The following is a 263,844-nucleotide window of genomic DNA, read 5'->3' as shown; positions in this document are numbered from 1 at the left end:
TTCCAGGCCTCTCCCCTGTCTGGTGGTTTGCTGGCAATCTTTGGTATCTTTGTCCTGTAGAAGCGCCACCTTGATCTCTGCCTTCATTTTCGCCTGACATCCTTCCTCTGTGCTTGTCTAATTCCCCACCCCCCCTTTTTAAAAAGATTTTATTTATTTATTTGACAGAGAAAGAGATCACAAGTAGGCAGAGAGGCAGGCAGAGAGAAAGAGGGGGAAACAGGCTCACCGATCAGCAGAGAGCCCGATGTGGGGCTCGATTCCAGGAACCTGAGATCATTACCCAAGTCAAAGGCAGAGGCTTAACCCACTGAGCCACCCAGGCACCCCTAATTTCCCCCTTTTTATAAGGATACCAGATGTATTGGCTTACAAGAACACTCTACTCCAGCAGGACCTCATCTTAACTACATCTGCCTTGGCCCTATCTCCTTTTTTAAATTTTAATTTTTTTATTTTTCATTTTAAAAGATTTTATTTATTTACTTGACAGAGAGAGAGAGAGCACAGCAGGGAGAGCAGCAGGCAGAGGGAGAGGGAAAAGCAGGCTTCCCGTGGAGCAGGGAGCCCGATGCAGGGCTTGATCCCAGGATCATGGGGTCATGACCTGAGCCGAAGGCAGATGCTTAACGACTGAGTCACTGAGGAGTCCACTGCCCCCATTTTTTTTAAAGATTTTATCCTATCTCTCTCTCTTTTTTTAAAGAATTTATTTATTTATTTGACAGACAGAGATCACAAGTAGGCAGAGAGGCAAGCAGAGAGAGAGAGGGGGGAAGCAGGTTCCCCGCTGAATAGAGAGCCCGATACGGGGCTTGATCCCAGGACCCCAGGATCATGACCCAAGCCAAAGGCAGAGGCTTTAACCCACTGAGCCACCCAGGTGTCCCTCTTTTTTTTTTTTTTTTTTTTTAAGAAATAAACTTTCCCTTTTTAAAAAAAGATTTATTTATTTATTTATTTGAGAGAGAGATCATGAGCAGGGGAAGGGGCAGAGAGAATCTCAAGCAGAGTCCCTGCTGTGCATGGAGCCCAATGCGGGGCTCAGTGTGGGACTTGATCCCAGGACCCTGAGATCATGACTTGAGTGGAAATCAAGAGTCAGACGCTTAACAGACTAAGCTACCCAGGAGCCCCAGCAACAGTTCTATTTCCTACTAAGGTACTTCTAAGATACTGAGGGTTAGGGTTTCAACAAAGGAATTTTGGAGAGGTGCAATTCAACTCATAAAATGCTAGCACTTCTCAATGAAGCTCATGACCTCAAACTTTTGAAACTTTCAGAATTTGCTGGTGTTTCTTCCTGTGGCTATTTTGAAGTTGTAAGTCCATGGACCCCTCCTTCCACCCTTCTCATCTACCTACTTTTCAATACTTCTACCTTAGAATTAGAATCCTCTTTAAAAAAATCACCATTTTAGGGGTACCTGGGTGGATCAGTCATTAAGCATCTGCCTTCGGTTCAGGTCCTGATCCCAGGGTCCTGGGATCAAGCCCCATATTAGGCTCCCTGCTTGGCGGGAAGCCTGCTTCTCCCTCTCCCACTCCCCCTGCTTGTGTTCCCTCTCTCACTGTCTCTCTCTGTCAAATAAATAAAATCTTCTTTAAAAAATCACCATTTTAGGGGCGCCTGGGTGGCTCAGTGGGTTAAAGCCTCTGCCTTCGGCTCAGGTCATGATCCCAGGGTCCTGGGATCGAGCCCCGGATCAGGCTCTCTGCTCAGCGGGGAGCCTGCTTCCTCCTCTCTCTCTGCCTGCCTCTCTGCCTACTTGTGATCTCTCTCTCTGTGTCAAATAAATAAATAATCTTTAAAAAAAAATCACCATTTTACTTTCTAAAGCTTTCAAACTCCTTTTCAGTCCTTTGATGACAGTACTGAGGTCTCAACATTTATTCAGAAAATTACTTTACTGAATAGGCACTAAGCTCTGAGAAAACATAACAACCAAGATCCAGTCCCTACCTTCACAAAACTACTAAGTTGAGTGGATACCAGAGCACTTACTTTTTTATATATATAATTATGTTTATTTTTTTAAATTTTATTAAGTTTAAGTAATCTCTACACCCAGGGTGGGGCTCGAGCTCACAACCTCAAAATCAAGACTTACATGCTCCTCTGATTGAGCCAGCCAGGCATCCAGAGAGCCTTTACTTTAATTCTAATTTAATTTTAGAGCATGTAAGTCCTTGAACCCCACCCAAGCTTAGTTCCTCAACATCCTTTCAGAAACTATAAGATCGTATAATGCAATTCTTTGGGAACTTCCAGGCACTGTTGCAAATCAAACAATTTGGGACTCAGTACAATGACAAAATGGGGAAAAAGATTTCTTGACTAGTTTCCTGTTGACACTCTGATTAGTAACTGGTCTGACCGATTTGTGCTTACTACTTTTCTGTCATAAGGGTGTGTTTTATACAAGCTCATTCCTAAGAAGACCACTTGAGTTTTTAAAGAAGCATTTTTACCTCATAAAGGAACAACATTGCCCTCATCCTAGCATGGTCTCTGTAGCTCCAAGGAAAAGAGATGTTCGCATGTTAGCCAGGAAAAGGTGGGCATTAATGGTTGGGTACAGACTGCATAGACTCCAAAGATAGGAAATTAGCAAAGGTAAGCTTCATGAAACTGAAAAATCACCAGGACCAGAGCCATTTCTCTTTTTCACATGGAATAAAGCTGAGTGGTCTCTTCTTTGTATTTCTCTTCACACCTCTCCTTATCAGTTTTCTCAGCTTATTCATGAACTATACACACTTCAAAATGGTGGTACTTGCTCTGGAATCTACATGACTCCCCACAATTGACTTTTTCAGCCCCCAGGAGAGGAGTTGATTTGTCCTTAGGTTAAGAGTTCACTTTTGGTCCAATCAACAGTGGCCAAGGGGAGAGAGTACAAACATGGATGCCCAGGTCTAGCTTTTTGGCAGGGACTATGAGTGGGAACAATTCCTGAAGTGGACCATGGGCAACAAATCAAAACATTTGATTTGTAGAGAGTTCTGAAGACTATAATGACCTAGTTGACCAGACTATTTTATTCCAAAATACTAGCTGGTAGATAATTTTTTTTAAAGATTTTATTTATTTGAGAGAGAGAGACAGACAGTGATAGTGAGAGAGAGCATAAGTGGGGAGGAGAGGGAGAATTAGACTGTCTGATGAGCAGGAAGCCCGATGTGGGGCTCAATCCCAGGACTCTAGGATCACGACCTGAGCCAAAGGTGGGAGCTTATCCAACTGAGCAACCCAGGTGACCCTGACCCTTCGTGGATAAATCTGTGAACAATTTAATCATGGCTATCATTTCTTAAGCTCTCACCCTTGCATCTAATTTAATCTTCACAGCAAACCACCCCAGGTAGGTATTATCATTCCTGTTTTAACAGATGGGGAGGAGAAGCTCAGAAAGTTTAAGTGAGAAGTAGTCAAGTCACAATGGACTAAGATTGAAACCTGGATTTATTTGACTCCAGATCCTGTGCTCTTCACTTCTAGAGGTACAGGCTGATGTTATTGTGGTAAGAAGTGATTTTTTAATTTTTATTTTTTTAATAGAGAGAGGAGGGCAGAGTGGGGAAGGGCAGAGGGAGAGGGAGAGAATCCCAAGCAGGCTCCATGCCCAGCCCAGAGCCTGACGCAGGGCTCCACCTCATAATCATGACCTGAGCTGAAACCAAGACTCGGTCACTTTCCTAACTGAGCCACCCAAGTGCCCCGTAAAAAAGCAAGTTTCAGCTGCTGAATAACTTAAAACTGTCACCTCAAATAAATTTATAAGTTCTACAAGCTTCCTCAAAAGGCATTTACATCAGTGACTCCAAATGAGTCCCCAGCTACTTGTGCAATAGTAAGGGCAGTCTCCAGTGAAGTTCCTTGATCAAGGGTACAAGTGGGACTTCACAGCCCCAGGCTCCAGGCTGTGGTTGCTGAAGACCTGATCTGCTAGCTGCTGTTCTTCTGTCATCAGGGGCAGTTTCTGGTCTCCTGGTTCTCCCATGTCACTGGGATTGTGTAGGTTAAGAAGTTCCTCTTCACAACTACCAACACACCTTAAATACCCTTCCCTGACAAACTTTGGCCTCTGTACCCCTTTTGCAGGTAATAGGAGATGACCCACCCCATCCCCAAGTTCAGAAAGAGAAGCACAACAAGGATTTCTGGTTCGGGGACTAAACTACCTCCTTTATACTTGGCTTCTTTTCCATTAAGATTGAAAGTTGCAAATCAATCAGGAGAAAATTGCCCTCGGGACCGCTGAGCAGACATCTTCGCTCAAATCAGGACCTGAATGTGTACGTCAAAAGCATCTCACAGTCTCATTCATTGCCAACCAAGTCTCTGGGGCGGTCCAATTGATTTAGGAGCATTCACTCAGAACTAACAATCATGGCACACATCTTCTGCTGCTGGGCCAGCCCTCTGATTTCTGCTTCTCACTCATTGGTCCAACAGGCAAGGTGAATCTACAGTGTAAGAAGGACAATGCTAACGAATGAACAACAGAGCTGCTGTCCTCCGCCCTCCAGGATCACCAAGACGAACAAACTGTAGGTACTAAAAATTCTGTCAGGTTTTAAAGGAGTTAGGGAGGATATCGTCATGGAACATCTACCACATGCCATTAGTTCATTGAATGTTCACAACTCTAGTTAATATCTTAGATATTAACTAAGATGCCGTTAATATCTTCATTTCTAGGCATAAACAATATTTTAGCTATGGAGAGTAGAATTTCTTAAATATAAAAATAAATAACAAATAGGTTTTATGAGTGTACCATTAGCTTTAAAACTGATTTCTCTCACAGAAGAGACCTGGAAAGAGCTCTCTGGCTGGGGTGATTAAATGGTTATCACTCTCTTACTGTTTTACCTACTCTCATCTTCCATAAAATGCTTTAAGCACACCGTCATGGTCAGAGAGATCAGGATTCAAATCACAGCTCTTATGGTCATTAGGAAAATGAATTCCCTATAAGTATTTCAGACAGAGGGAACTTAATACAAAGAATTTAACACTGTGGCCACTCAGGTGACAGAAGAACTTTAAAGCCGAAACGGGGAAAGTGAGGTAACCCAGAGATTAGCAAGAGCAGGGAACCACTACCATGCTGGTCTGGAGGCCAAAGGAAGGCGCCCAGAAGCTGTCAAGGCAGGAGTACTGGCTCCTTCTATCCTCAGCCCTCCAATCTTGTACAGTGGCTACCATTGGCCAAACCCAGCCAAAATCCAGCTGACAAGGGAGCCTGGGAAATGCAGCCTGATGGGAGGTGGGATGGGGGTGGGGGGAGGTCCACCTGTGACACAGAATGTCAGAAAGGGAACAATGGATCTGAGGGTAAACAGGCAAATGATGGGCCCAGCTCTCGCTTGTTTCAAATTCCTCCTTCATAATAAATGATTTTTTAAAAGATTTTCTTTATTTGTCAGAGAGAGAGAAAGAGGACACATGCAGGGGGAACAGCAGGCAGAGGGAGAAGCCCGCTCCTTGCTGAGGAAGGAGCCGGATGTGGGACTTGATCACAAGACCCTGAAATCATGACCTGAGCCCAAGGCAGATGCTTAACGGACTGAGCCACCCAGGCCCACTATAATAAATGATTTCAATCCCACGGGGTTGTTCTAAGAATTAAAGGAGCAAATCCAAATAAATGTTAGCACAGTTCCTGGCACCTAGGATGGAGTCTACTGTAATGAATTTTGCCCTAGATGGAAAAACTAGGATTCAGACAGATTAGGTAGTTTATTCAAGGAAAGAGCGTGGGAGCTGGGAGATGGCTGTGATGTTGGGGAGGTCACTTCATTTCCTCCAGTCTTCATTTCCTCCTCCTACCAATTAACTCACTGCTGCTGAGGGGATTCCTTCTTTCTGCAAATATGTCCTGAGCGCCTGCCTCGTTCCAGGCTCTGTGGGTGCAGGCCCACACTGCCTCCCCTCCCAGAGTTTGCAAGCTGGTCAGGAGAAACACACTGACCAGAAAAGTCGCACAGATCCCACACATATCATGAGACTGTGATAAAGGCGAAGAAGAAGTAAGTGCTGGGAAGGGTGGGTTACAGGATGGCCTGGCCTAGTCTGGGGAGGTGGGGCGTTTTCCCTGTGACTAAGGTCCACTGGGCCTGATGGATGAGTGGCAGTGGGCCCGGTGAGGAGGTGAGGAGCAGGGGCAGAGTGAGTTGGGAAACTGCAGGAGGAGCTCCCCCACAATGCTTGAACGGTGACCCAGCATCGTGGTGCTCGCTGCCTTCCTAGGGTCAGGCCACGACTCTTCCCTGAGATGACCTCCGGCCTCCCACGCCTCGCACCCAGCGTCTCGCGGAGACTCCCGGCCGCGCAGGCGGTGGTGCTCTCACCGCCACAAGCCCTTCCCAGCAGAGCACCGCGTCCGGCCCTAGCCGCGGGACCCAGGCGCAGCTCCCGCGCTCGGCGGCTCCGCGACCCGGGTGGCCGCTGATCCTCAGCTAATGCGTATCGAATTTTTGTTGAATTCGGCCCGGGGCCCGCGCAGAGAGCGCGGCGGCGGCGCTGCCAGAGCCTCTTAATTCCCTTTGCATCGATCCCGCCGTTAATGACATAACCTTCTCCCCTAATTAACTGACAACTGCATTAGGCGGCTCGCCTCCCCGCACGCTGCCTGCGGCTTTGCCCATCGCGGCTCCGCCCGCGCCAGGGGTGGGAGTGGGGAGCTGCCGGTACCGCCCTAACTAAACCCAGGGCCCTGCCAGGGGCATCCGAGGTGGGGGATAGTGTTTCAGGGTTTGAATGTCCCTGCCATCCTGATCGGTCAATAATCGTTTGCATTGTTTATGTTGTTGTTGTTTACTTTGTGCCAACACTGGGCAGAGCACTTAACATGCTTCAGCTTGCTGATTCATTATGACGACCCAAGAGGGGGATGGAGGAACTTGAGGCTCACAGAGTGGAGGAACATAGCAATAATCAAGGACGTTCAGCAAGCTACTGAGGGAGGTGGGACTCCCACTCCTCCCTACCCAAGCTTGTGACCTCAGCCCCCAAACTTTCTATCCTCCGAGGTATAATTTAAACTGGATTTAAATGTGAAATTTAATTTTAAACTAAATTTAAACGTGAAATATACAAAATGTGAAATGCTTAGCGGACTAGCTGGCAGATAATGAGCACTCAATATTTATTTTAGTGTAACTTATTGAAACACTGACTGGGGCTTGTTCTCCTTTGCTTCCCCTCACTGAATGCCCTTCTCAACCAAACGGTAGATTTATAATCCTCTGGGCCACAGAAAGCAGAGGCAGCTGCTGTGGTCTCTTACCCAATACAGGGGTGTCAAAGTGTGTTCTTCAGTGTAATTTACAAAGGATTTTTTCTCCCTCCTCTTCACACACACACACAGGCACAAACAGAAATATTACCTTTAGTTCTGTTTAAGATACATCTTCTACTGCCTACCACATGCAACCAGTATAGTCTAGGGGGGTTATGATAATGGGATAAATCTGAGCAGGATTGGGGCACCTGGGTGGCTCAGTGGGTTAAGCCTCTGCCTAAATAAAATCTTTATTTATTTATTTTTAAGATTTTATTTATTTATTTGACAGACAGAGATCACAAGTAGGCAGAGAGGCAGGCAGAGAGAGAGGGAGAGGAGGAAGCAGGCTCCCTGCTGAGCAGAGAGCCCGATGCGGGGCTCGATCCCAGGACCCTGGGGTCATGACCTGAGCCGAAGGCAGAGGCTTAACCCACTGAGCCACCCAGGCGCCCCTATAAATAAAATCTTAAAAAAAAAAAAAATCTGAGCAGGATCTTTTCACATGTTTTACAGATGACTGAAATGATCCAGATGTCACTGTTTTACTCTGATTCTCTCTGCAACCTGGTTTCTGGTCCTCTATTTTCATTTTGTTGTTAATTTTTAAAAAAACATTTATTAATTTCTTTGCGAGGGGTGTTGTGGAGGGGCAGAGGGAGAGATTCTCCAGCAGACTTCCTGCCTTTGGGATCTCTATGGGGGGCTGGAGGCTCAATCCCATAACCCAGGAGATGGTGACCTAGCCCAAAGCAAGAGTCTTAACCGGAGTGCAAAGCAAGAGGCTTAACCGACTGAGCCACCCAGGTGCTCCTCTATTGTGTGTCTTTAAAAGTCACCTCAAATCTCTTCTGGGACAAGACAAAATATGAAAAAATATATTTAAATTTATTTAATATATTATTATATTATATACATAATATATAATATAATATATTATTAATTATTATTAATTATTAATATATTTAAATATATTTTTAAAATGTATTTAAAATGAAATGGGTAAAATAGCAGTTCAAGCATTTGGCCAATATTCGTTAAGTTGAATTGGCATTTCCAAGAGAGGAAGTTGAGGCTGGGAGAGGCTCATGGAATTGTTCCAGCAGGACAACAAGACTTCAGGGCTGGGACCCCTCTGTCCATGCTTCAACCATCACCTCCCCTCTTTTCTTGTACTTACTAAGGGTCACTTTCCTCCCACGTGCCTGACATCTCCTACTGTCCACTTCTTGCCAGAGAAACCTGGATTTGACAAGTCCCTGATACCCAACACCAAAGTAAATATTAGATCGTATATTCCTGGCCAGCTATTTCCTCTTCCTCTCTGACAAATCTATCAGGCACCACTTTTTAGCAATAGTTATTTTCTAGATCAAGAGACTGAAGCTTCACAGGATTAAGCAATTCTCTTGAACCCCCCCCCCCCCCACTGATAAATAGTTTTGCTGAGATTCAAGCCCAAATCAGGCTGGATCCACTTTCCATTGTACTCTTTTCACTACGACATGTTTTCTTGAACTAGAGAGCTGCGTTTCCTAACACAGGCTTGACATGTAATTCCTGAAGAATTAAGTGATCTGCTTTGGCCTAGGAGGGAATTCTCTTCCCCTATAAGGGGTGGGGGTGGGTGATAGGGAGCCAGCCTGAATCAGATGGTCTCTTTCAGAAACCACAAGGCAGCTTTGTGATAGAGGCTGTTAAAGGGCACAGGCAAAATTGGCCTGGGGCAAAAGTTGGGAAATGAGGCAAGCGTCCTAAATGCCAGGCCCACCACTGTTAAGAGGGAGGAGGCTTGAGAGGGAGAGGAACAAGATTGCCTCTGTCCAGACATCCCAGTGTGTGATGCGCTTATCTCGAGTGTCCCTCCCTTCCTAAAACACTTCTGTTGCCCATCTCTGTTGAGCTTCTCTTATCCTTTAAAGTTCTACTCAAATGCTGCCTCCTCCAAAAGAAGACCCTCATAAATGGACTGTCCCTTCCTAAGCAGTCTCCTAGACTCTGGCTCAAATGCACTTGCCAGTGATTAGCTGTGGGACCCTAGGCAAGAATTAACTTCTAGACATCTGTTTCCCCATCTGTAAAATGGGGATAAGAGTGCCTGCCTTCTGAGGGCTGTGAGGAAGTTTCAATTGGATTATACACGTGAGATAAAATATTAACTATTTATTCATGGAATAAACCTCTACCGAGGAGCATGCAGAGAGAGAAAAGATTGTGTAGAGATGGCTGTTTTGTATATACAATGCAGAGACAGACGGGGAAAGAGGATTTTAAGTTTTGCTGTGTATTTTTTCCAAGAGATTGTGCAATAATTATTTAAATTTGCTTCAGATATTGTGGATGCCAGATTGATACCATGTGGAGACGAGGCCCTGAGGCAGCTCAGCTTTAAAAAAGACGTACATGTAAAGCTCTTAGTGCGGTGTTTGACACATACCAAGTACTCAAATAATTGTGTCTTTTTAACTTGTCTGTCTCTACCACAAAACTTGTCTTCATCTCTGTGCCAACCTACAACCTGCCCTACATGGCTACCAGTGGGTGCTCAATAGGAGGAAGACTCCATGGGAACCCCAAAGCCAACCAAAGTCTGGGAAGACCATACTCCCCGAACAAACACCCCGATACTTAAGCTGACCACCTGAACGGAAGCAGGATCAGCACAGGAAGGGGCTCTTTGCTGTACCCTGCTGTGGGGGATGGGCTCTTCCTTTCTCCTTGTCACTGTTCCCAGCCCAGACACAGGCTCACTTCATCCTCTCACCCCCACAGACTGACCTCTGTGCCCTGGGATGTCACCGAGGGGTCAAGAGGCCATGGAGCTCCCAATGGTCAGGGATGCCAAGCATGCCAGGCCAGAACTCTTCATACCAGTTCTCCAGGATTCCTGCCTTTCACATCAGCAGCTCTGCAGTTGGATGTGTCTGCAGAGGAGACCCCTCTCCCAGGACAGCCCGGTGGGGAAATGAGTGATAGTAAGACCTGGGAGTACCTCCCCTCACAGAACTCCAGTCACAACACACTACTTGTCATTCCTTCAACATTTCCTGCACTTTCCAGTCTCTGTGTTTGCTCACTGTGGTTTTGGGGGTGCCCTTCCCCACTTTCTGCCGAATTAATTCTACTCATTCTCCAAGGTCCAGCCCAAATATCTTCTTTTCCAGGAAACCATATCTCCATCCTAATAGAGCTCCTCCCCCTTATCTCATACTCCTCATTGTAGCCTCTGTTGTAATTCAGGACATAAGATCTCACCCCAACACTGCACAAAAGTGATTTGGATCAAAGATCATGCCTGGGAATCAGGGAGATTGAGGTCTGATTCCTGCATCAGTCTCTTGTCAGCCCTATATTCTTGGACAAGTTGCTTGGCCTTCTCAAGCCCCCACGTAAAATGGGGGGAAAATGGGACAGTTCTGAAAAGCAAATGAGGTAATGCTCATTAAGCTATCAGCATCATGCTTTGCATACATGTGGCTCTTAATAAATGTGAGTTGTTAATACTTTTTTGGCTCTCTCCCACCTTTAGACCCACCCCCACAGTATGCCACTCAAGGCCTTGACCAGCTCCATATGTGAAAGAGGAATCTTACTGGACCAAGTCTCCCAAGTTCCAGATGTGAAGAGGCTTCCTCCTGAGAGAAGCAGAGATACTGAAGAGAGACTGGAATTTCTGACAACCGGGATTCCAGGAAAGGAAAGGGTGAGAGACCATGATTGTTGGTCAGATGGGATGTAGAGTTGAAGATGGAGAGTTATCAGCCAAAGAAACAGCAATGCTTTCATCAGGGGGAAAAATCTTTTCTTTTGCCCTCTACGTTCAGTATCTGGAAGCCTGTGAATTAAACTAACAAAAGGCAGATTAACAGGAGAAAAGACAAAACTTCTATTAATATCTACCTGCATGGGAGTTTACAGAAAAGAAGTGAAACTCAAATAAGACCCAGAGTTAGATTAGGGGTCTTATGTGCCCTTCTAACAAAGTAAAGAGGGTCTAGGGCCAAAGGGCAATAAATTGTAGAGAAGTGAGTAGGATATATACGGGGGAACTAATGGAAGAGAAGGGCTATTTTAGGAAGGTCTGCTTATACAAACTCATCTTGGTGTTGACTCCCCATCTTCAATTATGCCCTGTTTTCAGCCTGTTAAGGGGAGGGCACAAAACTCTTCCTGCATCTGTTGCTTCTCTACTGCCTTCAGCTCAAAATAATCTTCATGCCAAAGTGGCATATTTTGGAATGGCATACTCTGATCCCCTTCACTTTGTCTTCCTCTTCAACTGCCGGAAACAAAAATCTAGCAAAGCCTCTTTCTGCAGCCATAAAGAACTTCTACTCAGATCTAGCTCCAAGTGTACTTCTCAGACCCAAAGGACCACAGCAACTGGCCTGTGTTCCTACATTCCCATCCCTTCAGAGCATCCAAAAAGGAAGCTCAGAGAAGATACTCCAAGGCCAAGAAGGAAGCCACAAAAGAAGCAAAGCTGGGCTTTGGGTGATTAAGATCCACCCCAATTCCCTGACAAGAGTCTATGCCTTTGGGGGTTCTGCTGAACCACACTGTGTTCTCTGAGAAATGCCCTCCACTAATCGACCTGAGACCCTGTAATTACTTTAGTAGTATGTGGCTCTGTTTCCTTTACCAAGCTGTAGGCTTGGGATTGTACCTTGATCCAGAAAGGCCAATCGAGAACCTATGCACGGACAATCAGATTTTCTGTGAATTTGGAACTAAGATGAGAGATCATTTAAGGTGAATTCGCTAGACTTGTAAGGTCACACAAAAGAAGCTGGCCTTCAGAGAGAATGAAGGAGATGGTTCAAGATGTCTAGGCCTTCAACAGAGGGCCAATCAAGACTGGTTCCTGACTCACCATTCTCAGTACAAGGCCTGGCTGAATTTCCTGGGATTGGAGTACATGACTTATCCCTTTTACTAGGTAATTCCAATGATTCTGTTAGCCAAAAGATCCCTGACTAAGACATTGACTTTCTTTGGGGTGCCTGGGTGGCTCAGTTGGTTAGGTGGCTGCCTTTTAGCTTGGGTCATAATCCTGGAAACCTGGGATCGAGTCCTGCATCAGGCTCTGTGCTCAGCGGAGAGTCTGCTTCTCCCTCTGACCTCCGCCCCACACCCCCACCATGCTCTCTCTCTCACTCATTCTGTCTCTCAAATTAATAAATAAAAACTTTAAAAAAAATTGACTGGGGCACCTGGGTGGCTCAGTGGGTTAAGCCTCTGCCTTCGGCTCATGGTCTCAGGGTCCTGGGATCGAGCCCCACATGGGGCTCTCTGCTCGGCGGGGAGCCTGCTTCCTCCTCTCTCTCTGCCTGCCTCTCTGCCTACTTGTGATCTCTCTCTCTCTCTCTCTGTCAAATACATAAAAATAAAAAAAATTTTTAAAAAGCTTTATTAAAAAAAAATTGAATTTCTTTGACTCCATGTCTTCTTACCCAAGGTCCCTCAGACCAGAGATACAGACCCAGAGCTCTGGCTTCCCTTGGAGTTCAGAGTTTGAATAGTGAATGTCCCAGGGGCAGCCCCATCCAGAATTCAACCCACAATTGGAAGGAGACCCACCACCATCACTCCCCTGCTCCAGAACACCTGGTACCCAGAGATGCCCTCCCAGAGGCAGTAACAGTAATACCTACTCATTACTGAATACTTATCCTCTATCAGATGCTGTACCAAGTGTTATTTCCAGTCCTCAGAAGAACATGAATTGGTTTTTTAAATTGGTTTTAAGTATTTTTACTATTATCTAACTTAAATATACATAGAGAACAAAACGAGCATAAATTTCTCATGCTTAGAAGCTTTTCCAGAAATAGAAAGCCAAAAACTTGCCAACCAAAAACCATTAAAATTGATATAAACAATTGAGGTCCAGCTGTTAGAGTCCTGGGCTGCCCCTTCACCACAGTGATAGCCCATCAATGGTCAGGGAAAGGTCTTGAAAAATACTCATAACCTGGCACAGAGCAAGGGCTTGTTAAAGGTTTGTTGAATGAATGAATGACTGAATAGGTGAGTATGAAGATAGTCGTTTAAAAGACAGTCTGCTCTACCCCCAGAAGAGCCTGTAATTCAGCACTCACTATTTACCACTGCAGCCCTTGGCCCTTCCCTCCTTGTTACCCAGGAGCTAGTCTAATGGCATTCACCATTCCACTCAGCCAGCATACCATTAAAAGCTTTTGTCCAGCCACTGTGCCCCCACCCCAGGTCTTGGCTCTGGGCCCTGGGCTCGGGGAGTGGTCTGGTTGTTTACCAGAAATTTGGACCTTCTTCAGAGAAAAGCACAGATGACCTATTAGTCTAATTCAAGCACTTAGCAAGGAATGACTGTACCATTCACACCCCCAGCCCCAGGCTAATGGAGCCAAAGCAAATGGAGAGGCTTTGCCAGCTCAGAGATCTTCCTGGGAGGGGAAGAAGGGGAAGGTCTACCCAGGGCCTCACTGAAGTTTGCAGGGATGCACGCTGGCCAAGCATTTCCTGGGGGCAGGGTGGGCTACGCGGGGGATACAAGAACATTTAAGGAGAGGCTTCCCTATTTCACCCACAACAACTACACACATCCCACCCCCCAGTCACCTCCTCACCACCTTAAAACTTGGTTGGGAGAAAAATGGGAAGACAGTCAAATATCCATCTGGTTAAATAAACCACATATGAAGGTGTTCCGCAGCTGATAAAAAAGGGTGATGCAGTTGGAGCTCCACTTAGGCATGCTGAAAGGTATCTGTGCCTTACACAAGGATACCCCATTAACATAAAATTATACATACCCACTGATTCTCATGTGCACAGATATGCAGAGAGCATTCGGCAGTTTGTGGGTGGGATTTTAAAGATTTTACTTCCTTCTTTATAATTGTCTGTATCGTCCAAATCTACAAAAACCACTTACTATAATTGCTACCTTTTTTCATTTCTTACTATGTGTCAGTCCCAATGCTTTCACATGGATTATCTCATTCCTTATGAACTGGGTTCTATGCTTTTTTGCATTACAGATGTAGATAATGAGGTCTAGAAAGGTTGAGCCTGAGGTCATATAGCTAGTAACTGACAAAGCCAAATGTTGGAGGACCAAATGAATTAATGCATGTAGTAGGGGCTCGATAAATGAGGGTTATTATTATAATTACCATACAGCACTCATCATACTACCTCCTTCTTCTAGTCTTGTTTACACCCCTGCTCTGGTATGTAAAAGACTTGAAAACAGGATCTGAATTATTACTTCAGAATCTCCTACATCCAGCACAGTGCCTGAGAGCCAGCCCTCATGAGATGCTTATGGAAAGAATGAGTGAATGAATTAATAGACAAACATCCACAGCTCTATAAATATATTTTCCCAACTACTTTTGTTTCCTTATCCCAATAGGATTGCAAATGAGATCAAGGGCCAGTCTCTCCCTTCCTCTGGCCCTCATAATGGTCTGGAGCAAACAAAAAACGTGCTCCATAAATGCTTTGGTAGGCTAAGGACACTCCCCTCTCAGCTGCTGTGGCAAATCCCAGACAGTATTCTAGAAATGGCTGGATCTGGGACAGATACAAAGTCAACAGCTTCCCATAAGCTGTTTGTTCTTCCAACTCCACGTCAAGTACACAGAGAGGTTGAGAGACTTGCCGGAAGTCACACAGCATCTGGTGGCAGGGTTGCTGTCTCACTTGGCCTCTACTCTTGTGTCCGCAACACCCTTAATTCTGTATAAATTCACAAGGTGAGAAAGTAGGAAAAGAGCAAGGTCTTTAAGTCAAATATTTAATCATGATGCAAGTGGCTGGGAGTACTTTGGGACAGGAGCAGGAAGAAAGCCAGACCCAAATGCTCTGGCTCCTGATGCTCAAATGCTCTGCAGGATCCCCGGGAAGGGAAGGCAGCAGGTTCTCATCTCCTGCTGACAAAGGGGTAGGTGTCTTGCCCCAGTCTTCCTCACCATGGGGAATGTCTTTCTAGGTTCCCATCAGAACATCCAGCCCTGCCTACCTGGAGAATGCAATAGAGAATGACTGATCGGCTAGAGCCTAGGTGATTCTGGTGGGCAGAAGGAAGGGATTAGGAGAGAGCTTTGTAGAGGTGGTCTCCACCAGAAGATAGGGCTAAACCATGGTCACCAAGTCCTAAGGAAGGGCAGCCTGAGTCAGAAGCAGAGGGATTGAGAACTCAGTCAGTTTCTACTATGGCCCCATCTGGAGTCAGCTGGATATGAGTGTGCAATCAGGGTCGCCATGTTGTTTACTGCACCTCCTTCCTGATGCTGTTCTTTCCTTAGCCCTTGCAGGCTGCAGGTCAGGCTGGGTGTGGTAGAGGGCAGAGGGGCCCAGAGGAAGTCCAGTTATCAGAGGCTCAGGAACAGAATCAAGGGAAGTGTACAGAAGAAAAGAGAGGGCACCCAGGGCTGTGGTCTCAGAGCAGGGTTTTTGTTCTGTAGAAGAAATGGAATGGAGTCAGCTCTACCCTCTTCCTCACCTTGGCCTCAGTCAAGGCCTTGCCCCCCTCCCCTGAGGTATCCATTAGAGGTCTATAGTATTCACGACCACAGTGAGGTCATGCCCTCTATCCCCTTCTCTGGGTTTCCCCCAGGTAGTCCAGTAAAGGTAAGAGGTGTGTAATAGAGGAGGCCCTACCTGGCGTTCCATCATGGGAAAGGTGGAGTCTTCCCAGTCCTGAGAGAAGAGCTGGCTGTGAAAACGCATCCTAGCTGCAATGGCCTCCACTGAGGAGAGGAGAGAAGGTAAAATGCAAGCAGGCAAATGACAGAGATTTCTCAGGCTCCCATGGAAGGGACCCTGGCATATAGCAGGGCAGGGGGGAGTGGGCTATTGTCTCATTCTGCTTGCTTATTCCTTGAACTAGAGAGTGTCCCTGGGGCCAAGACAGATAGAACAGGAAGCTTGGGGGGTCACTCAGGGAATGGGAGAAGGAAGAAGGCCCAGATTGGAGGGGATGTAAACCTATGCTGAGGAGGGGGCAGAAGATGTCTGCAGGAGATAGATGGAACCAGGGTGGACCACAGAGTTGACCCTTTTCCTCTCCCTGGATCCAGCTGACAGACCCATGGGGGCTGGAAGCAGATGAACACACTCACTGAGGCAGGGATTGTGGGAGAAGGACTCTTCCAGCTGCTCGCACTCATCCTGCAGGTTGCCACTGCCTCGGCAAGTGCAACTTAAGGCAACACTGGTGTTGACATTGCTGACAAAGTTGGGAGTCATGGCAGTCCCTGTGGGGTGAAGAGAGGATTGTCAGGGCCTCGGCCAACCCAGACTCAACCCCCACTTCTGACACCTGTCTCAGGACTGCTCCATCTGGGTTCAATCTCCAGAGCATTCTCACCCCCACGGCTGCCCACCCTGTGGGCTCCCTTCACATGGCCCCCAGCCTCACCAATCAGCCCCATGTATGCTCGCAGACATCTGGAATGTTCTGTTGCACAGGTCCCTAAGATGTCCAGAGGATGGCAGTGGGTTTGAAAATCCACCAGGCGAGATCTGGAAGAAGGGAAATTTTAAGAGTCTTCATCGAAGGTCTGGCCTGCAGCCTTCCCCCTGGCAACCCCTTTAGCAGACATACCCATCTTCATGCCAAAGCCTCCTGTTTTCAGGGCCTGGCCCAGGGCTTCCCCCTCAATGAAGCCTATTCCTGTCACAATTAAATGCACTATCACACCATTCCTCACAGCATACCACTTTGAATATGGGCTCCATAATACCTAGCTATGAGATTTTAGGCAGCTTCTTTAAACTTAGTTTTCTCAACTGTGAATAGAAATGGAAACAGGACTGGGGCGCCTGGGTGGCTTAGTTTGTTGAGCATCTGACTCTTAATTTTGGCTCAGGTCATGATCTCAGGGTCATGGGATCTATCCCTGCATCAGGCAGTCTGCTCTTCCCTCTCCCTTTGCTCCTCCCCCATTCTCTCCCTCTCTCTGTCTCAAATAAAAAGTAAAATCCTTAAAAAAAAAAAAAAAGAAAACAGTACTTCCTCATGGGTTTTTGTGAGGATGAAATAAGAGATTGCATATATAGCATTTAGCATAGTGGTTGGTACATACCAAGTGTTCATTAAATGTCAGATATTGGGGCGCCTGGGTGGCTCAGAGGGTTAAAGCCTCTGCCTTCCACTCAGGTCATGATCCCAGGGTCCTGGGATCGAGCCCCGCATGGAGCCCCGCATGGAGCCCCGCATGGAGCCCCGCATGGAGCCCCGCATGGAGCCCCGCATGGAGCCCCGCATGGAGCCCCACATGGAGCCCCGCATGGAGCCCTGCATTCCATTGGGCTCTCTGCTCAGCAGGGAGCCTTCTTCCCTTCCTCTCTCTGCCTGCCTCTCTGCCTACTTGTGATCTCCGTCTGTCAAATAAATAATAAATAAAATCTTTAAAAAATGTCAGATATTGTTATTATTCACATAGATCCTATGATAGGTAAAGCTGGTTATCTTCAGGGGATAGAATTATAAGTGTGTTTTTTTCTGTACCTACTTCTGTGGTTTTCTTTACATTTTGCCTGGTTTATTTCTACGTCACTCCCACCCAAATGCAAATTCCTTGAAGGCAGGGATGGCTTCTTAGTCATCTAGCCCCACACTTGCTACATAGTTAGCACAAGAGGCGGTGTAGCCGAACATTAGGCCAGACTTCACTCCAAACCTCATTAAGTAACCTGACTTACCACCTGGATGAACCTCAACAAGCTGTGTAAACTTTCTCTGCTCCGGTTGCTTCTTTGTCAAGTGAAGATGATAGAAAAAAACAATACCATCTATCTTACAGGGTTCTTGACGTTTATATGAGTTAATACATAGTAAGCACCTCAAACAGCCCCTAGCCCCTAGAGTAAGTCTTCAGTAAGTGATGGTGTAATGATGATTGAGAGCTTTTGTGTAATATTTTAGAGAAGAAGGAAGTGGGGCTCAGAGACATTAGGCTCAAGGTTACAGAGAAATAAGGGTTAGAACCAGGCTGCAAAACAAGGTTGGGGTTACTCTCGTTGTCAGCAAATGCTACTTAAGTGGATGATAACTTCAGTATGATGAGTGCTTTATCCTGAAGAGGCAGAGGAAAGCCAGATCAGAATTTCTGGAGAATATGTATCAAACATCTTACAAATCGTCATGTACTTTGATTTGGTACTGGCATTTGTAGCAACACATCCTAAGTAATAATTAGATTTGTGCACAAAAATGAACAAGGGTGATATTTATTGTAGCATTATTTATAGCAATAAAGAAATCAGCCTAAATATCCAGCAATAGAGGAAGGATTAAACAAAGTATGGGGCATCCATAAAATGGAATACAATGCAGGCATTTAAAAATCAAGTTGTCCAAGGATAGTAAAAGACAAAATAAGCACCACCATTTATTGAGCACTTACCCTGCATAAATTATGCAATTTAACTCTCACCAGAATCCCGTGAGATCTGTATTATTATCCCACTTTTTACAGAGGACTAAGGAACGCTAGGTTAAGTGATGGAGTTTTAGGTTCAAGTATTGGGCTCAAAGTCACACAGCCCCAGGTTTTAAATTCAGATCTGACTCCGGAGCCTGTGGTCACCACTATTCCATACTGCTTCCACAGAAAAATGCCTATGAGACATACACATAAATTTTTAAAAAAACCAAACCAAGGTACAAATATATTTCTAGAATATCGTTTTGTTTATCTGTATACAAAAAAGGCTGGAAGGAAACCCTCCCCAAAGGATGTAGATCATCTTCAGGTGATGGATTTTGAGGGCGCTTTTATATTTTTTATATTTTCTGAACTTTTTACACAAAGGTTTTTTTGTTTTGGTTTGGTTTTTTTCATTTGTTTGTTTTTTATTTTATTTTATTTTTGCTTTTTTGTTTTTCGTTTTTTGTTTTTGAGAAAAGGGTTTCAGGAAATACTGAAGGGAACTATGGGGTGAAGTCTTCCCACGGTCTCTGGGCAGCAAACCCAACCCCGCACAGAAAGGCAGCCAGCGAGCCAGGAGTGGTGTGCACGGTGCCCTCGCCCACCCTGCCCGCCCACACCTGGCACCAGCACCTGCACAGCGAGTCAGAGATGCAGACGCGCCGCAGCTCCATGCAGTTGGGGGCCCCGGACGGCAGCGCGCAGCTGGGAGCGATGGTGTTGCGCCTGCGTTGCCCGCAGCCCTGGTCGGCCGGTGCGCACGGGCACAGCAGCAGGCCCTGAGCGTGGGGCTCCGACGCCTTCTCAAAGAAGGCGCGGAGCTGCCGGAGGCAGGTGGGGCGTTGGCAGCGGGACCCAGAGCACGCCTCCCCATAGGCCTTGCGCAGCCGGTCACACTTGTCATTAAGAGTGCACAGCATGGCGAATTTGAGGCAGAGGTCTGAGTCTGGGGGGAGAAGGGCACCAAGTCACCAGCTGTCCGTGCAAACGTGCAGCCCAGTTTTGCTAGGAACCCCTGCAACCCTCCGATTTAACAAGGACAGTGCTGGGGATAGGAGGAAAGCGAGGACTATCCGGAATACCACTACTAATCCATGGCTTTCTCCCTACCCATAAACTATATCTGGTATTTGTGAGCTCTCCCCATCTTACTCCTCAGCTTGCCTACGTATAATAGTAATAATAATAACAATAATAATAATAATAATAAAATAAAAGGAACAGAAGCTATCTATCTATCTATCTATCACACTTATTTACCTAGAATTGAAGCGGCCAGAAAGCTCACCTGAAACTCCTTCCTCAGTCCCATGCAGTGAGTGAAGACATCTCCTGGTGGAAACCATTATCTAGAGACCCCATAACATTCTAAAGCACTTTCTGAACCACAGAAACAGATGCAACCAAATTCTATTTAGAATTGTTTTGTTTTGCATCTATTTTGCCCAGTTTTAATAACACCTGTCTGTCTTTCATGATTGATACATGCATAAAAGCTCCCCATAATTCTGAGTCTTGGGAAATTATGGTGCTATTACTATAACAGCAATTCTAGCAGTCAGAACAATGGGGTGACTGGAACAGGTTATTCCCAGATTCCTTGTAACTAAGAGTTTATGTATAAATCTCTATGCTTTTCTCTGAAAATTCTATTTCTGATATATAGGACTGAATGTACAACAAAGCTCACATCCTTCTCAAAAAGCAAGTGCATGTGTGTGTGCTCCTCCTTTCCAATTAACACAACGGCCCCACTTTCCTGAAAAACATGCATTTTAGTCCTTGCCAGACAGATGGCTCCTACCCAGAGTCACCCCTGAGGAGTCACATTCTCTCTCACCATTTTCCCTGCCCAACACCTCACCCATCCCATTAGAATGGTTTGAAAACAAGCAATTTCCTAGTCTTCAGGGACAAAAAGCTACTTTCCTGGCTGCCTAGAATAAGGGTAAATACTTCACTTCAGCATATTTTTTCTGGGCCTGCTGCCACTCCATCAAACCCTTTGTAGAGACCCATCTTTTGGAACCCGGGAGCCCTAATGGCCTCCTTCAAATGCCTCCCTAATACCTATTGCTCTTTGTTGACTCATAAGATCACAGCATGCCCCCATCCTGACAAAATGCTTCTTTAGTTATCTGGCAGACTAGAACTCTCCCCCAACTCACCCTCTGGTTTGTGTTCCCCACCAGCAACCCTTCCTCTAGGGTCCAGGCCCACCCCTCATGCCGAAGCCCCAGCTTGCTGTCCACACCTGGTTTGAGCATGTTCAGTTTGCTGAGATTCATTTTCCAGGGTTTTCTGGTCACTGTGTCTTCATAGGGGGAGACATCCAGTTCAAAGTCACCTAGAGACAAGGTGACAAGAATCCTGAGGCCTGGGCTCGGGGGTGGGAACAAGAGGGACTGGGGCTGCTGGGTCAGCCCTCAAAGCCCCGTGGAATAAAGGAAAAGCACAGTCTCTACCTAACTAGTTGCAAGCTGTTTAGAGGTGAGAAAAAAAGCAAGGCCATAAAGGTAGAGGCTGGGCTCAGTGAATTCACTGGGTTTATGATAATAATAAAGCTACTATTTGTTGAGTACACTGTGCACTGGGCACCACGGCATCAGTGAAAAAGAAGAAAAAAATTCAATTTCAGTCCTCTTAGCTGCCTTTGGGTAGAAAAGAAGAGGCTGAGAGAGGTTAAGTCACTGGCTCAGGTTCACAGAGGCTAAAAACTAGAGCTGGGACTTGAAACCTGGACTGATACCAGAGTCTCCACTCCTAACCACTACACATATGGCCTGTGCGTACATAAGCAGGCAAGGGGATTCTGTCTTGTTTTCTCTTACTGTTGAGGACAGAGCTATAGTAGACTCTGTTCTAGGCCTGACCATGTACCTATGGAGATGCATCGCACACCGAGGAAGTGGAAGTGAGGCCGGATCCCAAATTGAACCTGAATGAGAAAAGAAGAGAACTCTGGAAGAGACAATGATCTCAAAGGAAACATACCTTTCCCAGTCACTCTCAGGGTGCTGTGGGCTCCTTAAGGGGACATAATAGGCCTTATAAAGTCACTGCATAACTCATACACATGGTAGGTACTCAATAAACGTTGGCTAATTAATCTTGTTGGAAGACAGAGGTGAGAGAGTGCAAGGGGTCACCCAAATTGCCTTTGAGAACACATCTTTAGGAGGGAAGAAATATGGATGATGTCAAGCAAACTGGAAAGGATGGTCTGGATATTTGGGAAGACCTGAGAGCTTCCAGGGGAAACTTCAGGAAGGCAAAAGGATCCAGGGAGAAGTTTCTGGGGAAGGTTTTGGGTTTTTTGTTTGTTTGTTTGTTTTTTAAGATTTTATTTATTTATTTGACAGAAATAGAGAGATGAAAGATCAAGTAGGCAGATAGAGAGAGGGGGGAAGCAGGCTCCCTGCTGAGCAGAGAGCTGATGTGGGGCTCCATCCTAAGATCCTGAGATCCTGACCTGAGCCAAAGGCAGAGACTTAACCCACTGAGCCACCCTCTAGGGAAGTTCTGAAAGAGAACAAATTAGCATGAGTGGAAGACAAGGAATAAGTATGGTAAATTGGGGGCGCCTGGGTGGCTCAGTGGGTTAAAGCCTCTGCCTTCGGCTCAGGTCATGATCTCAGGGTCCTGGGATCGAGTCCTGCATCAGGCTCTCTGCTTGGCAGGGAGCCTGCTTCCTCCTCTCTCTCTGCCTGCCTCTCTGCCTACTTGTGATCTCTGTCAAATAAATAAATAAAATCTTTTAAAAATATGGTAAATTTATTACTGTTTCCAGTTATATGCCGGCTATCCACCCAGTGAGAGGACTGTACACCATGGCCCTCCCTCCCTCCTTGCCATGTGACTTTCAGGCTGTCTATAAGAGTATACCTCCACACCCTACTGTAAGGGTTACCCATGTGACTTGCTTTAGCCTGTGGATTGTGAGCTGAAGTGACATAAATCACATCTGAGCTGGCGTTTTAAGAACCATCACATTGTCCTGCTGCTGTTCTTTTCCCTCTACCAGTCTGGGTCCTAGACAGAAGAAGACAGGTAGAGAAAAGACAAAGCTAACTCAAGGAACCCCACAGCAAATGTACAACGTGAGCAAAAATGGAAATTTTGTTGTGGAAGGCCATATATGTGGGGATTGATTGGTTTTTATTACACCATAAACTAACAAATTCTTATTAAAAATGTAACTGGTGGGGCACCTGGGTGACTCAGTGGGTTAAGCCTCTGCCTTTGGCTCAGGTCATGATCCCGGGGTCCTGGGATGGAGCCCCACATTGGGCTCTCTGCTCAGCAGGGAGCCCGCTCCCCCCCCCCCTGCCTGCCTCTCTGCCTACTTGTGATCTCTGTCAAATAAATAAATAAAATCTTTAAAAAAAATGTAACTGGTATCTAGAAGTGAGTATGACAGTAACAACAAAAAACCTAAAATGTGTGGTTTGGGTGTTGGGACCGGGCAGTGAGTGGATGGTGAATAAGCTGTTCCAGGGGTATGAAATATGCAGTGGCAACACATTTGGTAAAACTGTTGCCTGCAATAACCTGGAAGAAAGATGTACTGAATGAGATTGTGCTTTAAGGAAAAGAAGCTGAGAATCAGAAGTTTCTAGTATGTCTTGATTGCTATTGCCTGTATTTTGCAGGGTACTACAAGAAAGATAAAAGATCAGAGAAGTGGCCAGTTTGCAAATAGATAGCAAAAAGAAAAACAATCCAGAAATTTGAGGATCTGTAGGATTAAGAGATGCAACTGCTTTTGCATACTTTTTATTCAAATAGTAAAAGATAAAACTGAGAGATGCTTTGAGTAATAAGGTCGATTACAACTCAGCCTTAGGGCAAAGACTAATTCAATGATACCGCTATCACGCTCTTTGTGGAGATCTCTCAATGATTAAGATGGTATCAATAAATCCTGCCAGTTAGACAAATATGTTTGGAGAAAAAAGACTAGGGTAGTGGCTCTCCCACAGAAGCCTGGTAAGAACAAAATGCTTCTAATTAGGTCTAGAAAGAGACACATCTTGAAAAGAATTATTGGAAAGGCTACTAGCACATGAGGTGACAGAAACCAAAGATATAGAAAGCAATTAAGTTTTGAGAGAGCTGTATTGCTAAAAGCCACCAGCCTGGATTCAAATAGATTCTACTGGAGCCTTAAAAGTCCCAGCATTCCTCAGGTAGCAAGCAAGCAAGCAGAAAATGGTGTTCACTCCTCAAGGAGTTGGGAGTCTCCACAATCCTTCACAGACATGGCCAAAAAAAATAATGGGAAAGGAAGGACCTGCCAGGGGTAGGGGGGCTGGGCCAAGAGCCCTGGAGAACAATAGATAAAGCAACTCTTCTAAGGAACAAAAGCAGATCCTTATTAAAGAGTAGTGCCCACTACCAAGAGAAGATGGCCCTTACAATGGTTATGCGGTGGGACATCAGAACCACTATGAAGCAATGGCTGCTGTGTGTGTCCCATTTCTCCCCTTCCTGAGAGTGTTTGCTATGGTTCTCCCATCCCTGCTCCACTGTTGTATTCAGAGTACATACTGGAGGCAGATGACCTGTCCTCTTTGTCCATAGGAAGCTAGATCAAGAGGAGTCATATCCAGACCTGACAGAAATTTTCCCAAGATCCTAGACTGGGAGCCTGATATACTGGTTTGGCTAGAACCCTTAGGGTATCTTCCTTAGAAAGTGGGTTGATACGTATCTGACTGGCTTAGTTGGAAAAGCATGCAACTCTCTTGATCGGGGGTCATGAGTTCGAGCCCCATGTTTGGTGTAGAGATTACTTAAGAATAAATCTGAAAGAAAGAAAAGAAAAGAAGGAAGGAGGTTAATACATTTTGCTTGTGGAAGAGAGAGAAATGAGTATTTTAAACAAATAGTGAATTATGGTAGATTGTATAGTACTTTGTATATTACTTTGCCCTCCCTGTAAGATTATACATCCTCACTTATTGCCATTTGATTTTCAGGGTCTCTTGTGGGAGTATACTTCCCCCTCACCAGGGAGGTCAGGCTTGGCTATGGGATCTGCTTTGTTCATGGAATGTGAGCATAAGTATTTCATGTAACGTCTAAGTAGAAGCTTTTAAAGACATCACACAGAATATGAGCGAGAACTAAACCTTTGTTTTACAAGTCACTGTTCTGATATTGCGGTGTAGTCCAGTAAAAGTGGACTAATACAGAAAGCTGTTTCTGGAAAGAGTCAGAGGAAGGTCCTCTCTCTTTGGCTATTCCAGTGTCTTCTCTCTTACTGCCTTCTGTCTGGTTAATGAGTATCCTTTCTGTTAAAGGCAGGACCAGGACACTGCCCAGCCCCACCCTCTCAGAACTTATGGATTATGTTTTATTTGGAATCTGTGAATGGGTTAAGACCATTTTCCTCCATGTCCTGTCCACACCCTTCTGCTCCATGAATTGCCCAGGTTGGGCCTCAGCCTGGTTCAGAGTTCGGCCAAGAGGCAGCTACATGTGACCAGGTAAGAAAGAGGGAAGAAGGGAGAAGAGAGGGCAGTGTTGTAGGTACCCAGAAGGATATTGCCAAGTCCTCCCTCTACTTCTTACTGATGTTAAATGCAGAGCTTCATTATCATCCCAGTCAGAGTCTACCCATCCGGCCTATATTCTGCAGGATTAAATGACAACCCATGAGAGCCATCTTCCTTAACTTAGTTCATTCTATGATGGGGACCTCACCAAGGCTGCGGGCAAGGTGAACGGTCCAGTAGATGTCCAGGCAGGCAACTTGGTTCTTCATGCGGCGGTGGCATGTGCAGCTCATCAGAGAGCTATTCCTCAGGTGCTGTGCTGCCTCCCTGCACTCCTCAGGGACCAAAAGCTCCTGTGCGGGTGATGAGGTGCTTACACTAGAGGTGCAGGAATTCAGGTGGTGGTAGGCAGCACTGCAAATAGGATCAACCTGGCACTTCCTCCTGGCCTGGATACAGTTGTTCACCAGCCGGCCCTCAGTAGGAAGGGGGTCTGTTGTGAAGGAAGAGAGACCAGGTGAGGCGCACGTGAGGTCAGAGTAGCTGACCGGGATTAACAAGTTGTAAGGTAGGGTAGGGAGGAGTCAAGACAAAACCTTGGGCAGGGGACGCCTGGGTGGCTCTGTTGGTTGAACATCTGCCTTAGGCTCAGTTCATGATCCCAGGGTCCTCAGATCAAGTCCCACATTGGGCTCCCTGCTGGGCAGGGAGCCTGCTTCTCCCTCTGCCTGCCACTCTCCCTGCTTGTGCTTTCACTCTCTTTCTTTCTCTCTGACAAATAAATGAATAAAATCTTAAAACACACACACACACACTCTCTCTCTCTCTCTCTCTCTCTCGGGCAGGAAAGTATTAGGGTGGCACAAAAGCCTTTAGGAAGAAATGGGGAGAAAAGTCCAGCAGAAGTCAAGAATCTGTAGCTGTCACAATTTGGACAGAACAGATTAGATCCAAAAAGAGGTGGTATGAAGAAAGGCTGCTCAGCCTCCTGGGAGAAGGAGGGGGACTACTATTAGAAGCTGAGCCTGGTGACCCTGCCAGGCACAGGGAAGAGGGCCCTTGGCAGAGCAATGCATGGGCAGGGTTAGTATCATAACCAGAGTTGACAAATGTGCTTGGGAGTGACAGTTAACAACTCTGAAGCTTCCATTAAAAGTCACTTAAAAATATCTTCCAGAGGGAATGGGTTAGTGTTGGAGTTGGGGAGCTTTTATCGATTCTGTCACTCAAGAACACTAAGGCTGGTTATAGTTCAGTCCTCATGGAAGACCCTATAACCTAGGACTTAGCATCCCTATCAAAGAGTACCAGAACGCCATTATGTCATCAGTTTTGCAAGGTAAAACTTCTAGGAGTCATTTTTAATTCTTCTCTTTCCTGTTCAATCAAACAAGTCCTACCAACTCCACAATATATCAGGAAACTGTCCACTTCTCTCCACATATGTCACCACCTCCTTAGCTCAAACTACCATCAATTCCTGTCCGAATTACTTCCAAGACTCTTTATTGGTCTCCCTGTCCATCTTCCAAATTTATTCTCCCATACCATTCAGCCATCTTTTGTTTTGTTTTGTTTTGTTTTGCAGCTTTGTCGAGATGTGATTGACATTGTGTAAGCTTTAGGTGTGCAATGTGATGATTTGATTCATGTACATATTGTGAAGTGATCAACCCAATAAGATTAGTTAATACATCCTTCACCTCATGTAACTACCATTTTGTTGTTTGTAGCCACCTTTTTGAATGACAATTTTTTAGGTTGGAAACCACTTTCAGTGAAATTCATGCAACATAAAATTAACGAGCTTAGAGGGCATAACTAAGTGACATTCAGTACATTCACAATATTGTACAGCTATCACATCTATCCAACTCCAATATATTCTCGTTATCCCAAAAGGAAACCCATACCCATGAAACAGTCACTCAACATTTCCCTCCCCTCTAGTGTCTGGCAACCACCAATCCTAACTTCTGTCTCTACAGATTTACCCATTTCTAGACATTTCATACAAATGGAATCATAAAATAGGTCATCTTTTGTATCTGGCTTCTTTTACCTAATATAATGCTTTTTGTGGTTCATCCACATGGTAGCATATACCAGAACTTCATTTTTTACAGATGAAGTAATATTTCATTGTATGGATAGCCCATGTTTTGTTTAGCTATACACCAGTTGATGGACATTTGGGTTGTTTCCATGCTTTGGTTGTTGTGAACAGGGTTTCTCTGAACATTCATGTAAAAGTATTTGCTCAAGGGACGCCTGGGTGGCTCGGTTGGTTGAGCCGCTGCCTTCGGCTCAGGTCACGATCCCGGGGTCCTGGGATCGAATCCTGCATCGGGCTCCTTGCTCAGCAGGGAGCCTGCTTCTCTCGCTGCCTCTGCCTGCCTCTCTGCCTGCTTGTGTGTACTCTCTCTCTCTCTCTCTCTCTGGAAAATAAATAAAATCTTTTTAAAAAAAAGTATTTGCTCAAATTCCTGTATAAAATTCTTTTAAGTATATATTTACCAGTGGAATTGCTGGGTCATACGGTAATTCTGTCTAACTTTTTGAGGAACCACCCAGTTGTTTTCCACAGTGGTTGCACCATTTGTCATTTATTTTATTTTATTTTATTTTATTTTATTTTATTTTATTTGACACAGAGAGAGAAAGCACACAAGCAGGGGGAGCAGCAGGGAGAGGGAGAAGCAGGCTCCCCACTGAGCAAGGAGCCCGATGTGGGGCTCGATCCCAGGACCCCGGGATCATGACCTGAGCCGAAGGCAGATGCCCAACTGACTGAGCCACCCAGGCGCCCCCCATTTGTCATTTCTATTAGCATTGTACAAACGTTCCAATTTCTCCACAAACTTGCCAACTCCTGTTATTTCCTGTTTTGTGTTTTCTTTTAACCAGCCATCCTTACAGGTGTGGGGTGGCATATTACTGTGGTTTTCATTTGGATTTCCCTAAAGACTTATGATGTTGAGCATATTTTGTGCATTTTGTCATCTGTATATCATGTTTGGTAATAATTTTTCATTGAAGTACAGCATACAGAAACATGCACTAATCAAAATGTTCAGTACAATGAATTTCAAATTGAATATACTGTGGAACCAGACCTCAGATAAAGAACCAGAACATTACCAGTACCCGAGATGCCCTCTGCCAGTCACCAACCCCTCTGAAGGAAACCAATTGAATGTCTTGATTTCTAACATTAGAGATTAGTTTTGTCTGTTTTTCCACCATTCAATATGTGCTTTTGGTGTCTTGGTTTCTTTTGCTCGATATTATGCTTATTTCACCCACACTTTTTTTTAAAGATTTTATTTATTTATTTACTTGAGGGGGAGAGAGCGACAGTGCACACACACAAGCAGGGGGAGTGGCAGGCAAAGGGAGAAGCAGGCTCCCCACTGTGCAAGGAGCCCTGATGTGGGACTCAATCCTAGGACCCTGGGATCATGACCTGAAGGCAGATGCTTAAATGATTGAGCCACACAGGTGTCCTCACACACACTATTAAGTATGGTTGTAACTACCTTATTTTTATTTTTCTTACTGTATATCATTCCATTGTGTGACTATAACATAATTCTAATGGCAATTGGCATTATATGGGATCATCTCTTAAATACTATAAATGAGATCATCTCATTTCTCTGCTTAAATTCTTCCAACAGTTGCCATGCACTTACCTCCTAGCCCTCTCTTCCTCTCCCACTTCCTTCCACCCACACCAGACTTCTTTCTATTGCCACTGAACCAGAGAAGCCTATGTCAAACTTAGAGTTAGCCCATCTTTCTGCTTGGAATGCTCTTCCCCCAATCTTCACGTGGCTGGCCCTTTCTGGTAATTCACTTTTCAGCCTAAATGTCACCACAGAAAGACCATCTCTAACAAACCAATGTAAAATAACCCCCAAGCTACTCTACCACATCATTACTCCAAAACTCTGCATAGCTCTTTCATCACTTGATCTTTTTGAGTTTTTATTGATTATCTCTGTCTCGACTTCCACATGTATCTTATCACTACTCTGTTGCCAGTGCCTAGTACAGTGCTTGTTTTTTTAGGAGTTCCTACTATTTAAGAGATAACCAAATAACAGAGTAATTCTGAGCCACCTCTGTAACTTCTCTGAACCCCTTCCCTCTAGTTAGAATCAAAGTGCCAGGGCGCCTGGGTGACTCAGTTGGTTAAGCATTTGCCTTTGGCTTATGGGTCCTGGGATTGAGCCGTATCGGGCTCCCTGCTGGGTCGGAGGAGCCTGCTTCTCCCTCTCCTCTCCCTCTGACCCTCCCCATTGCTTGTGTCTCCACCCAAATGAATAAATAAAATACTAAAGAAAAAAAAACACAACAAAGTACTGAAATTAGGAGGAGCCTGAGTTTAGTTAGTTCAACCTTCTTTTACAATCAAATAATAATCAAGTAGATTACTTATTAAAATGCAGATTTCTGGGGCACCTGGGTGGCTCAGTGGGTTAAAGCCTCTGCCTTCGGCTCAGGTCATGATTCCAGGGTCCTGGGATGGAGCCCCGCATCGGGCTCTCTGCTCCGTGGACAGCCTGCTTTCTCCTCTCTCTCTGCCTGCCTCTCTGCCTGCTTGTGATCTCTGTCTGTCAAATAAATAAATAAAAAATCTTTTAAAAAAATGCAGATTTCTGGGGTGCCTGGTTGGCTCAGTTGGTTAAGCAACTGCCTTCAGCTCAGGTCATGATCCCAGAGCAGGATCAAGTTCTGCGTCAGACACCAGTCCTGCATCAGGCTCCCAGCTCCACAGGGAGTCTGCTTCTCCCCCTGACCTTCTCTCCTCTCATGCTCTCTCTCACTGTCTCTCTCTCTAAATAAGAAAATAAATAAAATCTTTTTTAAAAATGCAGATTTCTGACCTCATCCCAGAACTACTGAATCAGAGTCTCTGGTGATAATGCCTAGGAATCTGAGTTTTACCAAGTTCACTGGAAAATAGGACGCACCCTAAGAACTGGTCATACCCAATGCACAAACAAAAGCAGTATCAGTAGTATTGATCACACCTTTTGCTTCAGAATCTAATAAGCTTCAGCATGGCATTGTCACTCTTTATTTAAATTTTTGATATTTTGCTCACCATGGATTTTGGGGGGAGCGTTGATTTTGATTCTTAGTGTAAGTGTTGCTGAAGCAAGCACTGATTTTGATTTTTTAAAACTTTTTAAAAAGATTTTATTTATTTATTTGAGAGAGAGAGCAAGAATGAGAGAAAGAGCATGAGAGGGGAGAAGCAGGCTACCCGCCAAGCAGGGAGCCTGATCCAGGACTCGATCCTGGGACTCCAGGATCATGACCTGAGCTGAAGGCAGTTGTTTAAAATTTTTAAAATTTAGGGACGCGGGGCACCTGGGTGGCTCAGTGGGTTAAGGCCTCTGCCTTCGGCTCAGGTCATGATCCCAGGGTCCTGGGATCGAGCCCCGCATCGGCCTCTCTGCTTAGCAGGGAGCCTGCTTCCTCCTCTCTCTCTGCCTGTCTCTCTGCCTACTTGTGATCTCTGTCTGTCAAATAAATAAATTAAAAAAAAAAATTTAGGGACGCCTGGGTGGCTCAGTTGGTTAAGCAGCTGCCTTTGGCTCAGGTCATGATCCCAGCGTCCTGGGATGGAGTCCCACATCGGGCTCCTTGCTCGGCAGGGAGCCTGCTTCTCCCTCTGCCTCCATCTGCCAGTGCTCGTTCATGCGCTCTCTCTCTGACAAATAAATTTAAAAAAAAAAAATCTTTAAAATTTTTAAAATTTAAAAAATTTTGATTTTTTAAAAATACTACACTGAAGGGCACCTGGCTGGCTCAGTTGGTGGAGCCCCATGTTGGACCCAGAGATTACTTTAAAAAAAAAAAAACTGAAATATATTTAAAAAAATACTGCATTAGAGGTGCCTAGGTGGCTCAGTGGGTTAAAGCCTCTGCCTACGGCTCAGGTCATGATCTCAGGGTCCTGGAATCAAGCCCCGCGTAGGGCTTTCTGCTCTTTCTGCTCAGCAGGGAGCCTGATTCCCTTGCTCTCTCTCTGCTTGCCTCTCTGCCTACTTGTGATCTCTGTCTGTCAAATGAATAAAATCTTTAAAAATAAATAAATAAATAAATAAATAATACTGCATTAAAATATTTTTTATCTTGACTACTGTTTCTTGGCACCCCCCCTTCACTCATTCACCTTAGTTCCAGTTCTGCCTTCTCTTTCTTTCTTTCTTTCTTAAGATTTTGTTCATTTATTTGACAGAGATCACAAGTAGGCAGAGGCAGGCAGAGAGAGAGGGGGAACAGGCTCCTCACTCAGCAGAGAGCCTGATGTGGGGCTCGATCCCAGGACCCCAGGATCATGACCTGAGCCGAGGCAGAGGCTTTAACCCACTGAGCCACCCAGGCGCCCTGTGCCTTCACTTTCTGAACTTTAGTTGCCCAAATGTAAGGTAAGGAGTTTGGATTAAACCAGTGTTTCTCAAAGGAGGGAAGAGATGTGTTAGGCCCCTTTAAAGGGTATATCAGAATTTACAAAGGTAATGCGTGGTTCAAAAAAGCATATTTGATCATTATGTATGTGGAAGATGAAAAAAGCTTTTAAATTTCAAAAAAAATTTAGGGAAGGCATAAAATATTTATCTTTACCAAAAGGGAAACAGGGATTTAAGCAGTTTGAGAAATACTAAATGTTTAAGAGGTTACTTCTGGTAGGTACCCAGTAAGTGCCTAATGAAAGAGATATAACAAGTCTAAGTCTCATTGCTAAAACTGGACTAAATATTGAGTCACAACAATTGTCAGAAGTAAATCCTTCCTATTTCATAGCTGATGGTTCACTGAGTCTGAACAGAGGTGGATTTAGGAGCAATCGCAGCTCAACAAAAGAAAGTAGGGGCAATGTTAAATTTCATCATAACAAGGGGGAACTTGCTACATTTAACTGATTAATTAGAAAGGTGTTTAAAATTTACCCTGATCTTGATGTGCATCTATACCGTTACGGTTAGTGAAATTTTCTGGGAAGTCAAATCAGACTGGTGATACCTTGCTGCCCTGATTTACTGATGGAGTCAATCTGGACAAACCAGCGCTTTCCCTCTTTTCTTCCACACCTTTCTTGCAGTCAAGATTGTATTCCTCCAGTACTACTTTACTGACCTAGCTGATGGGCCCATGTGTGATCACTGCCTCAGGATTTCCCCCACTCGGGCTCTATGCAAGAGTCCCACAATAAGATTCCATGCATGCATCCCACTCCCAAAGGTCATGGGCATGTTCCCTGGGATCATGGATCCCAGGCTACCATTGTCCGGGGAATGGCAGAACCAGACCTTGAACTATATATTCCACAAAATACCTATTGTGTATCTATAATAGGGCAAGGCACTGTCCTGAGCCATCTTCCCCTGTAGCAAGTCTTCTGCTCCAAGTGAAACAATAAAAATATGTCCTGAAAGAGTGGGAGGTGGAAGTAGGTTGGTGACAAGAAATATTCCCAAATAATGTTAGCAAGTTCTAGCAGCAGTTTATAACCCTAATTTGTGAGAAGTCAGTTCAAACAAAAACTTCTCCTTCTTCATCTGTACCTAGAGTCCACTTCCCCAGTCCTTACAGGGAGTGGAAGACTTGAAGCCAGTGAGGAGCAAATGGCAGTCCTGCTTCTGATTCTTCCCGCCTTCTAGAGATGCTGTCCTGGAAGTGGCCTGGCTGCAACTGTTCTATGTCTGTGCAGATGCACCTCAAAAGAGGGACGAGGCGAGACTGGGTGGTGGGGGGATGGGGAAACGGGAGGTGCTTGGGTGTCCCGGCCATGGCTGGCATTCAATCTATAATAGTTCAAAAACTGTATTATGCATGCAAGGCACCCCCTTCCTAGCACCCTGGGCTTCCTTCCTCCGACAGATGGACACCTGTGACCGGCGCCCCGCCTATGCTCCCCTCTCCTCCCCCTAACGCCCCGGCCGGAACCGGCCGGTGGACGCACAGACGACACTCACCGGCTCGGAGCCGCAGAGATACCAGCAGCAGGAGCAGGAGCGCGGGCGGCAGTGTTCGCGGGTTTGGAGGACGCGCCATGGCTCGGTCCTCACGCCAGCCGTCCGCGTCCGAGACGCTGTGCCAACGCCGGGCGCCACGCTCTCCTCGCTCCTCACCCAGAGGTTCTGCGATCCGGGCTCCTCCAACGCCGCCTCCCGCCCTTTCTCCCGCGCAGCGCCGACACTCTCCCACCAGGGTCCTGGGCGCGGCCCTCCAACTCCGAAGCTCGGACGCACCACAACGCCGCTTCTACTCTAGGCAGAGGGCCGCGGGGGTGGGGGCGAGCGAGGTCAGGTGCCCCGGCGTCCGCGTGCAAGAGGGTGCTCTACCCGAACCTGCCCACCTGCGCGCCACTGCCCACTTCCCTTAGAGAATTCCGCCCAAGACAATTGTGGCAGCTGCCTCTGGAGAATCCCCATCTCGTGGGCCCAAGTATTTATCAAGAAAAGCACCATTTCTCACTTGCTGAACCCCCACCCCCTCCAGGAACAAGTGAAATCTTGTAGCAAAAGCTGAGCAAGTCAGCACAAGGGCAGTTTCACTTCTAGTATTTATTTTTCCTCTTAGAATTTGCACATCCATGCCTCCATTTCCCGTTGAAGAACTTCAAGGGTAAGCTTGGGCTGTTACCATTAACCCCATGATTCTGCAAATGGGTCCCAGACAGGAGAAATGGCTGTGCTGAGGACAGTCCTGTGGCCAGATCCCAGGACTTAACGCCAGACTAGCTTCCTCCAAAATTCAGTGTCATGAGGGAGGGTGGAAGGATTGAACTCTGTTCAGGTTAGAGAATTACCTGGAGGAACGACAGGATCGCTGAGGAAGGTGGCTAGAAAGATCACTTTAGGAGCCTCCTCATCTTCAGGTATGTTTCAGAAAGCAACCTACTCTACTAAGATTAAACAGTGAGGTAGAAACACAGCTTTGCCCAGAACCCAGGATTTCTACCCACAAGGGTAAGGGTATTTGTTGGGGGGTAGGGTTGATTCCCAAGAGCTCCCAGGGTAAAAACAGAGACACAATGACTTGGAAGAATAACTAAGTGCTTAGGAAGAGAGAGGATGATGAAAGGAAGTGGAGGGTTTCACCCCCAACCCCTGCAGCCCAAGCCCTCTCCTTACTTGTGCAGAGGGCTGGCAGAAGGCCAGGAGGAGGGTATTGAGAAGTGCAATATAAACCTCTGAGATTTATTGGCTGCTGCTTCTGAATATGGCCAGCCTGCTGTGTCCTCTGGGGGGCATTTGCCGATGTAATCAGCCCAGAAAGAGAGTCATTCCAGCCAGGGGTGTAAATCACCCTTCACAAAGCTGGGAGAGAGACATGTGGCCCTAGATAAGGAAGGAGACATGTGGCCTCTTGTGCCCTTTCCTCCCTTCTCCTGCCCAGGGGGTGCTAGTTCCTGAGCTGTAATGCACTTTAAATGGAGTTTGGTCTTCGTTTTAATCTCTATCTGCCCTTCCAGTCTTCCAGGAGAGCTGTGAAAGTGAACATCTGGCTCCTCAGCTTTTGTACAGGGCCTGATTTCCCCCAGCTCCATACTACCTCCTTATGTTAAGTCAGAAAGCTGTAGCTGGGCACTGATAGCCCCCACTGTCCACTCCACTCTGGCAATAGTTTCAAAATGGGATTTAAAAGCAAAGGGTAAGTTGGGGCACCAGGTGGCTCAGTCAGTCAAGAGTCTGCCTTCAAAAAAAAAAGAGTCTGCCTTCAGCTCAGGTCAATCCCAAAGTCCTGGGATCGAGCCCCAGCATGAAGTCCACATCTCCCTCTCCCTCTGCCATTCCCCCTGCTTCTGCTCTCTCTCTCAAATAAATGAATAAAATTAAAAAAAAAAAAAAAGAGGCAGGGGCACCTGGGTGGCTCAGTGGGTTAAGCCTCTGTCTTCAGCTCAGGTCATCATCTCAGGGTCCTGGGATCAAGCCCCACATTGGCCTCTCTGCTCAGCAGGTAGCCTGCTTCCCACCCCCACTTGCCTGCCTCTCTGCCTACTTGTGATCTGTCAAATAAGTAAATAAAATCTTAAAAAAAAAAAAAAAGCAAAGGGAAACAATTTCAAGATTTTATTTATTTATTTGAGAGAGAGAGAGAGAGAGAACATGCATAGCCAGGGGAGAGAAACTCAAGCAGACTCAGTGAGCACAGAGCCCGACTCGGGACTTGATCTCACAATACTGAGATCAGCCCTGAGCCAAAACCAAGAGTCAGGTGCCTAACCAATTGTGCCACCCAGGGGCCCCAAATGGTAACCATTTCAGATGGGATGCCAGGAAAGAGCTGAAAGACCTATGAATCAACAGAGGTTGGGATGGGAGGAGTTAAGAGGTGTCACCTCTGCTCTAACCCTCAGCTTCAGCAAACAAGCCCAATCAAGTTTGGTTGGCAGGATAGGGTGGGAAAAGGCATGTGCTCAGGATGCATACTCTGAGTGTCCATTCAGTGCCATCCCCATGGAATGGACCAGGAAGGCAGGAACAAACTCAAACTGCTAGGCTGACAGCAATGGCCAATTCCACCTGTAACAGGCCAGCCTTTTGTGAGAATGAGATGCTGGACCATCTTTCTGTCTGGGCACTGGAGTGGAGAGCCTGACATCGCTGGGCCTTGGATAATGATTGGAAACCAAAGGCAGGGGAGGGATGAGGAAGCCTCTGTAAATAATTATGACTCCAGGAGTTATATGGACAGCTCTTCCAGCACACCCTCTCCCCACTAACCACGTCCCCTGTGACTGCCAACACCTGCTAGATAAGCAGCATTGCCTTTGGGAACCTTATGGATAATGACAAATGAGCCTGTCCTTTCTATAAAGATGATGCTACTCAGCTTTCATTCAATTCAGTAATGTCTTTTGAGACTGATTATGTGTTCAACTTTGAACCAGGTGCAAAAATGATTAAGAGACAAACCCTGCCCTGGGAGGCTTTGCAATCCACTTCTTGGGCTCAACAGTCTAAAAACCTTGTATCTTACTCCATTTTCATTTGTAATCATGGTTTTCTGCCTTCTATCAAGCCCTCTCTCACTGGAAGCTTTAATTCCTGCTGCTACCCTCACCTAGGGTGTTAGCAGTGTGGTGAATAGTTAAGAACACAAGCTTTATAGACTGCCTGAATTCAACTGCCATTTTCAACAAAGTCTGGATGACCTTGGGCACAGCACTTAATTTTTCCTTGCTTCAGTTTTTGCATGAGTAAAATTAATAATAGTATCTACTTCATGTAACAGTTATCAGGATTACATAAGTATATAATAAAGAGTTTCCCATAGTGCCTGGCACAGAGCATGCAGTGAATAAATGCTATCATTCTAAGTAGCGTGCAGGAGTTAATTTTTCTGTGAACTTGATCTGCTCCCACCACCAGACTTGCTGCCTTGGAGATGGAGGCTACAGTACCTCTTTCCTTTGCTAGTGGGCCAGACTGCATATAGGGATGGGAAAAAAGGGAATCATTCTCTACCTTGCCAGACTTTTGAGGGCAGGAACAGTATAATTGAATACCTGTGGTAATTAGAATTGACAACCCCAGATATACATTTAAAGGAACTGGTGTTTCCTCAACATTTGCTTGAACTGAATGGGCAAAGGGGAAAAGTAATCTTCCATACCTCCTCCCACTTTATAATCCTGATGAGAAAAAGAAAATGCTCCTCCCTTCTCTATGCCAGAGGTCAGCCAGGTCCTGGACTAAGACTGAAAACCATGTTTTGTTTTTGTTTTTAAAAAAATGTATTGTATTTATTTGAGAAAGAAAGAGCGAGTGGGGGAGGAGCATACAGAGATGGACAAGCAAAAAGCAGACACCACGCTGAGCATGGAGCCCAACGTGAGGCTCAGTCTCATGACCCCAAGATCACGACCCAGGCAGAAATCAAGTGTCAGAGGCCTAAATGACTGAGCCAGTCAGTCAGTTTTTCAGGCACCCCCTGAAAACCTTGTTTTTGGAAAGAACGGTTTAGAAAGAATCTTCATTTCTTGACTTTATGTTGAACAAATACAATCAGTGTTAGTATAAAGCTAACCTAATATACAACACATGCCAAGGTCTCCCACCTGGGGTCTTAGCCCTTAGTCTCATCTGCCGAGCCCAAGCAACCCGTACAGCCCTGACTTCTTAAGAATCTATAATTGAGGCTCTTATATATTTAACATCTAATACAGTGGCTAGAAAGGCACACTATTCTTTGATGAGGATTTGGTAACAGCAAATCCATTCAGGGTATAGACACTGGAGCCATACTGCCTGGATTCAAACCCCAACTCCACTGTTCATTAGCTGTGTGATCTTAAACAAGTTACTTTTTTTTTTTTTTTAAGATTTTATTTATTTGTCAGAGAGAGAGCACAAGCAGTGGGGAGTGGCAGGCAGAGCAGGCAGAGGGAGAAGCAGGCTCCCCCCGAGCAAGGAGCCCGATAGGGGACTCGATCCCAGGACCCCGACCCAGATCATGACCTGAGCAGAAGGCGGCCACTTAACTGTCTGAGCCAACCAGGCATCCCTTCAACAAGTTACTTAATCCCTCTGTGTCTCAATTCCTTTACCTGTAAAATGTGCAAAATAATAAGTGCCTGCCTCACAGAATTGCTGTAAAAATTAAATGAGTTTATACATATAAAATGAGTTCATAAAAAGTCTTGCATATAATAAGCACCTGAAAAATATTAGTTACTATTATTATTCCTGAAAACAACATGAATCAAATCACATGGCACCTATTCAAAGGGAGGACATTATAAAAAATTATATAGGCAGCAAATGGAGCCTTTTAGGCAAATATAATTTTTTTTCCCACAAAGCAGATAAACTAATTAAGCTCTAGTTTTTGTTTTGCAACTCCGAACTTCCACTTAATTAAGATTACTGTAATGTGAACATGTGTACCTGTCTCTTCCTGCAGGGGAGGGGGGTTGGTTCCACTTTTCTGGGGAAAACTATCAGGAAATGACCTACTAGGGTAGGCAGTGAGTCAGGGGATCCTTTCCTCATACTTAGAAGTGGATGTGCTTCAAACATTTCCCTCCTCAGGCCACCAGGAGGACCTGTTTGGCAGGGGTAAGTATGTGGGGGTAGGACAGAGGAGCACAGTATTCCCCTCAGCCATCTGCAATGTGGAAACAGCTTTTCTCTCCTTTCCCCTTGGCCCTTCTGAGCTCTGAACTCAAGGGCTCAGGGAGAAGGCCAGGTAGCTTCCCTGTGGGCAGAGGCAGGATCCCGCGGTGGAGGCAGCAGGCTCTAGAAGTTGCATTAAAGAATACTGCAGTGCCCTCTGCTGGGAGGCACAGGTAAGGCACTCTAGAAGAGCCCTGGCCCCCCCCTTGCAAACATCAGTCCAGCCACAGCCCTTCTTGCCTCCTGCTCACTTAAAAAAGGTCTCCATGCTTCAGAACTCAGGAAGAGGTCACTTTGGTTGCTATTCTGTCTCAGCCAGGTTTCAGAGCTCTTTGTCCTTTTCTTTTCTTTTTTAAAGATTTTATTCATTTATTTGACACACAGAGAAATCACAAGTAGGCAGAGAGGCAGGCAGAGAGAGGAAGGGAAGCTGGCTCTCCGCTCAGCGGAGAGCCCGATGCGGGACTTGATGCCAGGACCCTGAGATCATGACCTGAGCCAAAGGCAGAGGCTTAACTCACTGAGGCACCCAGGCGCCCATCTTTGTCTTTTTCTAGTCCTGGGCTATCACTCCCACTAGGTTAATATGGGAGAGTGACAATTTTGAGTCAATTCCACTGCCACCCCAGGCCATAGGGGTGTATCTCACTACGAAGACAAAAGCCTACTTGCCTTAACAACTCTAAGAATGGAAAGCCTGGGATAGTGCTGAAGAATGCACTTTAAAAGGTTTTCTTTAAAAAAAAATAGTAAATAAAAGGTCTTCCTTAAGTCTAATGGCTCTTGTTTGCTACTTTTCTATCCTTTTATTCACATATCTACTTCCAACTATCCCAAGTCCTAAACTCATCTCGGTGAGATGGGAAATGAAGTCAAGGAAAGAGATGGGAAATGGGAAAAGTCAAAATTCCATTGAGGTTGTAGATAAGGAATCTTTTTTTTTTTTTTTAAGATTTTATCTATTCATTTGACAGAGAAATTACAAGTAGGCAGAGAGGCAGGGGGAAGCAGGCTCCATGCCGAGCCGAGAGCCCAATGTGGGGCTCAATCCCAGGACCCTGAAATCATGACCTGAGCTGAAGGTAGAGTCTTAACCCACTGAGCCACCCAGGCAACCCTAGATAAGGAATCTTTTTAAGCCCAACTCAGACCTATAACCTACTTTAGAGATGTTAATCACTATGGTTTTCTGAACCTAGTTATCACTGAGTGCTGAGTGTGGAGCACACTTTTAGGTAACTCATACTTGGAATGGTCTAGGAAAGGAAAGCTGGGATATTGCTAAAGAAGGCAATTTAAAAGGTTTTCCTTAAGAGGTGCCTGGGTGCCTCAGTTGGTTAAGTTGAGCCCTTCCTAGGGCTCTGTGCCGGGCAGTGAGATTCTCTCTCTCCCCCTCTCCCTGGGCCTCTTCCCCCTACCTCACCCCACCTCACCCCTGCTTAAAAAACAAAACAAAACAAAACAAAAGTTTTCTTTACTTCCAGAACAGTGGTTCTCAAGCCTCAGCATGCATCAGAATCACCTAAAAGGGAAAAATTTTTAAATCCATAATTCTGAGCCCTCAGAGGTCTTGCTTTAGTAGGTCTGCTGTGAGGCCTGAAAATTTACATTTCAAACAAATTCAGATAATGCCTATGGTCCAGGGCCCAAATCTGAGAACAAATGGTCTAGAGAAAAGCACCTTGGCCTCAGCTATATATGAAGATTGTTACACCTTTGTCTAAAGGAAATGAACTTGATGATCTCTTCCTTATAAAGATTTTCTAGGAGTAGACAGGGTTCACAATCAAATTTCTCATTCTGCAGTGTTTATTTTCCCATTTAAGAAAAAGGGAGAGAAGGAAATATAGAAGGCAAGTACAGAGAAAAAAGTTGGACAACTCTGTTGCAACAGGCAGAAGCCCAGGGAAAGTGCTGGCCGGCTTGTGAGAAGACGAGTCTAAATGGAAAGAGAATGCAAACACTTCCTGAAGCAACACAAATCTCCACGTAACTCGAGGCCACACCCTTCTAGAGCCAGCTCCAGGACTCAGTCACCACCCAGCAGCTCTGCTAAAACCAAACCCCAGGCCTGGAATTTCATTAGCTTGGCAGCTTGTCGGCTTGCAAATATCTTCTAACAATCCTGGGTTTAGCCATATACAACATGGCTTCTTTCTGCTCAGCGTTTCTACTGTGTCTTTTGGTGACTCCTAGACAGCCAATCACTGACCCACTATCATGGGCTCACATCCTTCACCAGTAAGGCGATCTGCTCCTGCAGCTGCCGCTCTCCTTCCCATGCTTTGCTCTGGCTTCGACACCTCAGCAGCTCAGCCTTATGGTCTTGATGATGCATAGGGCAGTAGCTCTGTGGTTCACACAGCTCCTGAAAGGTAGGGGACAAAGTAAGGGATACTCTAGTCTCCAGAACTTTACTAGGTTTAATAGAGATGCTGCTGGTGGTAGCTAAGAAGGAGCAGGAGTTTGTTCTTGGAGGGCTTTGCAGGCCCTGGAAGTTGCGTGCTCAAGCTGGCTCCCCCTAGCCTGAGCTCTCCTGTTGCCCCATGTGCCCCATCCTTTACCGTATATTCTGGAAAGAAGTCTCTGTAGCCCCCCTTGAGGATATATAGTTCTGGGTAGTACAATGCAGGATACTGATTCAGAGCCCTGTCCTCTTGTCTCAGAGAGCGGCACCTTTAGAGAAAACCCAGAGGTGGGTGGGATGGAAAGAAGCAAGGTCAGGATTCCATGTGTCATTCACTGGGGAGGGGAAGGAAGAATTGACTACGGGTAACCCAAAAGGACCTTCAGATCTCACTGTCTTTGCAAAACAAGATTCAAGCAAGTCACTCTTTCTCCTCTTCATTCCCAATCCTTTTCCTTTACTGCTCCAAACTTTCAAATTTTAAAAACCTTTCTTTCTACCCCCTTAACTTTAAACTACAATGGAAAGAATGCATTCATTCATTCCAATCTCCGTCTGAACTGGTCTGGGAAGTCTCCCTGGTTTTAAGTCCCAATTCAAGGTCCATTTCTAACACCCATCCTACCCCATGTACACACTCACATTCGGGGACCCCTCTCTGAGGAGAATTCACAGTGGAACACGATGATTATTCTTTTCTGGGTGTTGAGAGGGACAATGGGCTTCTTCAGAAAGAAGTTATACAGTTCTTCCTGACTGTACAAGTTTAAGGCTTCCTGTAGAAAAATTTCAGTATTTCCTTAAGGGCCTGTGGATAGTTCCAATACTTAGAAATAACTGGGATACCATCTTGGGCTATTTGGGCCAGGAAGTCTAGACTGTAAGCACTTTCAGGGCACAAGATCTAATTATATCTCTGTCTATCCCCAAAGTCTAGCATAGAGCTTGGCATGTAGTAGGTATTCAATAAATGTTTGTAGATCTGACCGCCCCCCTCCAATGCGTAGGAATCATTGTGAAGAATGTCTATGAGTGTCTGCAAGGTTCTTCTCCGTCCTTAGATTAATATTTTATTTGCAAGTAGGAGCTCTTGGCTCCAGTAGAATAAAGAGAGATTGGTCTACAAGGGAAAGGGAAAGTAAATTGCTCAAGGTTTACAGAATTAGAACAAGAATGAGGACTTGCAGCCTTGATGTGCTCCAAAAGTAAAAGCTCTGCCCTGGTTCTGGAGTTCATAGGACCCATGTCATTAAAGAGCTACCTCCAGCCCCTCCCCACTAACATAACCTTACCCGGATGTGTCCTCCCAGGTACTCATATGGATAGCGGCAATCGATGATATAAAACTTGTCAATCAAGCTCTGGAACTTCCCTGACAGCAGGGCAGCCACCTACACAGAAATGATGATTGAACACCCTGTTCCCTATCACTCCAGGAGACAAGAGTCAATCACATAGTTCCTGATTTGTACTCCCTTTAGTCACCCAGAATTCCACGGATGCCCAATCTCCAAAGGTCACCTATATTTGAAATGGGGCAATGGTTCATCCCTACTGCTCATTCAAAAGGATAAAATACGAAATGGTCTTTTTGGAGCACCAAAGTAGGTGGTATTGCCAAGACATCAGGGAAAAACATATTCAAGGCACTCATCTGGAGGCACGTGTGGCTGCAATCAGCCTCTCAGAAGACACCAAAGGGCTTCTGCAGTAGTACAGGTAGCAGGGAGCGATTCTGACTTTCCAAGACAAAATGGGAAATGGTTCCATCGTAAAGGAAGCAAGGAAGTCTTTCAGAAAAGGATATGGAAGAAAAAGGTTGATATCCTTAAGATACTTGTAGGAGTGCAAATTGGTTCAACCTTTCTGCAGCGAACTTTGTAAATGCAAATGTATTTACACTTTGAATCAGCAACTTCTTTCCCAACATCTTTAGTGAACAGAAAAGTACACAAAGACATGGCACAATATTCATCTCAGCCATTATTTTAGGTTATCAAATAATTTAAATATTAGCTTAAGTTATCAAATAATTTAAAAAGTTACAAATAACTATTCAAAAATGGGGGTTAAATTATACATGCCAATATATATATAGCCATTAGAAGGATAATATAGATTTGTTTTACTAAGGTAGAAAGATGTTTACAATGTCTTGCTACCGTTCAACACTACATGTTCATTATGATCCTATTTTTATCAAATATATTCCAGAATAAAATCTGGAAGGCCATAAGAAAACTATTACTAGTGGTTATCTCTGGTGGTGAGATTATGGGTAGGGTGACCAAATAATTATTGCACAAACTAGGACCACTTTTGAGAGTGAAAGAGAACACTATTAATAATTATCATGCACTGAAAGGTGTCAATGGGATTGTAACGCCTAAATCAGGATGTAAGTTTATCCAAACTGATTTTAACTTTTTTCCTTCCCTCCCTTCTTTCCTTGCTTGCTTCTATAACAATTATCTATCATTTGTTTAATTAAAAACAAAAGCAAAAGAATGGGATAAATGGGAGTTCTTTAACACAGCTTCAAGTTGAATGAGAAGCCTATGTGAGTGAATATAGTGAAATACAATGGAAGTGGGGATTTTAGGGACAGAACAGACCAGATGGTAGCTTATGTAACCAGTTACCATCTCCAGAAATCTGCTTACTGTTTCTGGGCTGACGTACTTCAGATCTTGGTGTCTCCCTGACACGGTTGGCAGCGCATATACCTAGAAATACCCAAGAACTGAAATAAGAGCAAGTTTTCTAAACCTCAATTTGAGATCAAAGACCTATATATTGTCCTTCTTTCCAAATGACCTTTAAAACTCCACATGTGGGGCACCTGGGTTGAGTTTTCGACTCTTGATTTCAGCTCAGGTCATGATGTCAGGATTCTGAGATTGAGCCCCACAATGGGCTCTATACTGGGCTTGGAGCCTGCTTAAGATTCTCTCTCCCTCTCCCTCTGCCACCACCCCAGCCCCTGCACGTGTGCGCGCTATCTCTCTCTCTCTCAAATAAATAAATAAATAAATAAAACCCCAAATGCCTTCAAAAGAATCAGTAGTCTCTATAATGCACGTATGCAGCAATTCCATTTCTATCAAGTGATTCTAAGGAATGAATTAAAGACTCACACAAAGTCTTAGATTTAGCTACCAAAAAAAAAAAAATTTAGCTACAAATATGCCCATCTTGGTATACTTCATAAGGAAAAATTGTAAAAGTAAATATCCTACAAGAAATTATGAGCAGGGGTGCCTGGCTGGCTCAGGTGGTAAAGCATGCAACTCTTGATTGTGGAGTTTTGAATTCAAGCCCCACATGGGTGTGGAGATTAACTTAAACATTTTTTTAAAAAATGTAATTAAAATAAAATATGAGAAACAAACTGAGGGTTATGGTTGGGGGATGGGTAACCCTGGTGGTGGGTATTAAGGAGGGCACATATTGCATGGAGCACTGGGTGTGGTGCATAAACAATGAATCTAGGAACATGAAAAAAAACAAAATAAAATTAAGATGTTAAAAAAATAAAATAAAATATAAATTAAATATAAATATAAATAAATAAAAATAAATAAAAATAAAATAAAATAAAAATAAAATAAAATTTAAAAATTATGGGCAGCCAAAAAAATGAAATACTGTACTATTAAAAATACAAAATGATGGGGCGCCTGGGTGGCTCAGTGGGTTAAAGCCTCTGCCTTCGGCTCAGGTCATGATCCCAGGGTCCTGGGATTGAGCCCCGCATCGGGCTCTCTGCTCAGCGGGGAGCCTGCTTCCTCCTCTCTCTCTGCCTACTTCTCTGCCTACTTGTGATCTCTGTCAAATAAATAAATAAAATCTTAAAAAAAAAATACAAAATGATGAAGCTGAACTGTTTATTGACATGAAAAGATGTTCCTGATACACTAAATGATGAGGAAAAAAAGCCAGTGGATCACAAAACAGTCTAAACTATTTTTTGTGAAAAAACAAAAAAATGTATTTGGGTATATGCAAGCGTTTGTAAAAACACATAGAAAAAAGTCTGGAGGAATATGTACCAAGATGTTAGAAGCAATTATATATATATAAATATGTTTATTAAAACTTCTATTTATTTATTTGAGAGAGTAAGTCAGAAAGAGAGAAAGGGAGAGAGAAGGAGAAAAGGCAGAGGGAAAAGCAGACTCCCCGCTGAGCAGGGAGCCCCATGGGGGACACAATCCCAGGACTCTGGGATCATGATCCGAGGCCAAGGCAGATGCTCAACTGACTGAGTCTCCCAGCTGCCCCCAAAGCAATAATATTTTTATAAGACTTGAGGTATATTTCATTTTCTACTTTTTCTGTAATGACCAAGTGTTATTTACATAATTTTAAAAGATATTTTTAAAAGGAAAAAAGTAAAACGCCTCATGCTTCCCCACTGCTCTGGATTTTCCCAGAATGAATAAGAAATACCTTCTCACTAGAAAGGTTTAGGGTCTAAATCTACCACCAGAGCATCTTCAGTTTATCATACATACATATATGAGGATGTATAATTATACCTAGCATCCTCTTTAAGCAAAGAAAAAAAAAGACTCAGACCCAAAATGACTCAATGGAATATAAGATGAATATAATCAGGTGGCACCTGGGTGGCTCAGTGGGTTAAGCCTCTGCCTTCAGCTTGGGTAATGATCTCAGGGTCCTGGGATCGAGCCCCACATCGGGCTCTCTGTTCGGCGGGGAGCCTGCTTCCCCCTTTCTCTTTCTGCCTACTTGTGATCTCCCTCTCTCTGTCAAATAAATAAATAAAATATTTTTTTTTAAAAAGATGAATATAATCAAACTCACCTTGGAGAAATCACCAATCAGAGAGCCCTGGTTAGAATCTTCCTCCAGCATCTGAATGACATTAATGTCACAGAGAGAAACTGTCTTCTTTAGACCTAAGCCCTGAGGATGACAAGAATCCCCCCACCACCAATTTTCATGTTAAAGATTTAAAAACCAGGAGAGGGAAGGAGTGGAGACTTATCAAAAATATGTACACCCTTTGAAAAAAAAATGCAAAAAGATTTGGCTGTAAAAATCAATATCCCAGCAAGTTTATAATAGAGAAAGATTACTAATAAATAAGAGTCTTGGTTAAGCAAATCATATTTCACACATTATATTACTATTATGCACTAAAAAGTTATATTGTAGATTAATTTCATTGTCACAAAAATAAATTCATGATATTCTTAAGAAAGTGAGAAAACTCATACTTTGTAATACCACTTTATTATTATTATTATTATTACTATTATTATTTTAGATTGTATTTATTTGAGGGATAATGAGAGAGAGAGAGCACGGGGTGGGGGGAGGGTTAGAGAGAAAAGCAGACTCTCTGCTGAGCAGAGACCCTGATGTGGGACTCGATCCTGGAATTCCAGGATCACGACCTAGGCAGAAGGCAGTCGCTTAACTGACTCAACCTCCAGGTGTCCCATTCTGCTTTTTTTTTTTTTTAGATTCTATGTAATACCACTTCAATTAAAGAAAAAAAAACTGCATCAAAGAGTCTCGAAGAATGTACACCACATGTTGACAATAATTGTCTCTGGCCTATGGGATTATGGGCATTTCACAACAGCTTCTTTTGTTTACGTATAACTTCTATACTATCATATGCTGATTTTATAAAATAGTATTCAGATTTTTTTCTTAAAGGAGGGGTAGGGAATGACAACTAAATTATTCAAAAGTTGCCTCCTACCAAACCAGTGTGCTTCATGATGCTGTTTCTGTTAGAATACAGGTAAAACAGCAGTAAATATCCTTACCATTCCAGGTTTTCTTGTGTCCTCTCAAATCTTATAAAAGAAGGTTGGGAAGAAGTATGCCAACATTATTTTCGAAAGTATAATATAACAGATATTTATTGTTAAATATTTTATATATGGGTACAATGTAAAAAAGACAAGGAAGACATAAAGAACAAAGAGATAAAAGTAGAAGTAATGAAAAAAAAAGTAGAAGTAATGAGAAAGAAGACGAGATATCCTAAAATAATCCTCATACCAAAAAAGCAGAGAATACAATGAGATAGAGGATTAAATAGATTCTCATCTTAAAAAGTTCTTACCTTCCTGAGCTCTTTTTGGTTAGAACAATACTCCTTTTTTTCTTTATCTGGTATTGGGTTGTTCTTGAATTTTACCACCCGCTTCAGTCTTGGCCTGTTCAAATTCTCTGGCAACGAAGGGGAGCGATACAAGGAGCTTCTGTTCAGAGATGCCTGTATGGGAATATCAACCCCATATGTTCTTACTACTCTAAGTGTGTCTGCATGCCAGTAGCATGAACATCTTCTGTAAACTTGTTAGAACTGAAGAATCCTAGATGTTGAGCCTCACCCCAGACCTACTGAATTAAAATCTGCATTTTAGCAAGCTACCCCAGTGATTTCTAGCAACACTCAAGTTTGATAGGCAAAACCCTAGGTAAGCAACCATTCTTCCCCTCCTCATTAACATCTTTCTTCTCAGAGTACATGATGTTCCAACTCTCCAAGATGTATTAAATCTAGCCAAACCAAATTCACCACCTGACCATCTTAAATGGTCTACAATTCTTGTAGAAGAAAGCAAATGCAAGCTCAGTTCCTCCAGGCAAGTGAAAATCAAACAAACCAACTTAATCCCAGTTTCTCTATGGGATCCTAAGACTGACAATCAAGATTTAAGGACCCCAACAAAAATGAAGATGACAAATCAAAAAGGTTAGCCTACGTAAAAAGTACTAAGCAGCAAGAGTATGTGTCACTTTTGGGGGGTAGTAATTTCTTTGAGGGAAAGAGAAAAAAAATAACTCGGCTTTCTTATAAAGCGGGTTGTTAAAGGGAAAGAAAAATAGCAACATAAGCATCATGCAAGGGAAGAGGGAACACCAGAATCTAGTATCAGGATGACCATTACAGGGTTGATACTATGAAGCCCTTCGGGAAAAAATGGATTAAATACCATGAGTAACTGGCCTTGGAAGTTACTAACTCAGACTAAAGTACAAGAAGATGGATTACTGTCTCCTTGAAAGCCATGATTTTAGTGCTATAACCAGAGGCAGGGAGATGTATTAAATGACATCTGTTAACAACTTTCAATTAATCTAAGATCATTTTTAAATTTTAATTTTAGTAATCTCTATATCCAACATGGGGCTTGAGCTCATGACCCCAAGATCAAGAGTCCCATGCTCTATTGACTGAGCCAGCCAGAGTCCCTTCAACTAATCTAAGATTCTTACCCTCTGTTCCCAGATACCCTCTGCCCTATATGAAAGCTAGAAGTTCCTACTTTATACACTCACCTCACTAACAACTATGGATTGATTTAGAAGGGGGGCTAGATAATAAGAGAACCATAACTAAAAAATAAGTTGATGGTCGATGGTTTCTGGGAGAATAAAATAAAAACATCAATATTTTACTTTATAATAACTATATCTATTACAGTGTTTGTCACATCCGTGGTCCCATCTAAGGGAAACTCCAGTGTTCCCGTTACCAGCTAAAGGTACAGTTCACATTTTACGAACCAGTATTTTACACCTACCTGTCCCCTTGGATCCCTGGGAGTCAACTCCATATGTCTCCACAAACCTATCCAGAGCCACTGACTAGCCCATACTGCTGTTTGTTGTTGTTGTTGTTGTTTTTTAAAGATTTTATTTGACAGACAGAGATAGAGGGCATAGAGAGAGGGGGAAGCAGGCTCCCCGCTGAGCAGAAAGCATGATGCGGGGCTCGATCCCAGGACCCTGGGATCATGACCTGAGCCTAAGGCAGAGGCTTTAACCCACTGAGCCACCCAGGCGCCCCCCATAGTGCTGTTTTGACACATCCATTTAGTAGCCTAGAACATGTAAAAATAATCTGGGCCAATTAGGTTCCCTTTCCTGGGAGTCAAACTTAGAAAATGGCAAAATAATTAGGCAGCAACAGAAAAAGGAAAAGCCAAAAGATACAGTCAAGGCCATGAAGCCAATGATGAACGCATGGATGAACCAAAGTTACAGTGGCAGAAGAGATGTGGTGAAAGACTCAGGAACAGGCTACCTAGACTTCCTGACAGACTTCTCTTCATATAACTTCAATTCTGCCCTGAGAAGAATGCAGGAAGAAACCAGATCAGAATTTCAAATTTAAGGGCCTTAGTGCAACCTTTGTTTCTTTTAACCAAATTATTAAGCTAAGGGCTTATTGTATTTTATTATTTTTTAAAAGATTTATTTATTATTTTAGTGGTGGGAGGGTCAGAGGAAAAGGGAGAGAGAGAATCACAAGCATACTCCCCACTGAGTGCAGAGCCGGATGCAGGGCTCGAAATGCCAGGCTGGATCTCATTACCCTGAGATTACAACCTGAGCCAAAACCAAGATTCAGACACTCAACAACTGAGCCATCCACACTCCTCTAAGGGCTCATTGTTAAGAGTTTGGAATGAATTAGCTACTAAGGGAAATATTTCCATTTTTTGGTATTATATCTAAGAAACCTTTACCTAACCCAAGATCACAGAAATTTTCTCCTGTGTTTTTTCCTCCAGATGTTTTATAGTTTGAAAATTCATATTCAGGTCTATTATCCATTTTGTACTAGTTTCTAGATAAGATATAAGGTATGGATTGAGGTTTTGTTTTTCATCTAGATTTTCAATTGCTCCAGCACAATTTGTTGAAAAAACTGTTTTCTCCATTTAATTTCTTTGTATCTTGGTCTAATTATCAATTGACAATATATGCATGAGTCTATTTCTCAAATCTCTATTCTCTTGCATCAACACTTTAGTTTTCTGGTAGCTATTATTATCATGGTGATAATAAAGCTGATAAACATCTTCTTGAGTTTCAAATGGTCTAAAGGCGAGAATCCCGAAATAAATGATATGAGAAAACTACTTTAACAAACAGAAACAGTCACTACTGTTCTGACAGATTCTTTCCAAAACATTTATATAAAAACTAATGGAAACTTACTGCAAAGAGCATACGTGTTTGGTCATGAAGGGATGATGATAGTGAGGGTACTGTCTAGTCAGTAGAGGGTACTGTCTAGCTATGTCTAGTCACAAGTTTCCCAGTTCTCAGAAGCAGGGGTGGGGGGAACCCAGGACCAGCTGGCTTAGATTGCATTCAACATCGAACTTTCCTTTTCCTCCAACATCTTAGAGACTTTCTTTCTTTAAGGAATCAATGAACACTTTCAATATCTGGGAGTTTTAAGCATTGAAAAGACCAGGAAGAAGAAAAGGAAACTTGCTAAGCTTGATTCTACCTACAGATTTTTATAAAAAGGTGTAAAAGAATAACCACTGTTTTGTAAACTGGGGAGCCATCACCATTTCCTCATGGCCTACACACTGTTCAATATACACAGACTTGCTTCTGTTTGTACTACTCTACTGTTCTTGTCAAGATTCTCAACAATCTTCATGTCACCATATCTGACACTCATTTCTTTAGACATCTATCTTTCTGAACTTCATAGTGGCTTCCACTGAGCTGGCTATGGCCATCTTCCTTGGCTTCAATGGCACCTCCTAATTTAATTTAATGCTAGTATAGGCAATCCCTAAACTAAAAGAACCATGATGTTTCTACCTCTCTGTTGCTCTTTTTCAGTCTTCTTTATTGGGCCTCCTCACCTACCAAACCTTTAACAGATGTTGGATTCACCAGGGTTAGGTCCTGGTCCTTTTTTATCCCTCACTTTTGCCTTATATGATTTTTTCTACCTGTGAGTTCAAATTTTCCCTCTATACAGATGACTCTCAAATATCTGTTTCCAATCAAAACTTCTGCTCTTATTTCCAGATTTCCATAGCCACATACTTGCTTGATAATTTCTGAGTGCCTACTAGATGATAGAGCAGTGAATAAGGGAGTGGAAAAAATAAATAAATGTACTATGTATTTTTAGGTAGCAGCATGTTCTACAGGTAAAAAAATAAAGGAGAATCAAAAGACAGGAAACAAATTTTGGTTGGAAAACTTGTCAAAAAAGGCCTTTCCAATAAGATGACATATGTGGAGAAATGAAACTAAATTTTGCCTAGGGGAAGAATGTTCCAGGCTGATGGAATAACAAATGCAAAGGCACTGGTGAGACTAGCAAGGCCAGTAATGGTCACATTTGGTATGGTACCATTTTTAGAAACCTCAAAAACTAACTGAATCAATACCATAAACCAACTAGACCTAAGAGACATCAACAGAACACTGTACCCAACAATAGAATGTACATTCTTCTCAAATATACATGAAATATTCTCTAAGATAGACCATATGCACTAAGTCACAAACAAGCCTCAATAAATTTTGAAGGACTGAAATCATACAAAGTAAGTTCTCTGACCATAATGGATTCATCAGAAATTATTAACAGAAAAAAATGTGGAAAATTCGGTTAAGTGGAAATTAAACCACACACTCGTAAATACCCATTGGGTCAACAAAGATCTCAAGGGAAATTAGAAAATACTTTTGGATGAATAAAAATGAAGACATGACACACCAAAATTCATGTTAGGATAAAGCTAAAGTAGTGTTTAAGTGAAAATTTATAACTGCAAAGGCCCATTATAGAAAAAAGAATGATCTCAAGACAATGACCTAACCTTCCATCAAAAAAGAAACTAAATCCAAAGCAAGCAGAATCAAGGAAATAAAGATTAAAGCAAAAACTTAATGAAGTAAAGAACAGAAAAAAGAGAAAACAACAGAACCAAAAGTTGATTCTTTGAAAAGATCAATAAAATTGATAAATTTTAGCTAGACTAACCATGAAAAAGAGAAGACTCAAATTTTTGAAATTAGGAAAGAAAGAAGGAACATTATTAGCAATTTTTCAGAAATAAAAAGGATCATGGGGGATACTATGAACAACTATGTATCAATGAATAAGAAAACTCAGATTAAATGGGCAAATTCTCAAAATGACAAAAACCACTGAAACTGACTCAAGAAGGAACAGAAAACCTGACCAGACCTACAAAAAGTAGAGATTGAATTATTAATTTAAAAACTTTACCACAAAGAAAAGCCTAGGTCCCAATGGCTTTACTGGTGAAATTGGCCTAACATTTTAAAAGAACAAAAAACAGGGGTGCCTAGGTGGCTCAGTTGTTAAGTATCTGCCTTCAGCTCAGTTCATGATCCTAGGATCCTGGGATCAAGCCCCACAACAGTCTTCCCGCTCAGCAGGAAGCCTGCTTTTCCCTCTCCCCTGGCTTGTGTTCGCTCTCTTGCTGTCTCTCTCTATATATCAAATAAATAAATAAAATCTCTAAAAAACAAACAAACAAAAAAAACCCCACACTAATTCTACAGAATTCTTCCAGAAAATTTAAAAAGAAAGAATTCTTTCCAGTGATGAAAGACATTACAAGAAAAACAAAACACTGAAGATCAATATCTCTCATGAACAGAAATATAAAAATCCTCAATAATATTTCAGTAAATCAAATCCAACAACATATAAAAAGGAAAATACATCATAACCAAACAATGTTATCACAGGAATGCGAGGTTGTTTTAACATTCTAAGATCAATGTAATTAACCACATTAATAGGTTAAAAAAAATAAAACTCACATGATCATCTCAATAGATGCAGAAAAGGCATTTGGCAAAATCTATTACCTGTTTCTGCTAAAATCTCTTAGCAAACTGAGAATAGAAAGGAACTTCTTCGGCCTGACAAAGGGTATCTCAAGGAAGCTATCACTAGAGGTGCATGGGTGGCTCAGTTGGTTAAGCAGCTGACTCAATCTCAGCTCAGGTTTTCATCTAAGGGTTATGAATTTGAGCCCTGTGTTGGGCTCCATGCTGGTTGTGGAGTCTACTTTGGGGGGGAAAAAAAAAAGAGGGGCACCTGGGTGGCTTAGTTGGTTGAGCATCTGGCTCTTGGTTTTGGCTCAGGTCATGATCTCACAATTGTGAGATCAGGTCCATGATCTCACGATTGTGAGATCAGGTCCCGTGTGGGGCTCCCTGCTTTAGCACAGAGTCTCCTTGAAAAATTTTTTTAAAGATTTTTATTTATTTATTTGTCAGAAAGAGAGAGCACAGGCAGGGAAAGTGGCAGGCAGAGGGAGAAGCAGGCTCCCCAGTGAGCAAGGAGCCCAAAGTGGAACTCAATCCCAGAACCCTGGGATCATGACCTGAGCCAAAGGCAGATGCTTAACTGACTGAGCCACCCAGGTGTCCCAGCTCCTTGAGATTCTTTCCCTCTTCCTTTCCTCTGCTCCTCCCTCTACTTGTGCTCTTTTGCTTTCTTTCTCTCTCTCAAATAAATAAAATCTTAAAAAAAAAAACAAAACAACCCTCATAACTAACATCATACTCACTGGTGAAAAACTGGATGCTTTTCCCGAAAGATCAGGTACAAGGCAAAGTGTTCTCAATAAGTTTTAAGATTGCAAATGAGTCCTGATACCAAAGAACTGGAGAAGTATTAATCTAGGAGATTAATACAGGAGGGAGAAAAAGAGAGCCAATTCCTGCAGGAGCAGACAAGAGGAGATGCTTCCATGTGACTCAGGGGTTTTGCAAAATGTTTACAATGACCTACTGGGCCCTACGTGACTTGTCCTGCTACTTACTCTCTAGCCTCAACTACCACTGTGCACCTGCTTACTTTGCTCCAGCCACCCTGGCCTTCTTGCTGTTCCATGGAACATGCCTAGCACACCCCCACTTCAGAACCATTACATTTGATCTTTCTTCTGTATAGAAAAATTCATCCCTTCTTATTAACTGTTTGTTTGGCTCCCTCACTGCTTCAGATGTCAGCTCAAAGATCTGTAAGGTCTTCTCTAATCTATGCAACCTATCAAAAATAACTCCCCCTCTACTCCAGCCCAATCCAGGTACTCCCTATTCTCTTTACCCTGCTTTTTTACCATAGTATTTTACCATCTGTCATATTATAAATGCATTTGTTTCTTTATCTGTTTCCTCCTGACTAGGATGCAAGCTCTACAAGAGAACAAACTTTACTGTGTTATTGTGTTCGGTACTGTATCTCCAGCATTATCGAATGAAGGAATGATTAAATGAATGAATGAAAAGGTGGAAGTGCAGAGGGGGAGGGAGCTTCAGATAGGAAGAGGGACACTTATGCAGTATAACAAGAGGGATGGCAGTTATATGGATATGAGAGCAGATATGATGCTGTATTTGGTGAGAGAAGAAGGTAGTTTTCTTCTAACTGCTTATGTTTTCTCTTTGAAATAAAAATACTTGGAACTTAACATGTCTAAACTCATCCATGATCCTATCCTTCTTTTACAGCCTGTCTGTTCTGTATCCAAAACACCTTCTGAATTCATCCATTTCTGTCTCTGTAGCCACCACCGTGGCCTAGGTTACAATCAACCCTTCCTGAGACTACCGCAATAGCTTCCTATCCTACTCTTACCTGCTTCCAATATCCCCCCTCCTTCAAACTCTTAATCCTTTCTACTCTTCTTTATCCAGCAACAAGAGTGGTCTTCATAAAACAAACCAGGTCTTATTATTCCTCTACTGAATATCCTCTAATGGCTTCCCAATGCACTTAGAATAAGATCCACACACTCACCATAGCCCTAAGGCCCTGCATGATCTGTCTCCTGCTTACCTCTTCTGTCCTACCTCAGGCATCTCTCCCCCTCCCTCACAATGGCTTCTCAGTACCTTGTACACACCAAGATCTACTCAAACTTGGGACCTTTGCACCTACAATATTCCCTTCTCATGGAATGCTCTGGCTCCAGTCATGTCGTGTATGGTTCCTGCACAACTAGAGTGACCAACTCACCCAAATTTGTCTGGGACTTTCCCAGTTTAAGCACTGAAAGGCCCAGGTCATAGGAACCTCCTCAATGGCAGGCAAACTGGGATAGTTTATCAACCTGTTCTCAACTAAATCTCTCTTTCTCAAGGAGGCCTTTCCTATTTATTCCCATTTATGTATTTATTTTTAAAGATTTTATTTATTTGTCAGCAAGAGAGCGCACAAGCAGGGGGGGCAGCAGGCAGTACAAGCAGAGGGAGAAGTAGGCTCCCCACTGAGCAAGGAGCCCAATGCGGGACTCAATCCAAAACCCTGGGATCATGACCTGAGCCAAAGGCAGACACTTAACCAACTGAGCCACCCAGGCATCCCTATTTATTCCCATTTAAAGGTCTCCTTCTATTAGTGTTTATCTCAGTCCCCTTTTTGTTTCCTTCATTATACTTGGACAATTTGCAATGATTAAGTTATCTTGTCTCTTTTGGCAGTCATTTGCAATTTGGCTGAAGTTGGACATTTAGTAATATCTCAAATTTAATGGGGAGGCAGCCCTGCCTCCTGATAAGGAGGCCAAAGGGGGACAAATATTCCTTTTTCCATTCTCTTATAATCAACCAGATATTCCTGACTGGATTTTGAAGATCGAAGAATAACACAAAAGCACAGGGTTGGCTGAGTCTTTTTTATGGCTGCAGCACCACAGTGGAGAATACAGTAGGTGGCAGCAAATGGTCCTGAGCAGTACGGTCCAGCAGCAGGTTGGATGACCTTCTGGGGCAGGGGGCCGGCAATGGTAACACTGAGTATCCAGCCAGTAGGTGGTGACATCCCAAGCACAAAGGCCCCACAGCAGCACTTGTCCTTACCTTGTTTTCCAGCCTTCCTGGTAATTCTGAGTTCTTCAATACCCTCCAGAAAATCCCTTTTCTGCCTGAGGTAACTAGAAATCATTTTCTTTTATTTGCTACCAAGAACCTAACTAGAACATCTATTAACCTGTATACACTTTTGTTGTTGATGTCTCCTTGACAAGAACATGAACTCCAAGAGGGCATAAACCTAGTCTGTATTGTTCACCATTGTATTACGACTGCCAATCACAGGGCCTGACACTTAACAGGTACTCAGTAAATATTTTTTAAATGAAGACATCAGAAATCACTAAGGTTATACAAATCTCCTTGCTTTCTCAGGTATCTATTTCCATTTAGCATCAAAGAGATAAACCCAGTAAGAAAAATCCCTACTCTTTTTGTATTCTATGCTCTGCATATTCCTCTACAGTGTACCCTCAATTGAAAGTAATGCTGTATTCTATGCTCTGCATATTCCTCTACAGTGTACCCTCAATTGAAAGTAATGCTGTAAGAGTCACAATGCATTAAAATGTGCAAATAAGGGGACTTAATATTTTTTAAACACCAAAAAAAAACCCTCAAAAAATACCTCACAGCCAGAAGCTATTCTTCTATATAAACAAACAAAATTTCCAGATTATTTGCTGGGGTCAGTCTATTTTAAACCTACTTTTCTATACTGTCTGTATTATACAACTCAGAATGATGTTTCTAAGATGATGAAAGACCTTCATCAAGGAAAGATTCAATCATGTCCTCTGTACTGTACTTATTGTTTCATAGAAGAGATTAAGCACATTAGATAAATTTTCAACAAGAAAACTGAAAACAGAAAATTATCTTTTTAATCAACATTAAATTTAATTACTAGCTAATACTAGTTGAGACTTAACTGTATCAGCTACATTTTGGAAATATGAAGACTAACATATATTTGTAAGAGCACAACTAAATGTTCACCTTACATTGCTTCCCCCCCCCCCCCCAGAAGGCCTAGCAATCTTTCCCCATGCTAACTATCCCTAAACTTGTTTTTCCACAGATCTACCCTCCATTATCAGTGAGTCCTCAAAAAGGTTTGTTTCAGGAAGGTCACTGTCAATTCTCCCAATATCCATCTTATCTCTTTTCAGGTTATACCTTGGTTCTGTTGTTTTCCCATAAACCACTGACATTTAAAAAAAAACAGGATTTAATACTGTGTTACATAGCAGGGCGCATCGAAATCATTTGGAGGGGCTGTTAAAACAGACTGCTGGGCCCCACCCTCAGTTCCTGATTCAGAAGGTTGGGTTGGGGCCCAGTCATTTGCACTGCTGAGAAATTCCTACCTGATAATGATGGTGCTGCTCCAGGGACATACTTTTTAGAGTGTTCTAGATCTGACTTGCCATTATAGTAATACTAATGACACATGGTAATCTGCACTGGTTTAGACTCAAAAAAATTAAAACTTCAGTTTCTCAGTGGCACAAGCCACATTTTAAATGCTTAAAAGCCACATAGTGGTTACTGTATTGGACAGATATAAAGCATTTCCATCAACTCAGAAAGTTTTACAGAACAGCAGTGTTCTAGATAAATGATTCACCACCCTTCCTAACACTTCAATCCATTCAAACTATGGGTATTCAACCTTACCAAACCTATGCAAAAAGCAAATGTCGGGATGCCTGGGTGGCTCAGTCAGTTAAGCATCTGACTCTTGATTTTAGCTCAGGTCATGATAATGATCTTGTGGTCCTGGGACTGAGCCCTGTGTCAGGTTCTGAGCTCAGTGCAGAGTCTGCTTGGAATTCTCTCTCTCTCTGCCCCTCCCATGCTTGCTCCCTCTTTCTCTTTCTCTCAAATAAATAAATAAATAGATAAATAAACAAATAAAAGCAAATGTCATTATTACATGTTCCCGGGACAATTTTTACCTGCCAGGCATATTCAGTAAAAGACACCCTGATAATGGTAAAAACACCAGCTCGGGAGTCGGGCAGATCTCTCAGCTTAAATCCAGACTCTGCCAATGGCTAACTTTGTGACCTTGGGTAAGAGCCTTTATTCCATGGTCTGATATTCTCCTCCTAAAATGTGATAATATTAAAGAAAAAACAAAAGGGAGAGAAGAAAAAAAATAAAGGGGCATCATACTCCTGTTTCAGGATTGACATGAAAATTAAAAGCAATGATGGATATAAACAGCTCAGCACACAGTGCCCAGTATGAGCAGTCAATAAATGGAACCTACTCTTATTATCTGCCTCTCATTTTTCTTTTCCATTCTTGTCTCCCAAGACACTACTCAAAACACTAAAATCCAGACTACTTACTTCCCCATATGCATACCACATTCTAAAAACTGAAAACCCCTCAGAGAGGGACTTCACAACTTCTTAAATACTTGCACCAAGCTTCTCCTGCACTCCACATTACCCTCTCAGTAAGCAGGGACAAAACAAAACAAAACAAAACAAAAAAACAGCAACAACAACAAAAAAACCCTACAATCCTCCACTTCCTCTACCACCAAGAATTCAAACTTGTCATATCCTCAAACTAACTAAAATTTCTGCTAGCTCTCAAAGTTTCTAAACCAGAGGCTTCTTCCTCCTTGGCAACTTTCAACCACATTATTGTTCTTACCTTACTGAGTCTACCCAGTGAGACATTTGGCTCCTTATCCAGGCTTTGTTTGATTCATCATCATCTACTTCTCTGCTACTTTTTTTCTTTTTTTTAATTTGTTAGTGAGAGAGAGCACAAGCAGGAGGAGCAGCAGGCAGAGGGAGAAGCAGGCTCCCTACTGAACAAGGAGCCCAATGTAGGACTCAATCCCAGGACCCTGGGATCACGACCTGAGCCGAAGGCAGACTTTTCACCAACTGAGCTGCCCAGGTGTCCTATTCTTTGCTACTATCACAATCACTTATGCTAAGTCAACCCCATTTGACGTTTTCATCTGCCAGTGGAAACCTCTAACATTCAATCATCCCTGGAGCTCCAAAGTCTCCAATCTTGCTTCTAGGCAACAGCACACTATGCCATGCAGGTCTATCACATTAAACCTTACAAATGTCACTTTACTAGCTTTTTAATAATTCCTTTCTGAGGTTTCCAAAAGTTGATTATGACTTTCTCCAAATTCTTCAAGACTGTCACCTAACACTCTTCCTCTGAGTCACAGATTACTGCAACTTTCACTTTGCTAAGGACATCAAGGCCATCAAGCATCTCTTCTCTACCAGTCTTTATAACTCCATGCATTTTGGACCTTATACTACAGTAATTAAGCACTTTTACTACACTACATTATAATAATTAAACATTGGTAATTGGCAAGTATTGTTCTAAATGCTTTATGTACAATTAACTCATTTAATCATCACAACAACCCTGTGAAATAGTTATCAAAGCCTTTTCTTTTTTGTAGATTAAGGAAGTGAAGCATATGGGATGCCTGCATGGCTCAGTTGGTTAATCATCTGTCTTCTGCTCAGGTCATGATCCCAGGGTCCTAGGACTGAGTCCCGCATTGGGCTCCTTGCTCACTGGGGAGCCTGCTTCTCCCCCTGCCTGCCACTCCCCCTGCTTGTGCGTGCTCTCTCTGGCAAATAAATAAATAAAATCTTTTTTTGTTTTTAAAGATTTTATTTAACTATTTCACAGAGAGAAACAGCAAGAGAAGGAATATAAAAAGGGGGAGTGCTCAATGTCCAAAAGAGAACATATCTTACTCTCTTTGAATTCCTCCTTCTTTTCAAATTCATTGTAGTGTCAGCACTGCTCTAGTTACTCAAGTTAAAGTTAAAAGCAGCACCCTACGAAACTTCTAGGTCCTTTTTTTTTTTAAAGATTTTATTTATTTATTTGACAGACAGAGATCACAAGTAGGCAGAGAGACAGGCAGAGAGAGAAAGAGAGAGACAGAGGAGGAAGCAGGCTCCCCACGGAGCGGAGAGCCTGATTTGGGGCTCCATCCCAGGACCCTGGGATCATGACCTGAGCCAAAGGCAGAGGCTTTAAGCCACTGAGCCACCCAGGCACCCTCTAGGTCCTTTTTCATACCAGTCTGTCATCCACAGCACTTTTGAGAATCTTGTCATTATCTAGGGTATTGGTTTGCTTACTTACATTGTCTATCTTTTAGACTAGAATAAATGTAAATATGAGCTCCACGGAAGTTAGGAATCTTGACCATCTTAATCACAACTCTGTCCTCAGTTCTGGTATAGCACCTAACTCATATCAGTCTCATAATAAATATTTACCGAATGTTGTTACAGCTTACATTTGTTTTTATTAACAATAAAGTATTATAAAGTGTTTAATACTTAATCATATTCACAACAATCCTACTGAGGAAATATTTCTCATTATTATGTTCTCTGTTTTATAAATGAGAAACTGGGGCGCCTGTGTGGCTCGGTTCTTAAGTGTCTGCCTTCAGCTCAGGTCATGATCCCAGGGTTCTGGGATCGAGCCCCACATCAGGCTCTCTGCTCAGTGGGAAGCCTTTCTCTCCCCCTGCTGCCTCTCCTGCTTGTATTCCCTCTCTCACTGTCTGTCTCTGTCAAACAAATAAATGAAATCTTTAAAAAGAAAAAATGAGAAACTGAGCTTTATACTGGTTAAGTGTCTTTCTCATACTCATAACACTAAATAAGAGAATGAGGACTAGATCCAAGAGCTCAACTATATGACATCTGCCTATTTAATCAATAAATTTAAAAAACACACTCGAGGCACCTGGGTGGCTCAGTGGGTTGGGGCCTCTGCCTTCAGCTCGGGTCATGATCCCAGGGTCCTGGTATTGAGCCCCGCAGCGGGGAGCCTGCTTCCTCCTCTCTCTCTGTCTGCCTCTCTGCCTACTTGTGATCTCTCTCTCTCTATCAAATAAAACAAAATCTTAAAAAAAAAAAAAAAAAACTTAAAAAAAATAAATAAATAAAAAACACACTCATACACATATTTGCTTCACAGAAATGAAGTTGATTTAGAAAAGCCAAATACCTCAGAATCTACCTTTGGCATATCAGTACATGGCCAATAAGCCAAGGTTTCAGGTATGCCTCCCAGCGACACAGGGAGGATATATTGTAAAATAGCTAAAAGTCATGCTAGGTATGTTCCATCCATTACTATTCTTCGGGAGGCATCACTTATACCGAATTACTTTGAGGGTGATGTATTCAAACTACTAACTGGAACCTTCTCACCCAGCAGTAATAAGAATCGCACAGTTGGGGACACCTGGAAGGCTCAGTAGTTGAGCATCCGCTTCAGCTCAGATCATGATCCCAGAGTCCTGGGATTGAGCACATCAGACATCCTGCTCAGCAGGAAGCCTGCTTCTTCCTCTCCCACTCCCCCTGCTTGTATTCCCTCTCTTGCTGTTTCTTGCTGCCAAATAACAAATAAATAAATAAATGCCTAAAAACAAATAAATAAATGAATAAAATAAAAGCCTAAAAAAAAAAAAGAAAGAAAGAATCCCACGGTTACCAATACCCTGTATTATTCAGGTAGCCCTTAGAATATAGAGACCATGTCTTCTTGATCTCTGTAGACCCAGTACAGTGGCTAAAACCCAGGAGATGCACAATATTGTTTATTCAAGAATGAAGGAATAGGGAGAATACAAAGCTATCAGACAGTACCTTACCTTGGCCTCTTCTTGATCTTCCAGAGAAAACTCCATCAATTCATCAGAAGTCTCCTCTGCCTGATCTTCTCCTAATTCTGGATTTTTATCCAATTTTGGAAATGTAGTAATGGGACTGCCCAGATATTTCATTTCACTTTCCAAAAAGTTTCCATTGTCCTGCCAGTTATATGGACAATATTAAAAACTCTTCAGGACCCCTTACATTATACCATATATGAAAATTAATTCAAAATGAATCAAAGACCCAAATGTAAAAGCTAAAACTATAAAACTCTTAGAAGAAAACAGTTGGAAAGTTCATAACATTGGATTTGGCAATGATCTCATTAACATGACACTGAAGCATGGGCCAACAGAAGAAAAAAATGAACAAATTGTACTTAATAAAATTAAAAATTTCTGTGCATCAAAAAATACCACGAAGAAAGTAAAAAGGCAATGTACAAAAGTGGGAGAAAATATTGGCAAACCATTTATCTGATAAGGGATTAATATCCAGAATATATAAAAAACTCATACAGTGCAAAACCAAAAAACCAAAGATTTTTAAAAAGGTGCAGCTGAGGAGTGCCTGGGTGGCTCAACAGGTTAAGTGGCTGCTTTCAACTCAGGTCTTGATCCCAGAGTCCTGAGATCAAGCCCCACATGGGGCTCCCTGCTCAGTGGAGAGCCTGCTTCTCCCTCTCTTTCCGCCTGTCACTCTGCCTACTTGTGCTTTCTCTCTAATAAATAAAATCTTAAAATAAAAAAATATGCCACTGATATGGATAAACAGTATTGTGGTTTCCCCTCAAATACAGAATTATCTTATAATCCACAAATTCCATTTCCGAGTATATACACCAAAGATTTGAAAGCAAGGATTTGAAAAGATATTTGTATACCAATATTCATGGTAGTACTATTTGTAATGGAAAAAGGTAGAAACAACCCAATGTCCATCAACAAATTAATAGATAAACTGAATGTTATACCACTAATTGTCCAAAAGTCAAATTCACAGAGACAGAAAATAGATTAGAGGTTAGCAGGAGCTGGAGGGAGGAAGGAATGGGGGAATTATTTTTTAATGGGTAGTGAGTTTCTGTTCTAAATGATGAAAAAAAACTGGCAATGAATAGTGGTGATGGTTGCACAACATTGTAAATATATTTAATGCCACTGGATTGTACACTTAAAAATGGTTAAAATGGCAAATTTTATGTTATGTATACTTTATCACATTAAAAGATACACACACACACGCACACACGCACGCGCGCACACACATACACACCCCCCCATAGGAGACTTAATCAGTAATTTACCATGCTCTAAGTCTTCCCTTTCTCCAAGAAATCAAAAACCTGAAACATGGTCAATATAATCTACTTATGATGGGCTACGTTAAAATGACTTTTTCCTAGGATTGAGATTAGACCCTAAATCCCTGGAGTATCTTGAATCCACTGTCTATTAAAAGCAACTGAGTGCCTGGGTACCTTAAGACTCCAGTAGCTAAACGGACAAAGGGCACGGTCATTTACTAGGTAAAATGTACATGGCTAATATTCACATGAAATAACTACTAACTGTTTTTTTGTTTGTTTTAAAGATTTTATTTATTTATTTGACAGAGATCACAAGTAGGCAGAGAGGCAGGCAGAGAGAGAGAGGAGGAAGCAGGCTCCCCACAGAGCAGAGAGCCCGATGTGGGACTCGATCCCAGGACCCTGGGATCATGACCTGAGCCGAGGGTAGAGGCTTTAACCCACTGAGCCACCCAGGTGCCCTACTAATTGTTTTTAACATAAAATAAAACATTTATCAATCTAATTAGCAGTTAAAAAATAATAAATCATTTATCCAAAGACCTATAGATTGTTAATGAATATTTATTTTCCTATAACTTTTTTGGAAAGAAATCTGACCATATATATCAAAAATCTTAAAAACATACTCTTTAGGGGCCCCTGGGTGGCTCAGTTTTTAACTATCTGCCTTCAGCTCAGGTCATGATCCCAGGGTCCTGGGATCAAGCCCCGCATCGGGCTCTCTGCTCAGCAGGGAGCCTGCTTCCTCCTCTCTCTCTGCCTGCCTCTCTGCCTACTTGTAATCTCTGTCTGTCAGATAAATAAATAAATAATCTTAAAAAAAATTAGGGTGGGGGAAAAAAATTAGGGTAGGGGAAGACAAATAAAGAATAAAACAGAAAAATTTTAAATGCCCAAGAAATTTTTTCCCTCCTTAAATTGAAACAAATAAAAAGATCAGGGAATGAGTCTCCTCCTTTTCCTGGAGTTACTTCTCCAACCAGCTTTTCTCACCCGAGCCAGCTTAGAAAAATTCAAAGGGTTGTAAATGCAGATCTGCCACCTTATATTCCACAACACCTCAGCAGACCCTTGATGAGGATATTCAGTGACTCACCAGTAGAGAAAGGGGAGACATGTAAGGCCCCCCTTGTCTCGTTTGAAACTTCAGGCTCCTGGGTGCCCACCACTCTGAGGACTTCAAAGTGTTGTTTTCCTGCATAAGAAAAACTACATGGGCTGGAGGAAGATAAGTGTCAGCAAGCCCTGCCGAACACATTTCATCAGATGAAGCCATGAATAACCCCCACAAAACACATTAACTGTAATCAAGGTTGATCCTATATCCTGATGATATAAATTATGGTTTGAATTTGACATATGATATGTAGCTTTGCTTTGGAGGATACTAACTTTATAATCACAAGCCAAAGGATGGGAAGAAGAGGGGAGTCCAACTGGGGAGGGGAAGGTGAGATTTTTAAAAAGTGATCAGGAGAGTATCAAATCAAGAAAAAGTTGATTAGAACAGCCAAAAACATGGGTATAACTTAGTCAATGTGAGAAAGAACAGAGGCTATCTTTTATAAATACTGACCTGGGGAAAAGGATAGGAGCAGGAAATAGAAAAAGATGGCTAGAAAAGAGAATTAGTTGAAGGGATTATTTAGACAATTATCTTAGTAATTAGGTGGCTCTGTGGAGCCCACTTCAATTTAGAACTGATGGAGGGGGACAGCTGGGTGACTCAGTCCATAAGCATCTGACTCTTGGTTTCAGCTCAGGTCAGGATCTCAAAGTCATGGGATCAAGCCCTGCCTCAGGCTCTCCATTCAGCAAGGAGTCTGCTTGGGGATTCTCTCCCTTTCCCTCTGCCTCCCCCCCCCACCCCGCCCCCACCCGCACTCCGCTCTCATTCTCCTTCTGTCTCTAAAATAAACACTTAAAAATCAAACCAAACCAAACCAAAAGAACTGATGGATGGCCTGAGGTTCCAAAAAAGGCCCATGGCTTTTTCAGAATCCAGACTAAAGAATATGGACTAAGGGAGAAATAAGAAATAAAGTAGACCCATATATGAAGCCATGCAAAGAGTATGTTAACAACTTATATACATTACCTTTATCCATTAAAAAAAAAGTTCTAAATTCCCAAACTACAGTAACAGATTTTTTTTTGTCCTTAAATTAATCAACTGAACATGGGTAAAAATGAGGACTTGCTGTGGAAGACTCAGAGCTAGATTTCTATTCTAGGGTCAAATTTTAAAGAGAAAAAACAAACCATAAAGAATTTTTTGCCTGGGGCATCTGGGTGGCTCAGTTGGTTAACTCTCTGCCTTTGGCTCAGGTCATTATCTCAAGAGTACTGGGATGGAGCCCCGCAAGGGCAACGGGCTCTGTGCTCAGCAGGGAGTCTGCTTCTCCCTCCCCCTCTGCCCTTCCCCCCTGCTCATTCCCTCTCTCTCTCTCTCATGGTCTCTCTCAAATAAATAAATAAAAATTTAAAAGAAAAAAATATTTAAAAAAAGAATTTTTGCTTGTAGTGATGCAGTTTGCTTGTCTGAACAATGAAGCATAAGGGTTCTAAGTCTCATAATAATACTGATGAGTTGCTCCCCTCACAGGAAGAAAAGTGCTACTGTATCTAGGTTTACCACTCACATTTTCTTTATTTGTGGATGAGCTACATATTGCATCTTTCTTCCTGTTGCCATGGTCCAAAGCATTTGGAGTGCTACAACGCAGCTGTGCCTACAAGAGAATGTTTTCTGAGAAAATCCAGCATCCTTGGGCCACAGGTGAGCTGGAAAGTCTCTGTCTCCCACCTGAGAAACAAACCCAAACCCAAGAAAGAGACGCTACTCACTGGGCCGCATTTTGTAAGGTGCTGCTGATTCCTGCAGACCAAAAAAAAAAAAAAACTGACAGTCAGTTAACTCCAAATACTGTTTGGTTATTTGTCAGTGGCTTGGGGCATTCCAACTTTTCCTTTCTTCCATGCTAGAAGCTCTGTACCTAGTTGATGTGTCACTTTCAGTAATAATATGTAGGGTGCTGTCTGGTAAATATGAAGATGTTGAGTGACATCCTGGGGATAAGGCCCTCATTTCATGTGCATAACCATATATATACATCAAAGATGATGAGTCTGTCTTACATCTTACATACACACAATTGACTAATTCTCCAGCTTTGGCTATTTGGAGCTAATATGTATTTTTTAAGAATTACTATCCTTGGGGGGCGCCTGGGTGGCTCAGTGGGTTAAAGCCTCTGCCTTCGGCTCAGATCATGGTCCCACGGTCCTGGGATCGAGACCCACATCGGGCTCTCTGCTCGGCAGGGAGCCTGCTTCCTCCTCTCTCTCTGCCTGCCTCTCTGCCTACTTGTGATCTCTATCTGTCAAATAAATAAATAAAATCTTTAAAAAAAAAAAAAAAAAAAAAAGAATTACTATCCTTGGGGCGCCTGGGCGCCTCTGCCTTCAGCTCAGGTCATGATCTCAGGGTCCTGGGATCAAGTCCCGCATCAGGCTCTCTGCTCAGCAGGGAGCCTGCTTCCTCCTCTCTCTCTCTCTGGCTGCCTCTCTGCCTACTTGTGATCTCTGTCTGTCAAATAAATTAAAAAAAAAAAATTACTATCCTTCCTGCCAGGATTTTATCTAGTCTACATGGTTTAGGACATTTTAAGCAAATCAAAGAAACTACAAGAAATCCAAAGTGAAATTTTCACATGTATTATTAAAAATAAGCATGGAGGGGCACCTGACGGGCTTAGTCATTGGAGCATTGACTCTTGATCTCGGGGTTGTGAGTTTAAGCCCCACATTGGGTGTAGAGATGACTTAAAAATAAAATCTAAGGGGCGCCTGGGTGGCTTAGTGGGTTAGAGCCTCTGCCTTTGGCTCAGGTCATGATCCCAGGGTCCTGGGATCGAGCCCCACATCGGGCTCTCTGCTCCGTGGGGAGCCTGCTTCCTCCTCTCTCTCTCTCTGCCTGCCTCTCTGCCTAGTTGTGATCTCTGTCTGTCAAATAAATAAAATAAAATAAAATAAAATAAAATCTTAGGGCATCTAGGTGGCTCAGTTGGTTAAGCAACTGCCTTCGGCTCAGGTCATGATCCCGGGTCCAGGGATCAAGTCCCACAATGGGCTCACAGCTCCACAGGGAGTCTGTTTCTTCCTCTGACCTTCTCCCCTCTCATGTTTTCTCTTGTTCTCTCTCTCTCTCTCTCTCTCAAATGGATAAATAACATCTTTAAAATAAAATAAAATCTTTTTTTAAAGTATTTTATTTATTTATTTGACAGAGAGAGATATCACAAGTAGGCAGAGAGGAAGGCAGAGAGAGGGGGAAGCAGGCTCCCCGCTGAACAGAGAGCCCGATGCGGGGCTCGATCCCAGGACCCTGAGATCATGACCTGAGCCGAAGGCAGAGGCTTAACCCTTTGAGCCACTCAGGTGCCCCTAAAATAAAATCTTTTAAAAAATAAATAATTCAATAAAAATTTCAGAAGTCAAAGAATGCTTTCACTAGTGCACCATAGTGGCACCTAATTCACCAAAATATCAAAGAACAAAGTTCTAAGAAGATTAAAACAGTCAAATGGAAACCTAAGAAGTTAAGAAGTTGAATTAAAATTACTTTTCATTCCTTGAGGATTTCCCCAGTTGAACATGTTAGATCTCCAACAAAGAATCCCCATGAATAATAATAATAAACATTATAAAATGTTCGGCATGTGCTAAATTTCATCCTTACAAGACCAGTTATGGGAAGTATTAGTATTATTTCCATTGTTATTTATTACAAATGAAGAAACTGAGGTCCAGGGAAGTTCAGAAACTTTTCAGAGTCACAGCTGGTGAAATAGAAAACCACTGGAATCTAGATGCTCTAACATAGCCCTACTCACATGCAGGTAACAGCCGAAGCCTAAACGTAATATATCATTTTCTTTCATTTTTTAAATATAACACAAACTGTATGTAATGGTTAAAATGAACTATTTAGACCTGGGAAACTTAAAAAAGCTTTCAAAGGAAGGGCCTGGGCTTTCAAGCCCACTTACACCCAAAGCAAAAGGTTCTATATTCTATAAAGTCTGCGTAGGATAAAATCTCTGTGCCACTGCTGAAAAGGTTTTAGCAAGGGGTTCATTTAGCAAAAGAACTTACATCCCAGCTAAATGTATTTCCTGAGGTCCTTTAGAATCCAAGTGACCTGTAATCAGATGTGAAGAGTTATTTTTGTCCATGCATTCTGTCTTTCCTTCTGGTTTTCTTCATTTCTTAATTTCAAAAGCTGATGTTTTGAAAACAAAGGCTCTTGATAAGTACTAAGTATACAGTACAAGGTACAAGTTCATGAAAACTTAAGAATTTATGTGTGTCGCAAAGAAAAAACGCTGTGAAAACAGGGCCCTACCCTAAACAACAGAGATTTTTTTTTCTCATGAGGAGAAAATGATGCTTATCACTCAGGAAATCTGAAAGTAGAACAAATACTAAAATGGTTGACCAGTTATTCCTTTTGGACTCAGACTCTACAAAAACAAAAGAATTAGTTAACAAATATTTATGTTTGTTTCTTTGCCTTTGCTGAGATTAGAGTAGAGCATAAGACGTCTAGTTTTAATTACTACTTTCATTCCTACCATCAGTTAGTCAACAAAATATTCCTTTCTGTCTACATTTTTCAAATGCGAAGTGACTCTTATTAATGATATTACATTTCTCTTCTTGGCTTATCATTCTCAAAAATCCACTAAGTACCCACAGAATTCCAACTTCAAGGATCTCTACCTACTTTTACCACCTTCCATCTCTATCCAACTACACTGTCCTCTCCATTAAAAGCTGTTCTTTCCCTTGAGGCCTTTACCTCCTTTCTCCTTACCAGTTTCATCAAGGTCTGCAGAAGTGGTAAGTTGATTGGCAGACATTTCTCCACCACCGCTAAGATTCGAAAGATCAAGGCAACATTTCAGGGTACCTCTATTGAGACACAATAGTACATCAAGATTCCTATTTGGCTGTAGTATCCTTAAAAGGCAAAGATTACATTATCCTCTTCATCTGAAACACCCCTCAATAGTCATTCACACCATCTGAACAGTGTCCAAATAAATCTAGCTGCTTTTTGGCAATACTTCAGAGTAGGCTGAGAAAAATCTCCCACTTTTCTCTACTCCAATAATTTGCATGTCATTTCCTCCTCACCAACAGAGTGAGACAAGTAATTTTTTTAAATTCGAGAACCAAAGATTATTGGCTGAAGTCAATCTTGACCCCACAACTTCTCCCCTAAGCACTGTGAGCAAACAGATTTGATTTCTCCCTTGGAGTCTCTAGTACTTCTCAGGTCTATAACTCTCCAACTTTGTTTGCTAGCTGAGGCATCAGAGCATGGCATGACCAGAATTTAAATAACACTAATATTAATACTAATAAAACAACCAACTCATTTAATGCAATAGAGTTTTCAAAGACTTGTGCCAGACATCACATCATTTGATTCTCTCAAGATCATGGTAAGATAGGAAGAGATTATTTCTATGTCATAAAAAGAAACCTGAGACTCAAGGGTAACACGGTTAATGAAGGGCAGGTTTTAAAACTTCACCTCTGATCTTTGAGTCAGGATAAGTTTTTAAAAACCCAAAGGCTATTCAGGAAAGCAAAGGAGATAAAGTGTGAAAAGTGAATTTACCCAGACAAAACGCTTAGGTTTGCAGAATCACCAAAGAGTTTGTTCACCGGACTTCTAGGGAGATCTGGACAGGTGGTAAAGGAAGTGTCTCTCTCCAGGAGCAGGTTTAATATCTTCCTCCGACTAGATCTAAAACTGGGTCCAGAGCTGGGGCATTCCTCCTCTCTTGCTGATGAAATGAATTCTGCAGACATGGCCTCTGAAACCTAAGGAAAAAAATAAATAAGTAAAGCCTAGCTAAGGGGTGAACCTCATCTACATAGGTACCCCACAGACTGTCCAGTGTTCACAACCTCCTCCACTCTTCACAGCAGCGGCCCAGCGGCTCTTACTGCAGGAGGGGCATCGCAATCCCAACTGATGAATCACACACAGGTCCCCCTGAAGGTGAAATCGCACGTGCTCCAAGCGGCTTGACCTTTTCCTCCCAGCCTGGACTTAACTAGAGGCAAACGTAGGACTTTTTTTTTTTTTCCCCCCTTCAAGTCAGGTCGGCAACCTAACGTGGGACTCGAACTCATCACCCCAAAATCAACAGTCCCGCGTTCCATCGACTGAGCCAGCCAGGCCCTCCAAACCCCAGACTTTAAAAAAGGAATGAAAGAGGGCTTTTATTTGTTCGGGGGCCACACAGCTAATGGCTCATGGCAAGGAAGGAATTCGGGTCTCTTAATTCGCGACAATGACTATTGGGTCCCCTGAAGTTCTGTTTGTGAGACCCCGACCGGACCCTGAGGGGACGCTAGGGTCTCTGATTCCGGTGGAGAAGTCTCCGCGCTTACCTCAGGAGAAACGGAAGGGGGAAGTCAGTCACAAGTGAAGCGTTGAGTAGAATGAAAAGAAATCTGAGTAAAGGAGTCAATTAACCAGACTACAATTCTGCTTCTAGACAGGATAGGCTCGAGACGAGGTTTGCGTTTCTCCCAGGAGAGGGTCAAAGTTACAGCCTCGGTGCAAGAATATCAACAGTCGCAGGTCCCGGCTGTTCAAACCTTCCGCCTTCCCCATAAACCTATCCCATTCACCTCAAAACTATGCCAGCCAATCTGCGCGCTCCCGCAGACGTCCACGGCCAATCGTTTGGCTCTACATCACCAGGCGTGAGCTTGCTTTGGAAGGAACACAATATGCCCCGCCCCACCGTCAGAGAAAGATGCCCATTGGCCCATCAGCGTACGGCGAGCCCCGAGGTAAGCCCCGCTGCGCTGAGTGCCTGGCACACCATTGGCTTTCTCTCTGGCCAATCGCCACAGCCTTCCCGAGCTCTCCGTTCCCTTAGTCCCTCCAGCCCCGGGAGATTTAAACTGCACTTCGTGAGCAATTATCACTCTTTAGGGTAATATCTGGGGAGATTTGTTTGGATGCAGGGTGTTTTAAACGTTTCTCTTTCCTTACTTCTTTCTTGTGTGGTTACGTGGGTCTTTTCCTCTTCGTTTTGCTTGACTTCCCTTGGAGATATGGAGACTTTGCCACTGGTATGGCAGATGTTGAGACGAGACAGGTGTGTGTGCTTATTAAGCTGAGCAGCACTGTCCGCTTCCGACAGCGTTCCTTGTTCCGTGTTCCTTTTATAGCGCGGCGTCTTCTAGACGCTAGGTTGTGTAGGATAAAGGAAGTTTCTTTTGAGGGCTGTTTATGGAAATGTGGACACTGATGAGGTGATGTTAAAAAAATTCTCCCCCCCCCCACCCCGCCAAAGTTTATTTGTCTTTGTAATCTCTACACCCAATGTGGGGCTCAAACTCAGGATCCCAAGATCAAGAGCCCCATGGTCTTCTGACTCAGCCAGCCAGGCGCCCCAAGAACTTATTCTTGTATTTTTTCAAGAATTAATTCTTTTCAAAATATATTTTATTTATTTATTTGAAAGAGATCACAAGTAGGCAGAGAAGCAGGCAGAGAGATAGGAAGGGAAGCAGGCTCCCCAGCGAGCAGAGATCCCGACGCGGAGCTCGATCCCAGGACCCCAGGACCACGACCTGAGCCGAAGGCAGAGGCTTTAACTGACTGAGCCACCCTGGCTCCCCTCAAGAATTAATTCTTTTTTTTTTTTTTTAAGATTTATTTATTTGACAAACAGATCACAAGTAGGCAGAGAGGCAGCCAGAGAGAGAGAGGAGGAAGCAGGCTCCCTGCTGAGCAGAGAGTCCGATGGGGGGCTGGATCCCAGGACCCTGAGATCATGACCCGAGCGGAAGGCAGAGGCTTTAACCCACTGAGCCACCCAGGCGCCCCAAGAATTAATTCTTAAAGTTGAATATTTGAATAATCCTATGGGAGTACTCGTGGGCATAGATAAAACAAGATTTGCCATGAGTATTAGCTGATGGGTAACTAGGGATCACTACTCTCAACGTTTAACATACATACTAATCATTTGGGGATTTTAAAATTCAGGTTCTGATTCAGTAGGTCTGAGTTGGGCCCAAGATTCTGCACTTGTAACAATCTTGCAGCTGATGCTGATGCAGCGGTTCTGTGAGCCTACTTTGAGTAGCAAAACATTATGCTGTGCTCTTCTATTTTTGAAATTTTCCATAACAAAAAAAAGTTCAAAATAACCTGGAAGCTCTTTAAAATGCAAGCCTCCAAAATGATGATTCAATAAGTTGAGGGTGGGATCTAGGAATTATCAAAGCTCCCAGGGGCTACTCGTGCTGTTGGCTTGCAGACCAGTCTGAGAAACAAATCAGAAATACAACCTTTATCTTTGAGAAACAGTTAAGTCAGATATACAATCTTTATCTAGTGTCCGCATCTTGGTGGTGGTACAGTGTAGTCAGCCAGGTTTTATCCTAATACTCTTTCATCTGCAGAATCTGCTTCCCCAGAAAGGAAGTGTGTGAAGAGTCTTTGTTCTCTGGGATTGAGATGGTGAGTGTGGGAGTCAGCACAGAGCCCTGCCATGCCAGGTGAGTTTGAAAACCAGACTGGGGGTTAAGGAGTATGTGGGGGATGAGTTAGTTTCTGCTTTGATAACCATAATCACACTTCATGGGGCCACTGTATACTTCCCCCGCAGGTGGGAGGTAGAGACAGATGAAACTGTTCTACAGCGGCGGCAGAAACAGATAGATTATGGCAAGTGCACACCTGGTTACCAGTGTTTCCTGCAGCAGATCCCCAAGTGAGTGCAGTTGTGGGTGGTCACAACAACAGTGTCATCCAAGTGGCTTTGGTTCAATGTAGGGTGATGGAAAGATACTAGAATCTGAGTGTTCTCACAAAGTTACATCATTACTACAACTAATTCTCTTGCACTGTAGCCCCAAAAATAAGTTTTCAAGATTTTTTTTCAAATAGAACAAATCATACTTGGCCAATGAGAATTTTTAAAGTTCTATTTAGTTTGCTATGAAGTTTTTTCTTTCTAACCATTTTTACCTCATACCTCCAGCTGACTTCACTAATTACAACATACTTGCCTAATTACATGTAAGTTTCCATGCACACATGCATGCTAAGTGTATAAAAAGGTAGCATGTATTTTAAAGAGATGTCAGATATTGTCTTTATATCTACCTTGACTTCTGAGAGAGTTGAAATATCTAAATTATCTTTCCCAGAAGAATATTAGGAATTTAGGAAGTTAGGTGCTTAATCCCATCTGAAGATTTATTTTTTCTGATTGAATTGAGGGCATTGGTCCTACCTCACTCTCAGGAAATCCCTGAGTCTCCAAATTCACTGTGATAAACAATGAGCTGTGCCCCTTTATCTTGACCTGAGTCTGACAAATATTTGTCATTGCCAGGGCCAAGCGACAGCCAGGACTTCACCCTCAAACACCAAACAAGAAGAGGAGATACAGCCGTCGCTCCTGGGATGCCCAGATCAGGCAGTGGAGAAGAGCCCTACATTCCTGGGACCCCCCCCAGCCAGCCTCTGTAGGGCAGGATGTCTGAGGGGTGTGTGCATTATTCTTGGTTTGTTGTTTGAGTGGTGGACTGAGCCCAACCTTTCCTCAATTTGCAGAGGTTTAGCTTTTACAGCCTGGAAAGGGAGAGTGTCAATGAGGTGTATGTTCCTCAGACTCTGCTACCTTCCTAGGCAGGGAATGGAGGAACTCTTAGAGCCAATGGGTTCCACCCCTTTGGATGACCTCCTGAATGACTGGTTCCAGGCCCTGGAACCCTCACCAAATCCAGATGGAGGCCAGAAGGGAGCCCAGGTAGTACCCTCTTCTAAAACCCATTGGAGGGGAGCCTGGGTGGCTCAGCGGGTTAAAGCCTCTGCCTTCAGCTCAGGTCATGATCTCAGGGTCCTGGGATCGAGCCCCACATCGGGCTCTCTGCTCGGCAGGGAGCCTGCTTCTTCCTCCTCTCTTCCTGCCTCTGCCTGCTTGTGATCTCTGTCTGTCAAATAAATAAAATCTTTAAAAAAAATAAAAAAAAAATAAAACCCATTGGAGCAGGTTTAGAAATGGGGTCTGGCCCATGAGGTAACCATTAGTTGGTGTTCATGGTAGTATTCGAAGAAAAATGGGGCAGCAGGAAAAAATAGGACATAAATAAAGAATTTGAGAACTAAAGGTGACATAAGGAGATTTATGCCTCAACCGTAGTTGGTAATGGTGGGAAAGTTGGGTTGCATTGAAGGTTATTTTATACTTTATACTAAAGTATACTTTATACTTGATAAAGTATACTTTTATACTTGATCTTTCTTGGAAATGAGAACTTGAAAGGCGACATGAAGGGTTTGGGGTGTTTATTTTTCTTTTAAGTGTCTCAATTTATTTCCGTGTTTCGGAATAAGCCAGTACTAACTTTACTTCTTATTCTCAATTATTGAACCTTTTTTTTAAGATTTTATTTTATTTTTTTATTGAATTTCTAAAAAAAAGATTTTTAAAATTTACTTGACAGAGCGATAGAGAGCACAAGTAGGCAGAGTGGCAGGCAGAGGGAGAGGGAGAAGCGGACTCTCCACAAAGCAGGGAGTCCAATGCAGGGATCAATCCGAGGACCCTGGGATCATGATGACCTGAGCTGAAGGCAGCTGCCAACTGACTGAGCCACCCAGGCATCCCAATCACTGAACTTTATTAAGTATGGTTAATAATAAAAATAAGTATCACCAAGTGGTGAAAATCAAGGGCTTTAGAGCCTCAAGGACTGCATTGTAATATTACGTTGGCCCACCACATGGGCAATCACTTAATCTCTCCGACCATTTCATCTGTCAAATAGGGAGATTTGTCTCATTTGATGATTCTAAGAAAAAATGAGAATACATATTTAAAGTAAGTAGTATAGTGCCTGGCACATAGTGCTCCACAACAGCAATTATTGGAAACCATGTGTCCTATACTTCATGGCCTCTTTTGCCAAGGGATTTGAAATGTGCAAGTAAAGGAAATGTGCAGTGCATCTTCTCTCCACCCCCATTTTCTTGATAAATAGCTCACTTTCCCTCTACTCTTCTTTTTCAGTTTGCAGATTCGGTGGCTCCTGCCTACTCCCTTCCCTGGCTCTGTGAGGAAGAGCCCCACCACTGGTTCTACTTTCTAGCTCATCACAGTTATATATCTGTCCCAGATTTGAGTGGGGCACAAAATACTTAGAGAAAACAGATGTCTTTCAAGGGACATGTTACTAAGTGTAATAGTGAAGATTACTTGCATTACTGCTACTTCCCAATTAAAAAATAATCTTAAACTGCCCTACAAAGAAATCACAACATGAAGGCATTATTTAAAACTTCTTTTCCCATTTTTGCCTGCTTTTCTAAACCTTCTTTGATAGCTGAGACTCAAATTTACATAAGAGCCAGTAACCATTTAGCTGTTCCCCAGCCTATTCCCTACTAACGTCTACGTTCAGTCTTTTCAAAAAAGACTTAAACTTTGGCTGAGGTGGGAGGTGGTGGTAGTGGTGGAAATTTAATAAAGGGTGGCATCCTCTTCCTGAAGAGGAAATACAAAGCTATCAACATCTTTTACACAAGCTGCCTCTTTCCTTCCTCCCTCCCTTTCTGTCTTAAGGAAAGTGGTCCAGCTGTAACCACCATACTCCCCCCGCCCCCCCCACCCCCGCAAGCAACTGAACCGCCTATGATGTCATAATCACAACCCCATTACCTCATCCTGCTGGGGGGTGGGGGTGCGTAGAGGAAGGAGGAGGAGTGAACAGCCCTGGGCCCACCTCGGCTTTACAAAGTGTTTTGGGTGAGGGTTAATTACTGAACCAATTGGGAACGGCCCCGCAACCGTTGCAAGTCTGAGGTTTATAAGGCTCGAGGCGATCGGGCAGCTGGAAGAGGGGCTCCTGGGACTCAGAGCAGGCCCTAATCGGCTCTTGGACTACATTTCCCAGAAGCCTTCACGCCGCGGACGGGTCCTCTGCTGGCGGAAGGGGGATTCCTTCTGAGAGGCGGCCGTAGAGGGCGGGACAGGAGAGCAGGTAAGAGGAACTCTGGCTATTTCTGTTACGCGGCCGGAATCGAGTAGGGAGCCGTACTTGGGCCAATGTCGGAACCGAGGCCGAGGGAAATGGCTTTGTTTACCTTCGACCGACACGGTCTCCCCCGCGGGTTTGGAGATGTGCCGCCAACTGGGCCCGTCCACCTTCTGCAATATTTTGGAGGGGGTGACTCGATAGTGAGGCAACCACGTTCATCCCTAAATCAAAGATCCTGGCTCATTCCCGGCAGGACTTTCTAAAAAAGACTTTGAGAGAGAAATGACGCGGGTTCGAGCCAACGCGGATGGCTCAGGGCGATTTTGCGATCCAGAGCGATCCCCCACTCTCCTTAGGGGCCCGTTGGTTCGTGCCGGTGCCTTTTAAGGGCACCGTGGGGCGAACGGAGCGCTCAGAGCTGCTCTGGCCGCGGCCCTGGGAGCTGGAGGAGCCGCGGTAGGTGGCGAGGGCAGGTGGCGCTGGGGCCTCGGGGCGGGCACCTCGACCGTCCCTCCCTCCTTCCCTCTTTCCCTTCCCCCAGCCCGGTCGCGCGCGCTGCACGGCCTCTCTGGACGCCTCCGCGGGGAGAGCACGGGACCTGGTGGGGGAGGGGTTGGCGGAGTGCTAAGTCCCAGACCCTCTACATCCCCTGCGTCCTGAGTTCGCTTCCCGCGGCCAGATGATGGAAGCTGATTGGGAAGAGGCGAAAGACAGCCCCCCTGAGCGAGCCCTGGTGCCCCCCCTAGGGGCTAGCGGACGCCCCATGCCCCACCCCGCAGGGACAGGCAGGGCAACCGAGGGAGAGGCTGAAGACTGGAGGAGGGGGCCTACCCCTTTTGCTTCTTCATCCGGGTGGGGGGAGGGGTGCTCCCCACTTGTCACCCCTATCCCCGCCAGAGCCATATGGAGGAAGAGCAGTCAGGTCCCCACTTACCTGTTCATGCACCTCCCTGCCTCCCTCATGTTTTCCTTTAGTGTCCCCCAGAGGTGTGGGTCTGGGACCTGGGGGGAAGGTCCCCAGGGGATTTGTGACTCTCCTCCCCCTTGGTCTGACTTGATCCTAGGTTCTCCAGGTTTCAGCACAGCCTCAGCATCCCTAAAACCCGAATGTCAGGGGCTCCTACCATCCAATAGGAAATGGGGTGGGGGTCCAGTCTTTATTTTAGGGGGCTGATGGTGGAGGGAAAGCCTGGATTGAGAGTTGGGCCTGGTGGGGTGGTGGGGAGGGCCTAGCGGCCTGCTACTCTGTGAAGGGCTGAGCCCTGTGCCAGTTGTTAAGCTGAGAAGTTTTAACTTGTTTAGTGAACATTCAGGGCTGCGTCTGCCCCTCAGATATACAAAATGGAAGGGAAGGAAGGCGGCAAGAGAGGGTTTCTTACACTTTTTTCTATGCCTGCCTGAGAAAGAGGAGGCCCCTCGCGGAGCTGGTTTGCCTTCTTTTGTGTCCTGGTTTGATTCCTTATGGCTTCCGTTCTGTTCCCCCTCTCAGCCTGGCCTGTTTTAGGAAACTCAGGCTGAGAGTATCAGTTGCGTGGTGGTAGTTGCATTGTTCCAATTACCGCCGTGTGTGGCCACATCCCAACAATTAAAATGCAGAAAAACACAAAATCACTCTCTTCACTTGATCCCAGAGAGGGCTGGGAGTTCGCTGTTTGGCCAAATGCCTCATGAAAAGCTTGAAAGAGTTTGCTTCACTCCCTGCTCTTCATGGCTGGTCAGCCTGAGGCCTGGGATCTCTGGGGTAAAAGCTTGCAATTAGGCTCCCTGTCTAGTTGATCTTTTGGGGGCAGAGTTAAGAAACCAAGAGGGAAGTGATATAAGCTTTAGCTTTTCCTACAAGAACATAGGGGAAGCCACTGAAGGGAGCTCTCAGGAAGCTGGAACTTCGTTCAGGGTGGTAATAATAATTATGCATGAAAATGATAGTTAACTGTAATGATGATTGACTTCTCCCACAGCTTCCAAAAAACTACAGATAGATCTACATGTAGTTCTTTGCTCTTCCTTACCTACCTCTCTCTGAGGTGGGAATGTGGTAGAGATGATTCCCTCTTTTTGCAAAGTAGAAAGTGATCTGCCTCCAAGGTCACAGGAGATCCGTTTTGGGCTTCCCTAGGTGTTCAGGTGAGGGAGGTTGGTATCCAGCCAAATGGATAAACCCAATTGCCTTCTTCATCTTAATGATACTATCACTTGTGGCATTCTTAGGCTGTGTAAAGCAACAAACAGGAGGGTTTGAGAAACAGCAGTCTATGTGGACTCCTGATTTGTACAGGCTGGATGGTATGCTTTTTGCATTTTGATATTTTGTGTTATAGTGTACCTGTGACAGATTAATAAGACAAGATTTTTTTTCTGCCCATTTTACACGTAGGTTAACTAAGGCCAAGAAAAGTAAAATTATCTCCCAGAACTGTCTTAGCAAATTGGAGCAAGACTTAGATTTCTTGAATGTTTGTTGTTTCTACTAGAAAATGCTGCATACACTCTCTGATGAGCTGTCTGCCTGCTGGTCATTTCTGGGAATAGGCAGAACAATATGGAAACACTAGGTTATCCTCCCCTCCTCCATTGAGCAAGGTCCCTCAGGCGATTGTGTGGGCTTGAAGCCTGTTCTCTGATGGAATTAGTTTGCTTATACTGAAATTGACCATGAGAAGGAGTCTTGATTAATTGAATGCATGGTCTTTGAGTAAGATCAAGCTAAAAACTTAGTTGAATGAAGTCATACAGTTGTTATTTTTAACATGTATAGGGTAATGTAATTGGAAGAATCCTGGTATCATTTCTCTATCTTCTTACCATTTTGTAAGAGAATACATACAGTATGTGTTGGAAAACAACAATAAATCAAACATTCAAGCTAGGGGAGAACATAAAACCTTTTTCACTTTGGTCTGAATCAAAAAGTCATTCCTACAACCAGTGCCCCTCCCTGTTCCCTGTTACTATTTCTGTAGTTTAGGAAAAGGGTACTTCTCTGTTTCTGATTGGAAGATAAAATATTGGGGGTAATGAGGATGGAAGTAACCATTTGGGCATCCCTTTTTCATGTGAGCTGTTTTTAAGTGGTGCTGGTACACTGGGTAGACAAAGCATAGCATGAACCAGGTTAAGATTGGCAAATAGGTTTCAACTTGCTTGCTAACTCCAGTTCATTTTACTGGTTAACTGGAGTGCCAGATTCAGGGTGTTTCTGAGGCTGTATTGAGGCTTAGCAAGAAAGAGCTATGATCAAATTAATGATGTCTGCCAGAGGCCTGGCATAGGGATGCTGTGGTATGTGTGCCATGCATTTTCTACCTTTGGGCCAGGTACATCTCTAATATCACTTGGGGCTGGTCCCTCTGTAATTGGCAGACTCAGCAGGCATGACTGGAGAGGGAAGTCCCAATGGTGCTAGAATGGTGCTGCAGTGGCAGAAGACGGCTCACGAGTGAGGTCTGGAAGAACGACAGGGAAGACATCCATCATTTGCTCCAAAGTGTGCAAGTCAAATCCTGGGGAGAATCATGATAACCTTGATCACTGAGCAGCTACAGAAGCAGACTCTGGATGAGCTGAAATGCACACGCTTCAGCATCAGTCTGGTAAAAGACCAGTCTTCCTGCTTCTCTACGACCCCTTCCCCCTTTTTTCTGAGGCTGTTTGTTGCTACTACTTTACCCATGTCCTGTGCCGTATGAGTCATGGTACTTATACTGGAAGAGCCTACTAAAGACTCAAAACCCAGCCCAAAAGGAAGGGGGCAGGTATTCTTCCATTGACAGAGAAGGGACACCAAAACTTGGGTGGAGAAGGGTTTGAGATACTGGAAGATAGATTATTTTACTCACTAACTTTGGGAAGACAAGAAGAGAAGAACATTAGGAGTCCCTCACATCCCTATAGCCCATGAATTCCAGGGGTGAGCTCAAGAGGCCTTCCTGGAAATCTGTGTCCTAAACCTGAGTCACGATGGATATTCTCTTTCTCTTAGCCTCTGCCTGATCATGCAGACATCTCCAACTGTGGGAACCCTTTCCAGCTTGTGTCTGGTAAGGCATTGTGTGTGTGTCTGTGTGTATGTCCGTGCTTCCGTCCACACCTTTCTTGCACTGGTTTACAGTGACCCCGGCTAGCTAGCCTACCTCCACAACTTTCTGGCCAGGGTCGCCTGCTGAGATTGATGCTCATTTCCATTTTACTGCGCCAGCATGGAAGTTATTTGTTTAGTTGGCTCTTAATCGAGCCTTGATAGGACTTTTATAATCTGGTTTTATTTATTTGGTTGTTTGTTTATTTTATTTTTTTTGCCCCCCCAGTCTGTTTTTTTTAAAATAGGTAGTATGTTCATTTAGTTCAAAAATTTTTAAATAATAAAAGTTTATAAGTTATAGTGAGAAAAAGTCTGCTTTCTCCATCCATCTCCCACCATCTCCCTAAAAGCAGCTCTTGTTATTACTCTGTCTATCCATCTAGAGTTTGTTTATAGAAATAGAAGCAAATATAAATGTATTTTTTTATTCCTGCAAAAGGTTGCATATTATATTTATTATTTCCACTTTTTTGTAAACTTAACTATAATGTAGCCAGAAGATCTTTCCATATCAGTGTGTTAATTTGAGTGTTTCTTTGTGGGTGGCCAGACACAAAGGAACATGAATAGTCTTAGGGTTTCCCAAGCACAGGTTCCACGTCAAAGGCCTTTCCTACACTGTTTGCACTCTCTGGAAATTAAAATGATTTTTTACCTGCTGGATTACCTCTTACTCCTTGGCAGCCCTAACTCTTGTCTTGGTGCTGGTGACACATGGGAAGGGGAAAGACTAAGGAAGAGGAGCATGGGCCTGCTTTTTACAACTTGGGGCTGGTGGGTAGGGGAGCAGAGTAGGGTTAGGTGGAGTGAGGGATGAGCAAGGCAGACATGCATTTGCTTCTCTTTAATTGGTCTACCTTTGAGAGGGAGTGGCAGGCAGTATATGAGACTGTTGTCAATTTCAGGTGGTTCCTCATAATGGAGGCAGTATCGTATAGTGATTAAGAGACCTAGCCTTGGCATCAGACAGATCTGGGTTTGAATCCTCCTTTGGTCATTTCATTCCTTCGTGACTTTGGGCAAGTTATTGGACTTCTGTCATCTGTGAAATAGGGATGATAATACCTACCTCATGAGGTTTTGGAGAAACCTCCCATAAAGTGCTCATTACATGGTGTGGCAAATAGCCCTTAAAAATATGTTAGCTCTCTTTAATACTATTTTTATTGTGAATGCTTTCCAGAAGGTGCTTCCTGGAGGGGCCTGCCCCACTGTTCCTGTGCCGAGTTCCAGGACAGCCTCAACCTCAGCTACCACCCCTCAGGCCTGAGCCTGCACCTCAGACCACCCAGCCCGGGAAGTTCCCCACAGGAGCAGCCCCTCTCCCAAGTCCTAAGCCCTGAGCCCCCAGACCCAGAGAAGCTTCCTGTGCCCCCTGCCCCTCCATCCAAGAGGCACTGCCGCTCACTCTCAGTGCCCGTGGACCTGTCTCGCTGGCAGCCGGTGTGGCGGCCCGCCCCCTCCAAGCTGTGGACTCCCATCAAGCACCGGGGCAGTGGTGGAGGGGGTGGGCCGCAGGTGCCTCACCAGAGCCCCCCAAAGCGGGTCTCCAGCCTCAGGTTCCTCCAAGCTCCCAGTGCCTCTTCTCAATGTGCCCCGGCCCACAGACCCTACAGTCCCCCTTTCTTCAGCCTTGCCCTGGCCCAAGATTCCTCTCAACCCTGTGCCACCTCCCCGCAAAGTGGCTCCTGGGAGAGTGATGCTGAGTCCCTGTCACCTTGCCCGCCCCAGCGCCGCTTCTCTTTGTCACCCAGCCTGGGCCCGCAGGCAAGCCGCTTCTTGCCCTCTGCCCGGAGCTCCCCTGCATCCTCCCCAGAGCTACCCTGGCGACCTCGAGGCCTCCGCAATCTTCCCCGAAGCCGCTCACAACCCTGTGATCTGGATGCCCGCAAAGCTGGAGTCAAGCGGCGCCACGAGGAGGACCCCCGGCGGCTGCGGCCTTCTTTGGACTTTGACAAGATGAATCAGGTGGGACCAGTAGGACTAGGAAGCTTGGTTGGGAGAAGGGAGACTATTCCATTTTCCCTGAGAGCTGTCCTCTAGTTCCATGCACTCCTGGAAGGTTCCTTTCTTTTTTATTTTAAAAAAATTTTTGTTGGGGCGCCTGGGTGGCTCTGTGGGTTGAGCCTCTGCCTTCGGCTCAGGTCATGTTCTCAGGGTCCTGGGATCGAGCCCCGCATCGGGCTCTCTCCTCAGCAGGGAGCCTGCTTCCCACCCTCTCTCTGCCTGCCTCTCTGACTACTTGTGATCTCTCTCTCTGTTAAATAAATAAATGAAATTTAAAGAAAAAAATTTTTTTGTTTAATTTTTAAGTAGGCTCCACACCCAGCATAGAGCCCAACACAGGGCTTGAACTCAGCACCCTGAGATCAAGACCTGAGGTGAGATCGAGAGTCGGACGCTTAACTGACTGAGCCACCCAGGCACCCCTGGCAGGTTCTTTTCTGTTTGAGCTTTTGCTAGGGTGATTTACCATCCTGGTTGCCCAGGACTGTACCCATTTTAGCACTCAAGGTCCATGTCCTTTGCCACTCCATATCGAGAAAAACTGAGGCGAGACCCATGTTAAATCTTCTAACAGGAATTCCCAGTTCTGTTAAAGGCATTTTTCCCTCCATTCTATGGATGCATAAGCCATAAAAGTCCCATCAGCAGTGCCCTGCCCCTTCTTGACCTCCGGGCTCATTTGCCACTTGTCCTTCATTGCTTCCCTTGGGTCTGTGACGGCCTAAACAAAATGGGTTGCTGCCATCATTCACATTTGGCAGATGTATTTTGACTTGCTGGTGTGGTACAGCTGTTGTATGCATGTGCCCACTTTTTTCATACCCTTCCTTTTAGTCCACCAGGTCACAAACCTCTTTGAGAATCTACATGCTTATTCATAGAGTCATTCCTCCAGCGAGTCAGTGGATGTTACTGAATACCTGCTATGTACCAGGCTGTGACTAGGCACTTGCAATATTATGAAACATACAGATAATATTCCTGCCCACAGAAAGCTTATAAATGAGCTCCTAAACTTGAATCTGATAGAAACTATGGGCTCATTTCTCAAAGAATTTGGAGAAATTATAAATAATAAATCCATAAAATTTATTTATATATTTTTATACATGAAATATATATTCTATAATTTATATAAAATTATAATTTATATAATTTTAAAAAATTATAAATAATAAATTTATAAAATAAATTTATAAATTATAATATGTAGTTCACATATTTCACCCTCAAGCCTAGAACTCCTTTTTTTTTTTTAATTGTTTTTTTTCTTTTCTCTTAAAGATCTTATTTATTTGACAGAGCACAAACAGGATAGCGGTAGACAGGGAGGGGGAGAAGCAGGCAGAGAGAGAGGAAGAAGCAGGCTCCCCACAGAGCAAGGAGCCCAGTGCAGGGCTTGATTCCAGGAATCTGGGATCATGACCTGAGCTGGAGGCAGACACTTAACCAACTGAGCCACCCAGGTGCCCCAAGCCTAGGACTACTGCCTGCAGGAGTAACCAAGAGGGACACTTGGAAATAGCTTGGACCCAGGTTTTTGTTGGTATCTTTTTTTGCAATCTTAACTTTGTTGTTTGTTTGACAGAAACCATACTCAGGAGGTCTCTGTCTCCAAGAAGCAGCCCGGGAAGGCAGCAGCATCTCTCCACCATGGTTCATGGCCTGCAGCCCCCCACCCCTCTCTGCTTCCTGCAGCCCCATTGGGGGTTCCTCCCAGGTGCTGAGTGAAAGCGAAGAGGAGGAGGAGGAGGGGGCCGTGCGGTGGGGGCGGCAGGCACTGAGCAAGCGGACACTGTGCCAGCAGGACTTTGGGGACCTGGACTTGAATCTAATTGAGGAGAACTAAAACTGAGAGGCTACTTCCTGGGGCCACACAGACTGACTCTCTATGGCTACTAACAAGTGTCGAGGCCCCAAGGCCAGGGGCCCAGCCTGGGAATGGGGGTGAGTGGAGGGCTCCGACTCAGGGCAGCCGGAAATCTTCTCACTCCAGGAAGCTCGACCATGCCAAGAGACTGGCCGGGACAAGATAAACGGAGCTGGTGGCGGGAGGGACAGCCCCAGAGCAGACCCTTCCCATGGCGGCCCTGAGTGTGAGTATCCCTGCCACTGAGAAAGCAATGGGCAGGGAAGGAAGGGGTCTGCTGACCCCAGCTCGGGGAATTTCACTAGCCCCTTTGCTTCAAAGGGCACTTGTGTCTTAGAATTTGGCCAGGGTGGGGGGTTCATTCAGCCTCCTTGGAGAAAATGTGTGAGAGTGTGTGTGTGCGTGGGAGTGTACTTGGGGAAAGGTGTGTTTGTGTAGCCTTAGGGAAGGAAGGCAGTTGCTCCTTAACAGCAGAGCGTCATGATACCCCCAGGATCTTGAATTTTCACAGGATAGCAGGCTTATTCAAGGAGTCAAGAGGAGGGCACCAAGTTTTTCTTTTTTCTGAGTAGCTCTGGAACCAGGCTTATAATCCATAAGCACCACTGGCTCTGCAGAGGATTCTCTTTGGGGTATGGCAGGGTCTTTTAAGTGCTGTGACCCCAGCTAATGGTCTTTTTCTTAGGCCCATTCCCTCCCCTAGGTAGATCTAATATTAGGACTGGAGAGGGCTCTTTACATTGATTCTGAGCTGGCCGTTTTTTCTCATCAGATTGCCTAGGCTGTATACAACCTGCCTTTGTGTCTAAGTAGATGTAAGCGCATGTGGGCAACTGAGGCAGAGTTGGAGGGGGGGGTCCATCTTCTTTCCCTGTCTACCGATGGGACTCCCCCCCCCCACTCTCTGAGCTTTGAGGGTTGAGAACATGGAGGGAAGGCTCTGTATTGGTCCCCATCATCTGAGGCCCAAGGGCCCATCTGCAGCAGAAGTGGCATTCAGTGCCCACTAACCATGGGTAAGCCCATCCCAGTACTGCCCTTTGGAAGCAGACTGTAGAGAAACTTGTTAGAAGATCCAGGTCTAACCTCTTTTCTGACCTGCTTGAGAAAGCGGAAGGGGATGTCAGCATTTACCAGTTTGCTTGTCTTCCATTCCTGCCAGGAAATGTTTATTTGCCTCTAATTGGACCTGAGAGACCTCAGGGAGGTTGGGGCTCACTGAGGGGTTGGCTGAGGATGTGTAAAGCAAAGGCTTTGAGAAGCAGCTGGGAGTTTGTTGTTGTTGGATTGAATTTCCCTTTTTTTTTTTTTTTTTTTTTTTGTTTCTCACCCATAACTTGAGCCAGGGCAGCAGGTCCCAGTGGCTGCGGTAATGGGTGTAATGGCTACCGGACCCTTGGTAGGCCTGGCACCAGTGGAGATATATACTGAAACTGCCGCCAAATAACTTGTGAGGCTTTATCCAGCTCCGGTTGACCCTGCACAACTGAATTGGACCTGCCCTTCCAGTTTATTGGAGGAAGGGGATTCTCTTCAATTTCCAGGGTGTCTTAGGATCCAATTCCTCATGTTAGGGAAGAAGATCAAAGCCCATTTGTTTTCTTCCTCATGGAATTGAGCCTGTCATTTTCTTGGTTTCCCACATATTGGATAGGAGTGTCACTGAGGCTGCAGTTTCCTCACCTCCACTCCTGAGGAGGTGGCCATTTCTTCTTGAGCCTCTGGCTCTAGAGGTTCTACCCTTCCAGGGCTCTTCCCCTTCTCCTGCTAGTTACCAGGTATTACCAGTGAGCTACCAGGTCTCTGGGGGCCTGATAGAGGCTCTCTGGAGAATCCAGGGAAACTGGGAGCCCAGGAGTTGCCCATCCTTGGTTTCATCCCTCCCTTGGCTCCTCTCCTTTTTTAGGCCATAATTTCCCTGGTGCCAGCTTCTTTTTCTCCTGGGGCATCCTTATCCCTGGGCTCTCTGCTGCATATTGGCTGTGCTAGCTTCCAGTAGGCCACTGGCAAGGCCAGTGGGGTTTCTGCAAGCCCTAAGCTGAAGAAATGAGGGCAGTTTCTGCCTCTACTCTGGCTTCCCCAAAGCCCTAGGGGTGCAATCCTTAGGGGAGAGGGTCTACAGATACCATATTTGAATTCTATTACTTTAAGATCTGGAAAGTTAAACTAGTTGAAACTGTCATCTTGCTTCCCAGTCTAAGCACCCATGACCCTGGTACAAGCCTTTTTAAGAAATGGTTCATTTTGCTTTACACAATAGATCTGTTCCAACAGTTCTGTGTAAGCCAGATGCTATTTTGCGATGCATTTGGACTGCTGACCATTTTAAAAGCAGCCTGTGTGATTGCTTCTTTTGTAAAGCAAGCAACCTCCCTCTACTTTAGCTGTTTTGACTATTTGGATTTTCACATATTGGGCTTACCCAGAGTGGAGCACACCTTTATAGGGCTGTGGTTGACGCTGGGTAGACATCTGCATCTGTGTTGTGTGTGTGGTGTGGCTGACCGGTAGGTGAGTATTCCTGCGTGTGTGAGTGAAGCCACTCCCAGGCTGGTGCTCTCCTCCTGTGCCCAGTGACTGCCCAGTGGCAGCTCCAGCTGCCCTTCACTCCCACCTGCTGCCAAAGTCCCTGTGCTAATGGGATTACAAATACAAAAAGTGGAAAAAAATTTTTCGTAAACTTTGTTTTATATTAAAAAAATCCATTAAGTCTGTGTGTGTTAAACATGAGGTCCTGCCTCTGTGGCTGTGTTTGAAAAAATAAAGTTTTATTAGAATAATTCATTTTCCCAAGCAATCTTGTGTACTCCGGTGTCTTCCCTTCTCCACAAAAAAAGGCAAGGAGGAAGCAGAGAGAAGGCTACCTAACTCTAACAGACTCCTCCTCTAATGCATGTCTGGGCCTTCACCCTTGAAGAGCAGTATCTGATCCTTAGGCCCGTCAAGGCATAGCAGTAATATCCTGGGGCCCAGGCTTGTGTTAGGCCTTGGTTATTTCTGGCAGTCTGATTTGGTCTTTGTTTCCCCGGTACCTATCTCTTCCCTATGGTCACTCTTCCAACAAGTTGAAGTCAAGTATTTATACATTCTAGTTCCCTGAGAAATGTTTGATGGTCCAGTCAGGAACTTGTCTAGATTGGTTTGTATTGTAGGCTTTAGGAAGTGGGGAGAGAAAGCAGACTGAGAGACTTGACCGGGAATCTTTTTCTAGGAGTTTTCACATCTTACACCCCAGAGAGATGGAGATTTCATCATCAGAATTCAGATTCTAAAGACCTAGGCAATTTCTCCATTCTAAAAATTATCCTAACAGCAGAGCTCCTCTTTTATTCTAGAAGTTGGTATTTTCCATAATGCTTCAGTTTGGGTTGTTCGTGTGTTAAGGGAAGCTGTGTGGTTCATTCTCTTTAGACATTGCTATTCCACCCTTTTCCCTGTGTTAGCATTCTTCCAGTTTGTGTGGGTGAAATGTAGTTGCTTAGAGATCCAGGCAGGAGCCTCTGTCCCTGAGGCATAGCCTTTCTTTACTACCAGTTGTGGTGCTGACTTGCCAGGCGTAAGAAGAGTCAAGTTGCTTAGCCTCCGTCCCAGTTTCCTGCTTCAAATTTGTGGCACTCATTGTTGAATACCAATGAAGTGTGCAGGAGGACAGGATTGGCTTGATAACCTGGAGCAGGAACTTTTGAGGGTTTGAAAGTACACTCCAAAAAGAGGGACAGTTGTCATCTGCCCCCCAAACAAAGGAGGGGTTTTGAGGAGGGTGGGGCTTTGGCATGTGTTTAAAGGAGGCTCAGTATTAGCAGTTTTTCTCTTTCTTTAAAACTGCTGCTGTTTCATTTCACCTACTGTTTGAGCAAGGGTAAAGTTTGAACATCTAAAGTGACTTTGCTTTTTTCCCTTTATGTTCATTTTGTTGTTGTTGTTAGATTTTTATAGTTTATTTTCTGTAAGGCAAAGTGAGATTTCATTTTTCATTCCTGAAGTCCTGCTAGTATAGGAAAGAATGTAAATTCTATGAGGACAAGGGTTTTGTTTAATGTTGTATCCCCAGCACATTGAAAAGTTACTGGCACATGAAAAGGCCTGCCATATTTGTTGAATGAATTTCTCATCTTTGCCTTCCCATCCCTGAACTTAGGCACATTACTGTCTCTGGTGCTGAGAAATCAGTTTTGAACACTGGGGCAATAATTAGAGCTCCATACAGGAGAAAATCCCAAAAGTGAATTTTGGTAGAAAACCTGAAGGGCAGCCACCAGGTCTTAGGAATTCACCCTTGTTCTCCTCTTACCAACTATAGTTTGTGGGCCATGTGCTTTGAGAGATGTCTCTTGGCCCAGGAAAGCAGTCTGATTTAGGCCTCAGGTGAGATGGAAGTTCCAAGGAATAGGGAAAGAAAAAATTCAAGGAAATGTTTCCTTAGTGCTCCACGGGGTTAGTTCTAGAATGACTTCCCAAGAGGTTTCATACTTTTTCTAAAGTCAGTAGTTGCTGCCTGCTCCCTTTTGGAGCCCTGGACCTTTGCTGCAAGAAAAGTATGTCAAGGGTAAAGAAAAGGTATGGACAGGAGTTAACTGTGTAGGCACATAAGTCTTAGAGAAAGAACCAGCTACTACTCTTTCTGTCTGTAGGGCAGATCATTGAAAGAAATGGTCACTTTTAGGATAACAATCAAGGATTGTTTCTAGACCCTTTGTCTTTCTGGTTTGTATCTACTTCCATATATACTCATTATGCATCCATAAAACTATGCAACCTGTGCTAATCTGATACTACCAATGGTAATGATTGAGGTTTCCCATTGCCTGGTGTGCAAGACCATCTGGGCCAAAATTTCAGTATCTCCCCTTCTCTACTGTCCCTTTTCTGTCAGGAGTTACCAATCTCCCATACCTATATTAAATGAATTGAGATGGGAATGATGGGGTTTTCTTTGCCCCTACTCCCACTACTTCCATGGTAAGATGAGGTGCTACTGAAGCAGAGAAGAGAATCTCTTTATTGCTGGTCTCATTCCAATTCCCCTCAAAGTTTAACTGAGAAATACCTGTAATTAATAACACTGGCAGACTTGGAAAGGGAAGAAGTTCCATGACTTTAGGTCAAAATGCCAGGATGTTGGAAGCACATGGGCCTTCACCCAGTGGGAAGAGTGGTATTATAACCTCCACAGGATGTTAGTCATTGGTCAGTTGGAAAGGAACCCATGACCTACTGGTAGTATAGAATAGGATGGTACTATGTTATGGGCCAGTGAGAAGGATATTGTGTCCCATGGACCAATGGGGAACGTTTCCTAAGAGAGAGTGACAGGAATGGTAGGGCCTATTTTCAGGATAGGAAATCAGTAGGTATTGGGGCGGTAACTGCTTGGCTCAAAACACCAACCCTAGGTGCCTTGCCCCTGAACCACCACCCCCCCCCCCCGCCCCCAGTAAAAGTCTTTGGTGTCCGAGGCGGGTAAGCTAAAGCCTACTTACATATGGTACCCCCCAGAAGGAAGGTTGGGACCAGGATGGTGCCATGGAAGACTGAAAGACCCGCCCACTTCCCCACCCCGGCCGAAACTGCAATTCCCCTCCCTGCCGCAGGGGGCAATGCAGGCCCCGGGGAGGTTGGGGCGGAGCGCTGCGAGGGGCCCGGAGCTGCCGCCCCGCTCCGGAGCGCGGGGGGCGCTGTGCGGGGCCCGGGCTGCGGCTCCGCTCCCGGCCACGGGGGGCGCTGCGCGGCGCCGGTGGTTGGTGGTGGCTGTTGGGGGGGGGTGGGGGGGAGCCGCGGCCGCGGGTGGTGCGGAGGGAGGCCTTGCGGGCGGATCGGGCGCTCAGCGGCAGAGGTGGTGGGAGGCGGCGGGCGGGAGCGCGGGTCTGGCCGGCCCTGGCGATGGCGGACGCGGCGGCCTCCCCGGTGGGCAAGCGGCTGCTGCTTCTGTTCGCGGATACCGCGGCCTCGGCCTCGGCCTCGGTCCCCGCGGCGGCGGCGGGCGGAGATCCGGGGCCTGCGCTGCGCACTCGGGCCTGGCGGGCCGGCACGGTGCGGGCCATGAGCGGGGCGGTGCCCCAGGACCTAGCGGTGAGTGGCGGCCGAGGCGGGCACTTGAGGCCGGGGCTGCTGGGCCTGCGGGCGGCCTCCCCGGGGGCCTTTGTGAGGGGGCGGTGGGGTGGGGGTGACCCAGTTCCGCACCCCCAGATCTCCTTAGCGCCCCCCACCGGCTTCTCAGCACCCCTTGCTCTGGCCGGCATGGCTTCCGCGTCGGGGTGCGCGCCCCGGTTTCCCCGGGGGGGGGCGGCCAGGGCTCCAGGAGCTGCCGCCTCCACGCGGGAGGCCCCGCCTCCTGAGGGACCCCTTTCTCAGCGTCCCCCCCCAAACACGCCTTGGGAGCAGGCTCCCGAACCCTGGGAGCCCGGGCCCCTCAGAGTTCGGCTGGTGCTGTAGCTGCGTCCTGAAAGACGCGGACCTGTAGTTCCCAGCCTCCCTGGAAACCTGCGCCCTGTTCCCTTCCTCCGGGAGCCCCGAGTGGGGCGGGAATGTGGGCAATTGTGGGAGGCACAGAGGCTGCAGTCGGAGCTGCTCGGGGCTTTTTTATCTGGCAGTTACTTCCTCCTCGTCTGAGCCGGGCTCGGCCTGGCGGTCTCCAGAAAGGCCAGCTCTTGGGATTCTCTTTGGGCTCCTTTCTCTTGGAGCTTCTGGGTGACAGGAGCTGCAGTTGTGGCTGTTTTTGATAAGTTTGAGATGTGTCTTAGCAGCCGAATGGGGCTGCTAAGTGGTGCTTTTTTGCTCCCTGCTCGGCCCTGGGAGAGGTTTTGTTTTGAAACTTTGTGTTGGAGCTTGGGAGCTTTTGAATACTTGCCTTGGTATATTTTGTGATTAAAGTTGTTCAGTAAAATAGAACTTAACTAGTATTTGGGTGCGTTGTGTTATTTTTGCTAATGTGGCGGCAAAATACTGTCTTTGAGCTTTGGCAAGCCCCTTCAGTTCCTCATTCTGGTAGCGGCCCTAGCTTCTCTGTTAAGATACTCTTAAAATAGGGAGATTCTTTTGGAATGTAATACATCAGCAGGCAGAAGGTAAATTTTCGTGATGAACTTGCCCCTGCAGATATTGTATTTGCTATAAATTGGAATGATTTGGAGAGATTTGATATTAATATTGTCGGTTTCTCATACCCATTTTTCTATTTATTGATTAGTCGTGTTAAGCTTTTTCCTCTCCCCCTTATCAAGCTTTATGGGTTGTTTGGCTTGCGGCTGGCTTTTAGCCTTTGCTTCTGCTACTTGAGTTCACATTCTTTGATCTTTTCTCCATGCTAAATAAGAAAAGGCTGCTTGGGCATTTATGAGGCTTCAGTGGGGCGAATTTGTAAAAAGATACCAGAAATATAAGGGAATGAGGATGATGATTAGGAAGGGGATTTGGATTTAAATTCCTCCGTGCTTTCTTCAAAAGACTGCTTTCTAGGTTGAGGTGGGGGAGAGGTGTCTCTCTGAGAGCCAGTAATTCGCCCCCATAAATGCAAAACATAATGAAGATCCACCATTATATGCATACTTTGACCTAAGGCCTAGCAAGCCCTATCTTTCAGTCGGAATTTTATATTCTAGTTGTTTCCACCATCAGATGAATTGCTAATGAGCTCTGCACCTGAAATGGCTACCCATTCACTTTGTTGTTTGCTGGGCTCCCTAAGGGCAGAGGTTTTTGAAGCTCCCTGAAATGCTGGACTCCTACTAAGCTAAATACTGAATAATTTTACCACTGGGCTCATTGAATTGGTTTCTCAAACCAAGTAAAAAGTTGCAGTGATTCTTGGAAATTAAAGCCAAGCCTGCGTTAGAACTGTTGAGGTCTTGCATGGAACTGTATACATATAGAAGCAAAGGCAGATTAGGGTTTTGAGGATAAACAAGCTTGTCCTGTATATTTATCAAGGGACATAGATGAGAAAACAACCACAACAAAACTCAGAGTCTTTAGAATTTTTCACCAGTTTGCAAAATTGCTCAAGAATTGCAGGTGCTATGTTGAGGTTCTATTAATGACAATGACTAGTCTAGGATGAGAACTGGCCGTTTGTTTTTCTTTTTCATTAAAGAGATTTCCTTTGGACCCTAGACATGTGGGCCTTACCAATTTGCACCACACACCGTAGTAAACACAACCGTCTTCCAATCAAAAGTGTTCTTCCTGTACTCAAGGGTGGAGTTTTCAAGCAGCTAGCCTGTGATTGGGCAGATTTTCATTCAGTTAGTTTAAGATGTTTTCAGGCATGCTTGGTTTTGAGTAATGCATAGCAGGGCGCCCCCTGTTAAGGATGAGTAATTGAGGGTTGGATGAATGAGTTTTTGAAGTGATTGAGAACACTTCTCAGTTTTAGGCTCCATTAATACCCTCTTTCTAAATACTTTTTAATGCTGAAATGTTTCAAAATTTAGCCCTTCTCCATTTAATGAACCCTTTTCTGGAAAACAATACCAAAGCCATGTACTACCTTAAAATGAAATATGAAAAACAAAAAGGATCCTGTTGATTGGGAGTTTTCTTGATAAGGATTTTATAGTGGCCATCTTCATCAAAACTATGCTAACAAGTAACTACTGAGATTTTTAGATGTAATAGGGAAAAAACCTCCCTGCCCTCCATGGAATAGTAGCTGTATTTGTGTTTCTAAATAGGCTAGTTTTTAAAAAATAGTCTTGTTGCAAGATTAGTTTAATGGATTTTTATGCATTTATTTTCTGACTCTTAAGTCTGTCCTCTTTGTGTTTTAAATCATTATTGGTTCACATGAGTTGCAGAGACCTTGGGACCTTCATATATGTAGGGACGGTAGATAAAACACCAAAAAAAATGGGTTTTCCTTTTCCTTTTTTTTTCTTTTTTATTTGTGTGTGTGTGTGAAAAATCAAGACTTCTGGTTTGTCAAATGTCAAACAACGAAAAGTATACACAGGGAAAGCCAACAATCTAGCTCTCACAGGCTTCCACTTGTAAAAGAAGGCTTTGCTCAACTTAACAGTAGTACAAAAAATATAGAAACATTCATCTATATACAAAAGGTTACTTTTTTTAATCAGATGGTATCACACTGCGCAATATTTGCAGCCTGCTTCCCCTCCCCCACTTTTTAAAGTAAGGACTCTGGGTTTTTTTGTTTTTTGTTTTGTTGTTGTTGTTGTTGTTTTTAATTTTATTTTTAAATAATCTCTATACCCAACATGGGCTCAGAACTTAAAAGCCCCGGGGTCAAGAGTTGCAGGCTCTACCACCTGAGCCAGCCAGGTGCCCCTGTTTTTATTTGCATTCAACATTATACCATGGGTATCGATACCTATAGCTCTTACTCATCCTTTTAGGTAACTACATTGTATTTCATAAAATAGATGTACCATCATTTGTTCTGTCATTCCTCCTTATGCTGTTCAAGATATTGAAAAAAATTTTGGTACTACAAATAATGCTGTGGTTAATAAACTTGGGCGTATATCTTGTATAATCATGGTTTTATTTCTGTAGTTTAGAGATTCAGGAGTGGGTTAGGAACTATATGAGTATATGCATCATTTATTTTATTAGGTAATGCCAGGTTATTTTCTAGTAAAATGATAGCATTTCATAATCCCACCAGCATTGTGTGCGTGCAGTGCTGCTTTCCCTTTTACCATCATCAGTCTTTGTCATTTTTGGCACTCCAATGGGTGAAGAGTAATACAGCAATTTCATGACTACTAGTCTTTTTCTATGTTTATTGGCTGTTTGTGGTTTTTGTTTGTTTGTGTTTTTTTAAAATGAGTTCTATGGCTATCTTTTGCCCATTTGAAAAAAAAATAGGAGGTGTCTTACCACTCTGTACAAGTTCTGTGCATTTTCAGGATAGGAACCCCTTTACTTCACAAGTGTATTGCAGTTATTTTTTCTTCTTCGTCTTTTGACTTGATGAGTTGTCTTGCCATATAGAAAAACAAAATGTTTATATTATCAGATATCTTGGACTTTTTTTTTTTTTTTATCTTGGACTTTTCTTAATGGCTTCTGGGTTACTTGCTTGGGGATAGCTCCCCTATCTTGATCCTATATAAATGTTGTTCAGTTTTCCTTTATTTTTACCTTGAGATCTGTGATCCACCTGGAATATTTTTGCAAATGGCATGTGAGGTGGGGGATCTAACCTGCTTCCTACTGAGTAACCAATGGTGGCAGCACCAATTTTATTAAGTAAACTGCCCTTTTCTTGCTGTTTCTTAGAATTAATTGATGCCTTTATTAGCACTGATTTGTTTTGAATGTGTCGATCGTAGCTATCACAGCTATCCAGAACTTGGAAGAGGAGTGAAAGCATATCTGCCTTATTTCTTTATCCCTCAATGTTTCATCTTTATCTGGAGGAAAGGTAGACTCTAAAGTACTACTTTCCTTTGATTCCAGATAATGTAGTAATTGTAGCAGTGTCCAGGCTAGTACCATGTTTCTTCTATCTGGGAGTCTTACAAGAGGAATGAAAGCTTATCTGGATCTGCCTTATTGTTTTACGTCCTCCTCCTGGTCTCAGGTTAGGTGCACTTTAAAATACCTCCCTACTTTGTTTGTAGGTAATGTAATGATTATAATCAGGTCCAGGACAATACCGTATTTCTAGTTCACAGTCTCAGCCTGTGTTCACACAAACCTAGAACTCCAACCCTAATTGAAATGGGAGTTTATGGATGTTAATGATTATCCTTAAGTGTCCTTTTCTTATAATTTCAGAAATTCAATAAAAATCTGCGTGATACATGATACGCTGTTTATTAAAGTAAATAGTATATGGTTTTGTGGATCAGTGTAAGGTTTAGAGAACTTTAAATAAAAGTGAGATTTGTATACATGAATATGTAATGTTTAAGTGCGAGCCCTCTAACTGCACATTTCATCTTAATTCTTTTAGAGGAGGAGATCTATTTTTGAGACATTGAGCCATCCTTGAGTTTTTCAGGCACTCAGGTGCTTCATATTCTTTTCTTTTTAACTTGTCTTGTGTGTATAATTGTTAACAGTTGTCTCTTTGTGTTTGCATTCTGTTTATTTTAGAGCTGTGTAGTATATCCACCAGTGATCACATACATTTGTCATTTTGTCCATCCAGCACCCTCTCCCTTTACTACAGAATCAGATCTTTCCTCTTAATTACCCCCCACTTATTTCTAAGAGTTCCTTCACTAATTCCCCACCTGCCAAGGCCTCATTACCTCCTTCAGTACTCACTTGCTGAGTTCCTATTTCCAACTTATTCTGGCTGATTCAGTTCCCCACCTCCCTTCCCCTAAATGGTGGGTAAGTAATGTGGCCTTTTCTGTTGTTAGTGATTTTCTCAGCAGCCGGAGTTGATTCCTGTAGGCTTTGCTTCCACAAGGCCTGGGGGATACAACACCTGTTGCTGCATCTCAGTTTTCCACTCCCTTTGACATGTTGGTGGTTTTTAAGCCCTCCCTACCCCACTGCCCCAACTGCCAAAGTGTCTTTTACCCTTGTTCTGTAGATGGATAAAACCTGCCTGATTGTTCAGTAGTGACTCATATAGTATGACCTCTCTCAGTTTTGCAAGGGCAAAAACTCCATTTTTGTATGTGTGTTCAGGGATAATCAGGCTCTAGGGAACTGCTTCTCACTAACCAAATTCTCTGGAGACTGATTCGTAAATTGTCATATAAGGTTATTAATTTACAGTGGGAGATACACCTATCCAGAGATCTGCACAGAGCCCCCTCCTGGTCTACTCAAGAGACCAAATTACAGATAAGAAGGACCCTTCGTGTGCAAAGAATCGAATGGGGGAAATTGGGTGTTGCCAAAAGGATATTTATAGCAAGCATCCCTGATTCAGTGATCTTGCACTTAATACTTTCTGGCTTCTACTGCTTTCTTTCTTTCTTTCTTTTTTTTTTTAAGATTTTATTTATTTATTTGACAGATATCACAAGTAGGCAGAGAGGCAGGCAGAGAGAGTGGGGGAAGCAGGCTCCCTGCTGAGCAGAGAGCCCAATGCGGGGCTCCCAGGACCCTGGGATCATGACCTGAGCGGAAGGAGGCCTTAACCCACTGAAGACACTCAAGGCCCCCTCCCTTTTGCTTTTAATGTTAACCATTGAAATCCTATGAGGAGAAAAGAAAGCCTGTCCGTTCCAGGTTCTACCAGTTCTGTAAAGCCTGTCTGAATCCCCAGCATGCTATTTTTTTTTTCTTTGCTCCTTTAGTACTTTGTTATATGCCTCTTTGGAATATTAATCACAGTTTTTCTTCTTATAGATATATAACAATATATATAGCTCATCTCCCCTACTAAATTGTAAGTTCCATCAAGAACAGAACATGCATTTTTCTGTTATTATTTTAAGAGGCCTTCTCTGACTACCATATCTTAAAAATAATATTTAGAAGCCGGTATTAGATTAACTTTCACATCTGATTTATTATGGAATTTCTACTCTGTGACTTCCTGTTATGAGGTGTTTATAATTGACCTTTAATTTTTGTGTTACATATTTCTGTTGATATGGACTCAGTGCTAATTTTTTTGTCTTGAGATTATTGGAAACTTACTTGGGACTCCAGTCCCAAGTCCATTGTCCCCTGGTTTTTGTGACTTACATCTAATTTGGTAGATTAGAAGCATTAGATATTTTATTTTTGTGATTCTCAGGTAATGCATGCCTATGATACAAAAATGAAGAAATTATTTTGAGGGTAATTTTTAAAGTAGCCTCTGTACGTCACAACTGATTAGAAACTGCTGTTTGTGTCTTGACATCTAACCTCTTTTTTAGAATTGTTAAAAGTCGAATTCATACTGTATTTTCAATTTTGTGTTTTGCTTTTTTACTTAATGTAGTAATTTTCCTGTGTTACTGAAAACTTTTGTATATTGTGATTTTAATTTTCTTTGTGCCTTTATTTATTTTCCAAAGGTAACATGTATTGTTCTCATAACTGAAAGGAAAACAATAAAATTGTCTGAGAAAACTCATAATTTTTATTGGCTGGATAATTTATTTAACTGTTCCTCTTTCATTGAATATTGAAATTGTTTCAGATTTTAGGCTTTACCAATTATGCTGTGTTGAGCATTTTTGTGACTAAAGCCTGTTCTGTGTTTAGGGTTATTTCCTAGGATTATTGCTGAAGGTAGTATTATGGAGACACAGAGTGTGCACATATTTAAGATGATTGATAGATAACTTTTTTTTCTTTTATCAGTTATAATCAGACCAGTAGTGTGAGTTTCTTAGGAATGCAAGTTTATCAGGAGCCTAAAGTCTGTTAGGCCTTTATGCTTTTATTTCATTTAATCCTCAGACAATCCTTTGAGATACTTACTGTCCCTATTTATAGGCAAAGGAAGTGAGGCGCAAAGAGGCTAAAGTGACTTGCCCTGGGCTACACAGCTAAGAAATGAGGAAGTTGGGATGCAAACCCAGATCTTTGTGATTCCACAGGCCCTAAAAACACTATATATGTATATATGCTTGAGTTTTTATTCTCATTATCCCTACAGTACTCAAGTACTTAACATCTAATTTATTGTGGATGTTAGAAAGTAGGGGGAAGTTTGAGGTGGTGAATAGGGTTAATTGTTAGGAAGCTATCTCATGATCAAAGGAACCATATAGAGAAAAATGCTTTTTGTTTGAAAACTGCTGTCTTCTAGACATGCATCATTCCCCACCTTGGCTGTCGAGATATCCCACAGTTTTGTAAAGTCATTTTTTAAAAAGATTTTATCTATTTATTTTGACAGAGAGTGAGAGAGATCACAAATAGAGAAGCGGGGGTGGGGGTAGGCAGACCCCCTGCTGAGCAGAGAGCACCGATGCGGGACTCCATCCGAGGACCCTGAGATCAGGGAGGACCCTGAGATCAGGGCCCCGAGCTGAAGGCAGAGGCTCAACCCACTGAGCCACTCAGGCACCCCTGTAAAATCATTTGAAGCAGACTTTACATTTTGTTTAGAATCGTTAAGAAAACAAAATTCAACTGGTAGATTTTATAGATCTTACTGGCTTTATTCGACAATAACTGAATCAGGCAGCAACCCTTATGGCTAATAGAAAGGAACTCCAGAGAGCTGTGCAAAGTGAAAGACTTTTATAGACAGAAGGAGGTTGGACAAAGAAGTTATTCTAGCAAAGAGCTGATTGTTTCAGACAAGGCCACTTTCCTTGAGGGGGGACAGTAGGGGTCTATCAGGCTGATTACCTCACTAGTACTGACCACGTAATTCTAGATTTATTGGTTTAAGATTCCATTCTCTAGAGAGGTTTTGTTGTGGTTTGATGACCTGGGCTTAGCACAGGTGACTCCGTTTTGGACCTGTTATCCTTTTTGAACAAAATGTAGGTAGGAAATTGGAAAAGAAAATTTAGGGACCTTGGGAGTTGAGTTAGTCTTCCAATTCCCTTACTCTCAGTCATCACCATATCCTGTTACTTTTATCTCTGTGACTTCTCAAATAAACTTTTCCCTTCATACAGCCTTATGGTTAGGCCTTTTTCATCTTTTTCCTGCGTTGTCATGGCTTTGTAATTGGTCTCCCTGCCTTTAGTTTCTTCTCTCTGTAATTAATCTTCCACCCTGTTCCCAAAGTTAATTCTTTCCCTTTTAAAAAGTATTGAGTTGCCTGGGTGGCTCAGTCATTAAGCATCTGCCTTACGGCTCAGGTCATGATCCCAGAGTCCTGGGATCAAGCCCTACGTCGGGCTTCCTGCTCCACGGGAAGCCTGCTTCACCCTCTCTCATTCCCCCTGCTTGTGTTCCCTCTCTCACTGTGTCTCTCTCAAATAAATAAATAAAATCTGAAACAACAACAACAAAAGAAGTATTATTTTAGCATTACATGAATACTTTTTTTTTTTTAAGAAGAAGGAGCATTTACTGATTAAGGCTAAAATACTATTATCCCTTTTGTCCCAATCCTCCTCTTCTCTCACTGCCACCCCCCCAAATCTGCAACCAGCTTTTTTTTTTTTTTTAAGATATTTATTTATTTGACAGAGAGAGAACAATCAGAGGGGCAGAGGGATAAGCAGACTCCCTGCTGAGCTGGGAGCCTGATGCAGGGCTTGATCCTAGGACCCTGAGACCACTACCCACGCTGAAGTCAGATACTCTACTGAGTCACCGAGATGCCCCTGCAGCCAGCTTTTTTGCATATAATACATCTTGGAGATCTTTCCTTGTTAGTGTTTTAGATGTATCTCATTTTTTAAAAACTTCTCAGTACTGTTTCATAGTATGAGTAAAGTGTGTTTAGCCATTCATCTAAATAAAATACTTTGTAATTTTTATTTTGATCTTCTATTTTAAACTGAGCATTGAGAAATTTTTCCCCCAAATGGAATTATCTTTATAAAGCATTTTACGATCTCTTCCCCCTGCCCCTTTAAAACTATCAGTGACTCCCCCAAAGCCTATTTCTGGGAACATAAACCCACATGGGTACAGGGTAGCAGGCTTATGAAAATACCTAGGTGACAGACCAGAGGGTATAGTGGAGATTGGCAACTGGAGAGTGCAGACACTGCCTAAAGATGTTCCATGCACATTAAAAACAAACAAACAAACAAACAAACAAAAAAATCCCACACTGCTGGCCAAGCAAGACACCTTTGCCACCAGATTTCAATGCATCATGCACTAACATGCCAATCAGAGCCCTCACAGCTTACTTACTTACTAATCCTATGGCTGCTGCCTAGGACACTCAATCTACTTTTGTTTCTTTTCCTTTGTACTTGCTGAAAGTCTTTTCTCCTTTCTCTGCCAGAATGCTTGTCCTTTAAGACCCAGCTTGAGTACTACTACCTCTTCTGTGAAACTGTTCTAGTTTCTCAAGGCAGATACCTTTTCTGGCCTAATGTATCATGTTCAGATCTTTGTTACTGCCCTTGTTACATAGCTCTGTAATCTTTTTTTTTTTTTTCCCCATTTAAGGTTTTATTTATTTGTCAGGGGGGAGAGAGAGAGAGAGAGAGCGAGCATGAGCGGTGGGAAGGGGCAGAGGGAGAAGCAGGCTCCATGTTGACCCCGATGTGGGACTTTATCTCAGGACCCTGGGATCATGATGTGAGCCAAAGGCAGAGGCTTAACAGACTGAGCCACCCAGGCGTCCTGCTCTGTAATCGTTTCGGGTTTTTTTGTTTTTGTTTTTTTAAGATTTAATTTATTTATTTGACAGAGACAGACACAGGTAGAGACGGAACACAAACAGGGGCAGTGGGAGAGGGAGAAGCAGGGTTCCTGCTGAGCAGAGAGCCCAATGCGGGGCTCGATCCCAAGGCCCTAAAATCATTACCTGAGTGGAAGGCAGATGCTTAACGACTGAGCCACCCAGGTGCCCCTTTGAATCATTTCTGTACCTCTCTGTTAACTCATCTGAGTTAACAGATGAGTCCCTCCTGTCAATTGCTAGCTTTATTCACCTTGATATTCTTGGCCCCAGTAAATGCTATACATTAACATAAGAGGTGTTCTGTTTCTGTTGAGAGTAAATGAATTTTATTAATTGTAGGAAGAATGGCCTTAGGGAGAAACAGAATCCAAATTGATGATTAAACAATAAACATGAAAGTTATATTACTCGGGTTACTACTATTGATGTTATCAATCTTAGGAGAAATTAATTGATTTTTTAAAAGATTTTATTTATTTATTTGACCAAGATCACAAGCAGGCAGGGGGGGCGGGTGGTTGTGTGGGGTGGAGCAGGCTCCCTGCTGAGCAGAGAGCCCATTTCGGGGCTCCATCCTGGGACCCTGAGATCATGACCTGAGACAAAGGGAGAGGCCCAACCCACTGATACACCCAGGTGTCCCCAAATTAATTGATTTTATTAAAGAATTTCTTTTATTTTAATGTCACTAAAATAAATGTAAATCACTTAGCTACCATAAAAGGAATTTCGAAATAAAAACAAGAGAGTTACCACTAACTTTCCTTAACTAATGAAATATTTTACATCTAGTCCTTGGATTTTAGCTGTAGCATGTATAGTTCTATTTGCTACTTCTATTCTAAAAGTAAAAATTTTTAAAAGACTTTAAATAATCAACTCAAGCTGTCTTAGTCTTGTTCTGTTCAGTTGATCAACCTGCCTTAGTCATCTCTGACTCAATCCAACCACAATCATTGATTTTTGTTAATTTATATCCCTTCCCTGTGTTCTGTGGCCTAGGCACTACCATTTTAAGAGTTCATATTCTGGGTACTTTGATCTGAAATGATTATTTACTTTATATGTTCTAACTTCTTCCATTACTAGGTAGGAAGTAAAGCACAGTGCTAGGGCCAAAAATAAGCCTCGCTGTTCAGAGAACATGTTTACATTCCATATTGCTCTTTATTTTCCTTTTTCTAAAGACTTACTTTGGAGAGAGAGCAATCAAGTGAGCGGTGGGGAGGGGGAGAAGGAGAGGAAATCCCAAGCGGACTCTACACTGACCACAGAGCCCTATCTCACCACAGGGGGCTCCATCTCAGGACCCTGAGATCAGGACCTGAGGTCAAACCAAGAATTGGACGCTTAATAGACTGTGCCACCTAGGCACCCCCCCCATATTGCTCTTAGAACAAATTCATATTGTTAGCTGTGAGGTATAGCTTGATCCCAGAGCATAGAACACTGCTGTTCTTCTCAAAGTAAATACTTTATTCCATATATGTCCTTTGACCAGGTGGATTGGGAGATAATTTGCCTTAAGTTAAGTGAGATCTGGCTTTCCAATAACTGAACTTTTCCCTGATGTTTTCAGATAAGTGATGACAGGATTCCTGAATCTTAACTTTATGAATGTTTAAGTTCTTTTGTACTAAGAGTAAAAATTGTTACAGCTGTAGTGCAATGACTTCTTTCAGCGTTGTTCTTGTATTTGTGAGTTGCTATATTTTGTGCCTTATGGGTTGATTTCTTTTTATATGGTTGGCAGATTAGAACTGCAGTGTGGTGCCTGGCCATCACTCACCATGGAGCCTCAACTTCTGTTTTTCTGAGTGATGCCCAGTACAGGGCTGTGTCACTCACAGTCACACACAGCCAGGGCATTTAATACTTCATGCTTCTTTACATGTCATGCAAGATCTTGTGTGTCTTTTAGCCACCTCCTCCTCCTGACATCAGTTATGTAATGATACCACTCTTGTTCAAAATCTAAGTCATTTTTGCATTTTCCTTTACCCTTTTATCCAGCCAGTCATCAAGCTTGGTGATAGAACTCATGGATTCTAATAAGCACAAGTCATTTTTTTCCTAGTCTCACTGTTCCCACTCTGGGTCAAGAAAGAACACTCTCTGTTATCTTCCCCCAACTCCGGTCCATCTATATCCACTGGTAGGTAGGTGAATTTCCTTAAAACCAACTGCTCTGTTCATATCTTGACCTCAGTTAGAAACCTTTTAATGGCACCTGTGTACATGAATGCGCGCGCGCGCGCATGCACACACACACACACACACACAAACACACAGAAACACCCTCATGCCTCTCATTGGCGGCTAGATGAGGCCCCAGTTTTTTATCCCAGTATTCAGGGTCTTCCACCTTGACTCTTAGTTTTTTTAGCCTCATCTCCTATTGCCTTCCTCCACAGTCTGCTTGTATAGTCCTGGCCATCCTAGAACTTGATTGGGACTTTTTTTTTTTTTGCCTCAGACCATATAAGTCCCTCAGGACTCTGAGGTGATCTCTCCTGCCTCTGAACATCCCCCATACTTTATTTTACTTTATTTCTCTTTATATTGCCTAAGTAGTGCTTTGCAATTGACCAAAGTGCTTTTGAATCCATTACTTTATTTAAATTTCACAACCTGTGTGTGAGGGAAGTAAGACAGGTGGGTCTTAACACAAGGCAGGAAGCTAATGCTTGAGGAGGGAAGAGTGACTTGTCCAGTTTTGCAGTTCATAGAGTGGGGCTAATGCTCAAATCCAAGCCTCCTAGAACTTAGCCCCAGCCTTTGTTTATTATGCTGCTACTACCTACCTTTCTTGGTGTCTGAGTTTGCCCATAAGTGTACATTTGATTATCTCTTTCCAGTTGTCTGCAAGTTATTTGAAGCTGTGTTTTATTCCCTTGGAACATATATGTATATATGAGTGAGCCCATTCATATATTAAATACGTTGCAATTCAGTATTCTCTTTCTCTGTAAAAAATCATTCTTCTGCTTTCTGAGCCTTGTTTCCCCTTTGTGTGTGTGTGTGTGTAAGTAGAAGTGAGCTTACTTATTATAATAAACTAGAACTTTATATAATGAATTTAATTTCTGGGATAAATTTTCAGCAGTGCATTCCACATCCACAAATATGCATTGCCTGTGAAGAGATTAAGCCTAATGCTAGGCTACTGTGAAGTGATTTCACACTTTTCAAGTATAAGTGTCCTGAAATTTCATGTAATTGTACCTATAATTTTGTATATTGACTGGATGAGAACATGTATACCAACAAAAGCTGATATGAATTCAGCAACGGTTTTAATAGATTCAAATTTTATTCATTCTATCATCAACATTTTAAAAAAGATTTTATTTATTTATTTGCGTGGGGGAGGAGAGCACAGAGGGAGAGAAGCAGACTCCCTGTTGAGTAGAGAGCCCGATGTAGGGCTCAATCCCACGAACCTGAGATATGGCCTGAGCTGGCCTGAACTGAAGGCAGACGCTTAACCAACTGAGCCACCCAGGTGCCCTTATCAACATATATTTTAAAAATAATAGTACATACATACAGAACACATGTAGTACTCACTACAGGAAATGCTTGGTACCCCTAGTACTTAAAATCTTGGTAACTTCATGGTTCCTAGTTGGGAATCACTACTATACGGGTTTTGGCTTTGTCCTACATCACTCATTGTTGCCTTAGGAAGCTCCTTGTGAGAAAAGTCCTACAGTGCCAAAGGGTTGGAAAAGCATTGCTTCCCTGAGTAATTGCTTTGTTTTCCTTTTAGACAGTGGGAGGGGCGCTTGGCTGCCTCAGTGGTTAGAACATCTGACTCTTGATCTCCAGGTTGTAGGTTTAAGCCCCATGTTGGGAGTAGAGTTTAATTTAAAGAAGCAAAAGAGGGACGCCTGGGTGGCTCAGTCGGTTAAGCTGCTGCTTTCGGTTCAGGTCATGATCCCAGCATCCTGGGATCGAGTCCCGCATCAGGCTCTTTGCTCAGCAGGGAGCCTGCTTCTCTCTCCGCCTCTGCCTGCCACTCTGCCTACTTGTGCATATTTTCTCTCTCTCTCTCTCTCTCTCTCTGACAAATAAATAAATAAATAAAATCTTAAAAAGAAAAAGATGTAGAAGGTGGGACCTTTGCAGCTGACTTCCCATTTTCAAACTGGCCTTTGAGAAGCTTAGAGCCAAAAACATCACTCAGTCATATAGCCATATAGATCCTTAGGGCCAGCTTAAGTTTTCTGTTTTATACTTTGATAGTGACTTCTGTTGTAGTTTTCTTGGTCTTGATTTTTTTCATTTATGTTTTATCATTCTTATTGCTTGTGTTTCCCAAAAGGGAACTAAAACTCCGTGAAAATGAATGAACACTCTAGCCCTTCTGTGACCAGCTATATCTTAGGTCCTGGGTATATCTATTCTAAGTACTGATACCTATTTGTGTAGGTCTTGCTCTATATGCTGCATGTGAAATATGCTTAGAAGTCACAATTTATGTAGAAAAGCCAAACCTAAGCATGCTATTTATTAGAAAAATGTAGTTTCATTTAATATGAATCACTTTCCTAAACTTCTTACACTGTCTGTTTAACCATATGTCAGAAAGTGGAGTGTCTCTTGTGGAAGCAAAGCTTTGTTGTTGATAATAGCATGCCTCTCCTAACAGGTATGAGATCACTTGAGGCAGGGGTAATTTTAAAAATTCACACACAGAACTGGGAGGGCAACTTTTTTTCTCCACTGTTTATCCTTTTGAGTTTTGTACCATGTGCGTATATCACCTATTCAAAAAAATTTATCAAAGAAGTTCACAGTCATTTTCAGTAGAAGTGTAAAAAATTTTTCTCCAGCCTATTAGACCATGAGCTCCTTGAGACCAGGAAATGGGCTAGATTTCTCTATTTCTTTTTTTTTTTTTTTAAGATTTTATGATTTTATTATTTATTTATTTGACAGAGAGAGAGAGAGAGATCACAAGTAAGCAGAGAGGCAGGCAGAGAGAGAGGCTCCCTGCTGGGCAGAGAGCCCAATGTGGGGCTTGATCCCAGGACCCTGAGATCATGACCTGAGCCGAAGGCAGAGGCTTAACCCACTGAGCCACCCAGGCGCCCCTAGATTTCTCTATTTCTGAACCTAGTGCAGTGCTTTATACATAGTAAGCCCCCAGCTGATGTGCATTAGATGTAAATTGGAAGTCAAGAGTTAAAATTTCAATAGGATCATGGCTAAAAATTGTTAACTATAGATGTGCCTCTTTAACTCTGCTACCTTTTTAGAGTGTAGCTGAGCACAGCTTCCTTGCTGTGAAGTAAGATTGTTTTTTTATTGAAATTCATTAAAAGAACTTAAAAATGGGGCGCCTGGGTGGCTCAGTCAGTTAAGCATCTGCCTTCAGCTCAGGTCATGATCCCAGGGTCCTGGGACTGAGTCCCCCATTGGGCTTCCTGATCCGCAGGAAGCCTGCTTCCCCCTCTCCCACTCCCCCTGTTTGCGTTCCCTCTCTCGCTGTATCACTCTCTGTCAAATAAATAAATAAAATCTTTAAAAAAAAAAAAAAAGAACTTAAAAACAACTTAGTAGAGGGGGGCCTGGGTGGCTCAGTCATTAAGCATCTGCCTTTGGCTCAGGTCATGATCTCAGGGTCCTGGGATTGAGCCCCGAATCAGGCTCCCTGCTCAGTGGGAAGCCTGCTTCTCCCTCTCCCACTCCCCCTGCTTGTGTTCCCTCTCTTGCTGTGTGTGTGTGTGTGTGTGTGTGTGTGTGTGTGTGTGTGTGTGTGTAATAAATAAATAAATAAATAATCTTTTTGGAAAAAACTGACGACTTAGTAGAATTTTTCCCAGTCACGGTTTAATTATTACAGTGTGGGATTTTTACATATGTGACCTCCAAACTCCTTTTCATCTCTTTTTGCAGATCTTTGTGGAATTTGATGGCTGTAACTGGAAGCAACACTCCTGGGTTAAAGTTCATGCTGAAGAAGTTATTGTGCTTCTGCTGGAAGGATCTCTGGTATGGGCACCCCGGAAGGACCCGGTCCTTGTCCAGGGTACTCGAGTCTCAATCGCACAGTGGCCAGCCCTGGTGAGAGACTTACTGGCTTGGAACATATTTGGGCTTTACTCCTAAGATTTTATTTATAACTGTAACTGTGGTATTTATGCAATAGCTGAACTCTTTAGAATTCCCAAAACTCCAGGCTTATCCCTAACATACTTTTATTCTGAAGTTACTGAAGCAAAACTGGGAGATCTTTTCTCCTTTCTCTTCTGAAACTTACTTTGTTTTATTGAAGTATAATTAACATACAGTGTTTATATTAGTTTTAGCTGTATAATATAATGATTCAGCATTTCTGCATATTACTCAGTACTCATCATACTCATCATACTCATGGTAGGTATACTCTCAATCCTCTTTATTTTACCCTTGCCCCCGACCTCCCTCCCCTCTGGCAACCACCGATTTGTTCTCTGTATTAAAGAGTCTGGGTTTTTTGTCTCTTTTTTTCTTTGTTCCTTCATTTTGTTTCTTAAATTCCACATATGTGTGAAATCATATGGTATTTGCTTTTCTTTGACTTGTTTCACTTAGCATTATACCCACTGAGTCCATTCATGCTGTCGCAAATGACAAGATCTCGTTCTTTTTTTATGGATGAATAATACTCTGTTTTATGTCTGTGTGTGTTCTTAATCATTTATCTGTGGATGGACATTTAGATTGCTTCTATATCTTGCCTATTGTAAGTGACACTGCAAGAACCATAGGAGTGCCTGTATCTTTTCAAATTAGTATTTATGTTTTCTCTGGTTAAGTGCATAGTAGTGGAATTAATGGATCATCTGGTGATTGTATTTTTAATTTTTTGAGGACCTTCCATACTGTTTCCCACAGTAGCTGTACCAGTTTACATTCCCTCTGGCAGGGCAGGAGGGTTCCTTTTTTTCCACATCCTCACCAATACCTGTTATTTCTGGTCTTTTTGATACTATCCATTCTGACAGGTCTGAGATGGTATCTCATTGTGGTTTGATCTGCATTTCCCTGATGAGGAGTGATTTTGAGCATCTTCTCATGTGTCTGTTGAGCATCTGTATGTCTTCTTTGGAAGATTGCCTGTTCAGGTCCTCTGCCCATTTTTAATTGGATTATTTGAGCATTTTTATGGTGTTACGTATTTTGGGTATTGACCCCTTATGTAATATATCATTCTGCAGATACCTTCTCCCATAGAGTAGGTTGCCATGTCGTTTTGTTTATGGTTTTCTTTGCTGTGCAAAGGCTTTTTATTTTAGTGTAGTGTTGGTAGTTTCTTTTTGCTTTTGTTTTCCCTTTCCTGAGGAGACATATCAAGAAAAATGTTTCTATGGCCAGTGTCAATGAAATTACTGCCTATGTTTTCTTTTATGGTTTCAGGTCCTAACATTTAGCTGTTTAATCCACTTTGAGTTTATTTTTGTATCGGTGTAAGGGAATGGTCCAGTTTTATTCTTTTGCATGTAGCTGTGCAGTTTTCTGAACAGTATTTGTTGAAGAGACTGTGTTTTCCTTATTGTATATTCTCATGTCCTTTGTCATAGATTAATTGATCATATGAGCTGTAAGTATGGGTTTATTTCTGGGCTCTTTATTCTGTTCAGTTGATCTTTGTGTCTAATTTTGTGCCAGTACTGAAACTTTCTGTATTAGATAATATTTGATACTTTTTGTCTCTAAAGAATTTTTTCACCTTTAGTGCCTTCTCCTGGTAAGGTTATGAAACAATGTAATCCTTAAAGTCTTTTCTTTCCATAAGAATTCATTATTTTCCCCCAGCTAGATAAAATTGTCATACAACATTATACAAGTTTGTGAACAACATGATAATTTGATATACATACATATAAACATATATATTGTGAGATGATTGCCACACAGTAAGGTCAGTTAATATATCCACTGGTTCACATAGTTAATATTTGGTGTATGTGTGGTCAGAACTTTTAAGATTTACTTTCTTAACAACTTTCAGGTATACATTATTGTTAACTTTAGTTACTATCCTTTACATTAGGCCCCCCAGAATTTATAACTGAAGTTTGTACTCTTTCACCACCTTTACCCATTTCACATTCCCTCTGACCCATGGGAATAACCAGTCTCCACTATATCCCTGAGTACCTTTTTTTTTTTTTTTTGGTAGCTTCCACATGTAAATGAGGTCATAACTTATTTGTCATTCTCTGATTTATTTCACTTAGTATAATACCCTGAAGTTTCATCCCTATTGTTGTAAGTGGTGGGCTTTCCTCCTTTTTATGGCTGAATAGTATTCCTATGTGTGCACTCACCACCTTATTTTCCTTATCTGTTCATCTGTCACTGGATGCTTAGGTCATTTCCATGCCTTGGCTGTAGTGAATAATGATGCAGTGATTGTGGGGGTGCAGGTAATCTTTTGAAATTTCATTTTTTCAGGTATATACCCAGAAGTATATTATGACTGCAGCATCATATGATAGTTCTGTTTTTAATTTTTGGAGGATCCTCCATGCTGTTTTCCACAGTGACTACACCAATTTACATTCCCCTTGACTGTGCACAGGGGTTTCCTTTTCTCTACCTCCTTGCCGTCCTTTGTTATTTTTTGTCTTTGATGATAGCCCTTCTAACAGGTGTGAAGTGATGTCTCCTGGTGGTATTTATTTGCATTTCCCTAATGATTAGTGATTGGCAGTCCCCCTCTCCACTTTTTTAGAGAGAGAGAATGCTCTTGGAAGTTGGGAGGGTGGACAGAGGGAGAAGAGAGAGAATCTTAAGCATGTTTCATGCTCAATGCAGTGCTTGATGTCAGGACCCTGAGATAATGACTTGAGTGGAAATCAAGAGTCAGACACTTAACTGAGCCTCGAAGGAGCCCCTGTTCAGCCCCTTTTTATGTACCTTTTGGCCATTTGTATATTTTTTTAAGAAAAATGTCTATTTGGGTGATTTCCCCATTTTAAAAATTAGATTTTTTTTCCTTTAAATTGTATGAGTTCCTTATATATTTTGGATATGAATGCTTTACCTAATATATTTCTCCCATTCCTTATATTGCCTTTTCATTTTGTTGGTCATTTCTTTCGCTCTGTGTAAGTTACTTAGTTTGTTATGGTTTTGCTTGTTTATTTTTGCTTTTGTTGTTTATGCTTAGTTTTTTGTTTTGTTTTGTTTTGTTTCCTAAGTTTTGTTTTCTGAAGTCTGTCAAAATAGTGCTGTAGGGTGCCTTGGTGGGTCAGTGGGTTAAGCCTCTGCCTTTGGCTCAGGTCATGATCTTAGGGTCCTGGGATTGAGGCCCACATGGGGCTCTCTGCTCAGTGGGCAGCCTGCTTCCCCCTCTCTCTCTGCCTGCCTCTCTGCCTACTTGTGATTTCTCTATCTGTCAAATGAATAAATAAAATCTTAAAAAAAAAATAGTGCTGTTAAGTTTAATTCTGAGAGTATCCATTTGTTCATATCCTATTAGTAAAGTAAAGGCATAAATGTTTACTTTTTAGAAAAATCTAATTCTCCTATGGCTAACCAGAGTCCATAATATTCTAAAGAAATATATTTTACGTATTGATTATACATATCATTATTTACTGTACTGTCTCTTCATTTTTAAGGCCATTTCCAATTGAACTTTTAGAAGAAGCTCAAATGGACATGGGCCCCTGGGTGACTTTTGTAGGCTGTTTATGAAACAGCAATATGAATTTACCCATGAACATTTATACCAGTGATTATTTTACAAGTCTCACTAAGATTTCAGGAGTTCTAGAGAAAATAATGGTGTAAGTGTTTATTCTGGGAATTTACTGTAATTTAGCCCTCTTGAAGCCTGGCAAGATTAGTCAGATCCCTAGAGGGATTGAGGAATTTCTCATTCTTTGTGTCCTTTTTAGCTGTAAATAAGAGTATTGAGCTGACTTTCTGCTTCTAGTTTGCTTCCTCTAATTATTTGTGGGGTAGATGCTGTGTTGGGAATGTTTTTAAGGACTTATGCTTTAGCTTATCTGTATTTACTGGGGGTGAAATATATTAATTTTGGGTATTTTCTCTGAAGTTAGATATGTGGCTGAATTGTTGTCTGTTTTCTTGTGCAAGCTCTAATCCATTTCTTGTCCTTTGTCTTTCACAGACTTTCACTCCCCTAGTAGATAAACTTGGTTTGGGTTCTGTGGTTCCAGTTGAATACCTTCTGGATCGAGAGCTGCGTTTCCTGTCAGATGCTAATGGATTACATCTGTTTCAGGTACTTACCACTTGCTCTAGTCTTAAACTTATTTTTCTCCTTGCTGGTTTTTTTGTTGATTATAAATATGTTGCCCCTTTTGTTTAAGCATTGAAAGAAGTACTTCCTCCCGATAATTCCCTGTGCCTTTTTTTTTTTTTTAAGATTTTATTTATTTATTTGCTAGAGAGAGAAAGAGAGCGCAGGCAGGGGGAGCCGCAGGCAGAGGGAGAAGCAGACTCCATGTTGAGCAGGGAACCCAATGTGGCACTCAACCCCAAGACCCTGGGATCCTGACCTGAACTGAAGGCAGATGCTTAACCGACTGAGCTACCCAGGTGTCCCTCTCTGTACCAAGTTTCTGTGCTACCTTGAAAGTTTATTCACTAGCTGAGGCTTGTTTCCTCTTCTACATACCCCACCCTACCCTGAAACCACTTAAGACTACAGTCCTTAAGGGTCTTCTCAGAAGGTAGCTTCCCAGAGGTGACTGCTTGTATTACTTAAGGATACTTAGGTCATTGGCAGAGAAGCTGGGAGTTTGGGGTGATTCCAAGCAGCATTAAATATTGAAGAGCTTAAGTTTATCTCTACTTACAAAGAAAGGGGTAAGTTAGTAGTTTAAACAAACTAGCATCCAAGTTAGAGTTTCAGAATTTATGGATGGTAATATTTATTTCTTACTTGTAAGATTTACTGTCTGAAGATTAAAAATTTGGAGACTTCTAAGAGTTTTGCTGTCTTATTGAAGCAGCCAAGGACAGTTTTTCCCTAACTGTGTTGTGTGAAATATTGATGATGATTTCTTTGTTGTTATGTATTCCTCCCTCTTCAGGCCTCACTCCCTCTCGCCACCCTTGCTTTATTCATCTTTGCAGTACTAGTGCTTCTATGAGTAGGCACTCAGTAAAGGTTGGATAAATACCAAAATATGCCAAAAGATTTACATGGAATATGATATTTTGTGGTTAGATATGTATGAGAAACACTGACCAAAACAAAGTTTTTTCTTCCGTGCCTTCTCAGAGCCTTTAATATACTATTGTGTATAGAAACATAGAGTATATCATATTTCCTAAACCTGACTGATACTAGCCTCATTATTTTTTGCAGAACATCTCATGAGACTAGGGTTTTATAGAACATTTTTGGGCCACACTGGCATAGAGGCTCCTCAAGGGTATGATTTTTCTAATCTGGTTAGATACTATTGCTATTCATTTTAATATTTGGTTGTTTTCTTCTTTTATCTTTACCAGATGGGAACAGATAGCCAAAACCAGATTCTTTTGGAACATGCTGCACTGAGAGATACAGTTAATGCTTTGATTAGTGACCAGAAGCTGCAAGAGATATTCAGCCGAGGTAAGAACAGGTATTCTTCTGTCCCTGAATCCTGAATCAGGTATGTGATCAGTGTTGAAAGTGATAGAATGGGGAAGACACCATGTAACTCTAAACATTTGTGCTGCTTTTTGTGAGGAGAGTCAAGAGTATCCAATTAGCTAGATTTCTAGAACAGTTTGGAAAAATAAGATCTCACTCAGACCACTGTTTCCTCTTTAAATTAAGACATAATATCCAATTTTGTTGTGAGTTTTGTTCTGTTGTGGTTTTTTCCCCCATTTTAAAAATATTTATTAAGGACAAACTTTGGGAGCACCTGGGTGGCTCAATCGGTTAAGCATCTGACTCTTGTTCTCAGCTCAGGTCTTGATCTTGGGTCATGAGCTCAGGTCCTGCACTGGGCTCCTTGCTGGGCATGGAGCCTACTTGGGGGGAGAAAAAAAGGACAAACCTTGTACTAGACACAGTGTTAAGGTACTAGAGCTAGACAATCTCTGCTGTTATTGAGCTCATTGTCTGTGAGGTTCTCAAGGAGTAAAGACTGTAACACAAATAACAACTTAGACTGCAAGGTATGTTCGTAAAAGAAGGTGTCCACAACTTGTTATTTTTTAAAGAATGCAAAGAAAAGAATTATTAGCTTTTTCCAGTTCAGATACAGATTTTGCCCGAGATTCCACATAAAGAATAGACAATCCTTTCCTTCATGTTGCACATCTACTCCTCTTCTTTCTGAGGCTCTTGAAAATCATGATTTTCAGTGAAATAGGGTCTTTGGTTCTCTTTTGTCAAACTGTATCTGAATGGGTAAAGGTAGGAAAACTGGTTTATTGGGGGAAGGAGAGTATCAGGATAAAGTGATGTTAAATAATCAAGGAAAAATATGGAGGCAGAAAGAATATGGGGAAAAAATGGACAGCAGAGAGAAGAAAGTTGAGTGGACAGAATGAGAGGTTGAGATGTATGGGAGTATGAATAGAAAAACTGAGGAAACTTAATTATTGTTCTGAGAGATAATAATAATTTAAAATCAGTAATAATTTAGCTATATAGTCTCAAATATATGAGATACGGAGATAAGAGAAACTGTCCTTCGAGAGAAACTGTTCTTCTTGGAGGGCCAGCTGAAATTGTAGGATAACATTACCTGCTGATAAAGTAATAGCTTTTAAAACTCTGTGTTCCTAGGAAGACAAGTGCTATATTTGTTCAGACTATTATTAGTGCAGAGCCTGGAAACTTCATAAATTGAACTCTCCACCTACTGTTACTGAAAGTCAGCAGAGTGTAAATGATTATCTATTCCTATGGTCGCTTAACATACTAGTATACTCAACTTACTGGCCTTCCATTTTTTTATATGTATGTGTCAGATCAGATATGTTGGTAGATTTTCTTACTACCTGTAGTTTTTGTTTCTAAGTTTCCTTTCTCTTCCCTATATTACTTCTACAATGGGAAGATTGAGATAAGGTGAAATCAGATCTGGGAGATGCTAAGAAATCTCCAAAAAACAGAATTTACAAAGATCACTGGGAAAAACTGTGTTTTTGTTTTTAAATTGCTGAGTATGGTAAATCTGAAATTGTTCATTTATTCAACTCCATAAGAGAGAACTGAAAATGCTAAATATTTACACCATATAGTTTTCCTTATGCTTTTAGAAACAATCATGAACTATAGCTTAGCCAAACATATTCAGTACTGACTGATCTCTCCTTTAGGTCCCTACAGTGTCCAAGGTCACAGGGTCAAAGTATACCAGCCAGAGGGGGAAGAAAGTTGGCTCTATGGTGTTGTAAGCCATCAGGACTCCATCACCCGTCTTATGGAGGTCTCTGTAACAGAGGTGAGGTTTTGATTAATTTCCTCTAAGATTCATCCATCCCCTTACGGAGGGTGGTGTAGAGGAAGGGAGCATTTGACTTTGTATTAGAAGATTCAGATTCTATCTCTGGCTCTTTCACTTAATGACTGTGTGACCTTGAGAAAGGCTGTTCAACTTTCTTAACCTCATTGTTCTCATCTGTAAATTAAGAGATAATTAGGTACTCCCCCAGCCCCACTTCAGCACTGTTTTGGGAACTGAGATAACATATTGGAAAGTGCTTTGAAATCTGTAAAACATTAACGTAAAAATGTGAAGTGGTATTGGCCTTATTTTATCATATCCATAAAGGCTAGTAGTTTAAAATTCAGTCAGTGAGGATTTGCTTCTGTAATACTTACACCACTCCCGTGATGCTAAAAAACAAAAGTGAATTGTTTCTAATGAAGTAAATAAAAATAAAGCACAGCATCTAGAGCTACCTGGAGAATTGTCTAGGAAAAACAACAGTTGAGTGTTTTGAGGCAAACAGAAATGTATTTATGCTATCTTTGAATTGGTTTCAGATTTGCCCTTAGCAGTCATGTGTAATATAAGTGTAAATAATTTTACTTAATTCCTTATTGAGTTTTCAAAAATGTTACTAATTAATCTTCATTTTAAAATGTGAGAAATAGGGGCGTCTGGTTGGCTCAGTGGGGTAAGCCTCTGCCTTCGGCTCAGGTCATGATCCCAGGGTCCTGGGATCGAGCCCCGCATCGGGCTCTCTGCTGATTGGGGAGCCTGCTTCCCTCTCTCTCTGCCTGCCTCTCTGCCTACTTGTGATCTATCTCTCTGTCAAATAAATAAATAAAATCTTTAAAAAAATAAAAATAAAATGTGAGAAATAGGGGCACCTGGGTGGCTTAGTCGTTAAGTGTCTGCCTTCGCCTTAGGTCATGATCCCAGGGTCCTGGAATTGAGCCCCGCATCGGGCTCCCTGCTCAGGGGGAAGCCTGCTTCTCCCTCTCCCACTCCCCCTGCTTGTGTTCCCTCTTTCGCTGTGTCTCTCTGTTAAATAAATAAATAAAATGTTTTATAAATAAATAAATAAAATGTCAGAAATACATATAAATAAAGTAGATATTGGAAAACCCTTTCCCCTAGGCAAATTTCACTCCCCTCATTGGTAACCACCATTAATAATTTGGTATGTATTCCATATTCTTTGAAATATCTTGCATTTGTGTGTTGTAATATTTGCATGTTACAAATTTATGTGATAAGCATGAGCCATACTTTATTAATAAATGAGATTATACAATACATAAAGTTCTATAATTTACCTTTTCTACTTAGCTGTAGATTATCAACATCTTTCTATGTAAATATACATAGAAATTTGCCTCATTCTTTTAAAATAGATGCGTGCTGTTCCACTGAATGTGTATATTATAACTAGTTTAATCTAAAATTGATGGACATTTAAATCATTGCCAGTATTTTCAATAATACAAATAATCCTTGAACATATATTATTATATACTATTTCGCATTACTTATTGGAATAAATTTCTAGGTATATAATTGCTAGATCAAAGGATATGCATATTAAATCTGACAGGGTATCCTTTCAGCTGCTCCCCAGTATTTTTAGTATTTATTGATGGAGTGGTTCTTTTAATGATTTTTGGTTTTGTAGATTTTTTACTTTCTGATATGTGCAGAATAGGAAGATTTTAGAGATGTAGAATTTGCAATTAATGTCCCTGAAAGAGACACTTGGGCCTTGAACTCCATTCATTCATTAATTTAACAAATATTTGAGTGCTCATAATATTCCTGACCTTGTTTTGGATGTTGTTATTCTGGCAGTGAATGAGATAGTAGAGAACCGTGCTTTCGTGGACCTTTCATCCTATTAGGGAAGTAGAAACAAAGAGATAATTACATGGATTAGAAGAATACATAATTATGTCTTTGGACAATGCCTAAATCTTTTTTTCCCCCTTTTTCATATTTTCTACTATCCTTCTCCTACTCTAGAGTGGTGAGATCAAGTCCGTAGATCCCAGACTGATCCATGTGATGCTGATGGATAATTCAACTACTCAGAGCGAGGTACAGTAGTCGACTGAGTCTCTGATCAGACTCATGATCTTTCTTTATCTTGTTATGCAGATTCCTTGTGCGTGTGTTACCCATGGATGTGCTTTGGGCTTCCACTCTGGCCACTGTACACTTCTTGCTCTCTCCAAGTCTTGTCTGGTTAAGGGAATATAGTCTCAAGAAGAAGTATAGTCGGAGCAAACCCTTTTAATCATGGCTGTGTTGCCTGACCTTTTTAGGATTCTACGGCCTAACTGTTTGTTCAGGACAGATATATTTGGTATATTTGAAAGATACAGTAGACAGTTAAAGCTGTAATAAGCAGTAGTAATAGCTATAACCTGACTAATAAGAAATGGAGAAGTTGCATCCTTTTTCTTTCCATTAAGTGGTGGTGAGCTCCAAGAAGTCTGAAATTTTGTATCCCAAGAAGAAATAAATCAAACAGGTGCCTAGCTAGTTCAGTGCTCAGCACACAGTGGATTACTCCTGTGATTCAGGCCAACTCTTGGTTCATTCAGAATTATCATAACCCAAAAAAAGATACGTAATAAACCTGTGGCTAAACCAATCAAGGAATGCCATGTGGATTTCTTTCTTTAAGACATTGACAAGATAGCCATCTAGCCACATGTTCCTCATAGTCTCTTAGCAGTTCTGTAATATTATCATCTTGGCCACTCCTGCTAAGTGTCTGGTTCTCATCTTTATCCAGTCATTCTTGACTTGATAAAACAGAATCAAGTTAGGAAAAGAAGAATCAGGGTTAAATTTAATAGCTCTTTACTGTGTATTATACTGCTACAACTAGGATATGTCTCTTGACTGTTTACATGACTAAAAATATCTTTTACTTTAATGGGTGTTGGGCCCATTTTTATTGCCTTTCTTATTTCTTTCATTCATTAAGTACCTTTTATATGCCACGCACTGTTCCACTGGTTAGATATACCTAGAGAGTACTGGTCTCCATACTTTATGCTGTCTACTCACATGTGAGTAGCTCACCGGAAGTAGGATATACATACAAGTTAGTGCTCAGGGAGGTTGCAGTGAGCGGAGATTAGCAGCTTGGCTGGATGGATAAGAGGTGAGATCTGTGGTTTTCAGGAGTAGATTGCCAAAAGTATGGGGGAAACAGAAGTAAATCTTGAGCTTGGTTAAGAACTATAGAAGAAGATTAAGGAAGGAAAGATGGAAATGAAGGCAACAGGGAAAAAAAAAAGAATAGAAAAACTAGAACTGACAAGAAATACAAAATTTGAGGAAGTTGCAGCTGTCAAAGCTATAATGCTACAACAAAAATACAGATCTGTACAAAGAAGCTATAAATATTCAAGTACACCAAGATTAGTTTAATGAAGTTGGTGAACATTAATAGCTAAATAACTGTGTCTCACTAGCTTATTGCCACTCCATCACATGTTATCGGAGTAAAACTATCCGAAAGTTACCTGAATGAAGCTTAAAAAAAAAAAAAGCATTCCTTCATAGTAGGATACTATTCTGATAATGTTCTAGATAAAAGTTCTTGCAGCACAAAGATTGCTTGAGTGTTCTAAGCCCCCTTCCCCTTGTTCTTGCCAGGGGAGGAGTTTATTTAGAGATAGGAATTGTGTCTTCTAATCTTCTATTTTTCAAGGTTGCTTGGCCTCTCAATTAAGGCACAAGTTAGATTTCATAAGATAGGCTGAAATTATTGGAAGAGCTAAGGGGTTTGGCTGTTTGGTCTATGGTAGCCCGCCTGTTTTGCTTTCCTTTGTCTAATACTTTGAAATAAGTTTTGGAGATTGTTTGTTTATTTATAGTGCCCACAAGAGCAATCCATACCTGCCTATGTTGGACACAATTTTCCTTTGGTCACAGACACAAATGTTGGTCTTCCTATTGTTAAGTTGTCACCAGTTTTTTTAGTGACTTCTGGATAGAGGAGATTTTCTATTTCAGTACTTGAAATGCCAGTTTCAGTCAAACAAGGATAAAAATACAAAATAAAGCAGATTTCTTTTTTACATCAAGGGGCAAATGAGCTCCCATCCTAGCACTAATGGTCTTTTGTAAACTAAATTCCACAAATCTTTCAAACCCTCAAAAAAAGTCCATTTGAGGAAGACTTTTATTTAAGGGAAAGTTGGCCAAGTGAGTTAATCTCTCCTAACCATTATCTTGAATACATGTGTAAATTGAGTCATAGGAAGATTGGAGCTTTCTGATTAAGGGGATATCTTAGAGCTGGCGTTGGAACGGAGCAATCTGCCTGCTTTGATTGTCTGCTTCTAGAGTTGGGAAAGAGCTAATGGTTTATGGTTTTCACAGGATGGAAGGTTCCTTATAATAAATCTTTTTTGAATTTTGTTTTGTAGGGGGGTACGTTAAAAGCAGTAAAATCTTCCAAAGGAAAGAAGAAGAGAGAGAGCATAGAGGGGAAAGATGGCCGGAGGAGAAAAAGTGCTTCGGACTCTGGGTGTGACCCTGCATCAAAGAAATTAAAAGGAGACAGGGGTGAAGTAGACAGTAATGGGAGCGATGGAGGTGAGGCGAGCCGAGGGCCCTGGAAAGGAGGGAATGCCAGTGGAGAGCCAGGGCTGGATCAGAGAGCCAAGCAGCCACCGACTACATTTGTCCCCCAGATTAACCGCAACATTCGCTTTGCCACTTACACCAAAGAAAACGGCAGGACTCTGGTGGTACAGGATGAGCCTGTAGGTGGGGACACACCTGTACCTTTCACTCCATATTCTCCAGCCACAGGTCAAACACCTTTGGCCCCAGAGGTGGGTGGAGCCGAAAACAAAGAGGCAGGAAAAACACTGGAACAAGTTGGCCAGGGCATTGTGGCTTCAGCAGCTGTGGTCACTACCGCCAGCTCCACCCCAACCACGGTGAGGATCTCAGACACTGGCCTTGCAGCAGGGACTGGGCCGGACAAACAGAAAGGCGGCCGGTTACAGGCCCCAGGAGAGGTGAGTTGTTTCAGGGGCAGATTTGCAAGATTTGGGTTCATTTTCTTACCCTACTTTAATGTTAACACATTAAATAGCATCTAAAATGCCACAGGGAAGGAGCATTTCTGAGGTATGCTTAAATTGTACTCTGAATAGTCCTTTACTGCTCGTTGGGCAAATGTGTATATTTTAATAACTTTATTAGCTCTTAAAAGTCACCTGAACAATTGCACTAATCAAAAACTGATTATAAAACCCAATTTAATGAGATGCTCAAATAGATCTGGTGGGGAATCTTTTTAATTCAATTATCTATTTAGTTCACATAGTGGTTGAGCCTCTACCAGGCCTATGAGAGGCAAGGTTAATGAATTACAGTATTGGTAACAGTGAACACTATAATTAAGGCTATGTGAAAGCGACTATTACCATCCCCTGTTTTTAGTTCATCATTTTCTGTGATATTTTCCTTTGAGGCTAGGCTTCTTTCCATGATTTGATATGGCCATAAAAGTTTCTTTTATTTTTTTCTTTCTTTTTTTTTTTCTAACTTACTCTTTTTAAGCCTTACCTGGAAAATTTGATGGAATTAATCACAGTAGTATCCAACTTAATATGTTCTTTTTCCAGTACACATGTTCCTTCCTGAATTGGAACTTCTGTTAAATACAAGTTAGCATCAAGTTGGCTACCCAATCAAATTTGAAACACTATCAAAATCATTTCTTACATGATGCTAGTTATTTTTTTTTTGAGACTGGCTCTTTCCTCAAGTTGGAATATGAAATACAAAGACAAAATACTAAATGATTTTTTAAAATTATTTGTAGGAAGCTACTGTGTGCTAAGTACTGTATATTATAAACAAAGAATTGAAATCCCTGTTTGAAGGAGCTCACATCTTAAGATGGAATCATTTTAGGTATAACAGTGCCCAGTAAAACATGGCATATATATTTCATCTGACTCCTTCCTCTCCTGAAAGATACAGTTTGTGAATCCTTAGTGTGCAGGGATGGGGAGGGAGGTAAAAGGTTCAGGCAGAAGAGAAGGCCTATAAAACGGAAATTTCACACTATTCATGATTTGTCCTCTATTGACCAGCATTCCCAAGATAACTAGGTGAGGATCTTATGTGGATTTCCACTGTGTGTAAGTCATCATATTGCTCAAATTAATTAAAATCCAGTTCATGTCAAAGGCAATGTAGATGTAAAGGGGGATTACAAAGTAGACCACATTTTATATGCTGCAGGAGGAGACACACTGAATGCTGTTATTCTTGGGGTAGCAAAGCTGAATAGAGGAAATGTAGAGTCAAAGGGCATTTTCCAAACAGGTTGGAGAAGTTTCTGTGACTGTATCAGTGATTTTGGTAATGTGTCAGCCTAAGTATTGTCCTGGGATCTGATTTAAAAGTACAGAAATGGAAATTTCCACTGTGAAGTCAAATCTAAAATAGGGACACAGCCCCCAGGAAACTTCTTGCCCTAAAAATTAAGTTGAAATCAGTTTGTCATAACTTTCTTACAAGAAAAGGATTTAAAATTTAATCATTTGAAGGAAAGTGAAAGTCCATCCAAATTATTTTTCATTCATGTGTATATTTATTTTTAATTTTTTAAATATTTATTTATTTATTTATTTGACAGACAGAGATCACAAGTAGGCAGAGAGGCAGGCAGAGAGAAAGAGGGGGGAAGCAGGCTCCCTGCTGAGCAGAGAGCCCGATGCGGGGCTGGATCCCAGGACCCTGGGATCATGACCTGAGCCGAAGGCAGAGGCCTCAACCCACTGAGCCACCCAGGCGCCCCCTGATATTTATTTTTAAAGAGTAACTTTAGTAGTAAAACCTGAGCTACCCATGCTGGATTGTTGGAGTCATGCAGGTGTCAAGGCTCCTGGCCAAATTCTGCTGATGAAATTACAGCCAGGGTGGGTGGCTCAGTTGGTTAAGTGTCTGCCTTTGGCTCAGGTCATGATTCTGGGGTCCTGGAATCAGGGCCTGCATCCTGCTCCCTGCTTACCCAAGAGTCTGCTTCTCCCTCTCCCTCTGCCTTCCCCACACTTGTGCGCTCTTTTTCACTTTTTCTCTATGAGGTAAATAAATAAAGTCTAAAAAAAAGAAAGAGAGAAAGAAACAAAAGCCGGTCATTAGGGGTGTGTCTTTCTATTCTCTTCTTTTGTATTGGGAGGACATTTAAGGCAGTAGTTGTTGATTGGTGGGAAGAAAAAGAAAAAGAATAATGGAGCACCTGTCTGGCTCAGTCAGTAGAGCGAGTCTTGATCTCCGAGCCACACGTTGGGTGTCAAGTTTACCTTTAAATAAATCAACAAACAAACTTCAGGTTTTTAACTCAGAAATGCCATGAAGCAGCCTCTATAGCAGATGTCAACTGGAGGCAAGCCACAGGTAGCCTGCATGGTTCTCATGTGTCTGTGCCACCCTTAAAGTCCTAACATAGACTCTCTTGCATATTTAAAGAATATCTTAAGTATGGGGCGCCTGGGTAGCTCAGTAGGTTAAAGCCTCTGCCTTCGGCTCAGGTCGTGGTCCCAGGGTCCTGGGATCAAGCCCCACATCGGGCTCTCTGCTCCGTGGGGAGCCTGCTTCCTCCTCTCTCTCTGCCTGCCTCTCTGCCTACTTGTGATCTCTGTCTGTCAAATAAATAAATAAAATATTTAAAAAAAAAAAAAGAATACCTTAAATAAACACCCCCCCCTTTTGGACAATAGCCATTTCCTTTATCTGGAATAATTTTTTGAATTGTGGAAAAGTAACCATTAAATTTACCATTTTAGGGGCACCTGGGTGGCTCAGTGGGTTAAAGCCTCTGCCTTCAGCTTGGGTCATGATCCCAGGGTCCTGGGATCGAGCCCTGCATAGGGCTCTCTGCTCAGCGGGGAGCCTGCTTCCCCCTCCCTTCTCTCTCTGCCTGCCTCTCTGCCTTCTTGTGATCTCTGACTGTCAAATAAACAAATAAAAAATCTTTAAAAAAAAAAAAAGAATGTTTTATATCAAGTCATTCACAAAAAAAAAAAAATTAAATTTACCATTTTAGGGGCACCTGGGTGGCTCAGTGGGTTGAGCCTCTGCCTTCAGCTCGGGTCATGATCTCAGGGTCCTGGGATCGAGCCCTGCATTGGGCTCTCTGCTCAGTGGGGAGCCTGCTTCCTCCTCTCTCTCTGCCTGATTCTCTGCCTACTTGTGATCTCTCTCTCTGTCAAATAAATAAATAAAATCTTTAAAAAAAAATTTACCATTTTAACTATTTAAAGTGTTATAATATGTGGTATTTAGTACATCCACAGTGTCATGCAACTGATAGCACTTTTTAGTTCCAAAAATTTTCATCATCCCAGAAGCAAGCCTGATACGTGTTAAGCAGTCCTGGAATAATTTTTGTTACCAATGTTTTAAAATGAATGTCTAGAGATAGCATCCTCTACTACCTGAAAGTTGATTTTAAGTGTTCAGACCTGGATGTATATATGAAAGGGATCCTGCCCTTCTTTACACACACGCCTTTTATTCACATGCAGAAGTTAACATTTTCAAGGTGAAAAAAAGGAGTGTTTTTTCATTCTTCAGTTTGTTAGGCTGAGTACTTAATATTTGGTGGGTGTATGAGAATCTGTAGTTCTTCTGTTTGGAGGCTTGTTAGATCCTAATGATAACAAAAGGGTTCAGTGATGAGTGTGCTTTTTTTCTTCCTTTTTTTTTTTTTTTTAAAGTTTTAATGTAGGCTCCATGCCCGGCATGGAGCCCAGTGCAGGGCTTGAACTCAAAACCCTGAGATCAAGACCTGAGCCAAGATCAAGAGTGGAATGGCTAACCGACTGAGCCACGGAGGCTCCCCATGAGTGTGCTTTCTATAATTTAATGTCTTTAGGTCTAACTTTAATTGAAACAGATATTCAAATTTTAGGTTGATTTGGACTCATAAATAAATGGCCAGATTCTAAAACAATCCATCTTGGGGAGTTTCAGACTAATAAAGAGAATTTTTTCCTTAATGTGCAGTGGGCTTGTCATGGGACAGAAGTCACTTTTGTAAGATGGGCAGGTAGTTTAAATGAATCAAAACTTTTATATAAATCAAAACTTTGACAATAGCTGAGGTCATTGAAGTAGATTAATATTACAGGACCCCTAAATTCATTTCATAGTAAAAGCTCTGTCTGTCTGTTCAGGAACCCCTTTCTCCTGCTCCTGGTAGAGTTTTCATTTCCAGGTAGGAACTAAGAAGCCTACACAGCCTCCTGGTGCTATGACAGCCAGTTGGCTAACAACCAAGGGAGTGGTAGGATGAATGACATCCTGCTATCTCTAAGAGCTCTCTTGTGTTAAAGATGCCCTCTATGTGGTCCGTGGCAGGTTTCTTCCTTAATGCTGGTGAGATGTAGTTTTAAGAGCAGTTTTCATGGAATTGTATGAGAGAAAAGTTGATTGGGCCCACAAGAAACATTTGCCTAAGTCCAGAAAAGAGATAACAGGGTTGTCCAGAGAAAGCAACATCACTAACTCTGGCTATCTTCTTTTCAGAATTCAAGAAATACCGTTCTGGCCTCTTCTGGATTTGGAGCATCTCTCCCAAGTTCATCACAGCCTTTGACTTTTGGAAGTGGAAGGAGCCAGTCCAATGGGGTTCTAGCCACAGAAAACAAACCTTTGGGCTTCTCTTTTGGCTGTAGCTCTGCACCAGAGTCTCAGAAAGACTCTGATCTCTCAAAAAACTTGTTTTTTCAGTGCATGTCCCAAACCTTACCCACCAGTAACTACTTCACTACCGTTTCAGAGAGTTTGGCTGATGATTCCTCCAGTCGAGACTCATTCAAACAAAGCCTTGAGAGCCTGTGTAAAGGCAGATCCACTCTTGGAGCAGACACTAAATCAGGCTCTAAGGCTGGCAGCTCTGTGGATCGGAAGATGCCTGCAGAGTCCATGCCCACCCTCACGCCAGCCTTCCCACGGAGCCTCCTAAATCCCCGCACCCCAGAGAGTCATGAAAATCTATTTTTACAGCCCCCTAAACTATCCCGAGAAGAGCCCTCTAACCCTTTCCTTGCATTTGTGGAGAAAGTTGAACATAGCCCTTTCAGCAGCTTTGCATCTCAGGCATCAGGTAGCTCTTCTTCTGCTACCACGGTCACCTCTAAAGCCGCAGCCAGCTGGCCCGAGGCTCACTCCTCTGCAGATTCGGCATCCTTAGCAAAGAAGAAAACCCTCTTCATCACAACTGACTCCTCTAAACTGGTCACTGGTGTTCTGGGCTCAGCTCTTACCACCGGAGGTCCAAGCCTCTCTGCCATGGGGAACGGCCGCTCCAGCTCGCCCACCAGCAGCCTCACCCAGCCCATTGAGATGCCTACTCTCTCCTCCAGCCCCACAGAGGAGAGGCCAACTGTGGGGCCTGGGCAGCAGGACAATCCCCTCCTCAAAACCTTTAGTAACGTCTTTGGCAGGCACTCAGGCAGCTTTCTGTCCTCCCCAGCAGATTTTTCACAGGAGAACAAAGCTCCTTTTGAAGCTGTGAAAAGGTTCTCACTGGATGAGCGAAGCTTGGCTTGCAGACAGGACTCGGACTCCAGTACCAACAGTGACCTGTCAGATTTGAGCGATTCTGAGGAGCAGCTGCAGGCCAAGACTGGCATGAAGGGGATTCCAGAGCACCTAATGGGGAAGTTGGGCCCCAATGGGGAGCGAAGTGCTGAGCTATTGCTGGGCAAAGGCAAAGGGAAGCAGGCCCCAAAGGGCCGACCGCGGACCGCCCCCCTGAAAGGTGATCTTGCTGGGGTTATCCATTGCCTTGGCTCTGGCACTGGCAATGCCCGCCTGTTGTGCTCCTGGGCAGCAGAAGCCCTTCCTTTGATGGGAAGTTCTATAATCACGTGGAATAAAATAGCCAGAAGGGCCCAGTAGAGGCCCCTCATCCAACCTTATGGTTCAGGGCAGGATTGCATCTAACCCAGCAGCATTACTAAAGAGGGATATCTGTGTAATGATAATCCCACAGAAGAGGACCCTTGATACTCCTTTTGCTCAGGAGCTCTTTCCTGGTGTTTTTCTCATCTCTTTCTTCTTTTTGGCCCATCCTCTTTAATTTAGAGGAGATACTGAGTACAGCCTTTCATAGAATTACTTTAGCAAAAAGAATCACCCCTCAAATTTGCTTCTCTCTGTTACACATATAAGGTTTTAACTCCTCTTCCAAAAGCCACTAACTCTGATGCTGTGAGGTTATGGTCCAGAATTACATACGGGCAAGTATCTAAGAAAGTCAAATGGTGAAAAGTAACTGTTGTCATTAGGAATTGGTATCCTAATGGGGGTACAAGAGTTGTTGTTAGTAGAATAGTTGTATCCCCAGAGGCTAGAGGCAAGTGCCGACCTTCTCCTTTCTTGGTTTTTCTCACCCATGCCAGAGCTGTTTCCTCGTAATGGGACACTGCCCACAAATTCTCTCCATGGTCCTTAGCTTCCAGTTAAGCCTCTTTGCTCCCTCCCTTTCTGTCAAGGATGGGTCTGGTAGGCACAAGCCAAGCCACGGCAAGGAAGAATGAACCAGGTTAGGACAAGAATGCAGCACCAGGAGGATCATGTCATTGGGTCTCATTAATACCAATCATGACCAGCTGTTTCTCCCCCTTCCCTTTCCACAGTTGGCCAATCAGTGCTGAAAGATGTGAGCAAGGTGAAGAAGCTGAAGCAGTCTGGAGAGCCCTTCCTGCAGGATGGCTCCTGCATCAATGTAGCCCCTCACCTGCACAAGTGTCGGGAGTGCCGCCTGGAACGGTATCGGAAGTTTAAAGAACAGGAGCAAGATGATTCCACTGTGGCCTGCCGCTTCTTTCACTTCCGGAGGTACCCATACCCATCTCTATCTCCTTCCCCCTTTCCACTTCCCACTCTTTCTCTGAATCTCACATCTTTTCTTTGTTTTCCCTAACCCCTTGGCTCTGGGGTCTTTGCTCTGCCATAGGAGCCACTCAGGTGCTTGGATTGTGAAGTGACTGATGGCTTTGTCCCAAGGGAATTGAACCTAAACAGTCTGAGCTGCTGGCCCCTGAGCTTCGTTACATTATTCCTAACTTGGGTTCCATTTGAAACCAGTGGTATAAGGAGAAGGATGCGTGTTGTTGTATATATGTGCCTGACCATTTACTCCTTTTGGGTACTAAAGTAACTTGAGGGGCGCCTGGATGGCTCAGTGGGTTAAACCTCTGCCTTTCACTCTGGTCATGATCTCAGGGTCATGGGATTGAGCCCCGCATCGGGCTCTCTGCACAGCAGGGAGCCTGCTTCCCCCTCTCTCTGCCTATTTGTGATTCCTCTCTCTGTCAAATAAATAAATAAAATCTTAAAAAAAATAATAATAAAGTAACTTGACTCTCCGGGAGAGGAAGAAGGAAGATTAGGAGATAATGGGAATTGTCCTTGAAATAGAGATAACTGACAAATCCTGGGAATGTCCCCTGTTTTTACTGAACAAATGCTTTTAGTCACTTTTCTTCTGCTTGATAAACTTAGAAATTCTTCTTCTAATTTCTTCTGAAGATTTTATTTATTTATTTGACAGAGAGAGAGAAAGCCAGAGAGGGAACACAAGCAGGGGGTGTGGGGGAGGGAGAAGCAGACTCCCCACAGAGCAGGGAGCCTCATGCAGGCCTCCATCCCAGGACCCTGGGATGATAACCTAAGCCAAAGGCAGAAGAATTTCATCTAAATGATCTTTCAGGAATTCTTCATTTTTAAAATATATCCAAATGATTTATCCACGCAGTATGGATTCACTTAGCAAATATTTACTGAGCACTTAACTATGTGCCAGACATTGTTGTGGGCACTGAGGGTTAAACAGCATATAAAACCATAAAGATCCAGACCTTAGGAGGTTGCTGAGGAGGCATATTAATTAAATAATTATTTAATAATAATAATTAAATATAAGGCATCTTAGCTGATAGTAACTATGAGAAAAATAAAGACAGAAGAGGATTGAGGCAAGGGGAGGTTAAGAGAAGCTATAGTTTAAATAGGATGATTTTAGAAACTGAGATTTGAGTAAAGACCTTGAGGAGGCAAAGGAGTAGTTTGCACATTTTCCTGGGAGACAAGTATTCCAGGTAGAAGGCACAAAAGCAACTGTCCCAAGCCTGGAATATTCCAGGTATGTTTGTGGAGCTAGGGTGGCGAAAAGATAGAGTGGGGGAAAAGATAGATTTGAGGTCATAGAGTTAACAATGGGTCCATAGTTTCTTTTTCTTTTTTTAAGATTTTATTTATTTATTTGACAGAGAGAGTGACAACGAGAGAGGGAACACAAGGAAGGTTGTGGGTGAGGGAGAAGCAGGCTTCCTGCTGAGCAGGGAGCCTGATCAGGGACTTGACCTGAGCTGAAGGCAGACATTTAACAACTGAGTGACCCAGGCGCCCCATCTGTCCGTATTTTAAAGGAATACTCTAAGGGCCTTGGCTTTTGTGTTGAAAGAGAAGTCACTGAAGGTTTTGAGCTGATGAGTGACACTGAGGAAGGTTTTAAAGGATCACTGTAATTGCCTTCTTGAGAATAGATTATATTGAGGCAAAGGCAGAAACACAGAGAAGTAAGGAGGCTGTTGGAATTATCCAGGTGAGAAGTGATGGTGGCCTGCTGATGGAAGTGATGAGTCTGGTTGGATTAAGGATATATCTTGAGTGGGTCCCTGGTTGCTCAGTCGGTTCTTCCTCTCCCTCTGCCTGCTGCTCCCCCTGCTTTTGTTCTCTCTGTTTGTAAAATAAATAAATAAAATCCTTAAAAAATATATATATATATATATATATTTTAAAGGGAGAATTCATATGATTTTCTGATGGATTAGATGAGGAATATGAAAGAAGGAATGAAGTCAAAGATGATTCTACAGCTTTTGACCTAAAAACTGGAAGAATGGGATTGCCATTTACTGATAAGGAGATTTCTCAGGGAAAAGCAGGTTTGGGGAAGAAAATGAGAACTTTAATTTGGGCTTTTTAAATTTGAGATGCCTGTTAGATTTCTAGATGAAGATGTTGAAAGGGCAGCTGGAAACTTAACTCCTGAATTGAGGGGGAAAGTCCAGGCAGGATTAAAAATTTAAAAAGTTTTTAATGTCACCGGGTATTTAAAGCTGTATATCTGGGCACCTGGGTGGCTCAGTTGGTTAAGCATCTGCCTTCGGCTCAGGTCATGATCCCAAGATCCTGGGCTCGAGCCCCGCATCGGGCTCCCTGCTTGGTGTGGGGAGCCTTCTTCTCCCTCTTCCACTCCTCCTGCTTGTGCTGTGTCAAATAAATAAATAAATAAAATCTTAATTTAAAAAAAAAAAGGCTGTGTATCTGCTTGAGGAGTCCAGGTGTAGTTAGAAAAGAGAAACATTCCTAGGACCAATCCTGGAGTTCTGCAATATTGAGAGACTAGAAAGATGGGAAGTAGCTGGTAAAGGAGGTTCAGAAAGAACAGCCCGTAAGTTGTCCTGGAAGGGAAGTGAAGAAAATATTTCCAGGAAGGAATAATGAACTGTGGCAAATAATGGGGATTGAGTCAGGTCAGATAAGGATTGAAAATGACCATTGAATTTAAGGGGGCAAATGACCTTGTCAAAAACAGTTTTGGTGTGTCGTGGTGGGCAGAAGCCTGATAGGAGCAGATGAGGAGAAAATAAAAGGGAAGAGGAACTGTTGACAGTTTAGACAACTCTAAAGAAATGTTGCTCTTACAAACAGATAAATAGAGGAGGTATGGGATTGAGAGGATTTTTGAGATAGCAAGTTTAAATATCAGAGTGATTCAGTAGGGAGGAAACTAGATGATGGAGACAAGAGAGTATGTGATGTGATGCCTATGCGAGAGGATAGGTTGTAGAGCATAGGTGGAGAGATGAGTCTTGGCTGGGACCTAGTTCATTCCTAGCAGCAGCAGGTCAGATGGAGGAACATGAGCACAGTTGCAGGAAGGCCTGCTAGTATGGTGGGGGGAACTTGTGGGACATCTCTTCTGGTTCTTTGTATTTTCTCAGTGGAATACATAACAAGGTCCTCATGGGAGAAATTATACTAGAGGTTAGAAAAGAAAGGTGAGGATAGGGGCACCTGGGTGGCTCAGTGGGTTAAAGCCTCTGCCTTCAGCTCAGATCCTGATCCCAGGATGCTGGGATCGAGCCCCATGTCGGGCTCTCTGCTCAGCGGGGAGCCTGCTTCTTCCTCTCTCTCTCTCTCTGCCTGCCTCTCTGCCTACTTGTGATCTCTGTCTGTCAAATAAATAAATAAAATCTTTAAAAAAAAAAAAAGAAAGAAAGAAAGGTGAGGATATGAAACAGGCATCTAAGAGAGTGTGCACCAGGAAACTGTTGTGACTGGGAGGCAGCATGAAGGGCTCACCTGACTTAGGAGAACATGAATTTCAAGTGTGATAGGAGCATGGCTGCTTTCCTCTGGTCATGGTCAGTGGTGTGGGTGCCCATGTCAAACAGGCAGATAGAGAAACTACAAGGCATTTATGAAGACAGCTTTTTTTTTTTTTTTTTAAATAAAGGTTTTATTTACTTATTTGTCAGAGAGAGTCAGAGCAAGAGTGAGCACAAGCAGAGAGAGCAGTAGGTAGAGGGAAAAGCAGTTCCCTGGCTGAGCAAGGAGCCACATGCGGGACTGGATCCCAGTCATGACCTGAGCCGAAGGCAGACGCTTGACTGACTGAGCCACCCAGGCGTCCCCTGAGGACAGCTTTTTATTTTTATTTTGTTTTATTTTTTAAAGTACCCTGCCTTATGAACTTATTTATTTCTCTTTTTAAGATTTTATTTATTTGACAGTGAAAGAAGGAACACAAGCAAGGGGAGTGGGGGAGGGAGAAGCAGGCTTCCCACTGAGCAGGGAGCCTGATGCAGGGCTCAATCCCAGAACCCTGGGATCATGACCTGAGCCCAAGGCAGACGTTTAATGACTGAGCCACCCAGGCACCCCTGAGATCAGTTGTTTTTTTTTTTTTTTTTTTTTTAAAGATTTTATTTATTTATTTGACAGACAGAGGTCACAAGTAGGCAGAGAGGCAGGCAGAGAGAGGAGGAAGCAGGCTCCCCGCTGAGCAGAGAGCCCGATGCGGGGCTCGATCCCAGGACCCTGGGATCATGACCTGAGCCGAAGGCAGAGGCTTAACCCACTGAGCCACCCAGGCGCCCCAAGTTGTTTTTTTTTTTTAAAGATTTTATTTATTTATTTGACAGATAGAGATCACAAGTAGGCAGAGAGGCAGGCAGAGAGAGAGGAGGAAGCAGGCTCCCTGCCGAGCAGAGAGGCCAATGTGGGGCTCAATCCCAGGATCCTGGGATCATGACCCGAGCCGAAGGCAGAGGCGTTAACCCACTGAGCCACCCAGGCGCCCCTGAGATCAGTTTTGTTTTTTTTTTTTTTTAAGATTTTTATTTATTTATTTGACAGAGAGAAATCACAAGTAGGCAGAGTAGCAGGCAGAGAGAGGGAGAAGCAGGCTCCCTGCTGAGCCGAGAGCCTGATATGGGGCTTGATCCCAGGACCCTGGGATCATGACCTGAGCCGAAGGCAGAGGGGTTAACCCACTGAGCCACCCAGGCGCCCCTGAGATCAGTTTTTTAAAGAACACAGACATAGTAAGTGTTCACAGGTCTTTCTGCTAATGAAGAGAATGCATACTGTGTTGATCAAATAGAGTGGAAATTTTTTTTTTCTTTAAGTATGTCTGCATCCAGTTTGGGCATTGAACTTGCAACCCCAAGGTAAAGAGTTGGATGCCCTTCCAGCTGAGCCAGCCAGATGCCCTCCAGGGTGAAAATACTTATTGCATGCTGATTGATCTTAAGTCCTACCTAATGTTTTAGCTCCTAGGGTTTTAGGTGTGTATCAGTTTGCATGGCTGCTGCTGTTTACCATGTATTTGGTTATCTACCTTCCTATCTCAGGTTGATCTTCACTCGAAAGGGGGTGCTCCGTGTGGAGGGATTTCTGAGTCCCCAGCAAAGTGACCCTGATGCCATGAACCTGTGGATTCCCTCTTCCTCCCTAGCAGAAGGGATAGACCTAGAGACCTCAAAATACATCCTGGCTAACGTTGGGGACCAGTTCTGCCAGCTCGTGATGTCCGAGAAGGAGGCAATGATGATGGTGGAGCCACACCGTAAGACACCCTCTTGCTTGGTTTCCCAGCACTCCTGCTTAAGAACTTTAATTTTTTGTTGCTTAAAGGAGGAGTGGTAGGAGTGGCAGGTGGCATTTTCTGTGGATGAGCTAAGACTGATAAGACTTTTCTTTGTAGCAAACTAAGTAGCTGAGGCCCTAAGTGTATCCAGTAGACCTCATTCCTTCCTTGATCCCTGTCTGGGTTTGGGTCACCCTGAATATTTTCAGTTTGCTTTGAACCAGTTTGTATTAGTAAGTGATAGATGGTTTGTGAAGTGCTACTGGGTACCATGTTTCACACCTAGACCCCACCATTGTTCAGATATTTTTGATATTTCATGTCTGTGAGATATTATACCCAAGGAAAATTCTCCTATGAAAATTTTCCCTACATTTCAAGTGAAGAATCCTCTTACTTCAAACTCCCCCAAATTGAAATTTTTACATTATCTTAAGTAAAAACATGTGGCATTTATTTTCATTGACACTTGTTCAGAAATAGCAGTAGCATCTGTTTTCTTTCTCTTAACATTTATAGAAACGCTAACTTCTTACATCTTTGAGTTTTATTGCTGGACACAACAGTCTGAGTAGCAGTCAGTGGATCTGGGGTCTTTTGCTGTTATTCATGATGATCAACACCAACAATATTCCTCTTCCTCTTTCCACCAGAGAAAGTGGCATGGAAGCGAGCGGTGCGTGGTGTACGGGAGATGTGTGATGTATGTGAAACAACTCTCTTCAACATCCACTGGGTTTGTCGCAAATGTGGATTTGGGGTCTGCCTTGACTGTTACAGGCTCAGAAAAAGCCGTCCACGCAGTGGTGAGCAAATATTGTCCTGTTCAGTTCTAAAGGTAACCTGTCATTAGAGGTATGGGACTTGAAGCCAGAATGGGTTTGTGCCCCCTCTTGAACTGCTTAGCTTCCCTCATTTTTGTTGCATTGTGAGGCCTTAACAGTTGCCAATATTCCAACCTGACTGGGTAGGCTAAAAGAAGCCAAGAAGGGTTATTCTTTACCTTCTGTTGTTTCTCTCTCTCTCTTTTTTTTTAAATAACATCTTTATTGATGTTACTATATAACTCACATGCTCTAAAATTCACCCTTTTAAGGTGTACAATTCAAAAGTTTTTAGTATATTCTCAAGGTTGTGCAACCATTTCCACTATCAAATTTCACTCTGGTTGCTCCAAAAAGAAATGTTGTACATATTAGCAATAACTATTCTCTCTCTGCTCAGCCCTTGGTAACCATTAATCTACTTATTGTCTCATTTCTGTAGAATTACCTGTTGTGTACCTGTCTTATAGATGGAATCATACAATATTTGGCCGCCTTTGACCTTTTACTTCAGCATACTGTTTTAGCGCTTTATCCATGCTATAGCACGTATCATTAACTTATTACTTTGTATTGCCAAATAATATTCCATTGTATGGATATACTACATTTTGTTTATCTGTTCTGATGGACATGTAGGTTGTTTCCATTCTGAGCTATTATGAAAAGTACCACTATGAACATTTGTGCACAGGTTTTTTAGTGAACATAGGTTGTCATTTCTTTTGAGTGTATGCTTAGAGTGGAATTGATGGGCTATATGGAAGTTCTACATTTAACCCTTTCAGGAACTGTCAAATTGTATTCCAGAGTAGCTATATCATTTTATAATGCCACCAGCAATGCAAAAGGGTTCCAGTTTTTCCCCTCTTTTGAACACTTAATATTGTCTGCCTTTTCTTTTTTTTTCAAGATTTTATTTATTTATTTATTTGATCTCTGAAAAGAGATCACAAGTAGGCAAAGAGGCAGGCAGAGAGAGGGGGAAGCAGGCTCCCTGCCAAGGAGAGAGCCTGATGCGGGGCTGGATCCCAGGACGCTGAGATCATGACCTGAGCCAAAGGCAGAGGCTTTACCTACTGCGCCACTCAGGTGCCCCTGTTGTCTGCCTTTTTGGTTAAAGGAAAGAGACCCTATCACATTGTGTGATTGTGGTTTGCATTTCCCTGATGATTGTTGGTGTTGAGCTTCTTTTCATGTGTTTATTGGCTCTCTGTTTATCTTTGGAAAAATGACTATTCAGATGTTTTGCTTCCTTTTGTCCTTGCTTTATCTTACTGCTTATCTGAAAACCTTCTTGCCCCTTGACCTCCTCATTCTTCCCTCTTCTGAGATATTGTACAACCATTGGAACACAGTGGTTTAGAGCTTATGCTACTGGGATTTGAAACCTCCTTTCACAGCTTACTACACCAACTGTGGTATCTTGGGCTAGTTTCTTAATCACTAGAGTCTCAATTTCCTTATCTATAAAACAAAGGTGACATGAGTACTTCTCTCTTGGCATTGTTGTGAGGATTAAATGAGATATTTAAGTGGTTAGTACAGGGCCTAACATCCACTACTTACTGTGTGTTACGTAGCTATTAGATCTTCTACTTCTGCCCATGAAAGATTAACTTCCACAGGAATTGCCCTCCTGCCATAAACAAGAAAACCAGACTAAATGTATGAATCCACGGTTTTAGACATTGGACAGCAGGCAACATGAGTCTGTGATCTGTAAGAGAAGGGAAGAACCAAGGCAAATCCTACAATTTCTCCAGTTTACCGCCTGTAGGCAGTTTCCAGGCTGTAGTAGAGGGAAGAGCAACTAAAACCGTCTGGCAGTCTCACTGAGCTGAAACAGAGATTAGAGTCTGAGAAGAGTAAGGCAGTGTGCTAAAGACTTTAGAGCTGCACAGAGAGAACAGCAGAGGCTGCAGAGCTGTCACCTCAGTTTTTGGGTGTATAGTGATCTGCGCATATACGAGGCCCAAAAAGGAACCTTCAGAAACCAATTGACGTAATAATTTCCATAACTTACCATTTATATTGCTACCAGAAAGACACTGGGCTTTCAAAGACTACTCTGGGTAGAGTCCAGAAGGGTCATAGTTTGACAGTGGGACTAAAGTGTAGTTCCAGAATAAAGGGGGCTCTGGAGATAACACAGTGTAAAGCAAGCCTAGGAAGGATCCAAATGATCTGCAGGCTACTTAACTATGCACCAGACTAAAACCAAACATTCTTGAAAGGATTACAACAAAATCCAGCATTCTGAAACACTGAAGTAAAAAAACTCTGCATTTAGTCATGAAAAATCAGGGGCAGCTGGCTGGCTCAGTAGAGCATGCAACTCTTGATCTCAGGGTCATGAATTTGAGCCCCACACTGAGGATAGAGTTGACTTGAGAAAGAAAGAAGGAAAGAAGGGGAAGGAAGGAAGAAGGAGGGAGGGAGGAAGGAGCCGGTTTGAGTCTCTTTGGTAGTGGACAACTACTTGCAAAGGAATGAAACCAGACCACTGTCTTAACACCATACACAAAAATAAAGTCAAAATGGATTAAATAACTAAATGTGAGACCCAAAACCATAGAACACATGTAAGAGAACATAGGCAGTAATCCCTTGGGTATTGGCCTTTGCAACATTTTTCTGAATATGTCTTCTCAGGCAAGGGAAGCAAAAGAAAAATAAACTGTTGGGACTATACCAAAATAAAAAGCTTTTCCACAGCAAAGGAAACCATCAACAAAGCAAAAAGGCAGCCTCCTGAATGGAAGAAGATATTTGCAAGTGATATATCCAATAAAGGGTTAATATCCAAACTATATAGATAACTTATATCAATGCCCCCCCCCCAAACCAAACCAAAAATAAAAAACCTGTCTGGTTAAAAAATGGGCAGAGGAGGGGGCACCTGGGTGGCTCAGTGGGTTAAAGCCTCTGCCTTCGGCCTAGGTCATGATCCCAGGGTCCTGGGATCAAGCCCCATATCGGGCTCTCTGCTCAGCGGGGAGCCTGCTTCTCCCTCTCTCTGTCTGCTACTCTGCCTACTTGTGATTTCTCTCTGTCAAATAAATAAAAAAAAAAAAAAAAAATGGGCAGAGGACCTGTATAGACATTTTTTCAAAGAAGGCATACAAATGGCCAGCAGACACATGAAGACATGTTCCACATTATTCCCATCAGGTAAATGCAGACCAAAACCACAGTGAGATCCTGTGTCACACATGTCAGAATGGCAAGTATCAAAAAGACAAGAAATAACAACTGTTGGCGAGAATGGAGAAGAAGGTACCCTCATGCGATATTAGTGGGAATTTAAATCGGTGTAGTCACTGTGGAAAACAGTATGGAGGTCCTCCAAAGAAAATGGATATGCTAATTTAAAAAAAATGTACCACAATGTTTACTGCATTGCTCTTTACAATAGGCAAGATATGGAAGCAACCCAAGTGTCCATCTGTTGATGAATGGATAAAGAAAATGGGAGGGGAGGGTATACACATACGTATCTCCATACACATGATGAAATACTATTCTGCCATAAATAAGAAGGACATCTTGCCACTTGGAACAACATGGATGTACTTAAAGAGTATTGCACTAAGTGAAATAAATCAAAGATAGATACCGTATTTTTCACTTATGTGTGAAATCTCAGAAACAAAACAGGGATACCTGGCTGGCTGGCTCAATCAGACCATGCAATTCTTGATCTCAGGGACAAGTTCAAGCCCCACATTGGGCATAGAGACTACTTAAAAAAAATTTTTTTAATTAAAAAAACAATAAAGGGGTGCCTGGGTGGCTCAGTCAGTTAAGTGTCCAACTCTTGATTTCAGCTCAGGTCATGATCTAAGGACCATGAGATCGAGCCCCATGTCAGGCCCTACGCTGGGCTTGGAGTCTGCTTAAGATTCTCTCCAATAAATAAAATCTTTTTAAAAGCCGGGGGCGGGGCTACCTGAGTGGCTCAGTTGGTTAAGTGTCTGCCTTTGGCTAAGGTCATGATCCCAGGGTGCTGGGATCGAGTCCCCACATGGAGCTCCTTGCTCGGTGGGAAGCCTGCATCTCCGTCTGCCTGAGGCTCCCCCTGCTTGTATTCTCATGCTCGCTCTTGCTCTCTCTCTGACGAATAAAATCTTTAAAAAAAAGATTCTTTCCCTCTCCTTTTGCCACCCCCACCCCCAGTCACATGCTCTTGCTTGCTTGCTCTCTCTAAAAAAAATAAAAATAAAACCAAAATGAACAAATAAACTCCTAAATAAATGCCGAGAACAGACTAGTGATTGCCTGAGGGGAAGCAATGGGAAGTGAGCAAAATAGGTGAGAGGGGTTAAGAAGTACAGAGTTCCAGTGATAAAGTCATCACAGGGATGAAAATTATGGCACAGGGAATCTAGTCATTAACGTTGTAATAATATTGTATGGTGGCAGATAGCACCTACATTTGTCTTGGGGAGCATGGAGTAACGTATAGAATCAAATCATTATGTTGTAAACGTGAAACTACAGAGTATCAACTATATGTCAACTATGCTTCAGTAATAAAAATTTTAAAGTAAAAGAATAATCACATTTGCAAAAAAAGCAGGATAATGTAACCAATATCTGTGGGAAAGAAACCATCAATAGAAACAAATCCAGAAATGACAGTGATGATAGAATTACTGTAAAAGGACCTTAAAGCTGCTATTATAAATGGTATAAATATATTGAAAGACATAAAGGGAGACATGAACATGATGAGTAGAGAAACAGAATACATAAGAGACCCAAGTGAATCATCTAGGTATGAAAAATATCTTTAAAAAAATTTATACTAGGTGGGGTAATGGCAAATTAGACACTGCAGAAGAAACTGAAATTGGACATAACAATAGAAACCAACACTGAGAACAGAGAGAAGAAAGACTTAAACTTATAAATTGAAGAGTGCCTTGTTGAAGTATAGGAAGTATCAGACAGTCTATGAAACAAAATTGTTGGGAGTTCCAGAAAGAGCAACAGTGGGAGGACAGATACAAAAAAAATCTGAACAAATAAAGCCACAAATTTTCCAAATTTGATGAAAAAGCTATAAAACCACAAATCCAGCAATTAATCTCAAACAGGAGCAGCATTAAGAAAACCACCCAAAACACATCAAAAACCACCTTACTAGAAAGCAGTAAGAGAAAGAGAAAATCTGAAAATCACAGGAGGGTAAAAAAACAAATTATATACAAAGTAACGAAGATAAGAATGACAGCCAACTTGTCAGAAAGCTATTGATACAGTAAGGGAATTCAGATTTACACAAAGGAATGAAAAACTTCCTACGTGAAAAATATATAAGTAGATATGAAAGGCTTTCTTATTTTTACTCTTTCTAAAAGATAGTTGTTTAGAGGAAAAGGAGCAAAGTATGAGGGGTTGATAATAAATGTAAAATTAAAATATGTAGTAATAGCACAAAAGAAGGGAATGGAATTAGTTCAGTTTTACAGGGGTCTCAGGGTGAAGAGTGGTATAATATTTGAAGATAGACTGTGTTAAGTTAGAGACACTACAAACCCTAGGGCCAATAGTAACAAAGAGGTATATATAGCTAATAAGCCAAAAGTAGAGAGAAAATCAAATCATAAAAGCAGCTAGTTCAAAAGACAGGACAAGTAAACAGATACGTAGTATATCTTGTATTCCGTTTTCTTGGGGTGGGTAGTAGTATTACAAAAACAACAACCACCACCAAAAAACCTGTCCATAAAGGTCTTTGAGGGAGTGATAAATTAAGGTTGAAAAGCACTGAACCTAGGTACAGGTAGGAGCATCGTATATAATTCAAAAGACTGACCTTTTCTCCCTGAGATCAGGAGCAAAGCAAAGTGTCTACTTTTCACAACTTCTCAACACTAAGCTGGAGTTACTACACATTTCTACACATCAAGAAATAAAAGCATACCCTTCCTGCACCTGCGCCCCCTGAAAAGGCATATAGACTGGAATGAAGTAAAATATTTTTTTATTTCCAGGTGACGTGATCATCTATGTAGTAAATACCAAGTAGAGTGCCTGGCTGGCCCAGTAGGAAGAGGTTGTGACTCTTGATCTCAGGGTCATGGGTTCATGCCCCATGATGGGTGTAGAGATTTATTTTTTTTTAACTTTGTAGTCTTTTTTAGATTTTATTTTTAGGTAATCTCTATACCTGCTGTGGGGCTTGCACTCACAACCCAAGAGTCAACTTCAGGAGTCATGTGTTCTACGGACTGAACCAGCCAAGCACCCCAGATGTAGTGATTATTTAAAAAAAAAAAATTCAAAGAAGAAGAAAAAAAGCCTAAGAAATCTATAAAAAAGCTACAAGAACTAAAATGTGCGTTTAGCAAGATTGCAGGACAAAACAACAAAAATCAATTCTATTTCTATATGCTGTCAATGAGCAATTAGAATTTGAATTTTTAAATCAGTATCCTTTATGGCAGCATCAAAAAAACATGAATTGTGTAGGGATAAATTTAGTCAAAATGCAAAAAACGCATACACTGAAAACTACAATTGCTGGGGAAAATGAAAAAAAGACAAAATAAATGCAGAGATGTGCCATATTCATGGAAAGAAGGTGGTGTACTAAGATGTCACTTCTTCCAAATTAATCTATTACATGTAATTCAAATCAAAATCCCAGTAGACCTTTTTGTAGAAATTGAAAAGCTGGTTCTAATATTTACATGAAATCAAAGGACTAGAATAATGAAAACAATTTTGAAAATGAAGAAGGCAGTTGGAGGATTTATACTACTTCTTTTTTTTTAAAAGATTTTATTTATTTATTTGACAGACAGAGATCATAAGTAGGCAGAGAGGCAGACAGAGAGAGAGGAGGAAGCAGGCTCCCCTCGGAGCAGAAAGCCCAATGTGGGGCTCAATACCCTGAGGTCATGACCCACGCCGAAGGCAGAGGCCCAACCCACTGAGCCACCCAGGCGCCCCTATACTACTTCATTTTAAGAGTTATGATAAAGCTACAGGAATCAAGGCATTGTGGTAATACAATAAAACAGAAATAAGCACACATATAATCAGCTGATTAGTTAACAAAGGTGCCACAGTAATTCAGTGGGGAAAAGATGGTTCTTTCAACAAATGGTACTGGAATAATTGTGTATCCATACTCGAATAAAATAAACTTAATTTTTATTCATGTCATATATTAAAAGTTAACTCTTAAGTAAATCATGGGCCTAAACATAAAAGCTAAAACTATAAAACCTCCAGAAGAAAAAATTGAAGATCTTTGCGTCCTTGGGTTGGGTAAATATTTTTTAGATAGGACACAAAAAGCAAAAAAAAATTGTCAAATTTGAAAGCTTTTGCTGTTCAAAAAAACAGTCTCAAATAAAAAGGTAAGCTACAGATTGGGAGAAGAGATTGACTGATCCCATATTTGTTAAAGGACTTGAATCCACCATAAAGACGTCTTAGAACTCAATAAGAAGACAAACGAATTTTTTAAAATTAACATATAATGTATTTGTTTCATGGGTACAGGTGTGTGATTCATCCTTACACAATTCACAGCACTCACCACAGCACATACCCTCCCCAGTGTCCATCATCCAGCTACCCAATCCCTCCAACCCCCCTCCACTCCAGCAACCCTCAATTTGTTTCCTGAGATTAAGAGTCGCTCATGGTTTGTCTCCCTCTCTGGTTTCGTCTTGTTTCATTTTTTTCCCTCTCTTCCCCTATGATCCTCCACCTTGTTTATTAAATTCCACATATCAGTGAGATCATGTGATAATCAGTGAGAGATGTTCCTCTCTGATTGTCTTATTTCACTTAGCATTATACCCTCTAGTTCCATCCATGTTATTGCAAATGCCAAGATTTCGTATTTTTGTTAGCTGCATAATATTACAGACAACCCAGTTTTGAAGTGAGCAAAAGATTGGAACAGATACTTTACCAAAGAAGATAGATCAGTGGGTTAAAGCCTCTGCTTTCGGCTCAGGTCATGGTCCCAGAGTCCTGGGATTGAGCCCCGCATTGGGCTCTCCGCTCAGCAGGGAGCCTGCTTCCTCCTCTCTCTCTGCCTGCCTTTCTGCTTACTTGTGATCTCTGTCAAACAAATAAATAAAATCTTTTTTAAAAAAAGAAAATTAGAACCATAATGAACAGTCCCTGTATCCACTTGGAAGGCTAGAATTTTAGTGACTGATAATACCAAGTGTTGCCAAGGATGTGGAAGAACTAGAACTCTTAAAATTGCTGGTAGGAATGCACACTGATAACCTCACTTTGGAAAAGCTGTATGGCCATTTCTTATAAACATTCCCTATGACCCAGCATCCCACTTCTAGGGATTTATGAGAGAAATGAAAACATGTCCACATAAAAGATTGTACTTGGATGTTTATAGCAACTTTATTCATAATAGCCCAAAATTGGAAACAATCCAACTGTTCACCAACTGGTGAATGAGTATATTTAAAAACAAAACAAAACAAAACAAAAGAAAAAAGTATATCCATACGATGGAAGAGTATTCAGCCATTAAAAAGGAATGAATTACTGATACATGAATAGTATGTATAAATCTCAAATCATGCTATCTGAAAGAAACCTGACACAAATGACTATATACTGTATGCTTCCAATTATATGAAATTCTAGAAAAAGTAGAAAGTTGATCAGTGGTGGCCAGAGATTAAGAAAAGGCTTTGACCACAAGCGTAGGACTTGAGGGAACATGAGGAAGGGAGATGGAAAGTTCTATGTCATGAAGGTGGTGGTGTTTATATAATTGTGTACATCTGTCAAAATTACATTGAAGTGCACACTTTAAATTGTTGAATTTTTTGTATGTATATACAATAAATAATAAAACAATGAAGCAGATTCTTTGAAAGATGTTATCTTCTCTGGCCCGTGAGAAAGTTGGGCTGTAGGATCTGAAACTCTGACTCACTGAGAAGGATACATCTTGTGACCCTCGTAAAATAAGTGAAGTCCTTTCATTTCTGTTTCAGAGACAGAAGAGATGGGTGATGAAGAGGTTTTCTCCTGGTTGAAGTGTGCAAAGGGGCAGTCCCATGAACCAGAGAATCTCATGCCCACACAGATCATCCCTGGCACAGGTATGGGAGTTCTTTTCAAAATTTGGTGAAAGAAGGGCTCCTGGCTAGCTCAGTCAGAGGAGTGGTGGTTCTTGATTTCGGGGTTGTGTGTTTGAGCCCCATATTGGGTATAGAAATTACTTAAACAAACTTCAAAAAAATACTAAAAATAAAAAACATTTGAGGGGAAAAAAGTGTTTTTAAGTTAATTTAGGTATAACTCACATACCATAAAATGTGGTGAGGTGGTTTATCCTGGCCAGATTTTGTTTAGGCTCCCCAGATTTTTCTGACAGTTTGAATTGTTAGATAGCTGTTAGATTTTATGCAGCCAGTGCACACACTTTGCCTCACCTTTCTGGTTGGAGACATTGGTTACTTTTCTGCATAACATTTTACATTCCTATGGTTGGTAGGATCATAATAGAAGAAGTCCCAAATGCTTCTAGAAAGACTTTTGATTTTAGGTTTGTAAAAATCCACCTGAAGCTAATCAAACTTCTTGAATCCCTGAAGAAGGCAGTTTAACAGTAGGAATGGCTGATTCTGTTTATGTCACAGTCCTGGCTTACTTCAGTGATTCCTCCAAAAAGTTTCCAGCTTCCATACTTCTGATAATGCATAGACATTGAAGATGGCCAGTCTACTATCTATATTCTCCTCTGCTGTGGCAGGGGCACTCTGGATCCTTATACCCAGTGCCTCCAAGCAGAAGGGTTCCATCAGTGCACTGGTAGGATGGCTGCTCCCTGCTGATCTAAGCATTGGTTAAATGTTCATGTTAAGTTTGCACTGGTCTGGTTTTTTTCTCTACATTTTCTTTTTTGTTAGGTATAACTTGAAGTATACAAATATCAAAATGTTTACCATGTTTACCATGCTTTCGAACATTAAGGAATCTACCCCTAGAGTTTCTCCTACAGGTCAGCTTGCTAATGTTTACTAGAAGAGGGAGTGTAGTTAAGAGTACACAGAACTTTAGGGCTAAGTATACCTCGGCTAAACTGTTAGTACTTCCATTTACCAACTATGTGTGCTTGAGCAAATGACGTAAACTATTCTGAGTATCAGTTTCATCATCAGAAATTGAGAGTGGGGGGCACCTGGCTAGCTCAGTCAGTGGAGTGCAATGCTTGATCTCGGGGTTGTGAGTTCAAGCCCTGTATTGGGTGTAGTGATCACTTAAAAAAAATACAATCTTTAGGGGTGCCTGGCTGGTGTTCAGTTGGTAGAATATGCGACTCTTTTTTTTTTTTTTTTAAAGATTTTACTTATTTATTTGACAGAGATCACAAGTAGGCAGAGAGGTAGGCTGAGAGAGAGGGGGAAGCAGGCTCCCTGCCGAGCAGAGAGCCCGATTCAGGAGTTGATCCCAGGACCCTGAGACCATGACCTGAGCCGAAGGCAGAGGCTCAACCCACTGAGCCACCCAGGCGCCCTGAACATGCGACTCTCAATCTCAGGGTCTTGAGGTCTGGGTGTGGAGCCTTCTTAAATAAATTTAGGGGTGCCTGGGTGGCTTGGTCAGTTAAGCGTCTGCCTTTGGGTCCTGAGATCTAGTCCCACATCAGGCTCTGTGCTCAGCCAGGAGTTGCTTCTCCCCTTCCCTCTGCCTTCTGCTCCCCCTGCTTATGTACTCTCTCTCTCTCTGTCAAATAAATAAAATCGTAAGTAACATCTTTTTCAAAAAAATTGAGGGTAAAGGCTACCACCTCACTGAAATGTGAGGAGTTGAGGAGGGTAATGTAATGAGATCCTTAGCACAATACCTGTCACATAAAACATTCTGTGGCTTTCGTTGTTGCTGTCTGTCTTCCAGCTCTTTACAATATTGGAGACATGGTACATGCTGCCCGGGGCAAATGGGGAATAAAAGCAAACTGCCCTTGTATTAGTCGGCAGAACAAATCTGTGCTGAGACCTGCTGTCACCAATGGGATGTCACAGGTAAAGTGGTATATGCGGGTATAAGTGAGAGAAACTTCACCTCTTAGTACTGGGAAGTGCCCCTGTTTTCACCTGTGTTGTCCTAGGCTACTGTAGGATACCTGAGGAATTAGGGGATGGAGAAGTGTTTCTAGAGAGAGCCCCAAAAATGTTACTCAGGGGATTTGATTCCCTCCGCCTGGTATGAGTTTCTCCTCAGTCATTTTTAAAACCATTTCAGGCTGAGTTGATAAATAGCACAAAGAAATTCTCTGCATCTTGTCAAGATTTACACTTTAGAGTCCTTATATAGGTGAGAAGTATAGAAAATGTTACTAGGAAGGCAGTCCTATCTGTGTGCATGGTCCCTGTCCTTGTCATGTTAGGTACTGAGGACAGAAATGTGAAGACTGGCCTGCTGAGCTGGGATCATTCTACCCTGAAAACAATGCCAGGCCTCCAGAGAGGCAGTGGTTTGCTCATTCCTCTGTCAGAGGTGGAGGTCATTCCGGTTTGATGGTAACTGTTTTGAACGAGAGGCTGTTTTTAAAACACACATGCACACCCACACACATACCCCTACCTGCTTTCCAAGAACACAACCAACACATGGTCAGGAGGAGCCGCAGGAATTAAGGCTAATCATCTGGAAAATTCAGTAATAGAACAATAAACATTTATGGATTATTTATGTGTGCCAACACTATACCAAACTCTTTGCGTATACTATCTCATTTAATCCTCAGAAGAGCTTAATGAGATTACTTTCTAAAACCAGTTGGCCAGTGCAGAAATTGAGCTGCTTCGGGCATGCTAAATAAATGTATTTTAATAACATTTTAAAATATTTGTTACGTTCAGCTGTTCTTTCCACAGAACCAAGTTTCTGACACATTGCAGAACTCCTTAAATGTATGGTAAATTAATGAATGAATGAAATAGCAGTTTATGGGACAGTTTCACATTGTTTTCCCAGGCTTTTTCAGTTTCAGCAACCCTTACTGTGTTTTGTTTTGTTTTGTTTTTTCCCTGTGCAAGGACAGCACTCTAACCATGTTGGCCTTCTGTGCTTTAGCTTCCTAGCATAAACCCTAGTGCCTCTTCTGGAAGCGAAACCACCTTCTCAGGCGGAGGAGGAACTACAGCAGTAACAGCAGAGACCGACCATGTTCCGAAAGCCGACAGCACTGATATCAGATCTGATGACTCTCTGAAAGCAGAGAGTTCAGCTTCAAATAGCAATAGTGAGCTAAAAGCCATCAGGCCCCCTTGCCCCGACACAGCTCCCCCCTCTTCTGCCCTGCACTGGTTGGCAGATTTAGCAACTCAGAAGGCTAAAGAGGAAACAAAAGGTGAGATAAACACAAGCCTTTGCCCTGCCCACGGGTGGAACACTTGAGTTATTCAGGGATTCTTCAAACTTACACATTACCATCCACATTTACAAAGCGTGCGGCTTGCTTTCTCTTGCTAATCATATAAAATGAGGGAATCTCCTTCATTTTCTTTCTAGAAGTGAGCTTATTTAAAAAAGCACATGCCTGGGCTCTACCCCAGACCTCTTTAGTCAGAATCAATCATAGAGTTTTAGTAAGCTTCCAGGTGGTTCTGTTATGCAGCCAGGTTTTCAGTGGGCACAGAGTCACCTGGGGAATTGTTAAAAATGCAGATTCCTGTGCCTCACCAGAACTATTAAGTGACAACCTCTTAAAGAACTATCAAGAATCTCCATTTCTCGTGATCACTCCAGGTGATTCCACTACAGGTCTTCTGAAGACCCCCTTGTAAAGACACTGTCTTAGCAAGTGAGGGAGATGAAAGATGGATGGGAACAAGAGGAAGTCTGAAATTCAGATCTGGGAAAGGAAGAAAGTAGTAGGAGAGCTTCTCCTTGGCCATGATCCTGCTAGTCATACCTGGTCAGGCTTGGTCCATACTAAACTGTATGTAGTTTGGGGGGCAGGAGTGAGGAAAATCTGCTCCTTCCCAGCTGGCTGATTTTTAGGAGTCAGTTGCCTGTTGGATGTTCCTTATCATGCCTAATACTGTTCCCGGTTATGTCCTTACAGAAGCAGGGTCCCTGAGGTCGGTGCTCAGTAAAGAGTCTCATTCACCCTTTGGTCTGGACTCGTTCAACTCCACTGCAAAGGTCTCTCCGTTGACTCCAAAGCTTTTCAACAGTCTGTTACTGGGTCCCACTGCCTCCAACAACAAAACCGAAGGCTCTAGCCTTCGAGACCTCCTTCACTCCGGCCCTGGAAAGCTTCCTCAAACCCCCTTGGACACAGGCATACCCTTCCCCCCCGTCTTCTCTACATCCTCAGCAGTAAGTGTCTTTTCTACAACTCTAGCCTTTTCCAGTGAAGAGCCATTAGAGATCTGATAACTGGGTTAGAGTATGTATGGGTGACTTGTATTCTCTACATTGTCTGTCCAGTTAACAAGATCTTTCTTTACATTGAGTTTGGGGAATGTTTGAGATCCTTTTAAATCATGAAAATTTTTTGCCCTGTCAAGAAGTCAGTAAAATTGAGACATTGGAATTTTCACTCAGCAGAAATTACTATTTTCTTGACAATGGGCATTATTTTTTTTTTCAACCTAGGCAGTACATCCATGCTATCTTCTCTTGGATATCTAATAGACACCTCAAACCATGTAACCATGTAACACATGTAAGACCACATTCCTGCCTCATCTTCTGCCCGTAAGCCTGCTTCTCCCTTAGTTTCCTCTCTTGGTCATGGGCATTTGCATTCTTCCATTGCTTGGCCAAAATCTTGGAGTCATTCAGGACTCCCATCTCTCACATTTCATATCTAATCTGCCAGCACATTCTTTCAGTTTGACCTTTTTTTTTTCTTTAAGATTTATTTATTTGGAGCCACCCAGGTGCCCCTCAGTTTGATCTTTAAAATGTATTCAGAGTCCACTCATTTCTCATTGGCTCCACCATTTCCTATCTGGTCTGAGCCAGCATCCTCTCTTTCCTGCATATTTGGAGTAAACTCCTTACAGATCCCCTTTATTTCTTCCCTTTTCCACTCTGTATAGTCTGTTGTCAACACAGCAACTAGAGTGGTTCTTTTAAAATATAAGTTATCTCCTAGCCATGATTTATGTCAGTTCTGCCTAAACTCTTTCAGGGGCTATACTCCTAGTATAAGCAGAGTTCTTTCTGTGGATGGTAAGGCTCTAGCCCTGTCTGTGCGTCTTGCCCACACTTCTCTGACTTCAGCTACCACTCTCCTTGTGCAAGCTGCTCTGACCATACCCACCTTCGTATTCTTTGAACGTGACCAGGCAGGCTCCCTCTTCAGAGCCTTTGCCTTTGTCCTTCTACCTGGAATGAACTTTCCCATGTAACCACAGGCTTGCTTCATCACTTTTGTCTCCTCCCTCCTGAAATGTCACATCCTGTAAGCCTTCTTAAATCACCCTTTTTAACTGACTGAACCACCCAGATGCACCCCTTTAAATCACCCTTTTTAAAGTCCATCACACTCCCATCCTCCATAACTGTTTTCCCTGCATTTGATATTTTTTCCATAGCATTCACTACCGTGTTTAATTTCTTTTCTGTCTTACCTCTCCTTAAAGAATTTTTAACTGTTCTATTTACTTTTAAATCACTAGTGCCAGAGTTTAATACATAGTAGGTGTTTGGTAAGCATTTACTGAATGAAGGAATTCACAAGATAGAAAATTTAAAAGATAGAGTGAGAAGTCTCCTTCCTATCATTGTCTCCCAGCCACCTGTTTTCCTTTCTGGAGGTCAGTCATCATTGTTTCAGGGGCTTCACTATATATATATATATAATATATATAATATATATTATATATATATATATTATATAGTTTCTTCCCCCTCTTTTTACACACATGTTCTACACCTTGCTCTTCTGCTTTCAGTCTGTATTATCTTTGAGATCATTTCAAGCAAGTACATAAACATGCTTGTCATTCTTTTTTGTGATTAATGGCTGAAATTCAATGAATTGTGGGTTGTTGACCCCTGTATGATGTGAATATTTGTTTCTCTTTTAGATTCATGAATTTTTAAAAAGTCACTTTTGGCTCTATTTTATTTGTACATGCTCTGTCAGTTCTCCTTTTCCTTTTTTAGTTTTCCCAGGAAGTTACATGATTACATGTACTCTGTACAGATAATGATTAGTGATATTTCAGGCATAGGAATATCAGGTATACAAAAGCCCTCTGAGAGGGGCGCCTTGGTGGCTCAGTGGGTTAAGCCTCTGCCTTCAGCTCAGGTCATGATCTCGGGGTTCTGGGATCGAGCCCCGCATCAGGCTTCCTGCTCTGCAGGGAGCCTGCTTCCCCCCTCTCTCTGCCTGCATCTCTGCCTGCTTGTGATCTCTGTCTCTCTGTCAAATAAATAAATAAAATTAAAAAAAAAAAAAAAGCCCTCTGAGTTCTGTGACATTACAGATGTCACCTTGATTTCTGAACCTGAGCTTTCCCATCACCTGAAGCATGTGAGAGATTCTCACTGTGGTGAGAAGTGGAGGGAGAATTGGGATTAGGAGACTTCTTTTAGAATATAAGTTTCCAATTGAATACTTTGGTTTACCCCTCTATTGGGGTATACTCCCTGGTTAAAAAAAGCACTGCCTTGGTAAGTCACTTTATTACTTAACTGAAGTATTGTATCCCTTGGGCATGCTGGCGAGAAAAAACATTTATAACCTTCAAAGTCAATGATCTTTTCCACTCAGCTACAGTATTTTGTGATCCCTGTGGTCTCCATGCAAATCCTTAATACCAGGCTGGATGCCAGAGATATTTCTTAGATCTCCAGTCTCCTGAGGCAGAGGGAATCTTCCTGTACTTTTATAAACGTAAAGCACGATCTGAAGGACAGGAAGATTTAAGATCTTGACTTAACAGACCCCTCCCTTCAATTACAAAAGGTGTTTCAGTAAGTTTTGTGAAACTTAATGAGGTAAATCAGAACTCCTTCTTGTGAAGACAACTGGGAGACAGTTTTGTGAATGCACTTCTCATGGCGCCTCAGTCAGACTTACCCAATGGAATTGTGTGTGGCAGGGAGTGAAGAACAAGGCCAGCCTACCCAACTTCCTTGACCACATCATTGCCTCGGTGGTAGAAAATAAGAAAACCTCAGATGCTGCAAAGCGGGCCTGTAACTTGACTGATACCCAAAAGGAAGTGAAGGAGATGGTGATGGGGTTAAATGTGCTGGACCCCCATACCTCTCACTCCTGGCTCTGTGATGGCAGACTTCTGTGTCTTCATGACCCCAGCAACAAAAATAATTGGAAGATCTTCCGGGAGTGTTGGAAGCAAGGCCAGGTAAGTAAGAAATAAGCAGTTAGCCAGGCCGGTTGGCTGCTTATCCACCACAGCTGCCAGGGCAGTTTCAATTATGTCTGGGAGCCTTTTTGCCAGGGAGAGTAAGACATAGTAAGTTCATTTTAGACAGCCTTGCTACTTCAGGTTTTCTTGGATTTAAAAAAAATCAGAAGATTCCTAAACATATATCATGTTTCCTTATATTTCTATAATTCTATATAGTATGTAGCTCTGTGTTCTTAAAAGGGCAGTTGAAATTTCTGTGAAGTGGTGACTGCCATTAATGACACCTTTAGAGGAAAATCCTTAAGTGTGACATAGGGGTAAGGCAAAGGTGGAAGTGAGTGGTACTTTTCTAGGTAAATATTTCAAGGCCACAAAAATTTGAAGGATAGTGTGATAACACTTACTAATTTTTATACTTCAGCAGGTGCTTGAGAAAAGGGGAGGTTATGGAATTATCTGGATAGTTTTTCATTCTAGATGTGAGGAAGTATTCTCAAAGGTGGATTTGTCAGCTTTTTGTTCTCTCAACCCAGAATAGTGGTAGATACCAGAGCAAGAGAAGTGATTTCTGTGGCCTGCCTCCCAGGGTGAGAATAATGATAGAGTAGAAGTAGTCTCCATTTCCTGCAACTGCCATGTTCAAATCTTTAGATTCTGAAACTGGGAAAGAACAGTAAATCATGGTGAAGAAGACTACGTTGTCCCAAGAAACCTCCTATTCTGTCCCTTAGCCCTGAGCTAAAGGTATTCCTAAATGGTTCTGATTGGGATATTTTTGTTTCCACAGCCAGTGCTGGTCTCAGGGGTACATAAAAAGCTCAAGTCTGAACTCTGGAAGCCAGAAGCCTTTAGCCAGGAATTTGGGGACCAGGATGTGGACTTGGTGAACTGCAGGAACTGTGCTATAATTTCTGATGTGAAAGTTCGGGATTTCTGGGATGGCTTCGAGATCATATGCAGTAAGTAGCTTTGGTAATGGCTGACTGAGCATCTATACACCCAGCACTACCCTTGGACTCAAAATAAATCTTCTTGGCATGTGGCAGTGGGGGTGGGGTGGGGGGGTGGAACACACATTCTGTCCTGGTGCCAACCAGGCAGCTCTCATGGCAATCACATGGCTCCCAGAGCACACCTGGGCATAAGCCCATGCTCCCTTGGGTTGTGTGGAGCACTTCTCTGAGGAATGGGGTGGAATCCCTGTGAGATGGAAAAAAAATATAGCATGTACTAAAGCTGTAGGTGAGGAAAACAAAGCCCACGTAGTCCATTATGACAGGTTACAAGTCTGCAAATAAGAAGTTAAAACTTTTGGTCACTGAAAAAATCAGGTAGCAACCAAACTAGCAGATTATGGGAGTGCTTTCTATCTTCCAGAGCGATTAAGATCAGAAGATGGGCAGCCAATGGTGCTTAAACTCAAGGACTGGCCTCCTGGGGAAGATTTTCGGGACATGATGCCAACAAGGTTAGTGAACCACAGTGGGTCATCTTGAGACACTGGCCTTGCTGGAGCATCTCAAAGTAATTATAGAAAAGGGGACTTTGTGCTTTTTTCCCCTGTAACAAGTTAAGTCATCTTTCCTGATCTTTTGTAGGTTTGAAGATCTAATGGAGAACCTTCCCTTGCCAGAGTATACCAAACGAGATGGCAGGCTCAATCTGGCTTCTAGGCTACCCAGCTACTTTGTAAGGCCAGATCTGGGCCCCAAGATGTACAATGCCTACGGTATGAGGAAGAAGCCATATTGCCCTTTTGGACACTGCCATTCCCCATTTCACCTATAGAGGGGGATATTTAGGCAGGGTCATTTGTAGAGCTAATGGAGGGCAAAGTGACAGATGATAGAAAAGTTAACAGCGTCCAGGATGGTTTGGGGTTTTGTTTGTATTGTTTTGTTTTGTTTTAGAGGGGGAGGGGCACAGGGAAAGGGAAAGGGAAAGAGAGAGAATCTTAAGCAGGTTCCACGCCCAGCATTGAGTCTGTCGCAGGGCTTGATTTCATGCCCCTGAGATCATGACCTGAGCCGAAATCAGGAGTCTGTGGCTTAACCAACTAAGCCATCCAGGCAACCGTGTGTGTGTGTGTGTGTGTGTGTGTGTGTGTGTGTGTGTGTGTGTGTGTGTGTGTGTGTGTGTGTGTGTGTGTGTGTGTGTGTGTGTGTGTGTGTGTGTGTGTGTGTGTGTGTGTGTGTGTGTGTGTGTGTGTGTGTGTGTGTGTGTGTGTGTGTGTGTGTGTGTGTGTGTGTGTGTGTGTGTGTGTGTGTGTGTGTGTGTGTACGCACGCGCACTTTTTTTTTCCCTTTCTTTTTTAATTAATTAATTAATTTTTAAGAAGATAGATTGATTGATTTTAGAGAGAACATGAGCAGGGCAAGGTGCAGAGGGGAAGGGGAGGGAGGGGTAAAGAATCTCAAGCAGACTCCGTTCCGAGCATGGAACCTGACCCAGGCTGGATCTCACAACCCTGAGATTATGACCTGAGCTGAATCCAAGAGTTGGACATTTAGCTGACTGTGCCACCCAGGTGCCCCTATTTGTTGCTTTTTTGTTTGTTTTATGAGTTTATTTGTTTGAGAGAGACAGAGATAGAGCATGATTGGGGGGCGGGGGAGGGGAGAAGGCAGAGGGAGAGGAAGAAGCAGATTCCCCACTGAGCTGGGAGCCTGACTTGGGGCTCAATCCCAGGATCCTGAGATTGTGACCTGAGCTAAAGGCAGATGCTTGACCAACTGAGCCACCCAGGTTCTCCTCTCTTTTCTTTCCTTTCCTTTCCTTTTCTTTCTTTTTTTAATTTTAATTTTTATTTATTTTTAAGATTTATTTATTTGAGTGAGAGTGAGTCAGCGAGAGCACAAGTAGGGAGGAGAGGGAGAGGCCAGCTCCCTGCTGAGTAGGGAGTCCAGTGTGGGGCTTCATCCCACATGATCATGGAATCATGACCTGAGCTGAAGGCAGACACTTAACTGACTGAGCCACCCAGGCGCCCCTTTTTCTTTCCTTTTCTTTTCTTTAAGATTTTACTTACTGTTTGTTTATTTTAAAGATTTTTTTACTTTGAGGTAATCTTTACACCCATCATGGGGCTAACCTTAAAACCCTGAGATCAGGAGTCACATGCTCTTAACAGCTGAGGCAACCAGGCACCCCAGGATGGTTTTGGATGTCTTTGCCGCATCTTCTGTCATATTGTCATATTGATTTGTCAATATGATTTTGTCATACTGATTTATGTCACACCTATAACTTGTCTATCTCCAATAATTGGAAAGTTTCCTATCAAATATTCTGTGCAAGAAGACATGATTCTTAGTTTTTAAGAGACTTGATTAAAAAAAAAAACAGTGAAGAGATCTGAGTACCATGCTACCCAGCCTGCTCTTTGTGGAGTCAGAGTAGGGCCATAAATCACTGTGAAAGCCAAGCTTCTACTGAATATCAGTAATGCCCATATCAGTTTTGCTTTTTAAGGAGAGATTGTTGTGAGGGGGGTGAATCAGTTCAGTGCCCAAATCTAATGATAGTGTCAGCCGAGCTAGAAATCAATCTTAAAACACTAAAAAAGAGATGAAAAGAATGATTTCTTAATAAACAGATAGACTTCACTCTCCCACTGTTACCCATTTAAAAACATCTTTGAGTATGTTTGAACTTGTAGGGTCTCTGTGGATTTTTCACAATATTGCCCTTTCACCCTTCATATCCTCCTTTTCTCTCAGGCTTGATAACTGCGGAAGATAGAAGAGTTGGCACAACAAACCTTCATTTAGATGTGTCTGATGCAGTTAATGTGATGGTGTATGTTGGGATCCCCATCGGGGAGGGTGCCCATGATGAAGGTATGATTTCTAGAAGCCATACTTCAGGATGGTGAGGCTGGGCCTCAGGAGTAGAATCAGAGTCTTCCTCCTCACTTAGAGCCAGTAGTTTCTTCTTAACTCTCTTCAAGACTTGATGCATAGTAGGCATCCAGTGGATGTTGCTAGATGAAAGGAGGTTCTAGGAGAGAGGAGTGGTACTTGTGTATCTTTAACCAGTCATCTTCTTTATGAGAATGCTCCCTTTTCCACTAAGTGTATAGCATCAGAAAGATGAACGAAGGAGAAAGGATCACCTGGCTCACTTGTTCCATCAGCCAGATCACCTATGAGGTGACAGATGATAAAGCCAGCTCACTGGCACAGAATTGAAGCATCACAGTGATATTTTGCTGCATTTGCACTCCCTCCATCTCAGTGTAAACTTAATATGTGTTAATTATGGACATTTTAGAAAACAGAAAATTTTAAAGAAAAATAAGTTAACTCAGAGTCTCATGGTTCAGGGATTATCAGTGTCATCATTATGGTACATTTGCTGCCACAATTTTGCTTTTAATGCTACACACCTGCAGGTCTTCCATGATATTGTCCTTTAAGGGATTGAAGTAGACAAGCATTAGAAGCCGGCCCTCTTAACTTGTCAGAGATGCTTTACATTTCATGGCTTTAAATCCATAGAACCCTTGAGTTTGAAGAGGTCTTGAGGAAGTGTATGGAGTCTGTCTACTTACAGTGGGAAACGACCTGCAATTTGAACATAAGATGTGGCTACACAGTTTGAGCAGGAAATAGTTTTAAAAGAAAACTCTACCCCCCAAAATGCTGAGTTTCTCTTAAGTAAAGATTTAGGGTTGTTCCTCCTGTGTATAGGAAGCTTAGACAAATTTGAGTTTTGATTCTTTGATTCTACTTTATATTACTCCAGACAGATGGAGAATTGTAGAGACTAAACTTCTTTGAGTTGGACATTTCACTTGACTCAGGTACTGAAATAACTGGTTACACTGAAAAGTAATTTTGCTGTTTTCAGAGGTACTCAAGACCATTGATGAGGGGGATGCTGATGAGGTGACAAAGCAGAGAATTCATGATGGAAAGGAGAAGCCTGGTGCTTTGTGGCACATCTATGCAGCCAAGGATGCAGAAAAGATCCGAGAATTGCTCCGAAAGGTATGCCCCTGGGTTGGCTCCCAGCTCCCAGATTAAGGGTCTGGGATGCTGCTGACACAGCCTGCTTTGGGTTTCTCCTATGCAGTCTCTTAGCTTTAAAGACCTGTACCTTTTGTCAAAATTTCTGAAGGTGGGGTGCCTGGGTGGCTCAGTTGGTTAAGCAACTGCCTTTGGCTCGGGTCATGATCCTGGAGTTCTGGGATCGAGTCCCACATCAGGCTTACAGCTCTCTGGGGAGTCTGTTTCTCCCTCTGACCTTCTCCCCTCTCATGCTCTCTCTCACTTTCTCTCTCTCTCTCTCAAATAAATAAATAAACTCTTTAAAAAAATCCTCTTTAAAAAAAAAAAAAAGTTCCCTGATGGTGTGAATCCACACCTGGAGGATGCTGAAGAGAACAAAGCAGAATATTTGGCCCACTAGGGACATTGCCTCTTTAAGTGGGATTTATGCTATTAGTAATATTTATGTATTGATTTTTCCATCTTTGGGTTTGGTTATGGCTTCAGGTTGGAGAAGAGCAAGGCCAAGAGAATCCCCCTGATCACGACCCAATTCATGACCAAAGTTGGTACCTGGACCAGACCCTCCGTAAGCGACTCTATGAAGAGTATGGTGTGCAAGGCTGGGCCATTGTTCAGTTCCTGGGAGATGCTGTCTTCATACCTGCTGGAGCCCCACACCAGGTGGGTTCCATTTGGTTCCATGGGCTTCTGTATTTCTGATTTTCTTAGTAATCTAGCAAGAGGTATAAGTGACTGGATTGGACTGGCTGTTCTTTTTATTTTTATTTATTTTTTTCATTATGTTCAGTTAGCCACCATATAGAACATCATCAGTTTTGATATAGAGTTCAGCAATTCATTAGTTTCGTATAACATCCAGTGCTCATCACAACACGTGCCCTCCTTAATACCCGTCACTTGGCTACCCCATCTTCCTACCCCCTCCCCACTGAAGGACTGGCTGTTCTTAAACTTCAGCTTATTTTTTGCTTTTAGTTTCCTTCTATGTAATTTTAAATGCACATTTAAAAATTTTTTGAAGAAGGGAGACCATTTTTTAAAAGTGAAAGTCACAGCTCACCTTCCTGTGCCATACCCCTATTCGATCCCTTCATCCTGCCTTCTCCAGAGGTAGCCGGTGGTTAACAGTTCAGTGTATATTTCTCCAGATCCTTTTCTGTACGATTACTAACGTTTTCATGTATAAATTTATACTCGCAATTTTTCTGCATTTGTTTTTATGAAAATGGAATATTGGAAGTATTTCTCAGGTTTGGGGATTTTTTTGTTTTTTAAACCATATCATAGACATTTTCCAGGTGTTGCTGATTCTCTGTGGCTCTTCTCCCTCTGTACTTTTCCCCTCCCAGGTACACAATCTATACAGTTGCATAAAAGTAGCAGAAGACTTTGTATCTCCAGAACATGTAAAGCACTGTTTCCGCCTGACACAGGAATTCAGGCATCTCTCTAACACTCATACAAACCATGAGGATAAACTGCAGGTAAATAACTCCTCCATCATCCCTCCCCCCCGCCATTCTGTCTCCTCATCTCCTGCTTGGCTACATACGAAAAAACGCCATTCTACATCAGTCCTTGTCACATTTCACTTTTAGAGAATACTCATCTTTCAACATAATCATTTCTGCCATCACCTTCTCTTTCTCTCCCACCGGGAGATAGAGTATTTAGTGCTGATAACTGACTGGACTGACTTTTCCAGTCAGGTGGCAAAAGCACTGTGGCAGTGTGTTTAAACTTCAGAACATTTCAGCCATGAAAGTTGCTAGACAAACCGTTCCCGTGGATGGAGTAGGTAACACTGATCCTATAGATAAAATGCATACGTATTTCAGACCTCACTGCCATCAGGTCTACTTAGGATGTGTCACCTCCAGCACTCCCGAGTCCTCTGTCACTGCTTAATTTTTTTCTGTAGTATTTTTCACTAACATTATGCATTTTATCTGTTTGTTTCTATCCCTACTAGAATGTAAGCTATTTAAGCTCCACGAAGGCAGGGATTTTACTGTTTTATTCACTGCTTTTCCCTAGCAGAATATCTGATACGTACTAGGTACACAGTAAATATTTGTTGAATTAGTACAAAAATTTAATAAAGAATAGCAAAAGGGGGCTGTGTGCCCATCACTCAGGTCAAGAATTAAAGCATCCTATACATACAGACAAACAACATTAACACACAGAACAACTGCATTATTGAAGGTTTCTCGTGTACCCTTCCCCATCCTGTCTCCTTACTTTCCCTCCCCAGAAATCATCACTATCTTGGTTTAAAACTCTTTTCAGCCTATTACTTAGTGACTGTTCTTCCTACTTGATTGGTAGATTATGTTCCTCTTAGACAATTAGAAAATACGTACAAGCACAAAGGGAAAAAATTTCCAATAATCTGACCTGCCCACTGTTGTTTTAGTGCATTCCTGTTAGTTCTAGGACCTTAGGCAAGGTTCTTGACCACCAGACCTTGGTTTCCTCAGTTTCTCATGGGTAAAAATGGGGATATAGTAGAATCGACCTCATAAGATGTGGAAAGGATGAAATGAAAGTCCATGTAAAAAGCTTACCGGTAGGGCGCCTGGGTGGCTCAGTGGGTTAAGCCTCTACCTTTGGCTCAGGTCATGATCTCAGGGTCCTGGGATCGAGTCCCACGTCAGGCTCTCTGCTCAGCTCGGAGCCTACTTTCCCCTCTCTCTTTCTCTGCCTGCCTCTCTGCCTACTTGTGATCTCTCTCTGTCAAATAAATAAATAAAATCTTTAAAAAAAAAAAGCTTACCGGTAGTGCCCAGCACTGAACTAAGCACTTAGATGAAAGTGATTATATAGCCTTTCAGTTGGATTCATCGTTCTTTTTTGATTATAGCCCTTTTAGCCTCTGTGATTTGTGAATCCTCTTTGGGATTGATTTGGGAAGTATGTGGTGCTCGCTGACAGGTTTCCTCATTAATTAGTCTTTATAGGCTGTGTAAAACATATGCTTTTGTGGGGCTCCAGGGTGGCTCAGTCAGTTCAGCATCTGCCTTCGGCTTAGGTCATGATCCCAGGGGCCTGAGATCGAGCTCCTTGCTCACTAGGGACTCTGCTTCTCCCACTCCCTCTGCCTGCTGCTTCCCAAGCTTATGCTCTCGAGAGTGTGTGCACGCTCTCTCTCTCCCTCTGTCAAATAAATAAATTAAATATTTTTTTAAAAAACAAAAACACACAACATACATTTTTGTTTGAGAATATAATATGGGGCCACCATGAACTGACTGCTGATTGCTCTCTCCAGGTGAAGAACATCATTTATCACGCAGTGAAAGATGCTGTTGGCACCCTCAAGGCTCATGAATCCAAACTGGCAAGGTCTTAGGCACGGAGAAACTCCAGACTCCCCTGTGAAGCAGGTCTTTCACTCACAACACATACAGGGAACGGCGGGGCTTCTCTGCTGGAGCAGAGGCCCTTCACTTGGAGCCAGTGTGGTCAGTATTAACAAACTCTCCAGCCACTCTTTTCTACGCTGCCTCAACACTGAAGGTTGACACAGGAAAGTCGCACTGTTCACACACACAGTTTCAGACTCCAAGCCAAGGGTGCCGCATCCCCATCCTGTGGTCTTTTGGGACTCTGAATTGCCTGAACATTGCTGGGCTTTCCTGCACATTCTCGTGACTTGAGATCCATGGAAACTGGGAATGTGGGCACACCTTTCTTTTATTTTTTCTCTCGTGCCTAGTGAAGTGGGAATGTGTTTGGAGGTAGGGGGAATCCCATAACTGGTACAAGTAGGGGCTAACTGCTTAAATATGCCTGGTGGAAGCCTGACAGTGTCTCTGCACGTGACCTCTGATACAGCCCATCCCAGGAGACGGGGTGAAGCCATTCCCCACAATCTCTCCCATGAACACTGGAGTCTTACAGGACCCAGGGAGAACCCACTGCTTTTCCCAGGAGGCTCCAGGATTAGGAAATGTGTGTATTTAGTGAAAAATAGGTTTGTAGTGAAATAGTTACTATTTCATGAAAGTAGATATTTTTAGAATTTTTGAAATACCACAGTTGTTTTCCTGGATTATGAGGAAAGGCACATTACATTTAGTCTTCCTTTCGATAAAAATCTTTGAAAAAATATGATTTTTAGAAATCAACTGCCCATTATAGCACAAAATCAGCCAAAGCAGAATTTAAAAGAATTGGCTTTTTAGGATTCTTTTAGTTTTCTTCCCCTCCCATCTCAGTCGTATCTTGAGGGAACAGCCAATTGAGAAAGAACTTTGTCGTGTCTGAGCTGTGGTGTGTTTTACAAATATGCACACTCATGACACAGGAACCATTTTCACTTATTACCAGCGTTCCCTTGGGACTCCTCTTACACTTCCAAATGCGAAGGAAAGTTTGATTTCCTACATGAGGCTTTTGGTTTTTGGGTTTTTTGTCCAGAAATATTTTAAGCAAAACTTTCCAACTCCGTGGAGTTTTATTAAGAATTTATTTGAAAATTATGGAATTCATTGGCCCATAGATACATTGGAAAATGTATCTATCTTCTTTCCAGCTGTACTGTAGTGCCCTGCAGGCTTGTTTATATGTTCACAGTTACTTTTTTTTTTTTTTTAATAAAAGTCATTTACTGTAGAATACTTTTAATTTCACTTTCTGTATTTTAATTTTGTTGAAGGGCTGATTGGGATTTCCATGTTCTTATTAAAAATCTAACAAATCTGTTTGGAGTGGACTAAATTCTTCCTGTGCCAGCTATTCTAAAAAGTGAAGGCAGGTTGAGTGTGGGTTGAAGGTAGAGGATGGTTCATTTTCATATCTTCATTACATTGCTGCTTCCGATTACCCTTTGCTTCCTGAATTTGTGCCTTTTTGAGAGCGGAAAGTGCCAGGTCATTGTGGTCTGTGGGCTTGGGGGGGGTGAGGGGAAAAGGTCACTTCAGTTAGAAGGTGGGAGAAAAGATGGGTTTTCCACAGTTTATGCTGTGTGAATGGAATGGGAAAGGTGAGGTCTTGACCTTTCTGCAGCAGTCAGGAGTGAGGGGGATGGGGGATGGCCTGAGCAAGGTTTTGGGCAATTAGTAACAGGGTTCCTCAAAGCAGGAGGCCTGGCTGCCCACATAGGAAGCTTGTGGCCCTGGATCTACCTCAGATTTGATGAGAAAAGACCCAAATGGGTTTTGTTTTTTTTTTAATCGAGCAGTAACTAAAATGGCTTGAGGAGTGAGGACAGACTACATTCCCATTAGAAAAGGCCTTTTGAAAAGGAAGTTGTAAAGAATAGCAAGAGAGGTCATCAGAGGCTGCTTCTCCAGACCCTGTTGGAAAACATCTTCCAAAGTGTTTGAGCCTGGAAATACAATTATCAGGGTGGAAATAGACCATTGTGTGGTTCAAGGATACTGAGTTTGAATAGGACCATAACTGAAATACAGAACTCTGAGCATGTCCTTTCAGCCTGGGTGGGCACGGGTCGAGGCTGTGATCACCAGAAGACTTACACCTCCACTTAAAGAATGCAGAAGCTTTGAAATGAGACAGGAAAGGAAAGCTTTGGGGAGAAAAGGGGGTTGCAGAGGTTGGAGCTTTGTTGCTTTGGTGAAAATCAGGAGGCGGGCTAGCCTACATTCTGGATATAAATGTCTTCAGAATTAGGGCATACACTGCTGCCAGCGTTTGCTGATGGGGGTGGAACTGGACCTCCTAGATCCATCTCCAACCTAGACATCAGGCCTCCAGCCCTTCTGTTTAAAGAGGGTCTGCCCTGGGGTATTCCCCTTGAGAGCATGGGCTCGTTACCCTGCAAAGCTGAGCAAATGACAACCTAAAAAAAGCAGATGGGGGGGGTTCCTCCCTCAACTGGGGTGATTGGTGATGGCCAAGAAGGGGTAAGGTAGACAGGTGCAGCCATACTTGACTTAAGGAGTTGCTGGGCAGGTGTCTTCACAGGGCCTGTAATGGGGGGAGGACAGTTTGCCGGTCAGCAGTTGGGAGAAGTGGCCTGACAAAAGTAGATTTTATGGGTTACATCTTAGCAGCATGACTTAGTGGTTTTGTGACCTTGGCAAATTATTGAACTTCCCTAAGCATCCCATTTCCTTATCTTCAAAATGAGGATAATTCTAACCTCTGTCGTGTGGAATGATAGTGAGGATTCCGTGAAATAATGCCGGTAAAGCTCTTACCTCAGGGCCTGGCCGATAGTAAGCACTCAATAAATCATTCCTCAGGGGATGTTTAAGCCTTTCAGCCCGGTGTGGTCAAGGCAGGAGGGCTAGGATCTGAGGATTAGGATGTCAGGATGGAACCTGAAAGGCCTGTGAGGACCTCAAACCAGGGCTTGGAATCCCAGAAAGAGGAACAAGCGATTAGAGGAAGGCAGGGTGCTGAGGGTCAAAGGCGCATGCCCGGTGGTAGCAGGTGCAGGGGGGCGCGCCGCCGCCGCCACCGCCGCCGGGGCCTCCCCTTTAAGAGCCGCCACCGCCCACGGCCCGCCGCTGCGGCAGGGACCTCCCCTTTAACCGCGGCTGCTCGGCGCTCCGCGGCCCCCGCGGCGGCTGCTGCTGCGGCTGCGGCTGCTGCTGCTACTGCGGCTCCTGCTGTCGCCGCCGCCGCCCGACCTCCGGCACCTGCATCCTCGGCCCGGGCGGGTTTCCCCGGCCCTCGCCCGCCCGGCCCCGCCATGGTGTCCTGGATCATCTCCCGCCTGGTGGTGTGAGTGCGGCGGTGGCGGGGCGCGGCCGGCTGGGAGGGGGAGGGGGAATAGGGTTGGGGGGTGAGGGGTGTGTTGAAGCCCTGGATGGACCGCTCCGTGGCTTCATACAACAGTCACCTAAAGGCACATCGTCCCTATTTGGGGTCCCCGGAGACAAGACATGGGGTGTAGGACCTAGGACCGGAGCAGGGCACATTAGAGGAGCCATAGCGCGCCCGGCTTCTCATCCCTTTTATTTTTAATTTTCTTGCTCCTTTGCCCTCCCTCATCCTAGGGCTGGGCAGCATGGCCTGATTTATGAGGGGAGGTGGCATGTCCCCTCCCCCACCTAGCAGATGTCCGCTGGAGGGGCAACTCAGACCTGGGCCCTCATCTCCCTGCGGGGAGAGAGCTAATGGCAGAGTGGAGAGCAAAGCAGGGCTTCTTCATTCCATAGCTTGGGGCCATAGCTAGCAGCCTTGGCCTCCACCCTCTTCCACTATCAGGACACTGGAGATGAGGGCACTTGTGTTAGAGGCCCCCCAGGGAGGACATCTGGGTATTGGGAAGCAGAGATCCCCGGAGGACAAAGTGTGGGAGGGAACCGGGAGAGGATATGTGTGTTCAGCCTGGATTTGTGAAAGGCACAGAGGGGACTGCGTTAGGTGGCCTTCATTCCAGGCCAACCATAGTGTGGAGCTACATCCCTGCCTCCTCCCCCGGGCCCCAGGAGGGAGGGCTGCTCCCACACCCCACACTTTGTCCTTGAGGAGTCCGCCCCCACCCCATCTCCACAGGTCAGTTCAGAAGTGGCAGGTTCCTGTGAGAACAGGCACTACCCACACATTGTCAAGGAGCTGGGCCTGGGAGGGGCTCTGCCTGGGCCTCAGCTAACCCCTGTCCCGGCTCAGGACCCTGTCCTTCAGCCTCCACTGTGGGGGACTGACAGCCCAGGGTTCCCTCCCTCTTGCTTTCTTCCCATTCAGTTGTTAGATGCTTGTGTTTCTGGCTCCCGCTAGACCTACCAGGATCTCCCTTCTTCCTCCCCATCCCACCCCAGAGGGAATCTTGGGGCCTTGTGCCTCCCTGTGGCCTTCAGAGTGGCTGCTTCTCTCTTACCTGGATGAGCTCCCTGGGGGCATCATTCCTCTTATTCCCTCACCTGTGCCCTTTATGTGGTCTCCAGTGGGGTCACTACCAGGTTGTACTCCAGCCAGAGTCTCCAGTCCAGCCCTCCCACCCCCTTGAGCTTGGTTCCAAGGCTGCTTACATGAGGTAATAAACCTTTTTGCCCCTCTAGGGCCTCCTGCCCCTGTGCCCTCTGCTCCCCAGGTCCCCAGGGCCACAGCAGTGCCTCTGACTGCCACATAGAGGGCCCTGTTAGGCGGTATCACATTTCCTTACAGACCTGGCCCTTCCCAGCCTGGCTCTGAGACAGGGAAGTAGAGGTTAAGGGCAGATGGGTATGAGTGAGCACCATATCTGGAGAAGGAAGACACCTGTGGTGGTGACTGGACGCCCCCCCCCCACTCTCCATGATATGTTTATGCATAACCAGCGATCATGGCTAAAGAGACCACATTGGGCCCTCTGGCTTCTGGGTCTTTCTTCACCTAAGGGGTTGGAGAAAACCTGAACAATAAAGGGGAAAAGGCATCACCCTAACCATCCGGAGGCCTCTACGCTTGTGTATTACCCAAGACTGAACTACTTTGACCATAACCACTGATCTGAATTCATCAGTCCAGCCGATGTGGCACTCTGGAGTTCTGTCCTTCTCCCCTTACCTACCCAGGGACTGACTGATGCAGAGCTGGGAGGGAGAGGCCACTGCTCTTGGCCGAGGGGACCAGTAACCCTGCCTGCCTCCCTAGGCTCATCTTTGGCACCTTGTACCCAGCCTATTCTTCCTACAAGGCCGTGAAGACAAAAAACGTGAAGGAATATGTGAGTTTGTGACACTTCATCTCCCATTCAACCCACATGGCAGAGATAGGGGAGTACCATGGGTCACATTACAGATGGGGTGACTTTGTACCAATGCCTCAGCACTAAGGAGACCCTGCTTCCAGAAGGTTCCTTTGTGTTCCTTTCCCCCAAGCCTGGTGGGATCCACAGGCAAAGTTGAGATCCTGAGTGTCCCTTCCCCACCACACCTCCAGCATAGCTGGCATCAGACACGGGCTCCTGGGTGTTCCCCTGAGACCCCAGCTGACACTACCCTCTGTGCCTTCAGGTGAAATGGATGATGTACTGGATCGTCTTTGCCTTCTTCACCACGGCTGAGACGCTCACGGATATTGTGCTTTCCTGGTGAGGTCCAGCATCCCCACCCCTGCACCCCAAGGTCAGGGTTTACTCTCTACCCCACCAGCCAACCGAAGATTGAGAGCCGGGGTGGAGCCCCCCCCACACACAGTCCCATGGGATCCTGAATATCCACCCTCCCTGACATAGGCCTGGCTTGATCAGTAGAATAAGAAACAGAGCCCCCACCTTTCTTTCTGGTGGCAGCCAAAGCACCCCCATAGAATGCAGATTATAGTTTTGTAGGTAGGTCTCAGTTTCCCTGTTTGTAAAATAGGATTCAGTCTTAGAAAGTTCCAATGCTGGTATTTCAAAGCACTACTAGACTGTGTTACGAGCACTTGGAGGACGGAGAATGTCTTAATTGCCTATGTGTATATTCACAGCAGGAGCTCAAAAAATGTTTATCGGGTGAGCACATGCCTCTTGGAAGAGAGGACTAACAGCACAGAATATTGTAAGACAAAGAGAAGAGAGTTTTATGGAGAGGTAGAGGAAAAAAGATGACTGCCTTTGTAGATTATAAGGACCAGTGGCCTTTGAGAAAAACAGTTTTAGCAGAAGTTGAGTGGGGTCAGATTAGGAAAGAATAGTGGGTTAGAAATTGAGGACAGTGAGCGTATATGCTTCTCGACACAAAGCAAAAAGCTTTGTGAGGATGTAGGAGATGTGAAGGAGTCTGTGGCCCAAGGAAAAGGAGCCAGGGAATGGACAACAATCCTTAAAAGCAAGAGGCATGTCATGACAGCAAGGGACAGGAGTCTTCCTCATGAGGGGGTAGGTCAGGAAGACAAGGGGGTGAGGACCCAGGAGCAGACCCAGGACGGAGGAGTAGGAGTCTTCTGTCAGAGTAAGATGCCTGGAACTCTAAGAGTAAAGTGTGCAGAGAGCCACTGCCGGGGGTGGGGTGTGGTGGTTAATTCTTGCTGGGTGCACTTCTCACCAACCCACTTGGAGTCTCAGCTGAGCCTCCCATTCTCCTGGAGATGAGAAATGCCCAGTCACCTGAGCCACGTGGGGACCCCAGTGCACTAAGTGGTGGGGGCTAGCCAAGGTCTTGCAGGGGATCAGCTCACCCGCTGAGTCCCTATCCCAGGCTCTACCACTTGCCTCTCTCCCACCAACAGGTTCCCCTTCTACTTTGAGCTCAAGATCGCCTTTGTGATATGGCTGCTGTCCCCTTACACCAAGGGCTCCAGTGTGCTCTACCGCAAGTTCGTGCACCCGACACTATCCAACAAGGAGAAGGTTTGCCCCCACTCTCAGCTGACTTCCTCGCCTGCCCCAGGCCGAGGCAGCCTAGTGCCTGTAGCTGTGTACATTTGTGGCTCTCCCTGTGGGTGCCCAGAACCTGAAGTGGTCTGCCAGGGCCCTGGCCTCCTGGAGCAGGCTGTGCCTTTGTCCGGGTGTGAACAAGGGCAAGGCAGGGCCTGGCCAGTGGGGCCCACGCCTCACCTCCCGCTCCTTCCCCTCCAACCCCTCAGGAGATCGACGAGTACATCACCCAGGCCCGAGACAAGAGCTATGAGACCATGATGAGGGTGGGCAAGAGGGGCCTGAACCTGGCTGCCAATGCCGCGGTCACAGCCGCTGCCAAGGTGAGATGGGGGCAGACCCAGGCTCCCAAGACTCCACCTTGCCTGTTTCATGCCCCTGGCCAAGCCCCTTTTTGTTTACCCTGTCCTTGGGGCTCTGCTAGCCCCGGGCTGTGTGATTTCCACGGGCTGTGTGATTTCCACGCCCTGGGCCGGATTCCTCATCTGTCCAAAGGGATGGTGTGTGGCGACGCCAGCCTGTCCGTGCTGCTGTAGGACAGGGTGAGGACAGTGTGGGGAAAACACTGAGCTTGGGGGCTGCTCGTGCTCCATGGTGACCTCTCTCTCCACCCCGCCCCTTCCTCCGGTTCTCCCGGTGCGTGGTGGTGACCCTAGGGCCAGGGGGTGCTATCAGAGAAGCTCCGGAGCTTCAGCATGCAGGACCTGACCCTGATTCGGGATGATGATGCGCTGCCCCTGCAGGGGCCTGACAGCCGGCTCCGATCCAGCCCCGGCAGCCTCCTGGACACCATCGAGGACTTAGGTACAGGCAGGGCTCCAGGCTGGGAGGGCCAGAGGGCATGGAGGCCAGGCGGGAGAGCCGCCAGACCTCTGCTCTCCTTTGCTCCTCCGAAGCAGGAGATGACCCTGCACTGAGTTTAAGGTCTAGCACGAACCAGGCAGATTCCCGGACAGAGACCTCTGAAGATGATATGGGAGACAAGGCCCCTAAGCGGGTCAAACCTGTCAAAAAAGTGCCCAAAGCTGAGGTGAGAGCTTGCAGACATGGGGAGGGAATGTGAGCCTAGGCTGAGCCCTCTGACATCCCCTCTCCCTCCTACAGCCACTGGCTTCCAAGACACTGAAGACCCGGCCCAAGAAGAAGACCTCTGGCGGGGGTGACTTGGCTTGAGGTCCTGACGCCCCATAGGCTGCAGAGCCCCTGCTCCACACTGTGCCAGTAGCCCATGTGTCTCAGGCCCCAGGTCCCCTCCGATGGCTGCCTGCCCAGTGACCACTCCTCTGGAGGGGCTTGGAAAGGAGGAGGGAGGCCCTGCTGTGGGGGTGGAGGGTAGTGGCTGGAGGAGTTGCTGAGGACTGAGCCACCCAAGGAGGTGGGGGCTCCATAGAGCCAAATTGCTATTCTCCCTGCTCCAGTCCTGTCCCCACCCACCCAGTGCCTTGCTGAAGACCATGGCCATTCCCTTTTCTGAGGTCCTAACATGCCCCCACTGCTCTCTCTGGGGTGGGGGTGGGGGGTACTCACAGCCCAGAATGACCAGAGATGGGCCCGAAGGCACCTGGGAGACCAGGAAGGAGTGGAGAAGGCTTCAGAGAACCTGGGCAAGAGCTCAGGCCTTAATGTGTGTTTGAAGGACCAGGATGGCCAGGCCAGAGCTGCAGTTGGGGGTACTGGGTAGGGCTGTGTGCTATATGTCTCCACTAAAAAGAAGTGGGGTTCTGGGGGTGTGCGTGTGAGTGTGTGTGTGTGTGTGTGTGTGTATTTCTGGGTCTAGGGCTGGGGGGGTGGGGGGTTGGGTAAAGGACTTTCCTGCCAGCAGCTACCACCCCCCACCGCAAGCCCCTCCCTGCTGTCGGCCTTCCTTCCTACTCTCAGACCACCCTGAGAGGGTGGGATTCTGAGGGCCTCTTACCTCCTCCTCTGCCCTTGATAGCCTTTCGCCTCCTCCCCTTTCTGCCCTGCCCCTGTGCTGGGCTCCTCTGCCTCAGGGCCCACTGTAGAGGCCCCTGCTGAGCCAGCTCCTTTCCTCTTCACCTGGGGGCTCATCTTCCTTTCCCCCAGAGCCCTCTTCCTGTGCCAAGCAAACTGGGCCCCACATGAGCAGACTCTTAGGAGCCCAGCCTTTGCCCCCACACTCTACCCCCGCTTCTGCCATGGCTTCAGTCAGGGCCAGGAGGAGTGTGTGAAGAAAAAAAAATTTAGGAGCCAGAAGGCTTCCAGTTCTGTGGAAAGAGGGTGCCCGTTGGACCTTTGGCCCTGGATGAGCCAATAAACCGAATTCTGGCACCTCATGCGTTTCAGCCTTTGTGCTTTGTTCTCACCCCTCCCATCCACAGGTGAGAAGGACCTCAAGTGAAAAGCAGGTCCCAGCTGTAGGGGGGCGGGGGAAGAGGTCGGACTGTGGACCCCAGGAGTTCCATTCTCCACGATAAGAGATGGGCTTCAGCTGGTTCCATCTGGGGAGATGGTTTGGAGGCTCAAGGTATAGCCAGGGGAGGGGTGCCTGGGTGGCTCAGTCAGTTAAGCAGCCAACTCCTGATTTCGGCTCAGGCCCTAATCTCAGGATCCTGGGATCAAGCCGTGCTCAGTGGGGAGTCTGCTTCAGGTTTGTTTTCTCTCTCTCCTCTGCTCCTCCCCCTGCTTGCTTGCTATTCTCTCTCTCTCTCTCAAATAAATAAATAAATCTTAAAAGAAAAAAAAAAAAAGATACAGCCAGGACATTAGGAGGGATCAGGACTTGAGGACTGGGGGCCCCAACCCTCAAGGTTGTCTTGTCCCTCAGAATCCTGCCCAGAGACCTCCTGTCCCAGTGGACCTTCCAGTACCTCATAGAAAGTGCCAGTGTAAGCTCTAAGGACAAAGACCTTCATAAGGCTCCCTGGGAAGGAGGGATAGGATTTGGGGGCTGCTGGGCAGGGCAGGGGGATTGGATGGCAACAGGGCCCAGAAAGGCTAAAGAATGTTGAAAAGGGGAGATGTGAGCCAGAGACTCCGAAAGGAAGAGACAGGTAGGCTGAGGGAAGACGGCGTAATGGGGAACCAGCCTCATGGTGTATGTCTGACCCTGGGGGCAGAAGGAGGACAGGGGACCAAAGGCTGGGGCCAGAGAGGCCATCCCTGTGGCACATGGAGGGAAGCCTTGAGCCCTGGGCTGCTGGGCTGGGTTGGAAGAGAAAGGGAGGGAGGGTGCAGCATATGGGGTCTGAGTCCTTGGGAGCTAGAGCCAAGGCCGCCAGGGGCCAAGGGGCACGGCCGGCTGGGAGTGAGACCTGCAAGGCGGTGCCCAGGGGAAGGGAAAGGATGGCACAGGAGCAGAGGCAGCATGGGAGGAGAAAAACAAAGGAAAAGAGTGGAGAGGGAGGGGGGAGAGAGAGCAAGGCAAGGAGGAGGAAGCTCGGAGAAGGGAGCGGAGAAACAGCCTCACGCACAGCCTTGTGGAAGGAAAACGGAGGCAGAGCACAGGGTGGGGCACAGCGTGTGTGGCAGCTTGGCCCCAGGTCTGCAGAAAGTCTACCGACTTTCCTGTCCCTTCCCCAGCATCACAGAGGTATGTCCTCCTGCCACACTTGCGCTCAACTGGCCAAGAACCTCCCAAACTGAGGTCGAACTGAGGTCGCAGTGGAGGTGAGGCGAGAACGGTCCTTTTCATCTTCCCTAGAGGCCTCCAGTCAACAGACCTTGGAAGGTTATTCCTTTCACCACTGGCCTCTGGGCAAATTGGCCAGGAGAGGATGTGTCAGGGTAGAATTCAGGGGAGAGACTTGTTTGTTCTAGAAAGATCTCCAGAGAGTAAGATGCTGCAGTCTCAAGCTAGCAGCTACCATATGGTCAAGAAACCAGGTTAGGCCCTCTCTAACCTAAATCCCATTTGCTGCATAACATGCACAAGCACACACACACACACACACACACACACACAGACACATCTCTGCAGTGACCGGTGGCTAAGGAGGTCACGCCAGTTTCCCCATGCCAGGCTCTCTGTGCACATCTGGGTTTCTCTGTGTCAACAGGAACATGCTCAGATTTCCAAGCTCCTTAGTCTGTTGCCATGGGAACATTCAGTCAGTCTCCTAGAACAAGGCACTGGGCCTGGCCCCTGTGGTGCAGGGGAGGAGAGGAGAGGTGGAGGGTGACAACGAGATGGAGGGAAAGGCTCCTGGGAGGGGCTGGTGGGGCACATTTGGGTCGAGGTGACATCTTGCTATCTTATTCCTTGGGACCACCTGCCCTCTCCCATCTGCCTCAGTAGACCTCTAGCAGTGGGGAAGAGATGTCAGAACAGAGGCTAGAGCTCTGTGGAGGATTCTTGATCACTGCCTGGGTCACCAGGGGGCATTGAGGGATATTAGCTTTTGAGTGGGAGCCGAGGTCTGTCTAGCCCTGTGTCCCATGCTCAAACCATCTTGGGGACACTGGGCAGCCAGCCCTCCAGGCCTGAGGTCCCTGGATAGAATGTCCTCAGGGCTGGAGCTGCTTTAGCTGGCTCCCCCTCCCTTTCTTGTGTGTGTCCCACACCCTGAGAACCTGGTTAAAATGGGATTTCCAGGCTGTGACGTCAGAGGAAAGCCAGCAGCAGCTCCAGCCTATGCCAGCTCTTCCTTGATCAGCAGAGCTGAGCTGATCCTTGCTCAGCCTGGAGGAAAGAGGGTTAGCAGAGGAGGGAGGGTTTCTGAGGGCTCTGGATCATGGTCCCCATATCAGTGCGATCCATGATAGTAGGGAGAGACAGTAATAGGGAGAGGCAGGCTAAAGCCACAGTTGCCTTCCTCACAGCCTTAAATTTCAGCCAGTTCGTGGTCATTTCCCTTCCCAGTTTATCTAGTTTTTCCCTCTCTGTGCGGAGTCAGGCCTTGCTGGTGGAGGACGGTACCTCAATTATTAAAGCCATTTGGGTTCTGCCTGAGAACTTGTCCCATATCTAGGCTGGAGGCCGCGAGGGATCCGAGGGATACCTGCAAGGATGGAGAAGCCCACTAGGTGGCGCAGCTCACTCTCAGTGTGGGATTCCCCACCCCTACAGGGGAGACTCTTCATGCAACCAGTCTAAGGTCTGGTGAACAGGGCGCCTCATGCCCCACTCCGTGGAGTTGGAGATTCATGAAGAAAACATCCTTACAGGTGCATGAAACAGCTATGGATTCTCAAGCCATCACTTCCCCAGCCCAGCCTGTGTGTCCACACCCAGTATTCTCACCAGGGGATGGTCAGACCCAAAGAGCAGGTACTCCCCTTTGGTGAGGATCAGGCACCCTCCTGGGATCAGGGGAGTTGCCAAGCTGACTCTGGAAGGGCCCTGCAGCCCAAGGGACCCAACATGAGTTTCTGAAATGACATCTAGAGGGACTGCTGGAGCTAATTTCAAGGTCAGGTGAGGAGAGGGACCCAAACTGTGGCAAAGGGTAGGGAACTTGGGAAGGCAGGTTAGGCCCAGAGGGAAGGAAGCACATTTGGCCGCAGGATTCTCTGGATATGATTTCCCTACTGGCCACAGTGGCAGTTCCAGGCCTGCCCCAGGTTTTCCTATTCCCTGCCGCTTTCCTTATTTTCATCTGGGGCACTGCAGGATTTAAAAAGGAGAAAAAAGACCCTAATTTCCAAACACTGGGATCCCAAGGTACTTTTGCAAGAGCCAAGGCTGGGGCTCCTTAGTGACCTACCTTTCTCTGACCTCTTCCCCAAAATGACCCCACCAGCCTTGCATCCCTAATGAATTACCCTCTCCTTTTGTCCCAGCCAGATGAGTGATCAATAAATAATGCTGCTTGAAATATTGATGGCGAGTTTTACACAAGCATCCCTCAGCTGTGCCTGTCATTGGGGAACTCGAGAGCTGACAGAGAACTGCATGGCCCCCCAGAGAGCTCTCTCCTCTCTCTGCCAACAGAGGGTCTATCTTTGCCAAGATTTCAACCTGTTCCCATCTCAGCCAGAATCATGACTCACTCCCATCAAGTAAGAAGAGGGAAGGTCCCCCAGAGACTCAGCCAGCAACCTCCAACCTGGCAAGAATCAGGTAAGCTAAACCAAGCAGAGACCCTTCTTGATACTTTTGTCTCAAGACAAAGAGATCCCATTTCCTATGTTCCACATCCACCTTGGACCTGAGTGATGACTCAGAAGGAGACCTGCACGTTCCCTGTCCCCTAGGTTGACTAGAGCATGAGCAGCAAGGACTCACAGGCTCCCAGACTTCTCTGGCCCACATCACTGTCATCTGGTTTTGTTGTCCCTGGAAGAAGGGGAGAAGAGAAGAGGAGCAGGTGGAAACTCTTGAGCCTCCTTGAGCCCAACTCACCTGGTGCCAGCGCCCTCTGTGGCAGAAGCCATGCACACTCAGATCTCTGTGTGCACAGTGCCTTCTGCCCAGGCACTCTTGTTCTGCTCCACTTGGTCAGCTCCTGCATGCACGTCAAGTCTCAACTTGGATGGGATGTCTCCACCTCATCCCATGGGGTTTCTGTGGCATCCTGCTCCTCTTCCCAACACTTCCCCCTGGTGGTCATTGCCTATTTCCCCACCAGACTGAAAGCCAGAGTATAGATGATGGTTCTACCTGGCTCACCGTTTCCCCAGCATCTAGCACACAATAAGCCCTCAGCACATTTTTGTGGAATGTTCGAATGCTGTCCCTCTAGCATTCTTCCACTCCTGAGAAAACACCAACCTTCAAACCTCCGTGTCTCGCTGCTGAGCTGTCTGCCTGCACCTGAGGATAGGTGTCCAAACTAAACAGCAGCAGCCCAGATCAGCCTCCCTTGCTCTGACTCCCCCTGCTTGTGCTCATGCTCACTTGCTCTCCTTTCTCTCTCTCACACACACAGATGGGAGTCAGCTTTCCAGCCACATTCAGTTCTCACTTTAATTCAAAAGCTAAATTGGGAAGAAGAACAGCTTCACACTCCCAATTTAGCCTGGGAGAGAAAAAGGGAGACAGCCTGGATTTGCCAAAGAAAGGAGAAAAGCTGGGTGGGGTGGGGGGAGTGGGGGCAAACATACCCAGAGCCCAAGGGAAGACAATGAAACCCTCACCACCCAGCTCCTAAAAATAAACCATCCTATGGTTTATCCTGTCACCCCAGAGTGACCCCTGTTAAGCCTCTTTCCCATACAAGTGCAGCCATTCGGGGCATTACCCCAGTCCAGGGATGGGATGAGGGGAGCTGGAGAAAACTGTGGTTATTAAAACTATGAAAAGAGGGGCACCTGGGTGGCTCAGTGGGTTAAGCCTCTGCCTTCGGCTCAGGTCATGATCCCGGGGTCCTGGGATCGAGCCCCTCATCAGGCTCTCTGCTCAGTGGGAAGCCTGCTTCCTCCTTTTCTCTGCCTGCCTCTCTGCCTACTTGTAATCTCTATCAAATAAATAAATAAAATCTAAAAAAAAAAAAAAACTATGAAAAGAGGGAGATGCTGCTGCTTTGGTCACTGATAGTACGAAATCAGGAAGTCCTTCTTAAATCTAACTTTAATCCCTCTTGCGATAGCTGATGGATGATGAATAAAAACAGAGTCTGGGGGGACCTGGGTGGCTCATTTGGTTAAGCGTCTGCCTTTGGCTCAGGTCATGATCCCAGAGTCCTGGGCTCGAACTCTCCTCGGGCTCTCTGCTCTGTAGGAGCCTGCTTCTCCCTCTGCCTGCCGCTCCCCCTGCTTGTGTCCCCTCTCTCTGTCAAATAAATGAATAAAAATCTTTTTTAAAAAAAGAAAAAGGAAAAAAAGACACTGAGTCCAATGTCAGCTTGAAGACTAGGTTGTCCTGCCAGGATGGCCATCTCTGAGGCTTGACCAGAGAGAAACTGAGCCCTAGAATTTCCAAAGATCCCTCCCTTTGCTGATCGGAACAGAAGTGCCGCTTCTGCCTAGAGCGCAAGGAACACCCCTCTGGGGACATTTCTGAGGATAAAGATTTATTCATTTATTTGAGAGAGTGCACTGGGGAGTGGGGGTGGGTGGAGCAGAGAGAGGATCTTCAAGCAGACTCCCCGCTGAACGGCTCAATGTGGTACTCAGTCTCACAACCCTGAGATCATTACCTGAGCGGAAGCGAAGACTCAGATGTGCGATTGACTGAGCCACCCAGGAGCCCCCATTCCGCAGAACAGGAGCTAACACTTCCTACCTCTTATCTCCTCTTATCAGTATGCTTATCTGGAGGGAAGCTCTTCTTCCTGGTTCTATATTCCAGGTTCCTCTTCAGTCACTCATTTTAACTTCACCCAAAACAGAGTTCCCATAAGGGTGAAGTAGATAAGGGGCTGGAAAAAGAGAAGACCCTTCCCTCCAGTCTCTCCAACTACCCTATTGCCACTGTACCGAGGGGAAGGGAAGCGCCTTTAGGCTGAGCTGCCTGTCAGTAAATTTGGGTGTCCAGTATTCTTGCTCTCTGCCTCTGGCTGGAAGGCCCTTGAAGGGAGTGTGTGATAGCCGATGCCGAGGCCTGCAGACCTCACCCTCTCTCCTGGACGACGGCATGGTTCCCTGGCTAGTCTCACACCGGCACTCCACACCCAGCCTCCTGCAGAATGGCCTGTTGGCCCTCTGACTGCTCAGAAGAACTTCAGTGGATAGGAACCAAATAAGGGGCTCCCACAATCACTGTGTGTTCCCCACGATAGCACATTTCACACTGTTGTGATTGCCTGTTTATTTGTCTGTCTCCCCCACCAGACATGACCTACAAAAGAGGGAGTCACCTTTTCACTTCTTTTTGTATCTTTAATGCCTAGAGGAGCAGATGTTTGATAAGTAACTGTTGAAATGACTTGTTCACAGGTCTCTCTGCCCTGCGCGACCTCACCTTTAGAGGGTAAAAGCTCTGTTCAGTTCGGTCTGGGCCCCCAGAGAACCTGTGGTTCTTGGCATAAGGTAGGTTTCAGCCAGAGGTTCAGAAGCCAGACTATGTAGATTGAACTCCTGGCTCCCTGACTGCCCAGCTCTCTCACCTTAATCAAGTCACCCACCCTCTCTGAGCCCCCTTCCTCATTAATGAAATGGAGGTGAGAATGGTACCTATTTCACAAGGCATTGTGAAGACCAATGCCTGTCCAGTTGTTCAGCACAGAGCCTGTCACATAGTCAATGTGTCTTGGGAGTGGGGTGGGGGTAGAGAATCCATTTAGAGATTAAGGAAAATCAGAAGAAACAAGCACCCACCACTGACTGCTGCATCCTGGTGTTTTGGGGTAAGGGGAGTGAAGCCAGTGCCACAGTGGGGTAACCCCAGGGGCTGCCCGTCCCCGCCTTCCCTCCCCCTCTCACCAGGTCGGCAGAGTCCAAGCTCACCCACCATGAAGCTGAACAGCCCCGGAGCTGGGCTGGGCGGTGGTGAGGGGCCAGAAATAACCACCGTTGCTATTCCTGCTTTTCTAGGCTGGATGGGAACGCTGCCTCTCTCATCTAAAGGCTGCTCTAGACTTCCTGCACATCAGTGGGCTCTTATGTAACGCTCCCCTCCCTCTGCCTGCCCAGCGAGCTTCCAGAGATTTCTGCAGCCAGCTTTGCTGCACACTCAGCTGGGGGTGGGGGGAAGCAAAGAAGTCACCATAGGCCAGATTGTCCTCTAAGCCCCGGGTCCTGACAGCCCCAGGCCTGGGACAGGGGCCACACAGCACAGGGTAAGGGACTGATGTCCAAGGACAGAAGCCTTTTCTAGCATCTGCTCATTAACTCTGGGGTGGAAAGGACCCAGAGAGCCCCACCTGAGTGTTCACCCACTCTCTGCCCTTAACAGATTCTCTGTGCTACCTCCCCAAATTATTATACCTCAGGATTCTCCCCTTCAGGCCCAACCTAACAATGTCTGACACGTGACTCCTTAGGCAGACTCTAAGGACAGCAACCCAAACCCCAACTCTCTTGGGCAGATCCCCCAACCTTGGCCAAATCCTCCACGGTCTCTTCCTGCAGCTCCTGGACCCCATCGGAGCATGCCAGGTCCCCTCTTCAGAGCCAGGGGCCCCCTCCGCCTTAGGCCTCAGCATCACTCTGCATCAGCCCTTCTCAGAACTTGTGCTTCTCCACCTGTCCTAGGACTCAGGGTTCTCCTCTGGCCCCCAGTTTCCCCATCTATAATGGGAGCGCATGAGACGGCTTCACACCCCAACACTCCAGGGTGATTTTTCATCTCCTCTGGTCCTTCTTCATGTCTCCAAGCGTTCTCTTCCGTCAGTTCACCTTCGGCCTCCTTCCCCCACCCACCCCGCGCCAGACCTGGCCTCTTCAGGTTTCTCCTCACCCTTCACAACCCTTCACAGGGGGAGCAGAGCTGCCCCCAGACCTACTGAAGGCCAGGCCCTCCATATTTCCGGCAGAACCCATCAGCTATCGGAAAGAGTGACAGGCACCCCATGTAGAACAGAAGGGAGAGTCACTTCCTGAGCCCCAGGCTGGGCCACCACCGTGGCAAACCACGAACTGAGCAGCACATGTGGGTGCTGACGTAGTCCGGGGCTGGGGAGGAGGAAGTGGCAATGGAAAAAGGGGCTTGCTTTCCTCTGAGAGCGGCAGCCTGCTCAGCCATGGCTCGAGTTTCTGAGACATGATGGTTCCCACTGGTCTTCACTTAGAGCCTCAGCTGCCATGGACAAGTTCCGTCCTCCTCTTGTTTGCAAGGAAAGTCAGAGTGTAGAGGGCAGCTCAAACCTGCACACCCTCTGAGAGCCTCTCCTCTTTTCCTGGACTTCTGGCACCAGTCAACCAGGGGGTGAGGTGTGAGTCCCAGCGTCATCCCTAATGCTTCTTTAAGTCCTGTAGATACCCGGACCAGGCTGCAGGAGTGGTTCTGAGTCTTTCTTTCCCCGCAACCTTCCTTAAAAGTCTTTCCCTTTAGGCTCCAGGCTGGTTGACCCATGAGGGTTGTTGGTCACAAGTTAGGTACTCGAACCCCCAAATGAGATTTGGCTCCTTGGGAGGGGTCTTTTTTCTCTGTCTCCTCCCCTTTCAGTGCCCCCAGTCAGAGCAAATGGGAATGTGCCATTGGCCAAAAGACGGACCATACTAGAATGGGGATAACCTAGATGCCTCCAGCCCTATCGCTGAGAAGGCAGGCCTAAAGCATAACCCTATCCAGGGAGAAGCGTCTCAGGCCCTTCTTCTCACTGGTTTCCCTGTGGCTAAGGTCTGGGGGGTGTGTAGGGTCTTTGAGCCAGCTCCTCTCACTGTTTCTGTGGAAGCTGTCTTCCCAGGGCCACACAACCTTGAAGGTAGAGCAGGGCTGAGAAGGCCACCTCCTCCTCTGTAGGAGCTGTAGAGGGCAGAATGAGGGAGTTGAGGGTGGGGGGATACAGTTTATCCCATCTCATAGCCCACACCTTAGCTGGAGGTCCTAGACTGGTCAAGGCCTTTTCCCTCCTGAAGCCTTTGCCCAGTGGTCCCCTTTGCCTAAAACACCCTCCCCCTCCACCCTCCTCTATGCAGAGTTGGTTTCCTGTCATCCTTCATGTCTCTGAATAAATGTCACCTCCTCTGAGAAGTCTTCCCTCATCTCTCCAGTATGTTATACTTACCATAATCTGAAATCATCCTTTTAAGTTATGTAGCTGTTTACCTGGGATACAAGTAACCCACTGAATGGCAATTTCCAGGAGGGTAAAACTATATCTGCCTTCTTCATTGCAGAATCCCTAAGACTTAGCACTACCTCAGATGTAAGCAGTGGCCAATTAACCTGTTTTTTAAAAAATGAATGTTTTACTCAACCTTACCCCCTACTGTATCTCCCAATTGGAACTCTCTCTATCCCAGCCCATTTTTTCCAGACAGAGCACACAAGGACTGTCCTGGCCACCCTGCTCTCAACCTTGACCTGCAACTGCCTCACTTCCTCACCACAAAGTTCTGTCCTTCTCATGCTCTCTTTCCTCCAAGATCTCTTCATCATTCCTTCCCCTCTCCCTGGAATCTTTCCCTCCTCTTATCTTCTGTGTTCTTCAGCATGACTGACATTTGGTGGCTAACGGCTTCCCATTCTTAATTCTCTTGCAACATGGAATGCAGTCTTCCTTCCACCCAAGTGTAAGTTCCTTAGGGGACAGGGCCTCTGTAGGCCTTCCCAGGCCTTGTCCATAGAGTCTTCAGAAAAATTCTTTGTTGTTGTGGATGATGGGTGTATTAATCAGAAACTGCTGGGTTGTGAGAACAGAAACTGAAATGAGCCTATTTCATTAAATCAAAAAGGGATGCGTTGGCCTGCATAACTTAGAAGTCCAGTTTGTATCAAAGACTCACTTTCTGCCTGTAGATACCTTCTGTTTCCCTCTGCACTGGCTTCGTTTTCAGGTAAGGCTTTCCAGTCCTCATGGCAAGATGGCCTCCAGGCTTACCTTCCATTGGCTTAGTACCACTAGGGAGGGAACTTTTTCAAGGGTTCCAGAAAAAATCCTGGAGGTGCTTCTCATTGGCCTGGTTTGGGTCATGTGTCCATCCTGACTCAACCATTGGAGCATCCTAGATGGATGGCTAGGTATGGGTGACATACCCACTCCTAGATCTGGGATGGGGTTATCTACCTCCAACCACATAGACTGGATTGGTTTCCCAAAGGAAATTACTAGCTAGGAGCTATTATGAAAAGAAAGGGGAATTGCTAGGGGCACCTGGGTGGCTCAGTGGGTTAAGCCTCTGCCTTCAGCTCAGGTCATGATCTCAGGGTCCTGGGATGGAGCCCCACATCAGGCTCTCTGCTCAGCAGGGAGCCTGCTCCCCCATCTCTCTCTGCCTGCTCTGCCTACTTGTGATCTTTCTCTCTGTCAAATAAATAAATAAAATCTTTTTTAAAAAAAGGGGGGGGGAATTGCTACTGCATATGCAAAACAAAAGATGCAGACTATAAGGATTTCCAGTGTCCACCTTCAGCAAGGACCTGAAGATACCATAGGTCCTCTTGCGCATTAGAATCATAGGGGAATTGTTTTGCTCTGGCTGGGTTTGGGAGATGTGCTCTTGGGGTCTGGACAGCAGCCCAGGGACAGAAGGAGGATCCTAGGATGAGGAACTGACTCAGTTCTGGCACTCGCAAGCTCAGAAAAATTGTGACTCAGTTGTTCTAAGGTTAAAACATTTTTCTTTTTTTTCAGAGTTCCACAGGTGACTCTGTTATATCAGCAAGGTTGAAAAATTCTGCTCTGGGAAATGATGTTCTACCGCAGCAAGAAAGATTCAGATTAGCACTTCAGGACAATGTCCCCTGTGTTAGAATTGGAATGTTTCTCCCTCTCTGCACAACTTTTCTGAAAAGGGTCACTGGAGTTTGCTCAGAGGCTGAAGATGGGTGGGTGAATTGTGGGTGACCCCAAGGGTCAAAAGCCCCTGAAAATAACAATAGCCATTGTTTATTGAGTGGCAACTGCAAGGCAGGCACTGTGCTTTGGGACTTCAGAGATTCAGTCCCTGTAAGTTTCAGTTTTTTCACAAACAATCCTTCCACGTGGGTATCATTAACATTAGCTCCATTTTACAGATGAAGAAAGCGAGATTTGAAAAGCCTGGCCAAGGTACCCCACCAGGGAGTGGCAAAATGGGCATTGAGACACAAGACCATCTGATCCTGACTAGCAGGAGGCCTCAGAGAGGTGCATCACTCATGCCCCTAACGAAAAACACGGGTAGAGGCCCCCCACCCCACCTTAGGTTTTTGGGTTGGGGAACTCAGAGCACAGAGACAGGGTTCATCGCGGGATTCCTTAAATAGATTTTTATCAGAAAATGTGTGTGTGTGTGTGTGTGTGTGTGTGTGTGTGAGAGAGAGAGAGAGAGAGAGAGATAGGCGGATGAAGCCCCAGAGAACTATGCCCCCCCTCTCAATGTAAACCCCCTGACTCTGACCTGTTTGGGTTCAGAGACCCCAGCCCCGCCCCCTTCTGTCCCGGTGTCCTCAGCACCCTCCTTTCACATACAAACTTTCTGCTTTCTTTTTAAATTCAGAAAAACAGCACCTCCCCTGGATTCAGAGCTAGAGCAAGAACCTTCCTCTCTCGGAATCCCTATTTACTTTGGGGTGCGCACTTGAATGCTGGGGGTGGTAATGGCACCGAGAGGGCTTTCCCGTTCACGTCCGGCTCCCAGGAGACCTGCAGAAATCGTTCCCGCCTACTCCCCCCGGCCCCCCTCCACCACCGCCCTTAGCCTGGCTCCGGGAGGGGAGTGTTATCCCGCCCAGAGTCTGGGCGCCTCGGCGGTGGCGGTTCCCCAGGGACTGCAGGGAGAGCCCAGGCTGCGGCGCCTGCTCAGTTCGTGCTCACTGCGTCTAAGGCTCCCCCTCCCTGGCTCCGAGCCCAGCACAGGAGCAGGGAGGGGGAGCAGGAAGGCGGCGGAAGAGCCCACTCGGCCCGGGGCCGGGGGAACCAAGCTGGAGAGGGGACCTCCAGGGGGCAGCACCAGGCCGCTAAGCAGGTCCTCTCTGTGCTAGCCTAGGGGTCTCCAGACAGCCCATAGGGAAGCCCCCTTTTAAGACTGCCGCACTGCCCGCCCCACCTCCATTTGTTCTGGATAAAGGTGGGAAAGTCTCCCACCACCACAAGGACCACAGGCTCCTGGTTGAGAAGCAGGTGGCCCATCACAACGCAAAGGGACGTTGGGGATGGTCTAGCGATTATTTCCTAGCCTCAGTTTCCCCAAAGACATCTGGAAAGCCATAGTGTCATTGGTCAAGGCCGGAGGGTCAACGCTCCGCCTCTCCTGGGCGGCCTCTGCCCCGGCCAGCCCAGTCACTCCTCCCCTTAGCTCCCGCCCGGCTCCCACGGTCCCAGAGCTGGGCGGGAGGGCCCTGGATGACGGTGGCAGAACCCTGGCCTGACTCGCCCTCGCCCCCGCCCCGGGCCCGGGCTTCCCCAGTCCAGTCTTCGCCGGGGAGCCGCCGGGGCGGCGGTGCGCCTAGCTCTACGCGCCCCGAGACCTCCACCTGGGCGTCCCCAGCTCTTGCGCACGTTCGGGCTCTCGGCTTGGAACCAGGGAGGAGGGAGGGAGCCAGGGAGCAGCAAGCAACGACCCGGAAATGCCATATAAGGAGCAGGAAGGATCCCCCGCCGGAACAACCCTTATTTGGGCAGCACCTTATTTGGAACGGCCTGATATGGCCCGGCCGCTTCCGGCTCCGGGAGGAGGGAAGAAGGCGGAGGGAAAAGGCGGGGGTAACGCTGGGAACTCCGGAGCAGCCTGGGTCCGGGAGTCCTCAGCTGAGGCTTGGGTCCTAAGCTCTCTCGAGGCCTGGGCGCCCAGGGTGCGGGAGTCGGCTCGGGGGCCAGAGTGCTGGACGGTGGTGCCCACTGCTCTGGGATAGGGGGCTTCACGTCACTCCGGGTCCTCCCGGCCGGTCTTGCCATATTAGGGCTTCCTGCTTCCCATATATGGCCATGTACGTCACGACGGAGGCTGGCCCGTGGCGTTCCAGACCCTTCAAATAGAGGCGGATCCGGGGAGTCGCGAGAGATCCCAGCGCGCAGAACTTGGGGAGCCGCCGCCGCCAGCTACCGTCGCCGACAGCTTCCGCCGCCGCAGGACCGGCCCCTGCCCCAGCCTCGGTAGCAGCGCAGCGTCCACACCGGCCGGCGGCGAGGGCGAGCCTGGAGGCCCCACCTGCTCTCGCCACAGTGTCCCCCGCGTCCCGCATGTGACCCGGCCAGACCCCCCAAGAGTGTGTCCCCCGCAGCCACGACTCCGGGCTGCGCCCGCCCGCCCCAACACCAGCTCTCCAGCCCGCCCGTCCGGGATGGCCGCAGCCAAGGCCGAGATGCAGCTGATGTCCCCGCTGCAGATCTCCGACCCGTTCGGCTCCTTTCCTCACTCGCCCACCATGGACAACTATCCCAAGCTGGAGGAGATGATGCTGCTGAGCAACGGGGCTCCCCAGTTCCTCGGTGCCGCCGGGGCCTCGGAGGGCAGCGGCGGTAACAGCAGCAGCAGCAGCAGCGGGGGCGGTGGAGGTGGAGGGGGCGGCAGCAGCGGTAGCAGCAGCGGCGCCTTCAACCCTCAGGGGGAGGCGGGCGAGCAGCCCTACGAGCACCTGACCGCAGGTAAGCGGTGGCCTACGCCGAGGATTAGCCCCTTCGCCACCATCCTGGCGAGCAGTCCTTCCCCACCGCCTTGCAGCGCCCTCTTCACCGCAGCAGCAGTGTTCTGGACCTCAGGGATGCAAGTGGGATTTCCCTTCCCTTCCTCAGGGTCATGTGTTAGAGGGATGCCTGAGGACATCCACCCTCACCCTCACCCGCCTGGTCCCTAGCGGTGCGCAGAGGAGCTAGCTTCTGTTTTGGATGGAGAGCTCGGGCTGCGTGGGTGGGTGGAGAGGGGGGGAGGGCTTGTTTTGAAAAGCAGAGCTGCGCCCCCCTTTCTCCAGACAGGCTTGCTTTGCCAGCCGCCTGTCCCCAAGGAAGGGCCGCGATCCGCGCCCAGGGATGTCCTGGCAGCTGGGGGTAGGGGGCGCGCACTAGCCGCGGCGGAAGGGGTGCTGGCGGGAATCCCTCCGTGGCGCAGCCGCCGCTGCGGAGCGCTGGGAGCTGCAGTGGAGGGGGATTCTCCGTATTTGCGTCAGCTGTTGTTGAAATGGGCTCTGCCGCTGGAGCGGGTCCAGGAACATTGCAATCTGCTGCTATCAATTATTAACCAGCTCAGGAGTCAATGGTAGCCAGCCCAACCTCTTGCCTGGCAGCTCGGGTCCTTCTCGTCCTCCAGTAATTGCTCTCCAGTAACCAGGCCTCCCCCTTCTCTCTCTCCTGCCAGAGTCTTTTCCTGATATCTCTCTGAATAACGAGAAGGTTCTGGTGGAGACAAGTTACCCCAGCCAAACCACCCGGCTGCCCCCCATCACCTATACTGGCCGCTTCTCTCTGGAGCCTGCACCCAACAGTGGCAACACCTTGTGGCCTGAGCCCCTCTTCAGCCTGGTCAGCGGCCTCGTGAGCATGACCAACCCACCGGCCACCTCATCTTCAGCACCATCTCCGGCAGCGTCCTCCTCCTCCTCCGCCTCTCAGAGCCCACCCCTGAGTTGTGCAGTCCAGTCCAGTGACAGCAGCCCCATTTACTCAGCGGCACCAACGTTCCCCACACCTAACACTGACATCTTCCCTGAGCCACAAAGCCAGGCCTTTCCCGGCTCTGCGGGCACCTCCCTCCAGTACCCGCCTCCTGCCTACCCTGCTGCCAAGGGTGGCTTCCAAGTCCCCATGATCCCTGACTATCTGTTTCCACAACAGCAGGGGGATCTGGGCCTGGGCACCCCAGACCAGAAGCCCTTCCAGGGCCTGGAGAGCCGTACCCAGCAGCCTTCACTCACTCCACTGTCTACCATCAAGGCCTTTGCCACACAGTCGGGCTCCCAGGACTTGAAGGCCCTCAACACCACCTACCAGTCCCAGCTCATCAAACCCAGCCGCATGCGCAAGTACCCCAACCGGCCCAGCAAGACGCCCCCTCATGAACGCCCGTATGCGTGCCCGGTGGAGTCCTGTGATCGCCGTTTCTCCCGCTCTGATGAGCTCACCCGCCACATTCGCATCCATACCGGCCAGAAGCCCTTCCAGTGTCGCATCTGCATGCGCAACTTCAGCCGCAGTGACCATCTCACCACCCACATCCGCACCCACACAGGCGAGAAGCCCTTCGCCTGCGACATCTGTGGGAGAAAGTTTGCCAGGAGCGATGAACGCAAGAGGCATACCAAGATCCACTTAAGGCAGAAGGACAAAAAAGCAGACAAAGGTGTTGTGGCCTCTTCTGCTGCCACCTCCCTCTCTTCCTACCCCTCCCAGGTGGCTACCTCCTACACGTCCCCAGTTACTACCTCTTACCCATCCCCAGCCACCACCTCATATCCATCCCCTGTGCCCACCTCCTACTCCTCTCCCGGGTCCTCAACCTACCCATCCCCTGTGCACAGCGGCTTCCCCTCACCCTCAGTGGCCACCACATACTCCTCTGTTCCCCCTGCTTTCCCAGCCCAAGTCAGCAGCTTCCCTTCCTCAGCTGTCACCAACTCCTTCAGCGCCTCCACAGGGCTTTCGGACATGACAACAACCTTTTCTCCCAGGACAATTGAAATTTGCTAAAGGGAAAGGGGAAAGAAGGGAAAGGGGAGAAAAAGAAACACAAGAGACTTAACCTTAACGGCCAGGAGGAGGAGATAGCCACAGGAGGGGGTTCCTCTTAAGTGAGATGGAGGTTCTCAGAGCCAAATCCTCCCCCTCTACTCCACCCCAAGGTTGGCGTGGAAGGTCTGTTGGCTGCAGTCCTTTCTGCCCACTTGTCCTTCCTCCCCAGTTCCTACGCCCTTTGACTTCAGCTGCCTGAAACAGCCATGTCCAAGTTCTTCACCTCTATCCAAAGAACTTGATTTGCATGGATTTTGGATATATCATTTCAGTATCATCTCCATCGTATGCCTGAACCCCCTGCTCCCTTCAATGCTAGAAAATCAAGTTGGCAAAAATGGGGTTTGGGCCTCTCAGAGCCCAGCCCTGCATCCTTGTACAGTGTCCGTGCCATGGATTTTGTTTTTCTTGGGGTACTCTTGATGTGAAGATAATTTGCATATTCTATTGTATTATTTGGAGTTAGGTCCTCACTTTGGGGGGCGGGGGGAAGAAAAGCCAAGCAAACCAACGGTGATCCTTTATTTTGTGATGATGCTGTGACGATTAAGTTTGAAGCTTTTTTTGAAACAGCAGTCCTTGGTATTAATCAGAGCATGTGTCAGAGTGACGTTCCGTTAACCTTTTGTAAATATTGCCCGACTGTACTCTCACATGTGACAAAATACGGTTTGGTTTTTCTTCCTTGTTTTGAAAGTGTTCCTTCTTTTTCGTCCTTTTGGTTTAAAAAGTTTCACGTCTTGGTGCCTTTTGTGTGATGCGCCTTGCTGACAGCCTGACATGTGCAATTGTGAGGGATGTGCTTACCTCTAGCCTTAAGGGGGGCAGGGAGTGATGATTCGGGGGAGGCTTTGGGAGCAAAATAAGGAAGAGGGCTGAGCTAAGCCTCGGTCCTCCAGAATGTAAGAAAACAAAATCTAAAACAAAATCTGAACTCTCAAAAGTCTATTTTTTTAACTGAAGATGTAAATTTATAAATATATTCAGGAGTTGGAATGTTGTAGTTACCTACTGAGTAGGCGGCGATTTTTGTATGTTATGAACATGCAGTTCATTATTTTGTGGTTTTATTTTACTTTGTACTTGTGTTTGCTTAAACAAAGTGACTGGCTTATAAACACATTGAATGCGCTTTATTGCCCATGGGATATGTGGTGTATATCCTTCAGAAAAATTAAAAGGAAAATAAAATAGCTGCGGTTGGGTGCGTGTTTCCTGGGCTGGGGTGGGGGCCCTTTTGCTATTTTTTTTTTTTTTAAGATTTATTTATTGAGCGAGGAAGAAGAGAGAGCGTGGGGGGAGGGGCAGGGAAAGAGTTTTTTTTTTAAGATTTTATTTATTTATTTGACAGAGACTCAGTGAGAGGAAGCACAAGGCCGGTGGGGACTAAGAAAGGGAGAAGTAGGCTTCATCACTGGATGCAATGCCGATGCCGGGCTCAGGGCCCCAGGTTAATGACTGAGCCACCCAGGCACCCCAGGGAAGGCGAATCTTAAGCAGAGCCCCCTGGGAGGCTCCACATGGGGCTGGAGCCAGGGTTTGAGTTGGGGCTCCATCTCACCATGGGAGATCAGGACCTAAGCTGAAATGGACAGTCAGTCGTGTTGCCAACTGTGCCACCCAGGCCCCGGCTTTTTCCATCTTTATTGAGGGCTTTGAAGGGCTTTTACTGAGAAAGGGAAATTCCTTTTTTTTTTTTTAAAGATATTATTTTTAAGTAATCTCTGTACCCAATATGGGGCTTGAACTCAACAACCAGAAGATCCAAGAGTCACATGCTCTACTGACTGAGCCAACCAGGCACCCCCATTCAGAGTCATGCCTGCTGTGTATCACTTGAGTGAATTCTTTGAGAACTGTGTGTGGGTCTCTTCTTGATACTGGGCGTCAGTCAGGGTGGATGGCAGCCTTATCTTGGTTAATTAAAGCTAAAAAAGGCCAGAGGCAGAAGTGGAACAGGAGTGCCCAGGGGCAGTGCTATTCTCTTAGCCCCAAATGTTTGGCTGGCCCTGCCCCTCCTTCTCTACCCAGGGCTGGAGAAAGCCATGTTCTTGGGAATCCCTGGTATATACACTTGGGGGAGATAAAGGATGGGCACAAGAGCTTTGGGAAATAGTAACAAGGCTAAAGCTGACTCAGCCTCTCCTTCCCATCTTCCATGGACCCAGAAACCTGAGGGTGTCGAAGAAGCCTAGAAGAGGTGAGGGCCAGTTCTCAAGCCAAGAATCCTTCCAGGAAGAAATCTCATTATGTGCCAGCTGGAGCTGTGATCCTTGGCAGCTTCCAGGAATACAGGGCAGAGTGGGCAGGAGGTTGGCCTGGTATTTAAGGTTCCCATCCAGACCAAGTTAGTTCCCATTGTGTAGGAGGCCTGAGGTGGTAGGTTCCCCAGCCCCAGCTCCCTGATGGTGCATACTCATGGCTGGAGTAATTCATAGGGGCTTATTCGCATCTGTCTGCTCTGTGAGAGGCCTTGAGCTGGTCACAACAATGCAGATTGTTGGTTGAGGAGACAGAGACATAAGCCAAAAATTGTAACATGGTGTTATGTTATATAATGCGGACAAGTGTAGGACTCTTATGAGAGATGGACAAGGACACCCAACCCGCTCAGGAACTTAGGAAAAGTGGAAAAACTGAATTGGGAAGGGTAAGAGGAGTCAGCTCAATTGACTTGGTTTGTCTGTGAGCCAGGGAGGGTGTTAGTGACTCTTTGCCTGGGAGGGTGAATGGATAGACTATTGAATGCAAGCACTACCTTCAGCCCTGATTTGAGCCTTTCATGAATTGCTCTGACACTACCATCCATTGGTCATCTGGGTACAATAGATTTGATGTTCTGGAATTCCCAAGCCTTGGCTCCTCTCTCAAAGTCTGATCCTCCCAGTCAAGGACAGCGAAGTATCTTCTATACCCAGTATGGCTATCAGGCCTTGTGTGGGGTTGACGTCTAACCTGCTCCACTCCTTCTCCCTCTGAGGGTCTCCCCGGTTACCCATGGAAAGTGCTTCTGGAGCCAGGGCAATTCCAGCAATCTCCTAGCATTAGCCCAATTCTTTCTTTTCCATTCTAGCCCTCAACTACCAACCCTGTTGGTCTCTGCCCTTTCCCATGATATCAGACTCCTCAGCCTGGAACAGGAGGAACCAAACCACCTTCCATAGCTAAGGGCACATCCCTGTGAGATCCCGGCAAAATTGCCAGTCCTGATGAGACAATATTTGTATTGACACACCTTTTCCCAGCCCCACCTACCCCTCCCCATCTCACTCTGGGCCCAGAAACACAAGTCCGTGCCTGTTACACATTCTTAACAATTCCTCACCACAGACTACCAAGGCGGGCAGTGATGGGTGGGGGGGGGGGGTGCGAGGGGGAGGGAGAACATAGCAAGAATAAAGTATGAAAGAAGGAGCAAAAAGATTCTGTTCCTCTAAAGTAGAAAATCTCTATGTTATTATTACGATGCATCAGAATCAGATTCCCAGGCCCCCTTCCTAGGGCATCTTATTCTTTTTTTTTTTTTTTTAAGATTTTATTTATTTATTTGACAGACAGAGATCACAAGTAGGCAGAGAGAGAGAGGAGGAAGCAGGCTCCCTGCTGAACAGAGAGCCCGATGCGGGGCTCGATCCCCAGGACCCTGAGATCATGACCTGAGCTGAAGGCAGAGGCTTAACCCACTGAGCCACCCAGGTGCCCCATCTAGGGCATCTTATTCTTGAGGTCTAGGATGAGGACCTGGAACTGGTCTTCTTAACAACCATGCCCAGCAATTCTGATGCAGATGGCTTGCTGAGAAATTCTGCCAAGATTGCTAGCTAATTTTTATTAGTCCTGTCACTAGGGTTCCTTTGGATTCTGCCACTAGAAACTCAAGTTTCTCCGCACAGCTGAAATAGAGCAAGACTCAAAAATTGTCCCATTTTACGGTCCTATAGTATTAAAAAAAAAAAAAAAAAGGAAAGCGGTCATTTTAACTCCTGCTCCTGTGAGGGAAATCTAAACCCGAGGGCATAGGGCAGTGCTGATAAAAGCTCTATCATCATCAAGGCTGAGGTTTAGGAAGGGACCCAGATAGTGTTGAACAATTGACTGTTACCTGGGGGCATTGTCCAGGGCCTCAGGGACATGGGGGAGGGGGAGTGGGGTGGGAGAGCCTAGGAGGCAGGGAAACCTGGCCAGCCAAAGCTAGAATTAGATTCTGAAGAAAAAAGAGAAGCAGGTTTTAAGGACCCTTGACCCTTCTTCCTAGTACCTGAGAGATACCCTTCTCTCTCGAATTTTAAGAATGTTGAGCCTCATCTTTTTGGAAAGATTCTAAGCTCTCAGAAAGACATAGCTTAGCCTGGTTGTCAGGCTGGGTTTAAGGTGTGCTTTTTTATTTCCCCCCAAAGATTTTATTTATTTATTTGACAGACAGAGATCACAAGTAGGCAGAGAGGCAGGCTGAGAGAGAGGGGGAAGCAGGCTCCCCACCGAGCAGAGAGCCCCATGTGGGGCCGATCCCAGGACCCCGAGATCACGACCCAAGCCGAAGGCAGAGGCTCAACCCACTGAGCCACCCAGGCGCCCCTAAGGTGTGCTTCTTTCTACCTCCCCCTTCTTGGAACCTCCAACCCAGGAAGAAATGGAGTCAGGAATGGGTACTATAGGATCAGAGGTAGTTTCTGCAATATCCTCTTCTCTCCCCATTCCTGCTCTTTTCCTTGGTTCAGCCACACTTGGTGTAGTTTGAGGGGGGAAGACTGAGCAGAGGGATATCTCGGTGGTCCTAAGGGAAATGAGGCAAAGTCTAAAAGGATCAGGTGTTGAGCAAGTAAGGTTTCAACATTTTACTAATAAGCCTCCAGGTGCTAATAAGATTTTTGCACTCAAATAGTAAATCTAGCTCTCTACTGTAGTGATTTTTCTTCCCATCTCCTTTTTCCATTACCAGAACCTAGGAAAGCCTTATGAGGCAAAGCTTACTGGAGAAGTTCTCTTAGGTCAAATCAGCAGCTTGGCTCCCCATTTGCAAGAAAATCTATTTCATCTCTCTTTTCAGGAGCTCTCTCCAACAAGCCCATTTTCTTCAGTGCTTAGGTTGTTTATTATTATTACTATATCTTTACTGAGGGGCAATTGATACAAAATAAACTGTACAATTTGATGAGTCTTGATATATGTGTTCACAGGTAAAACTGTGACCACAATTAAGATAATGAACATATACGTCACCGCCCAAACTTTCCTTGTACCCCTTTGCTTTCCTTCTTCCATTCCTGTCCCTGGGGCAACCACTGATCTGCTTTCCCTCGCCATATAGATCAGTTTGCACTTTCTGCTTTCTGGAGTTTCATATAAATTTAATAATTCAATATGTACTCCTTTTGGTCTGGTTCTTTTTTTTTCTTTCTCCTTTTTATTTCTGAGGAGTATTTCACTCTATGGCTATAGCACAATTTGTTCACCCTTTCACCTGTGGATGGATGTTGGGTTCGTTTCCTTTGGGATTATTATAAATAAAGCTGCTATGAACATCTGAGATCAAGTCTTCCTGTGGATGTGTTCCCAAATGCTCCAAAGAGCACCCCCTCCATTCTGGGCCCTTTTTTCCCACCATGTCCCCATTTACTCACCTCCCTCTTACTAGAAACAATAATCACCCGTCTTCCGCCACACTCACACAGTTAGGGCCTAGCCTCTTAAGAGATCTGCTTCAGGAGCACCTGGGTGGCTCAGTGGGTTAAGCCCTCTGCCTTTGGCTCAGGTCATGATCCCAGGGTCCTGGGATCGAGCACCGCATCGGGCTCTCTGCTCGGCAGGGAGCCTGCCTCCCCCTCTCTCTCTACCTGCTTCTCTGCCTACTTGTGATCTCTGTCTGTCAAATAAGTAAGTAAAATCTTAAAAAAAAGAGAGAGAGATCTACTTCATTTAATTTTTCCTCACGTCATGCTCGCTTCAGCAGCACATATACTAATTTTTCCTCACATAAACAGAGCCATCCCCTTCATCATTTTTATTGCCCTATTTCAAACTCCCTCCCACTTGTTTATACCTTCCTGGTAACGAGACATCTAAGGCTAAGCAAGGTAAGCTATTGTTACTTATTCAGCTTGGCAAATGTACATGAGTCCTTGGTGATACTTTTCTAAGGTACCTGGTAGCGGGTGGGCTACATACTGATGAGGCACTTCGACCTCAGAGGAAGGGGCTAAGCTCAGTTGGTGTGAGAGGCTGCCCTGGGATACTTGTCCTGAGAGGTTATCTGTCCACGTTATCTCTGTCTCATGTGTGCTCTTCCCTGGATGGGTTTTCTGGAACACAGGCCCCACTCACTCACTAGTTGTCCAAAAAACTTATCCTTCTGAATTCCCACCTCTCAGTTCTGAGGTAATATTTTATTTTTCTGTTTTGTTTCCTTTTTGTTTTTAAGATTTGATTTATTTATTTGACAGAGAGAGTGCATACACAGGCCAGGGGAGAGGCAGAGGGAGAGGGAGAAGCAGACTCCCCACTGAGCAGGGAGCCCACTTCGGGACTCCATTCCAGGACCTGGGGATCATGACCTAAGCCAAAGGCAGAGTCAAAGGCAGATGCTTACCCAACTGAGCCACCCAGGCGCCCCAGTTCTGAGGTAATGTTGTAACTACAACTTCTCTTTCTCTTCTTTGGGCCCGGGGAACTGCAGAGCAGCCTGAGAGTGGAGAGGACAGCTGAGGCTCTGGGGTCTCAGCTGTGATAATCTGGCACTTTTGCCTGCCTGGGTAAATGTCGGGGTTGGCGTGAGGAGAGATGGCTTTACTTATTTTAGAAAATTATCCTTAACAGTTATCCTTCCAGACAGGCAATAACAAGTGTTAGTGAGAAAATGGAAAAATTGGAACCCTGATACCTTGCTGGTGGACATGTAAAAACGTACCACTTTAGGAAATAGTTTAGTTGTTTCTTTTTCAGCAGGAGAGAGAGAAGCAGGCTTCCCAGGGAGCAGGGAGCCCTATGGGGGGCTCAATCCCAGGACCCCTGGAATCATGACCTGAGCCGAAGGCAGACGCTTAACGATTGAGCCACTCAGGCGCCCCAGTTGTTTCTTATAAAGTTAAACATATGTTCACCATATGACCAAGCAATTCCATTCCTGGGTATGTCCTCAGGACAAATGAAAGCACGTTTGTACAAAGATATGAATATGAATGTTCATAGCAACATTATTCATAATAGCCCCAAAGTGGAAACGATCCACATGCATATTCAACCAGTGAATGGATAAACAAGATGTGGTATATCCAAACAATGAAATACCATTCTGCAATATGTGTGCTTTAACATAGATAAACCTCAAAAACATTATGATTAAAAATGTTTGGTGCACACTGTATGATTGCATTTTTTTTAAGATTTTATTTATTTATTTGACAGAGAGAGATCACAAGTAGGCAGAGAGGCAGGCAGAGAGAGAGGGGGAAGCAGGTTCCCCGCCGAGCAGAGAGCCCGAAGCGGGGCTCGATCCCAGGACCCCGGGATCACGACCCGAGCCGAAAGCAGAGGCCCCAACCCACCGAGCCACCCAGGCGCCCCGTATGATTGCATTTTTATGAAATGTCCAGAAAAAGTGAATCTACAGAGACAGCAAATTAGTAGACCCTGGGGTAAGGGGAGGTATTGACTGCAAATCAGCTTGCTATTTTGAAGATGGTGGAAATGTCCTAAAACTGGATTGTGATGTTCGAACAACTGTAAGTTTACCAAAAGTCATTGAGTTGTACAAATGGATGAATTTCATGGTATATAAATTATACCTCAATTAGGCTATTTTTAAATCCCTTGTACCTCAATAAAACTAGATTTTTTTAATAATGCTTTCTTTTTTTCTTTTTTGAAGATTTTTATTTATTCATTTGACAGAGATCACAAGTAGGCAGAGAGAGAGAGGAGGAAGTAGGCTCCTGGCAGAGCAGAGAGCCCGATGCGGGGCTCGATCCCAGGACCCTGGAATCATGACCCGAGCTGAAGGCAGAGGCTTTAACCCACTGAGCCACCCAGGTGTCCCTAAATCTAGATTTTAAAAATCTTTTCCTTCCCGGGTCTCTGAGTGCCCACCCATTCTCTAGGTGGGCTATGCAATGTTAATTCTACCCTACAGACCAGTTCTCCATCCTTGAGTGTGAATCTCTTAGGACCTCTCTCCTGCTAGCTGCCCTGGCCTGTGCTCTGACCAGACTCTCTGCTCAGAGGCCATAGCCCTCTAAGACTGTGGTGCTGATTTGCAGGCAGGAGGCCGAAGATCTGGCCCTAGGGTAGAGGTCCTCCTGACTCTCGTGTAGGGATTCATTTTGAAGGAAGGGACTTGAAAAATCTAGAGAGGCAAATGGGTAGAAATGTGTCTATGCTGAAGTGTCTTCTCCTATCCCTGTGACCCAGGTAAATCAGTCTACCCTTCGGGGCTGGAGTGCCTCCTCCTTTCCCAAACAAACCAAGAAGCCCAGTTTCCACACAACCAGTAATGGATGCTCTCCTCAGAGAAAATGATTTCAGCCTCTTCCAAAGCTTATTTCTCCTCAGAACCAACTTCTCATTCCAGAACCTTTTCAGATACAATAACCAGACTCCTGAGAACCAAACTGTTCATCCTTTATTCAACCAATGAGTGGAGCATCTACTGTGGGCGAGTTGGTCCAGGGGATTTGGAGGGGGTCTGGGAGAAAGAGAGAAAAAATCTATCCCCGTCTGCCAATCACCTTTGAATCTATTTTTTTTTAAAGATTTTATTTATATATTTGACAGACAGAGATCACAAGTAGGCAGAGAAGCAGGCAGAGAGAGAGGAGGAAGCAGACTTCCCACTGAGCAGAGAGCCGACTCGGGGCTTGATCCCAGGACACTGGGATCATGACCTGAGCCGAAGGCAGAGGCTTTAACCCACTGAGCCACCCAGGCACCCCTGAATCTATATTTTTAAAGATTGTATTTATTTGTTTATCTTAGAGAGAGAGAGTGGGAGGGAGGAACAGACAAGCAGGGACAAGCAGACTCTCTGTGGGGCTCCATGCAGGGCTGGATGTCACGATCCTGAGATTATGACCTGAGCCTAAATCAAGAGTGGCACGCTTAACTGACTGAGCCACACAGATGCCCCAACTCTGAATCTCTTTAGAGCCAACTGTGAGTTTCCTCAAACTAGCTTCTCAAAGACAGTGACTCTCCTCCTGCTGCCTTCTCAACCAATTTTCAGTCATCTCAACGCCAACATCTCCAACTGTCTTCTCACAACCACCTATTTAGTACTCACAGGTCCACTTGACTTATAAACCTTCTCAAATCAGTGATGAGGCCAACAATACCTTGGGAGTATTCCTAACCTCTCCCTCTGAGCAGGGAGTCCATATACTGCATCCTTTACAAAGGGGAGGTGCCTGGCTGGCTCAGTCAGTAGGGCATGTAACTCTTAATCTGATGGTTGTGACTTTGAGCCCTACACTGGGTGTAGAGATCACTTAAAAATAAAATCCTTGGGGCACCTGGGTGGCTCAGTGGGTTAAGCCTCTACCTTCAGGTCAGGTCATGATCTCAGGGTCCTGGAATTGAGCCCCGGATCGGGCTCTCTGCTCGGCGGGGAGTCTGCTTCTCCCTCTCTCTCTCTCTGCCTGCCTCTCTGCCTACTTGTGATCTCTGTCTGTCAAATAAATAAATAAAATATTTAAAAAAAATTAAAATAGAAAATAAATAAAATCCTTAAAAAAAGTAAAAAAAAAAAAAAGAAAAAACCTTTCTATTTATGAAAGTAAAAGAAAAAATAAGACTAAGCAAATAATTATTTTCTAGAATCTGGCTTCATGTGGGGGTCTTCATGAAGGTCCCCTGATAGTGTATTCTCTCCCCATGCAGGGATTTGCTGCTTCAGTTGTAAGGTGTTAAAGATGAGTGCTTAAGAAAAGATTTCTAGAGACTCAGGGTTCTAGGTTCTTTGCTGTGTGGATACAAATTGCCTGTTTCCTTGTAGATGGGTCATTTGATGGGGACTCGCAGAATAGAAGCACCCGAGAGCTGCTGCTGGCTTCTAAATTTGAGGGCTCTAGGATTTTCTAAAAATCAGGAAGGACTTATTTTATTAACTTGCTGAGCTCCCTCAACTACGTCTTAGAGAACTCTTGAGATCTTGACCCATCTTTGAATTATCTCCGTCCCCATTTCCAATATACAATTCATGCATGCCACTAGGCTCCAAGACTTTCTCTTCAATTTCTTTCTTTTGTTTATTGATAAGTTGATGTTAACCAGGTGGTCTTGTTGGTTATTCTTGGATCAGACTGTTTGCTTTGTGGGGTTCCCACTTATTAGGCAATAAAAGGAAGAACACAAGTCTGGGTAAGGGTAACTTGAACTCAGCACTGGGCCATCCAAAGTCTATGCTGTTCCTTTAGCCCCAGTCTGTTATCCAAAAAGCATTTATAAAATACCTACTTCATGTTAGACCTTGAGCATGCAGAGATAAATGCGATAGAATCTGGGGCACCACAGAGTTGGGTGTGGGGGAGATTTGGACATAAATAAGTACCTTATAGTGTAAAATATTAGAGGTATGTATGGAACAGGGAATGACTAATTCTGTCAAGGAGAAGGAGATGTAGGAAAAGGGTGTGGGAGAAAGACTGGGAGTTCACAGAAGGATTTGCAGCAAGGATTTAAAGGCAAGGAGGTCAGTGTGTTCAGAAACCAATGAATTAATGGTAGTGTGGCCAGGAGGCAAGGAGAGGAGGGGCACGGAACACGGCTGGAAAGGCAGGTCGGGGCCAGATTTGGAAGCCTGTACTTTTCCTAGAGGCAACAAGGACTCAAGTGTTGTGAGAGAGAAGACCAACAACTTAGTATGACAGTGTTTCTGGGGTGTTTGAAAGGCCATTCTACTTCCTGCCTCTCTGGGAGGGTCCTGGTACCCTTGTTCCACTTGTAATTAAGTTATTGCAATAGTAACAGTAATGATAACAATAATTTGGGCTGGTCAATTGAGATTCTACACATGCTCTTTAATTTCAACTTGTAATAAAGTATGAGTCACTCAAGCCCAGCTATTCGTTTCAGCCCATTTTCCTTCAAATAATTTAGAACGTGTAAATATGCTCCAATTTGATGGGTAATCAATGTCTCATATATATTTTTTAAGGTTTTATTTATTTTTTCCTTTTTTTAAAGATTTTATTTATTTACTTGACAGAGAGAGAGAGACAGTGAGAGAGGGAATATAAGCAGGTTAAGTGGGAGAGGGAAAAGCAGGCTCCCCACTGAGCAGGGAGCCTAATGTGGGACTCGATCCCAGGACCCCGGGAACATGACCCGAGCCAAAGGCAGACACCTAATGACTGAGCCAGCCACCCAGGCACCCCAAGGTTTTATTTTTTTAAAGTAATATCTATACCCAGTGTGGGGCTTAAACTCATGACCCCGAGTTCAAGAGGCACATGCTCTCCCAACTGAGCCAGCCAGGTGCCCCACAAGCTTCACATTTTTTGTTTAAGTTTTTAAACATTCACAAAAGGAGGAGAGAATAGTGTAATAAACCTCTCTGTATCTATCAAGTGTTCAACAACTGCCAGTTCACGACTATCTAGTTTTGTCTATACTGCCCTTCACTGCCACCACACATTGGATTATTTTGAAGAAATTCCAGACATTATATAATTTTCTGTGTAAATACTTCAGTATATATCTTTATGAAGTATTTCTTAAGGTCTTTTGATTAAATTAGGGCCTTAGAAAGACCATGCTTTGCATTTGGTTTATATATCTCCTAAGGTTCTTTTCCTCTATAATAGTTCTCTTTGGCCTTTATTTATTGAAGAAATCAGGTTATTTGTCCTGAAAAATTCTCTGCTTTTGGACTTTGACAAACTGCACTGTTTCTCTCCCCCCACCCCGTAAGGTTTTTTAATATGTCCTTCTATCCCATTAAGTTCCTATAAACTAGTTGTTACACCTAGAGGGTTGATTAGATTCAAGTTCACTTTCTTTTTTTTTTTTTTAATATTTCATTTATTTATTTGACAGAGAGAGAGAGAAAACAAACAGACAGAGTGGCCGCAGAGAGAGAGAGAGAAGCAGGCTCCCTGCTCAGCGGGGTACTTGATCCCAGGACTATGGGATTATGACCTGAACCGAAAGCAGACAGACACTTCACTGAGCCACCAGGCATTCCTTCAGGTTCACTTTTTAAAAGATACTATTTATTTGCTGATGTAACATATCCAAAGGCACATATTTTTTGATTGTCTCTCTAATTTTCTAGATATATTTTAAAAGTTGAAATACATATAATGTAAAATTCCTCATTTTAAAGTGTACAATTCAGTGTGTTTTAATATATTCACAATGTTGCAGTACACTATGTTGTACCGCAATGTTGCATCTCTAATTCCAGAACATTACCATCACCCCTAAAAGAAATCTCATAACTATTAGCAGCCACTCCCCATTCCACATCCACCCCCCAACCTCCACCAGGAAACCACTACTCTATTTTTCTGTGGATTTGCCTGTTCTGGGGATTTCATATAAATGGAATCATCCAATATGTAGCCTTTTCTATCTGGCTCTATTCACTTAACATAATGTTTGTAAGGTTGATCCATGTTCCCGTATGCATCAGTACCTCATTCTATTTTGAGGTTGAATAATATTCCATTGTATGGATATACCACTTTTTTGTTTACCCATTCATCAGTTGGTGGACGTTTGGATTGTTCCCCTTTTGGCTATTACAAATAATGCTGCTGCTATGAACATTATGTAGAGATTTCTTTTTTTTTTTTTAAGATTTTATTTTTTTATTTATTTTTATTTATTTATTTATTTATTTTTTTATTTATTGACAGAGAGAGGGAGATCACAAGTAGGCAGAGAGGCAGGCAGAGAGAGCGGGGGAAGCAGGCTCCCTGCTGAGCAGAAAGCCCGATGCGGGACTCGATCCCAAGACCCTGAGATCATGACCCGAGCCGAAGGCAGAGGCCTAACCCACTGAGCCACTCAGGCACCCTATGTAGAGATTTCTATGTGGACGTGTTTTCACTTCTCATGGGTGGTCTCTTTTTATGATGTTGAATCCACCAAAATTATTTGGTGGATTCAAGTATTAATGGGATTAGAAAGTTCCTTTAGTCTTTCACCCAATAGAATCCCTGATGACTGGTGATCCTTATCTAAATCCATTATCTCACAGAGGTTACAGAACGACAATTTTCCATTTCATTCCATTTCACTTATTAGCCAGAATCTAACAATAAAGAATTTAGACTAAATGACGTTTGTTAAGGGGTGTCTGGCTGGCTCAGTCAATAGAGCTTATGACTCTCGATCTCAGGGTTATATGAGTTCAAGCCCCACGTTAGGAGTAGAGTTTACTTAATAATAACAAAAAAAATCATACTTGTTCAAAAACAAAGGGCAGGATAAATACTTGACTGTTTTCTTTCTTTCATCAAATAATGATATTTTGAACTTTCCTATATAGAACCCTAATAAATTCGGGGTCCCTATATGGTCAAGGCTCTAGGTAGAATTACAAATAGAGAATTATAATCCTGGAGCCAGAAAATAAAAATTTTATTCCAATCTCTACTTGAGGAATTATAGGGGATCCATTCAATGCCTCATAGTGATAGTTCATAAAATTCCTCCTACTTCTCCCTTTCCAGCCCATCTCTTCCACTTCTCCATCCCCTTCCTTGTTCTTTCTTATATAGATCAATTTAGCCTCTCTGCCCCAATTTTTCCCTTTCCCAGCCTCTCAGGCTCTACATCTCATTCTCTCTCTCTAACCAGCAGCACCCCTCTCCTCCTTCCCCAGCATTTCTGATTCTACATTTAAAAAGATCCAGGAACTGGGGTGGCAAAGACCAAACTCTTTTTTTTTTTTTTCTTTAAAGATTTTGTTTATTCACTGGACAGAGAGAGAAATCACAAGTAAGTGGAGAGGCAGAGAGAGGGGGAAGCAGAGAGCCTGATCTGGGGCTCCATCCGGGGCTCCATCCCAGGATCCTGAGATCATAACCTGAGCAGAAAGAGGAGGTTTAACCCACTGAGCCACCCAGGCATCCAAGACCAAACTCTTTATACCAGAAAGTGGGAGCACCCGGCTAGCTCAGTCGGTAGAGCATGAGACTCTTACTAGAAAGTGGGATTGGATTCTAAGCTGGAAAACTTTTTTAAAAAAGATTTTATTTGTCAGAGAGAGAGAGAGAGAGAGAGAGCGAAAACGAGCACGCAAGCCTCGATCCTAGGACCCTGGGATCATTCACTAGATCTAATGATCTGAATTAGATCTAATGACCTGAATTAGATCATTAGACCTGAGCTGAAGGCAGTGGCTTAACTGACTGAGCCACCCAGGTGTCCCTAAGCTGGAAAACTTTTTTTTTTTTAAAGATTTTATTTATCTATTTGACAGAGAGAAATCACAAGTAGGCAGAGAGGCAGGCAAAGAGAGAGGGAGAAGCAGGCTGCCCGCTGAACAGAGAGCCCGATGCGGGGCTCGATCCCAGGACCCTGAGATCATGACCTGAGCCGAAAGCAGAGGCTTAACCCACTGAGCCACCCAGGCGCCCCAAAGCTGGAAAACTTTTGATGGATAGGTAAAAGGAGAGAAAAAATGGAGGGACATTCACACTAATAAATCTTACCATCATATGTACTTTCAGCAATGAACATGCATAAAAAAATACATGAATGGGGGCACCTGGGTGGCTCAGTGGGTTAGGCCACTGCCTTTGGCTCGGGTCATGATCCCGGGGTCCTGGAATCAAGCCCCACATAGGGCTTTCTGCTCGGCAGGGAGCCTGCTTTCCTTCCTCTCTCTGCCTGCCTCTCTGCCTACTTGTGATCTCTGTCAAGTAAATAAATAAAATCTTTAAAAAAAATTAAAAAAACACATGAATGGAATAGAAAATACATAAATTTTTTTTAAATTTTTAAAAAAGATTTGATTTATTTATTTGACAGAGATCACAAGTAGGCAGAGAGGCAGGCAGAGGGGGAGGCAGGGAAGCAGGCTCCCTGCCCAGCAGAGAGCCCTAAGCGACACGGGGGTGGGGGGTGGGGCTCCATCCCAGGGTCCTGGGATCATTACCTGAGCCAAAGGCAGAGGCTTTAACCCACTGAGCCACCCAGGCACCCCAAATAAAATGTTTTTAAACATCAAAGGGATGGTAGGGAAAGAAAGGAGCACTACACTCTTTCACTTTCTAGTTCCCTTTTCTCTCTACATAGACTGCTGCATCCTTGACTTGCTATTCCAGGGAAAGTGAAGTGGAACCTTTCCTCTGACTCAGGATTCCAAGTGTTTCCCACCCCCACAGCCCTGCAGCAGGGGTGGGAGCAGTGGAGTCTGCTCCTGTAGCAAGGTACAGGGGCCTCTGGGAGAGGCCACTGGGAGCCTGCCCAGGGGAGAGGCTGCCACTCTGTGGTCTCCCTGATTGATCACCGTGTTCTCCAGCCTCTTCTCCAAAAAGGACCCCTGTTGGGCATTAAGGAGACCTCCTAAGGGCTGTTGCGTTTATGTTTTTGCATCTCTTAGGGAAATGTCAAAGCATGGGGGGGGGTGGGTAGTGGGTAGTGAAGCCCTCTCAAGGTTTCCTCTTGCCTTGGGAATCTGGATTGGAGATGACCAGAGCCCCAAGACACAGGGCCCATGTGACCCAGGCCCATCCGTCGAAACCCTAGAAATAGTCTGGTAGCAAGTCTGAACTAAAACAAGGGAACACTCCTGGCCAGGTTCTCGCTTGTGTGGCAAGCACTACAGAAATGTAGGTGTGGTCAGACTTTTGTGGTCTCAGCCTAGGTGAGCAGAAGCTCCTGAGGACATGGAGAAGCCTTGGTGGCAGCAACGCCAAGTGGTCAAGCCCAGGTACTCTGGAGCCACAGAGTCAAGTTCTGATCCTTCAGTCTGTTGTTCACATTACTTAGTGATCACAGACAAGTTCCCTACTTTGTGAGACTCAGTTTTCACCTGTAGAAAATGGACATAATGGTTCCATCTCATTCGTTGCTGGTGAGGATTATATAAGATAATGTCTACAGAGCATCTGGCCCACTCCCATTAATTGGGAGCTCGTGTTATTGAGGAGCCCACAAACTTTAGCTTCCTTATCTCTAAAACAGGGATAACAGTAGGATCTACCTGAGGGCAGCGATTTGATAAGATAATAAATGTAGCATGGCTGACACAATATTTATACATAAATATTAACCATTAATACTATTAATACTTCCTTTGTTTTGCTTGAGGTCACTACCTGATAGTGCCCTTCTCCTATTGTTTTCTTCCTCACCCTGTTCTGGTTGCCAGGAGTCTTCTCATCTTTTTGGACAGAAGACTTGCAGAAAGAAAAATGATCCAGGAGTCCTTCTCCTTCCTGAGAACTGCCTCTCCTCCCCTCACATCACAGTCAAATCCAGGGCTTTACTACTAATGTCTCTCCTGGGCAAAGCTTTTGCCCAAGGGTTCATTTTAGAGACTTCTATAATCTCAAGAGGATCAGTATTAATCTTCCCCACCTACAAGATGAGTGACAGCTTAAAGCCCAGTGCTTCCCAGCTGGGGAAAGAAATGGAAGTTTCCTTTTTTTCTCAGTGTCTCTCCCCCCTCCTTTCTGCGGGGGAGCTGAGTGTGCTCACTCTGGAGGGACTGAGGGAAGCCAGGGCTGGCTCTCATGCAATTTTGCCTAGACGAAGCTGGCAGCTGGGAACCACTTTCCCTCAGCTTGCCCTCTGCCGGGGAAACTCCATGACGGAGACAAGGCAGCTGGCAGGGGTTGCCTCAAGTTTGAGGGCGCTGCTGCTGCTGCATTGCCACATATAGCCATACAGGACCCTGCGGCCATGGAGACCGATGCCAATGCCCATTTTGTTCCTGAGCACCTCCTAGAAGGGTAGTAGCTTGGGACCCAGGTGGGGAAGGAATTCTTTTTCAGTAGCAAGGTAACAAATATAAAGAAACACAAGACCTAGTATAAAGAATATGAGACTGGGGGCGCCTGGGTTAAAGCCTCTGCCTTCTGCTCAGGTCATGATCCCAGGGTCCTGGGATCGAGCCCCACATCGGGCTGTCTGCTCAGCAGGGAGCCTGCTTCCTTCTCTGTCTGCCTGCTTCTCTGCCCACTTGTGAGCTCTGTCTGTCAAATAAATAAATAAAATCTTAAAAAAAAAAAAAAGAATATGAGACTGGGGCGTGCCCGGGTGGCTCAGTCATTAAGAATCTGCCTTCAGGCTCAGGTCATGATCCCAGGGTCCTGGGATCAAGCCCCACATTGAGCCCCACATCGAGCCCCACATCAAGCCCCACATTGGGCTCCCCGCCCAGCGGGAAGCCTGGTTCTCTCTCACCCACTGGGAATCTGGAGACTCTGGGTTCAGATCCCAATGCTACCACTTCATGACCATATGATTTTTGGTCAATCTGCATAAGATCTTTGTCCAAATTTTCGTTTTCCCATTTGTAAAATGAGTGTCCTTATACCTTTGTCATAGGGACTTGGGAAGAATCAGTTGAAATAATGTATGGGAAACTACAAAACAGGTTATGGTTAATAAATATTCATGTATTCCACAGAGGGACTGAGGAGAAAGGAAATCACTGGATTCTGGAGGCTTTATGGTTTATCAGCTTATTCTACAGAATTAAGCACTGGGCATCATGCCATTTGTTGGGTGCCTGGTTTTAGTGAAGATATGTGTTTATCATTCACCACAAGATCTGGAGAGGCTCCCTAAATATTCTGGGCCTCAGAACTGGTTTCTCTGGGTCGTGGAGGATCAACATGTAGGGCAGAAGGAACCTGTTCCTCAGAGATCCATTCAGCAACTCCCTTAAGCCCTTTGCTGCCCTCCCTGAACCAGACCCTCTTTTGCACCACCAGCACCATGTTCCCATTCTGGGGGGGAGCCAGAATGACACAGCTACATATTACCCAATGATCGACAGTGCAGGGAAGGAGCTATGTCCCTGCTGGAACTGAAAAACATCCTTGAGGGCTGCAACTTTTATAGGAAAGGTTACCATGCCAACAACAGCCTCCTTGGCCAACAAGGATGAAAGGAAACAAGGCCGTGGGTGACACACATCTATTGTGTGTGTCCACAAACTTGCGTGGAACCTCTTAGGGGCTGCTAACTGCAGCTCAGCAGGAAGGGGCTTGGACTGAAAGGCAGGAAGATTCAGGTTAGTTATAAGTGGGACTCCAGGACAGGCAGAACTGACAAGGGCAGGGCAGGAACAATAAGGGAAGATTGGGAAATGTATTTCTGAGATTGATACCCATCTCTTGTTGAAATGTGTGGGTGTGGTACTGACAGCAGGTGTAGGAGGGGATGGTGTCCTAGATACCCGATTCTGGCTGTGATGGGAACTTCAACTTCCTATACGTTGTTCTTTTTGCCCTTGCCAGACGGTCCAGGTCACCTATGCTCCAGGGTAGGTAGAGTAGAGCAGCAGGGAGGATAGGTCACCTGGATGGTGGTGGAACTAAGAAAAGGGACTAAGAAAGGGAGTATTAGGGACACACACACACACACTCCTCTGGTATCAAAGGTATCAAATCTTGGCAGTAAGGCCCCAGAGAAGCCAAAGAAAGGACCAGAAGAACAGCCAGCTACTCAAGCCCTTCCTATTTTCTTCTCCCACCTCCCTGTTGGGAAAGTGCACAGAGAAAGTCAATTAAGCATCAACTCCCCGTCAGGCACTTTTTACACACACACACACACACACACACACTCCATTGCATTTGTTTATCACTACAACCTCACAAATCAGGAATTATTATCTCAATTTCACCTATGAGGAAACTGAGATTCAGGGAAGGTTAAGTACCTTCCCAACATCAACCATTTGGTATGGGGAGAAGCTGGAATTGGAACCTTCTCTATGTGAACCTCACAGACTCGAAAGTAAAACTAGACCTTAAAGTTGCCCTATTTTCTTCTGGAAAGATCTCTTCTCAACCCGTCGCCTTCCATATAGCCCTTCATCCAGGTTCCCAGGAGTTGCCTAGGGAGAGGCTTAAGGTACACAGGCATCAGGTGACTGGAAAAACCGGCCCACCTCCCCCGCCCCTTTCAATTGTTAGGGTGACAGAACCGCCAAGGAGGGCCTTACTCGCTCGAGGACGTGCTTAACGGGAATCCTCTCATTTTCGAAGAGGAAACAGGCTCAGAGGCGAAGCCGCTGTACCCAAGGTCACAGAGCTAATGCATGGCGGAGCTGGGAATCCAACTTCGGTAGGCCAGGTGTCTAAGCCGGGTTGGATCCCCCGCCGCACCGGCCCCCGAGAGCCCCCTGCTGCCCCCCCATTCCTGTGGCCCCGGCCCGAGGAAAGGGTGGAGGGAGAGGGGACCGCTGGGGGGCGCCGGCCCCGGCCAGGGAGGAGCCCGGCGGCCCAGCGGCCCAGCGCGCGGTGGGGGTGGCGCGGCGCGGCGCGGCGCCGGAAGCGGGCTCCATTCCGGGCGCACGGCCCGCCCCCGGCCCACCCACTCCCGCCCTTCGCCATGTTTGGCACTTCCTCCCCGGGCCCTACAAGGCGCTTCCTCCCTGTCCGAGGCCCATACAAGGCGTTTCCTTCCCGGCGCGTCTGGCAGACGGCCCGAGGGCGGCTGTGGGCGGGAGCCAGCGGCCAGGAGACCCGCTGCCAAGGAGGGGGCGGCCAGCGGCGCTGAGAACGCTTGGCCTGGCCTCCGCGCGGCCTGGTCTCCTCGCGGCCGGGCCTGGCTGAGGTAAACGCGGACAGGCGGACTTGGGAGTCTACGTGCAGGCAACGTGCTTTCTTTCGTCCCCAGAAGGGCTCAGGTTCCCACCAGCCCCACAGGTTTCATTTTTTTGCCCCCCTGCCCTCCTCCATTTCTGAACACAGCACACTTTGCTGCAGAACCCTCCGCGGCTCCCAACCTAGGGCCAGAAGCCCAAACAACCAACTGGCGTGAGGGCCTGCCGCTCCTCTCTTGCTGCTCCTCTTGTTGTTGCAAGTGGCTGTTTGGTGTTTGTCCTTTCCGCCCTCCTTGCTGTTTCTTGCGAGTATTCCTGCCTTTACTCGAGCTGTCGGCTCTGGCAGGAATGCCCTTCTCACACCATTCTGGGAGAACTGCTGCTCATCCTTTACTTGGTTGAGACATGTTGGCCATCTGGAAATCCTTCCCACCCCCAACTCCTAGGCATGTTATGTGTAATAACAGTATTGTACACCGTTTGTTTATTGAGGCTGCTATTTGATCTCACTCGTCATTGCATTCCTGATGCCTAGCTCAGTGAGAGTTTTATCTGGGTGAGGAGAAAGAGGGAAAAGACTCTCTTCAGACCCCAGTGCCGTTTCACTATGGACAGGGGTACCTGACTTTAGGTCTGGCCCCTACCACTCTGTGCTCCGTGTGGTTTCTTCAGCCCCAGAACTCTGCATAAATAGGGAAAGTTGGAGGGATGATGCGGGGGAGCTAGAGCTGGGGCAGGTGTACATCTTCTGTGGGACTGAGGTCTGGAGCAGTGCACACTGGGTGCCCCCACTACTCTGGAAGGCCCGGTTGTTCAGCCTGACAACTCTGGTTTATCCACTGCAGGAACCAGCAAGTCCTTACAGGCCTTCCCTGCAGCACCTCCAGGGACTTAAACCTGGCCCTGCCACGTGGTTACCCTGATCTGTCTGCCTGGAGATGAGCAAAGGTCAGAGAGAGGGACCAGACCTCAGCAGACCAAACCAGCAGCCTCTCCTGAACCCCTACCCCCCAGCTCTTCCAGAAGTGCAACACGTCATCAGCATGCAGGCTTTCAGCTGGACCGGTGAGCGCCTGATTGTTGTGCCTCAGGTGAGGCAGGGAAAGAAAAGCTCAGAGCTTGGGGCTGAGTCAGGCAGGGAATATGCCCCGGAAAGGGCTTCTAGTGCCAAGCAGCCTTTGGGCTTGATCCCTCACGGGCTTCCACTTTCTTGGTTGTGCACATTTGTGTATATGAGCGTGTGCACACTTGCCCTTACACACATGCTTATGCTTGCTCACACTCGCTCGCTCACTCTTTCTCTCTCTCTCACACACATACACACACACACACACACACACACACACACATGCACACACTCTGAATAAGGCTGAAGGATAATGAGCTTTGTTGGTCTCCCTGACTCCAGGTAGTCTGAGTGCCTGTGAATTGAATGGAGAGGAGATGAACTCTAAGGTTTAGGATTGAGGGTTCAGGGCTTAGATTTTGGGGGGTGGGAAATACCCCAAAACGACAAACTGGGTTTCAGGGCCTGGGCTGCATATCCAGGGCCTTTGATGCCTCTGGCCTTGTTTTTTCCATCTAAGGCGGCAGGCCCCCAGCAGCCTCCTCTTCCCAGCCACTGTTTAGGATTGTGGGTAATGTAGTCCCAAGGCCAGCCTCTCTGTGGTGCTGGTTCCTGCCCTCCCCTCCTCCTTCCCCCTGCCAGCCACCACCCCCTTCTGCTCCAGGCTGAGGGCAGCACAGGGTGAGAAGGCGGAGCTTTCTCCTTGCAAGGCTGGGAGATCCCCTGCTGGAAACCAGCAATCTATTTATAGCTGAGCCTAGCAGAGGGGGAAGGCCTGAGAGAAGCCAGGGAGCTCCAGCAGCCTTCTCTCTAGCTACAGAATTTGCAGGAACCCCAGGCTTCTGCTGGGCAGGCCTTGTGTTCTATTCTGGGTGAAAGGGCTTTGAGCCTCAGAAAGTCCTATGAAGCCGTAGGGGTCCTGGGCTGCTCCCTGCTTTGAGAGAAGTAGATTACTACGGTGGCCCTTGGACCTGGCTTTTGGGCCTCTCTAAGGTGGGAATATTTGGAACCTGAGAATTGGTAAGGTGAGACTTTTTGCAGAAAAAGCCAGTGTGACACCCAGTATAATGGTTGCCTGGTATTTCTATGCATTTTTGTTATTGTTTTCCTCTGCTTGCTTTCTCAGCTAAGTTATATTATTTTTTTAAAAGATTTTATTTATTTATTTGACAGAGAGAGATCACAAGTAGGCAGAGAGGCAGGCAGAGAGAGGGGAAGGGAAGCAGGCTCCCCGCTGAGCAGAGTGCCTGATGCGGGGCTCGATCCCAGGACCCTGAGATCATGACCTGAGCCGAAGGCAGAGGCTTTAACCCACTGAGCCACCCAGGTGCCCCAGTTATATTATCTTTAAGCACAGGAACTAAACCTTTTCTTGTCACCAACCCCTTCTTCATTCAGTAACAGGTGATCATGCCAAAAGCAAAACCAAACTCTGCCTTACCAAGACTGCGTTGGGTGCGATTTTTAGTCCCCCCACTGCCCAATCCTTCCAGTGCCCTGTGCCTTTTTCATCAAAGCATGAAAGTTTTACTTGACTGGATTCCTCACTAGATTGGGAATTCCTTGCTGATATGGATTGTGTCTCTCTTGTTGACTACAATAGCACCCATTGCCTGGCATCATAAACAATTATTGGATGAATATAAATGAATGAATACGAGCTTATGATAGCCAATACTGTTTGTGGAGTACTTGGTACATGCTTCACTCTCACCTTTAATCACAGTGTTTTACAGGTTGGAAAACAGCTCCAGCCATGTAACTATCTTTCACCAAGATCCTGATAGGTGTTAGAACTGTGATAGGAATTGGTATCTGACTTCAGAGTAGTGCTTAACTGTTGTAAGAGGCTGCCCTTATGGTGGTACCCAGCAGGAACATCTGGCTCCCAAACAGCAAGATGGAGGAGATGGTTAGATGAGGTGGACAGACATGTTTGAACTGGCCTTACCCCATGACACAGCTAGTGTAGCCAGCCAGGAGAGCTGCCAGGGAATCCTCCTAAGAAACTTAATGAGACAGATCTCTGATCTGCTAGAGGGTAAGTCCTGAGGCAATGGCCATGGGGGCTGGAGATGACAGACGGGCTCTGGAGGCTGAGCAGTGGTGTTTGGGGACTCCTCAGATATTACCAGGGACCTCTTATTTCTGAATCCAGTGGATTTTTTTAGTCCTCATCTTACTTCAGTAATTTTCAGCAGCATTTGACTTGTATGTGATCATCTCTTCTTGAAGCCCTCTTTTTCATGGCTTGATAAACAGTGTTCTACTTGGATGTTAAGTGTTCCAGTGCTTCAAGACTCAGCTCCACACTGTCTTCTCAAATACGAAACAAATTTCAAAAATCTGCATTTGTCATCCTCCTGCCTAAAACACCTGAATGACTTTTCATAATCTTCAGAATAAAATTTCAAGTTCTCAGCAAGGCCTTGAAGCTTAGCCTGTTCTGTGCTTGCTGGCCTCTCTTCTAGTTTCATCTTCTGTTGCACTCCTCCTTCATTCTCTGAGCTTCCTCCACACTGGTCTTCACCTACCTCCTCAACTGTACTCTCCCCTCCTTCCCAAGTGTTGGGATGTTCCTCATCTTTGCCTAGTTAACACCTTTGTGCTAAGTCAACAAGAGTCATTGTTCTTTTTTTTTAATTAAAAAAAAAATTTTAAAGAGATTTTATTTATTTATTTGACAGAGAGAAATCACAAGTAGGCAGAGAGGCAGGCAGAGAGAGGGGGAAGCAGGCTCCCCACCAAGGAGAGAGCCCGACGTGGGTCTTGATCCCAGGACCCTGAGATCATGACCCGAGCTGAAGGCAGAGGCCCAACCCACTGAGCCACCCAGGCGCCCCAAGCATCATTGTTCTTAGAAAAGCTTTCTCTGGGCTCTCTGGCTGGGTCAGAGTCCTGTGCAACAGACTTTATATGTGTTCATTGTAATAGGAATTTCACATTGCTTGGACTGATCCACTAGCCTGAAAGCCCACTGGGAAGGCAGTTGTGGTCTTTTGCTCCTTACTATATTGTAGGGTCTTGGACAATGCTTGGCTGGGGGTAGTCACTTATTTTATGTAACAAACGGAAGAAACAAGTTATTTAACAAAACACCCTATGTTAAATTTGAAGGAGGTGAAAGAGAAGTTGAGTAAGGTTAAGTTAAATTATGTACAAGGTCATGTAGTAAGTAAGTGGCAGAGTGGGACATAGTTGTCTGGTTCCAGTCCCTGTGTTCTTAACTCCCTGACCTGTGCTGCCTCTCTACCTGTTAAGTACTTTTTGAAAATAAAGAGAATGGAAGAAGGAAAGAAGAAGGGTATCTGAGAAACAAAGGGACTCCTGCTGTCTCCACTCATGGAAATGGCAGAGTTGGAGATTAAGAATGAAAGATTAGGGGAGTTTGTGTGGCTCAGTCGGTTAAGCATTCAATTCTTGATTTCAGCTCAGGTCATAGTTTTAGGGAGGTGAGACTGAGCCCTGCATCAGGCTCTGTGCTGCGCATGAGGTCTGCTTAAGATTCTTTCTTTCCCTTACACCCTCTCTCCAGCCCCTCCCCTTCTTCTCTCTTTGGAAAAAGAATGGAAGATTAGGATGCTAGCTGTGCTTGTAGTGAGCATAGTATAATTATAGAGTTGTCCAATCACTATGTTGTACATCTGAAGCTAATGTACCATTGTGTCAACTGTGTTTCAGTTAAAATGAAACATTAGAATAGAATAAAAAAGTCTAGGAGCGCCTGGGTGGCTCGCTGGGTTGAGCCTCTGCCTTCAGCTCAGGTCATGATCCTAGGGTCCTGGGATGGAGCCCCACATCGGGCTCTCTCCTCAGCGGGGAGCCTGCTTCCTCCTCTCTCTCTGCCTGCCTCTCTGCCTACTTGTCATCTCTGTCAAGTAAATAAATAAAATCTTAAAAAAAAGAATAAGTCTAGAGGAAAAAAAAGAATGAAAGATTACATTCTATCGAAAGAGCTGTAGGAATGCTAATAAGCATATGAAAAGATGCTCAACATCATTAGTCATCAGGGAAATGCAAATGAAAACCAGAATGACACCAGCAATAAACAATCCAAAAAGGAAATCAAGAAAACAATTCTATTTATAGTAGCATTCAGAAGAATAAAATACCCAGGAATAAACTTAACCAAGGAAGTGTAAGATTTGTACATAGTTGAAGGAAATTAAGACCTAAATAAATGGAAAGACATACCATATTTGTGGATTGGAAGACTTAATATCTTTAATATGGCAATACTACCCAAAACAATCTACAGAGTCAGTACAATCTGTGTCAAAATTCCAGTGTTCTTTCTTGCAGAAATGAAAAAGCTGATCCTCAAATTCATCATGGAATTACAAGGAGACCTCCCAAAGCCTCAGTGTGTTCACCAACCTGGAAGCTCTTTGAACCCCATATTTTAGAAAGGGTTTTAATGGAAGCACCATTACACAGACATTATTGATTAAATCATTGACCATTGGTGATTAACTTAACCTCCAGACCTCCCTTCCTCTAAGTGGGGCTGAACATTCCAAAACCTGATTAGGCCTTTCTGGCAACCTGGCTCCATCCTGAAGCTATCTAGGGGGACCCTGCCACCAGTCATCTCATTAGCATATGAAATGCACTCATCACTGTGGAGATTTCAAGGTTTTAGGAGCTATGTGCCAGTACCTGGGGAAAGAGACCAAATATGTATTTCTTAATGTATCACACTCCTCAACAATAAAAAGGAGTAAACATGTAATAACATGGATGTTTCTAAAAAGTTCATTTAAAAGGAGCTAAATCAAATAAGTGTAACTATGTAAAAGACCACATGTTGTACTTGTCTAGTAATACAGAGTTTCTAGGAAGGGCAAACTAGGGAGACAAAGCAGTTCAGTGGTTGGGTAGGGCTGGGAGTGGGAGCAGGATTGACTGCAGAAGGGCACAAAACCCTTTTGGGGCAATGGATGCTGGATTGTGTTTGTGCAATTGTACAGATTTATTCCAAAGAATCACTAAACTGTATTTACAGTGGGTGAACTTTATAAAGTTTTAAAATTATACCTCAATAAAGCTGTAAATAAACAATAACAAAAAATGATAGCTGGGTAAAAATAATCAGTGTCCTGAAATCTGAGTGGCATCCTGGTCTTTGGGTCAAGACAGGACCAACCCCTCTGCCTCTCCAAACTTACTTATCTCTCCAGGATGCCCCCCTGCTTACCAGGCAGGTCAGGTAGTCCCAGATGAAGTGGGAGCCATTCTGCCCATCCCTTCTCCTCTAACACTCCTCACTCTGTCATTCCTTGCTACCTGCCTCTGTTCCTGAAGGGCAGGGATAGTGCCTGCATTGTTCACCACTGTATCCCAGCATCTTGCACAGGCCCAACACACAAGATAGGTCTCTAAATGCTTAAATGAAAGAATAAGACCAGGTTAACCCAAATCTAATTTAAGGAATGGTGTGGCAGTGGACTGTGTCTGTGGAATCAGAAAGCTGAGGAGATTGGGTTTCTGAGGGCCTTTGCTCAGCTGCCAAGGAAAGGGCAAACCCCTTCCTTCTGTGCTACCTATCTTCAGAATTAGAGTTTGATAGGGGTGTAAGGGAGGGCCTCCAGCCCTGAGTACAGGAATGCAACATTATCTAAAGGAACTTTACCTCCTCTTCCCTAGATGACATCCTGCCCTATTACTGATAAGAGTCCTTTTCTGGAGGCCTTTCAGTGGGGATTGTATCATGAGATGGTTGGTCCATCCCATCCCTTGGACAGCCTAGGCTGAGAATGTATGTGGCTCTGGATGGCCATGTAACATGGGGCAGGTGTCCCCACATCACACTGGTTATTCCTCCCTCTTAAACCCAGCTCCGATCTCCCACCTACCTTCCCCCATGTGGCGGATTGTCCCTGCTTCTTTGCCTTTACCTTAGAAGATCCTTGACATTCCATGGAGAGCCTCTGTCTGAGGTTTCCACCCTCCTTTCTTGATCTGCAGCCTTGCCTGGGAAATGGGCTTGCCCTCCAGGTTTCCTTTGTTTGGGGATGGAGAACTGAGCAGAAGGGGCTGAGCCCAGGGTATCTCAGCAGAGTGGAAAAGCTGGAAGTCTGACAGGGAAACCTAGATTGGACTAATCTGGAACCCTGGGGGCTGGAGAAGCAAGTTAATCTACCCACTCAAGTCAACCCTGACTCACAGGGAAGTGACTTCAAAACAGCTTTCATAACCCCACCTGGATGTTGGCCATATTTCCCCTCCCAGCTCTGTCTTTGGCGTCACGCCATTTACTCTCTGATCTTCCCTGTTCTCATCCCTGACAAGGGGGAGAATGGAATTTTGATGAAGAATAACAAGATCATCCATGTGTTAAGAGCAAAGAATTTGGAGCTATAACATCAGGTGTTCATGTTGGCTTTGCTCATTTGCTGCACAAGCATGACAGGTCATTATGTTGTCTCTGGGGTTCAGCTTTCTTCTTTCTCTCTTCTTAATTTATTTGACAGAGAGATAGCACAAGTAGGGAGGGTGGCAGGCAGAAGGAGAGGGAGAAGCAGGCTCTCCGCTGAGCAGGGAGCCCGATGTAGGGCTTGATCCTAGGACTCTGGGATTATGACCTGAGCCAAAGGCAGTCGCTTAACCGACTGAGCCACTCAGGCGCCCCAGCTTTCTTCTCTTTTCAATGAGGGGATTGAAGTAGCAAGGTCCCCTTCAAATACTAAAATTTTGATTCTTTAAGAAGTGAAACTATGGGGCAACGGAAGAGCTGTATAAGGGTGTGACTGTAGACAAAGAACTAGATATCTAATGACACTGTTGTCCTGAGAATGGGCTCTAGGGTCCCAGGTACAGCTCTGCCTCCTTCCCATCATCCCTAGGGTTGCTCACTAAGCTAGGGGTCAAGGGCCCCCCAAGAAGCCCTGTACTTTACATGGCCTTATCTCATCCATCTAGCATCAGACCAACCCCAAAGTGATTTTCTTTTAATATATTTTTTAAGTAATCTGTAGAGATTGTACCTAATGTGGGGCTTGAACTCAACCCGAGATCAAGAGTCACATGCTCTACTGACTGAGCCAGTCAGGTGCCCCCAACCCTACAGTGATTTTATCTCTGAGGCATGTGACAGCAGCTCCTCTCATGGTCCTGCCTCTGCTCTCTTCTTTGTAACCTGGGCCAGGTGGCAAAGACTGGATAAGGATTTCTCCTGGGCTGTAAACCCTATGGCAGAACTAACTTCTAAATGATGACATCTGAGTCAAACCCAAATCCTGAGTGAAAACCAAACTTGAATGAAGAATTAAACCAAAGTTGTGTTTTAAATACCTTGTGAACCAGTTTGAATCTAAACACTCATCATCACACTGTTTTATAATGAATGTTCATGATGATTCTAAAGTGTTAAAGATAGTTAAATAATGCTTTTTTACTTCTATATTTCTGAAATTTCACAATTTTTCTTAATGAATAGGTCTTATTATAAACCCTTGATACTTCAATGTGCATTTTCTAAGAAAAAGGGTATTCTCTTACATAACCACAGTAGAGTTATCAAATTCAGGAGATTTAACATTGATACAGTACTTTTTGTCTAGAGTCCACATTCCAATTTCTTTAATTGTCCTGCTGATGACATATTAAGAGCAGGGGCAGATGCTCTAGTGTCTGAGAAATTCCATTTTGTGTGTACATTCTTCTCTGAAGATGTTGAATCAATTACAGGGATCTTTTAGAGAGTCCAAGGAAGCTCCTTTTATCCACCAACCGTGATTGTGCTGGGTTGACCAGTCAAAACTTGTATGTGTTGGGGGAGGGATAGAATTGCTAGATGGGTACCTTCCAGATGAATCTGAGCTGTTGGTTGTCCCTGAAAGCACAAGGGCTGGTGAAGTGAGTCCACATATCTTCGTAGCAGTACCGGCGGACGGTTCTCTCCCTCCTTGAGTGAGGAATGATCTGCATTTACATTGGCTTTGTAACCACATAGACCTGTCTTTGAGTTCCAAATTTTGTCACTTAGTAGCTTATGAACTTGGATGGGCAGATATAAAACAATATCCACCTCATTGTTTTTCTAAGGATTAAATGAGATGATGCTCGTGACACAGTACTTGTGTCTGGTAACAGTTCAACCAATGTTAGTGATTGTAGTTCTTTTACAAATAGGTAGCTCAAAGCCCAGATTGAGACTCCTGGGTTCTCCCTGATGTTTGGTCATCTCTACATCCTTTAGTAGTTTGCCCTGTCCACTTCTCGAAAATTTAATGTAAGCAAGCTGTCCCAGGTACCTCTTAATGCTGGTCAGAAATCTCCCCACTAGAAGCAACAAATTCATTCCACAGCCGGTATCTTTAACTCTAGCACCACCTCGTGGTTGCCAGTGCAGACTCATCCTGGCTACTTCCAGAGGACCAAGGTTGGTAGTACAGGACCATCGGAGACAGCTCCCATCTGAACCCTTGCAAAATGCCAGGCACTGTACTATGCATTTTACATGCTTACTGCGTTTAATCCTTGACAGTCCTTATGGAATAGGCATTATTACAGGTAGGGAAATTGCTGTTCAGAGACATTAAAATAATTAGCCAAAGTGTCACTGACAGATTTGCTCACCATGATGCTACCCTTGATAGCATTAAGGCTGGAAAGGCTCTTTAGAATCACAGACTTTTATACTCTGGTGGGAAAACTAAGGAATAGGGGCTTAGCTGAAATCACAAGGCCAACTCATGCAGAGCCAGAACCAAAGGTGTTTGTCCTAAGAGGTGAATCTTTGACCTGGACTCTTTAACTAAGCCCCATGAGGAGCCTGCCAAGCAATTTCAGATTATATCTGAAACAGCATTCCCAGGCAGGGTTTAGAGTTATCAAAGAACCCTGGAGGTGAATTGTTCCCATGTGTACCTCTAGTTTCTGTTATTCAGCCATGTCCTCAGCAACTTTGGCATCCAGTGCTTCCATACCCTTTGGCTGGTCATTTCCTATGTCCCTGGAGGCAGAGTCCCACCAGGGTGGGACTTGGCGGGTGGGAGTCCCAGCAGGCGCTCGCTCAAATTGGCAACAAGGGAGAAGCTGGCATGAGGCTTAAATTCCACCTTGGCACTCAGCCCTGAATCGAGTGTGCCTGTCTGGGAGCGTCACAGCATGAGAACTGGAGCCAGAGAACAAAAGATGGCAAACGCTACAGGCCCAGACAGGCAAATACAACAGCCCACATACCCAGCACTAGTGTGCTGCCTTCCAACTTTTGACTTCAAACAGCACCTAGGGATGCCATTAGGAGGAAAATTATATACCTCCACCATGCACAAGCAAGTCTACCCCTTACCAGAGGGTGACTGGGTTTCATCAAGGCTATCATCTAAATCTGGCAGCACTACTGATCAAATTTGTGAAATGTATTTCCTTAAATAGGGAGAAAGGAAATCCTGCATCACTAGGCTTGGTTTTTTAACTAGGCTCCCTAAAACACCAAATAGGAACCCTAAGCACTTCCATCTTTGGGAAAAGCAATGAAAATCTGCAAATGAAATTCTCTTCTCTTGACCCAACCTGGAAAGCTTGCTCTTGCATGAGGTTATTACTCTCCTATCTAATATACCAGGTCTGGGAGAACAAAGAAGCTTACTTAGCTTCTGCTGTTCAAATCTGGACCATCCCCAAGGTAACCAGATGTAGAAAAAGGAGTAACTTTGGAATTCGGCCTGGGTTAAAATCTGGCTTCACCACTGCAGGCCTGTTTCATCACTTGTAGAATGGGCACACCATCTACCTCCATGAAATCTCGAGTTACATGGGATAACATACTTGAAAGAGCTTTTTAAAGAAGAGGCAGGTTTCCCTTTGGTGCACATGTGAATCAGGGAAGCTACAAACTAGATTTGCCCCAGCACCTCCTGATGTTAACTTTGGGATCATGACCCCAGGCATCTTTTGTATATACCTTTCCATAGGCAAACGTAACAAAGAAAACTAAAATCTAAGGCTTGAAAAGTTATTAGCTATTACTATGCCTTGGAGAGCTCACTCATAATATATCTCTGTGGCTCAGACCTCACCAGGGAACAATCCTAAAGAATCTCAGGCACACAAAGTGTATTCTTAAATATGGTTTAATACTCTTCTCCATTTCTGTACATCACAACACCAAGATTTTGCTGCTTAGGATCTCTCTGTAGAGGCTATAGAGAATGCAAAGGCTACGGTTTTCACCCCCTCTTATTTACGTGTTTGTATGTGTAAGTGTAATACATATCAGTATATATTGATACACACATCAATATATAATGCAATATATATCACCAAAGAGAACACATTGATTAAAGAAATACAAAAATTTGGCATCATTTCCAAACTTAAATAGTAAAAATAAAAACTACAAAAGGAGCTGCATACCCTAAATGTATCATGTGAAACAACAAGCATATTCAAAAATGTAAATTTACATCCAATTTCTCTGGTCTTGTCATATCACATTAGACCCATTTACAATGGCAAAACCCTAAGGTACTGCTGTGAAGAGAGCATGTTTGCCGCTCTTGGGTGTTCTGCAAACAAACAGCAGAGCCCAAAGCAAAAGCCTGTTCCGGTGAAGCCTCCCACGTTGGTGAATACCAAAGAATTGACTCTTCTCACTGGGGGTTGAGACATCAGGTAATACATTGAAAGACAGTCATTTGGACCTCAGAGTACAGTGTGAGAACCAGAAGATTTACAGTTAAGACATACTCCCTTCATTCAAGTGAAACAGGATTATTGGAACGATAGGCAGGTCTGCAACCTGGGAACAAGGAGCTGGTTCAGACCAATAAAGCTACGAGTGACTGAGTCAAGTCAGTGAAGAACAGCAGTCAGGCACTAAAGTGTTAAAAGTACCCAATTTGAAAACCAAATGCACCCCACTACCCTATCAGTGTGGGAATGATACCAATTGACTTTTAAAACCTTTGGTCCTTCAAAGTCCATTTGGTATACTTTTTTTCATTGCTACCACTGGGCACATCCTATACACTTTATTCACTGTCACCACCTTGGGCACGCCATGACCTTGCATGTCAGCTGGGGTCAAGTCCCACTTAGAGCCCAGCTGTGAAGCATAAGCTTCAGGTTTTCAGGCCCACTTTTGGATCCACCATAGTTAAGTCCTTGGTGCCAGAAGCTGTGTCCCATCCCGTCCCACCCCTGCCCTCCCCACCGCCTCCCATAATTTCTCTTATGAGAGGTGCCTGTTAAGTCCCATATTTGAAACAGATGCTCCAACCCCACCAGGAGGTCAGGGGTTTATAATTACATGCACAGTCATACATGTCTTGTCAGTCGTTCCTGTGAAAAACCTTGCAGTTCATTTTTAAAAAATCAAAACATTCACATAATCTCATGCCATCCAACACAAGGAAAACACGACCACCTCCCTTTTACCAAGGACAGACCCAAGCAAAATAAAATATTCTTTAAATTTCTTTGCGTCCACTTAAATTGCATGTTTTATTTCTCCCAATCCCAGCAATAGCACAGAAGCCCCATCATATCCATCCGAAACTGGTTTCTAGTAGGCTATTATGGGAACCCTTGTCAATGCAACTGATGCTAAGGGTTCCCAAACCCCAGGCACAAATGCGCCTGCAAAACAGGTGGAAGGAAACAGTGCACTTGGCCCAAATGCTTCATATATGTCAGTTTGACTTTGCAATGTAGTTTGCATCCTTGAAACTGACAGTCTGGAGGGGAAGAGTAGTGTGAGGGATTGAAGTTCAAATTGCCTCCTATTAGCTCACCCTTTCAACATTAAACAGAGACCAAGAGAGTATGGTTCCAACATTTCACCGCGTGTATTTCTTCTTATGCAGTCTAAGCTGAGAATGCCATGTAAATGGGTCACTGCGAAATGCAGCAATTTAATTTTTCTCCAATCAAAATAAGAAACAAACCAGTATGATCTCATTTCTATTAACTTTTGAAGGTTTACAGCAGTTAAAGTATTTTTGATTCTATGTATGAAGGTTAAAAAAATCATTTTTTTTTTCATAAAATACAAGAGCAACCAATTTCACCATCGAGTAAAAGTAAAAACTGGGATTCTTTTTTAAATTAGTCCAAAGTGGCATTTTAGGAACTTAGTTGTAGGCTGCTGCGCTGACACCATGACAAACCAAAGTGTAGGGTTGGGTCTGGTTTTGTTTCGGTTTTCTTTTCAATATCCAATGCTCATGGATTAAGTTCTGGAAATGTTCCAATTGTAAGGCAGGGATCTGTTTGGATTCCACCACGGGTATGCTCCTTGGGTTGGATGCTGGAGGGTGAGGCACGTTTTGCCGGACCCATGTCGACTACCTAGTAGTCATCAAGGTCAAAAAATTCATCATCTCCTCCTTGGTATTCCATTCCCTGGAAATCTACTCGGTACCGCAAGATACCTGGGGAAGCAAATTGAAGAGTAAATCACCTATGTTTACGGGATGGTGAAGGTTTACTTCAATAAGGAATTTGTAGGGGCACCTAGGTGGCTCAGTTGGTTAAGTGACAGCCTTTGGCTCTGGTCATGACCCTGGAGTCCCAGGAGTCTGCTTCTCCCTCTGACTTTACCCCCCTCTTGTGCTCCCTCTCTTTCTCTCCCTCTCAAATAAATAAAATCTTAAAAAAAAAAAAAAAAAAGGAATTTGTAGAATTACAGAAAACAGATGATAATAAAAAAATGGTCCTAACCATGGGGTGCCTGGGTGGTGGCACCATCGGTTGGGTGTTTAACTCTTGGTTTAGGCTCGGGTCAGGTTGTGATGTCCAGGTGGTGGATCAAGCCCTATGTCAGGCTCGTGCTCAGCACAGAGTCTGCTTGGGTTTGTCTCTCCATTTCCCCCGTCCCTTCTTACCATGTGCATGTACTCTCCTCTCTCTCAATCTTTTAAAAAGGGTCCCAACCAAGGAACGTGCAACCATGTGTTGCCCAATCCCTGCCATGGTCGATGATAAGCCTCTCTGCCTGAAGTAACTTGACTTTGTGATAGCCAGGAAAGCTTTGGCTTGAGACCCTGGCCTTAAGTTTATTTTCCTTACTTGCTACTCACCTCCAATTCCACCAAATCCTTTCACAAACTGGGATCCTTCTTGTGACTTATCTGTGACAATTTCCAACGTAGCTCCAAATTTTTTATAGTTGTTAGCAAACCATTCCAGCAGGGGCATGCTCTCAATCAGCTCATGTTCTTGTCCTGTCTATAAGGGTGACCATGAGATACCAAAAAAATGGATCAGACTATACCAAGACTTAGTGGCCCTATCCTCCCCATCCATCATTATTATCATTCTTCCTCTCATTAAGTGGGTATACAACTCTCTATGAATTGTGGTTTCTACTGACATAATTCTAATAGCACAGAAGTTCTATTTTAAATAACATCCCTCCTCAGGCTCTGTTTCAGTGATGAAATGTCAACACACACTTCTGGTGGTTCCTGTTGTTGTTTCTGAAGTCAGGCTGTTGTAAAGTGTCTCCAGGCAGCACTCATTTAACAACCCAGAAGAGATGCACCAGAATTGGTTTAGGAGTAGCCTTGTCAAAAAACAAAGTCCTTTAACTCCCAATTTGAGGAAGTTACTATCCTTAAGGGATCTGTGCCAGGCAGGAGACACTTTACTACCGTGATGCATTTAGACTAAACCTGCAGAAGGTATTTCACTGTAAGAGCTGATCAAGTAAGTGAAGAAAGCAATACAGATTCACAGTGCAAAAGAGGCACCAGTCGGTCAAATCTTCTCTACTCTTTCAAGAATGAGAATGCTTAACTACTTTAAAAATAATGAACCACCATAACCATGCCATGGCCTCCTTCCTTGGAGTCAGACTGGTATGTAGCAGATAAGAGGTGATTACCTCCTGCCCTCCCCAACCCCCAAGTGCCAACAGCATGGAATTTGGTTTCCCAAGGTGGATACTCTATGTTGCCAGTGCTCTAACATGGATTTATGTTTCCTTGCATGTACCAGCAAACTAGGAAAACAACCACATACCTCTTTGTCTGTGAAATGAGATTTATCCTTCTCTTGTTCTGGAGTTAGATAGAGAATTTTCTCCTCTGCAGTATTAGGAAAAAATGTGTTAACCTGGTTTTCATATACTAACAGATGTAAGTCTCATGAGGTAAGTGAGGCTAGATAAAAGGGTTTCTGAACTCCTATCAACCTTCTTTTCGTATTAGTCTGCATGCACTGTGTGTCTACCAGGTACAATGCTCTTACCATACATAAACACCAAAGACATTCAAGATACAGTTCTTTTCCTCAGGAAATTTAACAGTCTTAAGCAGACATTTATCAGTTAAAGCAAAACAATTTATGAAGACTGAAGCCACCTCCCCCAAATCTCCACCTCAAGTTCCAAAACAAAGAGCTCACTAACAAAAAGCAATCTTACTTTATTTTCTAATTCTCATACCTTCTGTGCCTTGGCAATGAAGAACGTATCTCATTATATCCAGATTTTCATAGACTATTAGAATCTCTACAGCTCCCATTTCTAAAGCCTTTAGTGTATCTTCAACTCCAAAACAGTACTTGCCCGTGTCCTGGCTGATTTCATCAAAGTATCGTCCTGTGATTAGGAACAGGTCAGTAAGTACATATATTAAAGTTTCCTTTGTAGATACAGATTTTCTGGCTCAAAATCCGAGAGAAAAAAAAAATCAACTAAAAAATGAGTTAAGCGCCAAAAGTCAGTGAAAAACGATTACCACTCTAGTTGAGGCTCCAGAATTCCACTCAAGAGGTTAAGGGCTGGGCCAAATACACAGCCATTTGGAAAAGTATGTGTGCTCCGTTAAATCAGAAACAAAGCCAAATAATGGCCAGATTAATCTCTATTTGGTCTCTCTATTCATCACTCTATTACAAAGGAAAATATGCAAAATAAGACTGAAGTTTGGCTCCTATTGCCAAAGGGTAAAAACAGACATATAAGCACATTTATTAGAATTCACAACTAAAGGAAGATTAATGATTACACTGAGGAAGTTTTTTAATACAACTGCTAAATCTTCCTCTTTTACCTTCTCAGCATGTTGTTACATACATATATCATGTACATACAAACAGATACACAAAAACATTTCAGAGAGTAAGTAAATAAATTGCATTTCACTGATACCTATTAATTTCTTCTCTTGAATGAATTTCACGTTGGAGAGGACTTCAGTAGATAACTCAATAGCTTGGTTGAATCCATTTTCGCCACCATAGGAAATATCAACTAATTTTAAAACTTTTGATTGCAACCTCTGACATACACACACACATTTAAAAAAAATCGTTAGTACTTGAAAACACCTTTACTGAGACCACTACTTCTTAATGGCATGCAAAGCTCAGCATTATGAACACTGAAGTCTAAGGGGAAGAACACAGGGAAAGAACCCAATTTATTCATGAGCAGGTCTCAGAGAGCAACACTGTCAGGGTTAACTTCCCCAGCTAATTATATCACCATTCAATTAGACCTTACAGAGGCCAACTCATTAATCACCAATAAGACTAAGTTTCTTGTTAAGGGCATGGGGGACTGTTAGTCCCTGCCATATTAAATTTGTAGAGTACAATACCACTTCCTCGGTTGAGACTTCTACCGTAATGCTACTCCCCCTCCAGTAAAGCACCTTGGGTATAGTGTTATGTCAGGGCCAAGTTATAAACCAAAAGATCTTTCTGGATTAAATGCTTCAGGCTAATCAGCTCTGTCACATTGCTGAGTTTCACTGCTTTATTTACCTCCAGGCATAAATCAGAAAAAGAGCAGAAAAACTTTTATCCCTTAGTTTCTTTGACATCACACTCCATTTGGAAGCCAGTTATGGCAATCCACTGAACTAGGAGCTGGCAGAGGACCAGAATGATTCTATATAAAAATGGTTGGTTTGGGGCACATCTCGGTTGGTTAAGAGTCTGCCTTCAGCTCAGGACATGATCCTGGGGTCCCGGAACTAAGCCTTGCATCAGGCTCCCTGCTCAGTGGGGAGTCTGCTTCTCCCTCTGAACCTCACCCTGCTCTTGTGCTCGCTCTCAAATAAATAAATAAGATCCTTTAAAAAACAGAAATAAAAATGGTTGGTTTTGAAAGATAGAAAAGACCCAGGAGAGTATGGGGGAATCTTTCTTTCTTTCTTTAAAAAAAAAAAAAAAAGAACTCCAGGATCATGAACTGAGTTGAAGGCAGACACTTAACCCACTGAGCCACCCAGGCACCCCTGGGGGAATGTTTTTTAAACACCTGGAATTCTGCCTGTTCTGAGGTAGGTTGTTTTCTGTTTGTTTTTTAGGGCTAGGTTTTTTTGTTTTTGTTTTTTTAAAGACTTTATTTATTTGGCAGAGAGAGAGAGAGAGAGAGATCACAAGTAGGCAGAGAGGCAGGCAGAGAGGGGGGAAGCAGGCTCCCCACCGAGCAGAGAGCCCAATGCAGGGCTCGATCCCAGGATCCTGAGATCATGACCTGAGCCGAATGCAGAGGCTCAACCCACTGAGCCACCCAGGCGCCCCAAACTTTAGAGCTAGGTTTTTAAACATGAAACATATCACTTGAAAACCAAAACAGATGTGCACATCCCAGTACTCAGTGGACACACTTATTCCCACCCAACAACGTAACTGACAGAGCATCAACTTCTCACTTACCTGATCAAACATATCAGATTGACTTAGTTCAGTTTTAAAGTCAGCTGATCCAGCTAAAACAAGACCAGCCACATTCACTTTGTCCCCAGAAATAAACAGCTGTACAGCAGTCTCAGCTACTTTCCGAACATAGTTATGTCGCTTTTCCATTCTTAAACGAGCAAAACGCAAGGCTGATTGACCTCCTCTACCTTTGACATAAAAAGGGGGGGGGAGCATCATTAAAAAAGTACAAAATAATTTGCTAATTAAAAACTAAATAATCATGTCATTACCCAACAAAAGGACAAACAAAAATCACTACTTCCTTGACTAAATGTTTGGCATAAACTGACATTTTTAGAGAGTAACTACTAATTATTTTATCAAAAGAGAAGCCACAGGCACCAAGGAGTCATGAGTCATTTCATGATGCTTCTCCCATCCTCTGGATTTATTCCCCTCCATTATACAGTTGACCCCTCTTTAAAGCAAAAAGGAAAAAGAAAAAGGTTTTATTTTTTAAAGCAATCTCTACTCCCAAAGGTGGGCCTTGAACTTATAACCCAGGGATCAAGAGTTGCATGCTCCATCAAATGAGCCAGTCACCAGCCCCCCACAGTTGACCCTTAAATAATAAAGGTTTGAATTGTGTGGGTCCACTTATACACGAATTTTTTTGGATAAATACCAAATAGTTCTGTATTATGTATTTTCTCTTCCATATGATTTTAATAACATTTTCTCTAACTTTAAGAATACAGTACAAAATACAATATAACATACTAACATGTTAATCGACTGTTTACGTTAATGCTAAGGCTTCCCAGGAAGGTTATTAGTAGGTAAGTTTTGGGGGAGTCAAAAGTTAAATATGCAGATATTCAATAAAAGTTATGTGCAGCTGGGTCGGTGCCCTTAACCTCCACACTTTTAAAGGGTCAACTGTAGTATTTGTTTCCTTATTGCTAGACACAAAGAAAGTGGGCTCATGTTCTCTTCCTGTGTTACCATGTTTCTTTGGGAGATCCACAGTGAATTTGTGCAGGACTTCTCTTGTGTTTCCTTGGAGTGTGCCAAAAAGTGCACCACTACCATCTATTACAATGAAGCCAAACTTGCTGTCATCTGAAAGTAGTGCTGTAAGAGCCTGGAAAGCAAACATAAGTACCATACAATAAATCCCAAAGCTTTTCTAGGGTCAAGACAAAGTCTAAAAGGACATATGCAAGCACTTTCACCCCATCCAAGATGGTATGAATACTTAGAAAAGCCATTTTATGGAATAAGTTAGACTTCAGTTATAACTAACCCATATGTACAATTTTGAACCAGATGCAGGAAAAAAAACAAAAGAGATCTAGGGTTCAGATTCATTCTAGTCCTTGATTTGATTTAGAGTGATGGCAATCCATGGAACATCACATTCAAATTAAAAGTCTAACCTCAAAAAACCAAAGCAACAACAACCAAAAAAACCAACCTCCAAAAGCTACTTTCTGTACAACCCCAGCATCAACAGGCAGTATTCATTATAGCAAAGTATCCTATAAATCAACTCTATAGAGTAGGGCTCCAGGAGTAAAAAAATACCAGGAAAAAAGTCTATAAAAAGATCTAATTTTGAGATGTTTCACTTAATTCCTATGTCTTGAGCATCCTTAATGATATCAGGATATAAAAATCTTATTTTAAAGGTATTTATACAGCTAAATGATTTGGTCTTTGTGGGGGAAACCCCTCCTTCTGGGTTAGCATGTAATTACATCCCTGTAGTTCTGCCTCCTGAAAGAGCAAATATTTAAACAGTCCTGGGAACCCATATAGATGGGCAAGTTTTCATGATGGGAGTCTGTGCACCTGCTAAATGACTAATTGCTAGGGGCCAGGCTTTTCTGGAGCTAAGAAATACCCATTCCATTTTAACTAGGGAAGAAAATTTCTTTTAAGAATTGACCAGAAAGCAGATTAATCATTAAGGATCAATCTTTAATCATACCATGTCTGATAATTAGCATTAAGACATGAATGTTATGCACATTATATCACAATCTGTTAAGTAGCTTGATTGATTTTAGGTCTTCAGTAATTCTGCTCATCAGGGAATACTTATCCTTTGTAAGAATATGTAATTATCCTGATTAAACAGGACATAAATTGTGTGGTGCAATATGTCACATTCATATCTAGTTATCAACATATCGATTAAAAGCCAAAATAAACAAAGCTAGCAAGATTAAACAGTACCTTGAAGAGTTAAGGTTTAGAAATACCAATGAAGCTAGCTTAATAAGTAAGTTTAAAGCTCGATAACACGAGTAGCAGGTACTATTTAAATTAACAAGACTCAGAATCTAGAGATTTTACTAGATACACATAAGTGGGACTGGGTAAGACCTTCCCAATGAAGCCTTTGCCAGAGGAGGTGGGCAAGACAGCCAAGAGAAAGTCTCAACCATCAATACAACAAACCAAGATCCAACTGGAATTGGACTTCCTGTCAAGTTAGCAAAAATCATCCACTGTAAACTGTGTTGACAAATGTCAGTTCTAATTTCACTGTAGAGGTTTTTCCCTAGGTCGATGAAAAGCAAAAGACTGAACTAGGAGCCAGCTGTGAATTCCTGATTGTTCTACTGTTGACTGATTTAGGTCACTCTAATGAGGCTTCCTTTCCACCCTTAAATTTTATCTTATGGCAGCTCTGTCACTCAAAAGTTTCATGGGGGTGAAAAAAGCTCTTACAGGCCTCAAGATTTGTAATTTGTGAGCTGAAAACTAAGGGTGCTAGAATACCCAAGTAGCATGGGTATATAGGAAGAGACAGAGATCAGGTTAGGCAATTACATCTTCACCTCTAACTAGTTCTCTAAACTCAGTTTAGCACTTTCCTCAAATATGCTGAATGATTATGTCACTGTGTCATGATAAATGTAAAGTCTTTTTATTTTTTTGAAACAGCCAGCTTAATGATACAATGACTCAGAAAACAGTCTGGCAATTCTTCAAAAGGTTAAACAGTTACCATATTACCCAGAAATTCCATTCCTAAGCATATAGCCGCCTCCCCGCCATGAAAACATTTTGTCATCCAAAAATCCATACATGTATGTTCAGAGCAGCATTATTCCTAATAGCCAAACAAAAATGCCCATCAACTCATGAACAGAAAAATAAAATGGGGCCAAGTATTATTTGGTGATAAAAAGGGATAAAGTACTGACGTACTTAAAGAAACTAGTCGCAAAAAGCTACCCACTATATGAAATGCCCAACATAAGCAAATCTAGAGAGATAGTAAAGATCAGTCATGGCCCAGAGCAGAGAGATCTTGGCGGGTGGGAATGAGGCAAGGATCAGTAATAACTGCTAATGGGTATGCGGTTTCTTTCTGGAATGATGACAATATTCTGTGCTTGAACTTCTTACCTCTGTATGGAATTTGTTGTCACACAAATACAATGACGTATTAATTGGTTTGAAAGGTTCAAAGTCAATGTTAACTTTCTTTTCCTTTCCTTCTTCTGTTACAATTGTACCACAGTAAACAACCAGGCCATTTGGAGGTACTGCAAAAAACACAATTTCTCTACTTAAATCCACAGCTAATTTTCCTCAATTAATAGAAAATTTTCCAACAGTCTACTGTCCCTGCTCCCTTATTTTGAATTCTTTTTTAAAGATTTTATTTTTCAGTAATCCCTATACACAGCATGGGGCTCAAACGTACAACCTGGAGATCAACAGTGACATGCTCTACCAGCTGAGCCAGCCAGGTGCCTCATGTCCCTGGTTCCTTTAAATCTTAATTTAAATAAAGCAGAAATATTTGTAAATCTCTCCTGGAGAGTTCTCTCCATAATTTCAAAAATTACTGAGATGTTTTAAAAGGGAGGATTTATGTCTTTAAGTAACTACTACTTTAAAGAACGTTATTTAAAAAAAAAAAAAGGGTTTAAATTCCAACCAAAGGGACACTGCAGATAGATATCTGAAAAAAAACCATTAGTGACCAAGAGCATCAGGGGATCAAAATGGAAAATATAACCAAGACAAAGTAGAGTAGGAAAATGATCAAGCTCTAGATTACCTTTGTTATAAAGTTTGAGTCTTTGTTGTACAGATGTAATGGCTCCCAGGACTGAAAGGCGGTTTACTCGTGACTTAATGTTAGATGCAGTTCCAAACTCATCTGCTAACATTTTTGCCACTCGTGAAATCTGGTCTTTGGGAGGAATGATCAATGATATCATGCTTGTGCCATTGCTGTGGGAGAAAGAAAAACATCAGAGGTTCAAGTACCATGTAAATGAAGAGTGAGGAGTTTAATAAATTCATGCTTATCATTAGTACAGTGAGCTAATGATAGTCCCCTAAAATAGAAACCAGTCACTCCCTAGGTGACCAGGAAGGCAGAACTACAGTGTGATCAAAGTATGCTGGGTTAGGAAGAGTGTTCTGAATATGGTAGGTACTCTATTTGTTTTTATTTTTTAATTTCTTTTTTTTTTTATTTTTTAAAAGATTTTATTTATTTGACAGATAGAGATCACAAGTATGTGAGAGGCGGGCAGAGACAGAGAGGAGGAAGCAGGCTCCCCACTGAGCAGAGAGCCCAATGTAGGGCTCGATCCCAGGACCCTGAGATCATGACCTGAGCCGAAGGTAGAGGCCTAACCCACTGAGCCACCCAGGTGCCCCTGGTTTTTCTTTTTTTATTTCTTATTTTTGTTTTTGTTTTTTTAAGATTTTATCTGACAGAGAAAGAGACTGCAAGCAGGCAGGCAGAGAGAGGGAGGGAAGCAGGCTCCCTGGTGAGCAGAGAGCCCGATGTGGGGCTGGATCCTAGGACCCTGAGGTCATGACCTGAGCCGAAGGCAGAGGCTTAACCCACTGAGCCACTCAGGTGCCCCAATTATTTTTTAATTTAAAGGTTTTATTTATTTATTTGAGAGAGAGAGCACAAGCAGGGGGAGAAAGATAAACAGATGCCCCAGTGAGTGGGGAACCTGATGTCGGATTCAATCCCAGGACCCTGAGATCATGACTTGAGCCCATGTCAGACACTTAACCAACTGAGCCACCCCGGCACTCCAGTACTCAATTATATGAATAAATCTTAGCTATGTAAAGAAAAGGCAGCACTTTAAGGGATGCTCAGGAACTCCTCATTCTTCAAGGGCAAAGAGAAGTTTTCGTAAGGAAGTTGACAACAGGCTGCAATTTGACAGTCCACGGCAAAGGCCTAGAATCTGATGGTTCTTTCAGTGGGAGATTCCGTCACAGGATGATGCAACAAGTCTTTACAAAGTCTACATGAAATAACAATTGAATATCATCCTGTCTGCCCCTTCCCCCTTTAAATTCCAGGCTCACCATGAAAATTTATAATCATTAATTTAGCACCCTAAGTAATGTGATAATGGGAAATGAGAGTCTTGGAATTCACACAAATATCCCAGTTAGGAAAGCGCACAGTCACTCTAGGTGTATCCCTAAATGTACTTTACGTATTCATCACTGTTGATTTTGAGGATTTATACACCACAGCATACACTGAGGACCTGGTTAATTCTGGGTGCTCAAACAAATTCCAGCTTCCAGAACTAAAAAACGAGGACCAAATTCTGAACCATGGAGGGCACTACTACCAAGGCCTTGCCAATATGGGGAAGGCTCTTTTGAGCAGCCACCAACCTCTATCTATGATGCCAACATCATCTTTTTAACTACATTATCTGAAGATACTTATTAACAACATCTCATTCAGTATTTTTAGTTCTATCTGAAGCACACACAAAACTACATCAGCTCATCACTAATCATTAGGGTAATGCAAATCAAAACACAAAACCACTTCACAGCCACTAAAATAGTTACTATCAAAAAACAAAACATGTTGGCAAAGATGTGGAGATAGAACCCAATGCCTTGCTGGTAGTAATGTTAAATCATACAGCCATTATGGATAACAGCATGGCAGTTGTTCACATAATTAAACATAGAATCACCATATGATCTAGCAATTCCACTTATGGGTCTATCTTCCAAAGAGTGAAAGGTGGGAACCAAACAGATACTTGTGCACTAATGCTTATAGCAGCAACGTTCACAACAGCCAAAAGACAGAACTCATGTCCATCTATCCATCTTTTGCACGAAAAGTAACACAAAAAGTGCCACAGAGGTAAGAGTGGAATATTATTCAGTCTTTTTTTTTTTTTTAAGATTTTATTTATTTATTTGACATAGAGAGATCACAAGTAGGCAGAGAGGTAGGCAGAGAGGCAGGCAGAGCAGGGGGCGGGGGCGAGCAGGCTCCCCACTGAGCAGAGAGCCCCATGCGAGCCTGGATCCCAGGACCCTGAGATCATGACCTGAGCTGAAGGCAGAGGCTTAACCCACTGAGCCATCCAAGCACCCAGAATATCATTCAGTCGTAAAGGAAATTCTGACACATGCTACAATATTTATTAGCCTTGAACCATTTACGCTAAGGGTAATAAGCCAGATACAAAAACCATACAATATAATTCCACTTATATGAGGTATCTAGAATAGTTAAATTCACAAAGACAGAAAGAACAGTGGTTGCTGGGGGGAAGGGGAAATAGGGTGTCTGTTGTTTAGTGTGGTTTCAGTTTTACAAGATAAAGAATTCTGTAGACTGGCTGCATAACTGTGAATGTATTTTTGACACTACTAAATGGTATGCTTAAAATGGCTAAGATGGTTAAATTTTACACTGTGTACTCTGCCACAATACAAAAGTTGAAAAAAAAAGTTCATTTATGATAAAAAAAATTTAAAGCACACATTTGTCTCCTTGACGTAGCAGTTCTCAACCTGGATTCGTATTAAAATCAAGGGAGGGAGAGTTCACTCTAGGTGGCCCCTTCTCAAAAACGGTTCCTATAAGTTGTATTCCTCAAGATGCTACTCTCATCTCTCTTCTTAAGTTTAGGAAATGCCAAAATAATCAACTCTCAATACCCAAATAGGATGGAAAAGTTACTATTTAAAATATTAGATTATCGGGATGCCTGGGTGACTGAGTTAACTAACTGCCTTCGGCTCAGGTTGTGATCCTGGGGACCTGCAATGGAGTCCCACATCAGGCTCCTTGCTTGGCCTTGCTTGGGAGGGGTGTGTGTGTGTGTATTTGTGTGTGTGCGTGTATGTGTGTGTGTGTGCGTGTGCGCTGGGGCCTGCTTCTGCCTCTGCCTGCTGCTCCCCCTGCTTGTGTACGCTCTATAACAATAAATAAAATCTTTAAAATAACAGATTATCTAGATCACATGGAGTTCATCAAAATTAAAAACTTTTGTGCTTCGGGGCGCCTGGGTGGCTCAGTGGGTTAAAGCCTCTGCCTTCGGCTCAGGTCATGATCCCAGGGTCTTGGGATAGAGCCCCACATCGGGCTCTCTGCTCGGCAGGGAGCCTGCTTCCTCCTCTCTCGCTCTGTCTGCCTCTCTGCCTACTTGTGATCTGTCTGTCAAATGAATAAATAAATCCTTAAAAAAAAACACAAACTTTTGTGCTTCAAAGGACATCATCAAGAAAGTAAAAAGACAACTTACAGAAAGGGAGAAAGGATTTGCTATTCATCTAAGGTTCAACAGTTAACACATGATCCAGCCAATCCATCCATAGCATACCATTCTAGGTATATGCTCAAGAGAAATGAAAAGATATGTACACACAAAACTCATGTTCACGAGGCATTAGTAACAGCAGTCAAAAAGGAAAAAAAACCCTATGTTCAACTAAGGAACGTGTAACAAAATGTGGTATATTCATATAATGGAATTCATTATTCAGCAATAAAAAGGAACGGAGTATGGATATTTTACCCTATACCAAGTAAATGCAGTCACAAAACCCACACATTTTATAGTTTCATTTATATGAAATGTGCAGAACAGGCAACCTAGAGGCAGAAAAAGCAGAGTGACTGCCAAGGTAGAATGGGGAGTGACTAGTAATGCGTATGGGGGAGGGAAGGGGGGAAGCGTCTTTCTGGGTTAATAAAAATGTTCTAAAATTATAGTGGTGATTGTTGCAGAACTCTCAAAAAACCAGTATACTGTGTCCTTTAAAAAGGGGGCAATTAAGAGGGTAACTGGCTGGCTCAGGAGAGCATGCAACTCTTAATCTTGGGGTTGTGGGTTCAAGTCCCATGTTGGGTGTAGAAATTACTTAAATAAATTCTTCAAAACAGCAGCAGCAGCAACACCCAAACCTGCCCCCAAGTGAAGGGGGGCATAATTGGGGGTGCCTGGCTAGGCTCAGTTGGAGGAGCATGTGATTCTTGATCTCAAGAGTTCTGAGTCTGGGCTCCATGTTGGGCATAGAGCTTACTTGAAAAATAAAGAGGGGCTCCTGGGTGGCTAAGTTGGTTAAGTCTCTGCCTTCATAGCTCAGGTCATGATCCTGGAGTCTGGGGATCAAGGCCCACACTGGGCTTCTTGCTCAGCAGGGAGTCTGCTTCTCCCTCTAACCTTCCCCCCTCTAAATAAATAAAATCTTTAAATAAAAATGGGGTGGTGGGATTATGGACATTGGGGAGGGTATGTGCTATGGTGAGTGCTGTGAAGTGTGTAAACCTGGTGATTCACAGACCTGTACCCCGGGGCTAATAATACATTATATGTTTATAAAAAATAAAAAAATATTTAAAAAAATGAATAATTTTACAGTATATAAAATGGTGTATCTATAAAGCTGTTACTAAAAAAAAAAAATCTATGGAAAAGACTCATAACATGATACTCCTTTTAAAATCTCTTCGCTTTTTAACCTGATAGCTTACTAGAAAAGCCAAAGGTTTTTTCTGAGAAATGTTCTAACAATTGTTAATTTTATGCTAAAAAAAAAAAACCAAACCAGATTCTGTTTTGTAAGGAGAATGAGTGGCGATGTGAACAGACTCAAATCTATAAACACACATATATAGGAAATTAACAGTCTCAAATCTAATAGCTTCTGTATAAGCGGAGCCAATATATTATATCATACCATATCATATTTATCATTTATAGTAATATTAATTTCACAAATTTGTTTTTCTGCAATATTAGTGGTATGCTCTGCTGCCACCCGAGTAGGGGAACAAGTATTCTAGCCAAACCAGAGAATCAAGCCAACTTAAGAAGAGCACATTCACTTCACTTACAAGCACAATCAAAATGACCACAAAGCAAAGCTGCTTCAAAACAATCCCTTGCTCATGCACACACAAACACACATTAAGTCAGGCATACCACTCTCTAAAATGCTTTTCATTTTAATGGTCAGTGTAACTACAAAAAGAACTTTTCTAAATCAGGACAAGGTGTCTTGAAATCCAAAATTCTACATATTATTCTACCTGTGGCCATGTTCCAGTTTCTGAACTAGATGGAAAAAGAATTCCCAAATGAAACAAACTGGTATCTTCTATTACAAAAAAAGAAAAATGCTCTTTACAGTCAGTGAGTTCATTGGATCCTATTTTTATGCAACCAACTGTAACAAACTGCTATTCTTCCAATAATTTATCTTGCTAGGCTCCTAAAAAGGAATTTCCAAAGAACCTTTCTGATAATTTTATATGCAGTTATGTCAAATTCCACAGGTCAAGGAGGAGAAGAGGAGTTTACTGTGGGAGAGACTGGAAACATTAGGCAAGTCATTTTAACTTCAAACATGGACTCTATTGTAGCTGCCACCTACCTGTCTCTACACAGGGGCTATCAATTTATGCACATGCACAATATGAAAATACAGAAGATGGGGAAAAAAGACAACATATATTTTAATACCGACTTTACTATCTTATGCTTGTTTTCAGATTAACAGTTCTCAAGAGAACACATTTCTCTACCCTATGGGATCCTGGAATCTTTAGGGACCAAAGGAATTATTTCTCAAAAGGGTTCAGTTTTTAAAAGCTGACATGCCCTGATTTACAGAGTAGTTTCCTAGGAGATGGGACTAGCAAAGAGGCAATCAATAGGGAATGGAATGAGAAGGGGCTCCAAGGACAGCAGGGGTGAAGCACACTTAGCTCAAGAAGCAAACAGACACCAAACCCCAAAGGATGGAAGGTTGAGGATAACGAGGATGTTGGGACAAATTCACTCAGTAAACCTAAAATGCCTGAAGGAAAGCCTTAAAGCAAGATAATCATGCAGAGGACAAAGCAATGACCTTAAGATAAGTAGCTACTTACTTTCCACTGCAGATAGGTTAAGCTGATAAGTATTCATTAAGCAACTTTGCTGTATAGCACCAAAGGGGGACAATCAACCCTACACTTTCATCCATGTAACACTCTAGACAGCACATAGTGAAGACACCTGAGAATAATATCTTGCCACAGATTTCTACTTAAGCAATTCAGAAATATAGCCTGTCCCCCTCCCCAAAAAAAGGTGGTAGATAAACTGCTAATCTAAACACTACTTGAAAGCTAGTTTTGGCCTCTTACTCCTTCTGAATTTTGATTAATACTTAAAAAAGTACCTTTCACTAGTTTGCCTTTATGCCTTTTTTAATTCCATGTGGGATGGTGGTGGTGAAAACACCTTAAGTTTTTAAATTCATCATCATTAAGTGGATGGCCTCCACCTTAAAAATTTAAAGGCTATTTTATAATACCTGATTTTTAAAGATTTTTTTAAAAAATTTATTTATTTGACAGAGATCACAAGTAGGGAGAGGGGCAGGCAGAGAGAGAGGAAGGGAAGCAGGCTCCCTGCCGAGCGGAGAGTCCAGATGCGGGGCTCAATCCCAGAACCCTGGGATCATGACCTGAGCTGAAGGCAGAGGCTTTAACCACACTGAGCTACCTAGGCGCCCCTGATTTTTTTTTTTTTAATGTTGGGTTTAATAGAAACAGATTAAAGTTTTTCCAGGAAAATTTCCAAACAAAATAAATGCTCATTTATCCCCAAGGTAAGCCAATCAAGGTTGTTAGACCAGTTTGTGTAAACACCAAAATAAAATCAAGGAAGCTGAATATTTCATTTGAAAGTAACCAAAACAATCCACAGGAAGAAGTGAAGTAAAGCTTTCACCAAGGAGTTACTGGATACATATGCAAACTACATCCTTTTTAAAATTTAACATTTTTCATCTACTGTTCTGCTTTGTCCCTATATCTTTTTTCTAAAATTGAAAGACTCTCATTCAAAGTCAGTGAATTGTGAGGTACAGCAATGAATCATACGCGGGTTGTAAAAACTGGGCAAAGCCAGACAAAGCATACAACAATGTGGCACAAAAGGCTTCCCAGGGCCTCTGCTCTTGGATTCCTTCTTGTTATCACCCTATCTGGGGTACTTTCCCATTATTAAACAAGGTTCATCAATGCTTCTGATGAAACTTCTGATGAAATTAACTTCTGAGCAACAAAACAGCGGGAGACGGAAGTAGCTGTAAATAGATTAAATGCGGAAAGTAAATAAAACTAGACAAAATTCAGGAAGGAAGAGAATTTTAAATAAAGAGCTAACAGCTTTTCCTTCCTTCAGTCTCAAATAAACTTTGAAGAAAAGTTTCTCTACCTAACATGGGAGGTTACGACTGTACCACCAGTTATTCATCCAAGGTTTCATGCACCCCAAGCATTAGGGACAGGGAAACATGTATAAGGTCACCTGAAGTGTCAGGACTGAAATGTCTTAAGACAGAAAATGCAAGGTATTCAAAGCAAAGCCTGGACTATGGGGTGTGTGTGTAACTTTAGGTCTCACATAGTTGCAGCCTTTAGATCCAACGTGCCTTCTGACCAATAACAAGCAAAGAAAATCTAGGCACTCTTTGACTTGTAAAGATTTTTATCAAGGTTCATCATCAATAATGCTCAAGAACAGTTTAGAAAGGTAGCTGGAAAAAACCAACATGGTTCACACAAGGTTGTCCACTGACAACCACTATTTGCGTGAGAACCCTGAATCCTTGAGGGACTTTCTAAAAGCAAAACAAAAAATAAATGCTCATATACAAAAAGATCTTCCCTTCCTCTATTCTGATTCAATTGCTCTTGAATAGGGACAGTGAAGGTAGTGGTGATTAGAAGAGGGAGCCTCAATTTTCAGAAAGACTGATTCAAATACAATTCTATCAATTCTGATGTGTAACTAGGGCTGAGAATCACTGGGTCTGGCTTGCTTTCTGTAACTTTAAGCAGGATCTCTTAGCCAGCTGAAGCCAGAGATTACATGAATTCATCCCAACTTACGTAAGACAAACTGAGCCCACCGGCTGTAGGTAAGCTGCTGTCATTTACCCTAGCAGCAATACAACCACAATGAATTGTCCAACTTTTCCAGGACAGAACACCCACTGCACACCAAATACCTGCCACAGATTTCATCACCCCTACTTAACAGAATTACTTTCAGTTTAGGACCAGGAGGAAGTAGACTGCCGACTACACTCTTTGTTGGGATTTAGAGGGTATGCTCCCCAAGCTTTCATCCCAATGTTTGATGACTGGAGTTGTGCCTAGGATATGGGTGGGCAAGGATTCCCACCATCCCCTTTCCAAGCTCAAAAATCTCAACTTAAATCTCAGTCAAATCATTTCTGGGAATTGCTAAGCTAGCCACATTATATGGATCACCAGCTGTAAATTAATGAGTTCCTCACCAATTTCTACTGCCTTTATCCACGTACATTTTTTATGATTTTAATTTATATGAGAGAGGGAGAGGGAAAGAGTGCGAGTGCAAGCACATGAGCGGGAGGGAGGTGTAGAGGGAGAGAAGAGGAATAAGCAGACTCCCCGCAGAGCATAGAGCCGTGAGATCATGACCCATGCAGAAGTCAGATGCTTTTTTATTCACAATGGGGTTTCTATTTTTCTTTTACCAAACATGCAAAACTAAGTTTAAAGTTTGAGACTATAGCAATCTTTCTGATATGGGTTTAATACGGGAACAGTGTAGGAGGTTGGTTAGGAGCACAGAATTTTATTTTTTAAAATAAGATTTAAAAATTTTATTTTAATTTTAATTTTTTAAATGATTTTATTTACTTATTTGACAGACAGAGATCACAGTAGGCAGAGAGGCAGGCAGAGAGAGAGGGGAGAAGCAGGCTCCCTGCCGAGCAGAGAGCCCTATATGCGGGGCTTAATCCCAGGACCCTGAGATCATGACCTGAGCCAAAGGCAGAGGCTCAACCCACTGGAGCCACCCAGGTGCCCCAAGATTTTTTTATTTTTAAGTAATCTCTATGCCCAACGTGGGGCTTGAACCCATGATCCTGACATCAAGAGTCACATACTCTTTTGACTGAGCCATCCAGGCACCCCAGGAGCCCAGATTTATATAACAGACTTGGGTTTATGTCATGTCTTATCTGTATAATCTACAGCAACTCACATAAATGAATCTCTTTGGGCCTCAGTTTCTACTTTCTTCACAAGGTCATGAGAATTCTGTAATATATGTCACGTGCCTAGCACGGATAGTAAATATTAAGGGCTCACTAAAAAGGTAACAAGATGGAACTCTACATCGTTGTACCCTACCCCTCTGCTCTTTAATAGTACCTTCAGAAACATCACAGCACAGCTAGAAGGGAGAGGGGAAGCACTTTAGAAGGTGGTAAGTCTTATTAGAATCCGAGTAAGTCCAGGGGCGCCGATGGCTCAGCGGGTTAAGTCTCTGCCTTTGGCTTAGGTCATGATCTCAGGGTCCTGGGATCAAGCCCTGCATCGGGCTCTCTCCTCAGTGGGGCGCCTCCTTCCCCTTCTCTCGCTCTGCCTGCCTCTCTGCCTACTTGTGATCTCTGTCTGTCAAAGAAATAAATAAAATCTTTACAAAAAAAAAATCTGAGTTAAGTCCAGAAATAAAAGGTAACTTTTAGTAGGTGGTAATTACCTTTCTTGGATTAAAGGTCTACTAAATCTTCCAACAGAACAAATGAACCAAACCAAAAATGCAGTTCAAAATAATATGGCCAGAACACTAGAAATGGTTTTGTAATTTATCATAAGGGAGAAATACAGAAACCTATTCCCCTCTGAAACTTTAAGAAATTTTATTATATAAAAGCTTGAATAGCTTCATCCTACAGCTATGGTATGGGTTCACATTATTTTGATATAACCCACAGTCAGTCACTACTTCTGTCTGGTTATCAGTCACTTCAAAGATCTGACCCCATTTTCTCTTCCACCAAGTATCGAAAACTGAAATAACATGCTGCTTACACTGTCTATAGAAGCTTAAGGGCACAAATCATTACAGCACATGAATTTGATAAATAAACAAACGGTTAATTCCCAATGTGAGAAATAAGATCTTCCCTATATAGTCTCTTCTATACCAACACCAGAGATTTTTTCTAAACTACCATACAAAATACCAATGAAAAATTTACTAGTTTTGGAGAGGAGCTAACACTTGCATAGAAATTACTGACTACCCAGCTTTAGCTTTGCCAAAACCCCCAAACCATAGTCTTTAATAAAATAAAACCAATACTTCCAAAGAGTCTTCTTTTGCTACCCTTATTTTGTTCATCCTCAACTTGATGCCCTGATGCTCCCCCCTCCCCCGCTCCCATCATCTCTGATACTGGTTAGAGACGGATGGGGCTGCCTTTTATAAAGAGCTTGCAGAATACCGAATGAGGAGGGAGGATTCTGTTACTGTTCAAACGGCTAGACAGAGTTACTTGAAATTGGTTTATCCAACTGACCTCAGGGTCAGATGCCATTACCAGAGGGGACAAAGCCCAAGATCTAAACATACCGAGACACTAAAGCAGCTTCTATCATAGAGAACAGAATAACTCACCTGTTCCAGCAAAAATTTCCAGCAGAAAGTTTGCAAAGGTTCATTTTAGTATTTTATGCTTAACAGCACTACGATTACTTAGTCATTCAAAACAAAAATGCATGTATCTGGTGTATTTTTCTACAGTTACAGGCATTTATTTTGCCTTGAAAAGAAAAATTATAGTGGCGCCTGGGTGGCTCAGTTGGTACAGCGTCCAACTCTTGTTTTCAGCTCAAATCATAATCTCAGGATTGTGAGATCAAGCCCTGCATCGGGCTCCATCGTGGGTGTGGAGACTGCCTAAGATTCTCTCTCTCCCTCTGACCCCTGCTCTAAAAATAAACAAACAAACAAACAAATAAATAAATAAATATTTAAAAAAATTAACAACTTCACAAAAGTTAACCTACTAGAATGTTCCACCAAGGACCAGCAGAAGCTGGAAACTTTCTCTAGTATTCACACATCAAGGCAAAGCCTTGATTATCAATCACAACCAGCTTTAGGGGCTAGTGTTCTACATGGGATCCTATAATGAGACAGTTCACCTAATGTTTCTTTACCACAATGCAAGTATTTTTCAAATAAAACAAAAGCCACTGCCCTCCTGTTACTGTTCTAATACACAAAATGAACTTCTGAGGAAGGATTTAAAAGCAAGTTATTTTTCTCACCAGTGATGCTCATTAAGAGTAAGTATGTTTGGTTCGCAAGTTCTTCCTTGGGTAGATATGCAAAAAAGCATGCCTGTTTTCTTTTTATCTTTGCTCCTATATCCAGCACACCTGCCCCCTCCAGTACAATGCAAACCTCCTTGGACAAGAGTCCTTTCAAAAGGGAATGGAAGATGTTTCTACTTAGCAAAAGAAATTTCAATCAAAGAGCAAGGTAGTGTGGTATAATAGGATCACAGGCTCTGAAACCAGAAAAGTGGGAACAGAAAATCTAGCACTGCCCCTTATTAGGTTGTGGTAAGATGCAAGCTACCTAACCTTTCTGTATTTCAATTTCTTCATCCATTAAACGGTCGTAGTAGTTTCCTCACAGAGCTGTCGTGAGGAGTCAAAATGTATGCTATTCATCTTCAGAAAACTAGTTTTATTACTTTATTAAAACATACTTCAGTCATGAACCTCTAACTCTGTCCTTCCTGAGGCTCCTCCTTGCTTAAGTGGAAGGCCAGAAGATGCCAGAAAATGGGGTTAGCCAAGAAAGGAAGAAAACTCTTTTTTAGTAAAAAGCTAAAAATATCCAGAGGTATTAAGGTATTCCTCTTTGGGGATCAGCACATTTTCACTACTTGCAAACTAAGGTTTATTTAGGTTGAAAGGCAAACTGTTGGGACTGTCTTCAGCTCTGTCATGCCAACTTTACAAACAAGGCACACACACACAAATGCTCTGCGCTATTTCAATACCCTGACAGCTCACCAACCATCAACCAACACAAAGCTCTTGGATCTAATTTTAGACTAACTGGCTTTCAATCAGGAATGAATGTCAATTATAATTTCAAAGCTGCAGATCAGTTACAGCTCCACTCCACCACTGTATCAAATATACTGTATCAGCCAAATACTACTATTGCCCTAGGTAACATTCTATGACAATAATTGCCTCCCCTAGAAAATTTGCTGGAGCAGTTACACAATCTCTCTTTTGGTTTCTGACAATGTCCAACACCTCATTCAAGACCCTAATCATCTGTTTACACTATGCCCGCTTCAACATGTACTGTGTTATTCTCTAGTTCTGGAAATGGTTCATATCATCAATCCACGGTTGTGTGTCAGACCATGCTCTCATTATATTACACATTTCTTCCAAATGTCCAGTGTCTAACTTACAGCAGATATTTGATGCTTGTAAGTTGACTGGTTAGTAGTAGTAAAAATGCATTTGTGGGCTTCATTTTTCATATACCTAGATGTGAGTTTGGGGGAAAATCTCATTTGAAGGCCCCAAACATGGCAGGGAAAAGACAATCTTTTGTTTTGATTAGGATCACTCTTCTAAGACCTTAGAGGATCAAATGAAAACAGAAGAGTATGGGCCCAATATCCCCAAGTTATCTGCACGACAAGAGGCAGTTGTCAGGTATCTGAAAATGTCAAGTCCTGAAATGGACAGGAAGGATGGTGACAAGAGACAAAGCACAGGCTGGATGAAAACTCTGGATCTGAAAATTGCTGTTAAAGATACAGAACTTGGAGGCTTAAAAAAACAAAACAAAAACTAACACATGAATACTTATATGCACCCATTACATACAAATTAAGTAGATGAAAGATAAAGGGCTGGATTAAAGCACAGTAAATGTGATCAATGTATAATGTGTAAGAGTCAAATCTGTTTTCATCTTTGTATCATGAATGATAATGAAATTATGGCTCTTAAACTCAATGATGTTTAGGGGGAGATGAGAAAAAAGCAAAAAATAAAATTACTTAATTTTCATTCACTTATACTCAAAGGAAAAAAAAGGTTTAAAAATAAGAAAAAAGGGAAGTTTCCATCTTTTTTTAAAAAATTAAAAAAAAAAGATTTTACTTATTTATTTGACAGAGAGAGACAGCAAGAGAGCGGGAGAGGGAGAAGCAAGCTTCCTGCTGAGCAGGGAGCCTGATGCAGGGCTCAATCCCAGGACCCTGGGATCATGACCCAAGCCAAAGGCAGACACTTACAACTGAGCCACCCAGGTACCCAGAAAGTTTCCAACTTAATAGACAGCAGGCAAGGGTTTAAACTGTGTCCATCCAGTGGCTTGAGATAAAGTTGTTACCAAAGGGAGCCTTCATGTTCTTTGAGGAGAGTGCCCACAAGAAACCTAATTTCCAGTATGTTGGAAAAAAGAACCCTGAACCCCTCTAATCCCTTCTCACTCTCATTAAGGTAAGAGGCTGCTGAAGAATTAAGAAGTACCTATAGAATGTATCCTATGAAAGGGTTCTGTTCTGAGATCCCTAGAAAATTCACTGGACTCTGAAGAAATTTCTGCTCTCCATGTTCTCAGCTGGGACAGTTCCAGCTGTGGGTCTATGGAAAAGATACGAATTTTTCCTTCTGAATCTTCAAGTAGGATCTAAGACCATTCAACCCTGATGCCAAACTTATTTTAAGTTTTCTCACAACAGAACATCCAGCACAAGGGGCCACAATGGGCACACTCTTAACCCTAGGTCTAAGAAAAAGGGCCCTCTACTAATGCTAAAAGAGTCCAACTGGTCAGGGGAGGGGGGGTAAGACAGACACACCTATAACCCAAAGGGCATTTGGCCTTAAATGTTACTCTAATTAGGTACTGTGCTTACCTAGGAGTATGTCCACAGTAAGCCTTCCTTTCCTGGAAGGGTATCTGCTATTACAATGAGAAGTCTGTCAAGAGTTGAAATTCAAAGACAGTAATTGTTCATTAGGTTCACAGTGCACAGAACACTATTCCTGAATACAACGGCTGTTAGAACTAGTTCTGGGTTGAGGAAAGCAACCTATGACACTCGGGAGTTGCCTCAAGGACACTACCATACCCTATAAAATATACTCCCTCCTTCCCCCCCCATCTTTCTCTTCTCATGGCTCAGACCCGTTAGTGGCATCTATATCATGACCTCTTCATGAGAGGCCACCAAGACCTCTGTCTGTAGTTGTACTCTGGTCTACATTCATCTCTTCCCAAGAAATTAAAAACATTCTAATTCTTGACTTTTCTTGGGGGTGGTGGGTTTTGCGCAGAAGAGAATGGGAGGGGAAAAAAAAAACCCCTCTCTAAAAGCCTGAATATTCTGGTATCACTTTAGTTATAAGCAACCCTTTAAGGTATGGAGAACTTAAGTAAAAATTAAAGTACCTTAAACTCATGGCTTTGAGAACATTCCATGTATCATTTAGGTAAATGTTCTATTAACCAACAATTTTTACTTGGGGAAGGTATTCAAACACATTTGATACTTTAATAGATCCAAATCATATCAATAGTCCGTCCATATCATTTGTCTATAAGGTTAAAAAAAAACCTAGTCTACAATCTCACAAAATTATTTTTCTTCTTAAGAAGGCTCCATACTGGGGCATGGAGCTCTACACAGGGTTTCTTTCTTTGTCTTTTTTTTTTTTTTTTAAAGATTTTATTTATTTATTTGACAGACAAATCACAAGTAGGCAGAGAGACAGGCAGAGAGAGAGGAGGAAGCAGGCTCCCCATTGAGCAGAGCCCCCCGATGTGGGGCTTGATCCCAGGACCCTGGGATCATGACCTGAGCCGAAGGCAGAGGCTTAACCCACTGAGCCACCCAGGCACCCCCCTACACAGGGTTTCAGTTCATAACCCTGAGATCAAGAGTCAGACACTTAACCAAATGAGCCACCCAGGCACCCCTCACTTTTAATTCAACATGTGAGGAATTTAGTGGAGATGTTAAAAAATGGTTATGTGGTATAAGAAATATATTTGGTCTTTGTCCATGATTTTTGTTTTTTTTTTTTAAAGATTTTATTTATTTATTTGAGGGAGAACGAGTGAGAGCATGAGAGAGGAGAAGGTCAGAGGGAGAAGCAGACTCCCTAAGGAGCTGGGAGCCCAATGCGGGATTTGATCCTGGAAGCCCGGGATCATGACCTGAGCCGAAGGCAGTTGCTCAACCAACTGAGCCACCCAGGCGCCCTTGTCCATGGTTTTTGACAGAGCTTCTAAAGCTCTTAGAATTTTCTGGGTGATGGGTTTTGTTATTCCTAAGGAATTTCTGTGGAGTACACCTGAGTTTATAATAAAGTGACTTAGGGTAGGGCCACTGGGGTCACCTGAAAGATGAGGTAACTAAGGGATGGAATTTTCAGTTCCATCCACAGCCCTCTGGGAAAGGTTTGCGGTGTGAAAGGAGAGAGTCTGCAGATTAAGTTCTATAAAGCCTTGAACAAGATTTAATGAACCTCTGGGTTGGTAAGCCCAGGAAATACCCCCCAGTTCCTCAGGAACAGAAGCTCCTGTACTCAGATGCTTCTGGACCTCACCTTATGTACTCTTCATTTGTGTACATACTTATAAAAAAGGACACTGGACATAAGTGAAGTGCTTCCCTACGTTCTGTGGGCCATTCTAGCAAATTGTTAAATCCCCAATTTAAAGGCTACAGGTCAGAAATAGGAGAGGCCCAGACTTGACACAAATGGGGACAGTCTTGTGGGACTGAGCACTTTACTTTATGGGATCAGATACTAACTTTATGTAATGCCAGAATTAGATTAAATTGTAGGACACCCACAGTTGCTGTCCGCTAAGAACCTCAGAACTGCTTGGTGTGGGGGACCACCCCCCCAATCAGGTATCAGAACTCCTTAGAGTAGAGGAGAAAAGAAGCTGAATATTTCAGGGAGGGAAAGGCAGTCATGTTAACTAGGATAATTCTATTTTCTTCAAAGTCAAAATATCTACAAGTTCTTTTAAACTAAACAGTAAGATTTAAAAATGCCCCCAAGGGCGCCTGGGTGGCTCAGTGGGTTGAGCCTCTGCCTTCAGCTCAGGTCATGATCTCAAGGTCCTGGGATAGAGTCCTGCATTGGGCTCTCTGCTCGGCGGGGAGCCTGCTTCCTCCTCTCTCTCTGCCTGCCTCTCTGCCTACTTGCGCTCTCTCCCTGATAAATAAAAAATGCCCCCCAAACGCCCATAAGACTCAAAGTTTACAAACTGTGCAGATCTTCAAAAATGGGTTATCTGACTAAGCCTTCATTATTTTTGAAATATACAAGGTTCCCTGGTCAAGGTAAGTCGAAAAATATTCTAACACCCACAGATGCAACTTAACCCAAATTATCCTTGTCTGTTTGTCGTATTTACCACTGTCCTTGGCTAGAACAGGCTCTGGCAATGATTTTATTCCCTGAAAACTATAAATCTTCCAGCCCTGTATCTGGAGCTACTTCTTGCTGGGTCAGAAAACATTAGAAGGAAAAAACAACCAAAATTTCCCACTCACCTTTCTTGTAAAACATATTTACCTGCTTTAGTTCCTTATCCTAACTATCCACAACCACAGTTCCATTCACATGGCCCTAGTTCCAGTTCTGGCTTATGTACGCATTTGTCCTCATTAAGCCAATGGTGGAGAATGTACCAGGAGCAATCATAAACCAGGAAGAACTTCCACTAACTTCAAGTGGGATTTAGTATATCAAAAGAAGTGGCAGGTTATTTTATTAACACACAAAGAAACTAACATTCAACCAGACTTTTATGAAACTAAATAAGTATATTCCATGAACTTAAATTTAAGATCTATGTGTAACACTTCTTTCAACTCAGAAAATTAAGTGTGATGTGGACTACAAAAAGACTCCAAGTTCCCTCTTTTAGCCATTTTGGCTCTTACAAATGCTCTTCCACAGAAATGACAACATTAAGATAGCCTGTTATAGGGGCACCTGTGTGGCTCAGCTGGTTGAGCATCTAACTCTTGGTTTCAGCTCAGGTCATGATCTCAGGGTTGTGAGACTTAGCCGAGCCTCATACTGGGCTCTGTGCACAGTGGTGAGTTTGCTTCTCTCTCTCAATAAATAAGTAAAAATTTTAAAATAAAATAGTCTGTTGTAGCTTAGATTACAATCTGAGTCATTCCAGTATTGTATTTTCAGAAAACATAACATACATTCATTGCACTGCGTAACATACTGGTTCAAGGCCTGGGCTCTGCTACACTTCAGATACCAACTTATTTAACCTCTCACCTCAGGTGCCTTAGCTATCAAAAGGTGGCAGTACTTCTTTTGAGGATTAAATCAAATAGTGTATTACTTAACACAGTGTCTATAATATACTAAGCACCCAATAATTATTGTGCTTAGAAACCTCACTTTGTTCAGATGTACTTAATTACTGAGTCCATTTTGCAGTGGTTCCCTTTTTAAGCTACATTTAAGTGATATTATCAAGAGATAATCATATTTTAGTATATGTGCTGCCGAAGCGAGCACTCAAGAGATAATCATAAACTGACTCTCAATTTCAAAATTACTCTTTTGGTTAACTATAAGCGTACCTTACAGTTACTGTTAAAAACAAACCAATATGATTTTCATGCCCAGAATTCTACAATGCTAAGAGGGTTAAAAAACAAACCAAACAAGAAAAACCCCAAACAAAAAACAAAACAACCCAAACAAAAAAACATTTCAAAAACTATTCTATTAATCCATCACTAAGTTTCACTCAGTGCTAATAACCATGCTTGAACACATCAGTTTTCTCCTTAAACCCAAAGACAACCCCCAAACACCAGCACACAAAGATTCATTCTGTCATCCAGTTTGTCTTTAAAGATCATTACATTTCTCCTTAAAATATTTTAGCATTAGGCAAAATATTTCTTACCGTACTCTATAATAATCTGGGCCTGACTTTAATACAATTCAGCCAAGAACAGAAATCTTCCTATTCCCTAAAAGCAGCTGGTATGTACTGGGAAACTTCTGAGCCAAACTGAATACAGTTGTGGCTCCTTATTGATACCCAGAGATGGCAAAAAATTTAAAATTTTCATGGGATCAACATGCAACCAAATCCTAAATAAAAGCAAAGTAGGACATGATTATCAACCATATTATTTGTTTAAATGAAGACCACTTCCAGCTATTCTAGACAGCTTAATCCTTGTCTAAAATGTCCAAACTAACCCCATCACTTAAAAGTAAAGTTGTGCATGAGAACCTCATTTTTGATGTGCTTTAAACTTGACTGAACTTTGCTAATAAAAGAGATAAAGCCTCTAAAAGCTTTAAAGGGTAGAGGAAGAGTTTCAAGTAGCTAGGTAACATGGCTATGAAGAGAATAAGCTTCCTTCATCATGCACTAGAAGGGAATGCTGTTACTACACAAAACGTTATTTTTAATGTTACTACACTCAGACAACAGTCAAATTATAGTCATAAATTCACATTTTAGAGTTTTTCAGAGAATGTAATGTATGCAGATTCTAATGTGTGACACTGCCCCCAACGTGAAGACAAACAAGAACAAATCTACAGGTCACATCAAACTTTAAACACTGCAACAAAAATCCATACTCAATTAAAAGTAATACAACAGAAGATACTAGTGAAACAAATCTAATTCCTGATAGTACATCATACATAAGGGGTCATGACCTGTACTACCTACCCCTCCTGTATAGTATGTTCACACATGGGAGAGTAATTATTCATTCTACCATGTGGCAAAAAAACCCATCTGTGTTCAAGTTCCTGTAAGATTATTAAAAAGATCTATTTTATTACATTCAAAAAAACAAACAAAAAAATTAAAAATAAGCTGCCACCTTCAATTTGTACTAGGTAAAGAGTTAGCAAAAGCCCAAGTCACTGAATGGATAGTCAAACTTTCAGAAGCTTCATTTCAAGCGGAACTGTCACTAATTTAATAAGAAAACACAACAGCAAAACCAATCTAACAACTCTGGGCCCTCCATGTAACTAAGCACACTTTATTTCATGTAGTAACAATTAAAAGCTTGATTAATTCTATCACTGCAAATCAAGCAATCGATGACAAACCTGGGCTGGAAACCAGAATGTTCAATTCCTGTGTTCAAAACAAATTTTCAACATGGCCCGGGGCAAGGCACTCTGCTATTCTAAGAATGCTCAGACATACAAATATGTAATGTTCCAAACGCTTTTTTTTTTTTTTGAGCCACTTCCTGTAAGCAAAAAGTTCCTATAACTGGGAAAAGAACAAAATAAACAAACTAAGAAAATGGGAATACCTGACACACCTTCTCCAAATGAATAATTTTAACTTTAAAAAAAAAAAAGCATATACAACCAGTTTCTATCTAACCTTCTCATAGTGCACACCCACAAAATTTACAAAAGGAGACCCAAAGCCCACCTAATTCAGTTCTAAACTTCAACAAGCATTAGTACATCAGGCACTTCTATCCCTGTAAGTTCCAGAGAGGCCAAAAAGGACCCCGTAGTTAACAGTTCACATTAACGGCCCCATAACCCTGTTTCTCATGTATATACAGATGCAGATTCGTCCACCCAAATCTCCTCTCTACCCCACCCCCCACACGTTGGCATTTTCATTTCATAGGTGGGTACTTCAACAGCTAACACCAGGAAGCTCCGGGGTAATTGGAGGACTTGGGGGAAGTCATCTTGGAAGAGGTGGAAAACCCGGAGATACCAAGGAAAGTCAGAAAGAGGTTGTCCCTGGCCACCTCTCCTCCTTCCCGGTCCCATCCAAACTTCACCGACCCGGTTCAGAAGACCGGGAGGGGGAGGCCATTTTAATGAGACCTGGCTGAGAAACATGAAGAGAGGAAATCAGGGAACGACGTTCAGAAAGGCCGAGCTCTTTCCCCCAACAGCACCCAAGTAGGGTGGCAGCAACTGGAACTCGAAGACGGAGGTGCTGGATTCAAGGGCCAGAGAGAGATTCAAAAGTAGCAATGGCCTTCCACGAGGGGGTCAAGGGGTCCGAACCCCGGGAGCGGGGCCCCTTACCCCGAATCAGGAGAAGGACCCCTTCCCCGGCCCACCGCGAAGACCCTTGCCCCTGAGTCGGGGGCTACTACCCAGAGATCCAGAAGGCGGGAGTTGACTAGTGCCTGGTTCTCCTCATCCGGCCATGCGGCGCGGGGGCGGCCATCCTGAGGGGTCCGGGAACCAAGAGGGCACGGGGGGGCCGGACGCGGCGCTCACCCGCGGGCCGCCTCCAAGCTCTTGATGAGCTTCTTGATCTTCCAGATCTCCACGTTCCTATCGGCAGCACTGGGGTCGTCCGCCATCTTCTCGCCTCCTCCTCCCTAGAGCGGCCCGGCGGGGCCCGGAGACACCAAGACCACAGAGTTAGCGCCGCCGCTGGGGCAGAGCGGCCCCCTTCCTAGCCACCCCCAAGAGGCCCTCTTCTTCCCGCCTCGCGCGGCCCGCCGCGGCGGTCGCTGGCCTCTCCCTCCCTCGGCTTACCTAAGGGCCCAGTCCTGGGCGGCAGCGGCTGCTCCTCCCCGGCGGCGGCTCCGCGGCGGCGGCTCTGACGTAGGACACCGGCTCCCTCTCTCCAGGCAGCTGCATGTGTTGCAATCCGCTCACATGGGGCCTGTGACATCACTTCCTCCGCCAGAGGCTGAGTGGAAGTCGGCGGGCGGAAGGGAGGGGGCCGGTGCGGAAGAGAGGAAGCTCTGCGCGCGCCGCGACTTGCCATTGGCTGTCCGCGCCGCGGCCTACAATGAGCTTGCTGATTGGCCGCAGCTGGGGCCGCGCGGCCTTGTGAGGTAGGGCCCGGGGCGGGGAAGTACCGCCGTCCTTCCGGTCTGGCTAGCCCGGTGCAGGAAGCGGGCGGAAGCCGGTGGCTCTCGCGAGGATTTACTTAGCGACCCGCCGGCCTCCAATGGGGGTGTTTTTTAAAGGGCGAGACGGAAAACGTCTTTTCCGGCCCTCTTTGGTGGATGGAATTGGTATTTGAAAATCTACGACGCGCGGCTAGACGATCGGGCCGGGACTCACGATTTGAATTGCGCCTGAGGAGTCTTAAAGAAACGCCTCAAGCTTCGTGGCTTCATACCTGGCAAAGTGCTCTTCGGGCGACGTGCGTCACTGTTGCGCGGACGAGTTAGTGTTTAGGCTCCCAGACCGGGTGTCTGGATTAGGAAATTTTCCCTGGGTGGTTCGGGACCCGCCACCCGCAAAGGCAAAAGAGGCGCGTTGCGTCTCGCCTACTGCTCACACGGGTTCATTTTGAACCTGGAACTTTGTGGGGACGGGAGGGGAAAGCAGGGGCTACGGGAGATTGGAAACCGTGAGGTATCTGAGGCCACGAATCATTTGATGTGAGGTTTTGAGAGTGGAGGTGGGGAGAGTTTGAAGCAAAATGGGCAGCTATATAAGTTAGAACTTTATCTTTTTGAATTATAATTTTTAGTTGACTGTGTCTCTCTTCACTTCGGTTGGATTTGTTCAAATATTTGGGCCCAAACTGTGCTAGAGTCAGTTTTCCTGAGGATGCTGAGGTGAACTGGATATAACCTTAGTGGACCTTTCAGTTTCGTTGGGTTTATAACCATTTGTGATTGTATAGTTTTGTATCATAAAATAATTGCATAAATACCCGGAAATGCTGTGAGAGTGTAATAAAAGGGCCTGATTTTGGAATGAGACCCAAAGAATGAGTAGGGGTTTGTCAGAAGAGAGCATAACACATTAAAAAAAAAAAAAAGTTTGTGTGTGCTTAAAAAGCCAGTATGCTGGAACAGGTTCAGGAATGGGTAAAATAGCTTGAGGTGGAGACAGAGGACAGATCATGTAGGGTCTTTACAACCAGGTTTAGGAGTTTGGTCTCTTGGGGCACCTGGGTGGCTCAGTGGGTTAAAGCCTCTGCCTTCGGCTCGGGTCATGATCCCGGGGTCCTGGGATCGAGCTCCGCGTCGGGCTCTCTGCTCGGTGGGGAGCCTGCTTCCCTTCCTCTCTATCTGCCTGCCTCTCTGCCTACTTGTGATCTCTGTCTGTCGAATAAATGAATAAAATCTTAAAAAAAAAAAACAAACTGGACATTTTAAAGGTTTTATAGAGGTAGGGAAATGACATATATGGACAGTTATTTTTTTTTAAAGATTTTATTTATTCATTTGACAGACAAAGATCACAAGTAGGCAGAGAGGCAGGCAGAGAGAGGAAGGGAAGCAGGCTCCCCGCTGAGCAGAGAGCCTGATGGGGGGCTTGATCCCAGGACCCTGAGACCATGACCCCAGCCGAAGGCAGAGGCTTTAACCCACTGAGCCACCCAGGTGCCCCGACAGTTTTGTTTTTATAAAAGGAGATGATTCTGTGGATTGGAGAGAGCAGAAGTAGAAGCTTAGAGATCGTTTTGGCTGCTGCAGTCATTCATGTGAGAGATAATTGTAGCTTAGACTTAGGGTGATGATAGTGCAGGTAGAAGTCAGTGATATAAAAGGAGTTAGAATAGATGGGACCAGGGGCACCTGGGTGGCTCAGCGGGTTAAAGCCTCTGCCTTCGGCTCAGGTCATGATCTCAGGGTCCTGAGATCGAGCCCCAAATCGGGCTCTCTGCTCAGCAGGGAGCCTGCTTCCCTTCCTCTCTCTCTGCCTGCCTCTCTGCCTACTTGTGATCTCCATCTGTCCAATAAATAAAATATTAAAAAAAAAAAAAAGAATAGATGGGACTGGATGATGGATTGGATCTGGAGAAAGGAAGAATGTTCCCCGAGTGTGGAAATGGTTACGCTTACTGAGATGGGAAATATGAAGAGCAGGTTTTGAGGGATGATTGAAAATTTCCTCTGGGGCGTATTGAGTTTTGAGACATGCAAGTGGAGATGTCAGGCAGTTGCATTTATGTTTGCTTTGAGTCCTTTTTCATGTTTTCTCAACTTTGCTCACACCTTTGACATGGGGGTATTATCCCCATTTCATAGATAGGAAAACTGAGGCAAAGAAAGGTGAAAGGGACTTGCTCAGAGTCACATAGCTAGTTTATGACTTCCAGACTCCATGTTCAGTGCCCAGTGCATTTTATCATGCAGCAACCCCATTACCTCTGTTGCCATAGGGTGAGGACACATTTCCTGCAGGAAATGTTTCTCCCCCAGCAAATGAATTCCCAGGGTAGTATCTCTTCTTAGGTACCATTTTGTAATTCATGGCATATGTTCATTCATTACATAGTATTTATTGTACTTCTGTGTGTCATTCACTGTGCTTAGTAATGCACCTTCTAAAGTAAATAATCATAAACACTGTTACTGATTGGATGTGTACCATGTCCCAAGCTTTTCCCTACTTCATTTCCCTTACCCCAATTCCTACTTCTTTCACTTGGTTGCCTTGATCTACATCTCTTCATTTTTATATTTATGGCATTGCTTCAGGTCAATGTTCCATGGCTTTATAGGCTTTCTAGACCACCTCACAGGCTTGCTTTTTTAGGTGATTATCCTGAAATAAGATGGTGACATGTCAGAATTACTGTTTTTCAGCGTTTGAATCGTTCAAACTTGATAGTTACTGAGATATGTAACTTGTTTCTTAGAATGTTCTAATTCCAGGTAGTTTATATGTAGCTCCGAAAGCTTACTTGCCTCATTGCTGTAAATTCACCATCTCTGCATTTAGAATTGAAAACCAGTGTCTTTTTTTTTTTTTAAAGATTTTATTTATTTATTTGTCAGAGAGAGTGAGCACAGGCAGACAGAGAGGCAGGCAGAGGCAGAGGGAGAAGCAGGCTCCCTGCTGAGCAAGGAGCCCGATGTGGGACTCGATCCCAGGACGCTGGGATCATGACCTGAGCCGAAGGCAGCCGCTTAACCAACTGAGCCACCCAGGCGTCCCGAAAACCAGTGTCTTAGTGGCAAATACTGGCATTGATTTCTGGCAGAAGAGATTTGAAAGGAATAGAACAGGGATGCTATTTCCTTCAGCAAGGAGGAGGCTTTATGAATGCAGCCATGACCATCAGTGTTCAGGAAGAACCTCTTGTGACATAAGACTGATACAGATTTTTTCAAAATGACATATGATGAGGGTAGAATATATAGCCTCTCTTGGCACAGGTTGTCCTTTTCTGGAAAATGAAGGATTTGTTACTTGACCTCAGAATTTCTTCTCCAGGTCTAATTTTAAATAATAAAGTTAAATACTGGGGTGTAGATAACATTCCTAGTTATGGGTGGAGATGGGGAACGGAAGGAGGATTGTTTTGATGATGTTGAAAGTACCAATAGCAACTTGAGAACACAGTGTTGTTAGGTACAGAATGAAATTATTGGTTGCTAATGTGCAGGCCAGTTTTAAGAGTAGCCAAGGTGAAGAAAGCAGGGGAGGAATGGTTGTGGGAAGATTTCCTAAGGGCTGTACCCTATGACTCTTAGGGAAGTCAGTGGGATTGTTAAAGGAAAGATCTCTGGAGCTAGGCAGCCTTAGGGTTGAACCCTGACTTTGCTCCTTATGTTGGGCAAGTCACTTAAATCTTGCAGAATTTGTGTTTATCTATAAAATGGGGATACTGCCTTTTTTTGTGGGACTACTGGATTAAATAAGTTGTGTAAATGTGTAGTACCATTTACAGCACCCGTGTCAGTAGTGAATGCTAGTTCTGTTTTTAGTTTCTCCTGATTTGTTCTGTCCTCTTCCATTGTTTTTGGTACCTATCTGTTGACCTGATATACTACTTCTAGCAGAAAATTGAAGTTGAGAGCCTAAAGTTAGAGCAGACCCAAATTACAATTCCTAGGGATTTTTTTTTTTCCTGGTGGAAAGAGGGAGCCGGTAAAATGGTCTGTGGGATCTTTACCCTGTTTCAGTGACTGGTGCGTTAATAATTGTTAGAAATTCGGAACTTTTCACAGCTGGAGTTTAAAAGATTGGGTATTTATGTGGGGAGGGTTGTGTGGGTGCCAAGAAGCAATTGTGGTTTAGACCTAGAAATTGGGCCTTGGGCTGATCAGTATCTAATAGTCATTGATAATACCTGCCTTTACTGTCATTGTGGCCATGAGGTCAGTTACAGGGGTTTTGTTGCTTTGTGGCAGGATTTTTATGTGATTTTTTTTTTTTAATGGAAACTTCCTGGGCTGCAGTAAATGTTTTGAAGCTTTAGCAGTGTATTTGTATTAGCTATCACAAGGGTGTCCAACTAGATATACTCGTCCATGTTTGTTCTTTCTCCCTGTTAGCATTCAACATTCTTGTCAATTTGCCCAGCTTGGAGTTGTCGGTTATATACTAAGGTCCCATGGTTATAGATAGAAGAGCAGGAATCTCCTAATGATGTTTAATAGCTTAAGGAGAAGGTCTTTTTTGCTACTGCCTAGGTAAGCAAAGCACAGGCATCATTTCTGTGTCTGTTGGTATCCTGGTCAGGTAAGGTTGGGACTTAAGTAAGATTCCCCTTGGGATATCCTTAATGCTTATTAGCTTCTAACTGGTGTTGTAAGTGTAATACTAGAATTTGGAGATCTGAGTTCTGTGTTCATGGTGTCTTTTTTTAAAGATTTTTTTTTAAAGATTTTTAAGATTTTTTTTAAGATTTTATTTATTTATTTGACAGAGAGAGAGACAGCAAGAGAGGGAACACAGGAAGGAGGAGTGGGAGAGGGAGAAGCAGGCTTCCCGCTGGGCAGGGAGCTGGATGCGGGGCTCAATCCCAGGACCCTGGGATCACGACCTGAGCTGAAAGCAAACGCTTAAGGATTGAGCCACCCATGCGCACCCCCCCATAAGATTTTATTTAAAACAAAACAAAAAACAAAACTAATGTGCCTAAAAATAGTTACAAATAATCTGTGGGTTAGACTATCTGTGAAGTGGGGCATCTAGGGGGCTCAGTCAGGGTTAAGCGTCTGACTTTTAAATTTCAGCTCAGGTCATGATCTCAGGGTTGTGAGATCGAGTCCCATGTTGGGCTCCATGCTTAGTTGGGAGTCTGCTTATCCCTCTCCCTTTGCTCCTCCCTCCCCCATTTGCCTGCACGCAAGTTCCCTCCCTCTCTATCCCCACCTTCCGCCAAGTAAGAAAAAAACTGTGAAGTGCTTACCATTTCATGAAGTAGGTGAAGATCAGTAAAGGAATGTCTGGTCTGCCCTCAAGTTCCTGGATGTACTTAAGCATAATGAATTTGAAGAATGAAGTTCCATAGATTCCATCCTTAAATACATGAAGAAATCTTACAGTCAATAAAAGCCAATGAAGAAGACCTAAGCTATAGTGGTATAGTGTAAAACTCAAAGATTTGTGTAAGTTAACATAAGACAAGGTTGCTTAACTGTAGTACAGTGTGTGAAAGTGACTTGAAATGGTAAAGTGTAAAGTACCATTTATTCCCCTGTGGACACGGAGTATAATATAACCCTTCAGTGGGAGGGGGGACTATAAGGAATTACAGCAGTTTCTTCTCTAAATGATCAAACATCTGTACATGAATTTTGCATCTTGTTGAATTAAGCAGATACTATTATATGCTTTACCCTATAATGATTTCCAACTATAAGAAAAAAAATGCACATAGAGAACACTAATTCTTTCTGTTCTAGAATTTTTTTTTCTTTTTTTAGAATCCCTGTTACAAGGAGCACTCACCAGCTGATGTACCTTTTCCCATAACATGAAAGAATAATTAGCAAGGTGAGACTGACCCATGTCCTTGGATCATTTGTGGAGGGGAGTAAGTGCTTTTTGTTTCCAGTGGTGCTTTTTTTTGACTCAGTATACAATTTTAGAATAGTGAGACAGAGTATAATTTTTTAGTTCAATTTCACAAATACTTACTGGATACCAGTTTTCTCTCTAATACTGGGATATGTGCTGAAACACTTTAGATATAATGCAGTTGTTAAATTTGCAGTCTTTTTTAAGGGGAAAAAACAAAGGAATGTTAGATAACCATATAAAAAGAGAAGTAGCTGTTTATAGGACTGAGGCAGATATGAACAAGACGAACCTGGAACACCTTTTTATATAAAAAAGGAAATTAACAAAGACTACTGGGGTCTTTTTTTTTCCTTGTATAAGTACTTATAACAGCCTAATAGACTTTTCTTTATTGAGATGTAATTGACATATAACATTATATTATTTCCAGATGTAACAATATAATTGGTGAATATTTGTATATATTGTGAAATGATCACCATAGTAAGTCTAGTTAATATGTCAATGTATATAGTTTCCAGTTTTTTTTTCTTGTGATGAGAACTTTAAGATTTCCTTTTAGCAACTTTCAGATATGCAGTAATTATTAATTAGAGTTACCATGCTGTACATTTCATCCCTAATACTTTGTAATTGGAAGCTCATCATTTTCAACCTCCATCACCTATTTCATCCACCCCCAACCTTCCCATTCCCCCAATTTCCTCCCCTGCCTCTGGCAACCAGCAGTCTGTTCTCTGTCTGTGTGAGCTTGGGATTTTTGTTATTGTTGTTGTTTTTTAAAAGGTTTTAATTTGTCAGAGAGAGAGTGCAGACAGAGGGAGAAGCAGGCTTTCTGCTGAGCAAGGAGCCCGATATGGGACTTGATCCCAGAGGGGCTTTGGGATCATGACCTGAGCCACACAGGTGTCTCTGTTGTTTTTTTAAAGATTCCCTATCTAAATGAGATCATATAGCATTTGCCTTTCTCTGACTTATTTCCTATAGCATAATGCCTTGAGGGTCTATCCATGTTATCATAAAGGGCAAGATTTCATTCTTTTCCGTGACCTTAGAGTAGTATTTTTTTTTTTAAGTTATTTATTTGAGGGAAAGAGCCAGAGGGAGACAGAGCACAAGCAGGGGGAGCAGCAGAGGGAGAGGGAGAAGCAGGCTCCCTGAGCAGGGAGCGAAATGTGGGCCTAAATCTCAGGACCCTGAGATCACAACCTGAGCTGAAGGCAGACGCTTTAACCCACTGAGCCACCCAGGCGTCCCTAGAGTGTTCTATTATATACGTGTGTGCGCGTGCGCGCACACATGCTCATGTATCACTTCTTTATCTGTTCATCAGTGGATGCCTAGATTGTTTCCATATCTTGGCTATTGTAGATAATGCTGCAGTGAACATGGGGATTCACATACCTTTTGTTTTTAAATGAGAGAGTGTGTGCAAACGCTGGGTAGGGGGTGGAGCAGAGGGGGAGAGAGAGAATCTTAAGCAGGTTTCACACCCAGTGCAGAGCCAATTCAGGCTCATGACCCTGAGATCTTGACCTGAGTGAAAACGAGAGTTGGATGCTTAAGTGACTGAGCCACCCAGGCTCTCCTGCATTTATCTTTTTGAAGTAGTGGTTTCATTTTCTTTGGGTAAATACCCAGAAGTGGAATTGCTGGATTGTATGATAGTTTTGTTTTTTAATTTATTGAGGAGCCCCCCTACTGTTTTCTATAATGTCTGCACCAATTTACATTCCCATCAACAGTGCACAAATGTTTGCATTTCTCCGTATCTTTGCCAACACTTGCTATTATCTTGTCTTTTTTTTTTTTAAGAGAGAGAGAATCTTAAGCAGGCTGCACACCTGTTATGGAACCTGATGCGGGGCTCCAACTCACAACCTTGAGATCATGACCTGAGTGGAAACAGAGTCAGATGGACTGAGCCACCTAGGCAGCCCTCCTGTTCTTTTGATATTAGCCATTCTGACAAGTATGAGGTTAATAGCCCATTGTTTTTGATTTGCATTTCCCTGGTGATGAGTGATATTGAACACCTTCTTATGTACCTGTTGGTCATCTCTTTGTCATTGGAAAAGTGTCTATTCAGATCCTCTGTCCATTTTTGATTGGATTGGATCGGGTTTTTTTGCTATTGGGTTGTATGAATTAATACATTTTGAATATTAAACCCTTTTCAGATATATTATTTAGAAATATTTTATATCATTCACTATCTTGTATTTTCATTTTATTTATTTGCTTCGCCGTGCATAAGCTTTTCAGTTTAATGTAGTCCCACTTTTTTTTTTCCTTTTGTTGACTTTGTTTTTGGTGTCAGATCCAAAAATCATCACCAAGACTGATGTCAAGGAAATTATGGCCTTTATTTTCTTTGGGGAATTTTATAGTTTCAAAAGTTTTTAATCCATTTTGTGTTGATTTTTGTGTATGGTGTATGATAGTGGTACAGTTTCATTCTTTTGCATGTGGCTGTCCAGTTTTCCCAACATCATTTATTGAAGAGACTGTTTTTGGGGTCCTATCAAAAGAACTAAAGAGCCAATAGGAAGAGTTTCCACAGGCCAAAAATACAATTTGAGCATCATTAAGAACTACAGTGAATTGAAGCATATAAAATGAGTTAAAATCTCTGAGCTCACAGTGACACCTGAGAAACCTCCTTAGTCTCACCTCTGAATACTACTACAAAATCAACTCATTCTTAAAACCAGTACATAATCCTTTTCTGTATGAACTGTACCTCAGGGTAACTAGGTACTTAAGAGGGGAAGTTTCTCACTGCAGAGGTATTCCAACTAAAAAGTGAAGATAGGATAGTATCACTTTTTTTTTTTTTTTTAAGATTTTATTTATTTAGGAGAGAGAGACCCTGCATGAGAACTTGGGGAAGGGCAGAGAGAAGGGGAGAGAATCTCAAGCAGACTTCTCGCTAACCATGGAGCCCGAAGCAGGGCTTGATCAGTCGCTTAACCAACTGGGCCACATAGGTGCTTTGGGATAGTACTGCTTTTAATGAAGTCAGAGATCTAGGTAATGATCATCAGTAGCTGCTAACATCACCTAAGAGCCAACCAGAATTATGTACCCTCTGATGGAAGTATACACAACCTATTCTTGTCAAGAAACTGAACTTCAGATCGGTTGGGGATGGAAGAACATGTTAAATGACATCACAGGAATGCAGTCCTATGAAACATAGTGAAATGTACTATGTAGGACATAATAGGACTGGTGGACCAGTTTCTTTAACAAATTGCAGGGTGCCTGGGTGGCTCAGTTGGTTAAATTTCTGACTCTTGATTTTGGCTCAGGTCATGATTTTGGGGTCATGGGATTGAGCCCCATGTTAGACTCTGCACTCAGCGGGGAAGGCTGCCTGAGATTCTCTCCCCCTCTGCCCCTCTCCCCAACATTCTAAAATAGTATCTTTATAGATAGATGGGTAGTAAAGTGCGGGGAAAAGGAAGCAGAGTCTTAGTGAACATATGAAGCAATATAGGATGTGGACTTTATTTGGTTCCTGGCTCTTTTAACAATTGAGAAAGTTGTGAAATGGGTAGCTGGTTGGTTTAGTCAGTAGAGCTTTTGAGTCTGGATCTCGGGGATGTAAGGTCAAGCCCAACATTGGGTGTAGACATTACTTAAATACTGTCTTAAAGTTGTGAAATGGGTAGATTTGGACATTTGTTTGCTATTAAGGAGTTGCTCTTATCTTTTATGTGATCATGATAGTTGCGTTTTATAGAATAATCCTTTTTGAAATACAGAAATATTAGAGTAAAATTATGAGTGAAACAGCCAGTGTAGTTAAAGTTTCATGGAGAGTGTAGACCAAGGATACTTAGGAAACACAGAGGTAAAACTGAGCTGGCAAATGGCAAGGGGGCAGGGATCCGGAGGGTTTGAACTGAATTTAAGCTATACCAGTAGAGTGAGTTTCCATTTAGGAAAGCTATGGTTTCAACCCTTTTTGGGTCACAGATTCAAGTTAGTAAAAGCAGTGGACCATTTCTTCCGAAAAATTAATACCGTCTTACATTATGTAATTAGTGTTTTATGGACCCCCTGAAGTCACTCATGTGGACTCCTTGTTCTCTTAACTCCAAACCTCTACCTGCTAGGTCAGGGGCTGCAAAAACCCGTTTAAGAGCCTGTGATTTAGGTCAAACTTTAGGGCTCAAACTCATGACCCCCAGATTGAGAGTTGTTTTACCACTGAGCCAGCCTGATGTCCCTACGTAGAACTTACTACTTTCCTGTTTCCTGATCTCGGACTTGAAACTCATAGTTATTAAAGGCTGATTCAGCTGCAGTGTTCTCTTTAGGGTCAAGATATCTTCTTACTGGGGCACCTGAATGGCCTAGTCCATTAGAAGTGTAACACTGATTTTGGCTCAGGTCATGATCTCAGGGTTGTGAGATACAGTCCAGTGTCGGCTCTGTGCTAGATATGGAACCTGCTAAGATTCTCTCCCCTTCCCCATGTCCCTCCCCCAAATTTCTGCTTTGTGACCTGCTGCAGCAGAAATGGGTTTGATAATGAGGCACTGTATTAGGTTTAAGCATTATCAAATTGCTGATCATCGTTTTTAACCTGTGGAAATGGCTGTTTCAGTGGTTCTTTCTGTAATTGTTGAATTGCCTCCATGCTGTACAGACTGAGTAATGTAGGTCACCCTATAGTTCCTCTATTTAAAGCTTTCATCCATTTCACTGTTCCGATACTAGAAGAAAGGAGACAGCTCTTACAAAGCAGCCTTAGGACTGGAGAATGGAGTCACAGTAGTATCTGAAATAGTGAACAGCCTTTCCTTGAAGTAGTTTATTTTCAAGGTCTGGGTTGTCTCTCACTTTTAATCTCATGTACCTTCTGTAAGAATTTGCTTTTATCTTGTTTCCTCTTGCTATAGCATTTCTAATGTAAATGTTATACTTTAAGCCACCTTAATAGATTACTTACTAAAAGTACCTTCAAAATGAAATATGGAGCAGAGCATCTTATTCTTCCTGGTAATTGATACATTGATAGAACACCTATGTACATGACTCTGAACTCAAGGAAATCAGGTGACAAGGGCCATTCTGTAAATTAAATGGCCTATACTCTTCAAGTCAGTGTTCTATGCCTGGGTAGCTCATTTGGCTAAGTGTCTGCCTTGGCTCAGGTCATGATCCCAGTGTCACATAAGGCTCCCTGCTCAGCAGGGAGCCTGCTTCTCCCTCTGCCTGCTGCTTCTCCCGCTTGTGCTTGCTTTCTCTGACAAAATCTTAAAGGAACCATTCTTAGCGAAAAGGACACATATGCCCCCATGTGATTGTTTTCAAAGATTTGAAAGGGGCCGGGGGATGTGCTTGCCTAAGACCAGGGAGTGGGTAGGCAGAGGAAGAGATCTGAAGCAGACTCCTCACTTAGCTCGGAGCATGCCAGATTTGAGCCTCAATCCCACAACTCTGGAGATCAAGACCTGAGCCTAAAATCAAGAGTCAGATGTTTAACTGAGCCACCCAGGCACCCTGAAATGCCACTTGTGATTTCTGGTTGCTGACTATTATGGGAAATGACCAGAGTGGCAAGGGTGTGATTTTAAGTGGGGGAAAACTACTTGGAAGAACCCAACAAGTAAATTTACACTCATTGGTAGGAGTGAAAGTGGTAGTTCTGGATATACATTGACAGTGGCTAAAATTTATTGACTTTTTTTGTTTAGGCAAGTCTAAGAAGTGTATTTATTCTAACTGGAAAAAGACTACTTAGGAAGGGAAACCAGAAGTTCCTTTTGGGCCCTGTCAGGGCCGTTGTCACCACAAAAGGGAGACTGTATCTCAAGAAAGAAGACCTTTGCCTTTCAAGGTTGTTTGTATCATTTAGCGTTTTTACTGTTAGGTACCTGAAATGCTGCTCTGTTTGCTACACATGGCGTAGCTTGAGACAGCATCTGAGTGCCTTTCCAAGCAGCTCTTTTACCTGATGCCGAAGATGGACCTTTAAAAAAAACTACTAGTTCTTACCTGGGGTGCTTTAGAAGTCCTTGAGGGGCTTACTGTCACAAAGATTGGGAAACTCTAGAGACATTCAGTGGGCAAACACTGACCAGAGATGCTAAATAAGTATCTTCCAACATGCCACAAGATAATCTTTCACAAAGAATTACTGCACATCCCACAAGGTTCCCAAGTGTTCACATAGCTGAAAACTTTAGCCTAGAATTTATTTTTCATATGAATCTCCAGAAATGTTTACATGGGTGTTAAGGAACACTTAATTTTTCAGGAATGTAATACTTGTATAAACAATCTCCTTCACATTAGAGCACTATATTGACTTAATTATACATCAATTTCATTTTTAGATCTCAAAGAATGAAAGGAGGCATTACATCTGATGGGGTCTAAGGCCATGTTCTTGACAGATTCCTTTGGGCATGGTATATGACAGTAATTCACGAAAGGAGGGGGGAAGTCTTTTGGAACACTTTTGGGAAATAATTCTTCACACTTAACTAATACAGGAAAGGTAGTCACCCTTCTGCTTCTGAAGGTGTCAGCATTTAACTAGAACTGTATCAGAGAATATGGGACAAGGCAACTCATTCAGGATTAAACAGGAGAAATGTAGAAAGAGTCAAATCCTGATGGACTGTCCTTGGTAATAATATTTAATCATACGAGCCCTTCCAAATCCTGAATTTTGGCCAGTGTTAGAAACCTGAGTGACTTTAGGTCAGGGAATTGGGAAGTAGGATTCATGTCCTATTCCTGAAGCTAAATCTCAAGAGCATCACTCTTCAAAAACAAGAGATGAAGATGCTTTTCATATTTATTTAAAAAAGAAACCCAGAATGGATCAAAAAAAAAAAAAAATCAACAAGGACACAAGTGCCAGACACAGAACAGAAGACAGCTAGAAAAATATGCCTTAGGGAAGTTAGGGAGCCCTATTTTAAAGCTGTATATTACAGCTATTTTTCCATTGATCTAGCAACTCCTGCCCTACCTCCCAATGTGACACAGCTGGCTTGCCTTGCAAGGCCTCAGTTAAAGAATACCTTGTATGTACATAGCAGGCTGGTATAGTAGTTCTCAGTTAACCAGAAGGATCCCATCCCCATATGATCTCATTCCAGGTCTATGGCTGACTACCTTCATTATTATGTTTCGAGGTAGTTTCACCTCTTGAAAATATGGGTACTAAAGCACAAAACATTGTTTTAATAATCATCCATAAATCATCCCCCCCCACCCTTTACATGCTGCTGAAAAATGACAGAGTACTATGAGCTTTGTATGGTTGAAATTCTCATTAATTATCATTAGCTAATTCTCACTAAATTTACATATTAAGGAAATTATATATAGAATACTGCAAAAACACAGTAAAAGACTGAAGTTTGCCCATTTCTGCTCAGGAAATCCCTTCACTCCCAAGCGTCATATTTTGACTCCGAAGTTTATTGTTATTACTGTTTTTCCTCCTTTTGATCTTCCTTTTGTTCCCCAGTGCCAGAACTTCCAGAGCCTTCTCGCTCAGATGCCATCTGTTAAAATATTTGAGAGCAACTCATTCAGTATTAAGTCTGACAGTTTGTACTTTGATAAACTAAAAAAATGGAAGAGGCATATCCAGCCTATTCCACTCTCCCTCCCTCCTTGTATATTATTGGTGGTTTCTGTGCAGCCCTCCCTCTGACTGCTATCACCCTCCCTCCCAATGCAGAGTCAAGAATGCAGTAAGAGCATTTCCAACTCCAGTACTCCCAGTTCTATATAAATGGCCATGTAGACTGCCATCAGTGACAACAGTAATCAACAGTTCTATTAAGATCAAGTTAGGGACGTGCCCTTCAGCCCTTGTACCTTTTTGTATGCCATTTCGAAGAGCTTCAGTGATGCCTGCTGAAGGGAAGATGCTGCCTGCCTTATGTTTTCTCCTGTTTCACTGTCTTTCCGAGCCAGAAGTTCCCTCATTTTGGAAATCTCTTCTTTTAGCTTATTGCACTTAAAAACAAAACCAAACTCTTTTACTTATCCCATTTTATGTAGCAGTAATAGAAACATTAAGAAATTCCTATCACTGATAGAGGACTCATCTTTAGAATTTTTTTTAACTCCTCTTTAGAATTGTTTCTCCATTTCCTTATTTATAAAATGGTCCCAAATGAAAGTTTTTGTGAAGAATGGGAATAAAAAATCTTAAGAAACAAAAAATATCACTGAATTCCTATCAAGACCCACGGAGAAAAACTTAAACGGTGCTTGGGTGGCTCAGTTGGTTAAGCATCTGCCTTTGGCTGTTACGGTCCCACGGTCCTCGGAATGAGCCACAGATTGGGCTCTTGGGCTCCTTGCTCAGCAGGGAGTCTGCTTCTCCCTTTCCCTCTGCTCTTACCCCCTGCTTGTGCTTGCTCTCTCTCAAAACACAGAATCTTAAAAAAACAAAACCCACTTCACTGCCATTGGTGACAACGCCTAACTTCATTAAATATTTTAAAAGAGGACTCACTTCATCAGCAGGCAATTGGTCCTTGAATTCTTCCATTTTTGTTTCTGTGTCATGAATAATTCCTTCAGCCATATTAACAGCTTCAACTCGTTCCTAAGAAAAATCAGAAATTTAGTATGAAGACTTCCCAGTCAAGCAGTTGGTTGAATGTCCCCACCAAGCTAGACAATATGCTTAAGTGATGCATATAGTTACAGAGTAGAAAAAAAAAAACAAACCAAGTTATTGTGGTCTGAAAGAGTCTAGGATGTCTATAAGTGATTACAGCTGGATTGGAGAACATAAGAATTCTGATACCGAAAGACTGAGCATAAGAAAAGGATTCTACACAAAAGTTATGAGCAAAGAGAGAGGAGAAATAGACTCATGTATCCATATTCTCACTTTCACTTCCCAACTGCATGAGCAGAAAGTAGTTACCTTCTTTCGCCGGTCTTCTTCCGCATACTTTTCTGCATTTTTAACCATATTTTCAATATCATCTTTGCTTAACCCACCGGAAGACTGGATCACAACTATAGTGAGAAAAAAAGGCATCTTATTATTGTTATTATTTAGGTAAAAATATCTGCCTCTTACTCTATTAAGAAAAAAAAATATATACCTGTACAGAGTAACCAATTTTGATATGTAATAGAAAGAATACTCTTGTCCTTATAATATAAAAAGGAGGGGCACCTGGGTGGCTTAGTGGGTTAAGCCTCTGCCTTCGGCTCAGGTCATGATCCCAGGGTCCTGGGATCAAGCCCTGCATCGGGCTCTCTGCTCGGCAGGGAGCCTGTTCTCCCTCTCTCTGCCTGCCTCTCTGCCTACTTGTGATCTGTGTCTGTCAAATAAATAAATAAAATCTTTAAAAAAAAGAAAAAAAAGGAAACCAAGGGTCTTGAAATACATAGCTGAACTGACCTGCCTGCCTACCAACACTTCACTGATCCAGAAGCCCAGTGCTTGCCCATTTGGGGTAATAAACGCCATACCTGTTTAATGTGAATCTGCCAGCCAAGGAGAAAAGGAACAAAGGATTCATCCTCCACTAAGGGTGGGGGTAAAGCTATGCACAACATAGAAGATCTTTTCTCAAACAAAGGAACTTCAAGGTCCCTAGCCTCACTCTTACAGTTGGATAAATAAAAACACTTACTCTGCTGCTCACGTCCTGTACCCTTATCTTTTGCTGAAACATGTACAATCCCATTGGCATCAATGTCAAATGTAACTTCAATCTGAGGGACTCCACGAGGGGCTGGGGGAATTCCAATCTAAAATAAATAAATATACAGAGTTAAGCTCCTCTCATGAGAGGTTCAGTGTTCTATTTCCAAATCTATATAGTCCTCTGGGTAAACAAGTAAACTTGTTCCTAGGAAGAACAAACAAAATGCATAAAAAACAAATTTATAGTAAGGGTGGTAATTTCATTGCTACCTGAAATAGCTTCATGACAGCAAGTAGCCATCATGGCTTTATATACCCGAGGACCAGTGAATGAGAGGAAAAATCTCCATCACTGTTCATCTCACCAAGGACCAATAACAATGCTGAATAGGAGCCAATATCAAAGGTCTTAAATAGTACCTGGAGATTTTTCCTAACATTGTTATATTTTCCTGGCTCTTGTGTTCACCAATTTCTTAATGAAGTTCCTAAGATATCAGATAAAAGCAAGACTTTCAGGTAAAAATCGAAGCCATCTGTATCCAACTGCAGAGTTCATACACTGAACAAAGGTAACACAGACTAGGTCCCCGTGTGTTTTAGCAGTTTTGTATGGTATCGTTAAGGATTAAAATGTAGTCTAACTGTATGGAAAAAGAATGACAAGTACAGTATCCAAGATTCCTGATACCTACCAAAGTAAACTGTCCAAGAAGTTTGTTGTCTCCAGCCATCTCTCTCTCACCCTGACACACTTTAATCTCCACTTGAGTCTGACCATCAGCAGCTGTAGAAAACACCTAGGAAGAAAAAACTCCCGGGGTTGGCAATCTGATTGGGTTGCTTCCCTTATATAAAATGCAAACCAAAGAAAGAAATTCACATCTCAACACTTCAGAATCCCAATCCACACGATGTTCAGAATAAAGACTTATTTATGTCTTTGCAGGGAACTGGAGCAGGATTAGCACAAAGAGTGTACAACAGCTATTGTTTCAGGTAAGCAAATACACTATACAAAGATGCATTAGCAAACGGCCTCAAAAGGAGCTAATAAAGTGAGATGTTGAAACATGCTCATCTGAAGAAACAGGTCACAGACATGTTATTTATGCTCAGTCACGCAAAGTCACCATAGTTCTCTTCAGTGATGTGTTGGCAATACATCACTGAACAAAGAGCAATATCCATTTAGTATTAACAGCTTTTCAGAAAAACATCAAAACTGGAAAAGGCGGGAAATAATTCTTAATCTAAGACTGAGCGAGCCACTGTCCAAGTAGCCCTGCTTGCTATCTATGGAACCCCATCATTCACCCACAAAACAAGTACATTCTCTTAATCTTGGCCATGTCCTCCTTTTTACTGCCTTTCAGGACAGACGAGTACAGGGAATTTAGTCCCAAATGATGAGGCTCCTTTTTGCAGTTACTTTAATCCTGTGAAGGAGAAGATTGATACCCTCCCTCTAATCCCTGCTGGCTGACACGTAAAGAAAACTTTTTCAGGAACAATAACAAAAGAGAACAGAACACAAGATTCTTAGCACTCACATTCAACTAGTATGGACTCCCAAGACAAAAAGAAGTTTTCTAGAAAAAGCTCACAAAAGGGGGGTGCAGTCACGTCCCTCACAGACCCTTGTATCTCTGGGACAATGGAGGAGGAGTAGGTGATTCTTACCTGGCTTTTCTTGGTTGGGATAGTAGTGTTTCTGTTGATAAGTTTGGTAAAAACACCTCCCAGAGTCTCAATACCCAGAGACAGGGGAGTGACATCCAGGAGCAGCACATCTGTGACATCACCAGCTAACACACCTCCCTGAATGGCAGCTCCGATGGCCACAGCCTCATCAGGGTTTACAGCTTTGCTTGGGGCTCGGCCAAAGAGATCCTGTACAGTCTGCTGAACCTAAGCCATCAAAAAAAAATTGAAAAAAATAAAAAATAATAAGAACCTGTCACTAACTACTAAGGGCAACTACCCAAGAAGGGAAGAGTGTGTCCCAAAATCGCAGCAAATCTCAGGACAAGCTGCTTCAGATCCAAGAGTATTTACTCAAGTTACTATTTCACATGAGTTTTTCTTAATGACCTAAATGTACCAAGTGGGTAATACTCAAATACTTTACTTAACTATCATTGCTAAGCACTTTTAAGATACGGGAAGAATTGGTGTGCCTGGGTGGCTCAGTGGGTTAAAGCCTCTGCCTTTCTGCCCAGGTCATGATCCTAGGGTCCTGGGATCGAGCCCTGCATCGGGCTCTTTGCTCAGCAGGGGGAGCTTGCTTCCTCCTCGCTCTCTGCCTACTTGTGATCTCTGTCTGTCAAATAAATTAAAAAAAAAAAAAAATCCTGGAAAAAAAGATATGAGAAGAATTTAAGTTTTGTTACTGGGTTTCCCATACAACACATTAAATTAGAAACAGAGGGTAAAGGGGTGCCTGGATGGCACAGTCGGTTGAGCATCAAACTCTTGATTTCCTCAGACTCTCGGTTTTGGTTCAGGTCATGACCTTAGGGTTCTGGGATCAACTGCATTGGGCTCCGCACTTGGCACAGAGTCTGCTTGTCCCTCTCTCTCTGTTCCTCCCACAGCTCATGTGCTCACTCTCTCAAAAAATAAAATCTTAAAAAGAAAAAAAAAAGCAAGAGAGGGTACATGGGGTGACCGGGTGGCTCAACTGGTTAAGTGTCCAACTCTTGATCTCAGCACAGGTCTTGATCTCAGGATCATGAGTTCCAGTCCAATGCTGAGCTCCATGCTAAGCATGGAATTTACTTAAAAAACACCAACCAGGGGCGCCTGGGTGGCTCAGTGGGTTAAGGCCTCTGCCTTCAGCTCAGGTCATGGTCTCAGGGTCCTGGGATCGAGCCCTGCATCGGGCTCTCTGCTTGGCAGGGAGCCTGCTTCCCTTCCTCTCTCTCTGCCTGCCTCTCTGCCTCCTTGTGATTTCTGTCTGTAAAAAATAAATAAATAAAACTTAAAAAACAAAACAAAACAAAACAAACACACACCAACCACGGGAAAAAAGAAGAAACAGAGGGTGTAAGACACCAGGATTTAGTTATAGTTTAATTCCTCTTCTACAGATCAACTTATAAGCAGTAGTGGTTAATTCAGTAATTCAACACTGGTGCTAAGGTGAGGCATGTTCTTCCTGCTTCTTTTATTAATGCTAGGAAAAAGTGCTACTTAAATACCATCTGGGATAATTTGTTAACCTAAAGATCTCTTCCTGATTCAAAGCTTCTTTTTCTCCAAATTTATTCTGTGCATATTCTCCTAAGCCCAGGAACAACAAAGGAAAATTTCTATCAAGGCCCATGAAAATTCTAATCAAGCTATACACCAAGAATTGCATCTTCAATAGGTTCTGTGCTCAGTCATTCGTTTTCCACACACCTGTCTTATCAGAATGATGTGTTGATAAAATGCATCACTGCACAAATCCTTGTTGAAGAGATGCAGCCAGAAGCCCAAACACCATGGTGCGAAGACACTCCTGTCCAAAACTGCCCCTAGAGCTAGACAGTACTAAGGTTTTAAGCTATCTCTGATGTCAAACTTTGTTTCATTTCTAAAAATACTCCCCAAAATGAAGTTCAGGATCCTCCATACTACCACCCCAAAGACTCCCACCCTTCCCAATCCTTTTCCTGATACCTTTAATTAAAAAAGAGGCTAGGGCACCTGGGTGTTAAGTGTCTGCCTTTGGTTAAGGTCATGATCCCAGGGTCCTGGGACTGAACCCCACATAGGGCTCCCTGCTCAGCAGGAAGCCTGCTTCTCCCTCTCCCTGTTTCTGTTCCCTCTCTGTCTCTCTGTCCAAAAGTCTAAAAAAGAACTCTAGGGGCGCCTGGGTGGCTCAGTGGGTTAAAGCCTCTACCTTCGGCTCAGGTCATCATCCCAGGGTCCTTGGATTGAGCCCCGCATCAGGCTCTCTGCTCAGCAGGGAGCCTGCTTCCTCCTCTCTCTCTGCCTGCCTCTCTGCCCACTTGTGATCTCTGTCAAATAAATAAATAAAATCTTTAAAAAAAAAATAAAAAAATAAAAAAGAACTCTAGTGAGAGAACAAACTCATTGCCCTTTCAGGTCACTATGGCAGGAATGCCACATATTCATGTCCCTACACAAACCATTTGTCCACAGAAGACATTATGTGCTTGCCCTGTTTGCTTTTCCATGCCAAGGATTCCATGGATCCATACCTTAGGCATCCTAGTCATGCCACCAACAAGAATCACTTCTCCGATGTCACTCTTGCTGACCTCTGCATCTTGCATGGCTTTTTGGCATGGGGCAATGGTTCTCCTGATTAGATCAGTGACAATCCCTTCGAACTGAGCACGAGTCAGCTTCATATTCAAATGCTTGGGTCCAGAAGCATCCATTGTAAGATATGGCAAATTAATGTCGGTCTGCAAAGAAAGCAAAGAGAGCAACAGTGGTGATGTCTCTTTATATATTTCAATTAAAATAAGACCATACTCCCACATTAGGAAGACTTCCAAAGTTACAGGGAGAGTGAGACCCACTTTAGATGAATGGCCACCAGAGACAATGACTCCTTTAGATTCAAGCTCTTCTCTTCCCAGAGGCAAAAAATTTAGAATCTATAATGAACAAAGAAGAATGTAAGGATGCCTGGGTGGCTCAGGTAGTGAATGAAGCGTCTGCCTTCAGCTCAGGTCAGGATCCCAGAATTCTGGGATCTTGCTCATCAGGGAGCCTGCTTCTTCTCTGCCTGCTGCTCCCCCTGCTTATACTCTTGCTCTCTCTCTGTTACAAATAAATAAAATCTTAAACAAAAAGAAACAAAAAACAGTGAAGAATGTAATAAAAGCAGGGAAAATCCCCATGTAGAAAATGAAGAAATGTCCTCCCACTAAACATACATTAGGAATCACACTACTGTTTTCAGTCACCAAGTTTTCTTTTTTTCTTCTTTTTTTAAAGATTTTAATTTATTTATTTGACAGAGAGAGAGATCACAAGTAGGCAGAGAGGCAGGCAGAGAGAGAGAGGAGGAAGCAGGCTCCCCGCTGAGCAGAGAGCCCGATGCGGGGCTTGAT

The 263,844-nt window shown here is 43.9% G+C and overlaps 8 protein-coding genes and 1 pseudogene across 13 annotated transcripts in view; 5 read left to right on the top strand and 4 right to left on the bottom strand.

The window, feature by feature from the left end:
• Positions 1 to 14,638: 14,638 nt before the first annotated feature.
• Positions 14,639 to 33,713, bottom strand: GFRA3 (GDNF family receptor alpha 3). Of its 2 annotated transcripts, none has more exons than XM_080803280.1 (8): positions 33,210 to 33,713; positions 25,424 to 25,708; positions 20,970 to 21,062; positions 19,349 to 19,661; positions 16,702 to 16,805; positions 16,403 to 16,537; positions 15,942 to 16,030; positions 14,639 to 15,739 (listed from the first exon to the last, which is right to left on the bottom strand). In XM_080803280.1, exons 1-8 carry the CDS (start codon positions 33,286 to 33,288, stop codon positions 15,653 to 15,655), a joined length of 1,185 nt encoding a protein of 394 aa, XP_080659406.1. In that variant the 5' UTR covers positions 33,289 to 33,713; the 3' UTR covers positions 14,639 to 15,652. The 2 variants fall into 2 exon arrangements, with proteins under 2 accessions (XP_080659406.1, XP_080659407.1); XM_080803281.1 differs by having other exon boundaries at positions 14,639 to 15,017; positions 33,210 to 33,509.
• Positions 33,714 to 40,139: 6,426 nt separating this feature from the next.
• CDC25C (cell division cycle 25C) lies at positions 40,140 to 70,110 on the bottom strand. Of its 2 annotated transcripts, none has more exons than XM_080804464.1 (15): positions 69,865 to 70,110; positions 69,083 to 69,288; positions 68,270 to 68,367; positions 67,549 to 67,594; positions 65,239 to 65,269; positions 65,034 to 65,123; positions 63,488 to 63,586; positions 61,076 to 61,234; positions 46,874 to 47,026; positions 45,595 to 45,696; positions 43,428 to 43,490; positions 42,057 to 42,155; positions 41,407 to 41,540; positions 40,922 to 41,033; positions 40,140 to 40,725 (listed from the first exon to the last, which is right to left on the bottom strand). In XM_080804464.1, exons 2-15 carry the CDS (start codon positions 69,274 to 69,276, stop codon positions 40,576 to 40,578), a joined length of 1,530 nt encoding a protein of 509 aa, XP_080660590.1. In that variant the 5' UTR covers positions 69,277 to 69,288; positions 69,865 to 70,110; the 3' UTR covers positions 40,140 to 40,575. The 2 variants fall into 2 exon arrangements, with proteins under 2 accessions (XP_080660590.1, XP_080660591.1); XM_080804465.1 differs by having other exon boundaries at positions 68,270 to 68,328; positions 69,865 to 70,085.
• Positions 70,111 to 71,953: 1,843 nt separating this feature from the next.
• On the top strand, positions 71,954 to 74,648 carry LOC308343327 (oocyte-specific histone RNA stem-loop-binding protein 2-like; annotated as a pseudogene). The gene is made up of 5 exons: positions 71,954 to 71,994; positions 72,105 to 72,209; positions 72,837 to 72,990; positions 73,133 to 73,256; positions 74,517 to 74,648. The product of its transcript is annotated as an oocyte-specific histone RNA stem-loop-binding protein 2-like (transcript).
• Positions 74,649 to 78,849: 4,201 nt separating this feature from the next.
• FAM53C (family with sequence similarity 53 member C) lies at positions 78,850 to 86,218 on the top strand. Its single transcript, XM_080803644.1, has 4 exons — positions 78,850 to 79,073; positions 79,463 to 79,520; positions 80,745 to 81,529; positions 83,157 to 86,218. Exons 1-4 carry the CDS (start codon positions 78,996 to 78,998, stop codon positions 83,415 to 83,417), a joined length of 1,182 nt encoding a protein of 393 aa, XP_080659770.1. The 5' UTR covers positions 78,850 to 78,995; the 3' UTR covers positions 83,418 to 86,218.
• A 2,994-nt stretch (positions 86,219 to 89,212) lies between these two features.
• KDM3B (lysine demethylase 3B) lies at positions 89,213 to 157,161 on the top strand. The gene is made up of 24 exons (XM_080803643.1): positions 89,213 to 89,507; positions 105,538 to 105,705; positions 109,769 to 109,882; positions 111,121 to 111,226; positions 112,933 to 113,057; positions 115,062 to 115,136; positions 117,488 to 118,087; positions 122,616 to 123,852; positions 124,733 to 124,934; positions 130,022 to 130,236; positions 130,911 to 131,063; positions 140,084 to 140,191; positions 141,990 to 142,117; positions 143,172 to 143,448; positions 144,166 to 144,422; positions 147,164 to 147,430; positions 148,224 to 148,395; positions 148,814 to 148,904; positions 149,035 to 149,165; positions 151,156 to 151,275; positions 152,288 to 152,427; positions 152,935 to 153,111; positions 153,801 to 153,935; positions 155,726 to 157,161. The coding sequence occupies exons 1-24, from the start codon at positions 89,319 to 89,321 to the stop codon at positions 155,804 to 155,806; spliced, it is 5,268 nt and encodes a 1,755-aa protein (XP_080659769.1). The 5' UTR covers positions 89,213 to 89,318; the 3' UTR covers positions 155,807 to 157,161.
• Positions 157,162 to 158,938: 1,777 nt separating this feature from the next.
• REEP2 (receptor accessory protein 2) lies at positions 158,939 to 165,006 on the top strand. The gene is made up of 8 exons (XM_080804296.1): positions 158,939 to 159,150; positions 161,005 to 161,077; positions 161,367 to 161,443; positions 162,565 to 162,685; positions 162,922 to 163,035; positions 163,369 to 163,516; positions 163,612 to 163,742; positions 163,817 to 165,006. The coding sequence occupies exons 1-8, from the start codon at positions 159,119 to 159,121 to the stop codon at positions 163,883 to 163,885; spliced, it is 765 nt and encodes a 254-aa protein (XP_080660422.1). The 5' UTR covers positions 158,939 to 159,118; the 3' UTR covers positions 163,886 to 165,006.
• A 13,133-nt stretch (positions 165,007 to 178,139) lies between these two features.
• EGR1 (early growth response 1) lies at positions 178,140 to 181,967 on the top strand. Its single transcript, XM_080804664.1, has 2 exons — positions 178,140 to 178,722; positions 179,429 to 181,967. Exons 1-2 carry the CDS (start codon positions 178,419 to 178,421, stop codon positions 180,754 to 180,756), a joined length of 1,632 nt encoding a protein of 543 aa, XP_080660790.1. The 5' UTR covers positions 178,140 to 178,418; the 3' UTR covers positions 180,757 to 181,967.
• A 31,391-nt stretch (positions 181,968 to 213,358) lies between these two features.
• Positions 213,359 to 243,053, bottom strand: ETF1 (eukaryotic translation termination factor 1). Of its 3 annotated transcripts, none has more exons than XM_080803698.1 (11): positions 242,920 to 243,053; positions 242,656 to 242,759; positions 222,277 to 222,452; positions 221,616 to 221,755; positions 219,198 to 219,336; positions 218,208 to 218,398; positions 216,691 to 216,820; positions 215,983 to 216,138; positions 215,559 to 215,623; positions 214,616 to 214,763; positions 213,359 to 213,967 (listed from the first exon to the last, which is right to left on the bottom strand). In XM_080803698.1, exons 2-11 carry the CDS (start codon positions 242,739 to 242,741, stop codon positions 213,885 to 213,887), a joined length of 1,314 nt encoding a protein of 437 aa, XP_080659824.1. In that variant the 5' UTR covers positions 242,742 to 242,759; positions 242,920 to 243,053; the 3' UTR covers positions 213,359 to 213,884. The 3 variants fall into 3 exon arrangements, with proteins under 3 accessions (XP_080659824.1, XP_080659826.1, XP_080659825.1); XM_080803700.1 differs by having other exon boundaries at positions 242,529 to 242,759; positions 242,920 to 243,012; XM_080803699.1 differs by lacking the exons at positions 242,656 to 242,759; positions 242,920 to 243,053 and adding an exon at positions 236,274 to 236,398.
• A 12,860-nt stretch (positions 243,054 to 255,913) lies between these two features.
• The window catches only part of HSPA9 (heat shock protein family A (Hsp70) member 9), an 18,343-nt gene continuing 10,412 nt past the window's right edge, over positions 255,914 to 263,844 (bottom strand). Inside the window, exons 10-17 of the mRNA XM_080803537.1 lie at positions 262,981 to 263,190; positions 260,453 to 260,680; positions 259,465 to 259,569; positions 258,756 to 258,873; positions 258,035 to 258,129; positions 257,615 to 257,707; positions 256,969 to 257,109; positions 255,914 to 256,649 (exon numbers count right to left, since the gene is read on the bottom strand). Coding sequence (XP_080659663.1) covers positions 256,572 to 256,649; positions 256,969 to 257,109; positions 257,615 to 257,707; positions 258,035 to 258,129; positions 258,756 to 258,873; positions 259,465 to 259,569; positions 260,453 to 260,680; positions 262,981 to 263,190 — 1,068 coding nt within the window. The 3' untranslated portion in view covers positions 255,914 to 256,571. The remainder of the gene's footprint in view (positions 256,650 to 256,968; positions 257,110 to 257,614; positions 257,708 to 258,034; positions 258,130 to 258,755; positions 258,874 to 259,464; positions 259,570 to 260,452; positions 260,681 to 262,980; positions 263,191 to 263,844) is intronic.

This window comes from Martes martes (genome assembly GCF_963455335.1).
Source record: "Martes martes genome assembly, chromosome: 5".
Classification (NCBI taxonomy): Eukaryota; Metazoa; Chordata; class Mammalia; order Carnivora; family Mustelidae; genus Martes; species Martes martes.
The sequence above is the reverse complement of the archived record's forward strand: the minus strand, read 5'-3'. Positions and strand labels throughout refer to the sequence as shown.

What these genes read in the sequence shown, in the direction of transcription:
- ETF1 (XM_080803698.1), bottom strand. Translation starts at nt 242,741, where the DNA reads ATGGCGGACGACCCCAGTGCTGCCGATAGGAACGTGGAGATCTGGAAG. An exon ending in GGATCTCCCAAAGAAACATG is followed by an intron (nt 218,399 to 219,197) that starts GTAACACAGGAA and finishes TTTATGTCAAAG; the next exon opens with GTAGAGGAGGTCAATCAGCC. An exon ending in CTCATTTCACAGACAAAGAG is followed by an intron (nt 214,764 to 215,558) that starts GTATGTGGTTGT and finishes TCACCCTTATAG; the next exon opens with ACAGGACAAGAACATGAGCT.
- CDC25C (XM_080804464.1), bottom strand. Translation starts at nt 69,276, where the DNA reads ATGTCTGCAGAATTCATTTCATCAGCAAGAGAGGAGGAATGCCCCAGC. An exon ending in TGTCTCCCCTTTCTCTACTG is followed by an intron (nt 61,235 to 63,487) that starts GTGAGTCACTGA and finishes TATAACTGGCAG; the next exon opens with GACAATGGAAACTTTTTGGA. An exon ending in ACCAAAAAGAGCTCAGGAAG is followed by an intron (nt 45,697 to 46,873) that starts GTAAGAACTTTT and finishes TGTCATCCTCAG; the next exon opens with GGCTTAGGTCTAAAGAAGAC.
- EGR1 (XM_080804664.1), top strand. Translation starts at nt 178,419, where the DNA reads ATGGCCGCAGCCAAGGCCGAGATGCAGCTGATGTCCCCGCTGCAGATC. An exon ending in CTACGAGCACCTGACCGCAG is followed by an intron (nt 178,723 to 179,428) that starts GTAAGCGGTGGC and finishes CTCTCCTGCCAG; the next exon opens with AGTCTTTTCCTGATATCTCT.
- KDM3B (XM_080803643.1), top strand. Translation starts at nt 89,319, where the DNA reads ATGGCGGACGCGGCGGCCTCCCCGGTGGGCAAGCGGCTGCTGCTTCTG. An exon ending in ATGGATTACATCTGTTTCAG is followed by an intron (nt 109,883 to 111,120) that starts GTACTTACCACT and finishes TATCTTTACCAG; the next exon opens with ATGGGAACAGATAGCCAAAA. An exon ending in ACAGATCATCCCTGGCACAG is followed by an intron (nt 140,192 to 141,989) that starts GTATGGGAGTTC and finishes TCTGTCTTCCAG; the next exon opens with CTCTTTACAATATTGGAGAC.
- REEP2 (XM_080804296.1), top strand. Translation starts at nt 159,119, where the DNA reads ATGGTGTCCTGGATCATCTCCCGCCTGGTGGT. An exon ending in ATCATCTCCCGCCTGGTGGT is followed by an intron (nt 159,151 to 161,004) that starts GTGAGTGCGGCG and finishes CTGCCTCCCTAG; the next exon opens with GCTCATCTTTGGCACCTTGT. An exon ending in ACGGATATTGTGCTTTCCTG is followed by an intron (nt 161,444 to 162,564) that starts GTGAGGTCCAGC and finishes TCCCACCAACAG; the next exon opens with GTTCCCCTTCTACTTTGAGC.
- GFRA3 (XM_080803280.1), bottom strand. Translation starts at nt 33,288, where the DNA reads ATGGCGCGTCCTCCAAACCCGCGAACACTGCCGCCCGCGCTCCTGCTC. An exon ending in TCACCTTGCCCGCAGCCTTG is followed by an intron (nt 21,063 to 25,423) that starts GTGAGGTCCCCA and finishes CCTTGTCTCTAG; the next exon opens with GTGACTTTGAACTGGATGTC. An exon ending in CTCCCACAATCCCTGCCTCA is followed by an intron (nt 16,031 to 16,402) that starts GTGAGTGTGTTC and finishes TCCTCTCCTCAG; the next exon opens with TGGAGGCCATTGCAGCTAGG.
- FAM53C (XM_080803644.1), top strand. Translation starts at nt 78,996, where the DNA reads ATGATAACCTTGATCACTGAGCAGCTACAGAAGCAGACTCTGGATGAG. An exon ending in CCCTTTCCAGCTTGTGTCTG is followed by an intron (nt 79,521 to 80,744) that starts GTAAGGCATTGT and finishes AATGCTTTCCAG; the next exon opens with AAGGTGCTTCCTGGAGGGGC. An exon ending in ACTTTGACAAGATGAATCAG is followed by an intron (nt 81,530 to 83,156) that starts GTGGGACCAGTA and finishes TTTGTTTGACAG; the next exon opens with AAACCATACTCAGGAGGTCT.